General features: G+C 42.7%; 5 protein-coding genes and 1 pseudogene across 10 annotated transcripts; 1 reads left to right on the plus strand and 5 right to left on the minus strand.

Moving 5' to 3' along the window:
- Positions 1 to 264: 264 nt before the first annotated feature.
- LOC138761239 (protein PML-like) lies at positions 265 to 30,311 on the minus strand. 2 transcript variants are annotated; one of them, XM_069933037.1, is made up of 7 exons: positions 29,954 to 30,311; positions 18,027 to 18,145; positions 14,034 to 14,530; positions 6,235 to 6,812; positions 5,384 to 5,448; positions 4,366 to 4,570; positions 265 to 3,358 (listed from the first exon to the last, which is right to left on the minus strand). In XM_069933037.1, the coding sequence occupies exons 2-7, from the start codon at positions 18,060 to 18,062 to the stop codon at positions 3,321 to 3,323; spliced, it is 1,419 nt and encodes a 472-aa protein (XP_069789138.1). In that variant the 5' UTR covers positions 18,063 to 18,145; positions 29,954 to 30,311; the 3' UTR covers positions 265 to 3,320. The 2 variants fall into 2 exon arrangements, with proteins under 2 accessions (XP_069789138.1, XP_069789139.1); XM_069933038.1 differs by lacking the exon at positions 18,027 to 18,145.
- On the plus strand, positions 19,052 to 25,363 carry LOC138762397 (phosphoserine aminotransferase-like; annotated as a pseudogene).
- Positions 30,312 to 34,360: 4,049 nt separating the features above from the next.
- Positions 34,361 to 101,201, minus strand: LOC138762398 (protein PML-like). Its single transcript, XM_069936161.1, has 11 exons — positions 101,184 to 101,201; positions 91,392 to 91,556; positions 83,914 to 84,425; positions 75,067 to 75,650; positions 68,892 to 68,938; positions 65,065 to 65,248; positions 61,563 to 61,618; positions 57,472 to 57,649; positions 45,792 to 45,871; positions 40,007 to 40,139; positions 34,361 to 37,073 (listed from the first exon to the last, which is right to left on the minus strand). The coding sequence occupies exons 1-11, from the start codon at positions 101,199 to 101,201 to the stop codon at positions 36,334 to 36,336; spliced, it is 2,697 nt and encodes an 898-aa protein (XP_069792262.1). The 3' UTR covers positions 34,361 to 36,333.
- An 8,982-nt stretch (positions 101,202 to 110,183) lies between these two features.
- On the minus strand, positions 110,184 to 191,009 carry ddx51 (DEAD (Asp-Glu-Ala-Asp) box polypeptide 51). 3 transcript variants are annotated; one of them, XM_069933041.1, is made up of 16 exons: positions 190,553 to 191,009; positions 178,424 to 178,827; positions 175,519 to 175,721; positions 163,429 to 163,558; positions 160,948 to 161,093; positions 159,570 to 159,641; positions 158,090 to 158,196; positions 153,325 to 153,433; positions 136,986 to 137,125; positions 132,436 to 132,649; positions 121,460 to 121,575; positions 119,545 to 119,661; positions 117,062 to 117,163; positions 112,383 to 112,446; positions 111,893 to 112,027; positions 110,184 to 110,384 (listed from the first exon to the last, which is right to left on the minus strand). In XM_069933041.1, the coding sequence occupies exons 1-16, from the start codon at positions 190,576 to 190,578 to the stop codon at positions 110,355 to 110,357; spliced, it is 2,115 nt and encodes a 704-aa protein (XP_069789142.1). In that variant the 5' UTR covers positions 190,579 to 191,009; the 3' UTR covers positions 110,184 to 110,354. The 3 variants fall into 3 exon arrangements, with proteins under 3 accessions (XP_069789142.1, XP_069789140.1, XP_069789141.1); XM_069933039.1 differs by having other exon boundaries at positions 163,408 to 163,558; XM_069933040.1 differs by lacking the exon at positions 190,553 to 191,009 and adding an exon at positions 180,805 to 180,892 and having other exon boundaries at positions 163,408 to 163,558.
- A 750-nt stretch (positions 191,010 to 191,759) lies between these two features.
- On the minus strand, positions 191,760 to 215,754 carry mif (macrophage migration inhibitory factor). 3 transcript variants are annotated; one of them, XM_069933042.1, is made up of 4 exons: positions 213,509 to 213,616; positions 211,597 to 211,721; positions 192,378 to 192,550; positions 191,760 to 191,973 (listed from the first exon to the last, which is right to left on the minus strand). In XM_069933042.1, exons 1-4 carry the CDS (start codon positions 213,594 to 213,596, stop codon positions 191,907 to 191,909), a joined length of 453 nt encoding a protein of 150 aa, XP_069789143.1. In that variant the 5' UTR covers positions 213,597 to 213,616; the 3' UTR covers positions 191,760 to 191,906. The 3 variants fall into 3 exon arrangements, with proteins under 3 accessions (XP_069789143.1, XP_069789145.1, XP_069789144.1); XM_069933044.1 differs by lacking the exons at positions 211,597 to 211,721; positions 213,509 to 213,616 and adding an exon at positions 215,674 to 215,754; XM_069933043.1 differs by lacking the exons at positions 211,597 to 211,721; positions 213,509 to 213,616 and adding an exon at positions 215,059 to 215,246.
- A 16,732-nt stretch (positions 215,755 to 232,486) lies between these two features.
- slc2a11l (solute carrier family 2 member 11, like) lies at positions 232,487 to 280,082 on the minus strand. The gene is made up of 12 exons (XM_069933045.1): positions 280,068 to 280,082; positions 272,764 to 272,862; positions 270,433 to 270,593; positions 267,699 to 267,823; positions 263,830 to 263,959; positions 262,480 to 262,628; positions 258,357 to 258,544; positions 257,637 to 257,747; positions 255,566 to 255,667; positions 242,969 to 243,044; positions 242,722 to 242,849; positions 232,487 to 239,214 (listed from the first exon to the last, which is right to left on the minus strand). Exons 1-12 carry the CDS (start codon positions 280,080 to 280,082, stop codon positions 238,990 to 238,992), a joined length of 1,509 nt encoding a protein of 502 aa, XP_069789146.1. The 3' UTR covers positions 232,487 to 238,989.
- Positions 280,083 to 288,358: the final 8,276 nt, after the last annotated feature.

The following is a 288,358-nucleotide window of genomic DNA, read 5'->3' on the forward strand; positions in this document are numbered from 1 at the left end:
AAACAAAATCAACATCTTCCTTTAACTTTGAATAACTCTTTATTTGACAATTGGTATAGTAAAGGTATACAGAGAATAAAAGATTATTTTTAGGATATTTTTATTAACTTTTGATCAATTAAAAGATTAATATGATATGCATATAATAATATGATTTTTGCATATTATCAATTATTTTTTGAAAAAGAGACTGAGAGTAGATTTGAGACTCCCTAAATAAAGTCAATTTGAAGATATAACAGATACATTTGCTGTTAAAAAAATTTATTATGAATATATTACAAGAGATGACAAAGAAAAAAGATTTATATAAATCAAAGATTGAAATATTCACATTCAGGAGGAGATTTGGTCAAAATTATGTTATGAAAGTGTTATGAATACAGTAAATGTTAGATATCAAATGGTTGCATATAATTTTCTTCATCAATTTAATTATACTCCATATAATTCTAATTATTCAAATAAATGTTTTCAATGTGTGAAAGAAATAGGGATATTTTTGCATTTTGGTGTGGTCCTATGAAAAAGTTTTGGAATGAACTGAGTTTATTATTAGGAAAAATTATGAAGATAGATACCAAAGGATCCAAGAATATTTTTACTTGGGGATATATATGAAAAGGATACAAAATTGAAATTGGACAAGTATCAAGAAAAATGTTTATGTATTGCAATAGCAACTGCAAAGAAATGTATAGCAATATCATGGAAAGACGATAGAGAAGTGTTAAGTAGATGGTATAATGAGATGTGAAATTGTATACCTTTGGAAAAAATTATATATAATTTAAAGAATAGAGTGAAAAATTTTTATAGTATTTGGAAACCATATATGGATTTTATGAAAAATTTTCCATCCACCTCTTCTACCTTATCCACTCCTCTTAATCAGTAATTTTAATAACAATTAATAATTGTTTATGCTAATATTATTGTATATTAAATGGTAGGTGTTTCTTTTCTTTTTGGTGGGAGGGTCGATGAGGAGAAAAATATAAAAGTTTTTTGTATCATTGGATATGGACATCTGATTAATGTTTTATTCATTTTTTTTTCTGTAATGAGACAAATAATTAAATAAAATTTTCAAAAATAATTCGATTGGAGGAAGGAATCAGAGGGTAGAGGAGGGTCGCATCTCTGATTTAAGGCCAATGACCATTGGTCAGTGAGTAGAGTGGTATATTGGTCAGTGAGGAAAGGAGAGATATACATCTGTAATTGGGTCTAGATCATTTGTGAAGGTGGGCCAAGGAGTGGCCAATGGAATTGGTGAGATTTTTCACTTTAGATGTCAAACTCAGGCAGAATTTACACGGTGTATGGGAGAGGACCCTGGAGAGTTATGGAAGGCAGCAACCTAGGGGAACAGAAACATAGATCCCTGAAAGTGGAAACTCAGATGATCAGGGTGGTGAAGAAGGTATCTGATATGTTCTGTTTACTTAGTACAAAAGTCAGGACATAATTTAACAGCTGTACAAGGTATTGGTGGAACTACACTTATGCATGTATGCAGTTCAGATCGTCCGGCAATAGGACAATGTCACTAAGTTGAAAAAGATACAGAAGAGATCTGCCAAGATGCTACTAGGAATTAAGAGCTTGATTTATAAGGAGAGGCTGTCTTTCTTCTTTGGAGCATGGGGGGAGGTATGTGAAATCATGAGGGGCTTGGATACAGTGATTGCTCATCTTTTTTTCTCAGAGTTGACAATACTAAAACTAGAGGGCTTGGATTCAAGGGGAGAGAATTAAGAGGGACCTGGGAGATACCTTTTTCATTGAGAGGCTGGTCCTATCTGGAATGAGATGCCAGAGAAAGTTGTATAAGTAGGTACAATTTTACGTTCAAAAGACACTTAGACAAAACAGCAGTTGTCCTGAATGCCACCTTGGTTTTCATGGATGAGTTGGACCAAAGAGTCTGCTTTGTGCTGTTAACCTCTATAGCCCTAGAGAACAATTAAGCGACACTGTCATTGGTGGGAGCTGGAGCCGTGTTTAGTTGAAGAGCATTTGTGACCATATGGAATTTTAATATCAATGCAGTAAATTGATAGGAGTTTTGTTACAGTAAAATCCCCAATCAAGCAACTGAAAACTGAAAATAACTGCCTTTTTAAAAAAAAAACGAGGAAATAAATAAATAAAAGATTCGAATAAATAAGACTGGGCCAGATGGACCCCATGGGGGAGCACTTAGTTGGATACGAGCAGGTTTTCCCCCTGAACTAGCAATGCCCCTCAATGCATGCTCATTCTTTTCACTGATGCCACTTGCGTGGAGGTGAGTTGAGTTGTCAGCGCAAGCAAGGTGTTTCAAGGGCTCGACCAGGATGCTTGCATGGAAGTGAGTTGGGTCATACCGAGGGCCTGACCAGGACACTTGTGTGGAGGTGAACCAGGTTGTGCCGAGGACACTAGGATGAAAAGCCGGCTGATGCCATTCGCTGCTGGGGTGACTCTCTCGAAGTGTCTCCCTATCCCTGATTTTTATAATGTTAGGTATATTAGTAAGGCTTTATCTGTAAACTTGGGGGAGGGGTTTAAGAGCGCAACCCTGTTACAGCACCAACAACCAGGATTTGAATTTAAATTTTGTAAGTTACAGGAATTACTTGATTAAAGTGAACTTTAATTAAAGACAACAATATTGATTTTTTTTTTTCACATGACTTTACATTTTGCAGTGTCTTTTGTCTTTTTAACAGTGTATTCTTAGTGCAGGTGAATTAGTCTGCATTGGAAGAGTGAATCTCAGTCGAGCAGAAAATTTGCATTTCCAGCATCCACAATCCCTGTGGGTGCCGGATAATGGGGATTTCACTGTATATCCTTACGTTGTTGTTCAAATCCAACATTTATTTAATTGTTTGAATTTTAATTCCCAGACAAGGTGGGATGGAATTCAGGATATCAAATCAATGGTCCAGGTTTATGAGTGCTATTCGGCAAAATTTGCACAATGCTATTGGACACATCTTGCTCATTTCTCTCATTCTGAAAGCCAGAGGGTGTCGTTCTCTTTGCCTGAAATATTTGGTAACAAATTGCAAGCAGTGTCCTAGAAACAGCAGCCAAATAGCTCTGAACAACCCCTTTAAACTTTCACCAGCTGTCAGGAATCAATCAAATTAGTTCAGCCCTTGCGAACATTCCCCATTGAGAAAAATAGACAGGTTCTCATTTGAACATCATCTTTGACCCTGCTTCCATCACCTTGTCAAACAGTCAACATCAGCTAACGTTAACCAAAGTAGTAATGCTGCTCCTGGGGATTTCTGATCCAGTATGAACAGACCTTCGGCCAAATCTCAGTTGGAATCTTCAGGATCTATTTGTATCAGTTCCACTGCAGAAAAGGAGAGGAAAGATCAGAATCAAACTGTGTTTATAACACATACATAACAATCAATTAGCAACCTGCATGGTTCCTAGAATGAGCTGAATGTCAGAAAACACATTATTGCTAGTTTTCCTGAGAAAGCGCATTGATATGGATGCAATCCCTGCTCTCCATCAAACAGCTCCCATGCGTTAGCTTCAGACCAATCCATCCAAGATCTGAGACCACACTTGCTCAGTGACTGTGGCAGGTTATATCCTCAAATCCCAGAGAGTCTGAGCCCATAAACTTCCCATTCTCAGGTGAGAGTGGAACCAGCTTTGCTCATTGATGAAGATGTGCCGGAGTCAGGAAGTTGTGACCTCAGACCACACTGCAGGCTGACACTTCAGTTCATCACACAATGCAACATCAGACGGATTGGATGAGGGCTTCACCCACACCAGTTTCTCCCACGTCCTGAACCAGCATCTTGCCACAAACCAGCACACCAGCTAAAGCAGTGAGCTGACACAGTGATACCCTGGCTTGATCCTCCGGTCCAATCCTCCTGTGCTACCCAAATGGAATTCTCATAACCACATTGCTTTCCCCTAGGTGTTCCAAGGCATGCTTTGATCAGTCCATTGGGTGCTGTAAGTTGCATCCAGTGTGCATGTGGGGAGTTGTTGAACAGGTGAGAAAGAGATCAGGTTACAAGGAATTAGATGGGAGTATGGGACAGAGGGGGTTGCATAAACTCAATAGCTTCATCCATTGTAAGGAAATAGAAACCCACTCATTTTTTATTTTGCTTGTTCTTTATGAAATCTTACTCATGAAATTGGCTTCTCAAAGCTAATTTACCAGGTTCACAACACTTGGGAGCATTCCACTGTCAGAAGCTAGTGTGGAAATGTATGCCCATTCCTTTTGGAGGAATGAAAAAATTTAGTGTAATGTCTGTAGAAAGTGTGGAATGGATTTACTTACAATGTCAAATGGAGGTGAAAATATATAGAATGCAAGTTTACCCACGGTGCTCTGTTCCTCGCTGTCAGACTCGGTGAGGATCGTGATACTTTCTGTGTAAGGAGAAGTGCTCTGGCTAGCATTGGACACTTCCTTGGCATTGGTGTTTGGCTCCTTGTTCAGGCACTGTTTTTTGGAAGTTTGTGCTTCCTCAGCTATGGAACATTTCCTTTTGTTGAAATCACACTTTGAAGTCTCGATCACATCCTGTGAAGCAAACAATTGTTTGAGGTGTCTGGTGTTACCAGCAGAACACAAACCTAGTTCATCTTAGGAAACACCAAAGGTCCTCGGGGCCAGGACCACAGACTCACCCTCTGCACTACCCCTCTTGTTCTATCTGAAAGATTCTGTCTTAAGTCAAATGCAATTGAAGTTTTAAGAAAGCAATTGATTCACAAGGGTTAAACGAGAAAATCTGCAGATGGTGTGGTCAAATGCAATGAGCTACAGAAACTCAGCAGGTTACGCACAATGTGAAGAAAGTAAAGGGTAACCAATGTTTCTGGCCTGGGCCCTTCAGAAGAGGAGAGGAGAGAGGGAGAGAAAGCTAACAGGTAAGAGGTCTATCTAAACTAACTGCACTGAAAGTTCGACAGAACAATAACTAACTCACAGCTCACTGAACTCTACAACCCTTCGCATCTAGTCTGTGCCAAACTACTGTTCTGCCTGGCCCAATTAACCTGCACCCAGACCATAGCAATCCCATGGCATAGAGTTGGTACAGAGACAGGAGAACTGCATGGGTCTTGGTGAGAAAGAGTAACAGAGATAACAAGGGATTAACAGTGGGGAAAGTGGAGTAATGGCAGGGAACAGTGATAAACAGAGCCAACTGCAAGATTGATTTTTAGCTACTCAAAATCTACACTAGTGTTGGCCAATCACAGTTGTTTCCGACAGAGGTGGAAACCACGACTATCATCTGTCAATCCATTCCTGACTCGTTTTGTCAGAGCATTCTGAACTCCGTGTTAAAACTGTTTCAAGTCCTGGTACAGAATTGCGTATATTCACCTTATTATCACATGCAGCAATACTGGAACTAGTCGACTGTCCATCAGAAGTGGACTCAGATTTCACTGAAAAAAATAATTTTGTTGAATAAATTATTTATGTAACCAGCACTTTTATTTCATTCAATCAAAACAGTACTCAGGGTTGGTCACTTGACCAAAAAGTACAAAGCCAACAGGAAAAAAAGGATAACAGGTCCCAATATCTCCACATCCTGATGTCAAGACACAATTATTCTCCTCACCCATCCATGCAATGTTGTTTTTATTTAACGAGGAGCAGCTCCCAGCACAAACTCTAGGAATTTCGTGGGAGTAGCACCAAGCTTAAAGCCTGGGAATTTACTGGGGGATCGGCACTGAGTGCAAGTTTTGGGAAATCACAAGGAGTCACAGTACATGCCAGCAGACCTCCCAGGTCAACCTGCTGGGAGTGCACGGGCAAGAGCCAGCCCACCAGCCATTGCTGACCAAGCCTCCCTCACATATTTAGACAAACACACGGTAACAGACCATTTCAGCCCGTGATGCCCTATTGACACCCAATTCGTTTCAAATGGTAGGAGGAAACTGGAGCCCCCAGGGAGAACATACAAGCTCCTGAAAGACAGCGAGGGATTCAAACCCCAGTCCCAATTGCTGGCAATGTAAAGGCTCTGCACTAACCGCTATGCCAACCATGCAACTCCGACTAACTCAGGTGTCTCAACAAGTGTCCTCGGCCCACAGTGACTTCAGGGCAACTGTCCGTTTCAACCAGGAAACATGGGTTCCCAACCATTACAATTGAACAGGGAAGTCTACAGATCCTGGGGTCATAGTGCAATACACAAAAGTATAATTATTACTCACATTTGGTGATCTTCAATCTACCCAGCAACTTTTCTGGAAATACACAGCTCTGCTGGAAATCGATAACTGTGTACTCCATGTGCATGTGTGTTGGCTTTTCATCACCAAGCTTGTCAAGACCTGATTTGATCAATGCCTGCAGCTTCAGGATTTCCTGATCCGTGGCATAGCGCAGCAGCTGGGACACTACATCACTGCTCACATTCATCCTCTTTATCACATTTGCTGTCTTGGTCAAACTCTCCTGGATTTTCTGGGTTTTGGAGTGGTGAAGGTCCTCCAGCTCTCTGAGCAGCCTGCTCTCCTCTTCCTTCACCATGTGCAGGGCAGCAGTGACTCGGGCTTTGATCAGATCCTCCACCTTGAATTTCTCCCTGTTCGCCGTGTCCTCGAGTTGTTCCAGCTTATTCTGCAAACCCAGAAAGTTTTCCTGGTTCGTGTGTATTGCAGCCAGTGTATTCTGCAGCTCACTCTTCTGGAAGGCAATATGCTTTTGTATGGTAATGCAGTTGTGCTCCTTGTGTTCCAGAATCGTACACAGTACACAGAGCCACTTCGAGCAAACACTGCAGTATAGACTGTACACAAAGTCCAGTTAGAAATACTGTCAAATAAAGGCATAAAGCTCCCATCTAAGCCTGCCTTTCCAGCCCTCCAAAGGGCTTGGTTCCACAAATAAAACCCCAGTCTTACATTTTACATAAAGGATGGCAAAACCAACCTGAACCTAATTGTCCCCTCAACAGGATGACTTGCTCGGCAATCTCAGAGACCAGGTACAAGTAGATGGGAGCTGGGGTCACAGATCTTATTTCACAGAGAGAGCAGCGGGAATGGTAGCCAGGACAGGAGTATGCTCCTTTTTCAAAGTATGGATGATCAAGGAAGCTACCAGTGATCTTACTGACAGTATTAGGGAACTGGAGTTGGATGAATTTCAATCATTCAGGAGCCTGAAGGGGGTGATAGACAGGAGGTACAGGGAGGCAGTCACACTGAGGAGGCAGGACATACAGGGAAAGGGAACAAGCAGTCAGTGTAGGGTACGCCCACTCTGTGGCCGTTCCCCTCAATAACACATCCACCATAGAAATCTACAGCACAGAACAGGCCTTTCTGTCAACCTAATAACCTACTCCAACAACTGCCTAGAATTTTCTTACTGCAAAATCCTCAATTTTTCTCAGTTCCACATACTTATGCAATAGTCCCTTAAAAAGATCTTATTGTATCTGCCTCCATCACTGGTGCTGACAGTGCATTTCCATGTACTCACCACTTTCTGTGTGATCCCCATTGTATTTACTCCAAGCACAAAGCTAGGCCATAAGACAAAGGAGCAGAAATAGGCTGTACAGCTCATTGAGTCGGCCCTGCCATTTAATCATGAGTTGATCTATTTACTCACTCAGTCCCACTGCCCAGCTTTCTCCTCAAATCTTTGATGCCCTGCCTAATGAAGAATTTATCAATCTCTGCCCTAAATGCACCCAATGTCTTGCCTATGACAACAAATTCCACAAATTTACCACCATGTAGTGAAGAAATTCCTCCACATTTCTGTTCTAAGTGGACGCTCTTCAATCCTGAAGTTGTGCCCTCTTGTCCTAGACTCTCCCACTGGGAAACAACCTTAACAACCTTTCTAAATCTACTCTGTTCATGCCTTTCAACATTTGAAATATTTCAATGAGATCCTCCCCCCTCTCCCCCACATCCCAACACCAATTATCCTAAATTTCAACAAGTACAGGCCACGAGCTGTCAAATGCTCCTCATATAATCCTTTCATTCCAGGAATCATCTTTGTGAACATCCTCTGATCCCTCTCCATTGTCAGCACATCCTTTCTTAAATGAGGAGCCCAAAATTGTTCACAATACTCAAAGTGAGGACTCACCAGTGCCTTATAACACCCCAACATTACATCACTGTTCTTATATTCTATTCTTCAAGCTATCTTGCACAAGGACCCCCACATCCCTTTGCATCTGGTATTTTCAATTTTCTCCCCATTTAAAAAGTCATCTGTCCATTTATTTTTTATTTTTTTCTACCAAATTGCATGACCATACACTTTCTGCCATTGTAATCCATCAAAGTCCTTCTGCAGCCTCCATTTCCTCAACCCTACCTGCTTGTCCATCTCCCTTCGTATCATCTGCAAACTTGGCCACAAAGCCATTCGTTCCATAATACAATACACAACATAAAAAGAAGAGGCCTCAACACTGACCCCTGTGTAACTGGCAGCCATCCAGAATATGATCCCTGTATTCCAACTCTGCTTCATGCCAATCAGCCAATGCTCTGCCCACACTAGTATGTTTCCTTTTATACCATGGGCTTGTTAAGTAGTCTCATGTAAAGCACCTTGTCAAAGGCCTTTTGAAAATCCAAATACAACATCCACTGCATCTTCCTTAGCCAGCCTTCATGTCACTTCTTCAAAGAATTCCAATAGAATGCTCCCTTGTGTTAGTCATTTCAGCTCTAGGAAAAAACTTCTGGTCATCCATACGATCAATACCTCTCATCATCCTGGGCATCTCTAGGAGGTCACCCTTCATTGCTTCAAGTTCATTCAATTTATCTTCTTTATAGCATCTACATCCTTCCTGTAATGAGGTGACCAGATCTGAACACAATATTCCAAGTGGGTCTAATTAAGGTCTTATATCACTGCAGTATTATTTCATGGCTCTTGAACTTGATCCCACAATTAATGAAGGCAAATACACCATACGCCTTCTTGTGCAGCAGCTTTGAGTGTCCTCTCAGTTCATCCACATTGGTCAGAGTCCTCACATTAACTTCATATTCAGCCTTTAAATTTGACCTACCAAAATAAATTACACTTTTCTCAGTTAAATTCCATCTGCCAATTCTCCCAGTTCTGCGTCCTCTCAATGTGCCATGGCAACCCTCCAGACTATGCACACCAATACCAAACTTTGAATCACCTGTAAACTTAACTCACCCATCTTTCCACTTTCCTTGTCCAGGTCATTTGTAAAAATCACAAAGAAAGAGGGCCCCAAAACAGATCTCTGCGCAACACCACTGGTCACTGACCTCCATGCAGAACATGAACAAACTACAACCACCCTCTTTCTTTTGTGGATGAGCCAATTCTGTATCCACAAAGCAAGGTCTTCATGGATTCCATGTCTCTTTACTTTCTGAATGAGTCTTCCATGGGGAGCCTTATTAAATACCTTACTGAAATCTATACGTACATTATCACTCTACCTTCATCAAGGTGCTTTGTTACATCCTCAAAAAATTCAATCAGGTTCATGAGGCATGACCTTCCCTTGACAAAGCCGTACTGATTATCCCCATTGAAATATTTCAATGAGATCCTCTCTAAATAACCCTGTTATTTATGCCTCTCTAAATGCTTGTAAATCCTGTCTCTCAGGATCTTCTCCAGCTGCTTCTCCACCACTGACTTGAGACTCATTGGTCCATAATTTCCTGGGTTTTCTCTCTACTCTCTTTCTTGAGCAAAGAAACAACTTATGTAACCCTCCAATCCTGTGGTACTTCTCCTGTCCCCAGTGCCAATGCACAGATCATCTCCAGTGGCTCAGCAATCTCCTCCTTCATTTCCCACAGTCGCCTTCGATAAATCTTGCCTGGTCCTGGGATGTGGAATTATGACATTGGGGTCATTAGTGAAACTTGGTTGCAGGTGGGCCAAGACTGGCAGCTCAATGTTCCAGGCTTCTATTTTAGGTACGATAGAGGGGTAGGGGATGAAAGGGGGAGGAGTGGCATTGCTTATCATGGAAAATTTCACAGTTGTGCTCACACAGGACAGATCAGAGGGTTCATCAATTGAGGCTATTTAGGTGGAAATGAAGAATGGGAAAGGGGTCACCACATTAATGGAGGTGTATCAAAGAACAGTGAGAAATGGAGGAGAAAATGGACAGAGAGATAACAGGTAACTAGGTGATTTTAACTTATCACATATTGACTGGGATTCCCATACTGTTAAAGGGCTGGATGGGTTAGTGTTTGTCAAATGTATTCAGGAAAGTTTTCTAAATCAATATACATTATAGATATATAGAGGTATAAACTTGATAAATTGCAATACTGAATCTCCTATTAGGGAAAGAAAAGGACAGGGGACAGACTGTAAGTGTTTGTGGGGAACACTTGGGGTCTAGTGATCATAATGCCATTAGTTTCAAGAATCAGGTTTATTGTCATGAACATGTGTCACAAAATGTGATGTTTTGTGGCAGCAGTACTGTGCAAAACAAAGGTGCTAAATTACAATTCCATGAATACAAATAAAAATAACTCATGCAAAAAAGAGAAAAAGTAAGGAAGCGTCCATAGGTTCATTGTCCGTTCACAGGGGAAGAAACGGTTTTTGGAACATTGAGTGAGTGTGTCATCAGACTCCTGCATTCCTTCCTAATGGTAGCAGTGAGAAAAAGGACATGGCCTGGGTGGTGAGGGTCCTTGAGGACAGAGGCATCACCTCTTTAAGATGTTCTTAATAGAGTGAAGCCTCAAGCCCATGATGGCGCTGGCCAGTTTTACAAGATATTGATAGATAAGGATTAAGATCAGGAATAATTGGAGAAAGGCAAATTTTGGGGAAATGAGAAAGGATCTAAAGAGCATGGATAAGGACAGGGTTATGTTCCTATCAGGATTAAAGGCAAAGTTAACAGGCACAGGTAACCTTGATTTTCAAGGCATATTGACGATCTGATAAAGAAAAATGTGTACAGCAGGAATAGGCAACAAGGAACAAACAAGGTTGTTGAGGAGTATAAAAAATGCAAGGAAATAAGCAGAGCTAAAAGTCATGAGGTTGCTTTGGCAGACAAGTTGAAGGAAAATCCTAAGGGCTTTGACAGACATGTTAAGAGCAAAAACATAGCAAGGTACACAATTGGTCCCTTCAAAGACCAGAGTGGAGAGCAATGCTCTAGAAACTGACACAGATTTTTAAAAATTGGGGAAAGCAGTAAGGTCATGGACCCTACACAGATTAAAGAGGAGGAGGTGCTTAAGGCAAATAAGAGCGGATAAATACCCAGGGCCTGTCGAGGAATTCCCTTGGACCTTTGAGGGATGCTAGTGTAGAAATTGCAGGGGTCCGGACAGATATATTTAAAACGTCCTTGGCCACGGGTGAGGTGCCAGACAATATTCTTCTGCTCTGAACCTACAGGCTGGTGAGCTTGATGTCAGTGGTGGGTAAGCTATTGTAAGGTATTCTAAGAGATCAAATAGGCAAATATTTGGAGAGCCAACATGGCTTTGTGTGTGATAGGTAATGTTTAACCATTCTTACAGAGTTTTTCAATTATGTTACTAGAAAAGTTGAGGCCATGGTTGTTTTCTACATAGAATTTAGTAAGGCCTTTGACAAGATCACACATGGGAAGTTGATCAAGAAGATTCAAATATGAGGTGTTGCACTTTGGAAGGACAAACCAACATGGTACATACATGGTAAACACTAGGGCAATGAGGAGCACAATAGAACAGAGGTATCTGGAACACAGATTTGTAATTCCCTAAAAGTGGAGTCACAGGTAGATAGGGTTATAAAGAGGGCCTTTGTTATATTGTCCTTCATAAATCAATGTATTGAGTATAGAAATTAAGATGCTATCATGAAGTTACATAACAATGCGAGGCCAAATTTTGAGTTTTGTGTACAGTTTTAGTCACCTAACAGGAAAGATACCACTACAATTGAAAGAGTGCAGAGAAGATTTACAAGGACTTGAGGAAATGAGTTGCAGGGAAAGGTTAAACAGGTTAAAATTTTATTTCCTGGATTTGATAGAGGTTTACAAAATCATGAAAAGTATAGACAGACCAAATGCAAGTGGACTTTTTCCACTGAAATTGGGTAAGACAAGAACAAGAGGACATGGGTTAAGAGTGAAATAAGAAATGTTTAAAGGGAATATTTGGGGGAACTTCATCACACAGAGAGAACGATCTGTCAACTGAAGTGGTGAATACGGGATCCATTTTGACATTTAAGAAAAATTTGGATAGGTACATGGATGGGAGGGGTATGGAGGGATATGGTTACGGACAGATCATTGAGACAAGGCAGAATAATAATCTACAGACCAAATTGGCCTTTTTCAAAGCAGTAGTGATCTATGGGTCTACAAGGTGGGGTTTTCCAGCTTGAGGAGTATCAGTGTACATCATAACAAATTGATGGATTCAATTATAATAAAATAAATCCAAGCTATATTTCATCTGGCTGTTGGTGGAATTGTAATTCTGGACAGGGAATGATGGGTCCGGCACTCTGGATATTAGTAGCCTAACCGCTGTCCTATTGTACCCATTATTTGCATTTACTTCTCATCTGGGAGTCATGGATTGTCACCGGTTTTATCTGAATGTGCAACCCCAGCTAACAGTATGCACACACTATATACTACACATTGCATTTCATACACTACGTTCCACATGCTGCGCACCATACCGACATTCCACGTGCTGCTTTCCACATGCTGCATACCACATCCTATGTACAACGCGCTGCATAGCACACAGGCTGCATTCCACACACTGCATACCACATGCGCTGCATACCACACCTGTGTTCCATATGCTGCATACCACATACTATATACCACGTCCTATATACCATGTGCTGTGTACCACATGCTGCATACCATGCACTACGTACCACACGCAGCTAACCATGAACTACGTACCACTCAAGCAGTGTACCACATGCTGCGTAGCATACATTCTGCTTTTTACACCCTGCATCCATATGCTACATTCCACAAAGGCTGCGCACATGCTGCGTTCCACACACAGCATACCACCCATTGCGTAGCACACACTGCATTCCTCATGCTGTGTTCCATGTTGTGTACCACACATTGCGTTCCAAACTGTGTACCACACTCGCTGCATTCCTCACACTGTGTTCCACGTGCTGCGTACCACATGCTTCATTCCACAAACTATGCACCATACAGTCCCAGCTGACTGGATACACATATTGCATACTGTGTACCTTGTATATATCCAGTTGACAGGATGTATAGATATATATAGACTGTGTACTTAACACCATGAACCACACACATTACCAGGTGAAAGGATTCACAAACTGTGTACTACACACTGTATATCTCACACAGCCCCTCAATATAGGATATACCCCATGCACTGTGTGTTACGCATAGCACCTCAACATAGGATACATTTATTGTGAACCACACGCAGTCCACCATGGGTATCACAGAATCACATAGAGTGGAAATTGGCCCAAACTTTCCTGCCGACCAAAATTTCCCACCCACACCTGCGTTTAGTCCATATCCCTCTAAACTCATCCTATTCACGTATTACTTCAATATTTTTTAAAACATTGCAGTAGTACCTGCCTCTACCACCTCCTCCAGCAGCCCATTGCACGTACCTATATCGTGCCTCAGCATGGGATATTCAATGTACCACACACTGCACTGGTGGCCCAGAGTTGCAGCGTATAGCAAACCTCCAAGCAGTAACCAGCACCCCTTCCTTTCCACATTAGGTTGACCATTCCCCATGTCTACCACCCACTTTTAAAGCCATCATGTCCTTCTGGAGGTCACTCCAATGGACCTTCACCCCATCTGTGAACCACAACCATTTTCCATTCTCCACCTGAATGCTGGGGCCCTTTCAACTCTCCTTTGATTTTCTAATCTACACACAGATTGATGTGGAGAGAAAAACAAAAGCATAAACAAGAAAGTAAAAAGCAAGCCAGTCCACGGGATAACCATTACTTAATTTTTTGATCATCATGTATGCTGCAGAAGAGGTCTTTCGATCTTCTCACAATCTTCAAGAATTCATCTGAATTCAACTTCCTCAAAGTGCTCAAGGCGTGCTCTTTCTTCTTGTGATCTGGCATGAGCATCTGATGCACGTGGAAGCACTTGTTACACAGCATCTTGTCACACTCCAGACACAGGAACTCTGCAGAAGTGGTTCCCTCACACAAGGCACAGAACAGTTCCATATTTGCAAAGATGTGCTGCCTCTTTCTCAAGCTGTTTTGCAAATTTGACAAAAATATATTGTCCTGCAGGGAAGAGAAACCTTCCATGGTCACCATTTCGCAGATGGGACACGTGATCTCATTTTCTTTGAACTCACGCTCCAAGCAACTTGCACAGAAGGTATGAAGACACTGGAGGAGCTTCGGACTGGTCAATGGACTGTTGCAGAGTCCGCAATGAAAATATTCCATTAGACTTGTTCCCGGCTCAGTGGCCATGACCTGCAACAAAGAAATGGCCATCAGAATAAATTTATTTTCATTGAACAATGAACTACCCACCCTGCCAATCTGAAATGAAAGCTGAAAATGCTGGAGAGACTCAGCAAATCAGGGAGTAACTATAGAGAGAGAAAAATAGCCATCATTTCAATCGTAACAAAGACAAAGGAGAGGAATTCCTGCCTGAGAGGGAGGGGTGCAAAACATCAAAGATGATGCATGGTTAGTGCCACACTGTAAAAGTGCCAGAGACCTGCTGTCTCTAAGGAGTTTGTATATTCTCCCCGTGTCTGCGTGGTTTCCTCCAGGCAATCCAGTTTCCTCCCACCCTTCAAGACGTACAGAGGTTGTTGGTTAATCAGATGTAATTGGGCGGCACAGGCTCATGCTTTATGTCTAAATTTAAAATTTAAGTGGCATCCCTGAAATGATGAATCCAACATGAATCAAAAATGCAAATTTGCTGCAGATCTTGGAAATCTAAAGTAAACAATGTCTGTTCCTTTTAAACATTCTGATATTTCCAAATTTTGACAGAAGAATATTTGACCTGAAGCATCATCTCTGGTTCTCTTTCCACAAAAGCTGCCTGGCCTGAATATCGCCAGCATTTTCTGTTTTGGCTATGTACAAGCTTGCCTGAACAACCTGGTTTGCTGTCATTGGTTGGTGAAGCACAGAACGTCTGGTAATGGTGTGGACAGAAGGGTTGTCTCTAGGCTCCCAGAGTGTCCACAGAGCAATGCATGAAGAATTGTCCACACTGCTGTCCACCTTGCAGCCAGTAGTAACAAGGGATTGTAGCCCTTAATTTGTCACTGGGACAAGGCTGAGATCAAATAAGTGATAACAGGATCCAATACAGAATATTTTAATAAGGAGGGTCAACATGGCTTCAGGAAAGGGAAGACATATTTGACAAACTAAGCGGTTTTTTTGAGTATTTCAAAGAAAAGTTAAAGGGGAACCAGTAGACGTAGTATATTTGGATTAATGTACAAGTTAATCCACATAGTAAGAGCATTTGTGATTAATATATGAAGATGGAATGAGAATTGATGAACTGAAAACAAAGAGTTGGAAAAAATGAGTCATGTTCAGGTAAGCAAGTTGTAACAAGTGAGGTGTCGCAACTAAATATAATCTATATAATTAGTTAGTCAAAGAAACCAGATGCTGTATTATTGGCAAAGACAGGTGGGAAGTTGTGAGAGCACAAAGAATCTGCAAAGAGACAGAGAAGTTTTGTGAGTGGGCAAAACTGTGGCAATTGCGTATAAGATGGAGATTGTGAGGTTATCCATTGCGGTAGGTAATAGGGGAAAAGCAGAGTACTGCTTAAACAGTGAGAGACTGCAGAATGTAGCTGAAGAGAGATATCAGGATGTCCTTTCATAAGACAGAGAAGGCAGCAAATAATTAAGGACCTAACTGGAATCATAACCTAATATGGTTTAAAAGCAGAGAAATCTGCTGTCAAGGGACTCACACCAGAATCGAACTGCTGGAGTCTGGCTTGTGACTAGCTGAAGGGGTTTCAGGTATAGGAACAGGGATGCTGGAAGATGCCAAGGGCAAGAGAGTCTCCCGAGAGGCCTTGGGCACTGAAGACTTCCTGATTGTGTCAGAGGTTTGGATCTGAAGCTTGGGTTGCTGATGGTTTGGACCAATGATCTTCAAACTGCCCCTCTAAACTCACATTCCACTTAAGTATTCCCGATGCCATAAATGCTCTGTGATTAGCAAGGGGTTGCTTAGGGTTGTATGTGAGTGGAGAGAAAAGGTTTGAAAACCACAGTTTTAATCATAACCAATTGACTTGATATGTGCCAATGTTTTCTCAAGCAAAATATTGCAGTAATAATTGGGTCTAGAGCAGTATTTCTCAATCTTCCCTTCCCACTCACATCCCACCTTAAGCAATCCTTTACTAATCACAGAGCACTTATGGCATAGGGATTACTTAAGGTAGAATGTGAGTTTGAGGGGGCAGTTTGAAAACCACTGGTTTGGACTGAAGTCTGTGTGGCTGCAGAGGTTGTGGTGGCACTGGAGGCGAATCTACAGACACTCTGACTCTAAGGGACTCTCTTTTGCTTCTCTTTCTCTGATTATAAGGCGTGTGGGACAATTTCTTTGCCTGCCTTACAGCAGATTAAATGCAACTTTGTGCAATATTACATCTGTTTTAGTACGTGACAATAAAAAAAATCTTGAAATCTTGCAACAAATGTACAGGGCATTGGTGCACCACACAATGAGCATTGTATCTAGTCACCATCTTATTTAATGTATGTTGGACAACTTGCACCAGAGACAGAGCGCAAGACTCATTGGGGTCATAGAAGATAGATGCTAACCTGTGCCAAACTATTATTCTGCCTTGTCATGCTGCAGTATCAATGCTGCACAATCGCTCAGCAAATGGAGGTGTAAGGTGCTCCTTCTATCTGATAGCCTACAGGTCGAGCCTTCACCAAAGGAGAACAGAGGAGGCAACAACTACAATTCGGAGGGTCAGAGATCGTGACGGATGGAGAGACATGATCACTCATGCCGAATAGCAAGGCACCTGAAGAGAGAATCCACTGAACTGCACGAGGATCATATCCTTCCATACCTCTCCCATCCATGTACAAATTTTTCTTAGATGTCAAAATTGAGCATGCATTTACCACTTCAGCTAGCAGCTCATTCCCCACTCCCACAACAATTTGCGTGGAAAAAGGTCCCCCTTATATTCCCTTTATACTTTTTTCCCTTTCACCCTTAACCCATGTCCTCTAGTTTTTAAACTCACCTAACCTCAGTGGAAAAACCTCGCTTGCATTTACTTGATCTATGTCCATATAATTTTGTATACATCTATCAAATCTCCCCTTTCTCTTCTAAGCTCCGAGGAATAAAGTCCTAATTGTTGAACCCTTCCCTGTAACTCAGTTCTTCAAGTCCCAGCAATATTCTTGTACATCTCTGCACTCTTTCAACCTTATTAATATTCTTCCATACCTCTCAATCAGGGTCAGGTGACCAAAATTGCACACAATACCCCAAATCTGGCATCACCAATGTCTTATACAACTTCACCATTACATCCCAACTCCTTTTTTTAATTTTTTGGTTTATGAAGCCCAATGTGCCAAAAACTTAGTTTAGGAATCAATCTGCCGGTGACGCCACTTTCAGGGAATTAAGATTCCGTGTTCCCAGATCCTACTGTTCTACTACACTCCAAAGTGCCCAGTCATTTGGTTTGTCCTTCCAAATTGTAACACCTCACATTTGTCTGCTTTAAATTCCATCTGCCACTTTGCAGCACTTTTTTTTTTATATAGCTGGTCTAGATCTCTCTTCAAACTTTGAAAGTCTACTGTCTACTACACCTCCAATTTTTGTATCATCTGCAAACTTGTTAATACAATTTAGCACATTATCTTCAGATCACTGATATAGATGACAAACAACAGTGGATCCAGTACCAAGCCTTGAGGCATACCACTAGTCGCAGCCCTCCAGTCTGAGAAGCAATCATCCACTACAACTCTCTAGCTTCTTGGGGGAGATGCCATGTGATGCTGTAGGATTAGGACATAGGAACCTGATCCTCCTGGAAAACTAGTAAAAAAATTATTAAATAAGTAATGTTTTAAAGTAATTAAATTTTTTAAAGTATACTTAAACACTGAAATAATACTTTAAAAATGCCTCCAAAGAAAAAAACTGTTGCAGCCTTACCTGGAGCCCGACATGAAGACTAGAAGAGATTGGAGGCCTACATTGAGTTTGAAACAGGGAACTAGCATTCGAGTTGTTCCCTGGGTGAGTGAAGCTGTGAGGGGTCATCTACTACAGTGGCAGAGAGATGGCGATGGGGAAGAACCCAGAAGTGTACTGCACATGCGCGAAAAGTTGGGGCTTCAGTGACAGAATCAGAAGAGGAGTCGGGCTTGCAAAAGTCTGCAGGAACCATAGTTCAAGAGAAGACCATGCAGTTCTTGGATTTAGTCTCAAAATCTGCCAAATTAGTCAATGGCCATTGTTGCATTGGATTACCTTCAAAGGAAAGTCCTATGAAAGTGTTGGTTAATCCCTTGGACACAAAGTCTGATCTTGAAGTTCCAACTAGAAGCATTATGGATCTTGAATTAGGATCTGCTCTTCCTCATCCTAATGATCACAAAATGGTGGATGTTGCTTCCTTAATCCCTGATGCACAACCTATTCTCAATGACCCAATAGCCAGTTTTGTATCTATTGTTGGAAGTTTTAAAATTCAGCCAGAAAGATGTGGATGCTGCAATGCGAGCTGTAAAACGAGAGCTCACTGTCCAGGAAGATACAACTTTGGAATTGAAACAGAATCATGAGAAAAGCCTTGAATAGAGTGCAGAGATGAAAAAGGTTATTGATGAATGTGTTAAAATCGGTTTCCAAATGATGGAGGCCTGTGACAAAAAGAATGAAAAGGCCAAGGCAGAGCTAGGGAAAATAACAAAAGAAAAACAGCAAGCCTGAAAGGAGATGAATTTGATTGAAACATCATTTTCTGAGTTGTTCAAACAATTTGAGAAACAAGAAGTACAGGAATGGATGTGTTGGATTCAGGATCTTCATAAGATGGAAAACTTTAAGAATGACAAATGCTTCAAACCCACAAACTTTGGAACGGTGGCATCTGCTCAACTGCACCATTTTGCTGATGCGAACTGTTGGTTACCTGTTACTGCAGAATAACCATGGTCAGAAAATGAGCAAACATGAGATGCATTGAGGCTGTACCTTATTAATTCCCCTGTGGAAAGAGCAGAATTTATGGTTTAAAGAAGATGTTCTCTAGGTTGTCTTCCTACCTTGGTAAAATGCATACAGATTCCTTATTCAGAATATTTAGAGATTGCAGAATGAAGAGGGTATTCGATTTCTTTTCAATGAGAGTACAGTTGACGACAGTGACAACATCATGAATAAATGGATGCGTTCATTTACACATTTCCTAATGCAATTTTCAAATGCAGAAATGGAAGCATGCAAGCTCAGACTATGGTGACTGTGGTGCCCAGACTAGTCAAATTTGTGGGCATGCTCACGAACTGGTTTGTGCAAATGAAACATAGAAGGTTAAAGGGTGAAAATGGTAATGAGAATTGTGAAAGAGCTTTGGAAACTTTATTTGCTGTTCTATTCGACATGTGCAGGCTGATGCCACCCTTTACACCACACATGTCAAACTCTGGCCCGCGGGCCAAATTTGGCCTGCGATATAATTATATTTGGCCTGCAAGATCATATCAAAAATGTATTAGAGGTGGCCCGCTGGCCGCCGCGCCAATATAGCGCATGCACAGTAACCGCTGTGTCCCAGGGTGAGAGAGAGAGAGAAAAATTCTGGTCCTTGAAAAGTAGTGGTGGGTGGTTTTATAAACACACTGTCGTGTCCCCCCGCCCACCCCCCCACCACAGCGTGGCCTGGACGGTGACAGGGGAAGCAAAAGCTGCTTTCCAGCGCCCGGAACCCCAGTGGCACAGCGTTTCTTGGAGCTGCAGATGGAGTCGGGACGCCGGAGGGAAGATTGGGGCTCCCCGCCAGGCGATGGGGGCGCCGGCCACCGTGCGCCTTCCCACCGGACCAGCGGCGGGTGCCCGGAGTACACGTGGAGAGCGAGGCTGGTCGGGCAGGTAGGGTGGAACCCCCCGCCAATCTCGGAGTGGCGTGGGCTGGATCGGGATTAGCTGCGCTCACCTGCTCCTCCACCGCTGACCGGGATCCCAGCGCGGTCCTGAGCGCGGAGACTACCCTGGAAAGGTCCTGGGACACAGGCACGGAAAGAAAAGGGGGTCCGGGAGAAACTCAGCAGGTCAAGGGGGGTCCGGGAGAAACTCAGCAGGTCAAGGGAGGTCCAGGAGAAACTCAGCAAGTCAAGGGGGTCCAGGAGAAACTCAGCAGGTCAAAGGGGGATCCGGGAGAAACTCAGCAGGTCAAAGGGGGATCCGGGAGAAACTCAGCAGGTCAAAGGGGGATCCGGGAGAAACTCAGCAGGTCAAAGGGGGATCCGGGAGAAACTCAGCAGGTCAAAGGGGGATCCGGGAGAAACTCAGCAGGTCAAAGGGGGATCCGGGAGAAACTCAGCAGGTCAAGGGGGGGTCCAAGAGAAACTCAGCAGGGCAAGGGGGGAGGGGTCCGGGAGAAACTCAGAAGGTCAAGGGAAGGGGGTCTGGGAGAAACTCAGCAGGTCAAAGGGGGTCTGGGAGAAACTCAGCAGGTCAAGGGGGGTCCGGCAGAAACTCAGCAGGTCAAGGGGGGTCCGGAAGAAACTCAGCAGGTCAAGGGGGGTCCGGCAGAAACTCAGGGGGGGCCTGACCTCACCAGGACCATTGCCCACTCCCCCTCCCTGCCACAGGCCGATGGTGACGGGGCCGCCGATCCGCCGAGATGCCGCCCTGCAGCGAGAGCCGATGCCCCCGCACTGTCGTTGTCCAACCCGATCGCCCACAAACCTCGCCCTCCCGCACACAGGCCTGAGTAAGTATTATGAACTTTAATCTCAGGATAAAACGATCTTCCAATCGTTTCATGTCACAGTGATAAATATATTCCTGGTTAAAAATGGTCCTGCACCTGGATACAAGCTCATTAGGCATAAAACTTGAAAAGTGTGTAAATCAAAGGATATCTGTACCAATGGAAAAAGGGCATGGCAAATAACCCTGCTAGAGTTCATGCCCACAATCAGTCACCCATTTGATTGTTTCAGGAATCATGTTATTCTCCCACATTCTCAATAGCCCTCAGATTTTACTATTCGACAGCACACTAGCAACATTTGACAAATCCTCTATAGAGAAATATTATTTATTGAATATTTTATTTCTCATTTGTTAATGCTTCTGGAAAAAGTTTATCCAAAACTATTATTAAACATTTATTTTAATAAGAAAAAGTTTAACATTACATATGTTGAGAGAAGAGAAAACATGCAGATGTTGTTGAAAATTTTCAATAAATATTTAGTTCGGCCCTCAACTTAGTCCAAGTTTTTAATTTTGGCCCTCCGTGAATTTGAGTTTGACACCCCTGCTTTACACCATTTATCAATGAACTCATGAACCAGAACACAAAGCATTTGGTTGATCCATCCTCTGGAGAAAATAAGGATACACAAAACACTCACTACCTCAAGCTTCCAAAAGTAAGGGAATCTTATTGACAAATTGAGGCAGTAGTCACCCAACTGCAGTCAGTTTTTGAGCTTGGAAGAGTGATCCAAGACAAAAAGACCCTTCCTGTTAAGTACCCTCAGAAAGAAGTTGAGGTTATTCACCAGGATTCAGAAGCACAGAACGAGCCGTTCGATTACAGCGGGCTTGGAATTCGTGTTCTGGAAATGAGCCACAGATCAACAGACTTAATCAAAATTGTCAACACTGCAGAAAATGACCTGCAAGAACTATTAAAATTTCCTGAAAACAGCAAAGTGATCTTTCTCCAGAGAGGCGGAACTGGACAGTTGAGTCCCATAAATCCCATAAATCTTATGGGATTACAAGAAGGGAGGAGAGCAGATTATGTGGTTACTGGAGCCTGGTCTGCTAATGCACCCAAAGAAGCTCAGAGAAAAATTGGATGTGCTGGGGTGACTGTGGTAATAATCAAAGAGGATCTTCTGGGATATACACTGAAAGAATCTCCAGCCATTTTTGACTAGAAAGTGCAAGGGAGTTGCAGCTCTATGTACAACACTCCAGCAACCAACAGTATTAACATTATGGGATTGGTCTTGCAATGGATCAAAAATTCTGGGGGTTGCTGAAGCAATGGGCCAGAACAGTGCAGTGAAATCAAAGCTGATTTATGATTAAATTGATGGATCAAATAGATTTTATGTGCATTTGGCTGCTTCAACCTGCAGAAACACAATAAATATTCCAATACACGATAGGAATGCAAATGTAGACTGTGTTCTTGAAACAGAGTTTCTTGACAAAGCTAAGAATAACATGACATCATTAAAGGGCCGCAGATCTGTTGGTGGAATTCAAATATCTTTATATAATGCTGATATAGTGGAAGAAACCCAAAATCTGGCTGACTTTTTTTGGACCTTGCCCCTTGCTGACTACACAGCTACAGACTTTACTGGTCCAGAGTGGTGGTAAAGATCACTCTTTTCAAGGGTATGTGCTGGTAACTTCTAGCCTATGAAGAATGAAGTAAGATCTACATAATATTGGAATTTACTGTATTTGATTGTTATTTATTATTGTGTAATTATTATTTGAGACTTTTGATCCTCTTCATTAGGTGCATATATATTGACCAAATTCCAAAATTCTGAATATATCTGACACTTTATCATTACATTCCTCCCTGCTGGATCTATTATTTCCTCCTCTATTTTGATTGGTACATTTTTATTGATTAATATAGCTACATCTCTGGTTTTTGAGTTATATGATGCTGCTGTTACGTGCCCTACCCAATCTCTCCTTAATTTCTTGTGATCCACTTCAGTTAGATCCATTTCCTGCACGAATGCTATATCTATTTTTTCTTTTTTCAGTAAATTTAATAGCCTCTTCCTTTTGATTTGGTTATGTATTCCATTAATATTTATAGTCATATAGTTCAACATGGCAATCTCATACTCTGTTTACACCTCATTTCCGCTTCCTCACCACCACCTTTCCCCTTTTCCCCATTTTCATCTCTGTTTTCTTTTTTGAATGCACTGTAAGACAACACTTCTAAAACATAAAATACTTCAACCACTCCCACATCTAAAATTCCTTTAACACCAAGTGTCTCGTCTCCCCCCCCCCCCCATCTCTGTGTTGCCCCTTGTCCCTTGCCGGGCAACTACAACTCCCCTCTCCATTCGGACTGCGAACCCGTTCACAAGTGTCAACTAATTTCGCAGTGACTGTTATTCTCTCCCACCCAACCCCCTCCAAGAAAGAAGAAAAAAAGTGAAGAAAAAGCAAAGCCCCAGATACACAAAACACAATAAATAAAAGATAAAAGTGTGGGGAAAATGGCACCCAAGAAAGAAAAACCAAAAATAATGGGAAAAAAAAGGAAAGACGCCGGAAGAGAAAGGTGAAGGCTTTACCTGCACAAAAAAGCAGGGACCCGCCGTGGAAAGAGGAGCCCGCTCCCCGAGGTTAGTGGAGACCCCACAGGGTCGTGATCCACTGACCACGGGACTGCAAAATTGGCTCACTGAGCCAAACAGAGGTGCGCAACTGCGCATGACAAGGAGAACACCGACGGGAGGGGGGACCAGCTGTGGAGTAAAAATCCACAGCACGAACAGCAGAGCTCCCAGCTGGAAGATAAAGAAAGCAACGGGAAAGGGTGGGGTGAGAAAGAAAAATGGAAGCAGGAGACACAACAGATAACCAGCCCAGATGAGGACCAACATCAAGAAACCATGAAAAAAAATGCCCAACAAACTGAGACAAGCAGCTCAACAAGAAAGACAGAAGAGACAAAGATACAAGGAAGAGAAATAGAAATAGTAAACCCAAGAGCAGACACAGAAGAAGAACACCAAGTTCTGCACAGAGGAATAGGAGGTAAAATGAATGGACAGTACATAGATAAAAAAAATTTCAAGAACAAATGAAGCATTAAAAAAATGGTTGACACTAGAATTTAGTGAAGTGAAAAAATGAAAACTGCAGAAGAAAAAGTGAGTAGAATAGAGCTGGTCATAACAGATGTAGGGAAAGGATTAGAAAATGTGGAAGAACGTGTAATGGCGGTAGAAATGGAAGTGAACAACTTAGAAAGAAAATTGGAAGAAAGTGACAAAAAAGTTAAAGAAATATAGTTGTTAGCTCAGAAGATGGATATAATGGAAAACTATAGTAGGCAAAACAATATAAAGATAGTGGGCCTTAAGGAAGATGAAGAAGGCAAAGATGTGAAAGAATTTATAAAAGAATGGATCCCATAAGTCCTGGGAATGACAGGAAGGAATGGAAATAGAAAGGACACACAGAACATTAGCCCCGAACCCATAGTCACAACAAAAACCAAGATCCATTTTAGTAAAATTTCTGAGATACACGACAAGAGAAAATATATTGGAGAAGACAATGAATAAAATTAGAGAAGACAAAAAAACCACTGGAGTACAAAGGTCAAAAAAAATTTTCTACCCAGACACAAATTTTGAACTCCTAAAGAAGAGTAAGGAGTTTAACGCAGCAAAATCGATCCTATGGAAAAAAGGCCATAAATTTATGTTAAGATTTCCAGCGGTGCTTAAAATAGTTATCCCGGGGGAGCAAAACAGACTTTTCTCGGATCCCGAGAAAGCACAAGAATTTGCAGAATGCTTGCAAGACAGAAAGAGAGATGAAGAGATGTAACAAGAACAAAGAACGACAACAAACTACATATAAAGATGTAAAAATAATGTATAAGAACTAAAGGAGGGAAGAAAAGGGAAGTAAGGGAGAAGGGGGGAAAAACAAAAAGAGAGGGGTTAAAAAAAATTTTTTAAAGAAAAAGAGAAGTAGAGGGGGAGGACACATCCTTAAGGAGCACCTGTGTTGATCGACAGTGACAAGAAGACGTTGTTTCCAATCTGCACTGACTGTGGTCTTCCAATGAGGAAGTCAAGGATCTAGTTGCAGATTGGGGTACAAAAGCCCAGGGTTTGGTGCTTGTTGAACAGCATTGAGGGAAAAATGGTGTTGTAAACTGTGCTATAGTTGATGAAGAGCAGACGTATGTATCAGTTGCTGTTTTCAATTCAAGGTGACCTAGAGCTGAGTGAAGAGCCAGTGATATTATGTCTGCTGTGGAATGATTGCAACGACAGGTGAATTGTAGTGGGTCCAGACCTCTGCTTAGGTACGTGTTCTTTCTGGCCGTGATCGATCTCTCAAAGCATTTTATTGCAGTAGATTTGAGTGCTACTGGGCGATAGTCATGAGGTAGCTCACACTGTTCTTGGGCACCGGGATGATTGATGCCCTTTTGAAGCAGGTGGGGACCTTGGACTGCAGCAGTGAGAGATTGAAAATTGGTTGGGCGTCAAGACCTGTTGCCTTGCGAGGATTTTCCCTCTTGAATGATGTTCTGACATCATCCTTAGACACAGTTATCACAGGGTTCTCAGCCTTTGTCTGGATTCTCAAAGGCACTGTTGGGTTCTCCTTCTCAAAGCAGACATAGAGGGTGTTCACCTCATGAGGTAATGAAGCATCACAGCTTCACCCTCACTTTGTTGGCTATATTGGCCTGCACATCCTGCCAAAGCTGGCGTGTCTCTGTCTCTAGCTTCCTCTGAAATTGCCACTTTGTTGTTGAAATAGCCCTGCAGGTCATACCTGGACTTTTTGTAGAGATCTGGATCCCCAGCTTTAACGCCCATGATCTTGCCCTCAGCAATTTGCGAATCCGCTGATTCATCCAAAGTTTCTTGTTGGGGAACACCCGGTATGTGCGCATGGACACACACTTGTCCACACAGGACTTGATGAAGTCGGTGACACGTTACCTATTCATTCAAGTCTAAGGATGAGTTCTTGAGACTGGTCCAGTCCACCGATTCAAAGCAGTTCTATAGACGTTCTTCTGCCTCCCTTGACCATACTTTCGCCCTCTTCACTACTGGTCTCTGCTTGTACGCCAGGAGTAGAAGTACAGCCAGGGGATGAGACTTGCCCAAGTGCAGTTGTGGTATGGCTCAGTAGGCATTCTTCATGGTGATGTAGCAGTGGTTGAGTGTGTTGGCTCCTCTGGTCTCGCATGTGACATGTTGCTGGTAGTTCGTTAAAGTCTTCTTCAGGTTGGCCTGATTGAAGTCCCCTGAATAATCAGGAAGGCATCAGGATGTGGTACATCATGGCTGCTAATTACAGTGCTCAGTCCCTCCAGTGCTATCCTGACGTTAGCCTGGGGTGAAATGTACTCTGCAACCAGCATGATGGCAGTGAACTCTCTCAGCAAGTAGGTGGCACTTGATCGCCAGATGTGCCAGGTCGGGGAAGCAGGACGGAAATACAACCACCTTATTTGTGCACCACAATGACAAAAATGCCTCATCCCCTGGCTTTTCCTGAAGCTGGTGTCAACACGGTGGAAGGTGTAGTCCATGGGCTGTAGTGCCATGTCCAAGATGTCCCTCATTTAACCATGTTTTTGTGAAGCACATCACACAGCATTCCCTGATGTCATCTGGTTCAGAGTTCGTTGAGTTTGTTTTCCAAGGATTGTACATTAGCCAGGAGGATGGAAGCCTCAGGGTCTGGTGTCTTAATTTAACCTGTACCCCCCCCCCTTTGCGTCCACGTGGACGGATCATCTTTAATTGGCCTTTGGTGTCTGGTAACTCCTGTGGTGTTGAAATGGTTTGTTCAATGTCCTTTTAAATCTCCTGTGATGTTTAAATGGATTGGGTGACTGCTCTTTGTGATTCCCGCAAAGTTTGCATGATGTTTAACTTGCCTGAACTTCAGCTGTTTAAAGGTCTCGCATTCCAACAGAGACTGCAATTTCTGCCAAATCCCAGGCCTGCTACCATCCTTATTCACAGATAAGTTTGATTCCATGGTTATGGGGTTGACTTTTAATAGTTCTGAACAAGAATATTTGGCAATTCCCATCAGAGCTGCAAGTTAAGAGTCTCCACTATAAGGCGACATCTTGGAACAAGAAGATACAAAAAGCTTCAAGTATATAAAGAGTAAGAGAGGTGAGAGTCGATATAGGACAACCTGAAAATGTCAATGAAGAAATAATAATGGGAGACAAGCAGTTGACAGTGGACCCATGAGTATTTTGCAGCAGTCTTCACTGTGGAAGACACTAGCAGTGAGTCAGATATCCAAGGATATCAGGGAAGTGAGTGCAGAGGGAAGAGGCTCAAAAAGCTGACAAGTCTGAGAGTGGATAAATCTGGACTGGATGGATTGAACCCTTGGGTTCTGAAAGAAGTAGCGATAGAGACTGTGGAGGCATTGGTAATGATCTTTCAAGAATCAATAGATTCTGGCATGGTACTGCCACTTTTTTGCCCAATGTTAGAAAATGTCTGGTCATGCACTTTGGTAGAAGAAATTGGAGAGAAAATTGAAAATTCCCAGATGAAAAGGGACTTGGGAGCACTCATACAGATTAACCTGAAGGTAAATTTGCAGGTTGAGTCAGTTGTGAAGGAAAAGTCTGAAATTAAATGTGCAAGGAGAGATAACGGTGGAGAGAAGGAATGAAAAAAAAAATTGCAAATGCATGTAGAACCATAGAACAGTTCAGCACAGAAATAAGCCTCAAGGCCCTTCTAGTTTGTGACAACTATTATTTGCTGGAAGAGAATGTTAGGATCCCCAGCAAGGCCAGGCAGCCTCTGTGGTGATGCCTCGCATTCTCACCTCTCCTCACTACAACTCAACACAACCCGAATTTGTTTCTGGGCTCGATAAAAAGTCCGCCTTTTGACATCACATTGGCAGGTCCGACCTCGTAGGGCAGTGGCAGTTCAAAGCCCGTTAACACCAGTGGGCACCAGCTTGCGGCAGATCCCGAGGTAGCTGCTCTGCTTGGAGGGGGTCAAGGACCCACCTTGTCCTTTCTTCCCTCCCTTCCTCCCTCCCTCCAAGTGGAAGATTAACCATTAGGCAGAGTAGCATTAAGCCTAGAGACCTGAGAGCAAAAAATTTATTTAATTGAGTGTACACAAGAGTATTTTGGATGACATTTGCATTTTTTCCCATAACTGGAATATGACAAATATTATTTTGTTTTTTAAATTAGGCTCCAAACAGATAAACATTTTGAAATAATGCTTTTAGGAATTTGTGTTTACTAAGATGAGATTATTATGTCACGAGTAAGACAGGGAGCAAAGCCTGTTGAAACATGAATGCCAGTACTGTGAAATCTATAAAATATGATGGTAAAGAGAAATATTACTTTAGTGAGTTCACATTTTACCACTCCATAACAAAAAGTGAGAAATTCAGAAGTTGGCTGTGCTATTCTCCAAGCACAGGAAAAGCATTCAAGACCATGCTTGATCTCCCCCATCCTCTTTCCACCCCACTCCCCCATCCTCTTTCCACCCTACACTCCCCCATCCTCTTTCCACCCTACACTCCCCATCCTCTTTCCACCCTACACTCCCCATCCTCTTTCCACCCTACACTCCCCATCCTCTTTCCACCCCACTCCCCCATCTCCTTTCCACCCCACTCCCCCATCCTCTTTCCACCCCACTCCCCCCATCCTCTTTCCACCCCACTCCCCCCATCCTCTTTCCACCCCGCTCCCCCCATCCTCTTTCCACCCCACTCCCCCCATCCTCTTTCCACCCCGCTCCCCCCATCCTCTTTCCACCCCGCTCCCCCCATCCTCTTTCCACCCCGCTCCCCCATCCTCTTTCCACCCCGCTCCCCCCATCCTCTTTCCACCCCGCTCCCCCCATCCTCTTTCCACCCCGCTCCCCCCATCCTCTTTCCACCCCGCTCCCCCATCCTCTTTCCACCCCGCTCCCCCATCCTCTTTCCACCCCGCTCCCCCCATCCTCTTTCCACCCCGCTCCCCCCATCCTCTTTCCACCCCGCTCCCCATCCTCTTTCCACCCCGCTCCCCCCATCCTCTTTCCACCCCGCTCCCCCATCCTCTTTCCACCCCGCTCCCCCCATCCTCTTTCCACCCCGCTCCCCCCATCCTCTTTCCACCCCGCTCCCCCATCCTCTTTCCACCCCGCTCCCCCCATCCTCTTTCCACCCCGCTCCCCCCATCCTCTTTCCACCCCGCTCCCCCCATCCTCTTTCCACCCCACTCCCCCCATCCTCTTTCCACCCCGCTCCCCATCCTCTTTCCACCCCGCTCCCCCCATCCTCTTTCCACCCCGCTCCCCCATCCTCTTTCCACCCCGCTCCCCCATCCTCTTTCCACCCCGCTCCCCCATCCTCTTTCCACCCCGCTCCCCCATCCTCTTTCCACCCCGCTCCCCCATCCTCTTTCCACCCCGCTCCCCCATCCTCTTTCCACCCCGCTCCCCCATCCTCTTTCCACCCCGCTCCCCCATCCTCTTTCCACCCCGCTCCCCCCATCCTCTTTCCACCCCGCTCCCCCATCCTCTTTCCACCCCGCTCCCCCATCCTCTTTCCACCCCGCTCCCCCATCCTCTTTCCACCCCGCTCCCCCATCCTCTTTCCACCCCACTCCCCTCCATCCTCTTTCCACCCCACTCCCCCCATCCTCTTTCCACCTCACTCCCCCATCCTCTTTCCACCTCACTCCCTCCATCCTCTTTCCACCTCACTCCCCCCATCCTCTTTCCACCTCACTCCCTCCATCCTCTTTCCATCTCACTCCCCCCCATCCTCTTTCCACCCCACTTTCCCACCCCCCCTCCTTCATCATTCCCTCCTGTCATCCCTTTTCCAGCCGCCGCCGCTACTCACGTTTCCTGGATCCCGCTCCCCTTACTCCTGAAACGAAAGTGAAAGACAACGGTGCAGGCGGGGCAGAGGCGTCTAATTGAAAGAGAGTGATTGGGCTTTTTTTAAGTGTGGGAAGGTACTCTTTTTGTCCCATTTGTTCTCAGCAGAAACTGACTTCACGGTCCAAACGCCCAAAGAAACTCAGCCAAGGGAATCCAAATTGGAAATGCCGAACTGGTCCGTGAACTCCCTGCATTTAACCAATTCTGTTCATGTCAAAGCGCATTAAAGATACAACACACAAACATGCTGGAGTAACTCAGCAGGTCACGCAGCATCTTGAAGTAGCAAAACGTTTTGGGCGTGAGCCCTTCTTCAAGCTATGAGCCAGGCGCTTGAATAAAAAGGAGGGGGAGGGGGCAGGAACACAGAGGGGGGCAGGAATCCAGGGGGCGGGGGCAGGAACCCAGGGGGAGAGGCAGGAACGCAGGGGGAGGGGCAGGAACGCAGGGGGAGGGGCAGGAACCCAGGGGGAGGGGGCAGGAACGCAGGGGGAGGGGCAGGAACCCAGGGGGGGGCAGGAACACAGGGAGAGGGGGCAGGAACGCAGGGGGAGGGGCAGGAACCCAGGGGGAGGGGCAGGAACCCAGGGGGAGGGGCAGGAACCCAGGGGGAGGGGCAGGAACCCAGGGGGGGGCGCAGGAACGCAGGGGGAGGGGCAGGAACCCAGGGGGGAGGGCCAGGTACCCAGGGGGAGGGGCAGGAACAGAGGGGGGCAGGAACCCAGAGGGGGGGCAGGAACCCAGGGAGAGGGGGCAGGAACGCAGGGGGAGGGGCAGGAACCCAGGGGGAGGGGCAGGAACCCAGGGGGGGCAGGAACGCAGGGGGAGGAGCAGGAACCCAGGGGGGAGGGCCAGGAACCCAGGGGGAGGGGCAGGAACAGAGGGGGGCAGGAACCCAGAGGGGGGCAGGAACCCAGAGGGGGGCAGGAACCCAGAGGGGGGCAGGAACCCAGAGGGGGGCAGGAACCCAGAGGGGGGCAGGAACCCAGAGGGGGGCAGGAACCCAGGGAGAGGGGGCAGGAACGCAGGGGGAGGGGCATGAACTCAGGGGGAGGGAAGAAAAGCTGAGAAGTGATGGGGGAGAAATACCCTCTGAAAGGAGAGGGAAGGGGGCGCGAGCTGGAGAAAGTGAGGACAGGGAACAAGGGGGCGGGTTGAACTGAAACTGGGGAAGTCAATGTTCATACTGTCTGGTTGGAGAGTGACCGGACAATTATTAGGGATCAAGGCTCACGAAGAATAGACCCAAACGCACAACTCAGAGACAGGTCAGTTGGTCGATTATCAGAATCTTTACTGGGGATCAGTGCACAGGTGGTCAAAAAACACGAGCAAGTAGATTAACACTCGGGAAGAAGTCTGGACCACCTGTGACAGAGAGGGAAGAGAACACCCAGCTTATATGCACAAGGGGAGGATAACAAGTCACAGGAGGGAAACAGGAATGTGTCCTCTTTCCTCCAGGGCAATGCAACTCTGCATTTCCATATTCCAGCGTGTGGTATTTAGCTGGCAGTCTGTGTTGATGGAAAACTCACCCACCCTCCTTCTCCCTGATTCCCCCCATTCCCATTATTACCCAACCCCATCTTGACCATCTCTGTTATGACCTTCCTCAGCTTTCTTGATCTGTTCCCCCTCAACTATTCCCCACATCTTACCCCCCCCCCCCCCCTTTTTGGTACGGTGCCACCCCACTGGGGGCAGTGGAAAGATCCAAGGTGATGAGAAAAAAAGGGACAGTCCAAACATTTGTTTGTACCTTGGTGACGTGGTCTGGACAGGACATGTTCCACATGCCAGCCAGATCAGACAGCAGACGCCGCGGAGACTGGTGATCATCGTCTGCAAGGGCCAAGGTTTTAGGGTTGTAAGCATTGCAAGTTAACTTCAGTCTTGTAATGTACATTTAAATTATAATAAAAGGTAATGATTGGGGGACCCCACGATATTTCCTTATGTTTTTCTGCTGTGATTTACATTTGTTATTTTGCAAGAAGTGCTTTGTTTTGTTCTCCTTTGTAGCGGCACACAATATATTCATTTATTTATACATATGTAACATCAGGCAGCATTAACTTGTACTTCATAAATGCACATATACATGTTATGCACATAAAGGCAATGTTATGTTGCCAACATGTCGTAGTTTTCGTTAGGTATTTATGTCTAACTGTAACTTCTAATATTAAGCAGTTCTTAAGTATTTGATTTTTTAGTTTCACATTCGTACTTGTATTGATGTGTCACGTACTTTTCCCAGCAATTGCATTATGTTTTTTCTGCTGCATTTTGCTGTGTTTGCCATGATTTTTACAAATAACGTTTAGTTGCAGAATAAAATATAGCCACAGCACAGCAAAGAAGAAAGTGTGGGCAATATAGTGTGGAATATGAATTTGTATCAGTTTTATTTGTGAAATACATACACTTGTTTATAGTGTTAGATTAGTTGTTGTTTTAAATTTGCAGTAGACCTAATATCAAGAAAGAAGTGTGTGTGTTTATGGAGGTGGGAGGGTGCCAGGGATGTTGCCTGGAAGCCAAGGGGCCAAAAAAAGTTTGGGAACCACAGATGTAACATAATCAAAACGTACACAGGTCAGGATATAGTTGCAGAGATCACCCAGAAAGGATGTCTGCTTATCAGGGCTAAAGAGAGGGCCAAGGTAGTGAAAGGTCCCCTCCTACATGTTAACCAACATCCCAGAGGTAGTGCCGGTGGGACACCTTGCTAGTGATTTAGGCAAACTTGCCAAAATGCTGGAGGAACTCAGCTGGTCTTTTCAGCGTCTGTTGGAGTCAAAGATATATTGGCGACGTTTCGGGTCTGAGTCCTTCTTCAAGGAAAAATCAGAAAAGGTAGAAACCGGATCTATCAGAAAGACTCAGAATTCACACAATGGGGGAGGAATCCAGACCAACAAAAGGTGTGATAAGTGGCGAGGTAAAATTTATCATGCATGTGTGAAAGAAGACCAGGAATGGAGAGATGACAGGGGGTGGGGTGGGGGTTTAATAAAAGCTAGAGAAGTCGATATTAATGCCATCCATTTGGAGGGTGCCCAATTGTTCCTCTAATTTATGGGTGGGCTCAGTCTGGCAGTACATGAGACCATGTCAGCAAGGAATTTAGGCTTTGAGTGTGCGCCTTTGTCTGAAGCAAAAGAAGATAATGTTGGAAGCATTCAGCAGCTTAGACTAAGTTGTCCCTCTGTCATTTTAGTCATTATTGGATGGTCAATTGTTATGTATACAGACATAGTAAATAACTATGCTATCCAGGTAAGTTAACCTATCCTGAGTACAATGAGTAGTGCAACATAAAACAAAAGTACCTTGCATAGTGTTAAAGGTCAGGTTAAACAGTGCAAGGGCCACATAATCTTACAAAAGGTGGATTTTTTCATGGTCAAATAACATCAAGAAAGAAGTGATCCTTGAATCTGGTGGAAGGTGTTTTAAATTTGTGTATCTTCTACCTGACAGGAGAGAGGAAAGCGGGTGTGACCAGTGTGGGACTCTTGAATTACATTGGCTGCTTTTCCAAAGCAGTGGGAGTTATAAATAGAGACTTGAGGATGTTGGATGGAGCAGTTCCTGTCCTGTGCAGCGATGGACCCTGGCAGGATGTATCTGTAGAAGTGGTGAAGGGACACAAGTGACTTGCCACATTTCCTCAGCTGTCTGAGGAAGTAGGGGTGCTGGTGTACTTTCTCCTGCTTGTGGAACAGTTGCGAGAGTGAGTCCATACCTTCAGCACTCGATAGAAAGAGTTCCATAGGATTTCAGCACTTCCAAAAGTTGACCATGATACAACCCAGTTAACATCTCCTCAGCAGGAACACACCAGTGCATATTTGTCCAGATTAGGATGGAACGGTTGGCGCAGCAGTTAGCACAATGCCTTTACAGTGTCAGCGATCGGACCAGGGTTTGAATCCTGTGCTTTCTGTAAGGAGTCTGTATGTTCTCCCCATGTCTGCATGGGTTTCCCTGGGGGATCCAGTTTCCTCCCACCATTCAAAATGTACCAGGGTTGTTGGCTAATGGGGTGGAAATTGGGTAGCACGGACTCGTGGGCCGAAATGGCCTGTTACTGTGCTATATATCTAAAAAAAAATTAAATTTAAAATTTAAAAATTACAACTGACCTATTTCTCTCACACATGTTGTAGTTGAGTCAGTAAGCTCATGTCATAATTATTAAATATTATTTGTTTCATTTACAAGCAGTAAATTTGCATCACCATTATTAAAGGTATTTCATCAATGCAGAGATCTGGAGGTAAAAAATATCTGCGGAAAGCATTTTTCTGCTGAAAAGAAGAGGACAGTACAGATTGAGAGCTATATGCAGTCTTCATTGTTTTTTGAATATTTTATTTAAAATTTTTCCATACATGATGGTATTTACCCCTGTTGTAAGGGTTGGTGTGGGTCCCACAGGTTTAGAACTAGACCAAGATCGAGGTACAAAGCACAAGTTTATTTTGGGGATGCAGATGGAGCAACAGGATCAAAATGTTAAATTAACCAAAACACACACAATGCACAAGGGGTGAACATACACTTCAGATAACGAGGGAAAAACTGACAGAACTGGGGAAATGACACAAATACACATACAATCAACAGTCAGAATCAAGGTGATACTACATGCCCCTACCCCTTGATCTGTACGGACACAGGTCTAGCTACCAAACTTCAGGACTCACCCCAACCCAGAGCAAAGGTGATACTCACATGCCATAAGAGGTCGAAAAGAGACAACAAAAGGGAACATGATCCTTTATAACCCTGCAGCAGGTATTGGGGGACCAATGACTCGGGGGCAGGCAGGGCCCTGTTGACTGCTGTGGCCATTGGCTCGAAGCCAAGTGCAGGGGTTCAGCAGGGGTCAGCTGAGGTGATTCACCTGGGCCAAATGGGTGAAGGTCAGGGCTGAGTCCAGGCAGGCTCCATGGATTCCAGCACCTGGTAATTTAGATGGGTCAATCGCGAAGGTCACCTTGATGGCTTGGGGTGAGTCTGACCTTGATTGGCATGAAATGTGTCCTCTGAATAGAAGTGCAGCAGCACCACGATGTGGTGGCCATGGCTTCTCCATTACAACCCCCCCCAAGCCTCCCCAAACCCCCTTCATCAGTTATCAATATGAAAAATACAATATGGTCATATAAAAGAAAGGAAAAGAGACTTTCAGGATTGCACAGAGGGATATCGTCTAACACATATTTAAAGATTTTTAATACAATTCAGAGGAAATTCTTGCAGGTCCAGAGGCACAGGAAGGACAATCTTACACATTTAAACTTAATATTTGGGTATATGGGCACCAAATTTGCAAGAACATTGCATATTTATTTCTCAATTTTTCCAAGGGAATACGACTTTGAATTTCTACATTCCACCTTGCTAGAACCAGATATCTATTGGATTTCCAAGGAACTGGGATATATTCCCTTGTCTCTGCTAATGCAACTTCAACAATTTCAATTGATATAATGACAAACTTAATTTAGGCCTTGTTCCTTCAATACTTTCTAATAGAAATAAATCTGGATTTTGCAGAAATATAACACTTATGACTTGTTCCAAAAAATTCACACCCAAAAAGGTCTTACTTTAGGACAAGACCAAGTTGAATGCAAAAAAGTTCCTACATCTTCGCCACATCTAAAATATTGATCTGATAAATCTGATTTCAATCTATTCAATTTCTGTGGTGGAAGATATAACTGATATAAAAAATTATACTGAACTAATCTATACTTTAGGTTAATAGTATTAATCGTATAATCCTTACATAGATCTGCCCATCCTTGTTCATCAATTACAATGTTCAAATCTAATTCCAACCTCTACATGTATGAACTCAACACTTAGGAGTTGCAGTCTTAGTTGTTGAGTTACACCAGTCAGCTTGAAAGGATCGATAAAATCCCCCCCCTCCCTGTTTTCTGCTGTGCCCTCCCTCCTTTATCCATCTTTTACCTCCCACCTGTGGGGTTGTGCTCCTGCGCACCCCCTCCCCCCACCATTTTGTTGGGGTGACTGCCTACATTTTGCTCAAGCCTTGATGAAAGGCTCAATGGATGGGAGAGGTCTGGAAGATTATGGAATGGGAGCAGGTCAATGGGACTAGCAGAATCATGGTTGGCACAGACGAGAAGGGCTGAAAGGCCGGTTTTCTGTGCTGTAGCGTTCTATGGTTCTAAGCCCAAAAGATTGGTTATGCATCATTACGTTTGCTATATAAACTATGCTGCGTGACCTGCTGAGTTTCTCCAGCATTGTATCTTTCCCTTTTTTTGTTTATAAATCAAATTGCCCCTTTCACTTCTTGAAGAAATTTGAGAGCCTGATATAACTGGGTTCTTTGTGCCCCAGAGAGTGAAAGAAGTTCTTTAGCCCTGCATCGCCCCCTTCCTGGTACGCTGACTGCAACTGCTCGAGTCGAACGCTCTGCATCGCCAACTTATCGGCTAATTGAGAGAAAATTATTTTTTCTTTGAGCAGGGGCAGCAGGGACATTTGGCATTCAAGCTGACAGATTGAAAACTGACTGCTCTTCTTTTGCTCTGGAGTAAACTTTAGGACAGAGTACAGCTCTTGCAAGATCTTTGCATCCTCTAGAGCATTGTGAGCTTTATAATCTTTATTAAGAAACACTTTCACTAATTCGGTTTGCCTGTAACTATTGACCTTTGACCTGGGAACAACTTCTTTGGCAAGCCAGAGAGTATCCAGGAACCCGGATATACAACTGACAAACTGATCTTTCATGGAGAGCTCATCCCAGAGTCGTAAAAGGACAGGGCAATCAAACTTCCAGATGTTGTGACCTACTAACAAAGGAGCGTCCAGGGACTGCAGGAATTGGAGGAAAGCTTCCATGGTGTCCCGGATGTTGCTGGCTGACTGAGGTTCTCCTCGTAGGTACAGGACCCCATTCATGACCTGAAATCCGTTCACAGCGGAGGCACCTTCTGAGATGGGCTTGCTCGGCAGGATGTAGTGGTTAAAGATTTCCTCACCGCTCACTGCTGACAGCTGCACAGCATCACAGTTATTCTCTGGAAGATATGATGTTAACACATTCCTGTAGATGTACAATTTTATAGTGTCTGGCATATGGCTCTCCTTGTTGGATGCGGCTGGAAGCAAAGCCCTCTCCCCATTCATGAGAATAGTGCAGCCCTCCCATCAAACTAACAGTTTAACTGCATCAGAGCCTCCTCTAAGCTCTGAGCTGAACACACCTCTTCCGTAACTAAATGGAGGATGTGTCATAATAATTCCAATAGTTCTCAGTAGTTTTATCACTGGTAACTTGGGCAAGTGGTAGAAGTCAGAGATGTGTAGATCTGACAGGTAGACTGGTGAGAGAAAATGCTGGCAGTGAGATGAGAGGTGTGGGATTCGAGTGAAACAGAGAAACACTGGTCTGCAAGAAAGGCAAAGAGAAACATATAAATTGGAAGGAGATTATAATGGGACTGACACACAAACAGGTTGGGATGGGATTAGAGTAGATATGGAGTGAGAGGCTGGGAGTGATAGATGGAGAGAGAGTGGGAGTGAGGTATGAAGAGAGAGGGAGTTAGATATGGAGAGAGGCTGGGAGTGAGATACGGAGAGAGAGGCTGGGAGTGAGATACGGAGAGAGTGGGCCATTACACATTGTCATATATAATTCATGAAAAAAGTGAAAAACCTTTGAGAATTTCACCTCGTATTCTAATACGGAGATATACATTGTGATTGTGTCAATAGACCAATCTCTTCTAGGTGTAGAGAAAAACAAAAATAAGACAAAAGAAAACTAAAAAAGTACTAATTTAATCTCTCCCACTAAACACGGTTACCAGCAAATAAATTGTTAAGAGTCGAGTATCAGTTATTGGACATCAAACAGAGGACCCCTGCCTATGTAATCAAATTATGATAATAATTTCATGAATGGGCTCCATATCTTGTCATATTCAACCTTGATCTCTTAACATTACATCTAATTTTCTAAAACTCAAACAAGACGTAACATCCTGTAACCAGTGCATATGAGTTGGTGCAATGCTGTTTATCCATCTTATCAAAATTGCTCATCAGGCCATTAGTGAAGTTAAGCTATTTCTTTTTTGAGTTAAATTCAAGGAAATCCTCTTTTCTAGAGAATAACCAAACAAAGCAATAAAATGACACGGTTCTAATTTAATCCTAAGAATCTGTGATAGAATTTTAAGGAATTGTTCCCAATATTCTTGTAGTTCAGGACACTCCCAAAACATGAATCAGAGGCGCCTCAAAATTTTACATTTGTCACACAGTGGATCAACATTAGGAGAAAAACGAGATAATCTAACTTTGGATGAATGTATTCCATGTACAACTTTAAATTGCAATAAATAATGTTGTGCACAGAATGAAGTATTATTAATCAGATCAAGCATGTTATCCCAATTTTCATCTGAAATTGATGTATTCAAATATCGTTCCTATTCATTCTTGATTCCCATCCCTGAACATATTCTTAGGTCCAACAAATTGCTATCTATAATTGCTCTCAAGGGTCTCTCTATTTTGACCATTTTCTTAAGATGGTGAAGTAGTGAGACAAAACGGCAGTGCTGTCGCAGGTGCAGATCCCAGGGAGTGGAGAGCACTGCTCTGAACTTTTCAACCGCTCAGTCCTAATGCAGGCGGCACCTTGCAGGCTTTAAACAGACTGTTAAAGAAGCCAACAGTGTTTGTCAGTAAAATCCTGCAAACACGGAGGTCTGTGCTCGGCAGCAGCCATGCAGGGCTGCAGACTTTGGGGAACAGTGAACCAGCACAAGACACCAGAAATGGAGAGAGCGCTCCTTGTTGAAAACGAGCAGCAGAGGTAATGACCCTACAGTGAAGGTGACCATGGCAGCGGAACAGTGAAGGGCTTAATGGCTGAGGGACCCACACAGGCTGTGGGCAAAGTGGTTGGGGGACCCACACGGGCTGCGGGCTACTTGGGACTGGCTCATGGGAACCAGGTAGCAGAATCAAGATTTGCGAGGATGCTGAGGGAAGAAGGGCTCCCAAAGGGCCTCAGTCTCTGCAGGCTTCCTGATTGTGTTGGAGATTTGGATCTGGAGCTTTGGTTGCTCAAAGATTGAACTGGAGTCTGTGCAACTGCAGAGGCTGCAGGAGCACTGGAGGCAAATCCACGGATGCTCAGTAATTGTGAAAGGACTCTCTTTTACTTCTCTTTCTCTCTTACTGTAAGGGGTGCTGGGCAACCCAAATGGCGACTTTGTCTACCTTATGGCAGGCAGAAGGCAATTTTGTGTAAAATTATCTGTTCTGTACTATTAAATGATAATAAAAGAATCTAGAACTGCATTGCCTCTTCTCTGGTCAATGAATGAGGATGTGGTGAGAAAGGGTTTTGTTTAACGCAGTGACTGGTTACGGTCTGGAAACCCCCCCCCCCCCCCACCCCTGGTTAGTGTAGTTGAAATCAATCTCTTCAGTGAGACCAGAGGGATGAGTGGGGAAATAAGGTGCTGGGTCCTGGGGAAGCAGCTGAGGAAATTGATAGGAAAGGTATAGAGGCATAAGGATCGAATGCAAGTAAATGGAACTACCTTGGTTGGTGTGGACACATTGCAGCAGAGGGCCTGTTTCCCTGCTGTGGAAACCCTATGATACTATAAACTAAGGCGACAAAGTTAGTATAGCACATAGTGCATTACTATTACAGCGCAAGTGACACAGGTTCGAATCTGGCATTGTCTGTAAAGAGTTTGTATGCTCTCCCTGTGTCCACATGGATTTCCTCCCACCCTCCACAAATGTACAGGGTTTGTAGTTTCATTGGTGTATTTGGACAGCAATGGTTTGTGGGCCAGTAGGGCCTGTTACCATGCTGTATCTCTAAATTAAATTAAAATTGATGGGCCTCTTTGACTAATCTCCTCCTATGGTGTAACCTCTCAGATTCAATGGTTCACAGATCTGAACATACATCTGTTACCTAGGCCTGTCGTTTCCAAGTCAAAGAACACCAGAGTCTTCTCTTTGCTCCCCAAATCTCCATTCTGTCCATCGCTCGGTGTCTCTCCGCCAGCCTCTGTCTCCTCTGTTTTTCTGGTTCCATCATCTGTAACCTATAGAAATAGGATTCATTCATCAAGCCCAACTCTCATCACATTTATCAAATCATCTCTTTGTGAATGGTATGGAGGTTAAATGCCCAGAACACATCTCTGAGAGTATGTACGTGGACACCTCTCACAGTTGCTTACCACAGGAGATGCCATCCCACTCTCAGGTGTTTTGCTGACTCTTGGTGCAGAATCTGCAATCACAAAGCTTATGTTCAGAGGTGAACCAGCATTCCCTTTTCTCTTCACCCTCCCATCCCTGAAAATTCCCCTGGGCTAGCCACATCGAAAGGCAGCAGCACCGAATAATGTTTCCACTGAAGCTTGTAAAATGGCAGATGCAGGAAATGTAAAATAAAAACAGAAAAGGCTGGGGGTTCTCAGGAGGTCAGACAGCATTTGTGCAAAGAGAATCAATTTGGGATCCTTCATCTAAAATGTTAACTGTTTATATTCCAAAATAAATGCTCCAGTTCTGGACACCTAAATACTGGAAAGATATCAATAAGATTGAAAGAGTGCAGAGAAGATTTACAAGGATGTTGCCAGGACTTGAGGAACTGAGTTACAGGGAAATGTTAAACAGGTTAAGATTTTATTCCTTGGAATGTCAGAGAATGAAGGGGAGATTTGATAGAGCTATATAAAATTATGAGGGGTATAGATAAGAGTAAATGCCAGCAGGCTTTTTTCCAGAGGTTGGATGAGAACTAGAGGATATGGGTGAAGGATGAAAGGTGAAACATTTAAAGGGGATGTTAGGGGGGATCTACACACAGAGAGTACGGAATGAGGTGCCAGCAGAAGTGATGAACACAGCTCCATTTTGGCCTTAAAGAAAAATTTGGATAGGAACGTGGATGGGAGGAGTCTGGAGGGCTCAAGTTTGGGTGCAGATCAGTGGGATTAGGCAGAATAATTATAGGCTTGATGGGCTGTGGTGCTCTATAAGGATATGAAATGACTCTTCGACAGAACTTTCTGAGATGTTTGGGCCCCACTGAGGTGACTATTACAATTTTTTGTCAGAACTAGTGGCCCTCCTACGTTTTGGCACCCGACGTGGGTCATGGATTGAGGCTGCCCGCTCTTGGTGGAGGTGAGTGAGGTAGATCTGAATGACACATGAAAGTTTGCAGATCCTGTGATTGTAGTTAAAAACACACTGAAACAGAGATCACCCATAAATTGGAGGAAGAACACCTCATCTTTCGACCCTCCAAGCAGATGGCATTAATATCGACTTCTCTGGCTTTCATTAACCCTCTCCCCACCCCTGTTGCCTTTCCCTATCACTATCTCTCCATTCCTGATCTTTTGCACAAACATAATAAATTCTTACTTGGTCCATTATCATATCTAATTAAATCATGAAAATCTGCAGTCACTGTAGTTGAAGTAAAAACACAAAATACTGGAGAAACTCAGCAGGTCAAACAGTGTCCTTTATGTAGCAAAGGTAAAAATACAGAACCGATGTTTCCGGCTAGAGCTCTTCATCAAGGTGTGAGAAAATATCAACAGGTGTCCGAACAAGAATGGGGGGAAGGGGGGGGGGGTGGGAAAGGCAGGAGATGATAAGGGGTAAACAACACTTCAGGGCTGATTTACTGCATCTGATGCACCCCTTGTGGCCTTCTCTACATCAGAGATACTGGTTGCAGATTGAGAGATCACTTCACTCAGCATCTCTACTCTGTCCACCACAACAGTCACTTCCCAGTAGCCAACCATTTCAATTCTCAGTCACACTCACGTCTGTCCTTGGCCCTTATGTACTATCCCACCCTAACAACCTGTAGATTGGAAGAACTACACCTTATTTTCTGTCTGGGCCCTCTCCAGCCACATGGCATCAACTTTAACCTCGGCTTTCTGATCAACTTGCTCTCATTTTCTTTCCCATCCCCTTTCCAGTTCTCTCCTCCCTTCCCCCTCCCCACCCAGCCATCCCTCCTCCCCCAGTCACTGCTGTCCCCTCCCTCCCTTCTCCACCGATCATCGCCTGCCTTTTCCACCCTCCTTTTTGTTCCAAAGCCTGCTGGCATTTTCTCATACCTTGATGAAGGCCTCTAATATTTTTACCTTTGCTACATAAAGGACACTGTTTCACCTGCGGAGTTTCTCCAGCATTTGTCCAATTAACACCTCTTGTTGGTCTGGATTCCTCCCCCGTTCTTTGGGTTCTGAGACTTTCTGACATTTCCTGCTTCTCACCCATTCAGTTTATACTGATCTGGATCCAGGGCTGGGTGTGTTTGACCACTTATAACCCCACCCCCCTGTCCTGTTCCCAGAGCGGGTGACATAATCCCCCCCCCCACCGTCCTGTTCCCAGAGCGGGTGACATAATCCCCCCCCCCGTCCTGTTCCCAGAGCGGGTGACATAATCCCCCCCCCACCGTCCTGTTCCCAGAGCGGGTGACATAATCCCCCCCCCGTCCTGTTCCCAGAGCGGGTGACATAATCCCCCCCCCCACCGTCCTGTTCCCAGAGCGGGTGACATAATCCCCCCCCCCGTCCTGTTCCCAGAGCGGGTGACATAATCCCCCCCCCACCGTCCTGTTCCCAGAGCGGGTGACATAATCCCCCCCCCCGTCCTGTTCCCAGAGCGGGTGACATAATCCCCCCCCCACCGTCCTGTTCCCAGAGCGGGTGACATAATCCCCCCCCCCGTCCTGTTCCCAGAGCGGGTGACATACCCCCCCCCCCCCACACCGTCCTGTTCCCAGAGCGGGTGACTTCCCCCCCCCCCACACCGTCCTGTTCCAGAGCGGGTGACATAACTCCCCACCGTCCTGTTCCCAGAGCGGGTGACATAACCCCCCCCCCACCATCCTGTTCCCAGAGCGGGTGACATAACCCCCCCCCACCGTCCTGTTCCCAGAGGGGGTGACATAACCCCCCCCCACCATCCTGTTCCCAGAGCGGGTGACATAACCCCCCCCCCCCGTCCTGTTCCCAGAGCGGGTGACATACCCCCCCCACCGTCCTGTTCCCAGAGGGGTTGACATAACCCCCCCCCCACCGTCCTGTTCCCAGAGGGGGTGACATAACCCTCCCCCCACCGTCCTGTTCACAGAGTGGGTGACTTCCCCCCCCCCACACCGTCCTGTTCCAGAGCGGGTGACATAACTCCCCACCGTCCTGTTCCAGAGCGGGTGACATAACTCCCCACCGTCCTGTTCCCAGAGCGGGTGACATAATCCCCCCCCCCCCGTCCTGTTCCCAGAGCGGGTGACATAATCCCCCCCCCCACCGTCCTGTTCCCAGAGCGGGTGACATAATCCCCCCCCCCGTCCTGTTCCCAGAGCGGGTGACATAATCCCCCCCCCCACCGTCCTGTTCCCAGAGCGGGTGACATAATCCCCCCCCCCCGTCCTGTTCCCAGAGCGGGTGACATAATCCCCCCCCCACCGTCCTGTTCCCAGAGCGGGTGACATAATCCCCCCCCCCCACCGTCCTGTTCCCAGAGCGGGTGACATAATCCCCCCCCCCCCGTCCTATTCCCAGAGCGGGTGACATAATCCCCCCCCCACCGTCCTGTTCCCAGAGCGGGTGACATAATCCCCCCCCCCCGTCCTGTTCCCAGAGCGGGTGACATAATCCCCCCCCCACCGTCCTGTTCCCAGAGCGGGTGACATAATCCCCCCCCCCGTCCTGTTCCCAGAGCGGGTGACATACCCCCCCCCCCCACACCGTCCTGTTCCCAGAGCGGGTGACTTCCCCCCCCCCCACACCGTCCTGTTCCAGAGCGGGTGACATAACTCCCCACCGTCCTGTTCCCAGAGCGGGTGACATAACCCCCCCCCACCATCCTGTTCCCAGAGCGGGTGACATAACCCCCCCCCACCGTCCTGTTCCCAGAGGGGGTGACATAACCCCCCCCCACCATCCTGTTCCCAGAGCGGGTGACATAACCCCCCCCCCCCGTCCTGTTCCCAGAGCGGGTGACATACCCCCCCACCGTCCTGTTCCCAGAGGGGTTGACATAACCCCCCCCCCCACCGTCCTGTTCCCAGAGGGGGTGACATAACCCTCCCCCCACCGTCCTGTTCACAGAGTGGGTGACTTCCCCCCCCCCACACCGTCCTGTTCCAGAGCGGGTGACATAACTCCCCACCGTCCTGTTCCAGAGCGGGTGACATAACTCCCCACCGTCCTGTTCCCAGAGCGGGTGACATAATCCCCCCCCCCACCGTCCTGTTCCCAGAGCGGGTGACATAATCCCCCCCCCGTCCTGTTCCCAGAGCGGGTGACATAATCCCCCCCCCCACCGTCCTGTTCCCAGAGCGGGTGACATAATCCCCCCCCCCACCGTCCTGTTCCCAGAGCGGGTGACATAATCCCCCCCCCCCCGTCCTGTTCCCAGAGCGGGTGACATAATCCCCCCCCCCACCGTCCTGTTCCCAGAGCGGGTGACATAATCCCCCCCCCCCGTCCTGTTCCCAGAGCGGGTGACATAATCCCCCCCCCACCGTCCTGTTCCCAGAGCGGGTGACATAATCCCCCCCCCCCGTCCTGTTCCCAGAGCGGGTGACATACCCCCCCCCCCACACCGTCCTGTTCCCAGAGCGGGTGACATACCCCCCCCACCGTCCTGTTCCCAGAGGGGTTGACATAACCCCCCCCCCACCGTCCTGTTCCCAGAGGGGGTGACATAACCCTCCCTCCACCGTCCTGTTCCCAGAGCGGGTGACATAACCCCCCCCCCGTCCTGTTCCCAGAGCGGGTGACATACCCCCCCCACCGTCCTGTTCCCAGAGGGGGTGACATAACCCTCCCCACACCGTCCTGTTCCCAGAGCGGGTGACTTCCCCCCCCCCCACACCGTCCTGTTCCCAGAGCGGGTGACTTCCCCCCCCCCACACCGTCCTGTTCCCAGAGCGGGTGACTTCCCCCCCCCCCCCCCGTCCTGTTCCCAGAGCGGGTGACTTCCCCCCCCCGTCCTGTTCCCAGAGCGGGTGACATACCCCCACCACACCGTCCTGTTCCCAGAGCGGGTGACTTCCCCCCCCCCCCCGTCCTGTTCCCAGAGCGGGTGACATACCCCCACCACACCGTCCTGTTCCCAGAGCGGGTGACTTCCCCCCCCCCCCGTCCTGTTCCCAGAGCGGGTGACATACCCCCACCACACCGTCCTGTTCCCAGAGCGGGTGACATAACCCCCCCCAACACCGTCCTGTTCCCAGAGCGGGTGACATACCCACCGCCCATTATCCACGACCACCGCGTCCCCCACTCGGACCGGACTGAAGTTCGGTCCCTGGCGACAGTGGACCAAACAACCTGGAGTTCCCCGCGTCGCGGTTAATTCCGACGCCGACCTCCTACCTCACCTCGCCTCCCTTCGCCCCCAGCCACTTACACGGCCGCGCTCCCCCGATGCTCTACCCAGTGCCGAACCTCTGACAGCCGTTTATCTACCAGGAGAAGCCGTCCGCCCCACCCCACAGGTTGGCTCCGGGCCCTGGGACATGCCGGGGCAGGAGTCCTGGTTAAGTCCTGGAGTGCTGACTAAGCTGAGAGCTCAGCGCTTCAGAGCGGAGAGCTGCAACCGGGTCTGAACAGTATTCTCACCAGCTCCAATGGGACACGCATGTTCCTGGAACCCCCTCCCCATCCCTAAATGCCATGTCCCGGGGGTTTACACACCGTGAGTGAAGGAAGGAGTTTCCGTTGTGTCCCAGTGTTCTTGATCTCGGTCACGTCTCCGTCAGCTCCAGACCTCCCTCCTGAAAACAAAACTCCAGTCTCAGTCCGCGTTCCCCATATCGGCTCCAGCCAGATGCATCTGCTCTGCACGGTCTCCAATACAGCCCCAGGTGACGCCCACAGCGTAGCAGTCAACCGTCCGGTTGTTCTCTGCGCCTCACTTCCTTTCTACTGGCCCAGGGTGGGAAGGGATCAATGTCCCTCGTGGATACACTGCTCCGCCTGACCCATTTCCAAGGTCCATCGGACAGCTCAGCAAGCGCTCAGCCCAATGTCTCAGCATGTGGCAGTGGGACCCCTCTTACCTTCAGCATGGCACCACGCTCACGCTCTGGGTGCAAGGAAAAGTGGTTCTTTCACCACTTCTCTGTTTCCATCCCACTGCTTCCACCCCTCAGATTCCTTCTGATTCCACCCTTCAATTTCCACGCCTCACATTCCACCTGTTTTCACGCCTGATTCCACCCTGTTCCCACCCCACTGTTTCCACCCGTTTCCAAACATCAGATTACTCCCCACTGTTTCCACCCCCCAGTTTCCACAGATCTGATTACCCACGTTTCCACCCTATTATTTCCACCACTCTCTGTGTTTCCACCCCTCAGATTCCTCCCTTCTGTTTCCAACCCTCTGGTTCTCCTGTTTGCATTCCTTTGTTTCCACCCATTACCCTCCATTTCCACCCGTTTCAACCCCTCTGAATACTCCCGTTTCCACTCCTCTTTTCACCCTTGTTTTAACCCCTTTGATTCACCCTTCAGTTTCTATAGGTTTTCCACTTGTTTCCTCCCTTTTTCCACCCCTCTCTTTACACCCATGTGTTGTGTTTTCGCCCTTCTGTTTCCACCCCTCTAATTATTCCCCTCTGTTTCCACCCCTCTGGTTTTAAACCTCTCCCATCCTTGTTTTCTCCCCTCTGTTTCGATGCCTCTATGATGAATGACCTTCAACATAGCGTCACAGGGTTCACTTTGGAAGCATCTGCTAATGGCAGCTCCGCCGAAATGAGAGACATCCACACAGCACGAGGTGAACCAGTAACTGAACTTTATGTTGAATTACTCAGTCTGCTCGAGACCACCCACTTCCTGTGAGGGGCGCGCTGGACTTAGGAAGTTATGTCATCGCATTACAGCATCACTCCCCGTCCAGCAGCATGCAAGACAGATGAGGCACTGTCCCCTGGGCAATGCATGTCGTCAACCATGTGCTTCTCCTTGGAAGGGAACGGGGATCTACACCACCTGGGGTGGTGATTCAGCCCATCTAATCGCATGGTCACTCAGCCCACTATACCACACCCCCACCCTCCCCCGAATCATTGCCACCCTTTAAGCAAGTTACCGTACTGACTTTGGGCAGGTGGCTTCTGTGTCTGACCTGGGGATCTGGGGCAGGCTGGTTTGAGTCCAGATGCGTTTCCTTGAGGCGGTCAATGGTAAACCTGTCCTGCCTCCTGCCAATGTCCAAGGTGAAAATGACACCATCACACTGCAACACCTTGAATGGGTCTATGTAGGGGCATTGTAGGGGTGTCCCTTGCTGTTCTCTACACACAAAAATGAATTCAGTGGACTGCAGGTTTGCCGAGACATTGCAGGATGGATCCCGTGTCAGGAAGGTGGTGGAGGTTTCTGTCCACGCGTTTGTTCCCTCAATCGCTGGAGGATGTCAAGAGCACTTGGTTGTGGGCCAGTACGATTGAAGTGAATGTCCCCTGAGATGGTAAATGGGGAGTCATACACCATTTTGGCTGACGATGCTGGTAGGTCTTCTTTTGGTGCTCTGTGAATTCCTGACAGCATGGGAGTTCATCCATCCAATTAGGGCCTTGTAGTCGAGCTTTCAGTGGGAAGGTTTGATGAGGCCATTTGCCTAAGGATGGTAGGCTTGGTGTGGTGTAACTGGCTGCCACAGAACTTGGCTTGGTTGGCCCAGAGCAAGAACATGAACTGAGCCCCCCAGTCCAAGGTGATGTGGGTCAGGACTCCAAAGCATGCGACCCAAGTGGACAAGAAAGCTCTGGCACAAGTCTCTGTGTCGCATGTATCAACATGTATCTGGTATCGCTTTCAGCCAACAGGTAAAACAGTTGATTACTGTGAATAAATACCATATACCTTGGCTCATGGGTAGTGGGCCGATGATGTCCATGTGCACATGGTCAAAACAACAATGCTGTGCCAGGTTGAAGCCCTGGAGCAGGGTCTTGGTGTGTCTGTGAACTTTGGTGCTTTGGCAGACCAAACAAGTCAGCCCACGGGGTAACATCGCGGCGGAGGCCATGCCCCACGAACTTGTCAGACAGCAGGCAGACCGTGGACCTTATGGAAGGATGTGACAGACCGTGTATTTGGTCAAACATCCGTTGTTGCCAGGCCTTGGGTAGGATGGGTCTGGGGAAACCTGTGGACATGTTACACAGTAAAGTCGGGCTCGCTGGTGAAAGACAGAAATTACTAACCTTTAGGCTGGTGATGGTGATCTGGTAAGCCTGGATGTCCGTATCCTCTGCTTAGTCTTAGGCTAGCTGAGCAACATCGAGCCCTCCTGAGGTAGTGGCGATGGCCGGTCTGGACAGCGTGTTGGGCACTATGTTGGATTTGTCTATAATGTGGCAAATGTCCATTATCTCCATGGAAATGTAGGAGAGGTGTCATTGTCTCGCTAACCATGGGTCCAAAACCTTACTGAGTGCATGGGTGAATGGTTTGTAGTCTGTGTAGGCGATGAAAACCCTTCCTTCTAACATGTACCGGAAATATCGTATTGCCAGGATGTGACTCGCTGTATTTGAGTTCTGGTGTCTGGAGATGTTTGTTGAAGAAAGACGGGGGTGCCACTGTTTATTGACCCACTGCTCCAGCACCACGCTGATGTGTCTGTTGTCAGGACCAGGAGGGAAGAAGAGTCTGGATGGGCCAAAGATGAGGCCTCCGCTAGTGCTGCTTTGGTTGCCTGGAATGCTTCAGTGGTTTCATGTGACCACTGGAGTGCCTTGTCACTGAGTTTGATGAGGTCGAATAGGGGTTGCATGAGGGTAGCCGCTTCTGGACGGAAATGATGATAGAAGTTCACATCCATAGGAATTCTAGTAGACCCTTTATTGTGCTTGGCCTAGGAAAACATTGGATGGCTTCCACCTTGTCCAGCAGTGGTATGCCCCCCCCCCCCCCCACCTTTGGGTGATATGGTGTCCCAGGAAATCAACAGTTTCCAGGCTGAACTGGCACTTAGCCAGATTCACCATGAGTCCCAACCTCCTTCAACCTGTCAAAAAGGTGAGTCAGGTGCTTCCTGTGTATGCTGGTGTCACGGTTGGCAATGAGGATCTCATCCAGGAAGATGAAGATGAAATTGAGATCCCTGCCAACCATGCTCATTAGGGCTGAAACATCTGGGCTGCATTCTTTAGAACAAAAGGCATCCGAAGAAAAGGCTAAAAGGTGTAATAATGGCCATTTTCGGGATGTTGGGATGCACCGGAATCTGATGGTACCCTTTGATGAGGTCCACCAATATCTGTGTGGTGCAGTGTGAGTGTGTGTGGTGCAGTGTGAGTGTGTGAGGTGCAGTGTGTGGTGCACAGTGTGTGAGTGAGGAAAAGTGTGTGTGTGTGTGTGTGTGTGTGTGTGTGTGTGTGTGTGTGTGTGGTGAAGTGTGTGTGTGAGAAGTGCAATGTGTGTGTGAGAGGTGCAAAGTGTGGTGCACTATGTGTGAGGTGGTGTGTGAGTGAGGTGCAGTGTGTGTGTGTGGTGAATGTGTGTGTGTGGTGAAGTGTGTGTGTGTGTGAGATGCAGTGTGTTTGTGTGGTGAAGTGTGTGGTGTCGTGTTTGTTAGTTGCAGTGTAGAATGTTTGAATATGTGCTTGTGTGTTTGTGCAGATGAGCATATATTAGTGGGTGCAAAGAAATCACAGGAATCTGGGTGAATTCAAACACATCTATCACCTCAACATAACCAATGAAGCTTGCTTTGTGAGTACCCTCCACTACAAGCAGTTGCTAGTCCATAATCTACATGACCCACTGTTGGTCAGCACTCCAGGTGAGGCACTTTTTCTTATCCTCCTGCATTATACAGCACCATGGGCAATCCAACTCACATAAACTTTTTATATCTAACACCAAACAGGGGATGCATATTTCTGATAAATGCAGTTGACTTGCTTATGTCAAAAGTGAAAAGAAGCAGACAAAGGTAAATTAATGTATGGCACTGAAAGTTTAGTTCACCAGAAGCCCTAAGAGGGAAATTAAAAAGATTTGGAAAGTCAGGAGAGGAGCTGGGAAAACAGAGGCAGGGGAAATCAAATACATCCAAAAGAAGACCACAAAGGAAAGGGGAAGGCTTGGACTATGATTATTTTGTGTTTGAGGCTAATGGATGTAGTAAAATATTGGATAGGACTTACAGGGAACACTGCCATTGGAGAGCAGCAGCAATTATCAAAGACTCTACCACCCAGCACATGCTCTGTTCTCACTGCTGCCATCAGGAAAGAGGTATAGGTGCCACAAGACTTGCACAGCCAGGTTCAGGTACAGCTGCTACCCCTCCACCATCAAACTCCTCAATGACAAACCCATTTACATGTGCACTTTATTGATTTTCTTTTGTTTTCTCTATATTGCATAGCCAGTTTGTTTACATTTGTTGTCTGTTTACAGTTCTTTTGTTTGCATGTTTACGCTGTACAATTTATTTTTTGCACTACCAATTGGTGGTAATTCTGAAACACCCTTGGGAAAAAGAAATCTTGGGGTTGTATGTGATGTACTCTGACAATATATCTGAAATTTCATGGTGTGGTTGTAAACTAGATTCGACATTGGCTTTCTGGGAGAGCCAGAGTGGCAGTGACAATTGCCTCTCAAACTGGAAACCTATGACTTGTGGTGTGACTCAGGGATCAGTACTGGGTCTATTGTAGTTTGTCATCCATATCAATGATAATGTGGTAAACTGGATTAGGAAATTTGCAGATAACAATAAGATTGGAGGTGCAGTGGGCAGCAAGGAACGCTTTCAAAGCTTACAGAGGGATCTGAACCACATGAAAAATAGGATGAAAAATGGCAGATGGAATTTAATGCAAAGTGTGAGGTGTTGCACTTTGGAAGGACAAACCAAGGTATAATATACATGGTAAATGGTGGGGCACTGAGGAATATGGGAGAACAGAGGGATCTGAGAATACAGATATAAAATTCACTGAAAGTGGTGTCACAGGTAGAGAGCACATTGGCCTTCATAAATCAAATATTGAGTACAGGAGTTGAGATGTTATGGTGAAATTGTATGACATTGGTGAGGCCAAATTTGGAGAATTATGTGCAGTTTTGGTCAACTAACTACAGAAAAGATATCAATAAGATCGAAAAAGTGCAAAGAAGATTTAAGATGTTGCCAACACGAGGACTTAATAAACAGAACTTTATTCCCTAAAAGAATGAGGGGAGATTTGATTGAGGTATGTAAAATTATGATGGATATAGGTAAGAGTAAATGCAGTAGTCTTTTTCCACTGAAGTTAGGTGAGATACAAACCAGAGGTCAAGGGTTAGGGGTGGTGAGGAAATGATTAAAGGGAGCTTCTTCACACAGAGTAGAGGGACTGTGGAACGAGTTGCCAGCCAAAGTAGCTCAGTTCAACAGGTACGTGGATGGAAGAGGAATGAAAGAAAATGGACTGGGAACAGGTCAGTAGGATGAGACAGAACAATAGTGTGGCACAGACTAGAAGGGCCTGTTTCTGTGCTGTAATGTTTTATGGTTCTATAAATAAAGTACAAAGAGGATATTATAGAAAATAGATAAATGACCAGGCCTGGATGAAAATTCCTTCTGGAGCAAGTCCATTAAGACGATTGTGAAGAAGGCACAATAATGCGTATACTTTTTTGGCGTGCCACTGCAGATATCTAGATGAGGTATAGCCTGAAGAAAGCAAGCAACATCACCTTGGACACCACCTCTTCTCAGTTACCTTCAGGCAGGTACAGAAGTCTGAAGCCCAACACTTCTAGCTTCATTTCCAAAGCCTTTCAGGCTCATGAACCTCCCCTTATTATAAAGTACACTGACACCACAAGCTGCTGGAGCAGAATTGGGCCATTCAGCCCAGCAAGTCTGTTCCTCCATTCAAATTATGGCTGATGTAAATTTCCTCTCAACCCCATTCTCCTGCATTCCCTCAGAAACTTTGCATCCTTACCAATCAAGAACCTATCAAACTGTTTTAAATCTACCCAACGTCTTGGCTTCCAAAACTGTCTGTGACAATGAATTCTACAGATTCACAATCAACTAGCTGAAGAAACTTCTCATCTCTTTTCTAAAGGTGCATCCTTTTATTTTGAGGGTGTACTCTTTGATCCTTGACTGTCCCACTGCTGGAAATGTCTTCACATCCAATCTATCTTACCCTTTCTACATTCAGAATGTTTCAATGAGATTCCCCCCCCCCCCACAAACCATCATCTTTCTACACTCCAGCAAGCACAGGCCCAGAGTCATCAAATGCTCCTCACATGTTTATCCTCTCATTCATAGAACACTTCAACAACAGGCCCTTCAGCCCTCGATGTTGTGTTGACCCATATATTCCTTAAAAAAAAGTACTAAACCCATCCTACCCTGTAACCCTCTGCTTTTCTTCCATCCATGTGCCTGTCTGAGTCTCTAAATTGCCCCTAATGTTTCAGCCTCCACCATCATCCCTGGCAAGGCACTCCAGGGACCTACAATTCTGTGCATTAAAAAAAAAACTTACTGCTGATGTTTCCCCTAAATTTCCCTCCCTTTACTTTGTCCTCATGTCCTCTGGTCTTTACTATGCCTGCTCTATCTATGCCTCTCATAATCTTGTAGACCTCCATTAAGTATCCCCTCATCTTCTCTGCTCCAAAGAGAAAAATTCCAGCTCTGCTGCCCTTGCCTCATAAGACTTATTTTTCAATTCAAGCAACATAGAACCATAGAACACTACAGCACAGAAAACAGGCCATTCGGCCCTCTAGTCTGTGCCAACCACCACTCCGCTAGTCCCATTGACCTGCTCCCATTCCAGAACTCTCCCATCCATGTACCTATCTAATCTATTCTTAAAACTCAAGATCGAGCCCGCAATCACCACATCAGCTGGCAGCCCATTCCACACTCCCATTGCTCTCTGAGTGAAGAACTTTCCCTCAATGTTCCCCTTGAGCTTTCCCCTTTCAGCTTAAAACTATGACCTCTTGTATTTATCTCTCCCAGCCTGGGATCATTCTCATAAACCTCCTCTGGACCATCTGGATGGCCAGCACATCCTTCCTTAGATATAAGGCCCAAAACTGCACTTTGGGAGGACTAACCAAGGTAGGACATCTACTGTAAATAGTAGGGTACTGGGATATGCAGTAGAACAGAGAGAACTGGGAATACAGGTACATAATTCCCTAAAAGTGGCATCACATGTCGATATGGTTGTTAAGAGATCTTTTGATATATTGGTCTTAATAAATCAAAGTACTGAATAAAGAAGTTGGGATGTAATGGCGATGTATAAGACATTGGTTCAAATGTTCCTTTTATTGATATGTAATAATACAAAAAATGTAATATATGGTACACAATATTCTTCAACCTTTACCAACCATTAAGGCAAATAAAGAGTTGCCATGAACAATAAAGGAGAAAAGCAAAAAGTCACTTCCGAGCACTGAGTGTCTCGGGATTCACCTCCAGCCGTCTCGCAGCCTGATACAGCCTTACAATTCCAAGTTCCAGATCCAAAGCCTCTGATACGATCAGAAAGCTTTAAACTCCCAAGGCCCTTCAAGAGCCTTTCTTGTCCTCAGCACTCTCTTGAATATGATTACAATTCCTGGTTCCCAACAGCCAGTCTCCAGCAGCCTGCAGACTGATGTGAGTCATTGACTGCAAGTCGCCAACAACCTGCTGTCTGTGTGGGTCCTTCAGCCGCTGAGCTCCTCACTGTCTACTTCCTGTAGGGATCTCTCCCAGGCTTCTCCTTCACAACAGGGGGTGTCCTCCTCATTTCTGATGCCCTGCGCCGGTCCACTGCTCCCCCGGAGTCTGCAATGCCCAGATTCAAGCACCACCATCTTGGGCATTGACATCCATGATTGCAGGATCTAAAACAAAACACCATCGGCTACTCTAACAGGCTACTTGAAGCCTTTACGGAGCTGACAGTTAAACCATGAAAAGCTGCGCTGTCTCTCCACTTTCCACTCTCCCAAATTCACACCAGCGGCAGTGATGCTATTACAACAGCTCTGGAGTACCTGAAAATGGTAATTCAGGCGGACAAGATGGCAAAGAACATGCTTGCCTTCATTGGGCAGGGTACAGAGTACAGAAGTAAGTTGTACAAAGTGTTAGTGAGGCCACATTTAGCATACTGTGCACTGTACATAAATTGGAAGGGATGCTGAGGAAGTTAACCAGGATATTGCTGGGATTGGAGGGCTTGGGTTATAGGAAAAGGCTGGATAGGCTGGGTCTTTATTCTCCAAAGCAAAGGAGGCTAAAAGGAAATCTTATAGAGTAGTGGCTCTCAACCTTTTTCTTTCCACTCACATACCAATTTAAGTAAATTCCTATACCATCAGTACTCTGTGATTAGTAAGGGATTGTTTAAAGTGGTATATGAGTGGGAAGGGAAGTTTTAGAATCACTGCTCTAGACCCAATTGTTACTGAAATATTTTGATTGAAAAAAATTGTCATTGGCCCATTTCCTTTGGAGTTATGAAACCGTGCACATCACGAGTCAATTAGGTACGATTCTACCCACATACCACCTTAAACAATCCCTTACTAATCACAGAGTACCTATGGCATAGCAAATACTTTCAAATTATGGCTGATGTAAATTTCCTCTCAACCCCATTCTCCTGCGTTCCCTCAGAAACTTTGCATCCTTATCAATCAAGAACCTATCAAACTGCTTTAAATCTACCCAATGTCTTGGCTTCCAAAACTGTATGTGACAATGAATTCTACAGATTCACAATCAACTAGATGAAGAAACTTCTCATCTCTTTTCTAAAGGAGCATCCTTTTATTTTGAAGGCGTACTCTCTGATCCTTGACTGTCCCACTCACCAGAGTGAGTGGAAAGAAAAAGGTTGAGGATCACTGTTATAGAGGTTTACAAAATCATGAGGGCATGGATGAAGTGAATGCTCAGTCTTTTTACCAGGGTAGATGATTCTAGAACTAGAGAGCATAGGTTTAAGGTGAAGTGGTGGTGGGGGGGGAGAGATTTAAGAGGGATCTGATGGTTCATATCTAGAACGAGCTGGGCACAAGAGCAACATTCAACAGGCTTTTGGACGGATTTAACAATAGGAAGGGCTTGGAAGGATATGGACAAAATGCAGGCAAAAAAGACTAGACCAGAATGCCAACTTGGTCGGCATGTTCGAGTTGGCCCAAAGGACCAGTTATGTGCTGTTTGACTCAATGAACGTTGGCTCATGGGGATCTGGACCCAGTGGGGGAGGGTAGGATTGAGTTGGAATGTGCATACTTCTGTGTTCCAAATATTCCCTGACCCTCCAGACAATGCTCCTACAGGTTACCCTTGCCTGGCCCCTGTTTTATTCTTTGCTTTTGGGCCTCATCGCATCCATCTGGTCTGGTGTCACTTGCACATCTGACCCTTTAAGAAGGATCTGATTGCCCTGGTGATTTTCCAGGGATTCCGAAGCCCCAGATTCCTGCTGGCTTGGACCAGGTTTCTCAAGCCAGACTTCTGATCACTCCGGTAAGCAAACTCCAAGATGCTCAGGCTGACCCCTTCAAAGGCAAGTCTGTCCGCAACTAAGGAGGAAATAACCTCCTGCTGGATGAGAGGCTCCAGGGAGCAGCGGCACTCCAGCTGGGCCAGTGTAAATTCACACTCTTCTGCCTGCTGTCGCGATGGCTTCAGGATGGAGTAGAGTTTCTGCAGTGCCTGTACATTGGGAATAGCTCTGTCACTGACTAATGCTCTCACTAAATACTTCAGCGTGAAATTCCTGACCTCTGATTTGGAGAGAACTTTCTTGGCCAACCACAGTGTGTCCAGGAAGCCTGACATACACTGGGCTAAGCAATCTTTCATGGATAGTGCCTCGAAGGCTTTGCAAAGGGTTTGGCAATCAAGGGTCCAGATGCCGTGACCAGCTAACAGAGGCAGATCCAATTGCCGCAGGAAGCAGAGGAAGGATTCCAGGGCTTCGTTGAGGCCACAGGTCGGTTGAGCTTCTCCTTGTAAGTACAGTATCCCATCCACAGCATGAAGACCATTCTGGATGGGGACATGGGCCACAGTGGGCTTCCTGGGCAGGATGTACTTGTTGAAGATCTTCTCACCACTCACTGCGCTCAGCTGCACAATATTACCATCTCCTGGCAAAAATCAAAATGATCAGACCAACTTGAGAACTGCTGGAAACCTGAGACACTGAAGAGGAGCTGGAGGGACTCAGCGTTCATGGAGAGAAATTATCAGTTTCAGGACGGGACTATAGCGAGACCATTATTCCTGAGAAAGGGTCCTGAGGGCAAACATTGACTGACCATTTCTACTCATGGACGCTGCCTGACCCACTGAGTCCCTTCAGCTTCTCATTATCTGGATTTAATAATCAGCAGAGCCCAGCTGGCATCATCAGCTTTGGGGGAACACCCAAATGGATGGCTGGATGCTCATTGTGAGATCCACCCCCAGGGTTCAGGGAGTTTCCTCTGATGTAGGCTGCCCCGTAATAGGGAATGGCTGAGGGAAGGGAATACAGTGCTGATGGGATTATGTCCTTCGAGTGAAGAGTAGTGGAATGGATCCATCCAGGGAAGGAGGGAGGAAGAGAGATAAGGGGAGGGAGAGAGAAAGTAAAGAGAGAGGATGTGAGCAGGTAGGGAAGGAGAGCACTCCAGGTGAGAGGAAAAAAGAGAGTTTCCAGATAAAATGGGCAAAGGAGCACTCTTGGGAAGAGTAGACAATGGAGAAGCCTAGAATAAAGAGGGCAGGAATTGACCCTGGGGAGAGAGGGTGATGGACTGTCCCTGGAGAAAGAGGATGAGGGATTGTCCCTGGGGTGAGAAGGCGAGGGATTGTCTCTGGAGAGAGAGAGTGTGAGGGGTTGTTCCTGGGGATAGAGGGGCGAGGAATTGTCATTGGGGAGAGAGGGTGAGGGATTTCCCTAGGGAGAGAGGGCAAGAGATTGTCATTGGGGAGAGAGGGTGAGGGATTGTCGTTGGGGAGAGAGGGCGAGGGATTGTCCCTGGGGAGAGAGGGTGAGGGATTGTCGTTGGGGAGAGAGGGTGAGGGATTGTCATTGGGGAGAGAGGGCGAGGGATTGTCGTTGGGGAGAGAGGGCAAGGGATTGTCGTTGGGGAGAGAGGGCAAGGGATTGTCGTTGGGGAGAGTGGGCAAGGGATTGTCGTTGGGGAGAGAGGGCAAGGGATTTTCCCTGGGGAGACAGGGCATGAATTTCTATTCACTGCAGGAGTCCAGGCCCTGGGCAGTGGAAATGTGGAGGCTGATCCCAGGGGTCACGTCACCATCAACTAAACACATGTGGAGGAAGGAGGGAAAGATGAATATTCTTGACTAAACTCACCCACATCTGTCGTCTGGATTTGGAAGAAGACCACAGGGAACCCTCGCAGTTCCTGACACTGCCACGGTCTCCATGACCCCTCCTGAACCCAGTCCTTATTCATTTGACCAGAACCGTTGTTCTCTCCCTGATCCCATGGAGCTTCGGAACTCTCGGGATGCAGTGGCACAGAGGGTATCTGGGAGGGGTCCACAAATCAAGTAAGAAACACCACACAGTCATCACAGCACAGATCCCAACATCAATGAAACCCCAAAACCCTTTTCATGAATGACTACCTCTAAATCCTATGACATCAGTGAAATCCCCAAAACCCTGAGACAGAAGTGAAAACCCTAAAGCGTGAAACATCCATAGCATCCAAAACCCTGGTCATGAGTGAAACCCCAAAAGCCCAGAGTCATTGGTGCAACTCCCAAAACTGAGTATACATGTCAAACCCCCAAAACCCAGAAACATCAGAGAAATCCCCAAACCCCAGTTCATCAATGAACCCAAAACCCTGGGAGATCAATGAACCCCAAAAGCCCAGGATATTCCTCAGGTTTTGGTCAATAACCTGACTTTCAAATGCTGATTTTCTTCTTCCCTGTGTAAAATACACATTACACACCATGTGCCTGTGTATACTTTCCACGGTGAACATTGATCCCAGGGAATCAAATTCCACTCTTTTCTGGAGCACTAAGCACAAGGCACATTTGGTGCACCATAGAGCACTACGTATTGTCTGTATTGAGCCGCAAATAGCACCAAGTACTGCTGCACATTGGTCTGCGTTTAATATAGGCCTGAGTATAATACCATGGACAGTGGATATATTCCTGTGTATCATCCCTCATATAGAGCATTGCGTGGCGTTGAGTTATACTGCTGCATATAGCACTGTGCACTGCTGTGTATAATGCTGTATACAGAAACATAGAAAAATAGGTGCAGGAGTAGGCCATTTGGCCCTTCAAGCCTACACCACTATTCAACATGATCATGACTGATCAGTACCAGTTCCTGCCTTCTCCCCATACCTCTTGATCCTCTTAACCACAAGGGCCAAATCTAACCTACTCTTAAATATTGACAAGGAACCGGCCTCAACTACTTCCTGTGGCAAAGAATTCCACAGATCCACCACCCTCTGAGAGAAGAAATTTTTCCTCATCTCAGTGCGGTGCCCTGTACAAAATGGCATAATGCACCATGTGTGGTCCTAACTTAGTTCTGGCTCTCAGTCAGATCCCCTGCAATGGATCCTAAAGTTGGTCATAACACCCAGTAAGAACAATGGTATTGAGGCTTGTCCACAGAATCCAAAGTGAAGGGGGGGCTATGCATGGTCCTCTATGGGAGTTGTGCTGATGCTATGCCGATACCTGGAGTGGGAGGCTGAATTTAAGTGACCCCAAGAACAGCTACTCCATGGAGATGTAGGCGATGGCAGGGCTGGAGGGAGGAGCTCAGTGATCTCTGCATGAATGGGCTCTTCCCTTCTCAGGCTTCTTCCATTTTTGTCAGTAGCTGGGCAAACTCACCAATTTTGGCTGCTGAAAACTGACCATCTCACTTCATAGCCATCCAGATTCTTCTCTTACATCCCTCCTCCCCCCTCACTCCGTACTGTGTCCAAACGTGTAATTATTTCAACCCTGGGAAATAGCCTCTGGTCATCGATACAATCAAAACCTCTCATCTTCTACACTTCTATTATATCACCTCTCATAATCTTCTACACTTCTATTACGTCATCTCTCATCCTCCATCACTCCAAAGAAAAAAGACCAAGTTCACTCAACCTATCTTCATAAGGCATTGCTATGGAATAAGTTAATAGAATTATGGAATAAAATATATCTTAAGGAATAAGGTTAGATGGTGGGGGTTTAGGTATTAGTTTACATTCCACAAGAGACATCTCATTTGAAATGCAAGAGCTATGCCTCAGTGTAATCCTCAAGTCTACAGTGACTTTACAGAAACTGTGAAGAGTGCCTGTGACAACTTCACATGTAGATGTTAAAGAATTAAAATGGACTATTATCTTTAAAGGAAGAGCATGTTTTAACAGAAACTGATTAATTTTTTGTTGCTAAACTGGTGTAAGTGATCCAAATTTCTGGTTGAAGTCTGCTGTTCTAAGAGGGGTCATGTGGTTTTGCAAACAGAGAGAAAAAACATGGCATTCTTTAGGGGAAGAGAGAGAGACAGTCAGTTTACTGCAGCAGTTGATGTTGAAGACTGCAAGTTTGCAGACCTGCTGCAAGGCCCCGTTTCAAGATGGGTTTTGAGTTCCAAGTCAGCCTATTATAAATCTCTATAGTCAATTACAGAGACTTTGGCTGGTTATTGTGTTTCTACTGAAATAGGGGAAAAAGAAGAACTCTTCATGGTAACCTGGAAGAAAAGGTTATCTTTTGGAAAAACCCACAAGGGGGAAAAAGTTTCTTCGGCAAGACACTGAGGTGGCTGATTGAAAGAGATCAGTTTGCGTGTGAGTCCAATGAACAATGAATATCTCTCTGAAACCAACAAAGACCTTCCTGAGCAATAAAAACTTCAGTTAAAGCACCAGAGCCAGGTGTATGGAAAACTGCCTGATACCAGTGAACTTGGAGAAGTGAAAAGTGAATGATTTGACAGTGAAAAAAAAACTTTCCTGAACACATGCTGTGACAGAATATAGATGTTTTTGGGAGATAATTGGGACAGGGTTTGTTAGTGTAGGTCACATACCATGTGAAATACTGGAACTCTGAGTGAGAGAGAGAGATCAGTTCTACGGGTTGACAGCCAGCAGCAACAACTGGAACAGGACAAGCTGGCAAGTTTATGGAAAGCCCCATTTGGAAGACAGCCTGGTCAAAGCCCTTGTGGTTCATGCAAGAGGAGAGGACTGGCTGCCTAATGTTTCACTTGGAATAAGGGAAACAAAAAGGAACTCTGTGGTGATCTGAAAGAAAGAGGTTATCATCTGGAGAACCCTGAGGGGACAAGTTTCTTCGGCAAGACACTGAAGTGGCTGATGGAAGTAAATCACTTGTGGGTGTCAGCGTACAACGAATCTCTCTGAAAATCTACAAGAACTTTCCTGAGCGGTAACCATTTACCTTTCAAGCATCAAATCCTAGTGAACTTTATAAATGTTAAATTCTGTGCACAGTATAATAATTGCCTGCAACCAGTGAACTTGGAGGATTGAGAAGTGAGATTGGACTGTGAAGCAAAGAACTTTTCTGAACTTACACACACATTACATACACGTGCGCTTAGAGCTAGAAGGGGGTTAAGTTAGGTTAGTTAAGTCAATCGTGATAAGTTAAAGTGTGATTCCGTTTTCTTGTTTAAAGATAAAAGCAACTTTTGTTTAAGTCACCATTTGTCTTGGTGAATTTCTGTTGCTGCTGGGTTTTGGAGTCCTCTGAGCTCTCCAATCTAGGCAGCATCCTTGTAAATCTCCTCTGCACCCTTTCTATAACATCCACAACCTTCCTGCAGTGAGATGACTGGAACTGAACACAATATTCAAAGCCAGGTCAAACTATAGCTGTAACATTACCTCATGGCTCTTGAACTTGGTCTCATGGTTAATGAAGGCCAACACACCAGACACCTTCTTAACAACATTATCAACCTGTGCAGCAGCTTTGAGTATCCTATGTCTGCAGACCCCAAGAATGCTCAGTTTCTTCACACTGCTCAATCCTCTCATTAACATTGTATTCTGCCTTCAAATTTGTCCTACCAAATAACTAAACCTCTTCACATTTTTCTGTGTTAAAATCCATCTGCTACTTCTCAGCTCACCTCTGAACCATATCAATAGCCCAAAGTAAAAGTGAATCCACTAACTGCTACACTAACCATGTTGCCATTACATGTGGTAAAATTGATTTCATACACAATTTGTGCACGAGAAACCAGTGTTAATGAATCCAATATCTGGGCTTGTGCCTCTTCATATAAAACTCCTGTGTTTATATCATGGAGTGTATGCAAGGTATCTATGTATAGTGCACTACATATGGAGCCTACATATAGGCAGAATTACACTGAACTTTGTTTATATCACACCATGGGGAAGAGCAGGGAGTCCTTACCATGAGAGAGGCACCATCACTTTTGCTGTCATCGGATGACAAATTTGTTTTCTCCTCTGAAAATAGAGAATTGTGTTAATTTAGCTGTAGTTTGTTTGCTTTTGCCTCTCTGAGAATACTTAATTTTAAGTAAACTGGAGTCCTTGAGGTTGAAATTAGTCCCGAGCTCTCAAAGCCTCTGATTAGAGGGATTCAAACAGGGTGAAATAGCCTTCGACAGGAGACTCTCCAGTGGAAAACAGAGGGTGTCAACTCAAATATAAAATGAATAAGAGCAAGTATCAAATCCTGCTCCTTTATTATGTACTTGCACTCTGCTCCTGACCCATGTCTATGAAAGAACACTATGACAGGAGCTTTGTGTTGGACATACTGGGCGTGCTGGATAGAACAATGAGATTGTAGCAGCTGCTAACGGCAGCGCTACTGAAATGAAGCACGTCCACACAACACTACCCACCCCAGCCCAGAATCGCTGCCACTCTTTGAGCAAGTCACAGTACTCTCTTTAGGCAGGCAGCCTCTGAGGAGCTGGGACAGGGCTGACCTGAGTCCAAATGCGCCGCCTTGAAGCAGTCAATGGTAAACATGTCCTGCCACCTGCCAATGTCCAGGTGAAAATGACATTCGTAGGGGCATTGCAGGAGTGTTCCTTGCTGTCCTCTGTGAACGAAAATGAAGTCAGTGGACTGTAGATCCCCAGGGACGTGACAGGGTGGAGAACCGTGTTGGGAAGGTTTTGATTTACCTATCTGTTCCCCCAGGCACTGGAGGACGTCTAAGGCACTGTGTTGTGGGTCGGCAGGGCTGAAATGAATGTCCCTCAGATGGTAAGCAGGAAGTTGTACACTATCTTAGCGGACAACGCTGGCAGGTCTTCTTTTGGTGCTGTATGAATTCTCAACAGCACCCATAGGAGTTTGTCCATCCAACTCGGGCCTTGTAGTTGAGCTTTCAGGGCTGCTTTTAGATGGCAGTGAAAACATTCAACAAGTCCGTTTGCCTGAGGATGGTAGGCTTTGGTGTGGTGTAACTGGCTGCCACAGAACTTGACTAATTTGGATCAGAGTGAAGACTTGAACTGGGACCCTTGGTCCAAGGTGATGTGGGTCGGGACGCCAAAGCATGTGACCCCAGTGGACAAGAAAGCTCTGGCACAAGTTTCTGTGTCACATGTGGGCAGGGGTATTGCTTCCAGCCAATGAGTAAAAGTCAACTATTGTGAATAAATACCACATACCTTGGCTCATGGGGACTTGGCCAACGATGTCCATGTGCACGTGGTTAAACCGGCGTTGCACCAGGGCAAAACTCTGGAGAGGTGCCTCGGTGCACTTTGGCGCACTGGCAGTCCATGCAAGTCTTAGCCCATAGAGTTACATCACAGCAGAGGCTGTGCCACATGAGCTTGTCAGACAGGAGGCAGACTGAGGACCTTATTGAAGGATGTGACAGACCGTGAATTTAGTCGAATACCCGCCGTCGCCAGGTCGTGGGTAGGATGGGTCTGGGGAAGCCCGTGCGTATGTTACATAGTAAAGTTGGGCTCCCCGGTGAAGGACAGAAATCGCTAACCTTCAGGGTGGTGATGGCAGTCTGATAAGCCTGAATGTCAGCATCCGCCACCTGGCCTTGGGCCAGTTGAGCAACATCAAGTCCTCCTGAGATAGCAGCAATGGCCAGTCTGGAGAGCACGTTGACCACAACAATGTATTTGTCTTCAACGTGGCAAATGTCCATAGTATACTCAGAAATGTAGGAGAAGCGTGGTTGTTGCCTCGCTGACCATGGGTCTGAAATCTTGCTGAGTGCATGGATGAGTGTCTTGTGGTCTGTGTAGGCAACTAAAACCCTTCCTTCTAACTGCAACGGAAATGTCATATTGTCAGATACAGGGCCAACAGCTCACGGTCGAATGCATTGTACTTGAGTTCTGGTGTCGGACATGTTTGCTGAAGAACACCGGGGTGCCACTGTTCATCAACCCACTGCTCCAGCATTGCGTTGACCACTCTGTCCGATGCGTCTGATGTAATGGCCGGGGGGAGGAAGAGTCTGGATGGGCCAAAGATATGATCTCCATGAGTGTCGCATTAGTTGCCTGGAATGCTTCAATGGTTTCACATGCCCACTGGAGCGCCTTGTGGCTGAGTTTGATGAGGTCGAATAGGAGCTGCACGAGGGTAGCTGCTCCCGGGAGGAAACGATGATAAAAGTTCACCATCCCTAGGAATTCCTGTAGGCCTTTGATGGTGCTCGGGAGAATCACTGGATAGCTCCTACCTTATCTGGCAGCGGTGTGGCCCCCTCGCGGAGAATCACTGGATAGCTCCTACCTTATCTGGCAGCGGTGTGGCCCCCTCGCGGGTGATATGGTGTCCAAGGAAATTAATTGTTTCCAGACTGAACTGGCACTTAGCTGGGTTCACTGTGAATCTGAACTCCTGAAACCTGTTGAAAAGGTGCGTCCTGTATGTGCTGGCATCGGGGCTGGCGATGAGGATATCATCCAAATAGATGAAGATGAAATCGAGGTCCCCGCCAACCATGTCCATGAGATGCTGAAACGTCTAGGCTGCGTTCTTTAATCCGAAAGGCATCTGGAGGAACTCAAAAAAGCCAAAAGGTGTAATAATGGCCATTTTCGGGATGTCGTTAGGATGCACTGGAATCTGATGGTACCCCTTGATGAGGTCCACCATCGAGAAAATTCAGCAACCCTGGAGCGATGTCCTGGACATGTGAGGGGGGGAGCTGGTATCTATCTGGGACAGTGACATCATTGAGTTGTCTGTAGTTGCCACACAGATGCCAACCACCAGAGTTCTTCTGGACCATGTGTACTGGGGACGATCAGGGGCTGTTTGAACGGCGGACGATACCCAACACCTCCATAGCAGCAAACTCAGTCTTGGCTTGGAGGAGTTTGTCCTGTGGGAGGTGCTGTGCCCATGCGTACACTGGTGGTCCGGTGGTTTCGGCAGCCGGACTGTTCATTTCTCGTTGCTGCACTCAACTTGGCATTGGAATAGGAGCATGGAGGGACATGCCACCAGGCATTGCAGCCCTATCTGCAGTGGTAGAAACAGTAATCGCTCCGTTTGTTTGAACGCTCATTGAGATGCGGTTGGGCCACAGCTACTGCTGGCAGAACTGATGGAGAGGAAACCCCTGTTACTGGGGCTAAGCCGGAGGCGCCGATAGTGAAGATCAGTTGTACATGTATCGAGCTTCTCCTGAGAAGGAAAGGGAGGCCCAAGCTATCTTGTACCAACCGTCTGAAGCAACGATTCAACCTGTCTAACCATATGGTCGCTCGGCCCGCTACAAGATCTTTATTTTACTTCCAACTCCCATTAACCCTGGGTGAGCCTTTGTCATCTCTGCCTTGGATTTTTAATATTTTTTAATAGTTACTCAATTTCTTCCCCGCAATGTGTACAACTGACTGGAAGTGTTGTTACAGTTCCCACAGTGTAACAAGTAAAGGTTGCAGCCTGACCTGAAGAAGATAGCTGGGTCTCATCGCTGGAAACATCGAGTGTGATCTGCTGTGTGCTGTCTGGCAAGGGAAGTGATGGGTGTCTGACGCTCACATAGTAGTTGTGTTCCGTTTTCCAGGTCTGTTGCTGACCACCCATGGTACTTTCTTCAAGTCCTTTGGGTACTCGATTTACCAAAGCTTCCTGGATACAAAAGAACAGTTATTGAACAATAGGAAGAATCACTGGCCTTCAGAAGCCCATTTTAGAAACTACAGTACAGGTCTTTCAGCCCACTATGTTGTGCCAACCTATGTAAACTGGCTGCACAACAATCTAACCCTTTTCTCCCTCACATCTGATAAAGTCTCTCCTTACTCTCTACCACCATTCTTAGCAAAGCATTCCAGGCATCCACAACTCTCTGTGTATCTCGGACATTTCCCCTAAACATTCCTTCACTCACCTTAAACAGATATCCTCTAGTATTTGCTATTGTGCCCTGGGAAAAAAAGTGCTGGATGTAAATCCAACCTAAGCCTCTTTATTAAGTCAACTCTCATCCTTTGTTACTCTAGTAACCTTACTTCATAAAATGTGTTCTCCAATCCAGGTAACATGTTCATAAATCTCTGTACCATCTCGAAAGCATTTACATCCTTTCTGAAATAAGGCGACCAGAACTGAATGAAATATTCCAAATGTGGTCTAACCAGAGTTTTATAGAGCCGCAACATTACCTCATGGCTTCTGAACTCAATCCCCTGACTAATGAAGGCTGATACACCATAAGCCTTCTTAACAACCCTAACTACCCTATCAATTTGCATGGCAATTTGCATGGGATCTATGGATCTGGACCACAAGGTTCCTCTGTTCCACCACACTGTTAAAATTCCTGATATTAACCACTTAAACTGGCTTCAAGTTTGACCTTCCAAAGTGCATCACTTCATACATGTCTGGATTAAATTCCATCTGTCACATCATTGCCCAACTCTGCAACCTGTCTATATCTTGTTGTGACCTTACGACACCCTTCTACATGATCCACAACATCTCCATCATGTTCCCTCCCCAACCTCAGACTGGTGATTGTTTAGAGCCCACCAGGCAACAAAACCCAGCTATGGGTGGTCAGGATGGTCCTCTGCCTGTCTCAAGGACATTCACCTTCACATTTAAAGGATCTATTGATATCTCATTTAAAGGGCCACTCACCATCACATTTGAAAGGCCAGTTGTCACGTCACTTAAAGGAACCATCACCTTCAAACAGCAAGTAGTGCATGTATCAACCTTCCTGTTTCAAAGCCAATTGGAGGTCAGGGCTGGCTATTTGCTGACCATGGACTTTTGGCAATATTGTTCTTCCATAAGGATTATAAGGCTATTGTTGTGGGAACTATGGAAATGTGGCCCCAGAGGAGGTTTGTAAACAAAGGGCAGAGGGCAGGAAGTTCACACAGGACAGTGTCAGGGTAAGGGCTACATTGTCCTGTGTCCCCAGCAACAGCTGCCTCTGTACATCTTCGGGGGACTGCTGCTATAAAGACCCACTTCAATTCCAGATCCATAGATCCCTCAAGGTGACTGCTCAAGTAGATCAGGTGGTTAAGAAAATGTATTGTGTGTTGGCCTTCATTCATCGGGAGCTTGAGTTTAAGTGCCATGGGGTAATGTTGCAACTCTATAAAACTCTGGTTCAACCACTCTTGGAATGTTGCGTTCATTTCTGGTCACCTCATTACAGGAAGGATATAGATGTTTTGAAGAGGGTGCAGAGAAGACTTACCAGAATGTTGTCTGAATTTGAGAACATGTCTTATGAAGCAAGAGCCAGGGGTTGTTTTTCTCTTTGGAACAATGAAGGGGGAGAGGTGACTTCAAAAAGGTATACAAGATTATGAGGGGTTGAGATTGGCTGGACAGTCAGCATCTTTTTCCTGGAGTGACAAAGTACAAAGCTATTATCAGAGTACATACATGACATCACATACAACCTGAGATTCTGTATCCCACAGGCCAGGCAGAATTTCTACTCATCGGCAACTGTAAACTGAACTCAAGAAAAAATATGTATATGTAAACAAAGAATAATGTAAACAAACTGCAATACAGAAAAAAAAATTCAGTAATAAATGTAAAAGTCTTTAAGTGATTCTGTTATTTAGGAGTTTGATGGTTGAGGGGTAGCAACTGTTTCCGAACCTGGAGGAATGAGTCCTGTGGCACCGATACACCTTTACCGATGACAGCACAAAGAATAGAGCATGGCCTGAGTGTTGTGGATCCTTCATGATTGCTGTTGCTCTCCGATGGCAGTGTTCCATGTTGGTTTTCTCAATGGTGGGGAGAGTTTTGTCTGGGCTGTGTCCCTATCTTTTGCAGAGCTTTACGCTCAGAGGTATCGGTGCCCCCATACCAGGCCATGATGCTGCAGTCAGCACACTACACATCTGTAGAAGTTTGCCAAGGTTGCCGATAACATACTAAACCTCCGCAAACTCCTGAGGAAGTACAGGTGCTTTCTTCATGATGACATTGGTATGATGGTCCTAGGAAAGGTCCTCCAAGATAATGACTCAGAGCAATTTAATCTTGCTCACCCTCTCCACTTCTGATCCTCCAATGTTCACTGGGTCATACACCTCTGATTTCCCTCTCCTGAAGTCTACAATCAGCTCCTTGGTTTTGGTGACCTTGAGTGAGAGGTTGCTATTAGTTCACCATTCAGGCAAGTTTTCAATCTCTCTCCTGCATGTTGACTCATTGGCTTTTTAATACACCCACTATGGTGGCATCATCAGCAAGTTTGCGAACGGTGGTGTTATCGTTCCGAGCCACACATAAATGTAAAAAAATGAGTTGAGCAGGGACCTAGGTACTGATGGAGATTGTGGAGGAGATGTTCTTGCCAATCCACACAGATTGTGGTCTGGAGTTGAGGAAATCTGGGATTCAATTACACAGTGGGGTGTTGAGGCCCAGATCTTGGCGGTTGTTGGTTTGTGTTTTGATGGGATGATGGTGTTAAATGCCAAACTGTAGTCAATAAAGTGAATCCTAAAGTATGTACTTTTGTTATCTAGGTGAACCAGAGCTTTGTATAGAGTCAGTGAGATGGCATCTGCTGTACATCTGTTGCTTGGTCAGCAAAATGGAATGGATCTATGTCACTGCTGAGGCAGGAGCTGATATGCTTCAACACCAGCCTCTCAACACCTCATCACTGTGGATATGAGTGCCACTGGTCAGTAATCATTTAGGGAGACAACAGCAAATATCAGAGGATATCTGTTCATGGTGAGTGGAGGAAAGTTTAGGGGAGATGTCAGAGGTAAGTTTTTTTTTCCCATCAGAGAGTGGTGGGTGCCTGGAATGCATTGTCCAGGCGGGTGCTGGAGGCTGGTACAATAGACATTCAAAAGACTCTTAGGTAGATACAAAAATGAAAGAAAAAAAAGAGTTATGGGTGTGAGGCCAGGAAAAATTAGACTGTTGTGGAGTAGGTCACCACAACATTGTGGCTGAAGGGTCTGTACTGTGTGGTCATGTTCTATATTATGAACTGCAACTCCCATCGCATCATCCACTGAAGTATGACATCCATCCACGATGGGCTCCATTATAGCAGTCCATCCTGTTTTCAGGCAGGCATCTTTCAGTGAACTTCAAAGCTATTGACACTGCCATTGAACCAGCAAAGGAGTAAAAGCAGACCCATTGTTCACTGACGACTTATCTTCCACATATTCTCTGAGCTTTAAATTTGCCCTACACGTAAGACTACAAAGTTAGGCACAATGGTTAACAAATTGGATCACAGTTTCCAATTACAACGTACCTGCACAGACTTCTCAATTTCTGGGTCTCCCGCTCCCTCTCTCTGCTCTGAAAGCAACAAAAGACCATCAATCCCGAAGGCTCAGCAGAAAGAAGCATCACATGGTCAAAATTACCAATGAGCTGTCAGAGAGATGCTTCGCTCAGTTAGAACTCTGGGCAATGTGTGGCATGGCAGTATTTAAGAAAGTGCTCGTGCTCCTTGGCATATTATCAATCAATCCCACTCTGTTTAACCTGGGCAGATGCACCAGGGATTGATTACAAAGAATATCCCCTCTACCTTTCCCCATCAAACTCCCTGATGTGGATATATAAAAAGCAGAATCAAGAAACATCTGTTCTGCTCTTGAGTAAGATTGCCATCTCTAACCACTCCATCTTCTTGCCCAAGGTCCAGGCCTCCCAGGTCCCTCAGTATTCACAATGAATGAGCAGCCACAGACTCCAAGGCAAAGCCCCAAAGGTTCACCACCCTGCTGAAGAATTACTCCCTCATCTCAGTGTTAAGTGGCCAACTATCAGGGGGCATCACTGCGTGAGACGGGAACTGCTACACCTAAGACCACAAGGAACCGCAGAGCTGTGAACATGGCTCAGACCATCACACCTACTCATCCTTCCCTCCCCATCCAGACCTCCTGCTGCCTTGGAAAAGTAGCTGACATATTAAAAGCTTCATTTTACCCTGGCCACACTCTCTTTACCCTCCCTTCCATCAGCAAAAAGATTCGTGAGTATAGGATCATGCACCACCAGATTTAAGGACAGCTTCTTTCCTGTTATAGATCTCTTGGATGAACCATGATTTGCAAAACTATGCTGCCTTTAACGTGTACAACTGATCTCTCTCTGTAACTCTGCCCTTCTGTACTGTGTCTTACTTGTTTGATTATGTACGTGATGACTAGTTTGTGTTACAAACACTAATACTGCATCTTGATACAAGTGACAATAAACCTGAATGTGAACCGAACAGGGCCCAGCGAGATTCAGGGTAACTCTTCCTCTGCTCTGTGCTAGTCCTTCACAAGACTGTATTGGACTGCAGGACATTTTACTCCTGTTTGTATTAATATTGTGATAACATCAGCACTCACTGCAACCAACTTCCCCTCAATCCTCACCCCAAGTTTTCTACATTGGGAGGAGTCACGTGATGGAGTAGTGGCCAGTCGGGGAACTCCAGCCCTCTCCGGAAAAGTTTAAAAAAAACACACAAAACACAAAGGCACAAACATAAAAATTAAAATAAAGTGAAAGTAAAGGTGGGAAGAAGATGGCAGCAAAGAAAGAAAAGTCGAAAGCAATGGGAAGAAGAGAAGAAGAAAGGAAAACAAAGGTCAAAAGATTTTTTTCTATCCAGACATAGGTTTTGAACTCCTGGGGAAGAGAAGTGAGTTTAATACAGCAGGGGCGATCCTATGGAAGAAAGGATATAGATTTGTGCTGGGGTACCCAGCGGTGCTTAGAATAGTTGTTCCGGGGCAGCAAAGCAGACTGTTCTCGGATCCGGAGGTAGCACGAAAATTTGCAGAACAACTACAAAACAGACGAGAGATGAAGACATGTAACGAGAGTAAAAATGACCACGAACTATATGTATGTGTGTATATGGGTATATATATATATATATATATATATATGTGTGTGTGTGTATGTATATATGTGTGTACATGAGTGTATCCGTATTTAAAGGAAAATATATAGAGTACAGATAAGAATTAATAAGGGAAAGAAAGGGAAGAGAGGAAGTAAGGAGGGAATTAAGAGAGTGACCTTTGTTATATATGAAAATTAAAATCTTTTCTGGGGGGGCTGGGTGGGGAGGAGTTACGGTCACTGCGAAATCAGTTGACGTTTGCGAGTGAATTCGCAAATCCAAATGGAGAGGGGAGATGTGGTTGCCCGACAAGGGATAAAGGGCAACTCAGGAAGGGGAGGGGATAGTGGGGTTAAAGAAATTTTAGATAGGAGAATAAGGGAAATGTTTGATGTTTTAGAAATGTTGTCTTATAAAGTGTTCAAAACAAGAAAGCAGAAATAGATAAGAAGGAAAGATGATGATGAGGAAACAGAAAGGAAAGATAAACAAAGTATGAAATGGCTACGTTGAACTATATGACTTTAAATATTAACGGAATACATAACCAAATCAAAAGGAAGAAACTGCTAAATTTACTGAAAAAAGAAAAAATTGATATAGCATTCGTGCAAGAAACACATTTAACTGAAATGGAGCACAAGAAATTAAAGAGAGATTGGGTAGGACATGTAACAGCAGCGTCATATAATTCAAAAGCTAGAGGAGTAGCTATATTAATCAGTAAAAATGTACCAATTAAAATAGAAGAGGAAATAATAGATCCAGCAGGGAGATATGTAATGATAAAATGTCAGATATATTCGGAGTTTTGGAATTTACTCAATGTATATTCACCTAACGAAGAAGATCAAAAATTTATGCAAGATATTTTTTTGAAGATAGCAGACACGCAAGGGAACATACTAATAGGAGGGGATTTCAACCTTAATTTGGATTCAAACATGGATAAAACTGTGAAAAAAATTAACAGAAAGAACAAAGTAACCAAATTTATAATTAAATCGATGCAAGAAATGCAACTTTTGGATATATGGAGGAAACAACACCCAAAGGAAAAGGAATATTCATATTATTCGGGTAGACATAAAACATACTCAAGAATAGATCTATTCCTGTTATCAGCTCGTATGCAAGACAGAGTAAGAAAAACAGAATATAAAGCTAGAATATTATCAGACCACTCACCCCTGATATTGACAATAGAGTTAGAGGACATCCCTCCAAGAATGTATAGATGGAGATTAAACTCCATGCTACTGAAAAGGCAGGATTTTAGAGAATTAATTGAAAGACAAATTAAAATGTACTTTGAAATAAATACGGAATCAGTGAAAGATAAGTTTTTACTATGGGACGCAATGAAAGCATTCATCAGAGGGCAAATAATAAGTTATGTAACCAAGATGAAGAAGGACTACAATCAGGAAACAGAGCAGTTGGAAAGGGAAATAGTAAATATAGAAAAAGAATTAGCAATGAAGGAAGACACAACTAAAAGAAGAGAATTGGCAGATAAAAAAATAAAATATGAAACACTACAAACATATAAGGTGGAGAAGAACATAATGAAGACAAAACAGAAATATTATGAACTAGGAGAAAAAACGCACAAAATTCTAGCATGGCAGTTTAAGACAGAACAAACTAAGAGAATAGTATTGGCATCAAGGAAAAAAGACAAACAAATCACATATAATCCAACGGAGATTAATGAAAACTTCAGAGAATTCTACGAACAATTATACCAAACTGAAAACGAAGAGAAAGAAGACAAAATAGACAAATTTTTAACTAAAATTGAACTACCAAAATTACAAATAGAGGAACAAAACAAATTAACAGAACCATTTGAAATGGTAGAAATACAAGAGATAATAAAAAAACCACCAAATAATAAAACACCAGGAGAGGATGGATTCCCAATAGAATTCTATAAAACATTTAAAAACTTATTAATTCCTCCCCTCCTGGAAGTAATCAACCAGATTGATAAAACACAAAGCTTACCAGATTCATGCAAAACAGCAATAATTACAGTAATACCAAAGACAGGGAATGATCCACTCGCACCAGCGTCATATAGACCAATATCTTTACTTAACACAGATTATAAGATAATAGCTAAACTATTAGCAAACAGATTAGCTGACTATGTACCAAAAATAGTAAAACTAGATCAAACAAGATTTATTAAGAAAAGACGAACAACGGACAATATCTGTAAGTTCATTAACTTAATCCATGCAGTTCAAGGAAACAAGACGCCAATAGTGGCGTTGCCTTAGTCCCAGAGAAAGCCTTTGACAGAGTAGAATGGAATTATTTATTCAAAGTACTACAGAGGTTCAACCTACCTGAGAAATACATTAATTGGATTAAAGCATTATATAAGGGACCATTGGCGAAGGTGACAGTAAATGGTTATATATCAAGCCAATTTAAATTAAGCAGATCAACTAGGCAGGGATGTCCACTATCTCCCTCACTGTTCGAATTAGCTATAGAACCACTGGCAGAACTGATAAGAACAGAAAATAAAATAAGAGGGATAAAAATAAAAGAGAAGGAATATAAAATCAGTTTATTTGCAGATGACGTTATAGTATACTTAACAGAACCATAAATATCAATAAAAGAATTACATAAGAAATTGAAGGAATATGGAGAAGTGTCGGGATACAAGATTAACGCAAATAAAAGTGAAGCAATGCCAATGAATAATGCGGATTTCTCAAAATTTAAGAAGGAATCACCATTCAGATGGCAAATGCAAGCAATACGATACCTAGGTATACAAATAAATAAAAACCTTGGCCATCTATATACACTCAGTTATTATCCACTAATGAAAAAATTACAGGACGACTTAGAGCATTGGAAAGACTTACCACTAACACTAATAGGAAGGATAAACTGTATTAAAATGAACATTTTCCCAAGGATACAATACCTATTTCAGGCATTGCCAATACACTTGACGGAGAAATTCTTCAAGGAGTTAAAGAAAATAATAAGGAAATTTTTATGGAAAGGGGGGAAACCGAGGATAGCACTAGATAAATTAACAGAATGGTATAAACAAGGAGGCTTACAGCTGCCAAACTTTAAAAATTATTATAGAGCCGCACAATTAAGATACCTATCAGATTTTTATAAAACAAGGGAAAAACCAGATTGGACTAGATTAGAACTAGATAAAATAAGTGAGAAGATACCTGAACATATATTATATAAATGGGATGAAAAATTGGTACAACGTAGGAATTCTCCAGTATTACATCATCTGCTCAATATTTGGAAGAAGATTCATGTAGGAAGGAATAAAATAAATTACCAATTACCAAAACTAATACTGATGCAAAATCAACGAATCCCTTTTACAATAGATAACCTGTCCTTTAGAGAATGGGAGAAAAAAGGGATCAAAAGAATAGAAAATTGCTTCTCAGGAAATAAATTACTATCCTTTGAACAAATGAAGGATAAATATAATATAACTCAAGATACAGTGTTGGCATTCTACCAACTGAAATCCTACTTGAAGGACAAATTGGGAAGCAGTCTGAGGTTACCAGAGGGAAGTAATTTTGAATATGTGATTACAGACACAATGATAATCAAAAAATTTATAACAAATATGTATATTAAACTGCAAGAAAAGGAGAATGAGGAAACAAATGGTAAAACTAGACAAAAATGGGAACAAGATTTAAACATAAAGATAAAGAAGGAAACATGGGAGAAGTTATGCTCTGGAACCATGAGAAATACAATAAACACGAGGTTACGTATGATACAATATAACTGGATACACAGGCTATACATTACACCTCAAAAGTTAAATAAATGGGACCTAACAGTATCTGACAGATGTTTTCGTTGTAAAAAGGAAATGGGAACAACAATTCATGCAATCTGGACGTGTGAGAAAGTGAAAAAATTTTGGGAAGATCTAAACCAGATATTAAATAAAATCACAGAAAGCAATATACCAAAAAACCCAGAGATCTTCCTCCTAAGTAACATAAAAAACAAAGAATTTAGACTTGATTTGGATGGTGCACAAAAAAGATTTGTTAGGATAGCCCTAGCTGTAGCAAAAAAATGTATTATGTCAGCCTGGAAATTGGAAGATGACTTGAGAATACAACAATGGTATATAGAAATGAATAAATGTATTCCATTAGAAAAAATAACATATAATTTAAGAAATAATATTACAATATTTGAACAAATATGGGAGCCATACATGAAACACAATAGAGAAAACCTACTGGGGACATCTACCACCTAAAATGACAGAAGGAGAAGGAAATGAAAAGAATTGACTCAGTGGAATTTCTTGTTTATTTTTATTGAGTGACAACATTGTTTGACGGGTTTAATGTATCTTAGATTCTGTACTTTAAATGAATGGGAGGGGAGGTAGGGAGGGTGGGATGGGAAGGGGGGGGGAGAAAACGAGACTGTATATATTTGAAAAGAAAAATGTATGTATCTTGATCAATGTGGTTTATAGTGTGAAAAATTTAAAAAAATTTAAAAAAAAGTTTTCTACATTAATACTTACCTTCTTTGTGTGTAAGAATACCAAGCAGAGTCTTTGCTTCCAGAGTGCATTCCTGGAATTCCATCACTGTGACATCACTGCTCATGTCAAAGGGCTTGGCCTGTTCCAGAGCAGTCAGAGCAGATCTGATTGGCTCATACATCTCTACCATCTCTTCATTCGTGCCAAGTTTCAGAATAGCGGATGCCAGCTTGTCCCCGGCACCCATCCTTTTCACGGTCTGAACTATTTGAGTCAGGTTGTTAACCAACCTGCTCTGCTCCACATTGTGCACTGCCTCCACTTCCTTCAACAACCTGTCTCCTTCATCAATGATTTCCTGCATGACAGCAGAAGCCTGTTGTTTGATTGAAGCCTCGATTTCGCTCCTCATCAAATTCATTCTTTCCTTCAGGGACATCAGTTCTGAGCAGCTGTCAGTGAATTGACTGTAATTTTCCCGTACTGTTTCCATCATTTGGTTCAATATTTCCCCCTCTAGCACAGCCTGCTGCTTAACATCATGGTAACTGTGACCTTGCGGAATGTGATGGAGCAACAGACAGTTGCAACAAATGCTGGTTGAACACGTCTTGCAGAAAAAACTGAAAATAAATCGAGGACAGACAAATCAATGTGGTCCCATGGAGATGCAACAACAGCAGCAAACCTTTCCTCTACCACAACCCTCAACCTCATCTCATCCAAATCAAGAGAACACAATCAAGTCCTCATCAAGGGGTCAGCAGTGGAAAAGTTTTAAGAACTACAAATTCTTGGGTGTCAACATCTCTGAAGTTCTATCCTGGGGCCTCCATGTTCAAAGAATCACAAAGGCAGCTCGCCAGCGGCTATTCTTCATTAGGAATTTGAGAAGAGTCACTGAAGACTCTTGCAAATTTCTACAAGTGTACCATGGCAAGCATTCTGTATGGTATGGAGGTGCCAAATCACAGGGCAGGTAAAAGCTATAGAGAGTTGTGAATGGCCAGTGCTATCATGGACATCAGTCTTCACTCCACTGAGGACATCTACAAGAGGCGATGTCTTAAAATGGATGGGAGGGGTGGGTGGGGGGGTGGCTTGGGAGGAGGGGGGGGGGAGAAAAAGTCACTGTATATGTGTGAAAAAGAAAAAGTGTGTATCATGGCTAATGTGATTTATGGTGTGAAAAATAAAAAATTTTTAAAAAAAAGAGGCGATGTCTTAAGAAAGCAACTTCTCTCATTAAGGACCCTCACCACCCAGGCCATGCCCTCTTCACACTGCTTCCATCAGAAAGGAGGTACAGGAGACTTAAGACAAACACCCAGCAGTACAAAGATAGCTCTTCCCCTCTGTATCATATTTCTGAATGGACAATGAACCACAGATACAACATCACTTTCTCTTATTTTTGCACTAATTTTTAAAAAAATGTAACATCCCAATATTTGTACCTGTAATGCTGAAGCAAAACAATGAATTTTGTGACGTGCTCATGACAATAAATTCTAAAAAGTCTCTCACCCCCTTCTTCCCTGGTCATTGAGCCATATAACACAGAAAAGGCCCTTTGGACTAATTTATCTATGCTGACCAAGTTGGTATTCTGGGCTGGTCCTCACTTCCCATCCCACCAGCCTTCACAACCAATCATCATTCCCTCCACCTTCAATGAGATTCCATCTCCACTCACATCTTCCCCTTGCCTCCACATCCAGTGTTATGGAGGGAAGACTTCTTTCACCAATGCCTGGTCCCACTCTTTCCTTTCCCCTTCCTCCCAGCAACTGTGGGCGATGACATGGTTGTCCTTTAATCTCTTCCTGCCATCCAGGGACCCAAACAGTCCTTCTGGGTGAAGCAGTGATTCACTTGCATTTCTCTCATTTAAGCGAGTCTCTTTCTTTCTTTATCCCTCTGCCTCCTTTGCTCCAGTTCCCCACCCCCTTCCCTCTCCGACCAGGGCCCATCTCCGACCCTCTCCCCATCATTTCTCAGCTATTTTCTCTTCTACCCTCCCACCTGTACCCACCAGTTCCTGTGCTCCTCCCCTGTCCCTTTCTCCCTTCTCTCCTCTCCTCACCTTTTAATTCAGTCACCTACCTTATTTTGCTTCTACCTGACAAAGGGCTTAGGCCCAAAACCTTTTACTTCCGATGGATGCTTCATGATCTGCTGAGTTTCTCATGCAACTTTATGTATTGCACTGTAATCCACATGGGCAAAACCAAACGCAGATTGGATGATGGCGCTGCGCCTGAACAGGAGACCCTGTCATTTTAATTCTCCATCCAATCCTGCTCTTATTATCTGCCACTGGCTTCCCGGATTCAACATTGAGTTCTGCAGCCTCAGGCATCTCTCTTTCTCCGTCTGCACTGAAACTCGCCATTTCTTCTGTCAGCTATCTGCTCATGCCATTTGGCCCAGTGTTTCTGTCTCTGCAGCCTGACCTTGTGGCACCAGTGGGCTGTTCCTCCAGAGGGTTGACACAGGTTTGTTATGTTGATGGCCTTCTTCTTTAGTGCATATCAGTGTTAGACAAGACAGAGGGGAAACAGGCTCTTCGGCTCATCAGGTCCGAGCTGACCGTCAGCTACCCTTTTTAACCAACCCCAATGTCATTTTCCCTACATTCCTATCAAATGCCGCTCTCAGAGGCAATTTACGGCAGCCGATTAACCTTCCGGCTAACACGCATTTGGGACACAAGAGGAAACCAGAGCAGTCACCAGGAAAATGTCCGAATGCCATGTAGATGGCACCGGAGGTCAGAATCGAACCAGGATCACTGGAGCGGTGAGGCACAGCACTTTCACCTACACCACTGTGTCACCCAATGTCTATTAGTCTTTCCACATCTCCCTCATTGAGTATGGGATATCCTACAGATCATATACTTCCAAAGTACTGGGAAACAATTAACATCTGGATAATAGACTGTATAAAGTCAAGCCATTATTCTAATAAATTTAATGCAGATTTAATGAAAATAGGATAATCATAATTTCATTTGCAACTTAATATTTTAATAAGACTTGGATGAAGAACCCAAAATACTCCAATAAACAAAACTGCTACACCACAAATATCCATTGACACTCTGTAAGTCTTTACTAATTCTCTCAGTCCATTTACTACAGACCTATTCCCACAACTCTTTATCTATTTAGTTGACCAGTTTTATTCCTATCCCTTAGTTTTTCTGGTGGACAGGAAGCACGTGTTTACAACAGCAGTCTCAGCTTGAGTTTGTGCAATAAGCCTTCAGCCCAAGGATCAATCCTCCCTCCAAATTATGCGGTCACATCCTGAATCCAAGCAAGTTCTGGTGTCCTGACTTGTGAAAGGATGTACAGTGAAATCCCTACCGGAATTCAAGCAACCGGCAAAAAATCAAGGAAAATAAATTTTAAAAATTAAAATGAATAATAAAATAGTGGGTAAAAAATACGCAAGTTTAAAACGGTAAAAGTAAATGTTCCCTGAAGTAATAAACTTTTTGTGAATATGGGAACAAATATTCAGCCAGTGGAGGGCCTTGGTCGTGCTTTGCTTGTAGCAGCTGTTTGAATAAAGTTGTGTTTGAATTAAATGGTGTCACCCAGGATGAAGAGGTGGATGATGCCGCTCACCATTGGGGTGAGTCTCTTAAAACTTCTCTTATTCCTGCTTAGTAAGAGTCGCCCTGGTCAGAGGCTTTAACTGTACACTTGAGGGAACATGGTTAATTATCTATTGTGGCAGTCCACATAAATGCAGTGGCGAACGGCCCCGCTTGTCGTGCGTCGTCAGCTGGGCAGCCGTGGCAAAAATGGCATCACAGGTCCGTCTCTTCCAGTGCAGACCGGAAGATTGGATACGTGCTTATGTCAGCATGACATGAGTTCCGGTATGCGAGGGGTGGGCTCCGGACAGCCTTAAAGGCTGTAGTGTGAACTTCAAAGAAAATCTCTTGTGCTTAACGAGCTCACAGACTGCTGTCTCAGTTCTTTTCACTGCGCTCACGCACAACCCAATACATTGGTGACCCCAACAAATCTCCAAGTTCTGAAGACTCGACACAATGGACCCCACAGTTGTCGGTGCTGTTGCATTAAAGCTGTCCACATTCTGGATGAACAGGCCCTGCACTTGGTTCGGCCAAGCAGAAGCCCAGTTCCAGATCAAACAGATAACCTCAGATTTGACAAAATACTTCCATGTCATCAGCTCGCTCGACCAGGAAGCCGTCTCACGAGTCGATGACTCATCCAGGCGCCACCAGAGGAAGGTAAATACGTGGCTCCAAAGAACCTCCTCATTAGCACTTAAGGGCTATCACAACGCGAAAGGGCTGCCAGGCTCCTTCACCTGGATGGTTTAGGGGACAAGATGCCGTCTGCTCTCATGGACGAGATGCTCACTTTGGCAGAGGGACACAAACCCTGGCTCATGTTCGAGCAGGTGTTTCTCGAGCAAATGCTTGAAAACATTAAGCTGCTACTAAATGGACTTCAGTGACCCACGAAAGGTCACAGCATGGGCAGTCTTCCTTTACCACTCAAAACGTGAGCCCACAGGCACAGTCAACCACATTACAAGGCCACTGACCAAGCCAACACCCAAGGTCAGTCCAACACATGAGCAAAAACATCCCTGCCCATGAACTGAAAAGCCTGACCCAAAATGGTGCTTCTACCATCAACAGTGGGGCACAGGAGCATGCTGTGCTCATTTCAGGGAAACGACAGGGTCAGTCACCATAAGTGGCCATGGAGGCTGGCCAGCCGTACAGCCTACTCCACGTCTGGGACAGGATCTCAGGCTGCAGATTCCTCATGGACACGGGTGCAGAAATCAGCGTCATTCCCCCTACGTCATTTGAGACATGCATGAGACCTCATGGCCCCACCCTACATGCAGCTAACAATACCGCCATTAAAACTTTTGGCAAGAGGCACATCCCTGTACATTTTGGCGAGATCACTTTCAATTCACACTGGCATCCATGGACAAACATCTTCTTGGCACAGATTTCCTGCAGGCACACTGGCTATTGGTAGACCTCCAGGGCAAACGACTCGTCCACTCGGATCTTCCAGACAGTACCCCTCTGCACGTCCAACAAGCCAGCCATTGCCATGCTGAAGCATGGCATACAGCACCACAAAGCAACCACAGGCCCGCCAGTGCATTCTTGAGCACCATGTCTGGCCCCTGACAAGCTCAATCTCGCTAAGGAAGAGTTTAAGCGCATGGAAGAACTCAGTATTGTCTGCCGGTCCGACAGTCTATCGGCCTCTCCCCTCCACTTGGTGTCCAAGTTCAATGGCAGCTGGAGACCCTGTGGAGACTACAGATGCCTCAACAATGCAATGATGCCAGACCATTATCCAATCTCTCACATCCAAGACTTCATAGCAAGCCTCAACGGCACATGCTTCTTCTTAAGGTCGACCCAATCCAGGGATACCACTAGATCCCCGTTCAGCTGGATAATCTCCAAAAAACCTTTATCATCACCCTTTTGGCCTTTTTGAGTTTCTTTGCATGTCATTTGGCCTGAAAAACACAGCCCAGATCTTCCAAAGCCTCATGGACGTGGTCAGCAGAGACTTGCCTTTCCTCTTCATCAACCTGGACAATATCCTGGTAGCGAGCAAGAACATCAAAATATCTTCGCTAGCTTTCTGACTGACTGGCTGATTTTGGCATCACCGTCAACCTGGTGAAGTGCCAGCTCAGCCTCAAGGAAATCAACTTCTTGGGCCACAGAATCACCAAGAGTGGCGCCACTCCTTTATCCAACAAGGTGAAGGCCATCTGATAGTTCGGCAGACCAATGACTGAAAGGACTGCAAAACTTTGTGGGCATGGTGAACATTTACACCAGGTTCATCCCCTCAGCTGCCAGTATCATGCGTCCACTCTTCGCATTAACATCAAATTCCAAGAGTGACCTCGAGTGGACTGATGAGGTGCAGGCTGCTTTCCAGAAAACCAAAGAGGCCCTGGCTGCCCCAACGATGCTTGTCCACCGACACATGGACATGCCCACAGCCCTCGGTGTTGACGCATTCTGGAACAGTTCGTGGACAACACCTGGAGGCACCTCACCTTTTTCAGCTGTCACCTGAACTTATGTACACTGTGGTCAACAGAGAGCTGCTACCCCTCTACCTGGTCGTCCACCATTTCCGCTACTTGTTGGAGGGGCAGCCTTTCACAGTCTACACAGACCATAAGCCGTTGAAGTTTGCATTCTACAAATCCTCCGACTCGTGGTCCATCCAGCATCAGTGGCACTTATCTTACATCTCAGAATTCACTACCTCCACCCACCTTCTCTCGGGCAAAGAGAACGTGGTCGCCAATGCACTCTCCAGGCTGGATGTTCATGCCCTGTCACATGGCATCAGCTACCACGACCTGGCTCAAGCCTAACAGGATGATCTCAAGACCTACAGTTTCATGATGGCAATCATGAGTCTGCAGTTCTGAGACCTCCCACTGGATATCAATGGCGTGACTTTACTTTGTGACATCTCCCCTGGCCAACCCCGACCAATTGTCCCCACCCAATGGCAATGAATGGTTTTTGATATGTTACACGGCCTTTCCCATCCCTCCAATTGAATGACAGTACAGATGATATCCTCCCACTTCATCTGACACAGGCTGCAGAAGCAAGTTAGCGAATGGGCAAAAACCTACACACACTGACAAACGGTGAAGGTTCAGTGGCACACCAAACCCTGCCTCCAAAACTTTGACGCACGAATCGCACGTTCCAGCATGTCCACCTCAAGAAAGTAGGCCCCTTGCCAGTCTCCCGAGGTCGTTCGGGAGATTCACCCGATGGTCAGATGCCACCACCGACTCTTGTGCCAGAGCTTTCCTCTCCACCTACGTCTCGCGCTTTGTAATTCCAGCACACATAACTACCGACCAGGAGGGCCAAATTCACTTCCGCCCATTGGAATGAACTCTTCCAAACTCATGGGCACCCATCTACACCGCACCACTGCCTACCACACCCAGTCCAAAGAACTAGTTGAGCATCTTCATCGCCGCCTTGTCGGCACTGATAGCAAGACTGGAGAGGCCAAGCTGGGTAGATGAACTGTCATGGGTCCTCCTCGATATCCGCACAGTGCTGAAGGATGACCTCAAGACCTCCTCAGCAGAGTTGGTCTATGACCAATTCTTCCCTTCACCACCAGGGCAAGGTTCCGGCACCGCCATCGTACTGGAAAGACTGCGAAACAAAATGGGATCATTCGCACCACCACCACCACCACCACCATCGTGACACTGCCACCTGCGACTATGTGTTTGTTCACAGGGGCGGACACTGGCCACCCCTCCACCATCCCTATTTAGGACCCTACAAGGTGCTTCAGAGAAATGCATCTACTTTCACTCTTGACATCAGGCCAGATAGGAACTTTTCACCCTGGACCACCTCAAACCAGTACATGTAGAGGTTGGCTACCAAAGCAGCAGACCTCACCTACAATGCACAGTGAGACCACCGGCCATGGGTTCTTGGTGGGGTCGGGTGGGGGTGGGGTTGTGTGGCGGCACACATTATTGCAGCGGCGAACTGGCCCCAGTTGTCACGCGCGATCAGCCCTGGCAAAGATGGCATCGCAGGTCCATCTCATCCAGTACAGACTGGAAGTACGTGTATGTGCTTACGTCAGTGCATGCGAGTTCCAGTACACGAGGGCAGGTTCTGGATGGCCTTAAAGGCTGCAGTGCGAACTTCAAAGAAAATCAGTTGTGCTTAACGAGCTCACAGCCTGCTTGTCTCAGTTCTTTCACTGAGCTTGCACACAACCCACACTATAATGTTATTATTTGGCTTTTGGGCAGCTTCATGGAGATTCAGCGATGGTGTGATGGTTAAATATTTTCAAAGAATGTGACTGAAAATAAAGTAAGATACTTTAAGATTTATATGTTCGTGCAAGAAGTTTGTTCAGTGTAAGTACAGTATAGTATGTTTGTCTTTTGTCTTTTAAAAGGTTTATTCTTAATGTCAGTGTATTAATTAGGCATTGTAAGAATAAGTCTCAAGCAACTGGAAAATATACTTATCCAGCATCTATCAATCCCCATCGGTGACCGATACCAGGGCTTTTACTGTACTGGTTTTGGAGGCAGTGTAAAGGAAGTTCACCGATTGATTCTGATAATGAGGGTGAAAGTTTATAAGGAGAGATTAAGTAGTTTGGGACAATATTCATTGCAAAGAAAGATGGGGGGTGATCTTAAAAATATGATATAGATACGATAGAAGCAGGGAGGTCATTTCTACTGGCAGGAGAAACTAGGACAAGGGGACGTAGTCTCAATCGTGGGGGAAGGGATTTAAGACAGAGTTGAGGAGAAACTGCTTCTTCAGGAGAGATGCAAATCTGTGGAATTGTCTTCCCAAGGAACCAGTGAAGGCTGGGTCATTAATGAATTTTTGAAGAATAAGAGGATTAAGGGTTATGAGGAATGGGCAGGTAGGTGAAACTGAGTTCATAGCCAGATTATTGAATGGTGGAGCAGGCTCGACATGCTAGATGGCCTCCCTCTGCTCCAGTTTCTTACATTCTTGAACACCAAGGGAATATAGTTTGGCTCTAGTAAAAACACAGAAATTCTGGAGGAACTCTGCAGGTCTCACAGCATCTATAGGAGGTAAAGGTTTATAACTGACATTTCGGGCCTGAGCCCGACTTCAAATGTTGGTTATATATCTTTAACTCCTATGGACGTTGCGAGACCTGTTGAGTTCAATCAGCATTTTTGTGTTTTACTATAAACACAGCGTTTGCTCACTTTCCTGTTTCACTCAATATAGTTTGGATCACCTGTTGGAACTGTGCATGAGAAGGTAATTCTTACCTGATCTGTTGATCTGTGTGCATTGGACAAACAATCTGCTTCTCATTCCATACCAGAGTGAGAAATTCCTCATAGGAGAGCACCTTCAGATTATCCAGCAACTTCACCAGGTGCCCTAACTTCTCAGTCAACAGCTGGTGGCTGTGGTAGCACCTCAGGCACAAGAACTGATCACACTGGAAGCAGAGGGAGGTGGCGGGCTCATCTATGCCACATGCCTGGCAAAGGTCACAGCAGATGCCCAACCCTGCACCAATCCTCTGCCACAGCTGGTGTTTGCTCAACAGATTGGCCAGGAATGCGTTGTCTTGTATCTTGGTGACGTCCCTGTCTGCGGGGGCACTGCAGATGGGACAAGTGGCCAAGTTTTTCCCTGCCCACACATTCTCCAGGCACTCCAGGCAGATACTGTGAAGACATGGAAGCAGCTTGGGTCTCCTCAGCAGGTTAGAGCACACTCCACATATCAAACCTCCAGTTGACAGAGTGGCTTCTGATCCAGAGTCCATCTCCTTAATACAGAAGAAGAAAAAATTATTTTAATTTTTGAGAAACAGCACAACCTTCTAACTAACAAGCTCTGTCCCCCAAATCCACCTTTGTGACCAATACCAATGAATTCACTAACCCTGTACATCTTTGTAAAAAGGGAGGAACCAGAAGAAAATGCAGGCAAACATACAAACAGACAGCGCTAGATACAAACCCGTTGCACTGATCTTTTGATAATGAGGGCAAACATTATTTTGAAAACCAAGGTATTAGATTAAAGTAAGGCAGATATCTTTGTGAAGAATGAAATCAAGGGGCAGCTTTCTGCTCAGCTTGACTTTCCCTGACACAGCAGATTACCTGCATTATGTTTTACCACTCAATCCACTCAAGGTGTATATGGGAGGATGTAATTTACCTGGGCAAAATAACCCTCAGGATAAGGTGTCAGCCACATTATTGAGAAGATGATGAGAGTTTGTTATTGTATACATAAGTACAATGTACAGGTGCATTGAAATTCTTGCTTGCTACGGCATACAGTTTGCGGGCCTAAGTTTGAAGTTCCTGGAAGTGTAAACTTGAGGAACAACACATCATATTCCTCTTGGACAGCCTTAAACCCAATGGCATGAAATTGATGTTTAGGTAACCCAACCCACACCCCTTCCCTGCTCATTTCATCCCCGCTTTACCTACTCCTTAATTTTCCTTAGTTTTTTCCTTTTTTTTAATCTCCAACCTTTCTTACCCCCTCTCTATGCCTTCTGTCCTATAACTTATCATCTCCAGATCCCACCCCGACATTCTTTCTCTTAGACATGATTATCACCCACTTTTCTCTTGATTAAAGTTCCCGACCCGAAACAGTGACTGACCATTTCTACCCACAGATGCTGTCTTTTTTTGGAATATTTTATTGATGTTTTTAAATCAAAACATGCAATCAACAAATGCAAAGAAAAAATTGAATCGAGTAGAAATAATAATCTGATACATGATGACTATAATCCCGCACCCTCCCATTAAAATTAATAAAGAAAGAAAATCTCAAAGAAATGCAGTAAAAAGAAGGAAAGAAAGAAAGAGAAATAGAGAAATTGTTGGGGATCCATCGTCTACCCCAAAAGTTTGACATCTTCATGATTTACCGTTGGTGAGATGGGACACAATTAAAAATATGTACCTACATTTTGTAGATATGGCTGCCATATTTAAAAAAAACATACCATACTTATTTCTTAAGTTCTGGGTAATTTTCTCAAGGGGGACACAACTAGGCATTTCCACATTCCAAGATGTGAATCAGACTTCCAAATTACTGCTATACATTTTTCTGTCACTGCCAATGCGATCTTGAAGTTTGATGTTGGGACAACCTCATTTTAGGTCTCACACTGGCAATATTCCCCAGTAAGAATAGTTCTAGGTTCTGTGGAAATTGAATTCCTGCAATTTGCTCGTAGAGTTTCCTCAGATCTACTCAAAAGGATCTTACCTTAGAACATACCCAAGTTGAATGTAAAAAAGTTCCTATCTCCTCACCTCACCTAAAGCAGTGATCCAAAATGACTAATATCAATTTATTTTATTTTTGAGATATAACTGGTGCAAGAATTATATTGCACCAATCTGTATCTTACATTTATTATACTTATCATATGATCTCGAGATAAATCAGACCAGCTTTAAATCACCAATACTTACATTTAAGTCTGATTCTCATTTCTGTCTAAACTTACGTACCCCCTGTTTAGGGGTTCCCGTTTGAAGTAAGAGATACGTTGCTGAAGTAAATTTATTTATTTTTGCATTTTGAATCAGAATCTCCACATCACTTCACTTTGATAGAGTCACTGTTGGGCCCAGTTTACCCCTTAAGTATGCTCTTACCTGAAAATAACAGAATATTGTATTGTTAGCAAAACCAGACTTATTTTTAAATTGTTCATATGACGCAAGTTACGCCTGCTCATAACAACCCTCAATGAACACGATCCTTTTTTGGGACCAGGTATCTAAAATCTTATTACCCATTGTTAAGGTACAAGCCTATTCTGAATCAGGAGTGTTTTTGGAGATAGTTCCCCCTGAGTCCCAATCTGGTCATTTATTTTGCTCCAAATATTAATTATATTTTTGAATAAGGGGGCTGCTTTCTCACCAGATATTAATTTTGAATCCCATTTTTCATAAAATCCTCTGCTATTTTCTCTCTCACTTTATACAATTCTATTTTCACCCATGAAGATTTATCTCCTCCCTTGAATAGGAAGGTAAGAAATTTATCTGGGCTGCCCAAAAATTTCCAAAGGAATTTTTTTCTGACATGTTCATTTAGTTCCTGAAAAAAAATCTGAGGCAAAAGCATGGGCAGTGTCTGAAAGAGATAATTGTACTCTTGGAAATGTGTTCATTTTTAAACAATTGACTCTACCAACTAGCATTATTGGCAGAGCAATCCACCTATTCAAATTCTCTGCAACCTTTTTAAGCAAGGGAAGATCATTTAATTTGTAAAAATTCTGTAAATTATTATGTTTTAATCCCTTAATATTTTATCCTATTCAGCGGCAATTTAAATTGAGTATTTATTTGATATTGACTATAATCTCCACCCATAAGCAGCATAATTTTGCTCTTATCCCAATTTATTTTACAACCTGAGACTTACCTCATACTCTTCCAGTTTTGATTACAATTTCTGTAATGAAGTTACTGGTTCTGTCAAATATATCAATACATCATCTGCAAATAAATTAATCTTATATTCTTGCTGGTGAACCCTGAATCTCTTAATGTCTGGATCTTGCTGAACTGCTTCGCCAAGGTAAAGAGAGCCAGAGATAGTGAACATCCTTTGCCATCTGAGTGAAAGGGGCATTGAGTCCTTCCTGTTCTTCTAAATTTAAATTTGGAAGTTCCAATTGTGAGAGGAACTCTTCAATTTTATTAAAATATTCTGGAGATTCTGATTGATATAATTTAAAATAAAATTATCTAAAACCCTCATTAATTTCTTGCAGTTTGTAAGAAGTCCTATTTGTATCTGTTTTGACCGCATTGGTTGTGCTTGAGACCTGTTCTGTTTTCAACTGCCAAGAAAGGACTTTATGGGCTCTTTCCCCTAGCTCATAATATCTTTGTTTAGTTCTTAATATTGCTTTTTCTGTCTTATATGTTTGTAATATATTGTACTTGAGCTTTTTATTAATAAGTACATTTTTCTTCAGAACCCCTTTGCTGAAGCTCCTTTTCTAATTCTTCCATCTCCCTTGTCTATTTTTTCTTAATCTTTGAAGTTCAATTTATTATTTGTCCTTTTAAATATGCTTTTAGAGCATCCCATTTAATAAATTTATAAGTGGTTGAATTACAGTTAGTATTAGAGAACATTTCAATGTGCCTCCTTATAAAGTCACAAAAGTCCGATCTTCTCCACAGAAATAAATCAAAGCGCCATCTGTAACCCACCTTTTGCTTATCCGGCATTGAAATTGTCAATACCAGAGGTGAATGATCTGATAAGAGTCTCACTTTATATTCAGCCTCCATGATCCCACCCTGTAGTTGAATTGATGACAAAAACAAATCTATCCTAGAGTAGAATAGAATAGAATAGAAAGAATAGTTCCTCTCCCTTGGATGAGATCTTCTCCAGGCATCCATTAACTTCAGTTCTCTCATTAATACCAAGGAAGCTTTCTCAACCTTTGACTTAACAACTACCCTTGTTGATTTATCTAGAACTGGATGCAGACAAAAATTAAAATCCCCTCCTACTAAGATGTTTTCATGCGCATCTGCAAATTTGAAAAAAAGTTTCATTAATAAATTTCTTATCATCAGTGGTTGGAGCATACAAATTCATCAGGGTTCAGAATATATCTGGGAGTGTACTATTACGAACCTACCTACATCCTGTATTCTAACTGGAAGATTTTTCCATATCAAAATTGCTACTCTCTTGCTCTTGAGATAAAAGAAAAAGCTATGATCTGACCAACCCAATCTCTCTTTAATTTTTGATGATCTTTTTCAATTCAGTAAGTTTCTTGAAGGAAGGCCAGGTCAGCCCCCATTCTTTTAATGTGTCAATATCCTCTTTCTCTCCACCAGCCTCTTCAAATCATTAAAATTAAAACTTATAAATTTCACTATATTGCTCATCCCTACAGAGGATCATCAAATCAAATCCTTTACCCCTTCCCGGTCTTTTGACCCATGCCCTCCCCCTCATAGATTGATTAATCCTTATCCTCTGGAGCAAAACACATGGTCTCCAAAAATCCCAATGGAAAAAAGAGAAGGGTAGTAAAATAGAAATAAAGGAAATAGAAATAAAGAATTCCCCCTGAATAGCGCTGATAATAGATTTTACAACACCACTCCCCTCCATTTTACTGGTTGTGGCAAAGGCCACACATACACATGATGTGACAGAAGTCAGGTCCCCACCATCCCTAGTCCCCCAGAGTGTTCCCAAAGTAATAATATTTCATTCTTTATATGCAAGAGGAATATGTAAAAAAAGAAAACTTTTCTTAAAAAGTATACACCATTTCAATCTTTAGATTCTGGTAATTGATTCACGAAGTCTGTTGCATGTTGAAGATCCAAAAAAAATCTCTTTTCACCACCCAGCATTATAATCTTCAGAGTTGCAGAGCACAAAGTTATACCCTTTCTGCCAAATGGATCTTTTTACTGGGTTGGATTCCCATCTGCATTTCAGCAATGCTGCACTTATATCTGGATAGAATAATACTTTGCCTCCCTCGGCTTCTAATGGTCCTCCTCTTGCCTTTGCTCCCTTTGCCCCTGCGCTAAGTATTTTTTTCTCTGTCTTGATACCTTAAACATTTAATCAATACAAAACATGGCTTTTGGTCCGATGTAGTATGGGGCATAAGGGTGCCCTTTCAATCTTAATATGTGTTCCAACGTTATCCTCGCCCAAAACCTTAGGCAACCATTCCTGGAAGAAGAGTATAGGCTCCGCTCCTTCAATTCCTTCTTTAAAACCAACAATTTTGATATAATTCCTTCTGATAAAGTTTTCTAATATGTTCATTTTTTCCCCCATATGTTATTTATTTCTGCAGACCATCCATCCATTTCATTCTTCATTTTATCTATTCCATTAATTTCATCCTCTATTTTCTCCTCCGCGCTCGAGCTTATCCTCATCAAAGTCCGTTTGTTCCAGCAGTGAAGACGCACCACTGCTCCCTCCAGCGGGTAAATCTTTTTCACAGGGGCTGGGCCCAGGCTTCCTCCTTCGAGCAGGTCTCTGCTTCCGACTGCCATCTCCGACTCGTTGGACCTCAGAGGTCATTACTGCAGGTTTTTTTTTCTTTGGTGACATTCTGGTAAAGTTTAGATGTATGTTTTCTTCCAAGTTGAATTGTTAAATGTTATTTTTCTTTCTGTTTCTTATCGATTCTCCAGGTGAGGTGGGACTGTATTTCCTGACTCTACCACATTACATGATGTTCCCCCCTCACAAATGCTATCTGACCTGCTGAGTTCTTCCAGCAATTTTATGTTTGCCCAAGATTCCAGCATTTGCAACTTTTTAATTTTTCTACGCTGCAAAATAAAAATGCTGTTTTAATTGTGCACAGATCTTTGGTGGTCCCAGAGTAGTGTTCTGAAGAAGGTGGGGGCTTTAGGGATGGCACAGCAGGTAGAGGAACTGCCTCATAGTGCCAGAGACTCAGGTATAACTCTGAGCTTGGGTCCAGTTGGGGTGGATTTTGCATGTTCTCCCTGTAACTGCGTGGGTTTCCTCCAGGTGCTCTTTTTACTTCCCACAGCCCAAAGAAGGGCTGGTTTAATTGGTGACAGCAAATTGCCCCTGGGATGTGGGTGAGGGTTAGAATCTGGGTGGGGAGAATTAAAAATGGAGTTAATCCAGGGTTAGTATATTAAATGGGTGGATGATGACCAGTTCAGTCATGGGCTGAAGGGCCTGTCTCTGTGCTGCATCTCTTTGAGGGAGTGAATCTTTTGAACTCTCCAAACAAGAGGACTGTGGTAGCCCAGTCCCACTGTACATTGAAGTCAGAGATCAACAGACTTTGGATATCAAGGGATAAGAACACACCCTTGTTTTGCCTTACCTCTTGTTTTGTAGCACTATTCCCTTGTTCCTTGATGTTGAGAAATCAGTTAATCTCAGTTTTGAATGGGGAATGACACCTACCAAAGGGTTGCCACCATATCAGAAATATTCTCTTATCTCGATCCCAAATTTGACCGAGTCTGTCAGGAAGGAGAAGCATTCTCTCTGTATCCCACCTATCTAATCCTGTGACAATTTTGTAAATTTCCATGATACCCTTGTTTTCCACCCACTTTGTGAACGAGTGTTGGGGTTTGGGACCAGTTATAAGGATGTGAGGACAGTAAAATGTGTGCTTGATGAATGGAAAGGATTGAGTGATCTGAAGGGCCTCATCCCCTCCTTCTTTCACTAACACTGCATCGTGAGTATTGCTTGGTTAAATGATTTAGACCAGCAAAGCAGGAATAATAATCGAATGCAACTTTATTTTCACCCAAAGACCATCTTAAGTATTTACTTACCAGGGACCACTCTCCATCAACACCTACCCTTTCACCTCCCAACCTGATCACTCTTCCCACCTCGGCCTCTCCCTCGCGACTGGGTCCCCTTTCTCCTCTCCGCATCCCTTCCCAGCAGTTTGGAACGAAGCAGTTCCACACGAGCGGGGATCGGAGTCGGTCTCCGGGGGGGGGGGGGGGGGGGGGGGTGAAAGACTCCGCTTCGAAAAGTCGGTCGGGGGTGGGGAAGCCCGCTTCAGGGGGTGGGGGTCGGTCTCCGGAGGGTGGTCGGAAGGCGATGGAAGCGAAGGCCGAGGGGCGACCTGATGGTGGTTCGAGTCCGGCAGAGGGGTAGCCTTGTGCCCAGACTGAGGTGTCGGTTCACTAGTCCGGGGCGGGGTTTCCCGGGCACTTACCGGCGACGTGCGGCGGACAGCCTGGCTGCAGCGGCTCCTGGCCCTGAGAGCGGCGGCGGGGACGGACCAGGCTCCGGACCCAGATCTCGGAATGTGAAAGTGAAAGAAAAGGCTGACGGCTTCCGGCAACTTGCCGTCCCTCGGTCCGCTGTCAACCTCCAGTCCCTAACCTCACAGCTGGCAACCTCCTCTCGCCACTCTCTGCACAGCTGGCAACCTCCTCTCGCCACTCTCTGCACAGCTGCCAACCTCCTCTCCTCACTCTCTGCACAGCTGGCAACCTCCTCTCGCCACTCTCTGCACAGCTGCCAACCTCCTCTCGTCACTCTCTCCACAACTGCCAACCTCCTCTCCTCACTCTCTGCACAGCTGGCAACCTCTTCTCATCACTCTCTGCACAGCTGGCAACCTCCTCTCGCCACTCTCTGCACAGCTGGCAACCTCCTCTCGCCACTCTCTGCACAGCTGCCAACCTCCTCTCCTCACTCTCTGCACAGCTGGCAACCTCTTCTAATCACTCTCTGCACAGCTGGCAACCTCCTCTCGCCACTCTCTGCACAGCTGCCAACCTCCTCTCCTCACTCTCTGCACAGCTGCCAACCTCCTCTCCTCACTCTCTGCACAGCTGGCAACCTCTTCTCATCACTCTCTGAACAGCTGGCAACCTCCTCTCGCCACTCTCTGCACAGCTGGCAACCTCCTCTCGTCACTCTCTGCACAGCTGCCAACCTCCTCTCCTCACTCTCTGCACAGCTGGCAACCTCTTCTCATCACTCTCTGCACAGCTGGCAACCTCCTCTCGCCACTCTCTGCACAGCTGGCAACCTCCTCTCGTCACTCTCTGCACAGCTGCCAACCTCCTCTCCTCACTCTCTGCACAGCTGGCAACCTCTTCTCATCACTCTCTGCACAGCTGGCAACCTCCTCTCGCCACTCTCTGCACAGCTGGCAACCTCCTCTCCTCACTCTCTGCACAGCTGGGAACCTCCTCTCGTCACTCTCTGTACAGCTGGCAACCTCCTCTCGCCACTCTCTGCACAGCTGCCAACCTCCTCTCCTCACTCTCTGCACAGCTGGCAACCTCTTCTAATCACTCTCTGCACAGCTGGCAACCTCCTCTCGCCACTCTCTGCACAGCTGGCAACCTCCTCTCATCACTCTCTGCACAGCTGCCAACCTCCTCTCCTCACTCTCTGCACAGCTGGCAACCTCTTCTAATCACTCTCTGCACAGCTGGCAACCTCCTCTCGCCACTCTCTGCACAGCTGGCAACCTCCTCTCGCCACTCTCTGCACAGCTGGCAACCTCCTCTCGCCACTCTCTGCACAGCTGCCAACCTCCTCTCCTCACTCTCTGCACAGCTGGCAACCTCTTCTAATCACTCTCTGCACAGCTGGCAACCTCCTCTCGCCACTCTCTGCACAGCTGGCAACCTCCTCTCGTCACTCTCTGCACAGCTGGCAACCTCCTCTCCTCACTCTCTGCACAGCTGGCAACCTCTTCTCATCACTCTCTGCACAGCTGGCAACCTCCTCTCGCCACTCTCTGCACAGCTGCCAACCTCCTCTCCTCACTCTCTGCACAGCTGCCAACCTCCTCTCCTCACTCTCTGCACAGCTGGCAACCTCTTCTCATCACTCTCTGCACAGCTGGCAAACTCCTCTCGCCACTCTCTGCACAGCTGGCAACCTCCTCTCGTCACTCTCTGCACAGCTGCCAACCTCCTCTCCTCACTCTCTGCACAGCTGGCAACCTCTTCTCATCACTCTCTGCACAGCTGGCAACCTCCTCTCGCCACTCTCTGCACAGCTGGCAACCTCCACTCCTCACTCTCTGCACAGCTGGGAACCTCCTCTCGTCACTCTCTGTACAGCTGGCAACCTCCTCTCGCCACTCTCTGCACAGCTGGCAACCTCTTCTCATCACTCTCTGCACAGCTGGCAACCTCCTCTCGCCACTCTCTGCACAGCTGGGAACCTCCTCTCCTCACTCTCTGCACAGCTGGCAACCTCTTCTCATCACTCTCTGCACAGCTGGCAACCTCCTCTCGTCACTCTCTGCACAGCTGCCAACCTCCTCTCCTCACTCTCTGCACAGTTGGCAACCTCTTCTCATCACTCTCTGCACAGCTGGCAACCTCCTCTCCTCACTCTCTGCACAGCTGGGAACCTCCTCTCGTCACTCTCTGTACAGCTGGCAACCTCCTCTCGCCACTCTCTGCACAGCTGGCAACCTCCTCTCGTCACTCTCTGCACAGCTGCCAACCTCCTCTCCTCACTCTCTGCACAGCTGGCAACCTCTTCTAATCACTCTCTGCACAGCTGGCAACCTCCTCTCGCCACTCTCTGCACAGCTGGCAACCTCCTCTCGTCACTCTCTGCACAGCTGCCAACCTCCTCTCCTCACTCTCTGCCCAGCTGGCAACCTCTTCTCATCACTCTCTGCACAGCTGGCAACCTCCTCTCGCCACTCTCTGCACAGCTGGCAACCTCCTCTCGCCACTCTCTGCACAGCTGGCAACCTCCTCTCCTCACTCTCTGCACAGCTGGGAACCTCCTCTCCTCACTCTCTGCACAGCTGGGAACCTCCTCTCGTCACTCTCTGCACAGCTGCCAACCTCTCCTCACTCTCTGCACAGCTGGCAACCTCTTCTCATCACTCTCTACACAGCTGGCAACCTCCTCTCGCCACTCTCTGCACAGCTGCCAACCTCCTCTCCTCACTCTCTGCACAGCTGCCAACCTCCTCTCCTCACTCTCTGCACAGCTGGCAACCTCTTCTCATCACTCTCTGCACAGCTGGCAACCTCCTCTCCTCACTCTCTGCACAGCTGCCAACCTCTTCTCATCACTCTCTGCACAGCTGCCAACCTCCTCTCGTCACTCTCTGCACAGCTGCCAACCTCCTCTCCTCACTCTCTGCACAGCTGCCAACCTCCTCTCCTCACTCTCTGCACAGCTGCCAACCTCCTCTCCTCACTCTCTGCACAGCTGGCAACCTCCTCTCCTCACTCTCTGCACAGCTGCCAACCTCCTCTCCTCACTCTCTGCACAGCTGGGAACCTCCTCTCGTCACTCTCTGTACAGCTGGCAACCTCCTCTCATCACTCTCTGCACAGCTGCCAACATCCTCTCCTCACTCTCTGCACAGCTGGGAACCTCCTCTCGTCACTCTCTGTACAGCTGGCAACCTCCTCTCGCCACTCTCTGCACAGCTGGCAACCTCCTCTCGTCACTCTCTGCACAGCTGCCAACCTCCTCTCCTCACTCTCTGCACAGCTGGCAACCTCTTCTAATCACTCTCTGCACAGCTGGCAACCTCCTCTCGCCACTCTCTGCACAGCTGGCAACCTCCTCTCGTCACTCTCTGCACAGCTGCCAACCTCCTCTCCTCACTCTCTGCACAGCTGGCAACCTCTTCTCATCACTCTCTGCACAGCTGGCAACCTCCTCTCGCCACTCTCTGCACAGCTGGCAACCTCCTCTCGCCACTCTCTGCACAGCTGCCAACCTCCTCTCCTCACTCTCTGCACAGCTGGCAACCTCTTCTAATCACTCTCTGCACAGCTGGCAACCTCCTCTCGCCACTCTCTGCACAGCTGCCAACCTCCTCTCGTCACTCTCTCCACAACTGCCAACCTCCTCTCCTCACTCTCTGCACAGCTGGCAACCTCTTCTCATCACTCTCTGCACAGCTGGCAACCTCCTCTCGCCACTCTCTGCACAGCTGGCAACCTCCTCTCGCCACTCTCTGCACAGCTGCCAACCTCCTCTCCTCACTCTCTGCAAAGCTGGCAACCTCTTCTAATCACTCTCTGCACAGCTGGCAACCTCCTCTCGCCACTCTCTGCACAGCTGCCAACCTCCTCTCCTCACTCTCTGCACAGCTGCCAACCTCCTCTCCTCACTCTCTGCACAGCTGGCAACCTCTTCTCATCACTCTCTGCACAGCTGGCAACCTCCTCTCGCCACTCTCTGCACAGCTGGCAACCTCCTCTCGTCACTCTCTGCACAGCTGCCAACCTCCTCTCCTCACTCTCTGCACAGCTGGCAACCTCTTCTCATCACTCTCTGCACAGCTGGCAACCTCCTCTCGCCACTCTCTGCACAGCTGGCAACCTCCTCTCGTCACTCTCTGCACAGCTGCCAACCTCCTCTCCTCACTCTCTGCACAGCTGGCAACCTCTTCTCATCACTCTCTGCACAGCTGGCAACCTCCTCTCGCCACTCTCTGCACAGCTGGCAACCTCCTCTCCTCACTCTCTGCACAGCTGGGAACCTCCTCTCGTCACTCTCTGTACAGCTGGCAACCTCCTCTCGCCACTCTCTGCACAGCTGCCAACCTCCTCTCCTCACTCTCTGCACAGCTGGCAACCTCTTCTAATCACTCTCTGCACAGCTGGCAACCTCCTCTCGCCACTCTCTGCACAGCTGGCAACCTCCTCTCGTCACTCTCTGCACAGCTGCCAACCTCCTCTCCTCACTCTCTGCACAGCTGGCAACCTCTTCTAATCACTCTCTGCACAGCTGGCAACCTCCTCTCGCCACTCTCTGCACAGCTGGCAACCTCCTCTCGCCACTCTCTGCACAGCTGGCAACCTCCTCTCGCCACTCTCTGCACAGCTGCCAACCTCCTCTCCTCACTCTCTGCACAGCTGGCAACCTCTTCTAATCACTCTCTGCACAGCTGGCAACCTCCTCTCGCCACTCTCTGCACAGCTGGCAACCTCCTCTCGTCACTCTCTGCACAGCTGCCAACCTCCTCTCCTCACTCTCTGCACAGCTGGCAACCTCTTCTCATCACTCTCTGCACAGCTGGCAACCTCCTCTCGCCACTCTCGGCACAGCTGCCAACCTCCTCTCCTCACTCTCTGCACAGCTGCCAACCTCCTCTCCTCACTCTCTGCACAGCTGGCAACCTCTTCTCATCACTCTCTGCACAGCTGGCAAACTCCTCTCGCCACTCTCTGCACAGCTGGCAACCTCCTCTCGTCACTCTCTGCACAGCTGCCAACCTCCTCTCCTCACTCTCCGCACAGCTGGCAACCTCTTCTCATCACTCTCTGCACAGCTGGCAACCTCCTCTCGCCACTCTCTGCACAGCTGGCAACCTCCTCTCGTCACTCTCTGCACAGCTGCCAACCTCCTCTCCTCACTCTCTGCACAGCTGGCAACCTCTTCTAATCACTCTCTGCACAGCTGGCAACCTCCTCTCGCCACTCTCTGCACAGCTGGCAACCTCCTCTCGTCACTCTCTGCACAGCTGGCAACCTCCTCTCCTCACTCTCTGCACAGCTGGCAACCTCTTCTCATCACTCTCTGCACAGCTGGCAACCTCCTCTCGTCACTCTCTGCACAGCTGCCAACCTCCTCTCCTCACTCTCTGCACAGTTGGCAACCTCTTCTCATCACTCTCTGCACAGCTGGCAACCTCCTCTCCTCACTCTCTGCACAGATGGGAACCTCCTCTCGTCACTCTCTGTACAGCTGGCAACCTCCTCTCGCCACTCTCTGCACAGCTGGCAACCTCCTCTCGTCACTCTCTGCACAGCTGCCAACCTCCTCTCCTCACTCTCTGCACAGCTGGCAACCTCTTCTAATCACTCTCTGCACAGCTGGCAACCTCCTCTCGCCACTCTCTGCACAGCTGGCAACCTCCTCTCGTCACTCTCTGCACAGCTGCCAACCTCCTCTCCTCACTCTCTGCACAGCTGGCAACCTCTTCTCATCACTCTCTGCACAGCTGGCAACCTCCTCTCGCCACTCTCTGCACAGCTGGCAACCTCCTCTCGCCACTCTCTGCACAGCTGGCAACCTCCTCTCCTCACTCTCTGCACAGCTGGGAACCTCCTCTCCTCACTCTCTGCACAGCTGGGAACCTCCTCTCGTCACTCTCTGCACAGCTGCCAACATCTCCTCATTCTCTGCACAGCTGGCAACCTATTCTCATCACTCTCTACACAGCTGGCAACCTCCTCTCGCCACTCTCTGCACAGCTGCCAACCTCCTCTCCTCACTCTCTGCACAGCTGCCAACCTCCTCTCCTCACTCTCTGCACAGCTGGCAACCTCTTCTCATCACTCTCTGCACAGCTGGCAACCTCCTCTCCTCACTCTCTGCACAGCTGCCAACCTCTTCTTATCACTCTCTGCACAGCTGCCAACCTCCTCTCGTCACTCTCTGCACAGCTGCCAACCTCCTCTCCTCACTCTCTGCACAGCTGCCAACCTCCTCTCCTCACTCTCTGCACAGCTGCCAACCTCCTCTCCTCACTCTCTGCACAGCTGGCAACCTCCTCTCCTCACTCTCTGCACAGCTGCCAACCTCCTCTCCTCACTCTCTGCACAGCTGGGAACCTCCTCTCGTCACTCTCTGTACAGCTGGCAACCTCCTCTCATCACTCTCTGCACAGCTGCCAACATCCTCTCCTCACTCTCTGCACAGCTGGGAACCTCCTCTCGTCACTCTCTGTACAGCTGGCAATCTCTTCTCGTCACTCTCTACACAGCTGGGAACCTCCTCTCGTCACTCTCTGCACAGCTGGCAACCTCCTCTCGTCACTCTCTGCACAGCTGCCAACCTCCTCTCGCCACTCTCTGCACAGCTGGCAACCTCCTCTCGTCACTCTCTGCACAGCTGCCAACCTCCTCTCCTCACTCTCTGCACAGCTGGCAACCTCTTCTAATCACTCTCTGCACAGCTGGCAACCTCCTCTCGCCACTCTCTGCACAGCTGGCAACCTCCTCTCGTCACTCTCTGCACAGCTGCCAACCTCCTCTCCTCACTCTCTGCACAGCTGGGAACCTCCTCTCTTCACTCTCTGTACAGCTGGGAACCTCCTCTCGTCACTCTTTGTACAGCTGGCAACCTCCTCTCGTCACTCTCTGCACAGCTGCCAACCTCCTCTCCTCACTCTCTGCACAGCTGGAAACCTCTTCTAATCACTCTCTGCACAGCTGGCAACCTCCTCTCGCCACTCTCTGCACAGCTGGCAACCTCCTCTCGTCACTCTCTGCACAGCTGCCAACCTCCTCTCCTCACTCTCTGCACAGCTGGCAACCTCTTCTAATCACTCTCTGCACAGCTGGCAACCTCCTCTCGCCACTCTCTGCACAGCTGGCAACCTCCTCTCGTCACTCTCTGCACAGCTGCCAACCTCCTCTCCTCACTCTCTGCACAGCTGGCAACCTCTTCTCATCACTCTCTGCACAGCTGGCAACCTCCTCTCGCCACTCTCTGCACAGCTGGCAACCTCCTCTCGTCACTCTCTGCACAGCTGCCAACCTCCTCTCCTCACTCTCTGCACAGCTGCCAACCTCTTCTCATCACTCTCTGCACAGCTGGCAACCTCCTCTCGCCACTCTCTGCACAGCTGGCAACCTCCTCTCCTCACTCTCTGCACAGCTGGGAACCTCCTCTCGTCACTCTCTGTACAGCTGGCAACCTCCTCTCGCCACTCTCTGCACAGCTGGCAACCTCCTCTCGTCACTCTCTGCACAGCTGCCAACCTCCTCTCCTCACTCTCTGCACAGCTGGCAACCTCTTCTAATCACTCTCTGCACAGCTGGCAACCTCCTCTCGCCACTCTCTGCACAGCTGGCAACCTCCTCTCGTCACTCTCTGCACAGCTGCCAACCTCCTCTCCTCACTCTCTGCACAGCTGGCAACCTCTTCTAATCACTCTCTGCACAGCTGGCAACCTCCTCTCGCCACTCTCTGCACAGCTGGCAACCTCCTCTCGTCACTCTCTGCACAGCTGCCAACCTCCTCTCCTCACTCTCTGCACAGCTGGCAACCTCTTCTCATCACTCTCTGCACAGCTGGCAACCTCCTCTCGCCACTCTCTGCACAGCTGGCAACCTCCTCTCGTCACTCTCTGCACAGCTGCCAACCTCCTCTCCTCACTCTCTGCACAGCTGGCAACCTCTTCTCATCACTCTCTGCACAGCTGGCAACCTCCTCTCGCCACTCTCTGCACAGCTGGCAACCTCCTCTCCTCACTCTCTGCACAGCTGGGAACCTCCTCTCGTCACTCTCTGTACAGCTGGCAACCTCCTCTCGCCACTCTCTGCACAGCTGCCAACCTCCTCTCGTCACTCTCTGCACAGCTGCCAACCTCCTCTCCTCACTCTCTGCACAGCTGGCAACCTCTTCTAATCACTCTCTGCACAGCTGGCAACCTCCTCTCCTCACTCTCTGCACAGCTGGGAACCTCCTCTCGTCACTCTCTGCACAGCTGGCAACCTCCTCTCGTCACTCTCTGCACAGCTGCCAACCTCCTCTCGTCACTCTCTGCACAGCTGGGAACCTCCTCTCCTCACTCTCTGCACAGCTGCCAACCTCCTCTCCTCACTCTCTGCACAGCTGGGAACCTCCTCTCGTCACTCTCTGCACAGCTGGGAACCTCCTCTCGTCACTCTCTGCACAGCTGCCAACCTCCTCTCCTCACTCTCTGCACAGCTGGGAATCTCCTCTCGTCACTCTCTGTACAGCTGGCAACCTCCTCTCATCACTCTCTGCACAGCTGCCAACCTCCTCTCCTCACTCTCTGCACAGCTGGGAACCTCTTCTCGTCACTCTCTGCACAGCTGGGAACCTCCTCTCGTCACTCTCGGCACAGCTGGCAACCTCTTCTCGTCACTCTCTGCACAGCTGGGAACCTCCTCTCCTCACTCTCTGCACAGCTGGCAACCTCCTCTCGTCACTCTCTGCACAGCTGGCAACCTCCTCTCGTCACTCTCTGCACAGCTGGGAACCTCCTCTCCTCACTCTCTGCACAGCTGGAAACCTCCTCTCGTCACTCTCTGTACAGCTGGCAACCTCTTCTCATCACTCTCTGCACAGCTGGGAACCTCCTCTCGTCACTCTCTGCACAGCTGGCAACCTCCTCTCGTCACTCTCTGTACAGCTGGCAACCTCTTCTCATCACTCTCTGCACAGCTGGGAACCTCCTCTCGTCACTCTCTGCACAGCTGGCAACCTCCTCTCGTCACTCTCTGCACAGCTGGCAACCTCCTCTCGTCACTCTCTGCACAGCTGGGAACCTCCTCTCCTCACTCTCTGCACAGCTGGGAACCTCCTCTCGTCACTCTCTGTACAGCTGGCAACCTCTTCTCATCACTCTCTGCACAGCTGGCAACCTCCTCTCGTCACTCTCTGCACAGCTGGCAACCTCCTCTCGTCACTCTCTGCACAGCTGCCAACCTCCTCTCCTCACTCTCTGCACAGCTGGGAACCTCCTCTCGTCACTCTCTGTACAGCTGGCAACTTCTTCTCATCACTCTCTGCACAGCTGGGAACCTCCTCTCGTCACTCTCTGCACAGCTGCCAACCTCCTCTCGTCACTCTCTACACAGCTGGCAACCTCCTCTTGTCTCTCTCTGCACAGCTGCCAACCTCCTTTCGTCACTCTCTGCACAGCTGGGAACCTCCTCTCCTCACTCTCTGCACAGCTGGGAACCTCCTCTCATCACTCTCTGCACAGCTGCCAACCTCCTCTCCTCACTCTCTGCACAGCTGGGAACCTCCTCTCGTCACTCTCTGCACAGCTGGGAACCTCCTCTCGTCACTCTCTGCACAGCTGCCAACCTCCTCTCGTCACTCTCTGCACAGCTGGCAACCTCCTCTCGTCACTCTCTGTACAGCTGGCAACCTCTTCTCATCACTCTCTGCACAGCTGCCAACCTCCTCTCCTCACTCTCTGCACAGCTGCCAACCTCCTCTCCTCACTCTCTGCACAGCTGGCAACCTCCTCTCGTCACTCTCTGCACAGCTGGCAACCTCCTCTCGTCACTCTCTGCACAACTGCCATCCTCCTCTCGTCAATCTCTGCACAGCTGGGAACCTCCTCTCTGACCTACCTTAAAGCTGATCAATCATCTGGGCCAAGTTGGGAAGCATCCTAGGTTGCTGAGAGCCATAAAGGAATAAATTTGCAAAGGTCTTGGCCATTATCTTTCAAACTTCCAGAGATGCTGCCTGAGGACTGGTGTGAGCACAAGCTGAGAACTAGACCCAATCAGTTTAACTCTTGTGAATGCGGAGTCCAAGAAATAATGAGACAAAATGAGCAAATCACAGCTGTCTCAACTGAGAGCTTCACGAAGGGAAATGGAGTTGATGGGGTACATATGGACTGCAAATCAGTCTTCGAACAAGTGCCACATTCCAGGGTTATCATCAATATTGAAACAAATGGAATAAAAGGGCTAAGTGAGAGGATGAATTTCTGATCAGAGGGAAGAGACTATGGGTTAGTGCAGAGACCACTGGTTTCCTGAATGTACCTTGATGATTTGTACAGGGCATAGTTTCCATATTTATAGGTTATATGGAGCACTGAACTTTGAAGATTAAAAAAAAATAAAGAAAAATGGAAAGGCTGATTGAATGGAATCAATACAAAAATGAGGGGCACAATTCCAAAAGGAATACAAGATCTGAGAAATCAGGAGATCAGCATGTGCAGTGAATTGGTTAAAAAAATGCATTTGAGATCAGGGAAAGATATACAGTACAAAGCAAGAAAGACTTGACAAAATGTTGTAGATCACTGATTTGGCCGTAACTGAAGCACTGTGTCAGTTCCAGGTTCTACACTTTAGGAAAGATATAATGAGTTTGTTGTCATGAACATTTATGTTACAGCTCTATTATATAGCAATAAATAGAGATAATACAAAACACACAAATAATTATTATTCAGTTACCAAAGAGCTGGAAAAAAAAGTGGTCTTACAATCGTGCAGATGGCCTTATTGGTGCAGTCCCTGATTAATGTAAGAAAGGGAGGTTCAAGAGTCTCATAGCTGTTGGAAAGAAACTTTTCTTAAACAAAGAGATACTGGTCTTCAGGCTTCTGAACCTTCTGCCCAAAGGTAGCAGTGAGAAGAGGTTATGACCAGGGTGATTGGGGGGGAGGGGCCAGGGTCTTCCTGAGGCAGTGCCTCACATAGATGTCTTCAGCGATGGACCTGATTATGTGTGCTACCTTCTGCACCTTTCCATGTTCCTACACAGTAGAAGTTTGATGAGAATTCAACAACATACCAAATCTTCTTTGAGAGTAGAGGTGTTGGCATGCCTTCTTTAGTCTGCAGGAGAAGGCTCACAAAATATGGATTCCCAAGAATATGATGGTTCTAACCCTTTCCACTTCTGTTCCATCAAGGCAGACAAGTGTGTGGAACATTGGCCTCTCCTCCCGAACAATAGGCACCTTTGTCCTGGCGATGTGAAGAGCAATATTGTTGTTCTGGCATCTCCCAACCTCTGTATTCTGATATGAGCAATACACGAGATTTACTGAATCTTCTCCAGAAATTATGGATCTGTGTTATGAGAATTAGTTGAATAGCATGGGCAATTGTCCTTGGAACAGAGGTTTGCAAGAAAATCAAGAATGGTTTAAAAACCATGGAATAGAGAATAAAGGTGAAATACAAAAGAACCAAAAATGGCATGAACCAAAATATTTCCCCTCTATACAGTGAATGTTTGGGATCAGGAATACTCTCTCTATGTTAGTAGCAGAGGAAGATTCAACTGAAAGCTGGAGAAGGATTCAACAGAAAATCATTTAAATTTAGACATACAGCAAGGTAACAGGGCCATTTTGGCTCATAATTCTGTGCCGCCCAATTTACACCCCCAGTACGTTTCAAAAAGTGGAAGGAATCCGAAGCCCCTGGGAAAAACCCATGCAGACATGGGGAGAAAGTACAGACAGTGTGGGATTTGAACCCCTGTCCCGATTTCTGGCGCTGTAAAGTTGTTGTGCTAACCACCATGCCAACTGGGCCGCCAACTCCATCACTGGAATCAACCGGGTGAACCTCCTCTGCTCCGCCTCCAAGACCAGAACTGAAAGTACTCCAGATGCAGCCTCACCAGTACCTTGTTCAGTTACAGCATAACCTCCCTGCTCCTCAATTCAATCCTTCTCGCAATGAAGGCCAACATTTCATTTGCCTTCTTGATACCCTGCTGCAATTGCAAACCAACCACCTTTTGCAATTCATGCATACGCATTCCCAAGTCTTTCTGAATGGCAGCATGCTGCAATCGCTTGCTTTTTAAATAATATTCTGATCTTCTATTTTTCCTTTCAAAGTGGATAACCTCAGATTTGCCAACATTGTACTCCATCTGCCAGACCTTTGCCCACTCACAACCTATCTCCCTGCAAACTTTCCATATCCTGTGCACAATTTGCTTTTCCACTCAATTTAGCATCTTTAGCAAACTTAAATACATTGTTCCCACTTCCAGATGAATATCGTAAACAGCTGTAAGAGCCCAGCACCGACCCATGTGACACACCACTTACCACTGATTGCCAACATGAAAAACACCCCTGTACCCCAACTCTGCTTTCTATTGGTTAACCAATCCTTTATTCAAGCTAATACATCACCCACAACTCTATGCATCCTTAGCTTCTCTACAAGTCTTTTATGAGGTACCATATCAAATGCCTTCTGGAAATCCAAACAACATCCATCTGCTCCCCTCCATCTACCGCACTCGTTATATACTCAAGGAACTCCAGTAAATTTGTCAAACAGGACCTTCCTTTACTGAATCCATGCTACGTCTGCCTGATGAACCCATTTCACTCTAGATGCCCCACTATTTCTTCTTTAATGATAGCTTCAAGCATTTTCCAAACTACAGATGTAAAACTAACTGGCCTAAAGTTCCCTACATCTTTTTTTTGAATAGTGGCGTGACATTCTCCATCTTCCAATCCACCAGGACCTTCGCGTAAAATTTTGGTAAATTATCACCAAAGCCTTGACTATAACTTCTGCCATTTCTTTCAGTATCCTGAGAAACATTCCATCAGGACCAGGGAACTTACCTATCTTTAGACTCTCAAGTTTTCTGAGTACCACCTCTTGAGTGATAGCCATCACATTCATAACATCTGTCTTTGATTTGTTCAATGTATCCTGCACTGTGAAGACTTACACAAAATAGTCATTCAACGCCTCAGCCATTGCTTCATTACTCAATATCAACCCCCCTTCTCATCTTCCAAAGGACCAATCTTCACTTTAGCCATCCTTTTACGCTTTATATAATTACAAAAACTTTTACAACATTGTGTGCTCGACTTTACACTTAGAGAATAATTGGGTCACACAGCAACAAGTGCTTTTCGGAATTGAACTTACTGCTTTCACCCTGGTGGTTGAGTTGTAAACACAATTTACACATTGGCAGACAAATAACCATTCTGGTCCAAACAAACATGTATCAGCCACAAGATTGTGAAAGGGTAGCATATTTGTCACTAAAGTAAAACCCAAGCAAGAAACTTTCTGAGTGTACTGATGAACTCAGCAACATTAAAGGCACTGTTACAGGTGTCCCTAAATGGAAGGGCTCAGCACAAACTTTTGAAGCTTGCAAGGAAATTGCAATCCTGTACTCATGGAATCAAACTCTTCCCAATGAGCACTGGGCAATTAGCTTTCAAATATCAATAAAAGAGGACTCTGTCCAAGTGATCTTTGACTGCACAAGATTGTTCGATGAGCAAATCATCTGTGATCATTTGATTAAATAAAACCTGCCCTTTATTGTACATTCTCTACCCCAACTTCTATAAATTCATAAATTGGTTGATTTAGTGAATTGGTCCATTGTCATTGTGCTTGATCTTTAGATTATCTTGCTTCTTGTGTTGGTGTTACTCAGCTTTCCAAATCTGTTGCAGCTGATGCAGGTTTGATGGCACCATGGTTGTTTCTTTGCTGCCGACATACAAATCGTATTGACAACCAGATCGTGGGCTTTAATGATAAAAACAGGCAATTAAATTCCAATAGGCACTTGTTGTTATGCGTGAGCCATTTTCTTGGCTAAGTACAAAATCTACCTTCAAACTTTGAACAGTGGAGCACAGTACAGGCTCGTCAGCCCATGATGTTGTGCTGATCTACTGTGTATAAACCTATTTTATGATCAATCAAACTTTCCCCTCCCTCACACCCCATACACTCTATATATTTCTAATATCCTAGCCGTATCCAGGAGTCATTTGACTGTCTCTATTACATCAGCCTCCACCTCCAGCAATGCATTCCAGATACCCACCACTCTGTGCAAAAAAAACCTGCCCCTAATGCTTCCCCTAAACTCTTCTCCACTCACCTTAAACAGATGTCTTCTGGTATTGGCCATTGCTGCCCTGGGAAAAAGGTACTATTCCTCTCACCTCTGTTGCTCTAAGAAGAAAAGTCTTACTCTGTTAGCCTTTCTTCACAAGACATTCTTCAATCCAGGAAGTGTCTTGATAAATCTCCTCTGCAACTTCTCTAAAGCTTCCACATCTTTCCTACAATGTGGCAACCAGAACTGAGCACAATATTCATCCTGATATCCCAAGGTCTTGACGTATCTCCAAAGCATGTCAAGAGTGGATGGAATACTCAAAGCAACCTACTTGATGGGCCACCCATCAATCACTCTACATGCACATTGCCTCCAGCAGAGGCACAGAGAATTTCCGGTATGTACTGTTACGAGCCCAGAGGACCCCAAAACCCAGCAGTAATAGATATTTACCAAGACAAATGGTTACTTAAACAAAAGTTGCTTTTAATTATCTTTAAACATGAAAACAGGATCAAACTTCAACTTACTATTAACTTAACCCCCTTCTAATTCTGAGCAGACAGATATGTGTAAGTTCAGAAAAGTTCTTTGATTCACAGTCCAATCTCACTTCTCACTCCTCCAAGTTCACTGGTATAAGGCAATTCTTATATTGTGCACAGAATTTAACATTTATGAATTTCACCAGGCTTTGGTACTTGAAAAGTACATTGTTACCGCTCAGGAAGGGGCGTTTTCAGAGAGAGATTTGTTGCTCGTTGGACACCCACAACTGATTCCTTCAGCCACTTCAGTGTCTTGCCGAAGAAAATTGCCCCATCAGGGTTTTCCAGATGATAACCTCTTTCTTTCAAGTCATCACAGAGTTCCTTATTGTTTCCCTTATTTCAAGTGAAACATTATGCAGCCAGTCCTCTCCTCTTGTCTGGCCAGGCTGAACTAAAAACTCACAACCCATCTTCAAAATGGGGTTTCCCCCGCCCCCACCCCCAGCTTTCCAGCTTGTCCTGTTCCAGTCCCAGCTGTTGCTGCTGAACTGTAGATCTGAATTCTCTCTCTCTCTCTCTCTCTCTCCTTCACACTCAGAGAAAACCACATGACCCTCTTAGAACAGCCAACTGCACTCAGACAGACTGCGGCTCCGGACCTAATCTTCTGAGTTCTTTCATCTGTTGATTTCCAAAACAATACTCCACAGCATGTCCAATTAACATCTACTTGTGAACTCCTAATAGGCATTCCTTCAACATTTCTGCAAAGGCACCCGGAGCCTGGACTGTCTGGCTTGAGCAGAGCTCCGGCATTTTAAATGAGATCTATTTTGGTGTTTGTATGTGTATGTGACCTAAACTAAAAATCCTGCCCCAATTTATCTCCTTTAAAACATATCTTTTCTTTCTTTGGCTTGGCTTCGCGGACGAAGATTTATGGAGGGGGTAAATGTCCACGTCAGCTGCAGGCTCGTTTGTGGCTGACAAGTCTGATGCAGGACAGGCAGACACGGTTGCAGCAGAAAATTTGTTGGTTGGGGTTGGGTGTTGGGTTTTTCCTCCTTTGTCTTTTGTCAGTGAGGTGGGCTCTGCGGTCTTCTTCAAAGGAGGTTGCTGCCCGCCGAACTGTGAGGCGCCAAGATGCACGGTTTGAGGCGATATCAGCCCACTGGCGGTGGTCAATGTGGCAGGCACCAAGAGATTTCTTTAGGCAGTCCTTGTACCTCTTCTTTGGTGCACCTCTGACACGATGGCCAGTGGAGAGCTCGCCATATAACACGATCTTGGGAAGGTGATGGTCCTCCATTCTGGGGACGTAACCTACCCAGCGCAGTTGGCTCTTCAGCAGCGTGGATTCGATGCTGTCGGCCTCTGCCATCTCGAGTACTTCGATGTTAAGGATGAAGTTGCTCCAATGAATGTTGAGGATAGAACGGAGACAACGCTGGTGGAAGCGTTCTAGGAGCCGTAGGTGATGCCGGTAGAGGACCCATGATTCGGAGCCGAACAGGAGTGTGGGTATGACAACGGCTCTGTATATGCTTATCTTTGTGAGGTTTTTCAGTTGGTTGTTTTTCCAGACTCTTTTGTGTAGTCTTCCAAAGGCGCTATTTGCCTTGGCGAGTCTGTTGTCTATCTCGTTGTCGATCCTTGCATCTGATGAAATGGTGCAGCTGAGATAGGTAAACTGGTTGACCGTTTTGAGTTTTGTGTGCCCGATGGAGATGTGGGGGGGGCTGGTAGTTATGGTGGGGAGCTGGCTGATGGAAGACCTCAGTTTTCTTCAGGCTGACTTCCAGGCCAAACATTTTGGCAGTTTCTGCAAAACAGGACGTCAAGCGCTGGAGAGCTGGCTCTGAATGGGCAACTAAAGCGGCATCGTCTGCAAAGAGTAGTTCACGGACAAGTTTCTCTTGTGTCTTGGTGTGAGCTTGCAGGCGCCTCAGATTGAAGAGACTGACATCCGTGCGGTACCGGTTGTAAACAGCATCTTCATTGTTGAGGTCTTTCATGGCTTGGTTCAGCATCATGCTGAAGAAGATTGAAAAGAGGGTTGGTGCGAGAACGCAGCCTTGCTTCACACCATTGTTAATGGAGAAGGGTTCAGAGAGCTCATTGCTGTATCTGACCCGACCTTGTTGGTTTTCATGCAGTTGGATAATCATGTTGAGGAACTTTGGGGGCCATCCGATGCGCTCTAGTATTTGCCAAAGCCCTTTCCTGCTCACGGTGTCGAAGGCTTTGGTGAGGTCAACAAAGGTGATGTAGAGTCCTTTGTTTTGTTCTCTGCACTTTTCTTGGAGCTGTCTGAGGGCAAAGACCATGTCAGTAGTTCCTCTGTTTGCGCGAAACCCGCACTGTTATTCTGGGAGAACATTCTCGGCGACACTAGGTATTATTCTATTTAGGAGAATCCTAGCGAAGATTTTGCCTGCAATGGAGAGCAGCGTGATTCCCCTGTAGTTTGAGCAGTCTGATTTCTCGCCTTTGTTTTTGTACAGGGTGATGATGATGGCATCACGAAGGTCCTGAGGCAGTTTTCCTTGGTCTCAGCAAAGCTTGAAATACTCATGCAGTTTGGCATGCAGAGTTTTGCTGCCAGCCTTCCAGACCTCTGGGGGGGATTCCATCCATACCTGCTGCTTTGCCACTTTTCAGTTGTTCAATTGCCTTATATGTCTCTTCCCGGGTGAGGACCTCATCCAGCTCTGGCCTTAGGGGCTGTTGAAGGAGCTGGAGCAGGGCAGAATCTTGGACTGAGCGGTTGGCACTGAAAAGAGATTGGAAGTGTTCTGACCATCGGTTGAGGATGGAGATCTTGTCGCTGAGGAGAACTTTGCCATCTGAGCTGCGCAGCGGGCTTTGGACTTGGGGTGAGGGGCCGTACACAGCCTTTAGAGCCTCGTAAAAACCCCTGAAGTCGCCAATGTCCGCGCTGAGCTGGGTTCGTTTGGCGAGGCTAGTCCACCACTCATTTTGGATCTCCCGGAGTTTGCGCTGAAGATGGCTGCATGCGCGACGGAAGGCTTGTTTCTTCTCTGGCCAGGACGACTTTGTAAGGTGAGCCTGGTGGGCAGCTCACTTCTTTGCCAGCAGCTCCTGGATTTCCTGGCTGTTTTCGTCGAACCAGTCCTTGTTTTTCCTGGAGGAGAAGCCCAGTACCTCTTCAGTGGATTGCAGTATGGTAGTCTTCAGCTGATCCCAGAGGGTTTCATGGGACGAGTCCGTGAGGCGGCTTGCGTCCTCGAGCTTTGCTTTGAGGTTTGCCTGGAAGTTTCCTCTCACTTCGTCTGACTGCAGGTTTCCGACATTGAACCTCTTTCTGGGGGCTTTACTGTTCCTGGGCTTTGGCTTGAAGTGAAGGTTGAGCTTGCAGCGAACCAGCCAGTGGTCAGTGTGGGCATGACCCTGGTGTGGAGCACATCTCGTTTGTCTCTTTCTCGCACCAGGACGTAGTCCAGGAGGTGCCAGTGTTTGGATCGGGGATGCATCCAGGTAGTCTTCAGGCTGTCCCTCTGCTGAAAAAGGGTGTTTGTAATGACAAGCCGCTGTTCTGCGCAGAGCTCCAACAGGAGGCGCCCATTGTCATTGCACTTGCTGACAGCATGCTTGCCCAGGATTCCTGGCCAGGTTTCTGAGTCTTTGCCGACGTGAGCGTTGAAGTCGCCAAGGATGACAACCTTGTCGGCTGTAGGGGTGCGTTGAATATCTATACATAATATAAAATATAACATAATCTGTCACAGTACCCAGACGACTCCAACAGCAACTGCCAAATGTGCTCCTCCACAAACAAGGGCAGCAGGTGCAGGGGAACAACATCCTGGCTTTAAAATATATCAAGAGTGCTTCATTGTTGCTGCATCTACATCCTCAAACTCTGTTCCCAACTTTATTAAAGGGAACATCCTAATAAGAGAGTATGAAACAGTTTAAGGCTATAGTTCACAAGGGTGATAAAGGGCAGGAACAAATGCAGGTCTTGGGTCAGACAGACAGAATTGAAACCCTTCTCTTTCAAAGCTGAGAAATACTTTGAAACTACAAATCTGGTCTAATTGCACTTGGTGTCATCTGAAAAGCAGAGGTTGAAATTCCATTTGACACAATATATCTTCCTGCTCTCATTGCAGGTTTGTGCCCAGGCTGGAATCACATAAACATATCTACTCCAAATGCAAGTTTGTCAATTCTCTTTATTGCGCCAAAACAGGCTGTCCATTGCAACATTTATCGTATGTAAAAAATGGGCATACATTAGGAAATAAATAACATACATGTTTGTACAAAGCCACTTCAGGATTTCCTGCTAATGTTCATCACACTGGTAAATTCTGAACTTTGGTTCTTCAGGTTAAGAGATTATTCTTCTTTTCATCCTGTGTAGAAAATGTTAGAAACTTAAGTAACAGACACAGGCACAACTGATAAACAATCTCCTGAATCCCCAAAATTTAGATGACCAATACCATTTCAACATTGGAAAAGGAGGATAAAAAGTAAACCGATTATTTTGGGGTGTCCTCAAGATAATGACTTACATAATGCACTTTTCTTTTTACTTCTGCTTTTAAATGTTCATGTTTCTCTTTTTTTTTTACAGTGCATTTATTCTCACCTTTAATTTCTGGTAATATTTCCAATGTTTCCACAAACCATTTGATGTGGAGTAATCAAAAATATTTCTTGTCTCACAGTGGGAAGATGCCTCCACGAGGCCCTTTCAAACTACCACGTAAAATGGGGTTAACCGGGCAATTTGCACTGTTAGTGATCCAATAACATGACAATTTGAAAGGGTCCAACTGCGTCGACCTGGTCAGAACCAACCAAGTCCCTGAACAATCTCAGAGATGGGTGAGAGAGAACGTGGTGTGGGAGAGCGCGAGCGGGGTGGATGAGAGAGAGAGCAGGGTGGGGGGGAGAGAGAGGAGGGTGGGGGAGTGAGAGAGAGCAAGGTGGGTGAGAGAGAATGGGGTGGGTGAGAGAGAGAGAGAGCGGGGAGGGTAAGAGAGAGAATGGAGTGGGTTAGAGAGAGAGAACGGGGTGGGTTAGAGAGAGCGGGGAAGGAGGAGTGAGAGAGCGGGGAAGGAGGCATAGGTGGGGCAAAGTGGGGAGTGGAGGGGGAAGATGGGGAAGAAGGGGAGGAGAGCGGAGAGACAGGGACGAGGTGGAGCTGGATGGTGGGATTGTGGTGGGGGGGGGAAGAGAGTGTGGGAGGGAGAGAGAGAGAGGGAGAAGCCCTTTTTGGTCACGAAGCCATGCCAGCCAAATACACCTACGTGACCAATTAACTTCCAATCCCCATATGTTTTGAAGGAATGGACGAAACCGCATCACCTGGAGGAAACTCACAGAGACAAGGAGAATGTACAATCTCCTTACATACAGCAGTGCATACAAATCCAGTTTACTGGCACTTTAATAGCACTTTGCCACTTGTTACGCTAACCTTCCCCGCCAACCCACCCTCTGGTTTGTGACAGGAACAAGAAAGCAGTTTTACTAACCACTACACTCACATTCCCCCCCCAACCCACCCCCAGGCTTGTGATAGGAAAGCGGTTGTACTAACCACTACACTAACCTTCCCCACCACCCCATCTCCAGGTTTGTGATAGGAATGAGAAAGCAAATTGTAGGTTCAAACTGCCCATGATCTGACTGGCAAGGGGAATAGATTTCACTGGATGGTTAATGGCTATCTTGATCACAACAGACTCCATATCAAATATACATTGATCCAAAAAGTGGGTGAGAAATGGCACTGAGCAAAGTAGATGCGTATCTGAAGGCAATTGCTTATATTGTAGCTGATGCAATTAAAAGTTTGAACAATTAATATTTGCCATATAATGTAATCAGATTCCACGAGTCTGTGAATTACCTTAATAATGCATTGAAGCCCCTTTAAAGCCTCCTCATAGCGTGGGATCAGTGGGCGTAAGTAATCTGATTTCACCAGCTGTTTCCTCAACTCTTTTCTGCCTGCATCACTCAGCATCTGAAGGAATGGTCGTTCCTGCAAATTAAGGGACAAAATGTTCAATGGCCACAAACCAGAACTAACATGGAAACAACACAGCCACAAAGAGAATTGCAGCATTACCATACATTGCATCCAAAAACAACAGCATCATCTGGAACAGTTGCCAATGCTTTTGACAGCCAGATGAGAGGCTTTGGTATATGCTGGCAGCAGAGAGGAGTGTTCCCAGCACCCCCCCCCCCACCCCCAACCTTTGGCAGGGAGGGGCACATCTTCCCTCCTCCACCCAGAGAAGGGACACTGGCACCACCCTCTGTTTCTGGAGGTTTGGTTCAAGTAATTGTTCAGCAGGACCACAGTAGCAAGAAAGGCTCCTACAGGGACTCACCTGCACCTTTAGGAGGAGTGTGAATGCCAGTCCAGTGTCCCCACCTCGAGCAGTCCGACCAACTCTGTGGGGGTGGGCGAGGAGAGAGAGAAAAAAAAAAATCACAATTCCAAACTGGAAGGCTCGAGATAAACTTTCGTAAAAAGAATATTTGGTACATTCAAAGGGAAACAACAGGACTGTCCAAAGCTCAATCTGAGTTAATTTAATTTTTAACGATACAGCACAGTAGAAGGGTCCTTCCAGCCCATGACACCCAATTAATCTACCAACCCTGTACATTTTGAAAGTTGGGAGGAAACCAGAGCATCCAAGGAAAATCAAAGCAGGTCACAGGGAGAACATACAACTCCTGACAGACAGATTCAAACCCAGGTTGCCGCTCCTGAAACAGCAGGGTGCTAACTGTGCTGCCTTAATTTCTCCCAGGTTCCTCGAAATCACTTCAAGTTACAGAACAGTCTGCAGGAAATTCCAGGGATGGTGTGACCCCAGGACCAGTCAGCAAGAGCAAAGAACTCATGGATTATTTTGTCACATGGACTGAGATCACTTGTCTAGAAATGTCCTACCTGTTGTCCAAATTCAATAGGCCAAACTTCCAAAGGTCTCCCATCTCACCATGCAGCTCTCCCCAGAAAACAGGTCAAATCAAAATGAAGTGATGGAAGGTGTCATCTGCTATCAAATGACTGATTTTACTAGGGCTTCAAACACGCACAAAAGGAACTCAGCAAGTTCCTACGGAAAGCAATAAGTAGTTGATGTTTTTGGGTCAAAGGAGGTGAGAGGAACATTGTGAAATTGAAACCTGAGCAAATCAGCTATAATTATTCTGAGTGGCAGGGCAGGGTGCAGCACAAACTGACCTTGTCCTACTCCTGATTTCTTACATTCTTATGACATTGTAATGTTTCATGCTTCGCAGCCTGTCATATTAGAATATTTCCAGGTGGGAAGACCAGCATTTTGTACAAAATGCAGTTTGGGACTGACTGTTAAATGGCAGCTAATAACAATACCCTGTAGTTTGGTAGAGAGTGAGTTGGTCAAGATGCAATGATTTCTTAATTTTTTATACTATTGGGAAAGCATCCAGAAGCATGAGGAATTGATCAGGTGAACACAGAGAGTTTTGGTTGACACAGGCACTATTGAAATGTTCAAGAAAAAAATTGGATGGATACATGGATAGGATAGGGTGAGGGGTTATGGCCAAACATAGGCAGGTGGGATGAGTGTGAGTGGGATATTTTGGTTGGTGTGGGCAAGTTGGTGATGATGTGACCCAATGGCTGGAAATCTAATCAGGGAAATCTCCACTGCCATTAGCTCACACTGCAGCATCCAGTTTCAGTCTGGTTTGGGGAAAGGGAAGAAAATTTATTTGCACAAGAGTTGATCAAAACTAAACTTAAATTTGAGTACGTGTTATTTTGTCTGTTCCTTCCAATATTAATTTACATCGCAAAGAATTGCAAAACACAATTATTTCTCATTGAATATGGAAATCAGTCCACAAGTTTCCCCCTGCTTTGTACTGCCCACCACTACAACACTCAGCCCTTTGCTTTGCTCCAGCCCCAGACCAACTATTTGTGCCATGCTTTTATCTGCCTCCACCTTGTTCTCCAGAGTTCTTGTTTCCTCCTCCTACATCTCTGCACAAAAGATTTCACTCTCCATTGTTGCTGCTGCTCTGGCCTGGTGCCTCAACTTCGAAAGCTAAAGATATTTCCCATATGAAACATAATTTTAAAAATCCAAGCTGTATAGACATCATTTGTATCAAAAGAAAAATCTGCCTCGTGATTTTTGAACTAAAGGAAGAACGGCTCCAGTGGTTATATGAATTATATCAGCAGATGAAAGCATGCAGAGAAGATTTATTAGGATTTTTTTTTCCTGCATTAGCAAAGGATTTTTAGTCAATAATTTAAACCTCGCAAAAGGCAGAGAAACAGTAGTTTTGTTCTTGTTAGTTTTTTTGGCTAACTGTAAATATGAATAAATGCCTCTGTATTAATTAGAGATGTTATTTACTAGAATGTTGCCAGAACTTGAGGAACTGAATGACAGGGAAAGTTTAAAACTTTATTTCCTGGAGCATAGAAGAATGAGTGGAGATTTGATAGAATTATACAAAATTATGAGGGATATAGATAGAGGAAACAGAAGCAGACTTTTCCCACTGAGATTCAGTGAGAAAGAACTGGAGGATATGGATTAAGGGTGAAAGCAGAAATGTTTAAAGTGAACATTAGGGGGAACTTCACGCAGAGAATGGTGAGAATGTAGAACAAGCTGCCAGCTGACATTTAACATTTAAGAAAAACTGAGATAGGTACATAGATGGGAGGAGTATGAAGGGCTATGTTCTGGATGTAGGTCTTGGAATGAGGCAGAATAATAGCTTGGCACAAACATAATTTTTAAAGTGCAGAGTTTGCATTTTCCTATTAGGATTAAAGGCAAAGTAACCTTGATTTTCAAGGGATATTGGCGATCTGGTTAAGAAGAGAGAGGTGTTTAGCAGGTATAGGTAACAAGGAGCAAATGAGGTACTTAAAGAATATAGAAAATGTAAGAAAATACTTAAGAAAATTAAGAAGGCAAAAAGAAGACGCGAGTTTGCTTTGGCAGATAATGTGAAGGTAAACCCAAAAGGGTTCTACAAGTATGTTAAGAGACAGAATTGGTCCCTTAGAAGATCAGAGTGTTCGTCTCAGTGTGAAGCCTCACGAGATGGGGAAATCTTAAACTGTATTTACTCAAGAATATGGCATAGTGTATAAAGAGGGGAAATAAGCAGTAGTGGCATGGAACATTATAGAAATTAAAGAGGAGATGATTGCTGCCTTAGAGCAAATTAAGGCAAATAAATCCCACGGGCCTGACATGATATTCCCTCAGACTGTGAGGGAGACAGGTGTAGAAATTGCAGGGGCCCTGGCAGAAATATTTATAACATACTTAGCCATGGATGAGGTGCCAGAGGATTGGAGGGTAGTTCGTGTTGCTCCATTGTTTAAAAAAGGCTCCCAAAGTAAACCAGGAAATTACAGGCCAGTGAGCCTGAGATCAGTAGCAAGTAAATTATTGGAGGGTGTTCTGAGAGACTGGGTATACAAGTATTTGGAGAGCCAAGGGCTGATTAAGGATAGTCAGCATGGCTTTGTGTGTGGTAGGTCATGCTTAACAAATTTTATAGAACTTTTCGAGGAGATTACCAAGAAAGTAGATGAAGGAAAGGCTGTGGCTGTTGTCTATGCAGACTTTAGTAAGGCCTTTGACAAGGTCCCACACTGAAGGTGTTGACGCTAGGTATCCATGGAGATTGCAACTGGGTTCAAAATTGGTTGAATGGGAGAAGACAGAGAGTGGTACTGGCAAATTGCTTCTCAGACTGGAGGTCTGTGATTAGTGCTGTGCCTCAGGGATTGGTGCTGGGACCATTGTTGTTTGTTGTCTACATTAATTATCTGAATTATAATGAAGAAAATTGGATCAGCAAGTTTGCTGATGACACTAAGATTGGAGGCGTTGTGGACAGCGAGAAGGTTTTCAAAGCTTACAGAAGGATCTGGACCAACTGGAAAAATAGGCAGAAGATGGTAGATGGAATTTCATGCAGAGAAGTGTGAGGTGTTGCATTTTGGAAAGACAAACTAAGGTAGAACATACACAGTAAATGACAGGGCACTGAGGAGTGCAGAGGAACAAAAGGATGCAGAGGAACAAAGGGATTTGGGAATTCAGATACATAATTTCCTGAAAGTAGCGTCATAGGTAGACAGGATTATGAAAGCTTTTGGCATCTTGGCTTTCATAAATCAAAGTATTGAGTCTAGAGTTGAGGTTGTATAAGACATTGTTGAGGTCAAATTTGGAGTATTGTGTGCAGTTCTAGTTGCCTAACTACAGGAAGGATATCAGTAAGATTGAAAGAGTGCAGAGAAGATTTACTCGAATGTTGTTGGTCTTCAGGAATTGAGTTCCAGGGAAAGATTAAACAGGTCAGGACACTACTCCTTGGAGTGTAGAAGAATGAGGAGAAATTTGATAGATATTTACAAAATTATGAGATGTATACACAGAGTAAAAGCAAGTAGGCTTTTTCCACGTAGATGAGGAGAGATAAATACAAGAGACATGCACTTAGGGTGAAAGGGGAAAGGTTTAGGGGAGCATTAGGGGAAACCTTTTCACTCAGAGTCTGGTGGGAGAGTGGAATGAGCTGCCATCTGTCTTGGTAAATGTGGGCTCACTCTTAAGTTTTAAAAATAAACTGGATAGATACATGAATGGGAGAGGACTGGAGGGATATGGAATGGATTCAGGTCAGTGGGACTAGCAGTATGATGTTTTCAGCACAGACTAGAAGGGCTAAATGGACTGTTTTCTGTGCTGTGGTGTTCTATAGAGATTTGCTGAAGGACCTGATTCTATGCTGTTGTGTTCAATGGGTCTATGTTGTTTGACAGGCACACTCACTCTTGTGAAACGGAGATGGTACTTATTGCATCCAAATAGCTTTTTAACTTGACAAATGTTGTCATAAATTGGTTTTATTCCTGCCTATTGAATTATGTCAAAAATTAGATGACGGGAAAGATGAAGGAAGCTGGAAAGCTGCAACAGGGAAGGGCGATGATCTTCCTGCTTGAACAGCTGATTACCTGTGGACGTATGACCGGATAAAGTGTGGAGCATCATAATTAATCACACATGTCACATTTCTAACATCAATCCCTCTGGCAGTGGCATCAGTGCTGATTAATCTGTAGGAAACAAAGCAATAAAAATGATCCGACTGCGATAGAAAATGTGTCACCAACCTACAATCCCAGTAATGAGATGCTTGTGCTTAGCGGCCATCCTGCTACAATCATACAAGCACCACATGCCAAACATAACATGGTACATAGACTTACACGAGCATGCAACTATTATCCAGAGGATGAAACAACATTGAACACTACACCATAATACAGGCCCATCGGCTCTTGATGTTGTGTCGACCTATATATTCCTACCAAAAAAAAGGAACCCTTCCTCCCTAATAACCCTATATTTTCTTTCATCAATGTGCCTAAGAGTCTCTTAAATTACCCTAATGGTTCAGCCTCCACCACCACCCCTAGCAAGGCATTCCAGGCACCCACAATCCTCTGTGCAAAATAAACTTATCCCTGATGCTGCCCTTAAATTTTCCTCCCTTCACTTTGTCCAGATGTCTTCTGGTGTTTGCTACTCCCACTCTGGAAAAAAGGCGCTGGATGCCCACCTTATCTATGCCTCTCAGATCTCTACTTAGTCACCTTTCATCCTTCTTTGCTCCAGAGAGAAAAGTCCTAGGTCCGCTAACCTTGCTTCACAAGACATTTTCTAATTTGGGCAACATATCATCTTCACCCCTTCCATATCTTTCCTAAAATGAGTTGACCACAACTGAACAGAATATTCCAAGTATGGTCTCACCAGAGATTTGTAAAATTGCAACATGACCTCTCAACTTCTGAACTCAATTCCCCAATTTATGAACACCAGCATCCCAGGTATTCAATTATCCTATTAATCTGCACAGCAACCTTAAGAAATGTATGGATTTGGACCCCAAGACCCCTCTGTTCTTTCATTCTGTTAACCAGGTTTGACCTTCCAAAATGCATCACCTCACACTTATCCAGAATGAACTCCATCTGCCACTTTTCTGGCCAACTCTGTCTATATCCTTTTGTAACGTACGACAATCCTCAGCACTATACAATATTCTTCCAACTTTCATACTGACTCATACTTATTTCCACATCTTCATGCAAGTCATTTATAAAAATCATAAAGAGCAGGGGTCCTAAACAGATCCCTGCAGAACTTCAATGATCACTAACCTCCAAGCAGAATACTTTCTTTCCGCTACTACTCTCTGCTTTCTACAGGCAAGCCAATTCTGAATCCACACAGCCAAGGTTCCATGGATCTCATGCCTCATGACTTTGTAAACAAGTCTCTCTCTCTCTTTTTTTTTATTAAATTTTTTATTTTTCACACCATGAATCACATTAGCCATGATACACACTTTTTCTTTTTCACACATTTACAGTGACTTTTTGTAAACAAGTCTCTCTTGAGGGACCTTGTCAAACGCCTTACCAAAATCCATTTTCACCACATCTACCATCCTACCTTCATCCGTTTCTTTTGTAACCCCCTCAAAGAACTCAATTAGACTCATGAGGCACGACATTCCCTAAACAAAGACATGCCAACTGTACTTCTCCAAATGCTCATAAATCCTACCCTTAAGAATCGTCTCCAATAGTCTGCACACCACTGAAGCAAGACTCACTGGTCTATAATTCCCAGGATTCTCCCTATTACCTTTTTTATCCAATAGGTCAGACAGGAAACTGCTCCAATCAAAGGAATTTCCATGTACTTGCTCCTGGAGGATCATCTGACCAGGCACGTCAAAAGACAATTCCCCATGTCAATCAGGGTTAGTCCACCCATAGTTGAGGGCATAACTTACAATTGGCTCTCTCAAACATCTTGCCTCATTTGGCCATACCTTAGCCGGCCCCTCCAGCTGGTTGCAGTACAAAGCCCACCACATGGAGCAGGTCTCTCTCTTTATTCTCTTGAGACATCCCTGAGCTCTACCTCAGGTTGCAGGCTACAGGGATTGCCGGAAGACCAATTGAGAAATGTCTGATCGAAGTTGTGAGCCGTGGGCGATGCTGGGGAACAAGTTGTGTATTGCACGCTGGTACAGGGTGGGTGCTATTAGTGGCATGCACCTGGGAAAGAGTGTGGTGTCTCACCCATTGTAGTATGTAAGTAGATTTGAGACTTTTCGTTAGTAGGTATACCGTGTCTATCAGTTAGTGAGGGGTGGCAGGTACTGTTTGTTTTGTTCTCACGTTTAGCCATGGGAACCACAAATAGTAGCAATCTCTCAGGAGAGCAAGAATTTGTGTGTAGTTGTTTTACCTGTATGTGCAAGTGTGTTCACTGTTGCAAATTCCCGCACGTGTAAATAAAAACCATTATTGTTAATAAACCATGTCCAGGTCTTATTACTTGTTGAACCCTCAGAAATGGTTCTCACCATCACAGTGCCTCACTGCATGTTGCTAAAGCCATGATCATGCAGACTTACATTTGGAGCTTTCCTTGTTCAAATTGTTTCAGTCTTTTTTGTCTTTCACTGGGTGATAGTCTGGAAGAAAACTCTGCAACAGGAACACCACCAAATGCACAAAGTAACAGGAACAATCTGTAACATACAAGAAACAGGCATCAGCCATGACTCTGTACAATAGGGAGACAAGCAAGCTGTCTCAGCCCACGTTAACGCCCACTGTCCTGGCCTGCAATTTCACAATGTCAGCTCATTGACTTGTCCCGCATTAATGCATGGTCTGCTCACTGACCCAGCCCATACTGTCTGCTCACTGATCCAGCCCACAGTGACTCACAGACAAGAGTAAAGATGTTTTGATGAGACTCTATGGGGCACTGGTGAGCCTCATTTGGAGTATTGTGTGCAGTTTTGGGACCCCTATCTTAGAAAGGATGTGATGTTGTTGGATAGAGTGCAGAGGAGATTTACTAGGATGATTCCCGGAATGCAAGGGCTAACTTATGAGGAGCGTTTGGCAGCTCTTGGGTTGTATTCATTGGAGTATATAGGAGAATGAGAAGAGATCTCATAGAAGGGTGAAAAACTACAGCATGCTGTTGTGCAGAGGGACTTGGGAGTGCTTGTGCATGAATCGCAAAAAGTTAGGTTGCAGGTGCAGCAGGTTATTAAGAAGGCAAATGGAATGTTGGCCTTCATCGCTAGAGGAATTGAATTCAGGAGTAGGGAGGTAATGTTGCAACTGTATAAGGTACAGGTGAGACCGCACCTGGAGTACTGTGTCCAGTTCTGGTCTCCATATTTGAGGAAGGATATACTGGCTTTGGAGACGGTCCAGAGGAGGTTTACTAGGTTGATCCCTGGGATGAAGGGGTTGACTTATGATGAAAGATTAAATCGTCTAGGATTGTATTCACTCGAGTTCAGAAGAATGAGAGGAGATCTTATAAAAACATATAGGATTATGAAGGGTATGGGTAGGATAGATGTAGGAAGGTTTTTTGAGCTGGCCGGGGAAACTAAAACGAGAGGACACAGTCTCAAGATTCGGGGGAGTAGATTTAGGACAGAGATGAGGAAAAATATTTTTTCCCAGAGAATAGTGAATGTTTGGAATTCTCTAACCAGGGAAGCGGTTGAGGCTGCCTCATTAAACATATTTAAAATTCGGTTAGATAAATTTTTACATGATAGAGGAATTAGGGGATATGGGGAGAAGGCAGGTAGGTGGAGTTAGTTCATAAATTAGATCAGCCATGATCGTATTGAATGGCGGAGCAGGCTCGATGGGCCATTTTTGGCCTACTCCTGTTCCTACTTCCTATGTTCCTATGAAGCTTTTCATATTTTGAAAGGTTTAGGATGTGAGTAAGATGTTTCCCTTGGTGGGTGAATCAAGGACAAAGGGTCATAGTCTGAAAATTAGAGGCTATCCATATAAAATAGAGATTAGGAAGAACTTCTTTAGCCAGAGGGTTATGGATCTGTAGAACTCGCTGCTGCATAGAGCAGTGGAAGCCAGATTACTGGGAGTATTTAAACAAGAAATAGATAAGTATCTCATTAGTGAGGGCATCAAGGGATATGAGGAAAAGCCCAAAATTGGAACTAGTTTAGAGTAGCTTAGTGTAGTTTTACGGGACAAACTCGATTGGCCTGATGGCCTGCTTCTGTTCCTTTGTTTTGTGATCTTGTGAACTCAATGACCCAGCCCACACTGACACATGGACAGATTACTGATACAGCCTACATTGACTTACGGACAACTCAATGACCCAGCCCACACTAAAACATGCATAGCTCATTGGTCTGGCTCACTGTTTGCTCACTGACCCATCCCACACTAACACACAGACAGCTCACTGGCCATCCCAGTGTAAGTGCAGGAGGTACCTTGCTAAATGTTAAATTTGAAACAAAGCTGGCTGTCAACCTGTGACATGCTTTCCTGGAGTTTGTGAAGCACAAGATTCGACTGAACTTCATTCTCAGGGCAAAGTAGAGGATTATCAGAGGCTTCTTGTTGAGTTCACATGGGACGTAAAACTCCTGCAGAGCATAAGGAAAACATATTGCAACATCATTCATGATTTGACATCTTATAACTCAAATACAAATAGTCTCAAATATCAAGCGACACAGAAAACTGCAGAATGTTGAACCTGAAGCAACAAAAACCACTCTTTTTTTTTAAATTTTTTTATTTTTGACACCATAAATCGCATTAACCATGATACACACTTTTTCCTTTTCACACATATACAGTGCCATTTTCTCCCCCCCCTCCCCTCCTCCCATCCCACCCTCCCTACCTCCCTCCTCCCGTCCATTTAAGGTATAAAATCTAGGATACATTAAACCAGTCAGACAATGTTGTCATTCAATAAAAATACACCAGAAATTCCACTGAGTCCATTCTTTTCATTTCCTTTTCCTTCCGTTAACTTAGGTAGTGATTGTCCCCGGTAGGTTTTTGCTATTGTGTTTAATGTAAGGCTCCCATATTTGTTCAAATATTTCAATATTATTTCTTAAACTATATGTTATTTTTTCTAATGGAATACATTTATTCATTTCTATATACCATTGTTGTATTTTCAAATTATCTTCCGATTTCCACGTTGACATAATACATTTTTTTGCTACGGCTAGAGCTATCTTAACAAATCTTTTTTGTGCATCCTCCAAATCAAGTCCAAATTCTTTGGTTTTTATGTTACTTAGGAGGAAGATCTCTGGATTCTTTGGTATATTGTTTTCTGTATTTTATTTAATATCTGATTTAGATCTTCCCAAAATTTTTCTACTTTCTCACATGTCCAGATTGCATGAATTGTTGTTCCCATTTCTTTTTTACATCGAAAACATCTGTCAGATACTGTTGGGTCCCATTTATTTAACTTTTGAGGTGTAATGTATAGCCTGTGTATCCAGTTATATTGTATCATACGTAGCCTCGTATTTATTGTATTTCTCATCGTTCCAGAACATAATTTCTCCCATATTTCCTTTTTTATCTTTATATTTAAATCTTGTTCCCATTTTTGTTTAGTTTTACCATTTGTTTCCTCATTCTCCTTTTCTTGCAGTTTAATATACATATTTGTTATAAATCTTTTGATTATCATTGTATCTGTAATCACATATTCATAGTTACTTCCCTCTGGCAAACTCAAACTGCTTCCTAATTTATCCTTCAAGTAGGATCTCAACTGGTAGTATGCCAGCGCTGTATCTTGAGTTAATATTGTATTTATCTTTCATTTGTTCAAAGGATAAGAATCTATTTCCTGAAAAACAATTTTCTATTCTTTTGATCCCTTTTTTCTCCCATTCTCTAAAGGAAAGGTTATCTATTGTAAAAGGGAGTAACTTGTTTTGCGTCAATATTAGTTTTGGCAATTGATAATTGGTTTTATTTTTTTCTACATGAATCTTCTTCCAAATATTGAGTAGATGATGTAATACTGGAGAACTTCTGTGTTGTACCAATTTTTCATCCCATTTATATAATATGTGTTCAGGTATCTTTTCCCCTATTTTATCTAATTCTAACCTAGTCCAATCTGGCTTTTCCCTTGTTTGATAAAAATCTGATAGGTATCTTAATTGTGCGGCTCTGTAATAATTTTTAAAGTTTGGCAGTTGTAAGCCTCCTTGTTTATACCATTCTGTTAATTTATCTAGTGCTATCCTCGGTTTCCCCCCTTTCCATAAAAATTTCCTTATTATTTTCTTTAACTCCTTGAAGAATTTCTCTGTCAGTTGTATTGACAATGCCTGAAATAGGTATAATATCCTTGGAAAAATGTTCATTTTAATACAGTTTATCCTTCCTATTAGTGTTAGTGGTAAATCTTTCCAATGCTCTAAATCGTCCTGTAATTTTTTGATTAGTGGATAATAATTGAGTTTATATAGTTGGCCGAGATTTTTGTTTATTTGTACACCTAGGTATCTTATTGCTTGCATTTGCCATCTTAAATGGTGATTCCTTCTTAAATTTTGAGAAATCCGCATTATTCATAGGCATTGCTTCACTTTTATTTATGTTGATCTTGTAACCCGACACTTCTCCATATTCCTTCAATTTCTTATATAATTCTTTTATTGATAGTTCTGGTTCTGTTAAGTATACTATAACATCATCCGCAAATAAACTGATTTTATATTTCTTGTCTTTTATTTTTATCCCTTTTATATTATTTTCTGTTCTTATCAATTCTGCTAGTGGTTCTATAGCTAACGCAAACAATAAAGGTGATAGTGGGCATCCCTGCCGTGTTGACCTGCTTAAGTTAAATTGCTTTGATACATGTCCATTTACTGTCACTTTCGCTAACAGTCCCTTATATAATGCTTTAATCCAATTAATATACTTCTCCGGTAAACTGAATTTTTGCAATACTTTGAACAAATAATTCCATTCTACTCTGTGTCTAAAGCAACTGCTACTGTTGGTGCTTTATTCCCTTCTACTGCATGAATTAAGTTAATAAATTTACAAATATTGTCTGTTGTGCGTCTTTTTTTGATAAATCCAGTTTGGTCTAGTTTTACTATTTTTGGTACATAGTCGGCTAATCTGTTTGCTAATAGTTTAGCTATTATCTTATAATCTGTGTTAAGTAAAGATATTGGTCTATATGACGCTGGTGTGAGTGGATCTTTCCCTTGCTTTAGTATTACTGTAATTATTGCTGTTTTACATGAATCTGGTAAGCTTTGTGTTTTATCAATCTGGTTGATTACTTCCAGGAGCGGCGGAATTAATAAGTCTTTAAATGTTTTATAAAATTCTATTGGGAATCCATCCTCTCCTGGTGTCTTATTATTTGGTAATTTTTTTATTATCTCTTGTATTTCTACTATTCCAAATGGCTCTGTTAATTTATTTTGTTCCTCTATTTGTAGTTTTGGTAGTTCAATTTTAGTTAGAAATTCATCTATTTTCCCTTCTTTCCCTTCGTTTTCAGTTCGGTATAATTGTTCATAGAATTCTCTAAAGTAACAAAAACCACTCTTGATGAAGAGTTCCAGCCCGAACCATTGACAATTCTTTATCCCCCTCTGATGCCTGACCTATTTTGTTCCTCCAGTAAAGCATTTGTTGGTCTTAAATATCTTCTCAATAGCAGTCTCGCTACCTATCTCTATGACAGCTGTAGCATAATAGATCAAAAACTGGTTTCAGCTAAATATTGATGCTTTGCTTCCACGCCAAACAATCCTATTAAATAATACCTTCCATTCCTACTATGTGTCCTGGAGTGGCTCAATGGCACAGCGAATAGAGCTGCTGTTTCACTCTCCAGTGATCCATGTTTACCCTGATCTCGGACGCTGTCTATGCAGAGTTTTCAAGTTCTCGCTGTGACCTCCATGGATTTCCTTTCACATCCCAAAATCAGGTTGGTTGGTAAATTAATGGGCCACTGAGATGACGCATGAGATTTATACGTTGATGGGAAGGTTGGGAGAATTAGTTGGGGAAAGAGACTGCCCTGTAAATCAGCATCAACTCATTGAGTTGAAATGGCCTTCTACATTGTATGGAAATATGGCAAAATGGCAACCCCTCCAGGGGAGTATCACTTCAACGATAGGGAGAGCCCGCCAAACCTAATTCAAAGAGACCTCTGGCGGCACTCCTTCATTTAACTTTGAAAGGCATGCAACACTGATAGTGACAAAGCAAGTGGGAATTAATAAGCCTCTGTTGGGGATGGGTTTAAGAGGAAGAGTAGAGGAAGCAAGAGAGAAATGAAGGCTTCATGGCTAGCCCTCTCAGCCGGAGTCAGAGAGTTCAGATTTTAAGTGCCACTCGAGATGTGAGCATCAATCCAAGTGAGCAATTGATTGCAGTACTGCGGGGATTGGTATTGTTGGAGAGCTACCATTGCGACATTAAACCAAGTGTAAGTCTGCCATTTCAGGTCATTGTAGAAAACTCCTCTTTGAACCAAGAGCAGTGAGTTTGCTCTGGCATGCTGGTCAATTATTACCCCCAAAACAAACATCACCAAAACATCTAGATCACAGAAAAAGGGCCTTCAGCTGGGGTGGAGGGGAGGTGAGGGGTTAGATTTGTAGCAACCACAAACCTTTTACATGAATCCTGCATTCACCCCAACTTTTATTCTTCTCAGTTATATTCTCCCCACATTCCCATTCAACCACACCCCCAAACAAGATTCTACCACTCACCAACAAACTTGGGGAAAGTTACAGAGGCCAGTTAACATTTCACTCACTGATTTGTTAAGTGTCCACAAATTAGCTTCTATATGTCCTACAACAGAGACAAGGGCTGCACAGTTGGCAAGGCAGTTAGCGCAACACCGTTACAGCGCCAGCGATCAGAACCAGGGTTTGAATCCCGCCCTGTCTGTAAGGTGTTAGTACGTTCTCCCCATGTTTGCGTGGGTTTTCCCTAGGGGCTCCAGTTTACTCCCATCGTTCGAAATGTACAGGGGGTTATGGGTTAATTGGGCATCAAGAGCCCGTGGGCCGAAATGCCTATTACCACGCGTATATCTAAAAAAACTTATAGACATTTTAAAATTACGATTTAGATAGAAGGTATTGGCGATGACCCGTGGTTAAACAAATGCAAGCTTTTCTATTAAGAGGTGCTAATTCCTACAAATTGCTTATGGCGAATTAGTTCAAACCGTATCTCAACCCACTAAAAACTATTCCGACGATTGGGACTTTTCCTGCTGAACTGAAGGGTGGAGCACAAATCACTCATGGAAATAAATGTGCCTAACGATGCTGGAATTCAAACACACCCATTACAGGTTCTGACAAAACACCAATGGGACATGTCACAGGCAGAATGTGTGGAGGATAGGGCAGATTCCTTTACCAGGACATCACCCAGTACTCTGCCCAACTCAGAAATGTTGCAGCATCAAGAGCTCAACACAAATCCCTACCCCTTCACGCACAAGTGACACAACAGCAGCATTCATCCACAAGACAGCTTTGGCCTCCCAGTGTCAGCCTATGCGATCATGCAACACTTCATGCTAATTTCTTGTGGGACTAAGGAGAGATCTCAACTCTGCCAGGAAGCTGTACAAGTAAGCAGAGTGTTGAGTGTTGCGCGGCTAAAATGAGATGAAGAGGATAAGCCTGGTGCCACTCCACAAATGCAGAAAGAAACTAAATTGCTTGTGGTGCAGCAAGATTCGTCAGTGGTTTCCATACTTCCACTGATTGTCAGCTCTCGCACCATTTCCATTTTCTAAAACCTCCACCCAACATTCTCTTGAACTCCCATGTCCCAGGTTTCACAATATACAGTACAAGATCACAAGATACAAGAGCAGAAGTAGGCCCATCGGTGCATCAGGTCAGCACTGTTTAACAACAGACCAGGAGCAGTTTACAGGAATCAATTAACTTACAAACCTGCAGCTCTTTGGAATATGGAGGAAATGCCAACTCCTGGAGGAAACCCACACCGTCACAGAAAGATCACGTAGAACTCCGCACAGATAGCCCCAAAGGTTAGGCTTGAATCCTGGAGTCACTGTGCCACCTTTGGTGTGCAAGGCTCTCTGCTCTTCCCCTCACCAAGCCTTTGTGCTATTCAAGCCACCTGACCCTATTATGCTTTGGGAATACCTTCCCTAAACATCTCCCTTTCCACATCATCCTTAAAATTGTTCTGAGAAACGATGCTACCACTGCAGCAGACCAGCGGAGGACTCAGCAGCTGAAAGACCCTCACAGGTTGTGTGCTGCTGGCAACTGGCAGCAGTAGTACTCAAACCTAGCTACAGGCTGCTGGAGGCAGGTTCATAATTTAAAAGGGTGCCAAAGGCAAGAAGGGTGCCCAAACAGGCCTCCAGTGCTGAAAGGTTCCTGATGGTATCTGAGATTCATATCTTGCAGCTCAGGTAGCCCAAGTTTGTCAATAGATTGAACAGGAGGCCATGCAGCTGTGAGAGTACAGGGGGTAACTCCGAAGACATTCGGCGACTCTCTTGCATGTGTTCCTTCTCTTACTGAAGGGAGCACTAGCTAGTGATCCTCTTTGTGTGTACTTTACAGCATGAAAAAGTTTATGAATTTTGTGTATTGTTTAATTTTAAGTATTATTAAATGACAATAAAGGTACCTACCCTAAGATCATTGCAAGATCACCTTTATGGATCAGCATTCTTATTATTTTCATCTACACCTCCCTAGAGACTTGAACTACATTTGTCATGTGAACCAAAGCTAAATTTTGCAACATTAAAGGTGTCTGACAGAGCACTCAACACACAGATCTTTGTGGAGAACAGGTAGAGATTGCAGGGGGCTTGATGTGTTATTCAGAGCACTGAAGGTGAGAAGAATAATGGTTGCTCCTGTGCAAAAGACTGTGATCGAATGTGCACAAAACTATCTAACAAACAAAGTTCAATCATGTGTCTCCATATATGATTCTGTCAAGAGACTCACTGATGAGATGGGTACATTCTGGTCTGCAGCTGTTGATCTTGCCCTGAACTCAGTTAGAGAACCAAAGGAGATTACAGCACACTAAACAGACACTTCAGCCTTTCATGTCTGTGTTGAATTATTATTCTGCCTAGTCCCACTAACCTGCACTCATTTCATATCCCTCCAATCCATGTACCTGTCCAATTTTTTCTTAAATGTGAAAATTGAGCATGTTTTCACCACTTCAACTGGCAGCTTGTTCCTTGTTCTCCCTAAACTTCTCCCCTTTCCCCCTCAACCCGTGTCCTCTGGTTTGTATCCCAACTAAGCTCAATAGAAAAAGTTTACTACATTTAATTTATCTATACCCATCATAATTTTGTATACCTCTATCAAATCTCTCTCCATTCTTCTACACATCTATTTAACCTTTCTCTGGCTAACAATGATCTTGTATCAATCAATTGTAAATTTTAATATTTAGACATAGAGCATAGTAACAGGCCATTTCAGCTCACGAGTCCATGCCACCCAATTAACCTACACCCCCCTGTATGTTTCAAACAGCGGGAGGAAACTGGAGTCAATGAGGAAAACCCACACAGACATGTGGAGAACATACAAACTCCTTACAGACAGCACAGGATTTGAACCCAAGTCCTGATTGCCGGTGCTATAAAGGCATTGCACTAACTGCTACACTAACTGTGCCACCCCATGACTAACACAGAAGTTGAACTGTGATGAGGAGAAGAGGGTAGAACACTACAAAAAGTTACTCATGGAGGTATAAACTGAAGCAATATAATGGCAACAGCATCAGCTTAACTTAAAGAAACACACAGCAATTGAAAGAGAACAGGAGCAGGAGTAGGCCATTCAGTTCCTTAAGCCTGTATTCTATGATCATGGTTGATCTCTGGTGCTCAAAACCTCGCAGCCCTCAATCCCTTGATCTTTCTGCCTCCACTTTAAATACTTCTAATGAACTAGCTTCCAACACCTTGCTGAGGCGGAGAATGCCAGAGATTCATCATTCTCTGTGAGAATTTTCTGGATACTTGACTTTAAAAATTGACCCTTAATCTTGTAACTATGTCTTCTTGTTCAAGTAAAAAAATTTCAACCCTCTCAAGCTCTTTCAAGATGATCTATATAGTTCAATACGATCACTCTTTATTCTTGTAAACCTCAAATAATACAGGTCTATTTTGCTTCTCTTGAGAGGACAATTCTCTCATCACAGGATTAACCTGTGAATCTCCTTTGGACTACCTCCGTTACTATCTTGAGTAAAGGAATCTGCACACATTCCAAATGTGGCCTCTCCAAACTGCCTAGACAATTGTAATAAAACTTCCCTATTTCTAAACTCCAAACCATTTGCAGTGAACACCCATATGCTATTTCCTCTCTTAATTTGCTGCAATTGCCTACTATCTTTTTGTAATTCATGTACAAGAACGCCCGAGTCCCTCTGTTCTTCACACATTTTTAATTTGGATGATAATCTGTTGTTTGATTCCTCTTCCATTAGCTTGTGTCTCGTGCAATGACAAAGTTCACAAGTGAAATCCACCATCACACTGAGAGAATTGTGTTCTTTGGTGTGCCTTGCCTCTTAATTACGCCCTGATCTCTTGTTAAGTTTGTGGGAGAATTGTGCCAATATCAGGTTCTAATTCCATCTGAATTACGCAGTTTCTTCTGGCATCCACCTCCTGACAGACATTCTTTCCAAACTTCAACTTTTCTAGAACTCAAAACAAATGAACTTATCAGCTTTTCTTTTAGTTCTGATGCAATCAGAAAAGCCAACTGCTTCTCTCTCCACAAATTCTGTCTGACCTGCTGAATTATCCAGTATTTTCTGTTTTGATTCATGATTGATCACAGAATTTTCTCTCTCTCTCTCTGGAGCAGACAACAGATTACTATGGGAAAAGTTAAAATTATCGACTTTATGTAAACCATTGCTCAGAGGGATTGCTCTCCCTGAATCAGGAAAACATCGGTGCAAGTCTTACCCCAAGACTGAAATATTCAGTGTTGTATTTGTGGAGCACTGTGCTATGTGGGTGTGGTGCACTGAGAAAAGTCATCAAATAAGGAAGATGCACAATCCCACCACACAATTTCAAAGCGTCAGTAGCAGAGTTCTTATGACTACAACAAGAAGTCAGCCAAGTAGTCTCTCAGGCCTGGCCCACCATTCCATATGATCAGAAATTATTTGACTTTGGCCATAGTTCCACTTTTTTTGACTGTTCCCTGAACTTTCACTGCTCCCTTATCCAAAGCTGGCTGTGGGCAGAGAATTCCAAAGATTCAAAACAGTGAAACAAGAAAAAATTATAATGAAGTAAACTCTATCTTAAATTAATAGCATTTGTCATAAATTCTTTACACAAATTTTGCCAATCTAAAATCCTCTAATTTATTGAAAGAATAAATGAACCAACATCATCAGCCTCTTCCAGGTCAGCATCTCTAGCACTGAGGCTTTGAACACCCGCAGTTGGCTATAGTGGACAGGTTAAATTGTTCGCGAGGTTGACATTTGATTCCCTAAAAGGCAATCTATTCAAAACTCAGTCGTGATAAGAGATTACCAGGTGGACTGAGCAAAAGATTCAAGGATGTGCTTAATGCCTCCTTGAAAATAAGCTGTATCTCCACTAATGCCTTGGAGTGTCTTGTTCATGACTATTCAAAGTGGAGAAGGAGCATTTGGGGTGGGATTGAGAACCTTGAATCCATGTGCTGGTTGAACACTGAAGCTCTATGTCTACAGCAGCAAGAGCATGCTGCCTTACTAACTACACACATGCCCATCAGTTATGACCCCCTGTTCCAACTCCAAGCCCACATCATTCCTGATTCTAAGAACCTAAGAAGAAAGTTAGCAAATTTGTCTTCACTATGCTTGGCATTCATGCAGGTAACTTACATATATCTGAGGGCCCAGCACTTAATATTGGTTTAACGGGCTGAAAATGACCTATTTATTCTGACTCTCTACTTTCTGTTAATTAGCCAATCTCTTGCCATGTCAGTACAGGTGCTTAACCTTATATTCGAGATCGTTGGGTCCAAACACCTGCCATTGTTCAGAATCATCTGGATTTCAGAATCATTTTAAAATGGCAGTCCCCTTAAGCAAATGCAATGTTTCAAAATTGCATAAAATCGCACAAAACAGGGGGCGCATGGTGTTAAATGAATTTAGATAAATAAAGATCATAAAGCATGTATTTTTTATTTTAAAGTAAAACTTCAAAATAAAACTGGCTCAGACATCTCAAACAGTGAAAATACAGTAAACGCCCATTACAGTTCAAACATCATATCAGAATGAACTCTTATTAAAGACTTCGTCCATAGGAGACTCTTCAGCTCTCTTTGCCATGAAATGTAACTGAGTTTTAAAAATGTTGTATAAATATTCTCCATTTACAGAGGAAGATCCCCCAGTCCCCTGTCTCTGCCCCAGTGGAAAGGTGACTCTTGGCCCCAAGCACCGGTGGGAGAGAAGTAGTGGTTCAATGTGGGATCAATGGCCGCCTTCCTTACCCAAAATTCCCACCACAGCTGGAACTGTTCTGCATACCCCTGGCACTGGCAGAGCAGCTCCAGCTGAGTGGGTAACGAAGAGATGGCCATTACTGCAAGCCAGTGCAAGTTTGGCTGCATTGCACCCCTGCTGCTGTAAGTTAGATGGAGGGGTGATGGACAGCGGGGGGGGGGGGGGGGGGGGTGCACGGAGGATACGGGGGAAAGCAGAGGGGGGGGTGAAATGGATAGACAGCCAGGGGCAGGGGAGACAGACCAACAGATGGCCAGAGGCAGGGGCAACGGACAGACAGTGTGGGCTAGGAGCAAGGCAATTGGGCATATTCCTTAGAATTCCGGATGGGAATTAGCTTCTAATTCCCACCTGGAATTTTTTACACAGCCAACATTGCAGGAATTTTCCGAGAAATTCCCATTATGTAGTGGCAGTGTAAAAAGCATATTTGATGAGCAGATGTCATCTACCAAAAAATGTGCTGGTTTTTGAGGTTTTCAATGTTTGGAATCATGGATTAAAGGTTAGGCACCTGTAAATTACCTTCAATGCCACAAACTCTTACCCTATGTATAGTTTATATGGCATCTGGTCAAATGCCTCTTGAAAATCCAGGAAAACTCCCTCTGGCTGTTCCCCTTTATCCACCCAATGCCTCACATTCTCAACAACTCTTACAAGCTTGCCAAACTTGATCCTCCTTTCAAAAACCATGTTGACTCATATTATTTTTGTTCTGGCTGATCTTTAACCTCAGTCCATATCACCCAATCAACTTATCTTATTACATCAATGCACCTTGTAGAAACTACACGGGCATATGGAGGAATCCCCTTGTTGCAAAACACTCTCTATACACAGTGACCACAATAAAACTGATCTGAGGTTGTCATACACACCGTCAATCCCTCCGGCAAGGTGTACTTGTTTTTGACAGAGACAGCAGGTAGCTGCTGCGTTCCTGGGGTCACGGGAAGTTCCCACTCCTGTGCTGTGTAATTGGCACTGAAGAGCTGAGGCTGGTAGAGTGCCATCTTTTGCAACTTCTCAGAATCCTTGGTGAGGGTGGCGGAAAACAGCAGCTTCTGCAGGGGCATCTGCAAGCGGGAATGGCTGTGGAATGAACCTTGGGTTATCAAACTTGAACACGAATAAGACACCATAAAAATAGAGAAGGTAGCATTGCAGAGCAGTGACTATTTGCTGCTCTGCAACACTGAGTAATTCTTTCCATTCACAAACAGAAGCACAACACTGAAATAAAAGGAGAATCTTAAAAGTAATCCTTTTTCACAAGTCACAGTAACTCATTGAGAATTAAAAAAACACAAGTAACTTGTTTGCGTAAGTCCCCTGAATAATCTGCTTAAATTTACATTTTTAAATTTAAATTTAGACATACAGTATGTCAACATGCCCTTCTGGCCCAGGAGCCCTTACCACCCAAATATCCCAATTAACCTACAACCCCTGGATATTTTGAAAGGTGGGAGGAAACTGGAGTGCCTGGAGGAAACCCACGTAGACACAGTGAGAACGTACAAACTCCTTACAGAGCCTGGTCCGCTGGCAATGTAATAGCGTTAGCTCATTGCTACACTAACTGTGCTGCCCCCAAGAAATTATATTGAAAGGCCTTCCCAATTCGGAAATGGCCTTCAAAATATTAGAATTATTATTCTATAATCTGTTTCCAAAGCAAGATGTTCCTAAATAATAACAGCTCATCCAAAGAGCTGAAATCTTTAAATGTCAGCTGTAAGTCCAATGACAATTTAATGGCTTCCGATTTATCCCAGAATCAAGTACAAAACGGAGCTGATGTTCTCAGATAAAAAGTAAATCATCTTCTCCAGAGAAGAGCAAGGTTATCATCTTTGGTCAATTGCTAATATTTACTCTCTCACCATCCTCTCTAAAATAGTTTTCATGGTCAGCTTCCATTTCTGCTTGCTGGAGTTTTGTGGATCAAAAGGAGTTGCTGCATTTCCTGCATTACAACAATGACTGCTGTAAAATACTTTAGTGCATCATGAAGGCGCAACAGAAATGCAAGCACTTTCTTATTTGTATATTCTCAATAATGGGGAATGCCAAACAGCAAGAATTGCAATGTGTGCATTATAAATAGCAGGCCTAAAGACACAAGCAAATTTAATGAAAAACACAGATTAAATCTCCAGAGAGTTTAATTACCTCGTTTAAAGACCTTCCGAGTCCACAAATGTTTAGACTGAATGATTATGCAATCAGTTTCAGGAAATTTGATACATCATAGAACAATTCATCACTGCCACAGGCTACATAAGATGTGTCATTATTTGTATGCTTTATTTCCATAGATACAATATTGCAGAAATGTGCCTTAAAGAGTGGATAGCTGAGTTGAATAGCAAGATTTCAGAATGACAGATAATTTTGTAGATTAAAGCCATTTGGATAAAAAGGAAACTATCAGCTTCTGAGTACCAGTCTTGGTCATGTAATGAACCCAGCCAAATCTACTTGAGATCAAATACCCATCCAGTTTGTACTATGTGATTGCTCACAATTGATTAACAGAACAGAAATAAAACCGTGGCTACATATTTTGCATCTTGAGACTAATTTAAATTTTGTACTGATTACTGAAGGCCAATTTGGGCACTGGTGCCTTAAAAGATTATTTATGCACGAGTAAACATCAAGGAAGCAACACGAAGTTTGGTTCTAAAAATCAAAAATTCAAGTTATAACAGAAAATGGAACTGAATTTCACCAAGAGGTTTGAGTGTGACCATGATTCAAGTCTTTAACACAGAGTTCAGGAGAACTTAAGAGTTCAGGATACTTTATATGTAAGGGAGAACGATAGGAATTCAGAATTTCCTAACTAAGCAAATGAGCTCTAAACCTCTCCCTTGCCTGTATGTAGGCTGTTGACGAAAGAAAGCCACTCAGCAATTGCATTATATCATTGCAACTAAGTCTCCACCTCACCTCCGAGAGAACATGGTGTCTCTTGTAAAGTCACCATCCCAATTCCTCAGCCTCCATTGCATTTGTTCCCAAGATGAGCCCTTCCACTGCAGAAATCCAAAATGTCCTCTTTCAGTAATAACTGTGGATTCCCCCTTCTGTTGTTGATAAAGCCCATGCCCATACCTCCTCCATTTCTTGTGCTTCTGACCTCACCACTCCACAATTTTCCAGGCACAAGAATAAAGTCCTTTTGTTCCTCACTTTCTACCTCACCAACCTCCACATCCAACACGTTACTCTCTGACACTTCTGCCAACTTGACAATCCCAACATCAGTCACATCTTCTCCTCCCCACCCTATCCACTTTTCGCAAAGATTATTTTTCAGACCCCCTAATCTGCTCTTCCTGCCTCACCCACCCTTCCGCCCCCTTAGGCATTTCCGACCGTAAACGTAGCAAGGGCAAAACCTGTCCCTAAATATCCTCCCCTAACTTCCCTCCAAGGTCACAAACAGACTTTCCAGGTGAGGCAGAGTTTTACCTGCACATCGTTCAACCTAACCTTCTACATTTAAAGTTAAACAACAAAATTTGTAGATATTGGGATCGAGTGCAGTACACAAAAATGCTGGAGAAACTCAGCAGGTCATGCAGCAACCATAGGAAGTAAAAGACAATTAATGTTTCAGGCCTGAGCTCATCCGGTGAACCCACAGTCGCCTTTTCTAAATCTGTGAGTCACAATGCAGATTGGGCAACCACTTTGTTAAACATCTGCAGGTCTAGGCTTGAGCTTCCTGTATTTTTTTTCTAATTTTAGGTAACCCCCCAATCTCATATAATTCTATTGTTTCCATCCAGGAAGTAATTTTGCAGTTTGATAAAACTCTGGTTAGACCACACTTGAAGTATTGCATTCAGTTCTCATCATAGAAGGATATAGATGCTTTGGAAAGAGTGCAGAGAAGATTTGTCAGAATATTGCTTGAACTGGAGAACGTCTGATGAAGCAAGAATGACAGAACAGGTCTTTTCTTTTTGAAGTGATGAAGGACGATAGGTGACTTAATAGAAGTATATAAGATTATGAGGGGCTTATACAGGGTGGAAAGCCAGCACTTTTTTCCTGTGGCAACAATAGCAAATACCAGAGAACATTGTTTAAATTGAGTGGAGGACAGTTCAAAGGATATGTTAGAGGTAGCTTTTTTACTGAGAGTGGTGGGATGCATTGCTGAGGGTGGCAATGGAGGCTGGTACAGTAGTGACATTCAAAATACCCTTAGATGCCCTCATGGATGTGAAGAAATAGAGGGTTATGGGTGAGGGAGGGAAAAATTAGATTGTTGTGGAGTTGTTTGCTTACGTCAGCACAACATTGTGGGCTGAAGGGCCTGTATTGTGCTACAATGTACCATCTCTTTACCTCTTGAAGTTCTTAGTTTTCTAATTAGCTGCCCCCCCCACCCACTCGATATACTACTTTAGTCTTGATAAAGGGTCTAATTCTCTGCCCCCCCCCACCCACTCGATATACTACTTTAGTCATGATAAAGGGACCTGGCCTTGACTTACTCAAGATTCGAGCATCTGCAGATATTGGATTTCTTTATTGGTAATAAACTTGGTTATGTTTTAAGTGCAAACCTGACTAAACAATCAAAAGACTAAAAGGCAAAGGAAAACAATAAATCACAAATGGTGGGAAGCTAATAAGATACTTTCTGGTTGCAGGCAAGAAACTCAACTTGCCTCAACACAACTCCTGGTGTGCTAGGTTAGACCAGGTCTGTGGGAGGAAGAACTCTTAATGGGCTAATTGGCCTTTAATCTTCATATTTTTATTACATTTTGGCTGCATCAGTCCAGTGGGAGAGGATGATTTATTGCCAGCCACTTGAAATATTTCTAAAAACATAATATATTTTCAAAATAAAAACTAATTTCCTTTCAAAGCCATTTACTATATGCATCCCAATCCTTCTACCTGCCGGGTGAGAAAGGTGAGGATAAGTCCATAATTGGTTTCTTTGGTGTTGTAACTGTTCAAACATACAGTTTGAATTGACCCAGCCTCATTCACTGCACTAACCTCTGTACCATGACCAGCCTCTGCTTTCACAGGGGCACCATGCTGGATACAGGACAATTATTCATTCGTAAAATTCCTGACCCAGCCCCAGCAATGAGTCTTTTTGTCACAGTTACCTCTGTCACAATGACACACTGCGTTATGCCAATTCCACTGCCCAAGGAACAATCTACCTTCTGCTTCTGCCTCAGGTCTATAACCTGCCAGTAAGGCAGCCTGCCCCAGCAACACTGTATATCTTCTCCCATTCAAGAGGAGTCCTGCCCTAACTGAGGCATAAACTGGAAATCCAACTCCCTCAACAAGGCCAGATGACACACAAAACTCTGACCTATTTTGCTCCATCCTTTGTCCATATGTTATATTAACTGCCCACTCAGCCCCAGAACCTTACCTTGCAGCTGTGCAGACTCTGGGTTCCACCCTCTGGAACACGGGATCTGAATGTTCATCCACTTTGTATACGGCCTTCACCACCTGGTTCAGCCAACTGTGGTGCATACTGTCAATCATTCGATCTGCTTCATCAATGATCTGCAAAGCAGCCACACAAAGGGTAACTCACCATTTTCCTTGCATCTCATCTTGGCTGTGATCTTTGATAGATTCTTGCAAGAGACGGGAATATTTTTACATCATTCCTCAGGGTGAGTTCAAATTTATTGTAACATGTACCAAGATGCAGTGATAGATGCTGTTTTGCAAGCAGACCAGTTAGACATCTCATGCACAGTACAAGTAGCATTCGTTGGTACAAAGGAAAAGCAGCATAATTTTACTGTTTTGTGGTTCATTTATGAGTATGATACAGCAGGAAATAAACTGTCTTTGAATGTGGTTGTGCATGATCTTGCACTCGTGAATCGTCTTCTTGACAAGAGGGGATTAAAGAGCTAGTCTTCATTGCTAGTCATGGAAAATGTCACAGCAGTGCTCAGACAAGACAGACAAGAAAGTTCTTCTCCTGAGGATACATGAGTAGAACAGGTAATGGGAAAGGTATGACCACATTAATGGGATTGCATTATAAACCACCCAATAGTCAGCAAGAATTGGAGGAGCAAATCCGCAGAGATATTGTAGACAACTGCAGGAAACAAAGTTTCCACATATTGACTGGGACTCCCATACTGTAAAATGGCTGGATGGGTTAGAGTTTGTCAAATGTGTTCAGGAACGAGACAGGAATGTCCAGAGGAGAATATTTTGGGTCCAGTGATCATAATGTTATAGTTTCAAGATAAGTATAGATAAGGATAGGTTTGGACCTTAGTTGGGATTCTAAATTGGAGGAAGGCCAATTTTGAGGAAATGAGAAAGGATCTAGTAAGCATGGATTGGGACAGGTTGTTTTCTGGCAAGGGTGTGCTTGGTAAATGCAGGGTCTTCAAATGTGAAATTTTGAGAATAGAGTTTGTTTTCTCATGTCAGAATTAAAAGCAAAGTTAACAGGCAATGGGGAACCTGGTTTTCGATGGATATTGAGGATCTAGTTACGAAGAAGAAAGAGGTGTATCAGAAGAACAGGCAGCAAGGAGAAAATGAGGTACTCGAATATAAAAATACAAGAAAAAACTTAAAGAGAGCTAAAAGAAGACGTGAGGTAGCTTTGGCAGACATGGTGAAGGAAAATCCTAAGGGCTTCTATGAAGAGGCCATGATCAGCCATGATCGTATTGAATGGCGGAGCAGGCTCGATGGGCCATTTTTGGCCTACTCCTGTTCCTACTTCCTATGTTCCGATGTAAGAGCAAAAGAATAGCAAAGGACAAAATTGATCCTCCTGAAGATCAGAGTGGCCAACTATGTATGGAGCCAAAAGAAATCAGGGGAGATCTTAAATGGCCTTTTTTACATTTGTATTCACTCATGAGATTGAAACAATTTCTACAGAAGTAAGACATACAAATAGTGAAGTCAAGGAACCTATGCAGATTAAAGAGGTGCTATAAGGTTGGATAAATTCCCAGGGCCTGACAAGGTACTCCCTCAGACCTTGAGCAAGTCCTGTGTAGAAATTGCAGGAGCTCTGGCACATAAATTTAAACCAGCCAGAGGGTTAGAGGACAACTAATGTTGTTTTGTTGATTAAAAAAGGCCCCAAGACTAATCTGGGAAATTACGATATTCTAATAGATTGGATATACTATGTACTTGGATAGACAAGGACTGATCAGGGATAGTCAACATGGCTTTAAGTGTGATAGGTGATCTTTAATCAATCTTTTTTTTTGAGGTTACCTGGAAAGTTGATGAAGGAAAGACCATGGATATTGTCTGCATTAACTTTAGTAAGGCCTTTGACAAGGCACTGTATGGGAGATTGGTCAAGAAGGTTCAGTTGTTCAGCATTCAGGATGAGGTCGTAAAGTGAATTCAACATTAGTTTTGTGGAGTAAGAACCAAAGCAGCAAAAGCAACTTTGGCTTTAATGTGAGATTTGAATTTGATAGATGCTTGGAAAAGAGTTCATCATAGAGAAAGAGACTTCTCTTTTGATTCGAAAAGACATAACTCTTATTTGAGAATTGACCTATTTTTAATATCTGCACAAATACAAGGGAGGATACTGGATGCTAAATATAAAAGGATATTATCGGACCATGCGCCTTTGTTAATGACTATTATAAAGCCAGATAAGGAAAAAAGAATCAGTACATGGATGGAGATTGAACTCAACATTATTAAAAAGGAAAGATTTTTGTGATTTTATTAGAAGGCAAGTTCAGTTATTTTGTGATACAAATCTGTATTCGGTGAATGTTAAATTTGTAATATGGGATGCCTTGAAAGCTTACCTGAGAGGTCTAATCATGTTTCACTACTAAAATTAAGAAAGACTATATGAAAGTAGATCAGTTGCAGCAAGAAATAAAATTAATGGAAAAAAAAATCTTCAGAAGCAAAACTCAGAAGTGTTTGCAATTGATTAATAAAAAATCTTCAATAATACATTACAAACTTACAGAACTGAAAAAAATGCTTACAAGAACTAAACAGAGATATTATGAATTAGTTGAACGAGCCCACAAAGTACTTGCATGGCAATTGAAATTTGAACAGACCTCAAAAACAATTTGTGCAGTTAAAAAACTCAAATGTGATTAGTTATTAACCTTGTCATAAATGAAACTTTCAAAAACTTTTATTCTAAACTATATAGCTCAGAGTCTTTAAAACATGATAAGAAGATAGAAACTTATCAAGGATAAATTTACTCACACTAAACTTGGAAGAACAAATAGAAATAAGTGCACAATTTACTCATTTATAGGTAAAGGAAGCAATAAGTTCATTACAAAGTAATAAATCTCTGGGGGAAATATGGTTTTCCAGGTGAATTTTATAAAAAATTTAAAGATAAATTGATTCTTATTTTCATGGAAATGTTGGATCAAGCATCGAGAAAGCACACTCATCCAGATTCTTTTCCAACAGCAATAATTATTGTGACACCAAAAAAAGATAAAAAAGCATAAAAGTGGTTAAAAATATTTACAGTTGTTTAAATAACAGTGATTTATTATGGCAACTAATGTGAAAAAATTTAAACCTCAACTTCAGAAAAAATTACCATACAAAAGTGTGGAAGAATTGAGGCCTACCTGCACAGCTGAATCCACGGAATCATCGTTGGGAGTCTCCAAATCTCAGAGAACTCCAGCCTGTTCGAGTTTGACCTCGGTGCCAATCCTGCCTCCGCAAGATGGCACCAACACTTTGGTGAGTTCGGCCGTTGCCAAACCGTGTTCACATGAAACCGTGTGTGTGGGAGGCACAGCCGACAAGGGGACCCGCGAACCCATGACATCGCTGGGCGGCCCGGGGGCGCGCAGTGAGGCGTCGGAGGACGCTCCTTCGCATCTGGCGGCTTTGCCTGGCTTGCGTGGAACATCCTGGGTCCAAGAATTTCTGGACAAAGTATGGGCTGTGGGTGAGCCCGAATGCCGACGTCCCGAAGAAGTAGGGGTGCCAGCGTCGGGTGTCCAGACCCGCAGCCGCTCAGTTAAAGGATCTACGATGACTGAGGAAGAAGAGGAACTTACCTTATTGGAATTTGTCCAGGAGGAGGAGCCTGTAGTTAAAGTAGGCAGACCTCAAAAAGTGGAGGTGGAATTTAGAATGGATTCAGTGTTCACTGTTTTGGAAGGGATTACTTGTCAAATGCACAATATGTCAAAACAAGTATCAACTCAAGTGAATCAAGGATTTATGGAGATGAATTTAAAAATGAAAACCCTGTGTGATGAAATGTCAACCATGAAACAGGAAATGACTGTAGTTAAGAGTGATATTAATAGATGTATTAAATCAGTTGATCTGTGCAAGATCATTTTAAGAAAATTGAAACAGCCTTTTCTGAGTGTCAAAATCAGGTGGATCGTAATAGAGAAAAAATTGAAAAAGTGGAAGGTTCTTTTGTAGATTGGGGGATTCAAAAAAGAGATTTATTGAAGAAGATTGATTTGTTGGAAAATCAAAGACGAAGGAATAATGTGAAAATAGTTGGTCTTCCAGAGGACATTGAAGGTTCCGATCCTATAAAAAATTTTAAGCATTGGATCCCAGAGAGGAGCTGGGTAAAGAGCTTTATCCTGAAGGCTTGGAATTGGATAGGGCTCATAGAGCTCTGAGAAGAAAACCACTTCCAGGACAAACACCGAGAACAGTCTTGGTTCGTTGTTTAAAATACCAAGCCAGAGAAATGATTCTATGTATGGCGGTACAGAAAGCACAGCAGAGTCAGTCTCCATTAATGGTTCAAAATAACATGGTTTTTTTTATGCCGATTTGAGCCAAGAGGTTATTAGAAGACGACGAGAATTTAATACAGCCAAAGATGTTTTGTGACGAAAAGGCTACAAGCTTGCTTTTTGTTATCCTGCAATTTTGAAGGTTTTTTATGGAAATTTTCGATCTCAATTCTTTGAGAATGCGAAGAGATGGATGTTCTCCTCCGTTGTCTCCTAAGAGGAGGGTAAATGGACATGGGTATGGAAAGAATGAAGAGTTGACACAAAGTCTTCTTGATGTTGAAGATCTGGAGCAGTTGTTGGGCTTGGAATTATTGGGCTGAATATATGGACTATATTTAATTGTGCTTAATTAAATTATTAATATATATCTGGCTGGGGGCATCTGCCGCTAGTGGGTTTACCACACCCAGATTTTTAGGGTATTACTACTTTTGGGTGTTTTTTTTGTGTTATTTAAAAAAAAATTTTTTTGAGAGTTTTTTTTTAAATTGTAGAGGGGAGCATTATTTTATAGTGTGTAAAAATATTAGTAGTTAAAAAGATGTCTAAACTGAATTTTGTAACTTTTAATATTCAGGGATTAAGTAATCCAATTAAGAGAAAGAGAATATTAGCTTATATTAAGAAATGAAAATTGATATTGCTTTTTTACAAGAAACACATTTGACTGAAAAAGGACATTTGAAATTGAAAAGAAAATGGGCTGGTCATGTTTTTTTTTCTTCTTTTAATTCTAAGACAAGAGGAGTAGTGATTTTGATTCATAAAAATTTACCATTTGAATTGGAATCTTCAGAGGGGTATGCTGGCAGAGTATTAAGAGTGAACTGGGGGGACGTGGCAAGATGGCGTAGGGAGCAGACGTGCATTCCCGGTCTCCCCCAGGCAGTTTTAAGAATATTTATTTTCTGTTAAAAGTTTTTGTTTTGTTTATCAATTGTTTTTAGTTTAAAATGGCAACAAAGATTAAGGAAAATAGAGTTCAAATACAGAACAAAACTACACTCTCCGACTTTGGAAGAAACTCAGGCTACTTGCCGAGATAGAACCACGGAGTCAAGGCTGGAATTTTCTTAAGAACGGAGCTCATTAATTGGACTGTCGGATAAGCTGGCCTTGGACACCCCTCTGAAAGATGTTTAAAATGGCAACAAAGATTAAGGAAAATAGAGTTCAAATACAGAACAAAACTACACTCTCCGACTTTGGAAGAAACTCGGCCTACTTGTCCAGACAGAACTACGGAGTCAAGGCTGGAATTTTCTTAAGAACGGAGCTCATTAATTGGACTGTCGGATAAGCTGGTCTTGGACACCCCTCTGAAAGATGGTGATGAATATTGATTTGAAATGTTTTATGAAGATAAATTGCAGTAATTGGCATTGGTTGCCCGTGAGTTTTAAAAATCCAGATAACATTAAAGTTTATTAGTGATTTTTTTTGGATGGAATATCGGAAGGATGAATTTATTATCTATAAATACAGAACAAAATTACATTCTTTGACTTTGGAAGAAATTTGACCTATTTGCCCAGACAGAGCCGGAGTTGGTGCTGGAATTTTCTCAAGAACAGAACCTGACTGAACACATTTGACTGATTTCGGACTCCTTTTTGAAAGATGGCGACGAATGTTGATTTGAAATATTTGAAATATTTTCTGAAGATAAACACATATATGGAACTCTTTGACCTGCAATAAGGTTTATCAGTGATTTTTTTTGGATGGAATATTGGAAGAGTGAATTTATTATCTGTGAGTATGCATACATTGCAAACAGATTTTAATAGTTTTGAAAAGGTTTTTTTTAAACTAAACAACAAGATCAGTTTAATATTGAGAAAATTGGAAAAAACGGAAACTTTATTATTAAATTTGGAAATTCAGTAGAAAGAAACTATGAACAAGATTGATGATTTATAAAATTAAAGTCGAAGGAGCAATGTTCAAGAAGAGTTAACAATTTTGAATAAGTTTTTCTTGAAAATAAACAATAATTTCAACTTAACATTGAGAAGATTGACAAAGTGGAAAATTTGGTATTAAATTGGGAAACACAGAAGAAAGAACTTATGAATAACATTGATGCTTTAGAAGATCAAGACCGAAGGAATTATGTTCAAGAAAATTTTAAAAGATTTGAAAAAAACTTTTTTTGAAAGTAAGCTACAAATTCAACTTGAGACTGAGAAGAATGGAAGATTCGGTGTTGAACTGGGATGTTCAGAGGTGTTTTAATTCAGTGGATGAAATTCAGGAAGACTTGAAAAAAAAATTTTTTTTAAAACTTTTATTGATTGTAAACAATGTTTAACTCAGTGTTGGGAGGGTGGAAAGGGTGCAAAATTTAATATCGTTTGGATTTTCAAAAAAAAAGAGTTTATGAATAAGATTGGTTAAATTGATGGACCGGGGTTTTATGGATATAAGAAATGATGATTTTTTGGTTTATACGTGTATTTTGTCTGCCTGGGGGGGGGGAGGGAGTGGTACTTCTGCTCCCGAAAGTCATATGCCACTTGTGGTTTATACCACACCCATTTGGGTTTTTGGGAATTAACCACCACAAGGTGGTTTCCTAAGGGGTTAGGGGAGGTGGGGGGGGGGGGGGTGAAAATTTGAAAATTATTTAGTATCTATTATGTAATATTATACTAAGTCAATTTGAAATGAATGTATGGAGATACTATAAATAAATTTCGAAAAAAAAAGAGTGAACTGCAAAATTTTTGCTGAATCTTGGACTTTGCTGAATCTTTATGCCCCTAATATAGACAATGAGCGGTTTATTTCACAAGCTTTTTTACTGTTAACTCGAGCTAATGAAAATGTCTTAGTTGGTGGTGATTTTAATTGTGTTCTGGACCCTTTATTGGACAGAAATCCAAAAAGTATAAGGAAATCAAAGATGGCAACACAAATTAATGTGTTAATGAAAGATTTAAATTTGGTGGATATTTGGAGAAAAGTTGATCCTACAGAGAAAGATTTATCTTTTTACTCTTCACAACATGATTCGTTTTCTAGAATTGATTTATTTTTGGTATCAACACATTTACAAGGTAGAGTATTACGAGCTGAATATAAAAGTAGAGTTATATCAGATCATTCATTATTACTTTTTTCTTGTGAAAGTTCGGAGGTAGTACGTCTATCGTTTAGATTGAGATTTAATGCAAAATTTTTGAAAAAACCAGAGCTTATTACTTTTGTTAAAGAGCATATCTCTTTATTTTGACTGAGAATGTTAATTCTTTGGATAGTCATGTTGTAATATGGAACACTTTAAAAGCTTATTTGAGGGGGAAGATTATTAGTTATTCTACGAAAGTTAAGAAACATATATGGCAGAAAGTTTAGTCAGAAAATAAGATTGCTGAGTTAGAGAAAGATTTTCAGAAAGGTGTAACAGAAGATAAAAAAAGCTGCATTAGCGAGGTTGATATTACATTATAATACTTTACAAACTTATCAGTTTGAGCGCTTAATTAATCGATCTAAACAACGTTATTATGAGTTGGGGGAAAGAGCTAATAAGGTACTTGCTTGGCAACTGAAAGCTGAACAGACATCTCGGACTATTAATGCTGTTAAGAAGAATTCAAAAGAAAAGCCAGATTGGACTAGATTAGAATTAGATAAAATAGGGGAAAAGATACCTGAACACATATTATATAAATGGGATGAAAATTTGGTACAACATAGAAGTTCTCCAGTATTACATCATCTACTCAATATTTGGAAGAAGGTTCATGTAGAAAGAAATAAAACAAATTATCAATTACCAAAACTAATATTGACGCAAAATAAGTTACTCCCTTTTACAATAGATAACCTTTCCTTTAGAGAATGGGAGAAAAAAGGGATCAAAAGAATAGAAAATTGTTTTTCAGGAAATAGATTATTATCCTTTGAACAAATGAAAGATAAATACAATATAACTCAAGATACAGTGCTGGCATATTACCAATTGAGATCCTACTTGAAGGATAAATTAGGAAGCAGTATGAGTTTACCAGAGGGAAGTAACTTTGAATATGTGATTACAGATACAATGATAATCAAAAGATTTATAACAAATATGTATATTAAACTGCAAGAAAAGGAGAATGAAGAAACAAATGGTAAAACTAAACAAAAATGGGAACAAGATTTAAATATAAAGATAAAAAAGGAAACATGGGAGAAGTTATATTCTGGAACGATGAGAAATACAATAAATACGAGGTTACGTATGATACAATATAACTGGATACACAGGCTATACATTACACCTCAAAAGTTAAATAAATGGGACCCAACAGTATCTGATAGATGTTTTCGATGTAAAAAAGAAATGGGAACAACAATTCATGCAATCTGGACATGTGAGAAAGTAGAAAAATTTTGGGAAGATCTAAACCAAATATTAAATAAAATTACAGAAAACAATATACCAAAGAATCCAGAGATCTTCCTCCTAAGTAACATAAAAACCAAAGAATTTGGACTTGATTTGGAGGATGCACAAAAAAGATTTGTTAAGATAGCTCTAGCCGTACCAAAAAAATGTATTATGTCAACCTGGAAATCGGAAGATAATTTGAAAATACAACAATGGTATATAGAAATGAATAAATGTATTCCATTAGAAAAAATAACATATAGTTTAAGAAATAATATTGAAATATTTGAACAAATATGGGAGCCTTACATGAAACACAATAGCGAAAACCTACCAGGGACATTCACTACCTAAATTAACGAAAGGAGAAGGAAATGAAAAGAATTGACTCAGTGGAATTTCTTGTTTATTTTTATTGAATGACAACATTGTTTGACTGGTTTAATGTATCCTAGATTTTGTACTTTAAATGGACGGGAGGGGGGAGGTAGGGAGGGTGGGATGGGAGGAGGGAGGGGGGGTAGAAAATGGCATTGTATATATTTGAAAAGGAAAAAGTATGTAACATGGTTAATGTTGTTTATGGTGTGAAAAATAAAAATTTTTTTTAAAAAAGAATTCAAAAGTTACATAAACCTCAGGAAATTAATGACCAGTTTTATTCATTTTATCTAAAATGATATACTTCTGAGGGGAAACAGGATAATGGTTCTATTGACTCTTACTTATCTAAATTAAAGTTATCAGTATTAGATGGAAATGATGTTCAGGAATTGGAATCTCCATTTACGGATTTTGAAATTAAGGAAACTATTCAAGAAATGCCTAATGGAAAGTCCCCAGGGGATTATGGATTTTATGACGATTTCTCTAATGTATTTGAGAAGTGTTGAATCAAGTTAGTGAAGGTCAGAAGTTACCAGAATCATGTTCAAGTCCTTTAATAACTGTTATTCCAAAAAAAGTGATGCATTAAAAGTGTCTTCATATAGACCTATTTCTTTATTAAATGTAGATTATAAAATTATAGCAAAAGTATTAGCTAATAGACTTGCTAAATATTTACCCAAATTGGTACATATTGATCAAACAGATTTTATTAAGAATAGAAATGCATCAGACAATATATTTCAATTAATTACTTTGGTCAATGCATATTGAAAGCAACCTAACCATTAGATGCAGAAAAAGCTTTTGATAGGGTTGAATGGGATTTTTTATTTAAAGTGTTAGAGAAATTTAAATTTGGCCTTTTTTTATTGGTTGGGTTAAAGCTTTATATACAAACCCAATTGCCAGGGTGGTGACAAATGGACAGATTTCTTTACCATTTAAATTGACTCGTTCAACTCAACAGAGCTGCCCATTGTCACCAGCCTTATTTGCGTTGGTTATTGAACCGTTAGCTCAGGCTATTAGACAAAATGAAGAAATTAGAGGGATGTGGGTTAAGAATGAAGAATATAAAATTAACTTATTTGCGGACGATGTGTTGGTATACTTGACTGAACCGGAATGATCGTTGAAACAATTACAAGAGTGTTTGCTGAAATTTGGAGAATTATCGGGATATAAAGTTAATTGGAATAAAAGTGAATTTTTACCAGTTGGAGTGGGAGATTATTCTGAATTTAAAACTATTACAAAATTAAGGAGGACAAGTAAAATTGTGTTTATGGATACTAATTATCAATCATTATATCAATTAAATTATGTACCTATAATAAGACAGATTAAAGCAGATTTGATTAAATGGAAAGATCTTCCATTAACTTTGATTGGTTGGGTTAATTGTATTAAAATGAATATTTTTCCTCGAATTCAATATTTTTTTCAGTCAATACCTTGTTTACTTTCTAAGGGTTTTGTTCAAGATTTGAATAAAGCAGTGCAAGAGGTTTTATGGAAAGGTAAATTAGCTCGAGTGGCATTGCACAGACTTACATGGAAGTATGCATTAAGTGGATTACAGTTACCACATTTTCAAAATTATTATGAAGCAGCCCAGTTGAAGTTTGTTAGTAGATTGGAGATGGTGTCTATTTCTATGGTTGATATACATGAATTTATATTTCTTTGGAATTTGATTTTATTACAGCAATGATATGCCGATATTGAAACATTTGTTAAAGATTTGGATTTAAAAAAAACAGGGTGTTAGGGTCAAAAGATAAATTATCAATTTTAACTCCATTGTATAATAATCAGCTTATTCCTTTTTCAATGTTTAATAATCATTTAAAGATTTGGGATTCTAAAGGTATAAAGACAATACAAGATAGTTTTGAAGAGGGGTAATTTCTTTCTTTTAATCAAATGAGAGAAAGATTTGATATACCTGAAAATTCTTTGTTTGCGCATTATCAACTTAGAGCTTTGATAAAAGATAATTATGGTAGAGAGATGATTTTACCTACTTTGTCGAGATTTGAATCTTTGATTTCCTCTATACCGAAAAAGGGTTATACTTCAGTTATGTATAATTTGTTACAAGGTAGTATGGATAAATCAGATTGGGAGAAATCTAAATTTAAATGGGAGAGTGATTTAGTATTTATTTTTTTCTGAAGATGATTGGGCGACTATGTGTCAGGACAATGTAATTAAATTGACTAATGTAGGATATGGAATGGTTAATTATAATTTTTTACATCAATTATATTTGACCCCAGAAAAGCTAAAAAAAAATGGGTTTAGTAATTCGGATTCTTGTTTTAGATGTGGCTCATGTATTGGAACTTTTCTACATGCCGTTTGAACTTGTGTTAAAGTTCAATCATTTTGCAAGGAATTAAAGTAGTTTTGGAAAAATTATGTAATTTTATATTACCATTAGATCCAACTATTTTTTTGTTGGGAAATTTGTATTCGTTAAGGGGAATGGGATTGGACAAAATTCAAATTGCTTTTGTACGTTTGGTGTTATCAGTAGCACGTAAATGTGTTGCTAGTACTTGGAAAGATGATACTGAGATTAATATATCACGTTGGCTCAATGAATTGAAAGTATGTATTGTCATGGAAAAAATTACTTATAATTTACATGATAATTATTCTTCTTTTGTTATTAAGTGGTCTCTGTATTTGAAATATATGTATTTAGATATATTTTGAAATGTTATTAACATTTATAATATTTTCTTTTTATATATAAATATAATCTTTTTTTTGCTCCCCTTAAGGGAGTTGGCTGAAGGGGTGGGAGAGTGGGGGTGGGTGTTAATACCTTTGTAAAATTTTTTTTGATTATTTTTATACTGTATGTTACGTTTTTTTCTATCTTTAAATAAAATTTGAAAAAAAATACGGTAAGATTTCAGGCTATAAAGTAAATTGGGATGAAAGTGATGCCCCTTAGACAAGGCGATTATACTCGTTGCTGAATAAATACTCAATTTAAATAGCAAAAGAAGCGATTAACAATAATTTAAATAATTTACAAGTTGAATTATTTATCATTGCTTAAAAAAGTTGAAGATTTTTAAAAATGGACTACTTTGCCAATAACATTAGTAGGCAGGGTAAATTGTATCAAGATGAATATATTTCCGCAGATACAATAGCTTTTTTCAAAATATATTGTTACCACGAAAGTTCTTTCAAGAATTAAATAAACATATATGAAAATTTATTTGGAAAGGTAAAATGTCAAGTGTATTGATAGGAATATTAACATGGAAATACAAAGAATTATTAACAGATGGCTCAATTGAGACTTCTTATTTCTTTATTTGAGGGATCAGGAAAACCGACATAGCTCAAAATAGAGATGGGTAAAATAGGAGAGAAATCAGTGGAGGAATTAATTTACAAATGGGATTCAAAGTTAATAACTGGTGTGAAGGAGGTACCTGTGCTTTAGCATTTGATTACTATTTGGAACAAGATAAATAATGAAATTGGTACAAAAGGAAGTATATCACCTAAAACACCTTTGATTCAAAATAACCTTAGACCTTGTACTAAAGATAATCAATTTTTAAATATTTGGTTCCACAAAGGTATTAAAAATGTAGAAGATTGTTATGAACAAGGTCAACTGGTGTCATTTCAACAGTTTAGAAATAAATATGGAATTTTTCGAAGTATACTTTTTTTTGCCATCTTCAACTAAGAGGATATTTGCAGGAAAATATTGATTCAACAATGTACTTACCACCTTGTAGTGAGTTGGAGGTTCTTATCAGGAGAGGTTATACTAAGAAATTTATTTCTGCAATGTTTATTTTACTACAAGCAAGCACTATTAAAAAGGGAATTCATAATTTTAACAGTAATGGGAGGTTGATTTAAATATTACAATTGATAAGAAAAGATGGGTAGATCTCAGTCACAGTTGTATGACAAATATTTTAAATGTTAGATACAGTTTAGTTCAATATAATTAATTACATCAATTATAGTTAACACTGCAAAAATTGCACAAAATGAAGTCAGATTTATCAGATAAATGTTTTAGATGTGGTGAAGAAATAGGTACATTTTTGCCCTCTACTTGGTCATGTTCTAAAGTTAGAACCTTTTGGGCAGATTTAGGAAAGTTTTTAGAACAGATTATTAGTGTTGTTTTTCCACAAAAATCCAGATTTATTTTTGTTGGGGAATATAGATGGAACAAGACCTAAATTAAAACTATCATTTTATCAAGTGAAATTTATCAAAATAGCTTTAGGGCTGGCAAGGAAGTGTATTGCAGTGGCTTGAAAATCAGATGGACATTTAGGTATGGAGAGATTGCATTTGGAAATTCAAAGTTGTATACCTTTGGAGAAAAGAACATATAATTTGAGAAATAAATATTCAACTTTTGTACAAATTTGGAGCCCATATATGAAAAGTTTAGGGATAACTAGGTAAAAGTGTACTTCCAGCCTCTTAAGACTAATCATAATCTTCTTCCCTAAAGTCATTTTATATAAATACTGTAAGATCCCAGTGTGTGAGCTAATCCTTTCTGCAATCCAGACCAATATTATTTTCTCTTTATCCTTCTTTTGTCTTTATATAATTATTTTACAGAACTACATATTTATTATCATTACAACTTTTATAGTAGAGGGGTAAGAGGGAGGGTAGGGTAGGTAAGGGAGAGGAGTTTAATACCATGTAATCATTGCAATTTTAAATTTAACTAACTCATGACTCTGTATAATATATAATTACATGGATGGAAACTTTTAAATAAAATATAAAGAAACATTGGTTTTGTGGGAGAAGCCAGAGAGTGGTACTGGAGGCTTCTGGCTAGTGATGTGCCTTGTGCATCGGTGCTGGGACAATCATTGTTTGTAACTATGTCAATAATCTCATCTGTGGTAAATTGGATCAGCAAGTTTGCAGATGACAAAGATTGGAGGTATGGGTGAGGAAGGCTTTCAAAGTTTGCCGCTGGACCTGGACCAGCTGGAAAAATGGTATGAAAAATGCCAGATGGAATTTAACATGGACAAATGTGAGGTGTTGCACTTTGGGAGTACTAACCAAGGTGGGACACACATGGTAAATGCTGGGGCACCAGGGAGTGCAGCAGAACAGAGGGATCTGGGTATATAGTTATATAATTCCCAGAAAGTGGAGTCACAGATAGATGGGATTGTTAAGAGAGCTTTTGGCATGTTGGCCTTCATAACTCAAAGTATTGAGTACAGGAATTGGGGTGGTACAGGAAGTTGTACAAGACATTAGTGAGGCCAAATTTGGAGTACTATGAGTCAACTAACTAATGGAAAGATATAAATGAGATTGAAAGAGTGCATAAAAGATTTATAGGGACGTTGCCAGGACTTGAGGAATTGAGTTGCAAGGAAAGATTAAACAGGTTAGGACTTTATTCCCTGGGGCGTAGAAGAATGAGGGGAGAAATGATAGAGCTATACAAAATTATGATGGGTAAAGATAAAGTAAATGCAAGCAGGCTTTTTCCACTGAGGTTGGGTGAGTCAAGAACAAGAAGGCTTGGTTATGGAAAGAATATCTTTTTCTATACAAGATAAGATGTCTTTTTCTGAGTTAAAGTCGACCCCATTTATTGATTATATACAATTTAAATAAGTTTGAATTAATCATTTTTTTTCTTTAAAAAAACTTTTTTAAATTATATATTTTTTCTATATATATGTTTTCTTTTTTTTAGTTTTTTTATTATTAGTTGGTTTTTTTTTTCGTAAGTTCTTTTTGTTTTTGTTTTTTCATATATATTCTTATATAATAAAATTTTTTTGGATTAATAATTAATACTTAATTAATTTTTTAAAATATATATATCAATCTTTTTTTTAAAGATTTTTTAAAAATTATACTAATAGTATTAATTCTTCACTCTTTATCGTGGGGGTGGGGAGGGGGGGGGGGTTTAGGGGTTAAAAATAGGTTTTTTTTAGTCTTAGTTTTTAGTTGTTAGGGGGAGATGCCGAGATTGGTATTGTATTAACTATGTTACTTTGTACTTGTATTACTTTATTTTGTATTTTTTCTGTACGTGAATTACTTACTTTCTTTATATGTTAAAATTAATAAATAAAGTTTCGGGAAAAAAAAAGAACAAGAAGGCATGGGTTAAGGATGTAAGTTGAAATGTTTAAAGAGAACATTGGGAGTTTCAGTGTTGTAGTGTTCTAGGGCTCTGAGAGTGTGTTGGCTGGGATGGGGTAAGTCTTTTAATATACTGGCTGATTTTCCAAGGCAGAAGCTATCTCCGTTATTATCCAGGCACACGTGGACATCAGGTACCAAATAAAAAATTGCATGTGATGCCTCTGACAATCAAACAGTCCAAAACTAAATGTTTTTTAAATCTTATGAACAACAATCTTAAACACACTGGTGCCTCTAATTTCTAAGAAGATGAAAGCAGTCTGGCACTTTCCTCCATTTTCTTCTACAAGGGCACTAATTATAGGATACTTATTAGAGGTATCATACCATGGTGTGGGAGTGACTGCTCAAGATCGGAAGAAGTTGCAGAAAGTAATAAATGCAGCTCGGAATATCACACAAACTTCCCTCCCTTCCAGACTCTACGTATACCTCCCACTGCCGAGGAAAGGCAGACAACATAATGAAGGACCCAACCCACTCCGGACATACTCTCCTATCCCTCTTCCCATCAAGGAGAAAGTCTAAGAGTGTGAAATTGCACACCAATGGGGTTAAAGACCATTTCTTCAATACTGCCATCAGGCACCTAAATGAATCTCATTACAATGCTCTGATGCTGGACTTGCTTTGTAGTATATGTTCTTCTACAATATATAGGTCTCTGAATGTATCATTAACCTGTTAATGGAAGAATCATGGAAGAATGATGATCATGGAAGAATCTTCACCTTCTTAGTGTACCAGGTATAATGTGACAATTTTAAACAATGGAAATAGCTGAGGAAATTAAGGAAAGGTGGTTTTATGAACTAATCAGCAGTTTTGGTTGTGCTTCCATCGGACTTGTCAGCCACAATCGAGCCTGCAGCTGACGTGGACTTTTACCCCCTCCATAAATCTTCGTCCGCGAAGCCAAGCCAAAGAAAGAAGAAGAATAAGAGGAGGAAAAGAGCTGAAATTATCAAGAAATGTCTGCCAGCAGAGTGGGGTCTTACCAGGTATCGGAGATGCTGCAGACTGAATCCTTCTGTTTTGGTAATATGATCAACGAGACGTCCTGGAGTTGAAATGACAATATCCGCCAAGCTGCGGTAACCCAGAATCCTGCAGCGACGAAAGTGGGAAAAACAGCAGTAAGCTCATAACTGAAAACATTGCAACTTCAATCATATACTGATGCATGTTCAGCCGAAAGAAGGAGTGATAAATGTCATTAAAATCCAATCATCTTCAAAACAAAATCAGAGTAAACTGTTGAGCAATGAAAATTAGGTTTATATCCGTTTACAGAGGTGTATTGTTATCCACCTAGCTCCTCTTGCTCTACATTGGAGAAAGTACCTCCAAATTCAGAGCTTCCAGAGGTAATAAAGATCTATGCTTAATTCACCTTCCTTAACTAAATGTTGCATTAAGAATTTTATCCTTTTTTTAATTGCAACGTAACTAGCTTTCCATAACATCTTGCAACTCTTATACTGCCTCTGTTCTGCTCAGATTTTGTCCAAAATTCAGTTTTGAAAAGGCTGAAATTTCTTCCAATGGGGCGGTCCCTTTGCCCCTTGTCACAAACTCAGTAGCCAAGGTTACTTTGAAGGGCTCAGGCCTGAAACATTGGTTAACCACCTATGGACGCTGCGAGACCTGCTGAGTTCCTCCAGCATTTGCATTTTTACTACAATCAGAGCATCTGCAGATTTTCGTGTTTCACTCTCAGTAGCCAGGTTCACTAATTCATTCTCTTCCCCATCAATGTTGCAGGGTGAAATTGATTCAAAGCCTTAATCTTCTTCTTCTGTTCCCTTATCCTTTGTACCTCTGCATTCATAACATTGCCCACCTTCACCTCTAACTCAGCAAAGCTCTTTGCACTCTACCCGAGTCATCTCTGATCTCCTTTTCTGGTGCTCTCTGTCACTCTCTCCTTCATTACTCACTGTATATCTCAGCACTTCAAACCTCTGCTGCCTGCCCTACCCCAAATCAATCCAAGCAGAACCTGCTGACCTACACCAGTCAACCCCAAAATTTCAATGTTGACTCTGTATCTTTTAACAATTTACCCCCATCTTTCCCATATCCTTCCATCTAATTAGAATAGTGCACGCCTAATGCTTTGATCATGTCGTACCCATCAATCTTCATGCCATGCACCAACCATTCTGTGGATTATCTTCCTTAAACCTGCCGCCTCTCCCTCTTTCACAACATGTTTAGTGATTGCTGCTAATATTTCTGCTGATGGGTTTAACTTGTAAATTATTGGAATCACGGAGTCGCACAGCATGGAAACATGCCCTTCAGTCCAACATGCCCACGATGACCACCCACACGAGTCCCACCTGTCTGCATTTGGTATCATATCTGTCCAATTTTTTATTAAATATTGCAACACCTGCCTCAACCACCTCCTTTGGCAGCCCATTCCATACACCCATCACCTTCTGCATAAAAAAAAGTTACTACTGGGGTTCCTGTTAAATCTCCCCCCTCACCTTAAACCAACGTCCTCTGGTTACTGATCCCCCTACACAGGGCAAAATACTCTCTGTATTCACCCGACCTATTTCTCATGATTTTGTAACCCTCTATGAGATTATTCCTCATCCTCCTGCACTCCAAGGAATAAAGGCCTAGCCTGCTCAACCTATCCCTTTTGATCATCGCCACCACTACCCCCCCCCCCCGCCCCCACCATTCCCTGAGTCCTGCCAATATCCTTGTAAATCTTCTCTGCATTTAATACTTCAATGAAACATTAAAGTTTTTTCCTATGGTAGAAGTGCTATATAAATGCAAGTTACATTTTCACTTTACATTTCCCACCCCATTCGACTGAGGAAGATGGAAGTCTCCAAACTGGAGCAAATGTGTATGGTAATCTACCAAAATATATAGTGACAATTAAATGTGTATCATTAATTCAAACATGGATAATTGCTGCATCATTCTATTTTTAGATATGGAATCTCAAACATAATCAGTTTCTTTTTCAAAAAAAATGTCTGTTGTGTTAAGATGTGTGTTTTGTGAATTGTGCCTGGAGTTCCAATTTGATATGAAAGATTAAAGTATTCCAAACTTTCAATGTCATGAACCAATTTGAACTCCCAATCTTAAACTAGGTAATGTGGGAAAAGACCTCAGGGAAATGGGGTGAAGTAAAACATAATTCTGAAATCAATGAAGAGCAGAGCCATTCTGAAAACTTGTGCTTTAGGCATCTTGGGTTCTTTTAAAATAAATCAAAATATACAAACAAGAATATAAAACAAGAGTATAAAAATATACAAAAGAGAAAGAAATGGGGAAGATGTGAGAAAAGCAAAATAGCAAAACAACAGGTTAGGGTGTATGGCCCAAATAAGAACAAAGAGCCCAAACAGCATAAAGAACAAAATGAATAAATTACAAGCTTAGAGAGTGCAACACAATATTGATACACATCTGCAAGAGGGTCAGGACCAGTAACTAGTCAGTAATGAATCCTTTATATTGGAAAACTACACATTTTACTCACAATTTGTGCAAGGTGACCTAAAAATGCAACATTTCTTGACCAGATATCAAAAATATAATATTTTTTTCATTAATCAATCAGATATGGGGATTACTGACAAGGCCAGCAGTTATTGCCCATTTCTAACTGATTTTAGAAAGTGATGCTTCTTTCTTAAATGACTGCAGCATTTATGTTACTGGTAACCCACAGTGTTTATTGTTTCAATATACAGCCCAGTAATAGGTCCTTTTGGCCCACAAGCTTGTGCTGCCCAATTTACACCTGATTGACCAACAACCCCCAGTACGATTTGAACAACGTGAGGTAACTGGAGCCACAGGGGAAAACTGATGCACACGGGGAGAACGTACAAGCTCCTTGCAGACAACATGGGATTCGAACCCCAATCCCAACAGCTAGCACTGTAACAGTGTTGTGCTAACCGCTACATCAACCATGCCATTATATGAGATGAAGCTCCAGGATTAAGACCACACAACAGAGATGCACTCACAGAATTGTTGGTGATTCTCAAGATTTTTCTGCTCCATGAGCACTAGTGATGTCAAGGACATTGTACCTTATGCTGGTTCATTCACCAACACAACCAAAACTGATTATGGTCACTGATGGTTAAAGAACTTTGTTGTGGTTGGAGTTTGCTGCCGAGTTGAATGACAATGACATAATTACACAGAGATTTGTTGCACATGAAATGTTTTGGAATCTCAGAAACAAGGGATAAATGACGTAAAAATAATTCACTTTGGTTCTTTTCTGTGGTTTATGCTTACTGCCATAATTATCTTTTTCCTGTTCTGGTTAAGTCCCCAACCCTATTACAATTCCCAAGTAAATTACACTCTAGACAGGCATGTATTCTGTGGCCCCACATTAATGTAAATGATCACGTTAGAAGGTGGAGTTGGGGCAGTTAATATATCTCTCTCTGATTCCGTCTCATGTTCTGTATAAACTCAGTGATCACACAGGTTTGAATGGTGGGAAGGTTGAACTAACTAATGAGAATTAACTGAAAGGATGGAAGGTCAATGAAGAACATGAGGACCAGACGTCATGTAGGTTATTCTATCCAATTGTAAAACACCGTCTGACTCACACAGATCATTCAAACCACAAGGCCTTGCAATTGGGTTGATTGACCTGGACATGGATGATCAAAACATGGACTGTTTAAGGTGAACAAGGAGGGTGAGAGACCAAGGGTTGGTAATAGAAAACTTACAGCACAATACAGGCCCTTCGGCCCTCAAAATTGTGCTGAACATGTCTCTACCGTAGAAATTACTAGGCTTTCCCATAGCCCTCTATTTTTTTAACCTTCCTGTATCATTCCAAAAATCCCTTAAAGGTCCCTATTGTATCGGGCTCCACTACCATTGCCGGCAGTCCATTCCACCCATCATTCTGCGTTAAAAACTTACCCCTGACATCTCCTCTGCACCTACTCCCGAGCACCTTAAACCCATGTCTACTTGTGGCAATCATTTCAGCCCTGGGAAAAAGCCTCTGACTATCTACACAATCAATGCCTCTCATCATCTTAAACACCTCCATCGCTCCAAGGAGAAAAGGCTGAGTTCACTCAACCTGTTTTCATAAGGCATGCACCCTACGCCAGGCAACATCCTTGTAAATCTCCTCTGCACCCTTTCTATGGCTTCCACATCCTTCCAGTAGTGAGGTGATCAGAACTGTGCACAGTACTCCAAGTGGGGTCTGATCAGGGCCCTATATACCTGCAACATTACCTTTTGGCTCCTAAATTTAATTCTACGATTAATGAAGACCAATACACTGTATGCCTTCTTAACCAGAGAATCAACCTGCTCAGCTGCTTTGAGTGTCCTATGAACTCGAACCTCAAGGTCCCTCTAATCCTCCACTCAGCCAATAGTCTTACCATTAATACTATATTCTGCCATCATATTTCACCTACCAAAATAAACTACTTCACACTTATCTGGGTTTAATGCCATCTGTCACTTCTCAGCCATAAAGTTAACAGATTCAAGAAGGAACTTAGATTGAATGTGAGCTGTTAAAGATAGATCATTCAAAATTAATAGATATAGCATAAAAATCTTTCCTCAACCTGTAAATTCCTCTAACACAAGTTTATTTCTCTGCTAATATATTTGAAATTTAGAAACATGTGATTTTTAGAAACATGTCAGTGAGTTTTTTTTAAATTCCAAAAAAGTAGAAAAATAAACACAAAAGTGAGAAATACTTACATGTGCTCAACAAGAGAAGATTGCTCTACTGCAAATGGCTTTTGTCCAGCAGCAATCACTACTCTTAAATCCATGCCTTCAACATACGTACTGAAAACTTTACCCACCTAAAAAATTATTTCAAAGTATTAATCAGTTTATATTGCAAGATTTCTTGGCCTCTTATCTGGAGTCTGAGACAACATGATATAGCTCATGTACAATATGTTGATGAGCCAGTACTTGAGATACCTGGTGTTGTTCTGGTCATCCAGTGATAGGAAGACTATCAAGTTGGAAGAGGTGCAAAGGATAGTCACCTGGAGTTTGCCAAGACTGTAGGGCTTGAGCTCTCAGTTCAAGTTGGAAAGGCTGTCTTGATTCCTTGGAGCAAAGGAGGCTGAGTGGTGATCTTACAGAGATTGACTACAGATTAAGTTGGCATTCTGGCCTAAGAGAAAACTCTAGAGGACTGTTAACTTGGCCTGCAACATCACAGGCACCAGACTTCACTCCATCGAGGACCTGAGGCGATGTCTTTAGAAGGCAGTCTCAAAAACCCCCACCACCCAGGTCATGCCCTCTTCACTCTGCTACCATCAGGGAAAGGGTCCAGGAGCCTAAAGAAGAGCACTCAGCAGCACAAGGACACCTTCCTTCCCGCTGCCATCAGATTCCTGAATAAGATGTTGCCTTACTTTTCGTGCAATATTATTGTTATTATTATTTTATTTTATTATTTATAGTAACATCGTAAGATGGTTGTAATATGTATGTTTGCACTAAGATGCTGCCGCAAAACACTGAATTTCATGACTTGTTCATGAAAATAAATCCTGATTCTAAGGGGGTGTGGATTTAGTGAATGCTCAAGGTAGAGACTGAAGAAGGATCTGAGGGGTAACTTTTTCATCCAGAGGGTAGTCCACCATATCTGGAACAAGTTACAAGAGGAAGCTATAGAAATGAGAACAATAACAATGTTCAAAGGACATTTGAACAAATGTATGGATAGGAAGGGTTTAGAAGAACATAAATCCAGGCAAGTGGGAAGAGCCCAGAATGCCAACTTAGTCAGCGTGCGCGAGTTGGGATTAAGGGACTGTTCTGCACTGTGTGACTCTATGACTTGTTACTTTTCTTTTGATGTTACATTGTGGGAAACATTAACACCTCCATCTGGCCCTGTTGAAGCAAACATTCAACTACTGGAGCTGCTTCCACCAGTTGTACAAGCCAGTTCTTATCATGGGTATGTTGCCAAAGTAGACTTCATAAATCTGGAAAAGGCAGTTTGTTTCAAACAAGTCTGGGCCTCAGCTAGTATCTTTCATGCTGGAAACTTCTGAGTAGGCACCTCCTGAAAGTCAACTTTTGGAATTCTATCCCATGCATTAGTCACAGTAAATTATAGACTGGCATCCCAAACATACAATTTATTCCACCCCCCCCCCACCCCCCACATCCACAGTCATGACCAAGGATGAGACAGCAATTTTACCTGCTGAGCCAGTTCTTTTGTGGGCAGTAGGGCCAGGGCTCGAACTCTGCATACAATGCGCTCCATCAGTGCCTTAGATAGAAGTACAGAACAAACACCCAAATGATTAAATGCATTGTATGGTACCTTCTAACAATCTCAGAGCATCTTAAAGCTCCACTGAAAGCATCCAATCAGGGTGTATCACTGTACTTGAATTGCTCTGGTTAAGACCGCAAGAAACAGCAGAAGGTCATAAACGTTACTCAGTTCATTATGTTCAATTTCCTTCGTTCCATCAACTCCATCTATAACTCCAATTGCTTGAAAAAGCAGCCAACATATGAAAAGACTCATCTCACTATCCACACCTCCAAATCAGGAAGAAGATTCATGAGTGTGAGATCACACACCATCAAATCCAAGGACAGCTTCTTTCTTGCCATTATCAGACTCCTGAATGACCCCCAAATATCGTAAAATTTAAATTTAGATATACAGGCCCATGAGCCCATGCCGCCAAATTACACCTAATTAACCTACAATGCCTGTACATTTTGAAGAGAGGTGGAAACCAGAGCACCCGGAGGAAACCCACACAGACACTGGGACTCAAATCCCAGTCGCTGGTGTTGTAACAGCATTGCACTTACTGCTATGCTAACTGTGCCACCCACTTTTGTTTTGCCTTTGCTCCATACCATATGATCTCTCGAACTCTGTACTTCAGTTCCGTGTTTTACTTGTACTTTACATGAAATGTCTACTGATCTGCTCTCAAAACAACCTGTATCAATGTAGAGATACCATATATGCTATTATACAGGATGACCCTAAAATGGTTGGTTTTGAGCGATACCCTTTGAAAAGACGACCACCCCTCCAAAATTAGGCACTTGCTGCTGACCAATGGCTGCTGTTAAAAGCAAATCACAATATTTTAATAACAAATTATCATTTAAAGGTTTAAATTTTATTTAGCTATTTTAAAATAAACCACTGTCAGCTCCTGTAAAAGGCCATTTAAAGCCTGTACAGAGCTGACAGTAGTGGACCCCGTGGAGGAGCACTGAAACCAAGCAAATAATTTGCATTTTAGTACTCTTGACTGAGCCATATTCTTTGGCTAGGATAGTAGAATAACTCAAATGCTCTTTTTTTAAATATCTTCAAAGATCATGCAAAGCGTTGGTTACAGCTGACAGCTCTGAGAGTGGTTCACTGGCCTGTGGCCTCAGCAGAGATTGTTGTGTTCAGGTTGGCCCAGTCAACCTTCTGACTCAAAAGCATGCTTTAACTGATATTGACACATAGACTTAAAAAAATATTGACAAGTCATTTTTGTAATGTCCAACCGAAGGAACAGAAAATTAAAAAACACACCAGTGCTTCAGCTCACCTGAATAACAGGGATAACAAAAGCCAGCGTCTTGCCACTACCAGTTGGTGCAGACACACAGATGTCATTCGGCCTGTAGCCTCCTCTGCCCAGTAGAATCCCATGTTTTGAACTCTCCAACAAGGCAGGGATCACCTCAGCTTGAACTGATAATGGCAAAACAGGATTGAAAAAAAGAAGTTAACTAGAATACTCAGTCCTGTGGGAGCAATAATGTTATCAGGTGTAAGTCAGCAATATTTACCCAGTGAACAAAGTTGTCCCTGCTTCACCCTCTAAAGAGCAGCAAAAGAAATTTTCAGTTGATTTTTATCAGAGCCATTGCTCCTTATCTTCTTGATAATTCTACCTAACAAAAACCTATCAAGCTTTGTTTTACAATTTTCAACTGCCTCCTCTGTTTTTTTTTGTCGGGGCAAGGTTAGGCTGACGGAAGAGTTCCACTGCCTGTTTTCTGCCATCTCTAATTTTACAAGAAGATAAGTTTTCACTTTTGAGTCAGAGATAATAAAAAAAAAGTTAAGAATAAAAACACTGAGCAGTTCAGGCAACATCTGTAAAAAGAGGAAGAGTTAACCTTTCAAGCAATGGCTCTTTATTATAGCATGAGATTGAGAAAATGTGTGCTTTAAGTGTTGAAACAGGAAGGAGTGAGGAAAGAAAAATGTCAAAGATAGGGTGGAGACCAAAGTGGTCCACGTAGCACAAAACTAGAAAAAGAGCTTGAGATACAAGAGAATGCCGATGCTGGAAGTTGAGCAAAAACAAATTGCTAGAGGAACTCAGCAATTCAGGCAACACCCATGAAGGGAAATTGTTAGTTCGTGCTTCAGAGAACAGCTCAGATAAGGGATAAAAGGAATGGAGAGAGAAAAGGCCAAGGAAGAGTTTGAAAGAAAAGAAGGTAATCCAAGGAATGGGAGCAGATAAATATTATTGACATGAACTCACTTTGGAAAGAGAACAACGATGAGAAGTGCAAAATGAGAAGTCTTAAGAATTGGTCTGACTGCAAGGAATTATTTCTGCTCAGTCTCTCAAACTTCAGTGATAGGTGAAATTATTGCAGAACAAAATGAAGGCTCAGTTTTTCTTGATGGTAATATCCCTGAAACTGTCACCCCTGAGGATACAATCCAGAGGATGAACGAAAGACATCACGGGGAAGTCAATAGTGAGATGATAGATGGAAGTTTTCGTAACTGCTAACCCAAATCTAGTTGGTGCCTGCTTCTACAGTAAAAGACATCAGAGAGAGGATGTAGGACATTGAGAGAAGAAGTCACCTGAACACTTGTTAGATTCAATAACAAGAAGTGACGTGATTTTCTACAGTTTAAGTTTCAGAAACAAGTTAAAGAATGGGATATCAAATCTTGTAATAGCTGGATTACTCCCAGAGCCTGGAACTAATGTGTAGAAATGAGAGGATGGGACAAATTAATCCAAGAATAGGGGCATGGAGTAAAAGGGAGGATTTCATATTGTTCCAGCATTGGGGCCAATTCCCAGGTTTAGTGAGACCTATTCAGGATAAGTGGGTTCTCTACTAAAGAATGCAACTTTGCCAAGTTGTGATGCATTCTATATTCAACATATAGTTCCTTGAGCAACGTATTGAGCTATAGTCACCCAAGGAATTGGAGAACATTTAGCAGAGGATGAGGCAGCCACAAGCCACAGGCCACATGAGCTCTTTTTAAAAAAATTTTTATTTTATATAAAACATATCGCAATATTTCAAATTTAATCCAAATACATGTGGTATTTTATATTTTTAAAAAAAATTAAATACAAAAGAAATAAAAACCTCCTCTAAATTCCCCCCCCCCCCACAAACTAAAGAAAGAGGGACAAGAAAACCAGAACACCTTCCGATACTTTGAAACATATATTGTAGAGACCTATAGGAGAAAGGGTATGTTTGAGATTCATTTAAATTTTAATACCAACAGTTTGTAAATATGAGCTCCATATTTCACAAAATGTGTGACATTTATCTCTTAAATTATAAGTAATTCTTTCAAGTGGAATACAACTCCAAGCTTCTGCATGCCATCTATCCATTCCCACACACAAGCTCTTTTGAAGACATTAATTACTCCTACTACCCAATTTTTACATACATCCTCACAAATTAATTTTTTCAATTCAATTTCTGCTTGAAACTAAAAGGACAAAATTGACAATACAGAGTGTAAATGTGTAACCACTAAAACTATGCTTTCATCCAGAGCACCCAAAAACAACAAAACACATGAAACTTCTGCATTTTTCATTCAGCTTAAATCCAACCCCTTTCAGTTTCAGCCAGTAGACATTCTCTCTTCACCCTTATGAATTATGCCACTCCTTCAAATTTGCTCTGAGGATGACACGATCTTCTCTAATATATCTATTTAACTGAAAGCTGTTAGCTCAAGGAACAGATATTGCTTTCAAACAGTAATACCAACATACCTGGAAAAAAGGAATATATACCATTGGCTTGAAGCTTCTGAATTAGTTTAGGGTGGATTCCTGGAACATCTTCAATTGCTCTAAGATTCTCTTTGATGACTTTGTTAATCGGTGTCGGTTTGGAAAGCCACTGAGGTAATACCCGTTGTACCTGGGGAAAGAGATTATAAAGTTTGGGGTGATGGCATAGGACACAGGAATTGTACCATTATGCTTGTTGTTATTTATCTTTAGCCGCTTTAGTTGCCCATTCAGAGCCAGCTCTCCAGCGCATGACGTCCTGTTTTGCGGAAACTGCCAAAATGTTTGGCCTGGAAGTCAGCCTGAAGAAAACTGAGGTCCTCCATCAGCCAGCTCCCCACCATGACTACCAGCCCCCCAACATCTCCATCGGGCTCACAGAACTCAAAACAGTCAATCAGTTTACCTACCTCAGCTGCACCATTTCATCTGATGCAAGGATCGACAAAGAGATAGACAAAAGACTCGCCAAGGCAAATAGCGCCTTTGGAAGACTACACAAGAGTCTGGAAAAACAATCACCTGAAGAAACACACAAAGATCAGCGTGTACAGAGCCGTTGTCATACCCACACTCCTGTTTGGATCTGAATCATGGGTCCTCTACTGGCATCACCTACGGCTCCTAGAACGCTTCCATCAGCGCTGTCTCCGCTCCATCCTCAACATTCACTGGAATGACTTCATCACCAACATCGAAGTACTTGAGCTGGCAGAATCTGCAAGCATCGAATCCACGCTGCTGAAGACCCAACTGCGCTGGGTGGGTCACGTCTCCAGAATGGAGGACCATCGCCTTCCCAAGATCGTGTTATATGGCGAGACAGAGGTGCACCAAAGAGGTACAAGGATTGCTTAAAGAAATCTCTTGGTGCCTGCCACATTGACCACCGCCAGTGGGCTGATCTCGCCTCCAACCGTGCATCTTGGCTTCTCACAGTTCGGCGGGCTGCAACCTCCTTTGAAGAAGACCGCAGAGCCCACCTCACTGACAAAAGACAAAGGAGGAAAAACCCAACACCCAATCCCAACCAACCAATTTTCCCTTGCAACCGCTGCAACCATGCCTGCCTGTCCCGCATCCGACTTGTCAGTCACCAATGAGCCTGCAGCAGACGTGGACATACCCCTCCATAAATCTTCGTCCACGAAGCCAAGCCAAAGAAAGAAGAAATTTATCTTCATCCAGCATTACCATTTGTATCCAATTAAAGAGGGTGCAAATATTTGTGACACCAGGCAGATTGAGGGAAGTTGCAATGTTGTGCTATGAAGTGAAATGACAATCTTCAACCTTAACTGTTGTTCCCTTCAAATACTCCCATGACATACACAGCAAAAGTTACATTCACTCTATTGTTTCTTTAAACACGTACATTTACATGCAAAAACTAAATTCATAGCAAATTCTCTCAACTGTTAAGGTTGGTTAATTAATTGATTCCCTCTGCAGTGACTAATCACCATTCCCAGCATACATACAGTATGGTTTAAGTAGTAAAGCTCAACGTACTTTTCCTTTTATAATTCACAGCAAATATTAGATGGGGGTGGGGGGGGGGGGGGGGAAGCCCTCCAATTTGAAGTTGGATAATTGACAATATACAAAATCAGGGATCATAAGGTGTGGATTCTAAGAGGCTGCACGTTTTATCACTGTTTGTAGTACATATTTGCTCCACTATCCTACACTATATTGACTTTGCAAAGGCAAGGGTAACAGTCACATTTATGTTTCATAAAGTATATAAATTAATTACAAGAAACATGACATGGAAGGTGATGTGTCACAATTGAATATACGGAAGCTTCATAGGATCCATGATGACCACAGTAAGTATTGGCAATTCAAGATAGTTAGAAAAGAAAAACTGGAATCAAAGATTGAGGCAATGCAATAAATCAGGAAGCAGGAAAGTTATTCTGATATTTTGTTCCAGAAGGTAGAAAAAGGCGACAAAAGGATGTGACTATGATTAAATCTGTAGATAATTCTAAAAGATACAGCTCCATTTGGCACTCAATTCCATTGTAGGATAGACCTCAATCAATAAAAAAAGTTATAAAAAGGAGATATTAGAGAGCCTGGTGTCATGGGATCAGGTCAACAACCTTTTTCTCAGTGTCAGAAAAATGAAGGAGATAGTCAATATACTACCTCAGAAGCCAAAGGAAATTTGGCATATCCCCAATGTCTCTTACCAATTTTTTTTTACAGATGTGCCATAGAAAGTCACCCAGCTTATAATAGGAACTGCACAAAAAACTGCATGGAGTTGTAAAAAGAACACCACACAAACCAACCTCCACTCACTTCAGCAACTCCTTTTATGCACCCCCTCCCCCCAGTCTGCTCATGAAATCTGCAATATCTGAAAGGACCCCCCCCCCCCACCCACCCCAAGAGTATCCTCTTCTCCCACCTCTTGTCAGTCAGAAGATATGGGAGCTTGAAAAAACACAAAACTCTATATTCAAGGATAGTTTTATTTCCTTCTGTTTTTGAATGAACCTCTCATTAGTAAAAGATGATACCCCTGCAAAGTTTAACTGTATTTTTCCCTATATCCTGCACCTTATCCTTCTAACACTTTTCAGTAAAATTCCCAGTATCTGGAATTAAAGCAACTGGCAAAAAAAAACCGAAGAAATAAATAAATACATTGAACATAAATAAGAATAAATAAAAAATTAAGTTGTTTAAAATTGTAAAATTAAATGTTCTCCAAAGCAGCTCACAACCCCTTGATGAAGATGGGAGCAAACATTCAGCCAGTGTAGCGGGCTAGTCATGCCCTGCCACAGCAGCTATTTGATAAAGTTTCAATAAAGTTCTGTTTGAAGAAAATGGTGGCATCCAGGATGAAGAGCTGGACGATGTCGTTCGCTGCTGGGATGACTCTCCCAAAGTGTCTCCCTATCCCTACCTAGTAAAAGTCTTTATCTTTACTAGTATTAAGTATATTAGTAAGGCTTTATCTGTAACCTTGGGGGAGGGCAGGTTAATTATGATAACAGCATAGTTAGTGTAGTGGTTAGTGTAATGCTATTATAGCGCCCCTCACCCCAAGTCCAAAGCCCGCTGCGCAGCTCAGACGGCAAAGTCCTCCTCAGCGACAAGATCTCCATCCTCAACCGATGGTCAGAACACTTCCAATCTCTTTTCAGTACCAACCGCTCAGTCCAAGATTCCGCCCTGCTCCAGCTCCCTCAACAGCCCCTAAGGCTAGAGCTGGATGAGGTTCCCACCCTGGATGAGACATATAAGGCAATCGAACAACTGAAAAGTGGCAAAGCAGCAGGTATGGATGGAATCCCCCCAGAAGTCTGGAAGGCTGGCGGCAAAACTCTGCATGCCAAACTGCATGAGTTTTTCAAGCTTTGTTGGGACCAAGGTAAACTGCCTCAGGATCTTCGTGATGCCACCATCATCACCCTGTACAAAAACAAAGGCGAGAAATCAGACTGCTCAAACTACAGGGGAATCACGTTGCTCTCCATTGCAGGCAAAATCTTCGCTAGGATTCTACTAAATAGAATAATACCTAGTGTCGCTGAGAATATTCTCCCAGAATCACAGTGCGGCTTTCGCGCTAACAGAGGAACCACTGACATGGTCTTTGCCCTCAGACAGCTCCAAGAAAAGTGTAGAGAACAAAACAAAGGACTCTACATCACCTTTGTTGACCTCACCAAAGCCTTCGACACCGTGAGCAGGAAAGGGCTTTGGCAAATACTAGAGCGCATCGGATGTCCCCCAAAGTTCCTCAACATGATTATCCAACTGCACGAAAACCAACAAGGTCGGGTCAGATACAGCAATGAGCTCTCTGAACCCTTCTCCATTAACAATGGCGTGAAGCAAGGCTGTGTTCTCGCACCAACCCTCTTTTCAATCTTCTTCAGCATGATGCTGAACCAAGCCATGAAAGACCCCAACAATGAAGACGCTGTTTACATCCGGTACCGCACGGATGGCAGTCTCTTCAATCTGAGGCGCCTGCAAGCTCACACCAAGACACAAGAGAAACTTGTCCGTGAACTACTCTTTGCAGATGATGCCGCTTTAGTTGCCCATTCAGAGCCAGCTCTTCAGCGCTTGACGTCCTGCTTTGCGGAAACTGCCAAAATGTTTGGCCTGGAAGTCAGCCTGAAGAAAACTGAGGTCCTCCATCAGCCAGCTCCCCACCATGACTACCAGCCCCCCCACATCTCCATCGGGCACACAAAACTCAAAACGGTCAACCAGTTTACCTTTCTCGGCTGCACCATTTCATCAGATGCAAGGATCGACAATGAGATAGACAACAGACTCGCCAAGGCAAATAGCGCCTTTGGAAGACTACACAAAAGAGTCTGGAAAAACAACCAACTGAAAAATCTCACAAAGATAAGCGTATACAGAGCCGTTGTCATACCCACACTCCTGTTCGGCTCCGAATCATGGGTCCTCTACCGGCACCACCTACGGCTCCTAGAACGCTTCCACCAGCGTTGTCTCCGCTCCATCCTCAACATCCATTGGAGCGCTCACACCCCTAACGTCGAGGTACTCGAGATGGCAGAGGTCGACAGCATCGAGTCCACGCTGCTGAAGATCCAGCTGCGCTGGATGGGTCACGTCTCCAGAATGGAGGACCATCGCCTTCCCAAGATCGTATTATATGGCGAGCTCTCCACTGGCCACCGTGACAGAGGTGCACCAAAGAAAAGGTACAAGGACTGCCTAAAGAAATCTCTTGGTGCCTGCCACATTGACCACCGCCAGTGGGCTGATAACGCCTCAAACCGTGCATCTTGGCGCCTCACAGTTTGGCGGGCAGCAGCCTCCTTTGAAGAAGACCGCAGAGCCCACCTCACTGACAAAAGGCAAAGGAGGAAAAACCCAACACCCAACCCCAACCAACCAATTTTCCCTTGCAACCGCTGCAATCGTGTCTGCCTGTCCCGCATCGGACTGGTCAGCCACAAACGAGCCTGCAGCTGACGTGGACTTTTTACCCCCTCCATAAATCTTCGTCCGCGAAGCCAAGCCAAAGAAGAAAGAAAAAAGAAAAGAATTATAGCGCCATAGACTGGGATTCAAATTTAAATTTTGTAAGTTATGTGGGAATTGCCTAATTAAAATGAACTTTACATAATTTTTTAAAAATTACTTTACATTTTGCACTGTCTTTTGTCTTTTAACCTGCTTATTCTTAATGCAGGTGTATTAGTCAGGCAACCAGAAAATTTGCAAATACAGCATCTGCAATCCACATAAGTGCCAGATACCGGGATTTTACTGTATTGTTACGAGCCCAAAGGACCTAAAACCCAGCAGCAATAGACATTCACCAAGACAAGTGGCTTTCAAAACAAAAGTTATTTTTAATCAACTTCAAACATGAAAATAGAATCAAACTTTAACTAAACTCTATTCTTATATGATACTCTATACTAACCCAAATTACCCCTTCTAATTCTAAGCGCACGTGTATGTAATGTGTGTGTAAATTCAAGAAAACTTCTTTGGTTCACAGTTCAATCTCAATTCTCCTTCTTCCAAGTTCTCTGGTTGCAGGCAATCACCATACTGTGCACAGAATTTAACATGTATAAAGTTCACCAGGCTTGGTGCTTGAAAAGTAAATGTTTACTGGTCAGGAAGGTTCTTGTAGGGTTTGCAGAGATATTTGTTGCTCCAGGATTTCCACAACTGAGGTACCACCACTAGTCACCTCAATGTCTCACTGATGAAACTTGTCCCATCAGGGTCTTCTAGATGGTAACCTCTTTCTTCAAGCTACCACAGAGTTCCATTCCTTCCTCTATTTCAAGAGAAACATCAGACAGATAGCACATACAGCCATCTACTGCTCTGGAACTTGCTTTCATCAGTTTCAAACAGTTTTCCCTGAATTGCACTTTTCAGTTACTTGTCAGTGTCCCACACACTGACTGACTGAGCTGTTCACTCAATTCTCTCTCTTTTCCAACTGAAACTCCAAAGAGACCATGTGACTCATGTCTTGCAAAACTCCCACCTTCTCCAGCAAACAACAGGAGTTCTTTCTTCTGCTCCATCTATTCTTATCTTAGGTCAACAATCTAGAATTGACCTTTAGACAGCATGACCTGATAGACAGCACGACTCCAGGAAGACAATGGTCAAGCATTACAACCTCAGTTCAATTAACACCTACTTGTGAAAGGTGCTTACATTCTCCAGAGATCTTGCAATGTGAATTCTTCAGTTTTTCAAATAAGATCTGTTTTAAAATGTATGTACGTAACCTACTCTAAATCTTATAAATTATCCCCAAATATTAATATTGTTAGTTTGCTCCACTTTTTTATTTACTATAACACTAGACCCTGCACTTTTGTTTTATATTGCAATACTTATGTATGGGTTCCCTCCTCTTTTACCTAATTTTTATCTTTGTACATTTATGTTTGCATGAAATGGAAGAAATTACAGTGCATTTCAAGGATTTGAAAGAAGTGAAAATGTATATGGTCAATACAACTTCTAAAGATGAGCAGTCATCTTCCAAAATTTCACATGTTCCCAACATGGAAAGAAGTTCATGCAACTTCCACTATTTAAGAGGAAGGGAGAAGGAAAATGGGAAATAATCTGAAATCAATGGTCAGAAAGACTCTCTCATTAAGAGAGTAAATTGTGTGTTTAAAAAAAAGTTGGAATAAACAGGACATTTTCAGTGTGGGTGACTAACAAATACTGTAAGTAGTGTTATGTGCACATATCCTCTATCAGCGATTTGCATGAAAGATCCAAGTATCATATAGCCAAGTGAGCTGATGATACCTAGCTGGTTGGCATTGTGGGTTGTGAAAAAAATGCTGAAAGGTTTCAAGGCTGAGCAAGTGGATGAGAAGAGAGCAATGGAATACAATTTGGAAAACAAAATATGTCATCATCATCTTGGTAGGACAAAAAGGAAGAATTCTTTTTAAATGATAAGAAATTGATTATCTCTACTCTCCAATTGTAGGATGTGGGAAGTCAGAGACTGCACAGCTGTTCCTGATGACTACACCTGCAAAAGGTGCATTCAATTGCATATAATGAGTGACTGTGTTAGGGAGCTTGAGCTGCAATTGGATGAACTGAGGATCATAAGGGAAGCAGAGGCAGTGATAGAGAGGAGTTACAGGGAGACAGTCACCCCTAGAAAGCAGGAGTCAGGGAATTGGGTGACTGTGAGGAAAGGAGGGAGAGCGCCAGTGCAGAGTACCCCTGTGGAAGTGCCCCTCAGCAACATGTATTCGGCTTTGGATACTGTTGGGGGGGAACAGCCTATCAGGGACAAGTCGTGGGGGTCAGGTATCTGGCACAGGGGCTGCCCCTGAGGTTCAGACGGGAAAGAAGGATAAGAATAGGATTCTTGTAGTTGGGGACTCATTAGTCAGAGGGACAGATAGGAGGTTTGTGGGAAGAGATAGGGGATCCAGGTTGGTATGTTGCCTCCCTGGTGCCAGGGTCAGGGATATCTCTGATCGAGTACATAGCATTCTGCAAGGGGAAGGAGAACAGCCAGAAGTCGTGGTCCATGTGGGGACCAATGACTTAGTTAGAAGTGGGGATGAGGTCCTGAAACAGGATTATGTAGAATTAGGTAGGAGGTTAAAAAACAGGACCTCCAAGGTAGTAATCTCTGGATTGCTGCCCGTGCCACGAGCTAGTGAGGGTAGAAATAGGAGGATGTGGAGGATGAATGCGTGGCTAAAGAGATGGTGCAGGGGGCAAGGGATAAGATTTCTGGATCATTGGGATCTCTTCTGGGGAAGGTCGAACCTGTACAAGAGGGACGGACTCCACGAACTGGAGGGGGATCAATGTGCTGGCAAGTAGATTTGCTAGAGCCGTGGGGGTAGGTTTAAACTAGTTTGGCAGGGGGGTGGGGAACAGAGGGTTAGAGCAGTGTCCAGGGAGTATGGCCACCTAACTAGGAATAAAAAAGATAAGAAAGGTAGGATGGAGATTAGGGAAGAAGGTAAAAAAGAGAATATATGTGAGGGTCATTCTCTGAGATGCATATATTTTAATGCAAGAAGCATAGTGAACAAGGTAGATGAGCTGAGAGCATGGATAGATACTTGGGGTCACGATATTGTGGCAATCAGTGAGACCTGGCTACAGGAGGGGCAGGACTGGCAACTTAATGTTCCGGGATACATTTGTTTTAGATGTGATATATCAGGGGGTAAAAAAGGAGGAGGAGTTGCTCTGCTTGTTAGGGAGGACATTACTGCCGTGAGGTGGCAGGATGGTATGGAGGGATCGACCAGTGAGGCTGTTTTGGTGGAATTGAGGGTTGGAGGAGGCAAGAGGGTGCTAATAGGGGTGTATTACAGACCACCAAATGGGCCAAGGGAATTAGAGGAACAAATTTGTAGGGAGATAACGTATATGTGTAAAAATCATAGGGTAGTGATCATGGGAGATTTTAACTTCCCACACATTGATTGGGATACCCATACGGTTAGAGGGCTGGATGGGCTGGAGTTCGTTAAATGTGTTCAGGATTGTTTTCTAAATCAGTTAGAAGAACCGACTCGGGATGGTGTAATACTGGATCTCCTGTTAGGGAACGAGCTAGATCAGGTAGCGGACATTAATGTTGGAGAACCAATTGGGTCTAGTGATCATAATTCTGTTAGTTTTGGGGTAGTTTTAAGGAAGAGCAAGGAGAGGCCTAAAGTTGAGGTTCTGAATTGGAAAAGAGCAAATTTCGTAGGAATAAGAAGGGATTTGGGGAGTATTGAGTGGGACAGGATATTTTCAGGTAAGGATGTTAATGAAAAATGGAGGATATTCAAAAAAGAAATTTTGAGGGTTCGGAGTAGTTATGTCCCAGTCTGGATCAAAGGAAAGGCTGGAAGTCATAGGGAGGCTTGGTTTTCGAGGAATATTGGAAATTTGGTTAGGAGAAAAAGGGAGGTGTACAAGAGGTATAAAGAGCAGGGAGCTGAGAAGTTGAAGGAGGACTACAAGGAGTGTAGAAGGAATCTTAAGAAAGAAATTAGAAAGGCCAAAAAAAGGCATGAAGAGGCTTTGGCTGACAGAGTAGAAATAAATCCAAAGGGTTTCTATAAGTACATTAAAAGTAAAAGATTAGTGAGAGATAAAATTGGACCCCTTGTAGATAGCGAGGGTAGGCTGAGTGAGAAGTCTGAGGAAATGGGGGAAATTTTGAATGATTTCTTTGCCTCGGTATTCACTAGGGAAAAAAATGTTGAACCAGTTGAAGTAAAGAAAAATAGTGGGGAGGTCATGAAGCATATAAGGATAACCAAGGAGGTAGTGATGGCTGTGTTAAAAAAAGATAAAGGTGGATAAATCTCCCGGACCGGACAAAATATTCCCTCGGACACTCAGGGAGGCTAGTGGACAGTAAGTGGGGCCATTAACAGAGATATTTAGGATGTCACTGGCCACAGGGGTGGTACCAAAGGATTGGAGGGTGGCGCATGTATTTCCTCTCTTTAAGAAAGGGTCCAAATGCAAACCTGGGAATTATAGGCCTGTAAGTCTGACGTCTGTGGTGGGCAAGTTGATGGAAAGTGTTCTGAGGGATGATATTTACAAATTTTTGGAGGTACAAGGATTGATAGGGAGTAATCAGCATGGTTTTGTCAGGGGTAAATGATGCTTGACAAACCTGATTGAGTTCTTCGAGGGGGGTTACAAAAAAGGTTGATGAAGGGAAAGCTGTGGACTATTTGGACTTTAGTAAAGCTTTTGACAAAGTTCCCCACAGGAGGTTAGGAAAAAAGGTGGAAGCATTAGGTATAAATAAGGAGGTAGTGAAATGGATTCAGCAGTGGTTGGATGGAAGGTGTCAGAGAGTAGTGGTAGAAAATTGTTTGTCCAATTGGAGGCCGGTGACTAGTGGAGTTCCTCAGGGTTCGGTCCTGAGTCCACTATTATTTGTTATATATATTAATGATCTGGATGTAGGGGTAGAAAATTGGATAAGCAAGTTTGCGGATGACACAAAGATTGGTGGTGTTGTGGACAGTGAGGTAGATTACTGTAGATTAAAAGGTGATTTAGGAAGGCCGGAGGTGTGGGCTGAGAAATGGCTGATGGAATTTAATACAGAGAAATGTGAGGTGCTGCATTTTGGAAAGGCAAATTTAAATAGGTCATATACATTGAATGGTAGACAATTGAGGAGTGCAGAGCAACAAAGGGATTTAGGAGTTATGGTAAATAGTACCCTCAAGGCTGATACTCAGGTAGATGGTGTGGTGAAGAAGGCATTTGGAATGTTGGCCTTCATAAATCGGAGTATTGAATTCAAGAGTAGGGAGGTTATGATGAAATTGTACAAGGCATTGGTGAGGCCAAATTTGGAGTACTGTGTACAGTTTTGGTCACCAAATTATAGGAAAGATATAAACAAAATAGAGAGAGTGCAAGAAGGTTCACGAGAATGTTGACAGGATTTCAGGGTCTGAGTTACAGGGAAAGGTTGTGCAGACTGGGGCTTTTTTCTCTGGAGCGTAGAAGATTGAGAGGGGACTTGAAAGAGGTGTTTAAGATTTTAAAAGGGACAGACAGAGTAAATGTGGATAGGCTTTTTCAATTAAGAAAGGGGGAGATTCAAACTAGAGGACATGGTTTAAGATTGAAGGGGGAAAATTATAAGGGGAACATGAGGGGAAATTTCTTTACGCAGAGGGTGGTGGGGATGTGGAATGAGCTTCCGGCAGACATGGTCGAGGCGGGATCATTGGTTACATTTAAGGAAAGACTGGATCGTTACATGGATAGGAGGGGACTAGAGGGGTATGGAACGGGTGCTGGTCAGTGGGACTAGGAGGGTGGGGATTTGCTACGGCAGGGACTAGTAGGGCCGAACTGGCCTGTTCTGTGCTGTAAGTGGTTATATGGTTATAAAATATTCAGGTACAACATAAAATTAGAAAGGCAACCCATATGTCAGCCTTAACTGCAAAATCATTTTGAGTGCAGGTTTAGAGTCCTTTTACTGCATTATACAGGGCCCTGTGATACTGCATCTGGAATGTTGTTTACAGGTCTGTTCTCCATCCAGAGAAAGGAAATAACTGCAAAAAAGTAGTGGAACAAATGTTAATAACTTGATCCCTGGCAAGTTTTACTGCATGAGCAGAGATTATTCTATACTCTCAAATTTAGAAGAATGAGTGGGGATTTGATTGACATATTACAGGGCTTAAACATTGAGCTGCAGTGCTGATACTTTCATGTCCATGGTGCCTGGAACCATGGATTAGACACAGAAACAAATGTCAGGCATTCTGGATTGAGAGGAGAAGAAATGTCTTCACTACAGGCAAGTGTGCCTTTGGTGTGTAGAACAAATCACTGAATATATTCAAGAAGATATCAATAGATTTTTGAACACTGTCCTATTAAACATTCCAGGGCAAGAGTATTGTGTTACTGTATTTACTCGTGTCATAGTCAAGTTTTGGGGACAATTTTTTTTTTGGGGGGGAGGGTGATCGATGACTACACGGATACTATTTTTTAATCATGGTAAATAATTACGTCATTCAAGGGGTCAGGAGCTCAGATGGCTTGTATGGGGTGAAAAGTCCCCATTCAGGGCATTGGGAGCTCGATGGGTAGGTGGACGAGGCCTAGGAGAGAGTTTGTGGCCAGGGTGTCGGGAGCTCGGATGGGCAGGCAGCCAGGGTGAGTATCTGTGGTCGGGGTGTTGGGAGCTCGGTGATCTGGGCCAAAAATGGGGGGAAGTGGGGTTGACTTTTACATGGGTCATACAGAAAACATGCAAAATTTAGGCCAAAGAAAAAGGGGAATGATCACCTATTACATGAGTATAGAATGAAGCTCCCTTTAGATTGTCCTACCAAACATTCCAAAAGCAGATAGAACAAGTTAAATAGAGAATAAAGCCCCCTATATTCTGACCATTCTAATAACACATATAAGCATAGTGTAGATAAAATAAATGACTGATCAAGCCTTTCTGGAAATGGGTAGAAAAAAATGACTATTTTAATCCAAACCATAGCGTGGATACTTTTCAAGTTGATTATTTTCAAATTATCATTTTAGAATTTTAACCTTTTGAATCTTTTTCCTCTCAAAACCTCCGAGGATGGTGAATGTGGATGTGGAAGCAGGTAATGCTTGATTCTCATTTTGATCATTTTCTTCTTTCGCTTCCTGCTGCTGTGGATTCCCCAAATCCGCATTCCTCTTCTCTTGTGACTCAGTTAGTTCTTCTGACACTTCCAGAGTTCTTGCCTCATTATCAGGAAATTCATCTGCAGTGGCAAATCATTAACAAACAGTAAATCAGATATGTCAGGGCAATACATCAAAATGGTCATTCATGATGGAATAAGTCACAGAGCTCCTGCGAACTGTATTAATAAAGTACAATTTAAAGCAATCCAGGCAGTGACCTACCATTTGATTATAGTTGGCAACACTTTGAAGTAAAGGTGGTGGATTTAGAAGTGTTGAAATGCCTAACAAGGCAACTAAAAGTAGAGACAGCATGCAGCACCCCCAGAGGCCTACCCAGCAGACTAAAGCCTCAGCCTCACCAGATCCTGTCTCCCCGGGCCACTCAATGTCAGACAGAAGAACAGGTAAATGACTTTGAGCGGCTAAAGCTAGCAGTGCTGACTAACTTCATAACGACATTGCAGAGTCCATTAAAATGGAGATAAGAATATAGTTTGAAAACTAACTAGCTGCCCTTAAGTCAGGGCTACAGGCTGTAAAAACGTAATCAGACTGTAAAAAAAGTATCCACAGACACCAAATTGAGAGAAATTAGTGATAATATTAGGGAGATAGATAATTCAATGAGATCTGCTCAATACAAAATAAAATTATAACTCTCACCACCGATATGATAAAGCTGGCAAACAGATGTGAAGATTTGGAAGCGAGGGCCTGGAGCAATAACATCAGGATAGTATGGATTCCGAAGAAACCGACAGCACAAGTGAAAATGCAGAATCAGTTTTATTTAGAGGCATTCGGACTGGATAAAGAGCCACTGGTAGACCTAGCACACTGCACCAGGGGAGCGCTCATGAACCATAGTTGCTAGACTAAACAATTAGAGTGATTGTGTGGACGTCCTACACTGTGCCAGAGAATGCAGTGACATAAAACTGAAAGGAATGACTATCTGTTTTCCCTGATCTCACTGAAAAAGTGAAGTGCCAGTTGATGAAGTAGACAAAGACGATGTGGTCAAACAATAATCATGGCTTTTATTAGCAGAAACTCATGGTACAATAATGAACTTCAACTTTTGTCTGCCATAAAGCAAATAGTCACCATGAGCATTGCTCAGTGCTCCTAGCAATAAGAAAAAGAGAAGCAAAAGTGAGTCTCTTCAGAATCACTGGGTGTCCATGGATTCGCCTCCAACACTCAAGCAGCCTCTGCAGCCACATGAATTCCAGTTCAAACCATCGGCAACCCAAACTCCAGATCCAAACCTCCAACACAATCACAAAGTCTTCAGCACCTGAAGCCTTTCAGGAGCCTTTCCTGCGCTCAGAAGCCTCTTAAATCTGATATCTGGTTCACATGAGCCAGTCACCAGCAGCCGCAGCCTGTGTTGGTCCTTTGACTGCAAATCACCAGCTCCTCACATCCTGTGTTGGTCTTTTGACTGCAAGTTACCGTGGTCGCAAATAGCCTGCAACCTGTGTGGGTCTTTCAGCAACTGAGTCCCTCGCTGGTCCGCTGCTGCAGTCACCTTCCCTGTAGGGTAATCTCCCTGACTTCTCCTTCTCAACGAAGTGTGTTCTCTCATTTCTGGTGCAAATCTGCTACTCCCCTAGAGTCTGTAAACCTCATGGTACGCTGCCCAGCACAGGTGCTGCAAACTTGCACACAGACCTCCATGATTTAAAAAATAAATTCATGGGATGAATCACAAGAAAATATCTTCTGGTTGTGGTATGAATGTTGGCTTGGACTGCAGAAGAACTTACAACTATTCACCAAACTTTTCATCTATCATGGACAGTAATAAAACTTTGATTGAGGCTGCCATCTTTCATTAAAAAATTGCAAAGGAAAGTAGAAAGTTTTCATTTTGCCTAATGTGTCAATAAATTTTGACAGTTAAATACTTAAATTAATTTACTTTTTGATTTATAAACATTTTTAATTTCATTTCCTTCAACTCTTTCTAAATTTATGAATGCCCTTGATCATCAGGGATGGTCAGGAAACAGTGAAAAAGCATTCTTATTCAGACAGTCATTTGAACAATCAGTTAAGCTTTTCCTGCCTGAGGAACAGTGGAGGCCAAGTTTATGAAAGTCAAATACTCCTTGGGAATGTGCATGAGATGTCAGCCTGATTCTCCTTGATCCATGAAAAGACAGGCAAACATATAGTCAATAGATGGTTGACTTCTTCACAAACTGACATCATCCCAGTGAATAATTATTGCCCAATACTGCTACTCCCATGATCAGGCAGTAATTATTAAGTTTCTTATTGATTATCCATTCACTTTACATTACACTAAAACTCTTACCAGGATATGGACTAACTTTAGGATTAGCTACTTAAAGAACAAGCTGATTAAGTAATCAACTTGGTGGGGACTTTTATTTGTGGGGACGGGATGAGGGTTAACAGAAGGGAAAGATGGGAATTGGGAAAACTAAATACAGAAAAAAATGATCACAAAGTAAATTTTAAATTTAGGCATACAGCATAGTAACAGGCCATTTTGGCTACAAGCCCGTGCCATCCAATTAATCAACAACCCCTTTACGCTTTGAAGGATAGAAGGAAACCAGAACATCTGGAGAAAACCTACACAGACATGGGGAGAATGTACAAACAGCACTGGTTTCGAACCCAAGTCACAGGCACTGTAACAGCATTCCCCTCTTTTAATATCTATTTGGACAAGCATTCAATTCACTGGATGATGCAGAATGCATGCTCACAACATTGGTCAGCAGCCCAAAAGACTAACCTGTGTCATTTGTGCCTTTATGCTTGTGTTTGGTTTTTCTCCTGGTTCCAATACTACTTAACTGTACGATCTCCTTGCATAACTTCTCATTAACAAGTTCTGTATTAGCATCTTCCTTGGATTCTGGTTTACTTCCACTTTCCATGGGCTCTCTAGACAATCGCTTGGTCTTCTTTCTGCTTTCTTCTGAAATTGCTGTCTGCTCCTTGACTTTCCGTTTCCTGCCTTGCGCTCCCTCACTTCCATCGCTTTCCTGGTTCTCTTCCTGGTGTTCATCTGTGGTGTCCACCTGGACTTTCAGTTGCTGCTGCCTGGCTTTGGCTTCCCGACAAAGCTTCTGGAGCAAAATTTGGGATCGGGATTTGTCATTTTTACTGTTGGTAGGCTCATCATCACCCAGATATCTGAAGTTCAAAAGAAAGACAGTTAAAAATTTTGTTAACTCCAGAAACTAATGGAGGTGAAAATTTTTGCTTCTACTTCCAACTGTGAATGATTCCCACATTTGTACCCTTGCATTTGTCCACCTCATGTGGATTCCTTGACACATCAACAGTCTGCTGCAGAGATTGACATTCAAAAGAAATTAAACAATCACCCATGAACACATTTTGTAACACCTTGAAACATTTGGCATTAACATCTGATCAGCCATGCTCCCTGACAGTAACTCATTGCTTTTCCCATTATAGTTTTTTTTCCCATCACTATGAAGATGCAGTGAGATATTTGACCTGTTAATTTCAAATTTAAATGCAATTTTGGTATGGCTAGGCAGTAAATCTACACTGTACAAACATTATTTCTACTTTATATATGGGCACTTCTTGCCTTAGTCCACAAGCAGTTATTCACATTGCTGTCAGTACTCTTCTCAGAAATTAAAACAGAATACAGGTCTACCCCGCTTTATAAATACTCATTTTACGCAAATTCTCTTTTACGAAGAAACCTGAGTTCGCTTTTATGAAAGGATATTCCCTTTTACAAAAAAGCCAGGGGGGCACTCAGCACGCAGCCAGCAGGGGTGTCACAGGGCTGTCAAAACTCGTTTGTTGTCTACATCAATCTCTTTCTCTCTTTGGCTTGGCTTCGCGGACAAAGATTTATGGAGAGGTAATGTCCACGTCAGCTGCAGGCTCGTTTGTGGCTGACAAGTCCGATGCGGGACAGACAGACATGATTGCAGCGGTTGCAAGGGAAAATTGGTTGGTTGGGGTTGGGTGTTAGGTTTTTCCTTCTTTGTCTTTTGTCAGTAATCTGGATGAAAATGTACATGGTGTGATTAGCGAGTTTGCAGATGTCAAAGTGTATGGTATTGTAGAAAACGATTACGGTTCCAAAACTTGAGCAGGATCTTGATTGGTTGGGCAGCTGGGCAAAGGAATGGTGAATGGAATTTACAGAGAAATGAGAGGTGTTGCATTTTGGGAAGTCTAACATGGGTAGGACTGACACACTGAATGGTTGAAATCTGTGGAGTGTTGTAGATCAGAGGGATACAAAAGGACAGGTATACAATACCTTGAAATTGAAGTTACAGACATACAGTCAAAAAGGATTTTGGCACATTGACCTTCATTAGTCAGACTATGGAGTATGGAAGTTGGGAGGACATGTTACAGTTGGTGAGGACCCATTTGCAGTATTGTTTCAAGTTTTGGTCACCGTGCTACAGGAAAGATGTTGTCAAACTGAAAAATGTACAGAGAAGATTTACAAGGATTTGGCCAAGACTCAGGGGCCTGAGGTATAGGGAGCGGTGGAGCAGCCTACACCTTTATTCTTTGGAACACAGGAGGATAAGGAGTGATCTCATTCAGGTATACAAAATTATGAGAAGAATACATTGGGTGAACACAGAGAAAGGGAATCCGTAACTAAAGCACATAGTTTAAAAATTAGGGGAAAGAGATTTAATGGGAATCAGAGGGGTAACTTTTTACACAGAGGGTAGTGAGTCTATGGAAAGGGCTGTCAGGGGAGATGGTTAAGGCAGGTACTATTGCAATGTTTAATAAAAATTTGGAAAGATACTGTACATAGTTGCGAAGGAGATAGGCCTCGTGCAGGCAGGTCGGTGGGACATTTTGGTCAGTGCGGGCGATAGGCCGAAGGCTTGTTTTCCGCGAGGTCAGAAAGGGAGAATTAAAGTGACAGACACGAAGCTTCATGTCAACCCTGTAATGTACACAGCGTGAGAGGAAACAGGCCCTCCAGACAGTGCATGGCTGGAGAGCTCAGCCAACACAATCGTGGTCGTAACATCCATCCCGAACTCCACACATGCCTCTTCCCCAACTTTTCCCCCTCGCTGTTCCTCCCGCCACCCTATTTTCCAAACAGCATCATCGTCGTCGTCCTCCCATTCCCACTCCCACCTGTTGATATAGAACAGCGCCATGGACACGCCGCTCTTCGACTCGCATCACCCAACAACCGGGTAGCGCATGCTCATGACGTCACGGCGACCGTCCGCAACATAGCAGCTGCTGCGCCCCCTCATGGCGCGGAGGAGCGCCAGAAGAGTTGGAGGCAGAGGCAGTTGGGAGAGAGTGCCAGTGTCAGCCTGTGGCAATGGAGGGGAAATAAATACAAACCCTCTCAAAGAACCAGCCCGGAGCAAATGAACTTACAACAACTCCGTTTACATACATTGCTGGATCAGAAACGGTTCCCAATTACGCGAAGGACAGTTCAGCAGCATCATTCAGCTTAATATCTAAGATTACATGGAACCACCTCACTGACAAAAGGGAAAGGAGGAAAAACCCAACACCCAACCCCAACCCACCAATTTTCCCCTGCAACCGCTGCAACCGTGTCTGCCTGTCCCGCATCGGACTTGTCAGCCACAAACGAGCCTGCAGCAGACGTGGACTTTTTACCCCCTCCATAAATCTTCGTCCGCGAAGCCAAGCCAAAAAGAAACATGGAACCTACACATTGCAGCAAAGACTATTCAGCCCACATTGTGGTGTCGACGATGGAAAAGTTTTCCACAACAATGCATTTCACGAATATGACCCTCTATTTTTCTTACATCCACGTGCCTGAGAGCTTTTGAATGCCCCTATTGTTACCAGCCTCCACCACCACCCCCGGCAATGCATTCCAGGCACTCTCTGTGCAAAAAAAAACTGACCACTGACTCAAGGGACTGAGGTATGAGGATGGGAAATAAACTATGGCATTGCCAGTGAAGTCCACATTCCATCATCAAATTAAACAAAAAGATCTTCAGATGCTGGGGTTCAGTGCAATACTCAAAAGTGCTGGAGAAAATTTCCCGGAAGGGCTCTGACCCGAATCATTGACTGCCTTTTACTTCATATGGATGCTGAGTTTCTCCAGAACTTTTGTAGATTGCCTCTCAAGGGTGACTTCAACTCACAAATATAGGGGTGACCACTCTCTTTAATCCGCATTATCCGTGTTACTCATCAGTAGAGAGATGGTATCTGAACTGGGGTCATTACTTGCATCGCTGACAGTTAAGATGCTCTGAGGCAGATTCCCAAAAGATGCCGTCAGACGCAGCTAACCCAGTGGCATCCACATCAACCTCCAATTTCTGTTGACCCCTCCCCCCTCCTCTGATCTCTTTCCCTGTCCCTCTGTCTCCTTTCCTCAAGCTCCCCATTCCCACTTTTTGATAAACCTTTCCTTCTCCTATCAGAGATATCCTCCTTAGCCTTTTTCCCCTCTCCCCCTATCAGCTTCTTTCTTTTACCCTCCCACCTGTATTTTGTGATCTTTTTCTCCCCCCCCCCCCCCCGCTTTTCATTCAGGCACCTGCCTGATTTATGAATTCCTGATGGAGGGATCAGGCCCAAAATGTCGACTGCCTTTTACTTCCCTTGAATGCCTCATAATCTGCAAGGTTTCTCCAGCACATTCGTGTACTGCAGTCAAACATTAGCAGTTACACTGAACCTGATCATTAACATTTGCTTTTATGAAAAAGTAGATACCAAAGAAAATTCATGACTATCTCACTCTCTTTGAAGAATTTGGGAGTCAGCTGCATGTTAGTCACCTGATATTGAGTGAGAGCTCCAGGCTTCATAAAATTCTTTTAAAGACGTGTCAAGTGGCTTCTCGAGTTGTGTGAAAGGATGGAGATGTCAACAGAGCATAATGGAATGTAGTGTGGATTATTTGTGAAGCCAAACACAATCTGCTGGAGCAACTCAGTGGGTCAAACGACATCAGTGGGAGAAAAAGAATGGCTGATATTTTATAACTTGAGTTTCAGCTTGAAACAGTAACCATTCTTTGTCTTCCACTGATGCTGCTTGAGTTCTCCCAGCAGATTTTGTTTTGTTTCAGATTCCACCATCTTCAGTTTCCTGCACGGCTCAAGGATTATTCATGAGCTTCTGACCATGAAGGTGGAGGTGTCCAGTTAAAGAGTCCATCATCTGTTCTGTATTGAGTACTCATCCAGCAGGTGGACAATTTTTGATAAGCACCAGAATGATTACTAAGGAGATAAAGGACAAGTCAGAAGTATGGCTGTTCATTTGATATACTCCAGTTTGATGAAGAACAGACTACTGTGGCATGTGCTCATAATAATCTGATTGTGCAGAAGAGATTTGATGAAGTTATGGGGAAGCCAAATCTGGCCAAGCAGCCTCCACAAGTTTTTGCAATTTTGAGGAGTTGCTTGTTGTCAGGTAAATGAAAATGACTGATCGAGTTCCCAGTTCCATGCATCGATCTGTCAGACATTTTGGTCACCTTCTGAGGATATGCGAATGAGCTCTGAGATTCCAGCAGCCTTCTTTGCTATGGTCAGAATATTTTACCTACTTATTATGATGCAAACAGACAAAGGCCATTCATCCCATCGTGACCATGTAGAGCAATCCCATCTGACCCATTTCCCCTTGGTTATTCCCCCTGTTACCAGTGCATCTTGTTTCCTCTCACATACCCACCAACCTCTTCTCTTTTATTCTGGGAGTCAGAGCCCCTGAGAATGCTCTATGTCACATTTCCCAGTATTGAGCTGGGTCTCACACTGCATGAATGGTCACACAGAATTAGACAAGTAATTAATAATATCTGGCCCAATACTGAAAAGTAAATCTAATCTGGCTTATTCCTGTGTTGCTTCCAAGGCACAGTTTGTGTCAAGTTGTCCTATCAAAGACACTCACATCTTGAAGATATTAATCAAAACATTGTCCATCTTCATCTACTTCTTCAATGACCTTCCTTCTATTACATCAGAAGTGAGGATGTTTGCTGATACACAATGCTTAAACCAATTTGCAATTCCTCAGCAAAATAAAGTAGTCCCCATGCCTGCACACAGCAAGTCCTGGAATGTCATCACATCTTAGTTCGGCTGCTTCCATTGTAGATAGTCACTGCTTTGCATTTTGTGGCATGTATGTTCCTTGCGGGTTTCCAACCCATGTCTGAATGTTGTCTCGGTCTTGCCAGAGAGTCAGGACATAGCACAGCACAGGTCCATCAGCACACGATGTTGTGCTGACCTATGTTAACCAACTCCACAACAATCGAATTTTATCCTACCTCATTCCCCTAACCCTCTATTTTTCTTACCTCCTTGTCCTGATCTTGGAGGCTATTGAATGCCTCTATTGTTCAAGTCTCCACCTCCCATAAACTTTCATCCACTCACTTCAAACAGGTGTCACCTGGCATTTGCTACTGCACTCCAGAAAAAAGGTACTGACTGCACTCTTGAAAATGCAGCTCATTAATCAGCCTGCTCACTCTGGCACATGTCAAAGCTGACAGGTGGGATGTCAAGGCTCCCTTGCTGCTGATTATTTTTGTTGCTAATAAAGAAAATCTGCAGATGCGGGGGTCCTAGTGCAATATATTAATGTGCTGAAGAAACATAGCAGGTCACATTGCATCCAGAAGTAAAAGCTGACCAACATTTTGGGCATACCTAACAAAGGACCCAAGCCCGAAATGTTGGTTACCCGCTACTTCTGGATGCTGTGTGACCTGCCTTTGGATAAATTTGCAATCCTTTAAACAGATTTGAACAACTGGACACAGTAACGTGTATGATTCTTCCATTTATTATTGACAATTGTAGACAGCCGAACAGTTCATCCTCAACATGTAGCCATATAACCATTTACAGAGCGGAAACAGGCCATGTCGGCCTTTCGAGTCCTCACCGGTTCACTAGAACGACTCCACTAGCTCAAACCTCCCGCTCTCCGCCAATAACCCTCCAACCCCCTCACCTCCATGTACACGTCCAACCTTTTCTTAAATGACAGAAGTGACCCTGCCACAACTATCTCATTCGGAAGATCATTCCATTCCTCAGCACAAGGAATTAATGAGGACCTTTGTAGATGGCTTCTCTGTTTGCACCACTGGATCTCTCAGGCATAAACATTTTTGCTTTTCACTGAAACAAATAAATGTATGGCAGCAATTTTACAGTATCTGAACCTGATAACAGCCGTGACCCAGGCTGAGGTTTTATTCATGCCCCGTCCACCACCTGGACCAATTGCCCAGGAGATCCAGAGCCCACTTCAAAACTTACTGTTACTTTCTCTCAAAGCCCTTTCCAAACCAAAAGCCTTCCTTGTGAATACTGTCAAGGCTCCACTGGTTCAGTGGTTAGAGCACTGGTTTTTCCCTTACTGGGCCTCATTTCATGCATGTTACATTCTAAATTTAGTATTACATGATAATAATGGAACCTTTACCTTTATCCATGTTCATCACATGATGCTGCTGTGGAAGAGTAGCAGCAATCATCAACCTGGACATGCTCTGTTCTCGCTGAACCATCAGTAAAGAGGTATAGGTGCAGCAAAACTCGTACCACCAGGTTCAGGAACAGCCACTACCCGTCCAACATCAGACTCCTCAACAACAAAATCAATCAGGGACTCATTTAAGGACTTTTACTTTGCATTTAATTACTCAATATTTATTTTTTCTGTATTGCACAGTCAGTTTATTTACATTTCTTTCTTTGTTTACTTTCTCTCTTTTGTATCTGTATCTTTTCTGGAGTAGGGTTTTTTTTTTTGCAGTCCTGACATATAGATATTCTGCCCGGCCTGCAGAAAAAAAGAATTTCAAGGTTGTATGTGATGGCATGTTTGTACTCTGACAATAAATCTGAAATCTGATTGAACATTAACTGCAGAAAGATTATATAATTGAGCAGTGACTGAGGAGAGCTGCTGCTGAATCCGAGGTAAGAAGAGAAGGTAAGACTAGTCAAGGGTGTTATTCTACAAGGCAATGGAGACAGCTAGGGCTGTGGGTTGTTCCAGCTGTGGGATGTGGAAGATCTGGGACAGTATACCTGTCCCAGACAACCACACCTGCAGGAAGTGCATTCAGCTCAGGCTCCTAACAGACCGAGTTCGGCAACTGGAGCTGGAGCCAGATGAACTATGGGTTATTCAGGAGGCTGAGGCAGTCATAGGGAGGAGCTACAGAGAGGTAGTCTTCCTGCAATTTCTTTATTAATGGCTGATAATTTAATTTGTACAGGTGGCTTAATTTATTATCGAATCTAATACCTAGGTATCAGATTGCTTGTGTTTGCCATTTAAATGGTGATTCTTTTTTAAATTCTGTGTAATCCACATTACTCATTGGCATCGCTTCACATTTATTTGCATCGATCTTGTACCCCGATATTTCTCCATATTCCTTCAATTTCTTATGTAGTTCTATTATTGATATTTCACGTTCTGTTAAGTATTCTATGATGTCATCTGCAAATAAACTGATTTTATACTCTTTCTCCTTTATTTTTTATTCTTTTTATTTTATTTTCTGTTCTTATCAGTTCTGCCAATGGTTCTATTGCTAAAGCCAACAGTGAGGGAGATAGTGGACATCCCTGCTGAGTTGACCTACTTAATTCAAATTGGTTCGATACATATCCATTTACTGTAACCTTTGCCAATGGTCCATTATATAATGCTTTAATCCAATTAATATATTTTTCTGGTAGATTGAACCTCTGTAATACTTTGAATAAATAATTCCATTCTACCCTGTCAATGGCTTTTTCTGCGTCTAAAGCAACAGCCACTGTTGGCATCTTATTTCCTTTTTTTTTAGAACAAAGAACATTTATTATACAACAATGCAAAGTTGGGTGCTTCCCCTTACCCTGGGAATACACCGGCATCTTATTTCCTTGAACTGCACGAATTAAATTAATACATTTACAGACATTATCCGCTGTTCGTCTCTTCTTAATAAATCCAGTTTGATCTTGTTTTACCATTTTTGGTACACAGTCGGCCAATCTGTTTGCTAATAATTTCACTATTATCTTATAATTTGAATTGCATCTTGGCGCCTCACAGTTCGGCGGGCAGCAACCTCCTTTGAAGAAGACCGCAGAGCCCACCTCACTGACAAAAGACAAAGGAGGAAAAACCTAACACCCAACCCCAACCAAACAATTTTCCCTTGCAACCGCTGCAACTGTGTCTGCCTGTCCCGCATCGGACTTGTCAGCCACAAACGAGCCTGCAGTTGACGTGGACATTACCCCTCCATTAACCTTCATCCGCGAAACCATGCCAAAGAAAGAACATATTCTTGGTGGGATGTCCTCCACTTCTATTGCTAATAACAGGTGTGAGTGATCAGATAGCAATCTAGCTTTATATTCAGTTTTCCTAACTCTCCCTTGAATATGGGCTGACAACAAAAACATATCAATCCTTGAGTATTTTTTATGCCTACTCGAATAATATGAATATTCCTTCTCCTTTGGGTGCTGCCTCCTCCATATATCCACAAGTTTCATTTCCTGCATTGATTTAACCATAAATTTGGCCACTTTATTCTTTTTGCTAGTCTTTTCTCCAGTTTTATCCAACATTGGATCCAAATTAAGGTTAAAATCTCCTCCTATCAATACATTTCCCTGCGTATTCACAATCTTCAAAAAAAATATCTTGCATAAACTTTTGATCCTCTTCATTAGGTGCATATATATTGATCAAATACCAGAATTCTGAATATATCTGACACTTTATCATTACATACCTTCCTGTTGGATCTATTATTTCCTCTTCTCTTTTAATTGGCACATTTTTATTTATTAATATAGCTACACCTCTGGCTTTTGAATTACATGACAATTGTTCCCGTCGGTGTTCTCTTTTTCCTTAATGAGTGATCTGCGCATGTGCGACTCCTTGCGCATGCACAGTTGCATGCTTTTGTTTGGCTCAGAGAGCCATTTTTGCAGTCCAGCGGTTGGAAGGTCGCGACTCTGCAGGGTCGTCACCAACCTTGGGGATCAGGGTTTTTTCTCCCTGTTTCTTCTTGCGGGTAAGGCCTTCTCCTTTCTTTTCCAGTGTATTTTCTTCCTGTTGTTTTTATTTTTTCCTTCTTGGGTGTCATTTTCTTTCTTTTCTCCACAACTTTATCTTTTATTTATGATATTTTGTGTTTCTTGAACTTTATATTTTCTTCACTTTATTTCTTTTCTGGAGAGGGCTGGTATTCTCCTACTGGCCACTACTCCATTATGTGACTCCTCTAATGACCATTTTTCTCAAGCAAAATATTTCAGTAACAATTGGGTCAAGAGCAGTGATTCTCAACCTTCCCTTCCCACTCACATAGTTACAGAGCACTTATGGCATAGGAAATATTTAAAGTGGTATGTGAGTGGAAAGAAAAATGTTGAGAACCACTGCTCTTGTTAACTCAGCCTGTGACATCACAGGCACCAGACTTCATTCCATCGAGGCCATCTACATGAGGCAGTGCCTTAAAAAAGCAGCCTCAATCCTTAAAGACCCCACCACAGAGGCCATGCCCTCTTCACTCTGCTACCATCAAGAAAAGATACAGGAGCCAAAAGACAAGCTTGCAGCAGCACAAGGACAGCTTCTTCCCCGCTGCCATCAGATTCCTGAATAATCAATGAACCAGACACTGCCTTACTTTTCACGCACTGTTATTGTTATTACTTTATTTTTTATAGTATTGTTGGAAGATGGTTATATGTATATTTGCATTATGACGCTGCTTCAAAACACCAAATTTCATGATTTGTTCATGACAATATATCTTGATTCTGATTGTACAATTGCAGTTAACACAGTCATAGTCCAATAGTCCCAGGATAGGTCAATTTCTATCTCTGGTGCATCTCCACACTGAAATAAAAGTTAGAAAAAAAGTGGAGGCCAGAAACTAAATATCAAATTCAAATGGAGCTGCATTGCAACTAGTTTCTGAAAAGACAATAAATGTCAAGGCACTTTATCTGAATGCCTACAGCATTCTAAACAAAGTTAATGACTTGTGGCACATATCAGTACAACTTTGTATGACAGTGGCCATTTCAATAAAGGGGTTGAAGGTTGGAAATGACTGGGAATTAATTAAGAGGCTATCAAGTCATTTGGAAGGATAGGCAAGAAAGTAAAGGAATGGGGGTTGCAGTGTTAATTAAGGATGAGATCAGGTGAGAGCAAGAGATGATTTAGGAACAGAGAAGCAAATATAGAATCGATGTGGCTAGAGATTATGAACTGTAAGGGGAAAAGGACACCAGTTGGAGTAGTCCACAGCTCACCAAAAATTAACATTACAGTGGCGCAGGCAATAACAAAATAGCTGAAGCATTTAAGAACGGAACAATAGTCATTATGGAGGATTTTAACCTTCACATTGATTAGTGAAATCAGGACAGTTGAGGAGCTTGGAGGAGTTCGTGGAATTCATTTGTGTTAATTTTCCTGAACAGCATATTACAGAACCCAGAAAACAGCATGCTATCATCTCCAGAATCAACCCAGCGAATCTCCACTGCTCCACCTCCAAAGCATGTGTACCTTTTCTCAAGTAAGGAGACTAGAACTGGTTGGAGTTGGGGGTAATAGCATGGATAGAGGATTGGTTAATAAAAAGCAGAGTTGAAATAAATGGGTGTTTCTCTAGTTGGCCATCAGCAGTGAGTGTGTCACATGGGTCTGCTCTGGGCCTGAAAATGAAACAATATACAATGATTTGGAAGAGGGGATCAAGTATAACATATCTATGTTTGCTAACAACACTAAATTGAGTGGAAAAGAAAATTATGAATAGCCATTCTCCACAGAGGGCCCTGTGAAAGAGTAAGTTCAACAGATATGCTTAACAAAAGGTAATGAATGGGGTGCCTTATAACATCGATGAGAATGTGACTGCCTTCTAACATGACCTTTCCTTTGCTGTAGTGAGATAATAACTAACACCAAGGACATTCCATTTTTTTTGCCAGAAGACACCACAATGGAACATATTATTGTAAAAACATAAATTGCCAGCTGTGTGAAACTTATAGGGTCTCACACAGAGCCTTGCTTGAAGGTGTATAAAAATGGGATCAATATTCTGTATGCTTTGAGTGGGGATCAGTGTAGAAAACAAGAACCCTTCACTCCTGCTACCATTTACAAGGCCGAATAAAGGAAACTGTTCTATGATTAGTTGGTTCTGCTATTTTACTACACCGTGGGCTGACTTTCACGCCCCTGGATGGGTTCACAGCATATTTAAGGGGGGCTGTGGAGGAGAGAAATACAGAAGAAACCAAATAACGCTGACTATTTCACAGGGAAGGGGGCCATAGCCAAACAAAGGTTGAGAATGGCTGGTGTAGTAGTTGCAGAGTCTGCAGAGGGATATAGATAGGTTAAGTGAATGGGAAAGTGTCTGGCAGATGGAGTACTATGTTGGTAAATGTGGGGTCACTTTGGAAGACAAAATATGAATTTGGACTATTATTTAAATGGTGAAAATTATACTATACCGTTGTACAGAATTGCCTAGGTCTGTACATGAAATGCAAAATGTTAGTTTTCAGGTGAAGTAAAGGCAAATAGGATGTTGGCCTTCATCACTAGAGGAATTAACTGAAGAGCAGGGAGATTCTACTGCAACAAGATACTGGTGAGTCCATACCTGGAGTACTGCATGCAATTCTGGCCAGCTACATCAGTGTGGTTCAGTTGCTGCTGAGGTCAATCCACAGGACCACGAGAGTGACAGAGAGGATTATTGGAATCTCACTCCACCCCCAACATAATCTACCAGGACTGTTGTCAGAAGAGGGTGCGCAAAATTGTTGAGTACCTGCACAGAGGATCTTTCAGTTGCATCCATCAGGAAAGACACAGGAGTATCAGAGCCAGCACCACTAGGCTGAGGAAAGGCTTCTTTACACAGGCAGTGAGAATGCTGAACGATCAAAGGAGCTGCTTCACGAACCACTGAAAACACTCAATCATGAAACAATATTTATTTATATGTACAGCATATGAATTCTTGTCTTGCATATGTATTGTTTGTCTGTATGCGAGTTATCTTTGGCTGTGTGTCATGTTTTTGAAGAAGATCGAAGAATGCTGTTTCATCAGATTGCACTTGTGCACTCAGATGACAATAAACGTGACTTGACTTAGATCTCCTTACTTGAGAAAGGATATACTGGCTTTGGAGGTGATGCAGAGGTTCAACAGGTTTATTCCGGATAAGAGGGTTGGCTCTTCAAGTTGCCTTGAACTCTACTCACTGGAGAGCTTTGGGGGTTGGGGGGGGGGGGGGGGGGGGGGGAAGAGAGAGAATATCTTATAAAAATAGACAAGACTGAAGCAGGGAGGCTGTTTCCACTGATCATTGAGACTAGTCTAGGAGACTGCTTCGAAATTCAGGGAAGGACATTTAAGACAGTTAAAGAGGAACTGTTTCCCCAGAAAGCAGTGAATCTGTGCAATTCTCTGCCCAAGGAAGCAACAGCAGGATCATTAAATGATTTAAGACAGTTTTTTGGAGTAGTAGGGGATAGGGGATTTAATGGTTATGCGAAACCAGCAGGCAAGTGGAATTGATCCCACTATCAGAGCACAATCTTCTTGAATGGTGGAGGGAGCTTGACGGGCAAGATGGCTGACTCCTGCTCCTTGACCTTATGAAGCACTATACGTGAGACTGAGGTAACAGGTTGCTGTCAGCTGCCCTGCCATCTGTTCTCCGAAGGAGGGTGACTATTTCCCCAGACCAGACCGATCGCTGTCTCGCATCTTCCTGAATCTTTGCAGATCTTGGGAAGGAGCTGGTTAGAGAGATCTGGATAATGAGCACAATAATGCATAAAGTAATCTCCCCACACAGTGAATTAGTGTCACAACAGGCAGGCAGCATATCTTGCAATAATAGTTTCATACACACTGTAAACATTTACCATACATGTAACAAACATGTATTGAATAAAAACAAAAATAAACGTATAGCAATGAACACTTACAAAATACCAAACGTCTGAGATAAAAGGACACAATGATGATTGCTGAATTTAATTTATTGTTGAACAAAGCAATGACTTGAAACAAGGAACCTCCTCCCTGGCCCATGATCCTGTGGTAATTTCACACACCAATCAAAACTCTATTACTTGCAACTTTCATGATGGAATGGTCTGGATCACAATCTAAGCAAACGTGCTCCCATTCCAACCAACATTAGCACGATCCAGGTCCTGGAAAATGATGTACATTCTGTGAACAAGGAAACAGGAATCAGAAGGCAGCCCAGACGGGAATCCCACTGCAATCGAAGCAGGCTGATACCCGAAGTTCAATTTGGCAGGTGCTAATCCTCTCCAAACTAAATTATCACCTCCATCCTGCTCCTTATATCCCCTATGTGTCTCTTCCCTTGAAGGCAGATCTTATCTTTACACATTTAGTTGCAAGAGCTTTTCAGCAATTTCCTGAAATGATAAAATTTGACTAAATGCAGAATACCCAAATGATTCATTCTCAGAGAAAGCTAGACATTAGTTTGAGTTAGAAGGTGTGGTCAATCTCTGAGATTACAAGGCATAACCATTCAGTGGAGAAGGAATCACTGTCACATTCAATCCCACCCATCTTGTAACAACCAAACCAGAGAGCCTCACCTACTGGGAGAAATGTGCAAGTGTTTGTTCACCAGGTCAAACAGCATCTTGGAGTAGTCTTTATTCTCTTTGTTGCTGATTTTACCAATGCTGGAGAGAGAGGCAAGAGCGCAGGGCTCAGTGGATCCACCAAAGTGCATCATCTGGTCGGGCACAATGTGCACTGCAATATACTGAAAGACACAAAGAGCTTCTGATCACTTCCACCTTCACAACAGAGGATGAGCCCAGAGAACCACAGTGTTCTATAAGAAGAGGAATTAACACTGCCCAGAGGACATGTACCCATCCTCCTGTTCTTTTTTTGATGGCGTCCCCACCCAACTTTCAATCCTGGTTATCACCCCAATCTGACAGCTGAGTTTGGCTCATGCCCATGTTCCTGTGGGACGGTACGTCTAGCCCATATGCAGCCCACGCAGCAGGGAGGTCCTGATCTGGGATGGAGGAGGAAGGAAAAAATCATTAGGAAGGACAATGCAGACCATTCACCCCCTCAAACCTGTTCTCTCAATGTACATGTGTGATTATCTTGACTTTCCAATACTGGCTCCACCCTTGCACTTTTAACAATCTACCTTTCTGTTTGGAAGTTAATGACTTACTCCCCACAATCTCAGAAACTAAATCACTTTTTCTTGGAATAAGTTCCAGATTCCCAATAACTTGATGGCAGTCCTGAATGCCTACCCCTTGTCTGTACATTTCATGCCCATTCTACATACACTAAACAGATCAAAAGTTCTCCAGATTATTTCACAGCAAGGGAACGCAAGGTTCATTGATCCTTATAATTTAAAACTTTTTCTGGACAAAGAGGGAGCCTGAGAGGGAGAAGCTAAAATCGAATACATCGGTGTTACAATTGACTGAAGGTAACTATGGAGGGATGAGAAAGCAGCTGCCCAAAGTTGATTGGAAGGAGATGCTAGCAGGGAAGACAGCAGAACAGCAATGGAAGGAGTTTCTTGGGATACCTTAAAACACACAGGGTCATTTCATCCCAAGAAGCAGCAGCATTTTAAAGGGAGGCTGAGGTGACAAGGGAAGACAAAGACGGCATAAAAGCAAGATGGGACATGCGATGCTGCCAAAATTAGTGGGAAGCAGGAGGACAGGGCAGCTTTTAAAAACCAACAGAAGGCAACACTAAGAGCACTTTGGGGAGAAAATATGAAATTGATAACACAAGAGGACACCAAAAGATTTTTCCCATCTATAAAGAGTAAAAGAGGCAATAGTGGACAACAGACCACTGGAAAATGATGTTAGGGAAGTACAGTAAAATCCCCATTATGTGGCATTCAATCAACCAGAATCTCAACCAACCAGCAAAAAAAAGGGAAATAAATAAATAAGACTATTTAAAAATAAATAAGTTTTAAATTGTAATTTTCTCCAAAGCAACTGTTGGAACCAAGGGGTTAAGTAATCATGGAAAATATGCCTATGTACTATTCGTTATGTATTCATTAATCCATTACAATATAACAATTTACTATTTACTTCAATTATACTGTTTAAGGGAAATATTAATGCAATTAAGTAACAGCCACAGTATGTAGAAAAGTTGGCTGATTATAGTATGTGTAGAATTTGCTGCCTTCAAATACAGAGAAAAAATACTTTCTTCCCCAAGGCTACACTAAAACAACAGAATGTTCTGGCCTTGGAGATTAAGACGGGAGGGCCACACCATAGATAATTACAGAGCAGGAAATTGCTTGGGATAAATCTTGGGCAAGGAGCCTATCAAAGAAAGCCAACTCTTGTTCAGTGTAACAAGGTTGATCTATATAAACTGTAGAGACTGGACAGTAGGTGTCAGTCTTGGGGAATAGCTCATTGAGCAGGTGACCTATGAACTAATGACTGGACCAGAGCTCTGTTAAGCTTTATTCTTGTGCTATGTAATAAACTTATTGTGAAACCGAATACCTTCTCCTATCACTTCATTCAACGAGCACGCTGGACTCAGACGACATATAGACCAAATTGAGGGGAGGGTAAAGCCAGAGTCCGACACAACATACAACCTGTAAGGGTTAAAATGACTAGCAAGCATATTTTCCATGAAGGCGGCAAATATTGTTGGCATTCTGAGTGTCTCCTAGTAACAACCAGCTTCAAGATTGTGGCTTGCTTTCTGCATGTTTAAAATAAAGAATCATTTTTGAATTTTCCATTGTTCTGTGAAGATGGAGAGAATGGAGATGGTCCAAATAATTTTATTGACTGTTATAATCATTGTTTTAAATCATTGAGTGGGAAGGGAAGGTTGAGAACCACTGCTCCAGACCCAATTGTTACTGAAGTAATTTGCTTGAGAAAAATGATCAGCGGCCCATTTCCTTTGGAGTTATGAAACCATGCACAAAACGAATCAATTAGATATGATTAAAACTGTGGTTTACAAACTTTTTTTCTTTCTACTCAGATTCCACCTTAAGCAATCCCTTACTAATCACAGAGCACTTAAGGCATAGGGATTACTTAAGGTGGAATGTGAATTTAGGGAGGCAGTTTGAAAACCACTGGTCTAAAGCACCACGCTTTGAGGATAACAGAAAAATAAAATATTGTATACCAAAGTTGAGCCTTGGTAGTAAAAATGCTGAAATGCTGGAGGAACTCAGCTGGTTTATTCAGTATCAAGGGTCTTTTTGACAAAAATATATTACCCATATTTCAGGCCTGAGCCCTTCAAGGAAAAATATCAGAAAGGGCAGAAACAGGATATAACAGAAAGTCTCAGAATTCAAACAATGGGGAAGAATCCAAAGCAATAAAAGGTGTTAATTGAATGCAATAAGGGTCTAGGTGGAATTTATTATGTCTATGCGAAATGAGAGAGGCAATGGAAAGATGATGGGGGAAGCAAGAGGTGGGGGGGAGGGGCAGGGGGAAGAAATTTTAACAAAAGCTAGAGAAATTAATATTAATGCTATCCAGTTGGAGGGTACCCAGTTGGAAGATGAGGTGTTGTTCCTCCAATTTACCGGTGTTCTCAGACTGGCAGTACATGAGACCATGGACAGACATGTTGGCAAGGGAATGGGATGGAGAATTAAAATGGGTGGCCACTGAGAGATCCACATTATTGCGCCGAACAGCGCAGAGGTGCTCAACAAAGGGATCTCCCAGCCTGCGTCTAGTCTCTCTGATGTCAAGGAGACCACAGCGGGAGCACCAGATGCATTAGATGACTCCTACAGATTTACAAGTGAAATGTTGCTTCAGTTGGAAGAATTGTTATGTCCCTGAATGGTGTTGAGGGAAGTGGTGTGGGCATAAGTGGAGCATCTCCTGTGGTAACAGGGGTAGGTCCCAAAGGGAGGATTGGTGGGGAGGGAGGAGTGGACAAGGGAGTCATGGAGGGAGCTATCCCTGCAGAAGGCAGAGAGGTGAACATGTGTCTCGTGGTTGGATGGGATCAGGTGGTAGGTGATGGAAATTCGGAGGATGTGTTGGGTGCAGAGGCAGTGGGGTAGTAGGTGAGGACAAGAGGAATCTTGTCTTTGTTGTGTGTGTGTGGGGGGGGGGGGAAGAACAGGGCAGATGTGCAGGTAAAGGAGGATTTGCGGATGAGTGCCGAGTTGATAGCGGTAGAGCAGTGGTTCTCAACCTTTTTCTTTCCACTCACACACCATTTTAAGTATTCCCTATGCCATCGGTGCTCTGTAATTAGTAAGGGTTTGCTTAAGTGGGATTTGAATGGGAAGGGAATGTCGAGAATCACTGATCTAAACCCAATTGTCACTGAAATATTTTGCATGAGAAAAATTGTCATTGGCCCATTTCCTTTAGAATTATGAAACAGTGCAGATAACAAATCAATTATGGATGATTAAAATAGTGGTTTTCAAACATTTTCTTTCTACCCACATATCACCTTAAGCATTCCCTTACTAATCACAGAGCATCGATGGCATAGGAATTACTTAAAGTGGTATGTGATGGGAAAGAAAAATGTTGAGAACCACTGTGATAGAGGGAAAGCCACATTGTTTGAAGGAGGACATCTTTGATGATCTGGCATGGAAATCCTCAACCTGGGTGCAGAGCAATGTAGATGAAGGAATTGAGAGAATGGAATCCTTACAGGGGACATGGTGGGAAGAGGTGCAGTCGAGGTAGCTGTTGGATTTGGTGGATTTATTGAAGATGTCTGTTGTCTCCTGAGATGGAGACAGAGAGTTCGAGGAAAGGAAGTGTGTTGCTAGAGATGGACCAAGTGAATTTGAAGTCGGGGTGGAAGTTGGCAGCAAAGTGGATGAAGTAATCGAGCTCATCATTACATGATGCAGCACCAAATTGTCATCGACGTAGTGGAGGAAGAGTTGAGGGGCCTCTTACCACAATTAGTGCTTGGTCCTGAAAAAGACAGCTTAAGTCACAGGGCTACGCCAGTGTCACAGTTACGAGATGTGCAAGATCTTAACTAATCAGGTTAAGGCAAGGTACCAGATCTCAAACCCCAATGATGGCCCAATTGGATGTAAGCCAAATGCCACCTTATGTAGGGTCATACCAGGCGCTCCCAGCAAGTATTAGAAATCTGTAATTTTCGCCCAGGCAGAGGATGAAATGGCTGCATCGTTAATGCAGTTACAGACTCTCTCTTCTCTGTCCAAGAGAGGTACCAGTTTTTGTTAGTGACCCACTTGAATTCCAAGCATTTATGAAAAGCTTTAAATGCAGAATTGATATTAAGTGCCAAAACTCAGAGGATTCTTTATATTATTTGCAGCAGTTCTCAAGTAGACTACCACAAGATCTTACAAAGAGTTTCCAACATATGGCTCCAAGGATTCAAACAGGCTAAGTCGTAATTGAAGAAGCATTTGGCAAGAAGTACAGAATTTCTACAGCTTATGTACAGAAGACTCTTTCATGGTCCAATATAAGACCTGATGACACAAATAATTTACAAGCTTACGTCCTCTTTCTAAGAGGATGCTGCAATGTCATGATGGAGCTTGATGGACCTAATAATATGGTAATCATTGTAAATAAATTACCTTTCCAGATGAGAGAACAATGGAGAAGGAAAGTTGTTGAAAACCAGAAAAAATGTAATGAAATGGCTACTTTTAAAGATTTAGTGTTGTTCATTGAAGGGCAAGCAGACGTTGTTACACATCCAGTGTATGGAATAATCAAAGGTACTCAAACAGTAAGTAAAGTTGAGAATTCCAAATCATATCCTCAACCAAATTTTTTGTTTGAAAAATTTATTTAAAATTTTACAAAATACAACGTAAAATACAGTGTATAAAAGAAAACCCCTCTAAATTATCCCCTTATTCCCCCCACCTTCCAACCCCCTATCCCACCCCTTATTATCCCTCCCCCCCCAAGCTTAACATACAAAAAAAGTATTAAAAAGTGGATTGACTTACAGTAGATCATGAGAATTCAAATAAGAATACTAATAAAAAAAACTATTTACTTAACGTTCAACTTCATACATTTCAAATAAGGAGTCCACATTTTTAAAAACTATTATTTCTCAAATTATATGTAATTTTTTCTAAACGTAGACATGATTGAATTTCATTATGCCACCTCTGAATACTTAATTCTACATAATTTTTCCAAGTTACTGCTATACACTTCCTGGTTACTGCCAAACTCAATTGAATAAATGCAATCCCAATTCCACACAGAGTGTACAAAAGTACCTATCTGGTCTCCACATCTAAAGCACAAATCTGAATCGCTAAGACCATACCTCTTCAGCTTTTCCAGAGTAAAATATAACTGAAGTAAAAAATTATAATGAACTAAACTATAACGCACATTAGCTAATTTTGTAACACGAGGCAAACATAAATCAGACCATACTTCCTCAGGAATAAACATAGCTAACTCTCGTTCCCACTTATCTCTTATTCGCAGCACGTTAACCGTCTTCATTTTTGATTGTATCGACAAATACATCTCTGAAACAAACCCTTTCTTTCCCTTATCCATAACTAATCTTTTGAACTTTGATTGTGTTGGTAATATTATTTCTCGACCAAATTTATTCATTAAAAAAATCCCATATTTGATAATCAGCAAGCATCGCGTTTGATGATATCCCAAACTTCTCCCTAAGTCTATCAAATGAAAGAAATAAACCTGCCTCGAAACAATCCTCAATCAATATCAAGCCTTTTAAATCCCATTCTTTCAAATAAAGATTGTGCATAGAAAAACGATTTTGGTATCTTTTTTCTTTTGGCTTGGCTTCGCGGACGAAGATTTATGGAGGGGGTAAAAAGTCCACGTCAGCTGCAGGCTCGTTTGTGGCTGACAAGTCCGATGCGGGACAGGCAGACACGATTGCAGCGGTTGCAAGGGAAAATTGGTTGGTTGGGGTTGGGTGTTGGGTTTTTCCTCCTTTGCCTTTTGTCAGTGAGGTGGGCTCTGCGGTCTTCTTCAAAGGAGGTTGCTGCCCGCCAAACTGTGAGGCGCCAAGATGCACGGTTTGAGGCGTTATCAGCCCACTGGCGGTGGTCAATGTGGCAGGCACCAAGAGATTTCTTTAGGCAGTCCTTGTACCTTTTCTTTGGTGCACCTCTGTCACGGTGGCCAGTGGAGAGCTCGCCATATAACACGATCTTGGGAAGGCGATGGTCCTCCATTCTGGAGACGTGACCCATCCAGCGCAGCTGGATCTTCAGCAGCGTGGACTCGATGCTGTCGACCTCTGCCATCTCGAGTACTTCGACGTTAGGGGTGTAAGCGCTCCAATGGATGTTGAGGATGGAGCGGAGACAACGCTGGTGGAAGCGTTCTAGGAGCCGTAGGTGGTGCCGGTAGAGGACCCATGATTCGGAGCCGAACAGGAGTGTGGGTATGACAACGGCTCTGTATACGCTTATCTTTGTGAGGTTTTTCAGTTGGTTGTTTTTCCAGACTCTTTTGTGTAGTCTTCCAAAGGCGCTATTTGCCTTGGCGAGTCTGTTGTCTATCTCATTGTCGATCCTTGCATCTGATGAAATGGTGCAGCCGAGATAGGTAAACTGGTTGACCGTTTTGAGTTTCGTGTGCCCGATGGAGATGTGGGGGGGGCTGGTAGTCATGGTGGGGAGCTGGCTGATGGAGGACCTCAGTTTTCTTCAGGCTGACTTCCAGGCCAAACATTTTGGCAGTTTCCGCAAAGCAGGACGTCAAGCGCTGAAGAGCTGGCTCTGAATGGGCAACTAAAGCGGCATCATCTGCAAAGAGTAGTTCACGGACAAGTTTCTCTTGTGTCTTGGTGTGAGCTTGCAGGCGCCTCAGATTGAAGAGACTGCCATCCGTGCGGTACCGGATGTAAACAGCGTCTTCATTGTTGGCCTCACCAAAGCCTTCGACACCGTGAGCAGGAAAGGGCTTTGGCAAATACTAGAGCGCATCGGATGTCCCCCAAAGTTCCTCAACATGATTATCCAACTGCACGAAAACCAACAAGGTCGGGTCAGATTTTGGTATAATGGGGTTTTAATTGAACATACTTCTTTCGAACTTATCGGTTGATTCCATTTACTCCATACTTTAAATAAATGAATTAAAACGGGTAGCCTATATGTTTGTAAAAGCAATAAATTCCATTTATATATAAAATTATGTATTGATCTTTCTTGTATCTGATCCATCTCCACATAAGCCCACATTGGTGGTTGATCAATTTCAAACAGTCTACTAATAAACTTCAGCTGCACTGCCTGATAAATAATTTTGAAAATGTGGCAATTGAATACCTCCCAAATCATACGACCACATTAACTTTTGCATTGGTACTCTAGATAATTTACTTTTCCATAAAATAGAACATACCACTTTCCCGACCAAAATTTTTAATAAGTACATTTTCTACCTCTCTAACAGAGGCTGATAAAGAAATTAAGGAAAAAGAAAATTTGCCTGTTGTGAAGAAATGTTTGTTTTGTAATAACAAGCATGATTTAGAAAAGTGTGCACTGATGAAAAAGACACATAGTGAAAAAATAGTTTTGAAGGAAAATGGAATATGTTTTGACTGTCTGTGTAAAGGACATATCAGCAAAAACTGCAAAAAGTGACTCAGCTGCGACATGTGTTGTCAAAAGCTTCCAAAAATGATACACATCTTCCAGGAAAATAAAAATACTGAAAAAGAACAAGCAACTTTTTTAAAAAAGCATATGAAAACAGTGCTGAAGCCTCTGTATTGATAAATAGTCTTACTGGGGATGGTGAAAATAACGGCAAACTTTTGATAGTACCTGTGCAGGCCAAGAAAGGAAGTACAGTGGAAAGAACGTACATTTCTTGAACCACTGCAACATTTTGCACTGTGGGGCTAATGAATAAGCTTAATCTTCAAGGAAGTAGTACAAATATTCTATTGAGAACTATAGGTCAAGTTAAACACATTGAAACCAACATTGTAATGGGCCAAGAAATCACTGGACTGGATAGCAATGATTTTTGTAAACTCCCAGGCATACACACTCAGAAGACTATGCCTCTGCTTAAAGGAAACAGCCCACATCAAAATGACATTGAACCGTGGATACATTTGTAAAATGTTCATTCATGAAATCAACTCTGACATTGAGATGCTGATTGGTTCAGATGTACCAAAGGCTCTGGAACCACGAGATGTAATAGAGTGGATGATGGACCTTCTGCGGTCAAAACTATGCTTGGTTGGATGATTAACGGACCATTAGGAGAAAAAAAGGATCAAAATCAGTTGGCTACCAGTGTCAACAAGATATTGATTGTTCAGCTTGATAAACTGTGGGAGCAGCAGTTCAAGAACGACTTTCCTGATTGCATCAGGGACGACCATGAATCTTCAAAGGAAGACCAGCGGTTCTTAGAATTGGTGTCGAAATCTGCCAAGCTAGTTAATGATCATTATTGCATTGGATTACCTTTAAAGGGAAATAAGTATGGAGTAGCTAATGGGACATTCTTTTGCTTTCTCCAGTTAAGATCATTCTTAAGAGAAATATGGGGACCAAACTTGGCCCAACCTGAAATTAGTGAGATGGAATAAATGTATTAGCTAAGGAACACACTTAAATTTATAGAGATTGAGGAGAAGGAGAGAGAGAGAGAGAGAGAGAGAGAGAGAGAGAGAGAGAGAGAGAGAGAGAGAGAGAGAGAGAGAGAGAGATATGGGAGTCAGATTTAGGGTTTCTAAATAATGGAAAGATACTTGTCTGACTGGTATCTTGATGGCATGATGTCACTGGCTCATTGGGAACAGGGACAGAACAATGACAAGACAAAGAAATAAGGCCTACCATCTCAATGGATTCAGGAGTTGAGGTGAGAGGACATCCCCGGATGAGCTGTGCTCCTACGGGGGCTGTCCGATACTCCATAGCATCATCCTAGCTGCTTCATCGGGGTGATGGAATCAACCAGAAGAGCTCCAAGATGTCACTGAGGCCAGCAGCGTTTCTGAGGGCTCCAATAGATAGCATTGTTACTCCGAGAACAGGAAGTGATTTCTTTATCTGATTCACAGACCAGTGATGAAGAGGAAGAAGATGAAGAAGAGGAAGTAACAAAGCAGATAAAAATTTCCAAAGATAAAGGTAGGAAACTTAAAATGCTACTGGAAGAAGATTGAACAAGTGCTTAGTTATTAAAAGAACGGAGAGAGATAAGAGCGGGCATGAAAAATTTAGATAAATTGATGAAGAAGTACTTTGCTACTGTACATAAATTGCAAAATAAATTGAACAAGGTAGATGAAAGATTTAAAACTGAAGAGGCTGGTATGGAGGAGGTATAGGACAGAATTGTGAAAATGGAAAATGCATGGACCATTGAAAAGAAACAATTTTGGGGAAAAGTTGATTTACTAGAGAACTTTAGTAGAAGAAATATTAAAATTGTTGGTCTTAAAGAAGGTGATGATCTGATAAGATTTTTTCAACAATGGATTCCAGAGGTCCTAGGACCAGATAAATTTTAAAATATTATTGAAATTGAAAGGGCACATAGAGCTTTGAGACCCCGGCCTCCACCAGATTAGACGCCAAGGTCTCTACTGATAAAATATCTTCGTTATTAGGACAGAGAGAAAATATTGGCTCTCACAGCACGAGGTTCCAAAGAGAACCAAGATATTTTTCTATCCTGATACAAGTCTGGAATTGTTGAAGGAAAGAATTTAATACTGTGAAGCACACTTTATGACAAAAAGGATGTATTGTTTTGCGCCAACCTGCCACTCTGAAAATTTTCTTGCAAGGAGAACGGAACAAGTTCTTTATAGAACAGGTCTGTGCAGAAGAATTTGTTGAAACACTGTCAGCTAATCAGCAAAAGGGAATTTTGAAAATGCTTTGATTAATAAAAGTGATTTAAATTTTTTTAATTTTCTGCATCTGTGAGATTGTTACATGGTAAACATCCAAGGGTGGAGTTAGAGTTATGGACTTACTACCATCAACTTGTGTGTATTTGTGGCAGTCACCACCACCCGTAAAATGGGTGGGTTAACGTTGTGTATTATTTAATCAACACTACTGCAGGGGGGGGGGGGGTTTATTTTCTTTTATGAATATAATAATTGTTATAAAATATAAAGTGACTATGTACAATTCTTTTTTTTCTTACCTTGATTTCTGAAGAGAACATGGTAAACAATAAATACCTGAACTGTTGAGGAGGTGTGAGAGAGAGGTGAAGGGGAAATGTTGCTGGAATTGGACTACATTAAATGAGTAATATATTAAGCTTTTTAAGTTTTAATATCAACAGGCTAAATGAACCTGTGAAGAGGAAAAGAATACTGACATACATTAAAAAATGAAAGTAGATATAGCTTTTTTTTTAAAAAAACATAAGAGACTCATTTAATTGTAATCAACTTGTAATCAGAAATTAAAAAGACACTAGGTGGGATACGTCACAGCTTCTTCATTTAATTCAAAAGCATGAGGAGTGAGAATCTTGATAAAGAAGACTCTTCCAGTTATGATACAAAGCATAATGACTGACCATGGACTCTTCTGAATATATATCCACCAAATATGGATGACAAAAATTTTATACAAGAAACATTTCTTAATCTGGCAAGAGCACATCAAAATATTTTAATAGCTAGAGATTTCAATTTTTGTTTCGATCCAGTTTTCGATAGATCAATTAGAGCAAAGGCAGCAAAAGTCATCTTGACATTAACAAAGGACCTGAATTTAATGGACATATGGAGAAGAATTCACCCGAGAGAGATAGATTATTCTTTTTATTCAAATAGACATGATTTATTCAAGAATAGATTTATTTTTAATATTGGCACATCTCCAAGGTAGAAATAATCAAGTTGATTACAAAGCAAGAATTTTATGGGATCATTCACCTTTATCAATTACAGTTACAATGTTAGATAAATAAGAATCAATTTATAGATGGAGATTTTTGTGATTTTGTCAGAAGGCAAATTCAAATTTTTCTCGAGACTAATACTAATTCAGTTAATAATAAATTTATTTTATAGGATGCAATGAAAGCATATTTAAGAGGACAAATTTTAAGTTGTACTTCTTACATTAAGAAGGACTATATGAAAGAAGTAGACCAATTGGAAAAAGAGATAACATGTTAAGAAAAAGATCTGAAAGACTGACCTCCAAAAAAAAAACCGTAGAAGACTTATAAATAAGCAACTTCAGTATAATACATTACAAACATATAGAACAGAGAAAGCAATAATGTATACAATAAATTTATTGTATGTAAATGGGAATAGCAAGTAGTATTTGGAGAAAGGGAAGCACCTTTGTTGAAATATTTAATTAATATCTAGAATAAAGTAAACAACGAAGATAGAACGAGGGGGATGTCCTGCCTAAAATGCCTTTCCCGGAGATTTTCAATGGATAATCAATTTTTAAACATTTGGTCTCGGAAAGGAATTAGATATATAGAAGACTGTTATGAAGGAAGAAGCCTAATGTCATTTGAATAATTAAAAAATAAATATGGAATACAAATTAATACTTTTTGTTACTATCAATTAAAAGCTTATTTAAGAGATAAATTGGGTCCAACAATGTTATTACCGAAATGTGGTGATGTGGAAATGCTGATTTGCAATAGACATAAAAAAATGAATTTCAGCTATGTACACTTTATTGCAGGAGACTCTCAAACAGGGGACACATAGGTCCAAACAGCAATGGTAGACGGATTTAATATTAATATTGACAAACAAAATTGGTCAGTTATGTCGAGATAGTATAACAAACACTATAAATGTTAGGTTCAATATAATTTTTAACATCAATTATATCTCACGCCACATAAGTTAAGTAGATTGAAATCAGACCCATCAGACCAGTGTTTTAGATGTGGTCAGGAGATAGGTACTTTTTTTTTTAAAACATTCTACTTGGTCCTGTCCTAAAGTTTGACACTTTTAAATAAATTTGGCAATTTCTTTTAGAACAAATAACAGGAATTAAATTCCCACAAAACCCAATGTTATATTTATTAGGTAACATTGAAGGGATAAGACTAAAATTGAAATTATCTATATATCAAAAAGAATTTGTAAAGGTTGTCTTGGCAGTAGCAAGAAAATGTATACTAGTAACATGGAAATCAGACACCCGTTTTGGATGGGAGCAATGGTATGCAGAAATGCATAGCGGTGTTCCTCTTGAGAAAATCTGTGAAATAAATATGATATATATTTGAAAATTTGGCACCCATATTTACAAATTCCCAGAATTAATTTATAGATGTTTTTCCCTCAACTTCAAAATCTAATTAACCTCCCTCCTTGAAGTATTAAAAGATACAAATGGTCAGAGCTGTTTGGTGAGGGGTATCCTCTGGTAACCAATTTTCTATTCTTGTTTTTCCTACTTTTTCTTATTTCTCTTTTCTATGCTTTTTCTTCTTTTTTTCTTTTTATTAGGGTTTGTTAAGGGGTTGGGGTTTATACTTCATATATAATAGCCTCGATATTAATATTTGATTATTGTATTTGGCTATGATTAAGTATATAGAATTTTTTTTTTAATTTCAAACAAGACCACACCAAGTGTGTGTCTGATATGCTATCCAAAGAATATGCAGAAAAGGTACCAGATGATATCTTGGAACATAGTGATGACAAAAAATGGTACTTGCTACACCATGGAGTTTTGCATTCACAGAAGAAAAGCTTCATGTGGTATTGTTAAATAACCTTTTGGGGAGTTTCACTAAATTCTCAACTTTTACAGGGTCCTGATTTTGACCAGTGCATTGATAGGAGTCTTGACTAGAATCGATAAAGAGTCTGTTGTCATTACTGCAGACATTGAAGCAATATTCTGAATAATGACCGTGACTTATTATGATTCCTTTGGTCACCTGATGGTGACTACAATCAGAATATAGTGGAATGCAGAGTGACAGGGATGCAGAGTGACAGGGATGCAGAGTGACAGGGATGCAGAGTGACAGGGATGCAGAGTGACAGGGATGCAGAGTGACAGGGATGCAGAGTGACAGGGATGCAGAGTGACAGGGATGCAGAGTGACAGGGATGCAGAGTGACAGGGATGCAGAGTGACAGGGATGCAGAGTGACAGGGATGCAGAGTGACAGGGATGCAGAGTGACAGGGATGCAGAGTGACAGGGATGCAGAGTGACAGGGATGCAGAGTGACAGGGATGCAGAGTGACAGGGATGCAGAGTGACAGGGATGCAGAGTGACAGGGATGCAGAGTGACAGGGATGCAGAGTGACAGGGATGCAGAGTGACAGGGATGCAGAGTGACAGGGATGCAGAGTGACAGGGATGCAGAGTGACAGGGATGCAGAGTGACAGGGATGCAGAGTGACAGGGATGCAGAGTGACAGGGATGCAGAGTGACAGGGATGCAGAGTGACAGGGATGCAGAGTGACAGGGATGCAGAGTGACAGGGATGCAGAGTGACAGGGATGCAGAGTGACAGGGATGCAGAGTGACAGGGATGCAGAGTGACAGGGATGCAGAGTGACAGGGATGCAGAGTGACAGGGATGCAGAGTGACAGGGATGCAGAGTGACAGGGATGCAGAGTGACAGGGATGCAGAGTGACAGGGATGCAGAGTGACAGGGATGCAGAGTGACAGGGATGCAGAGTGACAGGGATGCAGAGTGACAGGGATGCAGAGTGACAGGGATGCAGAGTGACAGGGATGCAGAGTGACAGGGATGCAGAGTGACAGGGATGCAGAGTGACAGGGATGCAGAGTGACAGGGATGCAGAGTGACAGGGATGCAGAGTGACAGGGATGCAGAGTGACAGGGATGCAGAGTGACAGGGCATTTATTTGGAGTGACTTCATAATCAAGTTGTGCAAATTTTGCCCTGAGGAAGTGTGCTGAGGACAATATGGAACAATTTAGCTCTCAAGCCATAAGCATCATCAGGAATAACTTTCATGTGGATAACTGTCTCACTTCTGCAGCTACAGTTAAAGAAGCAATAGCTCTTTATCATGAGTTAAGAGCAATCTGCCACAAAGGAGGTTTTTTTACTTACTAAATGGACAAGTAACAATTGCCAGGTATTAGCTGCCATACCTGAGAGAGAGCAAAAGAAATGAAGAATTTGGACTTAGACCATGACAACCTTCCTGTTGAGAGGGTGTTAGGTGTACAATGGTGTGTTCAGAGTGATGTTTTTAAGTTCAAAATAATTTTGAAGGACAGACCTCTCACAAGAAGTGGGATTCTATCAGCAGTTAGTTCGATATATGGTCCTCCAGGAACCAGTTGTCCTGATTGCCAAAAAGATCCTGCAAGATTTGTGTAGAAAGAAGATTGATTGGGTTGAGATGATGAAATAGCAGAATCCATTGTACAAAATTAGACATGTTGGATGCAGAATCTTCGGAAGCAGGAAGACTTCAAGATTGACAGATGCTTCAAACCCATGGATTTTGGAACTGTAACATCTGCTCAATTGTATTATTTTGCAGATGCATATGAAGACGATTATGGAACTGTTATCTATTACTGCATGAATACAAAGATCAGGTACACTGTGGATTTACAATGAGAAAAGCCAGAGTGTCTCCATTGAAACCAGTCACTATTCCACAAATGGAGTTGACGGCTGCTACCATGGCGAGCAGAATGGACACAATGTTTGAAAAAAAAAGTTGCAGATGAAACTAACAGACTCCATATTTTGGACTGATAGCACCTCTGTGGTCAAACACATCAACAATAAAACCTAATTCGAACAAATTTGGGAACCGTACATGGAACATAACAGAGAGGGCTTCCCTCAGACCTCCACCCGCTAAAATGATAAGAAGATAAAATGACTTCATCCAGTGTGTAAAAGTAGATGGCACAATTTTACTGTTTATTTTCATTGTGTGATGACATTGTTTAATGGTTTTATTGTATTGTACATGTTGAATGTTTAATGGGTTTGGAGGGGGGTGGGAAGGAGGGAGGGAAGGAAAAAGGGGAGAAAATAACACTGTATATTCAAGAGGGAATTGTGTGTGTGTATTTTGGTTAATATGGTTCATAGTGTGAAAAATAAAAATTTTTTAAAAACCAATAAAACCACAAGGTTCTGAACTTTTGTGGCTAACAGAATTGCTGAAATTGATAAAGTCTCACATCCAATACAGAGGAGATATGTTAATGCAGTTAACAATCCTGCCGATCTGGCTTCCAGAGGTTTGAAAGTCAAGTATATTCTGAAAAATGAAATGTGGATGTCAGGGCCTTGATTTCTTCTATAGCCTCAAAAGGAGTGGCCTCAAAATCCTGATTAAATTAAATGAAATTTTACAAGAAGATCGTGAAATCCGAAGAGAAAACTCTTTAATCCATTATTTCTCATCTTGGAATAATTTGAAAAAGACCAGGTGGAAAAAGGGAATGAATGTCATGGAACTTTCACCACCTCAAAATTCCTGGTTGATGGGGAAAATTATTGATAACAACCAGGACAAAAGAGGATCTGTATGTCAAGTTCGGATTAAGACTAAAATTGGCTTTCTGAACAAGCCAATTACCAAAATCTGTCTTTTACAAGAAGCAAAAAGCTTTGATAATTGACTTTCACTTTCTTTTGATTATTTAACTGATATATTACTATGTTTGATTTTTTTTATTTTATTGCAGGCTTCTTTTTTTTAGTGAGTTACTTTGGGGATTGGATCAGGGTGCAAACACTCACAGATTTCATGACATTTTGAACAAACACAGAGGCACCCAAGGAGCTGTCAAAAGAGTTAATGCTCTCAAATAAAGAACCAGAACAATGGATTGTTTGCTCAAGGAGAAGACATCTGTTCAGAGAAAAGGCCATATGTTTATGATTCATGCTTTTGGGAAATTGAAACTGAAAACCAGTAGTGATCAAGCAAGTTATGTGATTGAGACACTTGAAGAAACAGGATTGTTTAAAAATTAACCAGAGGTCTGCAAGACACAGAAGTGAAAGACTTTGTGTGAAATGGACACTTCTGCTGTTTTCTCCTTATAGGGGAAAAAAGTGATTTGCTGTGACCATTGGAATGGTCAATTTGATTTATCCATGTTTGGGTAAAGGAAACCGGATCATTCCTGTATTTGGATCATGAATAGTCTAATGGTCATTTAGTTTGACCCTTGCCTGGATCTTTGGAACCATTGTGGAAGACACTTGTTTCATTTCCCCTATGACAGTCATTTGTATGAAAGAACATATTGCAAGTTGATACGGATTTGTGAGTTTTGAGAAGTCTAATGACTCGGCATCTCACATACTTTATAATAACGTCTGAACATCAGTTTAAAGGTTCTGAGTTTCAATACAGGATTTCCAAGACTGAACTTTGAATTGACTTTTCAGAAATGTGCCTAAGCCTAAATGGTTTGGGTAATCCACCCACACATTTGCACACAGTTAGGGTTAAGTTTAGATTCAAGTAACATGTTATATTATTAGTAATTATTAATAAAAATATTATTTTAAATTTTAAAAGCCATTGTCTTGGTGAATTTCTATTGCTTCTGGTCTATGACACAACATTTTGAAATGGTAACTATTATTTTTTAGATATAATAATTAGGGGCTGGAATTGTAAGGGTTAAAATGACTTGCAGCATATTCTGCAAGAAGCCAGCAGATATTGCTGACATTCTTTTGAGTATCTCCCAGCAATAGCCACCAGCTTCAAGGTTGTGGCTAGCTTTTTGTGTCAAAACAATCAGTTTTTAATTTTTCTTTGTTCTGTGAAGAGGGAAAGAATGGAGATGATCTGAATACTTTTATTGACCATTATAATAATTGTTTTTAGCAATGTTTAATTGTTTTTATCATAGTTTTTAGTAGCGTATAAGAAAGTAGTAGTAATGTAGTAACTGATAAGGTTTAATAAACAATGAAAAATTCAACTGCAACTTTAGTACAAACTTTTCTTTGAACGAGTCATAAACAACACTCTAGCCATTCCAAATTATTATAAAGGAAGGTAGTCGCAATACCACCCCTTGGAGAAGATAGGAGCAAATATACAGCCAGTGGAGTGCCCCAGTCATGCCTCTGAATAGTTTCAATAAAGTTGAATAAAATGGCAGCACAAAGGATGAAGTGCCAGCCTGTACTACTCAGACAACTCTCCCAAACTGTCTCCCTATCCCTGCCTGGTATGACTATCCAAATTAGTATTAGGTATATGAGAAAAGCTTTATTCACAAACTTGGGAGAGGGGTGGGTTATATATAATGGCGGCACATTTAGCTTAGCAGTTAATACAACATTACTGAGCCAGCCATCGGGTTCAAATTTAAATGATGGTGCGCTGAGGACCTGACCAGGACACTGGTGCGGAGGAGAGTCAGGTTGCACCAAGGGCCTGACCAGGATACCAGAATGAAGAGCCAGTTAATGCCGCTCGGATGACTCTCCTAAAGTGCCTTCCTATCCCTGTCTATTGGTATTAAGCATAGAGGTATCACTGCTTAACATCCATGATACGTTCTGTGAAATTGGGCATAATGCAATGTGGATGTGGACATAATCACTCTGTTTTTAAAAGCCTTAAAGCCTGACATTATGGATGAAGGTCCTTTCAGGCATTTGATTCCAGAATAAGGAGGCAAATAACCTCCCTCTATGATTTGTTTTCAACAAATTCTTCTGCTGCCTTCACATCAGCACTCGCAGACTCAACACTCACTTTCACATTACGCAGCAAAAAAAAAATGTTGTTTGAAGTGCCTGAACCACCCAGAGCTAGCATGGAACTCAATATCGTAGTTTGGTCCTGCTTTTTCTTTTAGAATTTGGAACAAGCTTCAAGCCTTAGCAGGGATCATCGATGTGCTGAGAGGGACTCACTTTTGTGTTTGGTCCTCAATCCACTTCATTAGCAATTTCTCCATATCTGATATAGGTCCCTCTTGCATTTTCATTTGCCTTGTAGCTTTCAGTGGAGCTGATCCTTTAACAGCTTAGAGAATGTTATCTTTGTTGTTGAGGTTCGTCATGATGGTTGAGTGCGACATGCCTAAATCACGAGCAATTTCATTCACTGTTTTTTCACATTTGTGTTATTCAAACACTTCCAAATCGATACTTCTCCTTTGCCTCTTGCAGCACTGGTTTTGCGGTGCTTGGGAGCCACCATAGACAGAAAGTACAATACCTACATACACAAGCCTTTGTATACAAAAGACATGAGATACACATGTTGCGTATGGGAAGTTGTGTACATCTGGTTATGTCTGCTACATTTCTGAACTCTATTATAACCTTATGGGATTGTGGACGACGAACGCATATGTTGTCAGGTGTTGCTCAAACAGATATTAAGCAGCGCATATCTGTATTAGTAAGGCTTTATCTATAAACTTTTGCGGGGGGGGGTGGGGGGAGTGAAGAGAAAGAGATTGGGTTAATTATGACAGCAGCGTAGTTAGTGCAACACTCTTACACACCAGCAACTGGGGTTCGAATTTAAATTTTGTAAGTTATGGGAATAACTTGATTAAAGTGAACTTTACATAATTAAAAGACTACAATATTGATTTTTTTTTCAAATTATTTTACACTGTCTTTTGTCTTATAAATGGTGCATTCTTAATGCAGGTATATTAGTTAGGGATTGGAAGAGTGAATCTCAGTCAATCAGAAAATTTGTATTTCCAGCATCCATAATTTCCATAGTTGGGAATAAAGAAATGGCAAATTAACTGAATAGGCATTATGCATTAGTCTTCACTAGGAAAGACAGTCACATACCAGAAATTCATGAGTCAGGGGGCAAAACTGAGTGCAGTCACCATTTCTAAGAGAAGGTACTTGAGAAGCTGAAGGGGCTGTAGGTGGATAAGTCACCTGGACTGGATGGACAACACCCCAGGGCTCTGAAAAAGGTGAATGAGTGATTATGAATGCATTAGTAGTGATCTTTCAGGAATCACTAAGAATGATACCAGAGGACTGCAAAATTGCAAATGTCATTACACTATTTAAAGTGAGAGAGAACCAACAGACAGGCCAGTTAGCCTAACTTCAGTGGTTAGAAAGATTCTAGAGTGCATTCTTAAGGATGAGGTTTTGGAGTACATGAAGAGACATGATAAAAACAAGCCAAACTCAGCAATGGTTTCCTTCAGGAGAGACCTTGAATAACAAATCTGTTGAGTTGGGGAATTAAGCAATATGGGGGAAAAAGCAGGTAGGTGAGATGAGCCTATCATCAGATCAGCCATGACCTTATTGAATGATGGAGTAGGCTCAATGGGCCAAATGGCCTGCTCCTGCTCTTATGTTCAAGGCAAATGGATGCTTGTCTTCATAGATAAAGGCATAGAATATACAAGTTGGGACATTATGTTCCAAGTTCACAAAACAATGGTTAACCACACTTGGGGTGCTACATTCACATTGGGAGCACTGAATGCAGGACTTTTCCATGTTCCCTGCTACTTGATTATCCTTGGGTAGAAAGTAGAATCTGGAGCAGGAGCTCTGCTGGGACATCACAACATCTCCTCTTCTTGAACTCTAAAGGACCACAGATAATCATCCCAATTCAGTACAAGCTCTCACTTGGTTCTCTCCTGGGATGCCCTGTTTATCCTTAAAAGTCAAGCAGTCTTGGTCTGCGCTTTGCAAAGCTCTACAAAGAAGCCTCTCATTTTCTTAAAAGTACAAAATTCCCCAGGGGCTTGACGGTGATGATACAGTGCTAATGGTCCTGTTGTTTGGGGGTTGGAGGGGAGATGGGAAATAAGGAGCCAAAACACAAATAAATGTTGGAGGAACTCAACCGGTCTTGCAGTGTCCATAGGGCACTAAGATATATTTGACATTTTGGGCCAGAACCTTTCCTCAGGGTATAAGCTAAAAGCAGCCATGCATCTCAATAAAGACAGAGAGAAAGGTGGAAGAATGGGAGGGAGAGGAATCCAGACCAACAAACAAAAGGAGTTAATTGGAGATGATAAGAGGAGAGGTGAGAATTGATTTTGGCTCTGTGAAAGGAGAGAGGGAAAAGGGGTGAGAGAGGCAGTCAGAACTAGAGGAGACAGGGGTCCAAAGATGGAGGGGGGGTGGTGCACTTTTAATGGAAACTGGAGAAATCGGTTAATGCCATCCAGTTGGAGGATGCCTAAATGGAAGATGAGGTGTTGTTCCTCCAATTTGCAGGTGGTCTTAGTCTGGCAGAGCACAAGACCATTGGCAGACATGTCAGCAAGGGAATGGGACAGAGAATTGAATTGGGTGGCCACTGGGAGATGCAGGCTTTTGTGGAGGACAGAGGTGAGGTGCTCAATGAAGCAATCTTCCAGTTTGCACCCAGATTTTCTGATGTAGTGTATCTTTACCTCCTATGGACGCTCAGAGACCAGCCAAGTTCCTCCAGCATTTATTGTAAGTTTTTAACTACAATCACGGCACTTGCAGACTTCTGTGTTTCATTAAAATAAGGAATCAGGCTGAGATGGGGGAAGCAATTTCTTCACAGAGGACAGTAAATCCTTGTAATAGCTCACCCAAGAGAAAGCTTTCTTTCAATGAAAACAAGACAGATGTTGCAGAATTAAAGGAATAAAGGATTATCATAGGGAAATGGTACTGAGGTTAAAGATTCTAGTCCTCATCTTTTTGACTGATGAAATTGGTACGAGGGACCAAATGTACTTACTCTGGTTATCTTTCTTAGTCTGATGTGAAGTGTGAAAGTTAAGTGCACAATGCACAGTTGTGTTGTCCGTACTGGTTGGAGACAGCATTGGCACAGTGTCAGCAACAGTGGGGGCTGCAGCCCTGCGTTGGCACTGCATCAGCACCAATGGGGCAGCTGCACAGATGAAGTGACAGCACTGATTGGCTGACACACCACAGACATAGCTGTTGATGGAACAGTGAGAGACAGAGAGAAGGCGGGCAGTCGCTCATAGGCTGCTGCCAAGGATTAACAGCCACCTCCATGAATTAGGTCAGGCACTGACTGCAGCGCAACTGAAATGGAGAAAGTTTCAACAGCAAACAAAATAGGACATGTCATTGCTCAGATTGCTTCTTTCACAGGGTATCTGGGGGCTATTCCTCAAAAGAGGAGGGAATGAGGAGTCCAGCTATTCCACCCCCTCCCCGAGTTAAACCATGAGGGATCATGGTTAATCAGTGCCAAGCCAAACACTCAGAGGCTGCCCAAGGGTCTTCTGGGGATATCAGCTTGGAGCAGGCAAAAACCCTGGTGCAATGACCAAAACCTTGCATTTCTCCTGATCTGCCCTTTTCTTACTTGAGAAAATTAACACTGGCTTTGGCACCTGCCAGCTTTTTCCTACCTAACAAAGGGCAAAGGCCTGAAACATTAGCTATCATTTCTTCCTCTGGATGCTGCTTGACCTGTTGTTTCTCCAGTACACAGTAGCTGATTTTTTAAAAGTTGCTTTTGTGATATTTTTAAGAAAGAAAATATCTATTCAGATGAAGGAAGGAAGAAGGACCTATGCTTAATATATGCCCCCCAAGCCACAACTTTTAGGAGAGGGGACCACACAAGATAAGGATTACCTGATGTAGGACTTTCAGCCATCCCTGACCAAACCTTCCCTTATATCGTTTCCCCCTCTCACCAGAATCAACAGCAACTCTTCAAATCTTACTCCCTCCCACCCCTCTCCCTTGCATCCTTCCCACTCCTCCTGTTGAACCCTCCCAACATTCATCCTGTACCCCTCACCCACACGACCTGCACCCTCCCTCCCCTCCAACCTGCGCTCCCCCCCAACCTGCGCTCCCCCCCCAACCTGCGCTCCCCCCCCAACCTGCGCTCCCCCCCCAACCTGCGCTCCCCCCCCAACCTGCGCTCCCCCCCCAACCTGCGCTCCCCCCCCAACCTGCGCTCCCCCCCCCAACCTGCGCTCCCCCCCCAACCTGCGCTCCCCCCCAACCTGCGCTCCCCCCCAACCTGCGCTCCCCCGCAACCTGCACTCCCCCGCCTCCTCTCCTTGCACCCTCCCCTCTCCTCTCCCTGCATCTTCCCCTCCCCCTCCCTGCACTCTCTAGTCCACGCCCTCAGCTTACATCCTCCCCTTCACCATATCCAACACCCTCCCCCTTCTCTCCATCTCACGACGGTCCTCTGTCCGTCTCTCTCCCCACCGCCCGGCTCCCGCACTGTCCCGGCGCTGAGGGGAGAGCGGCTCCGGTGCCGGGCTCTGCAACCGCCAATACCCGGCCTACCTGCTTAGGTTTGCCCAACGTTTTAGACAATAGATCCGTGAGCTCCTCTCCCAGCACGTCCGGGATAGTGGAGCGGCTCAGATTCGTGCTGAGAACAAAAGTCGGCATCTTAACTCCGCTCGAAGCACTGCGTCAGCACGTGGCTTAACACTCCTCCCACCACCAGAGGGCGGGATACTGGATGCTCAGCACTCCTCCCACCACCAGAGGGCGGGGTACCGGATGCTCAGCACTCCTCCCACCACCAGAGGGCGGGGTACCGGATGCTCAGCACTCCTCCCACCAACAGAGGGCGGGGTACCGGATGCTCAGTATTCCTCCCACCATCAGAGAGCGCGGTATGTGGTGGGCAAGCACTCCTTCCACCAGCTGTCTTTACGAACATGCTGGAGGATGTCAGCAGGTCATGCAACATCCATAGGAAGTAAAATGCAGTCCACATTTCGGGACTGAACCCTTGGGTACCACACACTGAACCTGCGACGCCTTGAAGCCATCTCTATGGCCAGGTACTTCCAAAGCAGGCTGAACATGGGCCACTGTTACAGCCACCTCACAACCAGGAAACATGATCCCCCTCTGAACCTGGAGGGAAGATGGGGTGCTGGTGCCTACCTGCCTACCATGAACCTCCTCCAAGAGGCTGTGACTTAGCAGGCAAACACGCTGCTTATATTGCATGGAAACTAGTGACACTGGACACTAGTCCTGCAGGTGGGGGGGTTATAACCCCTCATTTGGGGGTTTGATGGCTGCGAGCGTGTAGGGGTCACAATAACTCATTTGGGGGTAATCCCCGTGAATGCCCCCCTCCCCTTGGTGCTGACCCTGCCTGGTGGCTCCCAGAAAATTTTCTCCATGACCAGGGCCCATGAGCTATCAACCACTTCACACCATATCAAACACTTTCTCATAGTTGAACCCACCATGCTGGACTGACTGATCATCAAAATATTTGACCTGCCCACCCCACCCCCCTTGCAGACACACCTGTCATGATAATGAATATGCATGATATGTATTATCCTGACCGGAAGTCAGATGTTATGCACTGGAGGTAGGAGGGCGCGAAATGGTGGAATAATGGAGGCAGGAAAATAAAGACACAGAGATGTTCAACTGGTAAAGCATGTGATGATGGTGTTATTAATTTCATATTTTGGGCCACAAATGTGACATTGGCGACGAGAATAAACATTTTGGAGTTTAAATGTGATAAACATTTTGGATTTTGAATCGGTGGCTTTGAGCTGGAAGGTTTTCTTCATTGCAGTCACAGGAGCTGAATTTCTAGCACTTCGAGGTGTTCCTCATTTTGACCCGACAGGTGATGCAAGCACTGTGAGTGTGAAGTGGAAGGCATGGCTGGAAGAATTTGAAGCCTACGCCGACAGTCGTGGCCTATTTCTCGATAGCAGTGCGGAGGAACAGAAAGCGCAGCGGAGGGCGTTACTTCTCTTCACCGCAGGACCCGCTGTTCGGGAAACTTTTAAGGCGCTTTTGAATACTGGAAGGAAGGAGGAATACCAGAAAGCCGTAGATGCATTGAATGCACACTATGTGGTGACACCGAATGCTACATTTCACCGCCATTTGTTTAGCAAAACAAAACAAGAAGATGGAGAAACGGTCGCCCAATACGTGACGAGATTGCGACAACTGGCTGTGGGATGCAATTAAGTGACAGCTGATTTGGACAACCAGTTATTGGATCAAGTTGTGCAGCACTGCAGATCAGACAAACTCAGAAGACGACTGCTGGAAAAAGGGGGTGAGTTGAAACTTACCAATGCTTTAGCAATTGCTGCTGCATTAGAGGCTGTTGAGGGGCAATTTCATACCATGAAACTGAAAGACAACTCAAGCCAGCCCAGTAAAGACAAAGTTGGTCAACAAGTAAATAGGCTCTCGCATAGCCATAGCCAGCCAAGAAATATGCCGACCCGTGATTTGGAGTGTTACATATGTGGAAACAGAGGTCATTTTGGAAAAGACCCATGCTGCCCAGCAAAAGGCAAAGTTTGTAGAAAGTGTGGAGGTCAGGACCACTTTGCAAAGAAGTGTAAAAGTAAGTCAAATGCAAACCAGAATGGGAAGAGTACAGCTTCTAAGGGCAAAGCTTGGGGGAAAGGAAAGTATCCTGGAAAGAAAGGCACTATTTGCCATATAGAAAGTGACCCAGAAAGTGACGATGATGATGACAACCAGGATGGGCAGGAATACGATCAGTTTACATTGAATGATGTACATCATGAGAAGGTCTCAGTGATAATTGGTGGTGTGACAGTTCCGGTCATTGTAGACTCAGGCAGTGACAGTAATGTAATTGAACGACATTTATGGGAGAAATTGAAAAGAAAAAAGATCATTTGTACATCAAAGAAGTGTTCAAAGAAACTGTATCCATACACAGCAACCAAGCCATTGCAGACCATTGGATGTTTCACTGCGACTGTTGAAGCTGGTGACAAGTACACTGAAGCAGAGTTTGTTGTCATAGACGAGAGGGGAGAACCATTGCTAAGTAGACGCACGGTACAAGACCTGGCAATACTTCATATTGGAGCTCGTGTCAATTCAGTTCAGTCATACGAGGATATGAAGCAAGAATTCCCCGCAGTTTTCCAGGGAGTAGGAAAGCTGAAAGGTCGACAACTAAAGCTAGCAGTGGTCAAAACGGTCAAACCCAAGGCGCAACCAGTGCGCAGAACTCCATTTGGACTTCGTGGGAAAGTCGAGGCCAAAATCAAAGAGTTGATCGAGCAAGACATTATTGAACCTGTAGAACATTCAACACAATGGGTCAGCCCCGTAGTGATCGTGCCCAAACCAAATGGTGACATAAGACTGTGTGTTGATATGAGGATGGCCAATGAAGCTATAATTCGAGAATGACACCCCATACGAACAGTGGAGGAAGTACTTCAGGAGTTAACTACCAGTCAGGTGTTCTCAAAAATTGATTTAAAATTGGGCTATCATCAATTAGAGCTGGACCCAGAATCCAGGGACGTGACAACATTTGTGACTCACTGTGGATTGTACCGGTACAAGAGACTATCGTTCGGCATCAGTGCAGCTCCTGAGATCTACCAGTATGAAATCCATCGAGTGATTCAAGGCATTCCTGGAGTTGCCAACATTTCTGATGACATCATAGTCCATGCGGCTACAAAGGAAGAGCATGACAGACGGTTGAGGTGTGTGCTATCCAGACTACAGGGGGCAGGCCTTACTGTGAATGGAGACAAGTGCCAGTTTGGTGTCTCGGAGATGGACTTCATGGGACACAGGCTTACACGGGAAGGACTGAACCCAGCTGATGCCAAGGTGAAAGCTGTTGCAGATGCACGTGAACCCCAGAATGCAACGGAGGTGAGGAGTTTTTTGGGATTGGTTAATTATTGCGCAAAGTTCATCCCTAATTTTGCTACACTGGCAGAACCACTGAGGAAACTAACCAGGAAAGGTGTACCATTCCATTTTGGCTCTGAGCAGAAGGAAGCATTCACAGCTCTGAAACAAAGTCTGACGAATGCCGATACTCTTGGGTATTATGATCCGGCTGCACCAACCAAAGTCATAGCGGATGCTAGTCCTGTTGGTTTAGGAGCCGTGTTGGTCCAGATGCATGATGTGGGACCAAGAATCATTGCCTATGCCAGCAGATCTTTGACAGATGTGGAAAGGAGATATTCTCAGACAGAGAAAGAAGCACTAGGACTTGTATGGGCCTGCGAGAGATTCCATGCATATTTGTATGGCATTGAATTTGAACTCATCACGGACCATAAACCATTGGAGGTGATCTATGCCGCCAGGTCCAAACCGTGTGCCAGGATAGAATGATGGGTGCTCAGACTCCAACCGTACAAGTACAGAGTAGTTCACATTGCCGGGAAAGCAGACATTGCTGATCCGCTGTCCAGATTGTTGAAAGATGGATGCCCACAATCCAAGTCAGAATTGGGGACAGAAGCAGAGAGCTTTGTACGCTTTGTAGCTATTCAGTCGACACTGGAAGCTGTGACAATGAGGGAAGTCGAGAGAGAGTTCGAACATGACCCAGAACTCATAGAAGTTAGAGAATGTATCCAAAGTGGACAATGGGACAAGTGCATTCACAAGGCATATATTCCCATTAGAGACGAACTTTTTTTGCATCGGGCAGTGTGTATTGAGCGGGTGTAGATTGGTGATACCACAGAGGTTGAGACCGAAGATTGTATCATTAGCTCATGAAGGACACCTAGGTATTGTTGGTACCAAGCAAAACCTCAGGAGTAAAGTATGGTGGCCAGGTTGTGATAAAGACGCAGAGAAATTCGTCAAAACCTGCCATGGGTGTCAACTCACAAGTAGGAGTAATTCTCCAGAGCTGATCCGGAGTACGCAACTCCCGACAGGACCGTGGATCGATGTAGCTGTTGATTTTCTCGGACCTTTACCAACTGGTAAGACAATCATGGTAGTGGTAGATTACTACAGCAGATACTATGAGTACTCTGTGATGAGGTCAACGACCACTGAAAAAACAATACAATACAAGCATTGGCAGAGATCTTCGCAAGATATGGATTGCCTGTTACGCTATACTCTGACAATGGTCCACAGTTCATTTCAGAGACATTTGCTGAATACATGAGGACCACAGGTATCCACCATCATAAAGTAACTCCTAAATGGCCGCAAGCCAATGGGGAAGTAGAGAGACAAAATCAGTCCGTCGAAAAACGATTACATGCAGAAGGGCAGAACTGGAGAGAAGCATTGCTATCCTATGTAGCTGTCTATCGGGCAATGCCTCATGCAACCACAGGAAAAAGTCCTGCAGAAGTACTTTTTTGGGAGGAAAATCCGCACAAAAATGCCCGAAATAAAGGAAATCAGGGACGACCAGGAGATGAGGGACCACGATGCTGAAAAGAAGGGAGCAGCAAAGCTGTATGCAGACTCGAAGCGTGGGGCCAGGTACTCAGACATCATGCCTGGAGATAATGTTCTGGTGAAGCAAGAGAGTGGTGGTAAGCTAGACACACCTTATTACCATCAACCCTACACTGTTGTATCCAGAAGCGGCAGTGTGGTGACAGTCAAGTCTCCAGCTGGAGTCCTGTACAAAAGAAACATGTCTGGTGTCAAAAAGTACCAATCCAGAGCGACACCGAGTGAAGTGGTTGGAAGTCCAATACGAGATGCTCAACCTGAGGGACCAGATGATGTTCCAGAGGTAGTTACCAGCATTCCTGATGAAGTGGCCAGAGTACCAGAAACACCAGAGGCCACAGAGAGCAGTGTTTCCGGTGCTGAGGGTGAACAACCAAGTTGCGACAGTAGCATTGCAGGAAGGCCGAGACGGGACAGGAAACCACCTAAACGATATGAAAATTTTGTGCCATATTTCTAATCATGCCCGCATTATCAAGAAAGTGAAAGTTTGTGATAGTTGGAATGAGTTTCAATGAAGCGCAATAATGTTACTCACCAAGGAAGAGAAATGATGATGGGAACATTTGGACAGTGATTTGATCAATACATCATAAAGTACATGTATGAGTGCTGTATGAATTGCATTTTGTTTAGTCAACTATTTGGTATTAAATGAAAAAAAAAACAAAAGTATTGGAATTTAAACATGTGAGGTGTATAAATTTAAGTGTTTACATTTTGCATATGAGGTGAGCATTGTATTAGTATAATTACAGAAGAACAGTTGAGCTATTATATTACATTTGGTTATAACATGTTTATGTTACATTTTGTGAAGAGGGAATTTGAAGTTGGTTTTGTTTTGAATTTGAAGTTGTTTTTTTGGTTCAGAAGGCAGAAAAATGCTATTGATAGTGTTAAAGTGTTTACATTTAAACATAAAGATATAAAGTTTATTTCTGGTGAAAGGAGGGATGTCATGATAATGAATATGCAAGATATGCATTAACCTGACCGGAAGTCAGATGGTATGCACTGGAGGTAGGAGGGCACGAAATGGTGGAATAATGGAAGCAGGAAAATAAAGACACGGAGATGTTCAACTGGTAAGGCATGTGGTGATGGTGTTATTAATTTCACATTTTGGGCCACAAATGTGACAACACCCTCTTACCTTTTTCAAGGAAGCTGCTTGCATTTCTGACTGCTCCAGTGGAGTTTATCCCCTCCCCCAGTCCCCGCCCACTTACAAACTTAGCTTCCCAGAGATATACATGTGTCCTCTGCCTTCATCTTTAACTTCTCTACCCTCTCCCTTACTTTCTCAAAGCCCCTTCACATCACACCACCACGTTAACTCCTTCCTCCTGATGCCACATTTAATCCTGGCTCAAACTGAAAACATGCCTCTTCCATCCCTTCTGACCTTCCCAAATCCGATGCTGAACAGTCTATCTTCAGGAAAGCTCTCATCTTTCTACCTCCCTACTACACCTCAATGAATTCGATGCCTGACATGATTCACTTCTTCCATTGGCTCTTCCTCCGTATCTATTTCTTTGACAAGGAGCCCAACCCACGCTAATGATCATCCTCCTTTGGCACCAGCCTCCAGCAAATTTCCTGTTCATGACCTTTTCTCTCCAATTCTTTGATGGGATATTAACTGCCTGGATTATTCCAGCCCATTGACCCATTCTCACTGCTATTTCCTCAAAGGTGCTGTTGTCCTCTCATTCTGCATTAATCCTAACTTTACAATCAAAGGGAGGCCTGGTTGTGGTCTGGTATACTGACCTGGGCTACTTTGTGGAAGCCAGATATTTGCTTGATTCCTCCTCGTATCTATCCCTGGACCAAGACCCTACTATTAATCATCATCAAAATATCATCTCCCATACCATCTCAGACCTCATCACATCAGGGGATCTCCCCACCACCACCTCCAACCTGACATTTCCTCAACCCCACCTGTTCACTCTAATCTCCTACCCAAAATTCACAAATGGGACTTCCCTGGCAGATCCATGGTTTCCACTTGCTCTTGCCCCACCAAACCCATCTCCTTGTACCGCGACGTCACCCTGCTTCCCCTTGACCAGTCCCTTTCCACCTCCATCTGGGATGCCACACATGGTCTCCAACTCTTTGAAGAATTCTTTTGCCTCCACTGCCTCATCTTCATCATGGATATGCAGTCCATTTGCAAATCCATCTCCCAGCAGGAAAGCCTCAGGGCCAACCCCTTCTTTCTTGAACATAGAACCATTCAGTCCCCTCTACTTGGCAAAACTCATCCTCATTTTTAACAACTTCTTTAACAACTTCTCCTTCTCCAAAATCAGGGTGCAGCCAGGGGTATGCGAATGGGCCTCATCTAGGCCTGTCTTGTTGTTGAGTATGTGGATCAGTCCCTGCTCCACTTGTACTTGTGCAGAACTTGGCAATTCCGTTCACTTTGTTGCCAACTTCCACCTGGCCCTTAAATTTACCAAAAGTGTTTCTGACACCTCTCTCCCCTTCCTTGACCTCGTTGTCTCAGTCTCAGAAAACATACACTGAATATCAAGTACAAACCCACTGACTCCCACAATTACCTGGGCTATCCCTCTTTCTACACTGTCCTTGTAAGGACCCCAACTCTTTTTCCCAATTTCTCTGCCTCTGACACATCTGTTCCCAGGATGACACCTTCCACCCCAGGATATCCACAATGTCCTCTTTCTTTAATAAACATGGATTTCCCCTCCTGTCATTGATAAAGCCCACACCCAGACTTCCTCCATTTCAAGTACAAACCCCATCTACCCCCCACCCCCACTCACCCCCCCCCCCCACACCCACTGGCAGAACAAGAACAGAGCCCTATCCAGTGCTCACTTTCTACCCTACCAGACTCTGCATCCAACACAATATCCTCCAAGATCTCCACAAACTTCAGCATGATCCCACCAGCCACATCTTCTCTTTCCCCAACCCATCTGCTTTTTGCAGGGATGTCTCTCTGGTCCACTCATCCTTCCTCACCCACCCTTTCACCTCCTTAGATACTTCCTCTATAACCATGAAAAATGAAACACCTGTCCCTCCATCTCCACCACTCACCATCTCAAATAGACCTTATAAGTGAGGCACAGCTTTATATGTACATTGTCCAACCTGATTTAGTGTATTGGTGTGGCCTTTTCTGCCTTTTAGTGGCCTTTTAGTAGCCTTTTAGTGTATTGGTGTGGCCTGTATCAGTCAGGCCAAATGCAGTTTGAGTTCAAGACTCAACCATTTCTACTCCACATCCATTCCTCCACAGATCTGCCTGTCTTCAGCCTCATCTATTGTCAGGGTGAGGCTAAACATAAACTTGCAGAACAACATGTTCTTCTGGACAGCCTTAAAACCTCATGCCATAAACATCAACTTTTCTAATTTTTGTAAACCCTGCTTCCACTGTTACCATCTATGCCTCTCTCACCATCCATCCAATCCACGATCACCTCCTGGCACCTTCCCGGGTTCTTTCCCCCATTCATATACATAATATCACTCCTATTAACTCTGGTCTGGATAAATGTTTATGACCTGAAACGATCACTGATCATTTCTACGCATGGATACTGCCTGACCTGTTAAATTCCTCCAGCTTCTCGTCGAGCATCTGCAGCAGGGGTGTCAAACTCAAATTCGCAGAGGGCCAAAATTAAAAACTTGGACTAAGTCGTGGGCCAAACTAAATACTTATTGAAAATTTTCAACAACATCTGCATGTTTTCTCTTCTTTCAACATATGTAATGTTAAAATTTTTTCTTATAAAATAAATGTTTAATAATAGTTTTGGTTAAACTCTTTCCAGAAGAAGTATTAACAAATGAGAAATAAAATATTCAATAAATAATATTTCTCTATAGCCTTTAAGCTCCTTTTAAATGTATTTTTTTTCACAAGCCAACAAGTCAAAAATATAACAACTTGCTTCAATGAAAACCAATCTTTCAACTATGAACAGTCCAAAGTTAACCAAAGAAAATATTAATCCAAGCTTAGCTTACTACACTGTGATTTACTCTGATGCACCTGGGTCGAAACCAGATACTTGGCATCTCTTCTTAGATGCAAGTTCATCAAACTGTGGGGTCAGAGTTTGCCTCCCACCTGTCTTGAAAGGTCCTGTTTTCTGTCTTTCGTTTGGCCATTTTTCATAAGGGGTTTATTACATGTGAGTTAGGCGACAGGTCGCAGATGCAAAAGTAAAGAGGAGGTGGGAGCGATTAGCGGGCTGATGCCAATGCATTTGCAAGGCATTCTGGGATTTGTAGTATTAGCTGTGCATGCGCTATACTGGCGTGGCGTCCAGCGGGCCAGCTCTAATACATATTTGATATGATCTTGTGGGCCAAATATAATTATATCACGGGCCAAATTTGGCCCGCGGGCCTGAGTTTGACATGTGTGATCTGCAGTATTTGTGTTTCTTTCTTGTCTCCTGCTTCTGGTGTGGGGTGTACATATTGTCATTGCAATTAATGAACTAAGCAATCTCTCACCATCTGCCAACATTAGTGCCAATGGTGAGACTGAATGTCATGATATTTCTTTCCTTTGGCAGATCCAAACAGAGGCAGCAATCCTTCTCCCTGTGTGCAGAGAGAATTAGGAATTCAGTGCAATGCAGAAACATGCTGGAGAAACTCAGCAGGTTTTTTTTCTTTGACAGCTTGGGATCACCCTGCTTCAACCAGACCTAGAAATGTAGAAGGGGTGCTGGAGAAACTGTTGGAGAGTTGGCTGGGGAGGAGTCACGTGATGGAGTAGTGTCCGGACGGTGAACTCCAGCCCTCTCCAGAAAAGTCGGGAAAAACAAGAGAAAATACAAAGGCTCAGAAATAAAAGTTAAAGAAAAGTGAGTATAAAGGTGGAAAGAAGATGGCGACAAAAAAAGAAAAATCAAAGTCAACGGTAAGAAGAGAGGAAGAGAAGACAACGGAGGAAGAAGGAGAAGGCCTTACCTGTCCGAAGAGGCCCGCTGTGGAGAGAGAAGCCCGCTTCCTCAGGTCGGTAGAAATAGGACTACAAAAATGGCTCGCAGAGCCGAGTAAAAGTGCGCAACCGCGCATGAAAAAAAACACACCGACGGAAGAGGGGACCAGCTGGGGAGTCGATCTCCACAGCCGGCAACGACAGCTGCAGAACACCTGCAGCAAGAAGAGACCACAGAAGACAATGAAAACAAGAAAGAAGAGAAGAAAAGGGCAACAAAGAAACAACAGATGGCCAACCCAGAGGAAGAAGAAGAGGAAGAGTACAGTGAAATAGAAGAAGGGAAAGGCAAGGTAAAGGATATACTTTCTCTTGTTAGAGGATACATGGAGTCATTTAAAGAATGGCAAACACAGGAATTTAATGATTGAAGAAGAAGAATAAACAACACAGAAGAGAAAGTGAATAAAATAGATATGACCTTAACAGAAATGGGAAAGAAAATGGACAAGATGGAAGAGCGGGCAGTAGCAGCAGAAATGGAGGTAGAAGACTTAAAAAAGAAATTGGAGGAATCTAATAAAAAAACTAAAGAGACACAAGAAATACTAGCTCAAAAAATAGATATAATGGAAAATTATAACAGAAGAAATAACATAAAGATAGTGGGCCTTAAGGAAGATGAAGAAGGCAAGAATATGAGGGAGTTTATAAAAGATTGGATCCCTAAGACCCTAGGATGTCCAGAACTACAGCAAGAAATGGAAATAGAAAGGGCACATAGAGCATTGGCCTCTAAACCACAACCACAACAAAAACCAAGATCTATTTTAGTAAAATTCCTAAGATATACTACAAGAGAAAAGATACTGGAGAAGACAATGGAAAAAGTAAGAGAGGGCAACAAACCACTGGAGTATAAAGGGCAAAAAATCTTCATTTATCCAGATATAAGTTTTGAACTCCTAAAGAAGAGAAAAGAGTTCAATACAGCAAAGGCGATTTTATGGAAGAAAGGGTATAAATTTGTACTAAAGCATCCAGTGGTATTGAAAATATTTATTCCAGGACGACCAAACAGACTATTCTCGGATCCAGAAGAAGCACGAAAATTTGCAGAACAATTTCAAAAATAGACTGAGGGATGAAGATGGGTCATGAGAGTAAAAATGATCACGATTGATATGTATGTGGGTAAAGACAAAAATAGACTGAGGGATGAAGACGGGCAATGAGAGTAAAAATGATCACGATTGATATGTATGCGGGTAAAGAGATATAATAGTGAATAGAGACAATGTGCATACGTGAATGTATCTGTACTTAGAGGAAAATATAGATAGTATAGACAAGAATTAATAAGGGAAGGTAATGGAATAGAGAGAATAAGGAGGGAATTAAAAGAGTGACCTTTGTGACATATGAAAAGTGAAATCTTTTCTGGGGGGGGCGGGGTGGGGGGAAATAGCGGTCACTGCAAAATCAGTTGACGCTTGCGAGTGGATTCGCAAACCCAAATGGAGAGGGGAGATGTGGTTGTCCGACAAGGGATAAAGGACAACTCAGGAGGGGAAGGGGAGATTGGGGATAAAGAAGATAGAAATAGGAGAATAAGGAAAATGTTGGATGTTGTAGGAATGTTGTCTTATAAAGAGTTGAAAATAAGAAAACAGAAATGGAAAAGGAGGAAAGGTAATGATGGAAAAACGGAAAGAGAAGATAAACAAAATATAAAATGGCTACGCTGAACTATATGACTTTAAATATTAATGGAATACATAACCAAATTAAAAGGAAGAAGCTACTAAATTTACTGAGAAAGGAAAAAATTGATATAGCATTTGTCCAAGAAACACACTTAACTGAATTGGAGCACAAGAAATTAAAGAGAGATTGGGTAGGACATGTAACAGCAGCATCGTATAATTCAAAAGCAAGAGGAGTGGCTATATTAATTAGTAAAAATGTGCCATTTAAAATAGAAGAGGAAATAATAGATCCAGCAGGGAGATATGTTATGATAAAATATCAGATATATTCGGAGTTTTGGAATCTACTTAATGTATATTCACCTAACGAAGAAGATCAAAAGTTTATGCAAGATATCTTTTTGAAAGTAGCTAATACGCAAGGGAACATACTAATAGGAGGGGAATTCAACCTGAATTTGGATCCAAATATGGATAAAACGGGGAAAAAAATTAACAGGAAGAACAAAGTAACCAAATTTATAATTAAATCAATGCAAGAAATGAAACTTTTGGATATATGGAGGAAACAAAACCCAAAAGAAAAGGAATACTCATACTACTCGGCTAGACATAAAACATACTCAAGAATAGACCTATTTTTGTTATCAGCTAGTATGCAGGATAGAGTAAGAAAAACAGAATATAAAGCGAGAATGCTATCGGACCATTCACCCTTAATATTGACAGTAAAGCTAGAGGACATCCCTCCAAGAATGTATAGATGGAAATTAAACCCCATGCTACTTAAAAGACAGGATTTTAGAGAATTTATTGAAAAACAATTAAAAATGTATTTTGAAGTAAATACGGAATCAGTGGAAGATAAGTTTATACTATGGGTTGCAATGAAAGCAGTCATTAGAGGGCAAATAATAAGTTATGTAACCAAGATGAAGAAGGACTATAATCAGGAAACAGAGCAGTTGGAAAGGGAAATAGTAAACATAGAAAAAAAATTAGCAATGAAGGAAGATACAACTAAAAGAAGAGAATTGGCGGATAAAAAAATAAAGTATGAAACATTACAAACATATAAGGTAGAGAAGAATATAATGAAGACAAAACAGAAATATTAAAAATAAAATATGAAACATTACAAACATATAAGGTAGAGAAGAATATAATGAAGACAAAACAGAAATATTATGAACTAGGTGAAAAAACGCACAAAATCCTAGCATGGCAGCTTAAGAAAGAGCAAGCTAAGAAAATGGTATTGGCATCAAGGAAAAAAGACAAACAAATTACATATAATCCAAAAGAAATTAAGGAAAACTTTAGAGAATTCTATGAACAATTATACCGAACTGAAAACGAAGGGAAAGAAGGGAAAATAGATGAATTTTTGACTAAAATTGAACTACCAAAACTACAAATAGAGGAACAAAATAAATTAACAGAACCATTTGGAACAGCAGAAATACAAGAGATAATAAAAAAATTACCAAATAATAAGACACCAGGAGAGGATGGATTTCCAATAGAATTCTACAAAACATTTAAAGACTTATTAATACCGCCCCTCCTGGATGTAATCAACCAGATTGATGAGACACAAAACTTACCAGATTCATGTAAAACAGCAATAATTACAGTAATACTAAAACAAGGGAAAGATCCACTCTCACCAGCGTCATATAGACCAATATCTTTGGTAAACACAGATTATAAGATAATAGCTAAACTATTAGCAAACAGATCAGCAGAACAGGTACCGAAAATGGTAAATTTAGACCAAACTGGATTTATCAAAAAAAGACGCACAACAGACAATATTTGTAAATTTATTAACTTAATTCATGCAGTAGAAGGAAATAAAGCACCTACAGTAGCAGTTGCTTTAGACGCAGAGAAGGCCTTCGACAGTGTAGAATGGAATTATTTGTTCAAAGTATTACAAAAATTCAGTTTACCGGAGAAGTATATTAATTGGATTAAAGCATTATATAAGGGACCGTTAGCGAAAGTGACAGTAAATGGACATGTATCAAAGCAATTTAACTTAAGCAGGTCAACGCGGCAGGGATGCCCACTATCACCTTTATTGTTTGCGCTAGCTATAGAACCACTAGCAGAATTGATAAGAATAGATAATAATATAAAAGGAATAAAAATAAAAGACAGGGAATATAAAATCAGTCTATTTGCAGATGATGTTATAGTGTACTTAACAGAACCAGAACTATCAATAAAAGAATTATATAAGAAATTGAAGGAATATGGAGAAGTGTCGGGTTACAAGATAAACGTAAATAAAAGTGAAGCAATGCCTATGAATAATGCGGATTTCTCAAAATTTAAGAAGGAATCTCCATTCAGATGGCAAATGCAGGCAATAAGATACCTAGGTGTAGAAATAAACAAAAATCTAGGCCAATTATATAAACTCAATTACAATCCACTAATGAAAAAATTACAGGACGATTTAGAGCATTGGAAAGATCTACCACTAACATTGATAGGAAGGATAAACTGTATTAAAATGAACATTTTTCCAAGGATATTATACTTATTTCAGGCATTGCCAATACAACTGACAGAAAAATTCTTCAAAGAGTTAAAGAAAATAATAAGGAAATTTTTATGGAGAGGGGGGAAACCGAGGATAGCACTAGATAAATTAACAGAATGGTATAAACAAGGAGGCTTACAATTGCCAAACTTCAAAAATTATTATAGAGCCGCACAATTAAGATACCTATCAGATTTTTATCAAACAAGGGAAAAACCAGACTGGACGAGATTAGAATTAGATAAAATAGGGGAAAAGATACCTGAACACATATTATATAAATGGGACGAAAAATTGGTACAACATAGAACTTCTCCAGTATTACATCATCTCCTCAATATTTGGAAGAAGATTCATGTAGAAAGAAATAAAACAAATTATCAATTACCAAAACTAATATTGATGCAAAATAAGTTACTCCCTTTTACAATAGATAACCTCTCCTTTAGAGAATGGGACAAAAAAGGGATTAAAAGAATAGAAAATTGTTTTTCAGGAAGTAGATTCTTATCCTTTGAACAAATGAGAGATAAGTACAATATAACTGGAGATACAGCGCTGGCATATTACCAACTGAGATCCTACTTGAAAGATAAATTAGGAACCAATTTGAGTTTACCAGAGGGAAGTAACCTTGAATATGTGATTACAGATACAATGTTAATCAAAAGATTTATAACAAATATGTATATTAAACTGCAAGAAAAGGAGAATGAGGAAACAAATGGTAAAACTAAACAAAAGTGGGAACAAGATTTAAATATAAAGATAAAAAAGGAAACATGGGAGAAATTATGTTCTGGAACGATGAGAAATACAATAAATACGAGGCTACGTATGATACAATATAATTGGTTACACAGGCCATACATTACACCTCAAAAGTTAAATAAATGGGACCCAACAGTATCTGATAGATGTTTTCGATGTAAAAAAGAAATGGGATCAACAATTCATGCAATCTGGACATGTGAGAAAGTAGAAAATTTTTGGGAAGATCTAAATCAGATATTAAATAAAATAACAGAAAACAATATACCAAAGAATCCAGAGATCTTCCTCCTAAGTAACATAAAAACCAAAGAATTTGGAATTGATTTGGAGGATGCACAAAAAAGATTTGTTAAGATAGCTCTAGCCGTAGCAAAAAAATGTATTATGTCAACCTGGAAATTGGAAGATAATTTGAAAATACAACAATGGTATATAGAAATGAATAAATGTATTCCATTAGAAAAAATAACATATAGTTTAAGAAATAATATTGAAATATTCGAACAAGTATGGGAGCCTTACATTAAATACAATAGCGAAAACCTACCGGGGACAAACATTACCTAAGTTGATGGAAGGAGAAGGAAAGAAAAGAATGGACTCAGTAGAATTTCTGGTGTATTTTTGTTGAATGACAACATTGTCTGACTGGTTTAATGCAACCTAGATTGTATACCTAAAATGAATGAGAGGGGGGTTGGGGGGGTGGCTTGGGAGGAGGGAGGTGGGGGGGAGAAAAAGTCACTGTAATATGTGTGAAAAAGAAAAAGTGTATATCATGGCTAATGTGATTTATGGTGTGAAAAATAAAAAATTTAAAAAAAAAGAGAAACTCAGCAGGTCACCCAGCATCCATAGGAAGTGAAGGTAACCAAAACTCTCAGTAAACCACAGAAGTCTGTAGATGTTCCCAGAATGAGGTCTTCCATGCCAAGTCATTGGAGATGTTCTCCTTCTTCAAAAAATGTGGTTTCCCCTCTTCCGCCATCAACTTAGCCCTTACCCACTGTGACGTGAGGAACAGGTTTGGCAGGGTCCAAGAAGTAATGAGTCTGATCACGTTGAATGCAACAAATGGTATTTATTTGCCTGTGAGGAAATGTTGCCACACGGATTGTGCTCGCGCGCACACACACACAAACACTCCCTCAGACAAAACACGCACAATACACTTGCATCGGACACAACTAAACAATCAATCCTCGCTATAACAGTCACAGTTGCCATGGTTAATCACACAAATTGCAGCTAATTGTGGTTCCCACGGTGAAACATGCAGATGAAACAAACAGTACCTGCCACCCCTTGGTAACTGGCAGGCACATTACTACAATTGTTTGCAAATCTGTTACAAGGTTACAATAAAGGATAAATTTCAATAGTCTGACAGGAATGGCACGGTTGGCATCGCCATTAGCACAACGCTTTTACAGCACCAACATCCAGGACCAGCGTTCGAATCCTGTGCTGTCGGTGAGGAGTTTGTACGTTCTCCCAGTGTCTGCGTGGATTTCCCCCGGGGGCTCCGGTTTCCTCCCATCTTTCTAAACGTATGGCGGATGTAAGTTAATTGGGTGTAAATTGGGTGGCACAGACTTGTGGACCGAAATGGCCTGTTACCGTTCTGTATGTCTCAATTTAAATTTAAATTGTAGCCCCCCCCACCCTGTATTGGTACACACTCCAGCGTTGCCCACAATCCACAAATTGGAGTGGAGCTAGGGTTTGTTCTCAGGGGGAAAAAGAGAACCAGATGCTCCATGTGGTGGGCTTTATGCAAACAGCCAGCTCAGGTACTCCCAAAATAGGGAAGATGATTAAGGGACCCAGTGGCTAAACATGTAGACATTCAAAGGAGCCAATGGCAAAGTGTGTGACATGGTTAAATGACTTTTGACCTGCCTGGTCAGATGGATTATCCTTTGTTTGGAGCAGTTTCCTGTCCAATCTGTTCATTAATCCATCAAATAACACCCACATATCCTTCCTTTCCTGCACACCTGCCCTGATGCCCTTCACCTCCATGTGCAACAAGGACAGGATTACCTTTGTCCTCACCTACCACCCCACTAGCCTGCGCCATCAACATAGCATCCTCCACCACTTTCCACGTGATCCCACCACCAGACACTACCAATCTTCGCCCCTTTCTGCCTTCCACAGGGTTCACTCCCTCTGTGACATCCTTGTCCATTCCTCCCTTCTCACCAATCGCACCCTTGGCACCTACCCCCCCCCCCCCCCCCCCCATGAACACAGGAGTTGCTCCACTCTCTCACCAGCTTTCGGGCTGCCAAACAGTCCTTCCAAATGAAGCAGTTCTTCACTTGTGGATCTTCATGGATGATTTACTGCATCTGGTGCTCCTGTGGTGGTCTCCGCTCCATCAGAGAAATTGGATGCAGACTGGGAGATCACTTCATTGAGCACCTCAGCATGTAATGCACCATCAATGATTCCAAAAGACTGAAGTTGAGTAAAACTGATAGGCTTTTATTTGCAATAGAATGAAGGCACATCCATGCTGGTTGACTGCCCTGAACTGAGGAGGGGGCTGAGGAGCAGTTACCTTTATCCAGGAGTCTGTGGGAGGGGCCACAGGTACAGTCAGCCAATGGGTGTGCCCAGACAGATGAATACATACATAGTGGATTACAGCATGGATCTCGTAGTGGCCACCCAATCCAGTTCCCCGCTCATTCCCTTGCCAACATCTATGTCCATAGTCTCTCTCCGCAAATTAGAGGAACAACACATCATATTTCATATGGCCACCCTCCAAACTTGGGTGGGCATTCCAAAGGAGGACATGGCCATAGGTTACCATATATTAACATTTTTTAATATATATATCACAGTGTGTTAGCATTTGTTGTTTTTGCAATGCCGTTTAAATCTTATAAATTGTTAAAAAACACATAAATGGGGTAAACCTTTTGGTTTATTTTGCAATTATTGGAAGAAAGTTGGCCATGTGGTAGCTAATTGTTTTTTTTCTTGAGGGGAAAGAGTACCAGATGCTTGTATTAAAAAAGGTGAAATACAGGGAAGTAAAAAGGAATTTGTTGGTAAAATTAGGAAAGTAATTGAAATCTTTTGTGTCAGGAGATAAGATTGTCTCTGCAGTAAAGGATCCAAGTTATTTTGAGAATGAAAGGGAAACTGTTGCCAGCGAGAGTGTTGAACAATCTGATTTTAAGTTTAAAAACTTGGCCAGTGAAAAAAATACTGGATAAATTGATTTAAAAGCTTGCGAGAGACAGCAGCACAGACAGAAACAAGGAGGCTGTCTGTCAGGAGCAAAAGCAAGAAACAGATTGTGAGATAAAAGAGATAAACTGTGATGAATTATCAGCTAATTTAAATATTTCTTTGTCAGGTCAGAATTTTGATTTTAAAATTGAAAATAAAGAACTTGTTGAAGTAGAGATTAAAGTTAGTTCAGCAGTGAAATTAACCGATAAGCCAATCATTGATGAAATAGAGACATGTTTAGAGATATATCCAGTATTTGGAGGAATGAAGGTGTACCAGTGAAAACAGTGTTGTACCAAATAATTTTAAAGGATTAAAAGTCTGTGACAGTGCAAGGCAACTGGAAAAGGATTTGTCACTATTCAGAGCAAAATTAACAGAAAAACAAAGTGAAGGTAGTGATCTTGCTGAAGTTAGAGAGAAAGCACTCTCTAAAATAGAGGGCTATGGGCATGAGGTAGGGAAGGTTCAGATTGTTGAGTTGGTTTGTTGAGATCGGTACAACATTGTGGGTCAAAGGGCCTGTACTGTGTTGTAATGTTCTACATTCGATGATATATGAAGCATGTTGGCAAAAAGAATTAAGAAAGTACCAGTTTAATGAGAATTTATTAATGAGAAAATATAGGTTACATGAGATTATGGCTAATGAAGAATGGGCAGTGATTCATCAAGTTATAGTTCCTAGAGCCTATAGAGATGAAATTTTGAACATGGTTCATGAAACACCTTTAGGTGGGCACCTTGGGGTAAAGGAAACTACCTATAAAATTATGAAACAATTTAAATTGGCCATATTTAAAAAAAGATGTAAAGACATTTTGTAAAACATGTCACACTTGTCAAGTTGTGGGGAAACCTCATCAAGGCCCCACAGTGGCATCTTTAAAACATATTCCTGTTTTTGGAGAACTTTTTTTAAAGTAATTGTGGACTGTGTTGGTCCAATGCCCAAAACAAAAACTAGAAATGAATATCTGTTGACCATTATGTCACGTTTATAGAAGTCATACCAATCAGGAACATTAAACCAAAAACTGTGTCTGGGGCACTAGTAAAAATTTTCAATTTATTTGGTTTGTCTAAAGAAATAAAACTGGATCAGGGAAAGAATTTTATGTCAGATATTCTTCAACAATTAGTTTATAAAGTGGGAGCTAAACAAATTGCATTGTCTGCATATCACCCAGAATCTCAGGGAGCTTTGGAGAGGTTACATTCAATTTTAAAAACTATGTTGAGAACTTATTATCAAGAAAGTGAAAAGAATTGGGATGAAAGTGTTCATTTACTTTTGTTTGAAGTAAGGGAATTGCTACTTGAACAGAAGGTTAGAGGACCTTTAATGCTGTTAAAAGAACAGTGGGTCAATGAGGATGAGCAGTTGAATTTGTTGGATTATGTTTCAAAATTTAAAGATCATTGGAAAAAATTGTGTAAGATAGCTAAGGAGAATTTAAAAGTGGCTCAAGACAAAATGAAGGTTTGGTATGACTGAAAAGCAAGACAGAGAAGTTTTAAACCAGGAGATAAAGTGTTAATTCTTTTCTCAACAATGTCTAATCATTATAGAACAAGGAAGGACCATAGTCTGAGTGACAATAAACCCCTACTCAAAAGCCACGAAGTCTCCATGGGCAGCTATCAGTTTGATTAATACAACAGGTGTCCATTTGCATTTTGATATCAAAATTGCAGTCGTATGTGCCCATATTTGACTAAAATCTTCCTTTGGTGAGAGGAGACTTAATAGAGGTCAACAAGATTATGAGAGGCATAGATGGGGCAACAGCCAGCACCTTTTTTCCAGGATGAAAGTAGCAAACACCAGAGGAAATCTGCGTAAGGTGAGGGGAGGAATGTTTTGGGGAGACATCAGGGGCAAGTTTTTTTTATACGAAGAGTAGTAGGTGCCTGGAATGAATTACCAGGGGTGGTGGTGGAGGCTGATACAATAGGGGCATTTTAAAAAAACAACTCTCAAACAGCCACATGGATGCAAGAAAAATAGAGGGTTATGGGCATGAGGTAGGGAAGGTTCAGATTGTCGAGTTGGTTTGTTGAGGTCAGCACAACATTGTGGGCCAAAGGGCCTGTACTGTGCTGTAATGTTCTATATTCGATGATATATGAAGCACGTCGGCAAAAAGAAAATACAAATTTGTTCCTTCTAACTCAGGGGACAGGAAGTCAGTATCTGCAGGAGGATGGTCTGTGTAAAAATATCATACAGAAGATCTGAGCAATAATTGCAAGTTAGGTATTAAATTGCAAATGGTAATTAACAAAAAGAAATCACATAACAAACACTAATTAAAAATGTCAGTTCATTTTCAGATATATTTTTACAATAGATAAAAATCATAATTTGAAGTAATATTGTAAAACATTAACAGTAAACAATAAATATAGGACATAGAATATGTCAGGTGCACATGGATGCAGCACAGCATGCTGGGAGTGTGGGAACCCCTCCATTCAGAACCCATTTCTAATATCTTGGATGTGGAGAAGACTTGAACAGAGAGTCACTGGGTTCTCAACGGACAACTGTGTCCTCAATCTTTTATTAAGTCAAATAAATAGACTTGAAAATTTCAGACATAGTTGAGAAAAGGCTCCAAGATAAACAAGTGGCTTCACTTCCTGTTAGGGTTACCTTGTTGAGTTTGGAGTCCTTTCCCAGCGCTCACAGACTAAATGAATGTAAATCACATTAAACTCTTTCGGAAAGCCTTCCCTTGTGAAGTCCCAATGTAAACTCAGTGTGTTCAGTTCATCATGGAGGAAAGGTGGAGATCCCCTTCCATTGTAAACGAGCTCTGTTAAAGGTTGAGGTTTGCAACCTGCACCTGCTCCTGCTTCAACAACCACTGCTGGTAAAGAGAGAGATCAAATGGTTTCAAGATCAAAAAGAGCAGACATGTGCTGACTAATTCTCAGGCAAGAAACACAAATAGCTTTGCTGTTCTGAACTGATGACAGAATGAACAAAGAAAAGGTCATGTCCCTTTGTATTTACTGCACATATAATCTGTGCAGTAAATAATTATTAATAAAAATATTTTGAGAAAAGTATCTCCTCACTATAATGGTTGAGGGGAAGGCAAGGATGTTGCCTCAGTATAATCAATAGTTTTTTTAAGAGGGAGGGTAGGGAAGGCCGCGTTGACCCAGTGCATTCCTCCGAGTTTATGTGCAGCTGGCTAGCATTGCCTTATTTCATTTGTGGTGGGTATGCATTCGCAAGTATTGCTGGCCCTTTCCCAAATGCAGGGAACAGTGAATATTGACCTTCTTATTATCAGTAGCTTATTTAAAATCCAAGTCTCCAGTGGTGCTATACATGGTGGTGCTGCATTATCCTAATGGATGAGTGTAAAGAAACCGTTGCAGTCTCGAGATCAAAGATAATTTATGACCTAAAAAGTAATCCAATTGTAACATTTAGACGGGGACATGAATAGGGAAGATTTAGTGGGATGTGAGCCTAACACAGGCAAATAGGTTGAGCCAAGGTAGACAACTACCTATTATAGCACCAGTGACCCGGGTTCAAATCCACCACTGTCTGTTAGGAGTTGGTACATTCTCCCCATGTATGTGTGGGTTTCCTCTGGGTGCTCTGGTTTTCACTCATATACCAACAATGTATGTGGTGAGTATGTAAATTGTTCACATAGATGTAATTGGGCAGCATGGGCGTATGGGCCAAAAGGGCTGGTTGCTGTGCTATATCTCTTTTAAAAAACTCAGTTGGCATTGATGAGTTGAGCTAAACCTGTTTCCTTGTGGTTGGAATCTGTGACTCTATGAGTCTAATCCCAAAATTCTGAGAAACCTCCTCGGAATTTTCCATATTGATGCTCTGTTTTGGTCATTGTGCTGCAGGGAAAATGTCATCAAGCTGGAGAGAGTGCAGAGAAGATTTCTGAGGACGTTGCCAGGATTCGGGGGCCTGAGTGATAGGGAGAGGTTGAGCAGGCTGGGACTTCATTCCTTGGAGTGCAGAAGGATGAGGGGTGATTTTACAAAGGTGTACAAAATAATGACAGGAATAGATCAGGTGAACGCAAAGAGTCTTTTTCCCCAGAGTAGGGGAATCAGTAACTAGAAGAGATGGGTTTCAGTTGAGTGGGAGAGATTTAACAGAAACATGAGGGTTAACTTTTTCTGTTTATTTATTTACTTGTCTATTTGTAAATTTATTTATTTATTACACAGAGGGTGATGGGTGTATAGAATGGACTGCCCGAGAAGGTGGTTGAGGCATGTAATGTTGCAGTGTTTCAGAAAAGAACTGGACAAAAAACATGGGTCTGGAGGGACAAGGCCCAAATGCAGTCAGATGGGATGAGCGATTGGTGTGGGCAAGTTTGGCCTAATGGCTGTATAACTCTGACCTAGCTTTCACTCGTGTCTGTAATTTTTTACTTTCCATTAGTTGAGGCCAAAATAAATAAAACAGGAGAGTTGTGCATTGGGTGCACCAAGTCAAATTCAGAATGGGGATTGGTGGGAGGGAAGTGGCAGCTGGTCAGTGAAACTCAGAAATCCTGGTTTCCAGTCAATATACATATGCAGAGTGTGGTTTGCTTAGAATTTAGTTGTACACTGGAACTGGGGAAATGAAGTCCACCCATTCTCAACAGCACATTGAAGCAAAAGCTTTGTTTTATTTTCACCTCAATTAATATTAATATTTTCTACATTCTTATGCACGAAAGTACGAAAGAAACCAAAATTTGACTGCTTCATCAGGTCACTGCTTGAGCAGAGTCCTCAGGGGCTGGTAAAAAGTTGAGAATGGCTGTTGTAGACAATAATAGAGGGCATAGAAGAGATGAAGAATGGAGTCAGAGAATGGCAAAACTGGAGGATATAGTGGGAAATCTGTAAAATAGCATAACAGCTTTACCCTCACTTGTACTGAAACCATTTCTTGTGTTTCACAGCACAAGGCCTCTAACTCCAAAAAGCAAAGATTACAGGCACCTCAGTGAACATCTTGTAATATTCAATTTTTAAGAGATACCACCTAAACCTTTGCATCAGCAAAGCCCCATTCCCTGAGCAGATGAGGAATATTTTCATATCACCCTCTGGGTTTGGCTTCATTGGAAGCTCCCATTCCTGAGTTACAATGAGTTACATTCTCAAGCACAAAACTCCAGGGTGACTCTCCAGGGTGGCTCAGAGGACAATTGAGGCACATTTGCACTTTTGTCTGCTGGAAAATAATATTATTCCATGGAACCTTCATTTACAACAAAACAGATTGATCATATCATATAACTGTTTAACGAGGTCTAGGTGACTGCTGTGTTTCCTTCATTGGTCACTTGCTAGGATATAAAATGCTTCTGCTCACCCTGGGACTGCAGAAGGCCACCTTGATGGGCACCTTTTAAGTTTCAAGTTGGGAATCCACATCATCATTGCTTGGAGAACACAAAGTGAATCAAACCCATGAATACCCAAAGAACAAAAGTAGTCAAACTGCTTAACTTAGTGCCTTGTTCTTTTAGGCTGAGACTGCTTAAAAGCAAAACAACTCCGACATTCAGAACCTCGGTGCCTGCCCCTTGTTTGGATCCAGTTGCAGACAGGGTTTTCACAATGGCAAACGCCCACCAACTGATTGGAAATGCGGGCTGCAAAAGGAGCTGAGGTCAGCGCTGCATCTCGCCAACCCCCTTCCAGTGGCTGAATCTGTCACAGCTTTTGACGCTAACCTCTTACAGTTTGGTCGCAATGACAAAGATCTCCGGAGCATTCTGTGAGAGTCTCCTGCGGATTGCCACAGAACTACCTCCCATCCTTTTCCGATTTATTTTCCGAAACTCCTCAGTGATTTCCAAAACTGTTTTTCCTTTAGTTTCCGGCAAAATAATGAAGACAAACATGGCAATGATCAAACAGTCTCCCAGGAATATGAGGAAGCAGAATGGGCCCAATCCTTCCTAGAAATGCAAGGGAAGAGATGCTGAAGTAGTGCTGACATACAAGCTCACCCCATTATTAGTCATTGTGGTTACTAAGCTCATTATCTACGTCAAAAATCAGCTGATAATAACAAGGATTTTGCCTAAAGCAAATGCTGAACAAAGATGGAAAGAATGAATGGGAAAATGTCTACAGATTAAACGAAAAATATTGGGCAGAATACAAATACATATGAAGTCTTTGGTGAATTTGAAAAAAGAAACGTGGAGGGAGGTTTTCCCTGACTGGGTTATTTAGAACCAGGGATCATGATTGCAAAAGGGTCAGTCATGCATGAGTGCTTTGGTATTATCTCCAAAGAGGACAGTGAAGGCTCAATTACTGGGTATGTTCAAAACAGTGATTTATAGATTTTTGAAAAGTCAATGACTTGGATGAAGAAGTGGAGGGTGGATCAAAAGGTCTGTAGGTAATACTAAAGGCTGGAGGTGTTGTAGAAGGTTGTCATAGATACCAATAGGATATAGACGGGGTGCAGAGTTGGGCAGAGAAGTGGCAGCTGGAGTTCAACCTGGATAAGTGTGTTGTGATGCACTTTAAAAGGTTGAACTTGAAGGTGGAGTATGTTGTTAATGGCAGGATTCTGAACAGTGTGGAGGAACAGAGAGATTTTAGAATGACTATAAATGGGACCGAAAGATTGGTTGTATCTTGAAATGGACAAAAGTTAGAATTTTGCCCACAAGTGTGGAGTAATGAAATCTTAAACCAAACTTTTCAATTAAATGTTGTATTTGACAAACTATAACAGGGATACAGGGCATGTAAGAGCCAAAATGTGCATACTTCCTTTGTCGGCATCCCAGGGTCCATAGGTTGGGCGCAGCTATCTTGATTCCTGTGCGCATATTGGAGTGCGGGAGAGTTAAGCTCCCTGACAATATTGAATTCATGCCCTTAACTCTCACGCATGGACTCCAGGATGCTGACTAACAAAGTAAATATGCACATATTGGCTCTTACATGCCCTGTATCCTTGTTATAGTTTGTCAAACACAACATAAACCGTGTAAATTTTATATATTTTAAAATTTAAAAAAAAAAATTTGGTCATATGTGGGGATTGTCGCAAATCATAAATTGGGGAGTACCTGTATTGTGTTCAGTTCTGGTCACCTCATTACAGGAATGCAAATGCTTTGGAGAGAGTGTAGAGGAGATTTTCTAGGATGTTGCCTGCATTAGAGAACATATTTTCTGAAGCAAGGATGACAGAGCTAGGGCTTTCTCTGGAGTGATGAAGGATCAGAGGTGAATTAATAGAGGTACACAAGATTAAGAAGGGATTAGATAGGGTGGTTAGCTAGCATATTTTTTCTTGCAATACTTAGGGAAAAATAATTGGCTTTAAAAGTTAAGGAAAAAATAGTAGAGAGTTTATAAATGCATTCTTACACAAAAGGAGCAAAGGATTAGTATCCTGGTAGACATTATAAAGACCAAGTTAAATTATTCAACTAACTTAACAATAATTAGGAAGTTAACAGAATCTTTAAAAATATTTTTTTAAAAATTAGAAACTTGGAAGCATGAAGCACATTTCAAAAGGAAGGACATGCTTGATCAATCTTAAAGAATTTGTTAAGGAAGAACCAGGAACAGCTGAGAGTAACGTTGGAGACTTCATTCCCTTTTCATTCAATCCAAGTAGCTGATGTTAAGTATGTTGTGCAGTGGCGTCTATTTGCTGCATCTTATCTGCAAAATTCATTCCTTGACTTACAGAGAATAGTTGTTGAAAGGAGGAGGTATTTTGTTGTTCTCTCAAACAGTCTTCCCCTGAGACAGTCCCTCAGGGTCAGGAATGACATCCTTCCACTTTAGTTTTGAAATGACTGATGAGACAAATGTCCAACCTGCAGCCGTTGCCATTGATGGGGCAGTAAACATTTGATGAGGTGGGCAGTGGCTAGTTTATCAAGTGGTACACTCATTCCACCCTTTATGCTGGTGCCCCCAATGAACACAGTACTCCATTAAACTCTAATGCTTTGGAGAATGAATTGCTTTAACCATATGCAGGCTTGGAATAGTCTGCCCCAGGGGTTTGGTGTAGGATGTGTGGAATTGGTGACCTGCTGATTGTAGTCAAGAGCCTTATTATGAGGGATATTGGCTTGGGATAGGATATCAACGTTGATTCACCTTATTTGGATTTGCAAAGACAGCACTGGTGGGTCTCTCCACTTACCAAATGTTGGTGTTCCATTATGAAACAGGTGAATGAAGTGAACACATGGATAGGGGTTGGTCACTAACTCATCCAACTGGTAATTCAGGAACAATTCTTTACCAAGGAACTGCTAATAGATTTTGCCACAACAAAGTGTCATTAGTGTGATGAGTAAATAAGGAAAAACAAAATAAATACTCAGGAAAGATATATTGACAGGGTAAGATGAAGGAGGTGCTCCAGTGCCTCATTAATCTAGCATGGGCTTGTTTGGCAGAATGACACATTGCTCTACTTTAAATACAATGGCAACTCCATCTTAAAATTTACCGACAACACCAGAGTCACGGGCCAGGTATCAAATAACGCCAAGACAGAATACAGGAAAGAGATCGAGAGTCTAGTGGCATGATGCAAGATAACAATCTCCCTCTCTGTCAATAAGATGAAGGAGATAATCGTTGACTTCAGGAGAGGGGGCAGAGTCCACACCCTTGTCCATGTTAATGGTGTTAAAGTCAATAGAGTAGATAGTTTCGTGCTCTTAGGAATAAACATCTTCATTAACCTGACCTGGGACAAGCACATTGATGCAATGGTCAAGAAAACACACCGACCCCTCTATATGCTTAAAAGACTAAGAAAGTACAGCCTGTCCCACCTGTCCCTTAACATGCACCATCTAACGTAGACATGCTGGATGCATCACAGTGTGGGGCAGGAGCTGCTCTGATCAAGGTCAGAATAAACTACAGAAGTAGTGTAGGCAGCTCAGAGCTCAATGCAAACTTCCTTCCCCTCCATGGACTCCCTCTACATTTCTCACTGTCTTAAAGAGACAGCCAACATACTGAAAGACCCATCACACTCCAGACACACTCTTCTTCCTCGTCCCAACAAGGAGAAAGCTAAAGAGTGTGAAACTGGGTACCAAGAGGTTTAAAGGCAGTTTCTTTCCTCAGCCATCAAGTTCCTGAATGATCCTCTTAACAGTGCTCTCATGCTATCTTTGATTGGTGCCAATTGATCTTCTTTTTCATTGTAATCTGACACTCTGTAAATGATGTTGTTTATATGGCTGTATGAATGTTGGAGATAACCTATTAGTCTGTTTGGTAGAAGAATCCCTCTTCCTGTACTGGTATTTTACACAAATAAACAAACTTAGAGGTGGAAGGAGAGTTACACTCCAGCCTTATCTGATGATAAGATGGTCTCATTAATCCTAGATACCATGTGAATTACACTGAGGGGTCTTCCTTTCCCAGGAATACTTGGTATCCTTACTTACCACAATGTATGGGAAGATCATTCCCATGAGGACGAGTCCCAGCCACTGGAAGAAGCCATTGATCATGAAGGCCACAGGTCGGAAAGGCTGAGTGAAGATTTCGAAGGGAATGATCGCGGTCACACCCGCTGAAAGAACAATCACAGAGTCAGTACGGCCCATCCCATTGAGTCAGTGGTGGCAGGGCTTGGTGGCCATTCCACCTGCCACACCCACCCAGGCAGCCTTGCCCCTTGCCTGAACTCACCTGGACCAATGCCATAACTGAAGATATAGGCGAAGATGAGAAATATGCTGCCATATGGTAACCAGGTGAATTGATGCTGGAAAACAACAGAAAACTACCCATTAGCATCAGCAAACAAGAGGATGTCAGCTTTTGATAATGTGCCTGTTCCTTTATCAGAGCAATTCCAGAGTCATTCTACCCCTGATTCCATCCCCCTCTCTATTAACCTGAAAATTATTCTGACTCAACACCCTACTCAATATTTTTTAAAGTCCTTACTGATTCTACTTCCTAGGGCAATTAGAGAAAGGAGAACCCATGAGGGGTTGTTCATCACAATTGGAGACTTCTAGAGGGCATAGGCCTGAAACATCGGTTATATATCTTTACTTTCTATGGAGACTGTGATACCTGCTGAGTTCTTCCAGGATCTCTTTGTTTTTACTGTAGACTTTACCCAATCCAATTCAAGAATGTGGTACCAAAATACCATCAACAACACAGCTCCAGGTCCACCAGAGGCCCAAACACCCTTGACTGCTGCTACATGTCCATCAAAAACACCTATCACTCTGTTCCCTGCCCACAAATTGGATTCTTGGACCATCAAACTGTTATTTTGCTCCCCAGTTATAAACAGAAGCAGAAACATGAGGATTCATAAGTCACACAATACTGGTCTGTGGATGCAGATGAAATCTCACTACTTTGAGTTGGTTGACTGGTCCACATTGAAGAACTCAGAAGCAAACCTCAACATATATGTCACCACCTTCAGCAACAAATATGCAGAGGACTCCATGCCAAGGAAGGCAAGCCGAGAATACCCCAACAGGAATCCATGGATGAACTGAGTGATACTGTTCATACTGCTGACGTACGACTGTATTGCCAGATTCAATTCAAACAGAATTGCCATTTTTTTGTGGATGATACAACAATAGTTGGCCTCATCGGCTTACAGAGAGGTTGGGCGGCTCATAAAATGGAGCGAGAATAACAATCCGAGTCTCAACGAAGACAAGACAAAGGAGATTATTATGGACTTCAGAAGGATGAAGTCAACTACTCTCCACTCTTCATCAATGTCTCCATTGTGGAGAGAGTGGAGAACACAAAGTTTCTTGATGGTCACAGCAGTGCCCACACTTCCAAAAGAGCTTGCATAAAATAAAACACATTTGCAAAAATATGTATATACATACACATGTATATGTGTGTGTGTCATATTGGAGAAGGCAATGAAAAAAATGAGAGAAGACAAAAAGCCACTGGAATACAAAGGTCAAAAATTTTTTTTCTACCCAGACATAAGTTTTGAGCTCCTGAAGAAGAGGAAGGAGTTTAACGCAGCAAAATCGATCCTATGGAAGAAAGGCTATAAATTTATGTTAAGATATCCAGTGGTGCTTAAAATAGTTATCCTGGGGCAGCAAAGCAGACTGTTCTCGGATCCGGAGAAAGCACGAGAATTTGCAGAACGCCTGCAAAACAGACAGAGAGATGAAAAGATGTAACAAGAACAAGAATGATGACAAACTTTATATAAAGAAGAAAAATAATGTATAAGTAAGAACTAAGAAGGGGAAGAAAGGAAGCAAGGGGGGAATTAAGAGGGTTAGCTTTGTTATATGTGAAGATAAAAATCTTTTCTGGGAGGGCTGGGTGGGAGAGAATAACAGTCACTGTGAAATCAGTTGACGCTTGCGAACGGGTTCGCAATCCAAATGGAGAGGGGAGTTGTGTTTGCCCAGCAAAGGACAAGGGGAAACTCAGAGAGGGGGGGACATTTGGGGTTAAGGGAATTTTAGATGTGGGAATAGTGGAAATATTTTATGTTTTAGAAGTGTTGTCTTACAGTAGGTTCAAAAAAAGAAAATGGTGGTAGTGAGGAAGCGGAAATGAGAGGTAAACAAAGTATGAAATGGCCATGTTGAACTATATAACTATAAATATTAATGGAATACATAACCAAATCAAAAGGAAGAGGCTGTTAAATTTACTGAAGAAAGAAAAAATTGATATAGCATTCGTGCAGGAAACACATCTAACTGAAGTGCAACACAAGAAATTAGGGAGAGACTAGGTAGGGCACGTAACGGCAGCATCATATAATTCAAAACCCAGAGGAGTAGCTATATTAATCAATAAAAATGTACCAATCAAAATAGAGGAGGAAATAACAGATCCAGCAGGGAGGTGTGTAATGATAAAGTGTCAGATATATTCAGAATTTTGGAATTTGCTCAATGTATATGCACCCATTGAAGAGGATCAAAAATTTATGCAAGATATCTTTTTGAAGATTGTAAATACGCAGGGGAATATACTGATAGGAGGGGACTTTAACCTTAATTTGGACTCAAAGATGGACAAAACTGAACAAAAGACAAGCAGAAAGAACAAAGTAAACAAATTTATGGTTAAGTCGATGCAGGAAATGCAACTTTTGGATATATGGAGGAGACAACACCCAAATGAGAAGGAATACTCATATTATTCAGGTAGTCATAAAACATACTCAAGGATTGACCTGTACCTGTTGTCAGCCCACATCCAAGGGAGAGTTAGAAAAACGGAATATAAAGCTAGATTGTTATCAGATCACTCACCCCTGTTATTAGCAATAGAGCTGGAGGACATCCCATCGAGAACGTATAGATGGAGATTAAACTCCATGCTACTTAAAAGACAGGATTTTAGAGAATTCATTGAGCCACAAATTAAAATGTACTTTGAAATAAATACGGAATAAGTGAAAGATAAATTTATACTATGGGATGCAATTAAAGCATTTATCAGAGGGCAGATAATAAGTTATGTAACTAAGATGAAGAAGGACTACAATTGGGAAATAGAACAACTGGAAAAGGAAATAGCAAGTACAGTAAAAGAACTAGCAATAATGAAAGATACAACAAAAAGAAGAGAATTGGCAGACAAAAAAAAATAAAATATGAAACACTACAAACATACAAGGTGGAGAAGAACATAGTGAAGACAAAACAGAAGTATTATGAGCTAGGAGAAAAAACGCCCAAAATATTAGCTTGGCAACTTAAGACAGAACAAACGAAAAGAACGGTATTGGCATCAAGGTAAAAGGACAAACAAATTACATATAACCCAACGGAGATCAATGAAAACTTCAAGGAATTCTACGAGCAATTATATCGAACTGAGAATGAAGGGAAATAAGACAAAATAGATGAGTTTCTAGCTAAAATTGAACTACTGAAATTGCAAGAAGAGGAGCAAAATAAATTAATAAAATCATTTGAAACAGAGGAAATACAGGATATATTTTAAAAAATCTACCGAACAATAAAATGCCAGGAGAGGACGGACTCCCAATAGAATTCTATAAAACATTTAAAGAGTTTTTAATTCCTCCTCTCCTGGAAGTAAAGAAACACAAAACATGCCAGATTCATGCAAAACAGCAATAATTACAGTAATACCAAAGACGGGGAAAGATCCACTAACACCAGCATCATATAGACCAATATCTCTACTCAACACAGATTATAAGATAATAGCTAAACTATTAGCAAACAGATTGGCCAACTGTATACCAAAACTAGATCAAACTGGATTTATTAAGAAAAGACGAACAACGGACAATATCTGTAAGTTCATTAACTTAATCCATGCAGAACAAGGAAACAGTGGCGGTTGCCTTAGACGCAGAGAAAGCCTTTGACAGAGTAGAATGGAATTATTTATTCAAAGTACTACAGAGGTTCAACCTACCAGAGAAATATATTAATTGGATTAAAGCAGTATATAAGGGACCATTTGCAAAGGTGACAGTAAATGGATATATATCAAATCAATTTAAATTAAGCAGGTCAACTAGGCAGGGATGTCCACTATCTCCCTCACTGTTCACGTTGGCAGAACTGATAAGGACAGAAAATAAAATAAGAGGGATAAAAATAAAAGAGAAGGAATATAAAATCAGTCTATTTGCAGATGATGTCATAGTATACTTAACAGAACCATAATTATCAATAAAAGAATTACATAAGAAATTGAAGGAATATGGAGAAATATAGGGGTACAAGATCAACGCAAATAAAAGTGAAGCGATGCCAATGAATAATGCGGATTGCACAGAGTTTAAGAAAGAATCACCATTTAAATGGCAAACACAAGCAATCCGATACCTAGGTATTCAACTAGATAATAATCTAGGCCATCTATACAAATTAAATTATCAGCCATTAATGAAGAAATTACAAGATGACTTAGAACATTGGAAAGATTTATCACTAACACTGAAAGGAAGGGTAAATTGCATTAAAATTAATGTCTTCCCAAGGAAGATATTCCAATGGTTGCCAATTCACCTAACAGAGAAATTCTTCAAGGAGCTAAAGAAAATAATAAGGAAATTCTTATGAAAAGGGGAGAAATCGAGGATAGCATTAGATAAATTAACAGAATGGTACAAACAAGGGGGATTACAGCTACCAAACTTTAAGAATTATTATAGAGCAGCTCAATTAAGATACCTATCAAATTTTTATCAAACAAGGGAAAAACCAGATTGGACCAGATTAGAGCTAGATAAAATAGGGGAGAAGGTACCTGAACATATACTATATAAGTGGGATGAAAAGCTGGTGCAACATGGGAATTCACCAGTACTACACCATCTGCTCAACATTTGGAAGAAGATTCACGTAGAAAGGAAAAAAACAAATGATCAACTACCAAAATTAATATTGACGCAAAATCAACTAATCCCCTTCACAATAGATAACCTTTCCTTTAGAGAATGGGATCAAAAGAATAGAAAATTGTTTTTCGGGAAATAAATTATTATCTTTTGAACAAATGAAGTGCAAATATGATATAATTCATGGTACAATGTTTGCATACCACCAATTGAAAACTTACTTGAAGGACAAATTGGGAAGCAGGCTGAGGTTACCAGAAGGAAGCAATTTTGAATATGTGATTACAGACACAATGATAATTAAAAGATTTATAACAAACATGTACATCAAATTGCAAGAGAAAGAGAATGAGGAAACAAGCTGTAAACCCAAATAAAAATGGGAACAAGATCTAAACATAAAGATAAAGAATGAAACATGGGAAAAGCTATGCTCCGGAACTATGAGAAATACAATAAACACGAGGTTACGCATGATACAATATAATTGGTTACACAGGCTATACACCACGCCACAAAAGTTAAATAAATGGGACCCAACAGTATCAGATAGATGTTTTCGCTGTAAGAAGGAAACGGGAACAACAGTACATGCAATTTGTGCATGTGAGAAAGTGAAAAAATTTTGGGAAGATCTAAATCAGGAATTAAATAAAATCACAAAAAGCAACATACCAAAAAATCCAGAGATCTTTCTTCTAAGTAATATAAGAAGTATAGAACTTGGACTTGATTTGGATGGAGCACAAAAAAGATTTATTATGATAGCCTTAGATGTAACAAAAAAATGTATTATGTCAACCTGGAAATCAGAAGATAGCCTGAGAATACAGCAATGGTACATAGAAATGAATAAATGTATTCCATTGGAAAAAAATAACATATAATTTAAGAAATAACATCACAGTATTCAAACAAATTTGGGAACCATACATGGAATACAACAGAGAAGTCCTACCGCGGACATCCACCACCTAAAATGTCAGAAGGAGAAGAAGACGAAATGAACTGACCCAGTATGTAAAGGTAGATGACACAATTTTCTTGTTTATTTTCATTGTGTGAGGACATTGTTTAATGGGTTTAATGTATCATATATGTTGAACGTTGAGTGGGTGGGGAGGGGGGGTGAAGGAGGGAGGGAAGGGATGGGGGGAAAGGGGAGAAAATGACACTGTGTATATTCAAGAGGGAAATGTTTGTGTGTATTTTGGTTAGTATGGTTCATAGTGTGAAAAATAAAAATTTTTTAAAAAGTCCTAGACACAGTGGTCCCCTCTTTCAATGACATTAATTGGTTGTGTCAGTATTAATAAGATGAATATCCTTCCTAAATTCTTATACATTTTTCAAGCAGTACCTGTTTTTGTTCCCAAATCCTTTTTTGATTCATTGGATTCTATCATATCTTCTTTTATGTGGAAAAACAAATGCCCCCATCTTTGGAAAGTCTTCATTGAAAATATTTTAGAAAACAGGAGCTTGGCATTACCTAACCAGATTTTATTATTGGGCAGCTAATATTAGATACATTACTTATCGGATTTATTATAAGGAAAATTTAGGTGCATTAATTTAGAAATTAAATCTACTAAAAAATAATCACTTCTTTTGATATTTGGAGCACCTTTAATTTTTTTCCAAATTAACTGATAATTTTGATGTCAGACATACACGGTTTCAATTGAGGAAACATTTTTGGTACCATAGATTTTTATTAATTAGTCCTATTTTTGGTCATTCCTTTTTTATCTTCAGTTCAAAGTAGCAGTTATCATCAGTGGTTAACTTTAGGTATTCAATCTTTTTCAGATATTTTTACTAACCAAATTTACAATGCCTAGAAATCATTTTTTTCCCCTATTGACAAGTTAGAAGTTTTTTGAATTCTTTAATTTTGAAGCTCCTTGAAGACCTCAAACATAATATGATAGGGCTGATTTATAATTTTCAACCTAATTATTAAGGGTGGTATCTGGCCTTTATGATATTTAGTTAAAGGACCTTGATATTGGGGCATGATGAATGTCAAAATTTATGTGTAACATGAAACACTGCAGAGAAGGAAAAAGCAAAAACAACGGGAAAAAAGAAGAAAAGATGCCGGAAGAGAAAGGAGAAGGCCTTACCTGTATGAAACTGTGGAGAGAGGAACCAACTTCCCGAGGTTAGTGGCGATCCCACAGAGTCGCAACTTCCCGACCGTGGGACTGCAAAAATGGCTCTCTGAGCCAAACAGAAGTATGCAATGTGCACACGAAGGAAAAGGAAAACACCGATGGGAGGGGGGGCCCAGCTGTGGAGTGAACTTACACAGCACGACCAGCTGAGAGATGCCTGACCGCAGGGGTCTCAGCTGGAAAAAGAGGAAAGCGACAGGAAAGGGAGTGATAAGAAAGAAAAACAGCAACAGGAAGCCCAAAAGGTAGTTAGCCCAGAAGAAGAGGACCAACAACAAGAAGCTATGCAAAAAACACCCAACAAATTGAGGCAAGCAGCTCAACAAGAAAATCAGAAGAGACAAGGAAGAGAAGTAGAAGGCACAAACACAGGTGCAGACACAGAAGAGAAGAAGAAGAAGCTCTGCACAGAGGAATAGAAGGTAAAATAGATGGACAGTATATAGATTTAAAAAATTTCAAGAACAAATGAAAGCATTAAATGAATGGTTGACATTAGAATTTAGTGAAATGAAAAGAAAAATTAAAAGTACAGAAGAAAAAGTGAATAGAATAGAGCTGGTCATGACAGAAATAGGGAAAAGATTAGAAAATGTGGAAGAACGAGAAACGGCTGTAGAAATGGAAGTGAACGACTTAAGAAGAAAATTGGAAGATAGACAAAAAAGTTAAAGAGTCACAAGAGTTGTTAGCTCAGAAGATGGATATAATGGAAAACTATCGTAGGCGAAACAAGGTAAAGATAGTGGGCCTAAAGGAAGATGAAGAAGGCATAAATATGAAAGAATTTATAAAAGAATGGATCCCAAAGGTCCTGGGAATGCCAGAAATACAGGAAGGAATGGAAATAGAAAGGGCACTAGCTCCGAAACCACAGACACAGCAAAAACTAAGATCTATTTTAGTAAAGTTTCTGAGATACACGACAAGAGAAAATATACTGGAGAGGGCAAGGAATAAAATTAGAGAAGACGAAAAACCATTGGAATACAAGGGTCAAAAAATATTTTTTTACCCAGACATAAATTTTGAACTCCTCAAGAAGAGGAAGGAGTTTAACACAGCAAAATCTATCCTATGGAAAAAAGGCTATAAATTGATGTGAAGATATCCAGCTTAAAATATTTATCTTGGGTGAGCAAAACAGATTGTTCTTGGATCTGGAAAAAGCATGAGAATTTGCAGAACACCTGCAGGACAGAAGGAGAGATGAAGAGATGTAACAAGAATGAAGAACGATGACAAACTACATATAAAGATGTAAAAATAATACATAAGTAAGAACTAAAGAAGGGAAAGAAAAGGAAAGTAAGGGAGAGGGGAAAAAAGAAGAGGGTGAGCTTTGTTAAATGTGAAGATAAAAGTCTTTTCTAGAGGGGGTTGGGTGGGAGAGAATAACAGTCACTGCGAAATCACTTGATGCTTGCGAGCGGGTTCGCAATCCGAATGGAGAGGGAAGTTGTGGTTGCCTGACAAGGGACAAGAGGCAACTTAGAGGTGGGGGGACACTTGGGGTTAAGGGAATTTTAGATGTGGGAGTTGTTGAAGTATTTTATAAGTGTTGTCATACATTGAGTTCAAAAAGGGAAAACTGAGAGATAAAAATGGGGGAAAGGGGAAAGGTGGTGGTGAGGAAGCGGAAATGAGGTGTAAACAGAGTATGAGATGGCCATGTTGAACTATGTGATTATAATTATTAACAGAACACATGACCAAATCAAAAGAAGAGGCTATTAAATTTACTGAAAAAAGAAAAAATAGATATAGCATTTGTGCAGGAAACAGATCTAACTGAAGAGCAACATAATAAATTAAGGAGAGACTGGGTAGGGCACGCAATGACAGCATCATAAAATTCAAAACCCAGAGGAGTAGCTATATTAATCAATAAAAATGTACCAATCAAAATAGAGGAGGAAATAATAGATCCAGCAGGGAGGTATGTAATGATAAAGTGTCAGATATATTCAGAATTCTGGAATTTGATCAATATATATGCACTTAATGAAGAGGATCAAAAGTTTATGCAAGATATTTTTTTGAAGATTGTAGATATGCAGGGGAATATATTGATGGAGGGGATTTTAACCTTAATTTGGACCCAAAGTTGGATAAAACTGGACAAAAGACTAGCAAAAAGTTTAAAGTGCCCAAATTTATGGTTAAATCAATGCAGGAAATGCAACTTTTGGATATATGGAGGAGGCAACACCCAAAGGAGAAGGAATACTCATATTATTCAAGTAGACTTAAAACATACTCAAGGATTGACCTGTTCCTGTTGTCAGCCCATATTCAAGGGAGAGTAAGGAAAATGGAATATAAAGCTAGATTGCTATCTGATCATTCACCCCTGTTATTAGCAATAGAACTGGAGGACATCCCACCAAGAACATATAGATGGAGATTAAACTCCATGCTACTTAAAAGACAGGAATTTAGAGAATTTATTAAACGCCAAATTAAAATGTACTTTGAAATAAATACGGAATCAGTGAAAGACAAATTTATATTATGGGATGCAATGAAAGACTTTATTAGAGGGCAGATAATAAGTTATATAACTAAGATGAAAAAGGACTGCAATCGGGAAATAGAAAAGTTGGAAAGGGAAATAGTAAGTACAGAAAAAGAACTAGCAACAAGGGAAGATACAACAAAAAGAAGAGAATTGGCAGACAAAAAAATAAAATATGAAACATTACAAACGTATAAGGTGGAGAAGAACATTATGAAAATAAAGCAAATGTATTACGAGCTAGGAGAAAAAACACACAAAATATTAGCCTGGCAACTTAAAACAGAACAAGCAAAAAGAACGGTATTGGCATCAAGGAAAAAGGACAAACAAATTACATATAACTCAACAGAGATTAATGAAATCTTTAAGGAATTCTATGAACATTTATATCGAACTGAGAATGAGGGGAAAGAAGACAAAATAGAAGAGTTTTTAGCTAAAATTGAACTGCTGAAATTGCAAGAAGATGAGCAAAACAAATTGATAAAACCATTTGAAATAGAGGATATATAAAAAAAGCTGCCAAACAATAAATTGCCTGGAGAGGATGGACTCCCAATAGAATTTTATAAAACATTTAAAGAGTTATTAATTCCTCCTCTCCTGGAAGTAATGAACCAGATAGAAGAAACACAAAACTTGCCAGATTCATGTAAAACAGCAATAATTGCAGTAATACCAAAGACGGGGAAAGATCCACTAACACCAGCATCATATAGACCAATCTCTCTACTTAATTCAGATTATAAGATAATAGCAAAGCTATTAGCAAACAGATTGGCCAAATGTGTACCAAAAATAGTAAATCAAGATCAAACTGGATTTATTAAGAAAAGACGAACAGTGGACAATGTCTGTAAGTTCATTAATTTAATCCATGCAGTACATGGAAATAAGATACCAACAGTGGCTGTTGCTTTAGATGCAGAAAAAGCCTTTGACAGGGTAGAATGGAATTATTTATTCAAAGTATAACTGAGGTTCAACCTACCAGAAAAATATATTAATTGGATTAAAGCATTATATAAGGGACCATTGGCGAAGGTTACGGTAAATGGATGTGTATCGAATCAATTTAAATTAAATAGGTCAACTCGGCAGGGATGTCCACTATCTCTCTCACTGTTCGCTTTAGCAATAGAACCATTGACAGAATTGATAAGAACAGAAAATAAAATAAAAGGAATAAAAATAAAGGAGAAGGAGTATAAAATCAGTTTATTTGCAGATGACATCATAGTATACTTAACAGAACCAGAAATATCAATAAAAGAACTACATAAGAAATTGAAGGAATATGGAGAAATATAGGGGTACAAGATCAACGCAAATAAAAGTGAAGCGATGCCAATGAATAATGCGGATTGCAGAGTTTAAAAAAGAATCACCATTTAAATGGCAAAAACAAGCAATCCAATACCTAGGTATTAGATTAGATAATAATTTAGGCCACCAAAACAAATTAAATTATCAGCCATTAATGAAAAAAATTACAGGATGACTTAGAACATTGGAAATAATTGCCACTAACATTGATAGGGAGGGTAAATTGCATTAAAATTAATGTCTTCCCAAGGATACAATACCTATTTCAATCATTACCAATTCCCTTAACAGAGAAATTCTTCAATGAACTAAAGAGAATAATAAGGAAATTCTTATGGAAAGGGGGGGAAAATGAGGATAGCGCTAGATAAATTAACAGAGTGGTACAAACAAGGTGGTTTGCAATTACCAAACTTTAAAACTTATTATAGAGCAACACAATTAAGGTATCTATCAGATTTTTATCAAACAAGGGAAAAACCAGAGCTAGATAAAATAGGGGAGAAGGTACCAGAACATATACTTTATAAGTGGGATGAAAAACTGGTGCTATATAGAAGTTTACCAGTACTGCATCATTTACTCAATGTATGGAAGAAGATTCACGTAGAAAGGAAAAAAACAAATTACCAACTACCAAAATTATTATTGACGCAAAATCAACTAATCCCTTTCACAATAGATAACCTGTCCTTTAGAGAATGTAAGAAAAAAGGAATTAAAAGAATAGAAAATTGTTTTTTGGGAAATAATTTATTAACATTTGAACAAATGAAGTACAAATATGGAATAACTCATGGTACAATGTTTGCATACCATCAACTGAAAGCCTACTTAAAGGATAGATTACCAGAAGGAAGAAACTTTGAATATGTGATTACAGAAACAATGATAATAAAAAAATTTATAACGAACACGTACATCAAGCTGCAAGAGAAGGAAAATGATGAAATAAGCTATAAACCCAAACAAAAGTGGGAAAAAGATTTAAACATAAAGATAAAAAATGAAATATGGGAAAAGTTATGCTCTGGAACTATGAAAAATATAATAAATATGAGGTCATGCACGATGCAATATAATTTGTTACACAGGATATATATCACGCCCGAAAAGTTAAATAAATGGGATCCAACATTATCAGATAGATCTTTTTGCTGTAAGAAGGAAATGGGAACAACAATACATGCAATTTGGGCATGTGAGAAAGTGAAAAAGTTTTGGGAAGATCTAAACCAGGTATTAAATAAAATCACAAAAAGCAACATACCAAAAAAATCCAGAGATCTTTCTTCTAAGTAATATAAGAAGTAAAGAATTAGGCCTCAAACTGGATGAAACGCAAAAAAGATTTATTATGATAGCCTTAGCGGTAGCAAAAAAATGTATAATGTCAACTTGGAAATCAAAAGAGAGGCTGAGAATACAGCAATGGTACACAGAAATGAATAAATTTATTCCATTGGAAAAAATAACATATAATTTAAAAAATAAAGTCACATTATTTGAACAAATTTGGGAACTGTACATGGAACACAACAGAGAGGGCTTGTCTTGGACCTCCACCCCCTAAAATGATAAAATGATAAGAAGACAAAATGACCTGATCCAGTGTGTAAAAGTAGATGACACAATTTTCTTGTTTATTTTCATTGTGTGATGACATTGTTTAATGGTTTTATTGTATTGTATATGTTGAACGTTTAATGGGTTTGGAGGGGGGTGGGAAGGAGGGAGGGAAGGTAGAGGGAAAAAAAAGGGGAGAAAATGCTACTGTGTATATTTAAGAGGGAAATGTTTGTATGTATTTTGATTGATATGGTTCATAGTGTGAAAAATAAATTTTCTAACCATTCTACATTCTCTACTGCATGCATTTGAATCCTGAGCAGGGTAACACTCACCTGCAGAGGAAGGGTGACACACAGCAGAGCTGCCCACAATGTCATTAGGCCATATCCTTTCCACAACAAGGCCTTTCTCCCGTCTCGTTCAATAAACAGTCCCTGTGCAAAACAACAAGAGGACTTCAGCAGCTATGAATTGAATAGAACTGATTATTATCACATGCATCAAGATACAGTGAAAATCTTTGTGTGTTATCCAGGCAAGCCAACTCCTACATAGCAGTGAAACACGAAAGGTGGCAGACGCTGTGATTGGAGTAAAAACAGAAGTGTTGGAGGAATTCAGCAGGTCTCACAACATCCATAGGAAGTAAAGATATATAACTAACATTTTGGGCCTGAGCCCTTCTTACATCAGCAAGTGCAAGCATGAAAAGGAATCATGGTAAAGAGAAAAGTACAGGTAAACATTGCAAAATATCACCTTTTACCAATGAGGTTCATTCACAATCCTGATAACAGCAAGAAGGAAACTATCCTTCAGTCTGGTGATGTGTGCTTTCAAATCCATGTGTCCAGCTTGATGGGAGGGAGAGAAGAGTGTGACTGTGCTGGGATGGGTCTTTTAAAACATTTGCTGCTTTCCTGGGGCAGTGGGAGGTGCAGGCAGAGCCGGCGAAGGGAGGTCAGTTCATGATATGGCCAGTTCACAACTGTCCACAGTTTCTTTGTACTTATAGTACTTGGACTTCAAGTTGGTATCTAATAAGACTGATCTGCAAGATAAGGATGCATGGAGTTGGGGCTAACGAATAGGTTAACTAATAGAGAGCAGAAAGTTAGGACAAATGGGTGTTTCTCCAGTTGGCAATCAGTGGTGAGCAGAGTGCCGCAGGACTCGGTGCTGGGCCCACAACTGTTCACGATACACATTAATGATCTTGAGGAGGGGAGTATCAAAGTTTGCTGGTGACACTTAATTGAGTGAAAAAGCAAATAGTGCAGAGGGAGCAAAGAGTCTGCAGAAAGATCTAGAGATAATAAGTGAGTGGGCACTGGTCTGTCAGATAGAGTACAATATTCATAAATGTGAGGTCATCCACTTAGAAAGAAAAAAAATGGAATACGTTATTTTTTAAAATGATAAATATTGCACAGGTGGCGGGTGGGCTGTTGGTGACTTGTGGTCAAAGGACTCAAACCAGGCTGTGGACTGCTGGAGACCAGCTCAAGACTGGCTGAAAGTGTATTGGGATGAAAAGGGTGCTGAAGGCTTCTTGATCAGAGGTTTGGATCTGCAGCTCAGCTTGCCAATGGTTGAGACTTGTGGCAAACCAAAAGCAATTTTGTGTAATATTTCATCTGTTTTATTCCATGAAAATAAAGAAATATTGAATCTGTTGTGCAGAGAGACTTGGGAGTGCATGAGTTACTAAAGAGGTAATCAAGAAGGTAAATGGATTGTTGGCCTTGCATGAATGTAAGAGCAGGGAGGTTCTGCTGCATCTATTAAGTGTACTGGTGAAGTTGCTTCTGGAGTAGTTTGTGCAGTTCTAAGTCAAGAAAGGGAATACTTGCTGAGAAGGATCACCAGGTTAATTTCAGAGATGAGGTTTGCCTCTGAGGAGAGATTGAGTTGCCTGGATGGAGTCACTGGAATTCAGAAGAATGAGAGGTGATCTTACAGAAATGTATAAAATTATGAAGGGGATAGATAAGATAGAGGCAGGAAGGTTGTTTCCACTGGTAGTTGACACAAGAACTAGAGGATACAACCTCAAGATTGGAGAGTAGACTTAGGACAGTGATAAGGAGGAACTGCTTTTCCAAGAGAGTAAGAATGCATGGAAATCTCTGGACAAGAAAGTAGTGGAGGCTGCCTTATTAAATATATTTAAATCACATTTATGCAGAATGGAGGAATTAAAGGCTATGGAGAAAAGGCAGGGAGGTGCAGCTGAGTTCACAGACAGATCAGCCCTGACTTTACTGAATGGAGCAGGCTTAGCAGGCCTGCTTCTATTCCTATGCTCCTATATTTGGGGGAAGGAAGGCATTGGAGCAGAGAGTATAAAGGCCATAGCCCACAACTTTTGGTCCAATCTATATCCCACTAACCAGCACTTACACTGACCACTGATGTCAACAATAGGGTGGCACCTGCCCCCACCACGATGTATGGTATTGTCCAGTCAGGAATTCCGGCTTCCTGGAACACCTCAGAAGAATAGAAATAGATCTAAAGGGCAGAAAATCAAGAAAACCTTGGTGCTGAGATCTTCACTTCATGGAGACAACACAATTGAGACGACACACACTCAGTCATGGAGAACACACAGTCACGGAGACAACATATTCAGTCAGAGCAAACTCATGGAGACAACGCACACAGTCGCAGAGGCAAGAAAGTATTGTGAAGACAACACATTCAGTCACAGAGGCAACACACTGTCATGAAGACATTACACAGTGGGGGAAGTGATGCATAGTCAGAGGGACAACAGACACTCAGCAACGGAGGTAACACACACAATTATGGGACAACACAACTTAGTCACAGAACACAGAGTAAACATTTCTAATTTCACTATCTGCCTGTATCCTTGTCTATTGGTTCCCTCTGTCACATTTTATGCCTCTCTGTTGGACTGTGATTCTGCCTGTGTGTGGCTGTGTGTGTGTGTTTTTAGTTCTGCCTGTCTAGTGTTTCTGTCTGCATTCTGCCTGTGCTGCCATTGTGTGCTTCTCTCCCTGTGTTTATGTGTGTTTGTGTCCCATTTCTGCCTCTGTCCCTGTCTATTTGCCATTCAGTGACACAAGTCAGTTATGAAATTCCCCTCCTACTCACTGCATTGATGCCACACAACTGCATGGCAACAGTCAGCATGATGTTGGTGATGAGTTGCCACCGCACTGAGCGATCTTGGAATAGTTCCCGGGCAGTCTTCGCTCGCTCGCCTTTTGTTGCTGCTTGTTCTGCCTCCATGTCCTGAACCTCCTCACAGAAATCTCCCTGTCCCCAGAGTCTCCGGAGTGCTGTGGGGCACGAAGCAAACAGAGAGTTTTATGAGCAGCAGAGAAGCCGAGGTAGAAATCCAGGGACACCTCCCATTATATATTGAGGCAGATAGAGCTGAGAGCATCCGAGAGAGGGCAGGCCCTGTGTGAACTCAGCCGTGGATCAGTAACTTCCCACATCTCTGTCCCTAATCCTGCCTTCGACTTTAGATCAAATGGGTTTATTATCATTCTGTTTTAAGTTTTTCTTTTTAAAATACTTTTATTGATTTTGTAGAGAGAAATATTATGTTATAAATTGTCTACATATTAGTTACATAACTTTTATATAATGCAATACAGAATATGAATCATGAGTGATTTATACATTGTCTTGTACACAATGCTCAAATAAAATGGAAATTCCCTTATGAAAACTTCACCTCATATTCTAACATTATGACATATTCGTTGTTTGTTATCTAATTGAACTAATCTCTTCTACTTGTAAAGGAAAATAGAAAAAAAGAAGATCCCCTCACTTCTAATCCTACCCCCCCCCCCAACCGTGGTCACCAGCGAATAATATGTAAAGAATCGAGTCTCGGCTCCCAGACAATGGACAGGAAACCCCCAGCCACACACACCTATATGGGCCCATATCTTGTCAAATTCAATCTTGATCTCTTTAATGTTATATCTAATTTTCTCCAAACTCAAGCAAGACAGAACATCCTGTACCCATTGCATATGAGTTGGTGCTAAGCTATGTTTCCATTTCATCAAAATGCTTGCCTGGCTATCTCAATGAAGTAAAAGCTATTATTCTCTGTTTTAAGTTTAAACCTAATTTTAACTTCTCCATCACTGTCTCAACTATGTCTGTCCTGAACTCTAAAATTCCATCTCAAACCTCTCATCCTCTCTAACCTTCCCTGAAAGGCCATCTTTCGTGTTTACCCTGATATCTCCTCATTGGTCTTGGTGTCAAATTTTCTCAAGCAGAAGTCTTGTGAAGACTTTTCACTTTGGAACTGGGAGAACACTGATTGGACAGCATCATGCAACCATTTCTTTAAAAGGAGAGTAAATAGCTTGGTTCATTGTGCTCGGATCCTGTGTTAAGTTTCATTATCTGCTTCTGTGCACGTGCTGTGGTCACTAGATGCATTCATTGGGTGAAATCTTCAACCCAATTTGTCCATGCTGACTAAGTTGGCATTCTGAGTGAGTCCTATTTCCCTGCATTTGGTACATATCCTTCTAAACCTTTCCTTTCCACATACCTGCCCAAATGTCTTTTGTACATGTAATTGTTTTATTGGAGACATGCAGGAGACGGCAGACACTGGAATCTGAAGAAACAGATTTCAGCATTGTCAAGACGGAGAGGGTGCAGAGAAGATTTATAAGGATGATGGCAGGGCTCGGGGGGTCTGAGATATAGAGAGAGGTTGAGCAGGCTAGGGTTTTATTCCTTGGATCGCAGAAGGATCAGGGGTGATCTCAAAGAGATATACAGTACAAGATCTTGAGAGGAATAGATTGGGAAAATGCTGTGTTTTTGACCAGAGTAGGGGAAATTGATAACCTGACAAATGAGGGGGAGATTTAACAGGAAACTTTTTTTTTGTAAATCACTGAGTAGGTGTGTGGAACAGGCTACCGGAGGAGGTGGATGAGATTCAAGGTTCTTTTATTGTCATGTAATAAAATAGAAAATGTAATATTACATAAAATTTCCTTTAGTCTGACGAAAGGCAAAGAGTCACCATTAGTATTGCCTTCTGCCTTTACAGCAGGAGAAAGAGAAGCAAAAGAGAGTCCCTTCTGAGTTACTGAATGTTTGTGGATTTGCCTCCAGTACTTCCGCAGTCTCTACATCTGCACCCAACCCTTTTCTAACTATTGGTAACCAGAGCTCCAGATCCAAACCTCCAATAGGATTTGGTAGCCTTCAGCACCCGAAGCCCTTCGGAGACCTTTTTTTTCCTCAGCACCCTCTTGAATCCAGGTTCTGATACCTGATTCCCATGAGCCAGTCTCCATCAGCTTGCAGCCTGTGTGAGTCCTTTAACCACAAGTCACCAGTAGCCTACATGGGCCCTTCAGCCTCTGAGCCCCTCACTGATCCGCTGTTGTGGTCACCATCCTGTAGGATCATTTCCTAAGCTTCTCCTTTTCAACAGAGAATATTTACCTGGTTTCTGGTACCCTGCGCCACTCCACTGCTCCTCCTGAGTCTGCAACTCCTCGTGGCAGCACAGGTGCTACCATCTTGGGCACAGATCCCACGGATGCAGGATTTTAAATAAAAACACCACCAACTCCTTTAATAGGCCATTTAAAGCCTGTGCAGAGCCATCAGCGTTAGGACCGAATGGTAGGACCCTGCAGAGCAGTGCTGCGTCTCAGCTCCCTGCTCTCCCAGGTCCATACCTGAAGTAATGGTTCAGTTACAGCAGCTCTTGCAGCACTGCCACCTTTTTGTTCTATTGCAATGTTTAATTAAAAAGAACAGACAACTATTGAAAGGATGGGTAAAGAGGGATATTGACCAAATGCAGCCAGGTGGGACTAATGTTTTTGCTGTATTGAACTTCTTCCTCTTCTTCAGGAGTTCAAAACTTATGTCTGGATAGAAAAAAATTTTTTCACCTTTGTATTCCAGTGGCTTTTTGTCTTCTCTTATTTTCTTCATTGCTTTCTCCAATATATTTTCTCTTGCTGTATATCTTAAGAATTTTACTAAAATGGATCTTGGTTTTTGCTGCGGTTGTGGTTTCGGGGCTAGTGTTCTATGTGCCCTCTCTATTTCCATTTCTTTCCTGTAATTCTGGTCTTCCTAGGACCCTGGGGATCCAATCTTTTATAAATTCTCTCATATTCTTGCCTTCTTCATCTTCCTTAAGGCCCACTATCTTTATATTATTTCTTCTATTATAGTTTTCCATTATATCTATCTTCTGAGCTAACAGCTCATGTGCCTCTTTAACTTTTTTTATTAGATTCTTCTAATTTCTCTTTTAAGTCCTCTACTTCCATTTCTACGATTATTTCTCGTTCTTCCACATTATCCACTCTTTTTCCTATCTCTGATATGACCATTTCTATTTTATTCATTTTTTCTTCTGCACTCTTAATTCTTTTTATTTCATTAAATTCTTGTAATTGCCATTCTTTTACTGATTCCATATATTCTTTAAAAAAAAATATATCCATTGTCCTGCCTTTCCCTTCTTCTTCCATTTCTCTATGTTCTTCTTCTTCTTCTTCTTCCTCTGGGTTGGCCATCTGTTGTTTCCTTGTTTTCTTTTTGCTCTCTTCTTTCTTGTTCTCGTTGTTTTCTGTGTTCTCTTCCTGTTGCTGTGTTGCAGCTGTCACTCTCAGCTGTGGAGATCGACTCCTCAGCTGTTCCCCCCTCCCGTCAGTGTGTTTTTTTTCATGCGCGGTTGCGCACTTTTACTCGGCTCCGCGAGCCATTTTTGTAGTCCCGAGCTCGGGACTTCCACCGACCTTAGGGAGCGGGCTTCTCTCTCCGTGGCGGGCCTCCTCGGACAGGTAAGGCCTTCACCTTCTTCTTCCGACGTTCTTTCTTCTTCTCTTCTTCCCGTTGCTTTCGACTTTTCTCTCTTCGCTGCCATCTTCTTCTCACCTTTACTTTTACTTTGTTTTAATTTTTATTCTTGTACCTTTGTGTTTTGTGTGTTTTTTTTTCAACTTTTCCGCAGAGGGCTGGAATTCCCTGACCGGCCACTACTCCATCATGTGACTTCCCCCAGGTGGGACTAATGTTGGTGGGACATTTTGCTTGGTGTGGATAAGTGGGGCCAAAAGGCCTGTTTCCACACTGTGTGACTATGACTCTAGAGGCAATTATAGTCAATCATCATTTACTTTCAGCACCCAACCGGCCATTGGAACAGTTGATTATTTTGGCCCCAATCCTGAGCAGCATCACTGCTCCCACTCACCATCCACACACAAGTCCTTATCACCTCTGTCGATCAGCAAATATCTGGGGCTCTCTGGGAACCAAGGCAGCAGAATGAGCTGAATGAGGGCGGGGAGTCCACTGAAGGCCAACAACAAAGGCCAAGCTGATTCTGTCCCCAAAATCTCCCTGAGATAAAGACAAGGGTTAGAACAAACCATCAATGGGAACATAGTGTCCTGGGCCCAGAGTCTTCCAATCAGAACTATTGCAACATGATTTATTCAAGTATAGCAACTTACTGAAAATACTTTGCACAATGCAGGTAAATATACTTCAGTCACATACATATGAATGCAGAGGTAAAACACAAAATTCTGTGGACACCGTGATTGAAGTAAAAACACACAATGCTGGAGAGACTCAACAGGTCAAACAGTGTCCTTTATGTAGCAAAGTGATGTATCTCTGCCTTTGCTACATAAAGGACACTGTTTGAGCTGCTGAGTCTCTATTGTGCATTTTTACTTATGGACGCATCTTTATTTAATAAATAATTAACATCTGTGATTTAGAAAGTAACAGTCTCTTGACATGCATTAAAACATACACTGCTTTCAATTTAACTAATTTGGATACAAGTTGTTTCTTGTGCATAATCTGGGTGTTATATCTCCCCAGTTTATTTTCCTCTAAATTTAATTTCTGACCAGATGTGTGGCCATTGCATATCTATTCTCAGCTTGCAATAAACAGTGTTGGAAGGGTTTGTGTTAAGAGAGCAGAACAGGCCTTGGGGGTGGGAGATGTGCGCATGATATTTGTGAGTCCCTGTAGTCCCCTTGTCCCTACTTTTCAGAGTTTCTTCCATAAACCTCTCCACCAATCTGTTCTCTTTACATTTGTTCCCTCAAATCTACTGTTACCTTTTGACCAATACAGTTGCTTGTTCTGAGATCTCCTTCTTTAGAGTGATGTCAAAGATTTTCCTATGATTCTACCACAAGGTTTGGGAGGCTGGTCCATGTTATATGGAGAACATGCAAGCACCCAGCATCCACCTTTGGGTGGTCATGGTTGTCATGGAGGCACAGTAGAGCTATCCATCATCCTTCCTTTGTCAGGAGGAAAAAGATAAATCACAGCACCAGTGACCCAGCTTTGAATCCGGCACTGTGTGTAAGAGTTTCTACATTCTTCTTGTGACCCGTATGGGTTTTCCTTAGGTTCTCTGGTTTCCTCCCACCATCCAAAGCATACGGGTTTGTAGGTTAATTGGATGTCATTGGGCAGCATAGGGTTTCAATCACCAGAATCAACTCCTATCATGTTGAAATTTTTTTTAAAAGTAATGCACTGGTTGTGAGGGGAAAAAAGCTGAGGGTTTTACCTGAGTCCAATCACTTGTCCTATGAATTTACCAAAGGCAACGAACATTGCACGGGTCAGGGACACCAGGCCTCGCAGTTCCTTCGGTGCACTTTCCCCAAGGTACATACTGTGAACATTGAGGCCAATACCTTCAAACAGCAGGGGCAAAAAAAACAGGAATTGATAAAAGCAATGACCCTCACCACAGGGTCTTTTTATAAAGCATTTGAGAGCAATCATGTGAGTATTAGCCACCATTTTCTTTACTCATTCCAATTTTGAAATACCATGATCACTGGATCACCCATCAACAACACACTCAACTCTATGGTTATAGCTATATACACGCACTAACATCACACTGTCAGGAATACACCTTGTAATAGCCCCAATAATCTACACAACATTACAGGCAATAATAAACCCAGAGCTTCACAGGCACCAACTTCACACCTAATATTATTTCCATTGGTAACCAATACACAGCATTTCCATCAATAACCGGACAACTGTTTAGCCGTCAATAATACACCCATATTATAATTCTCCCGAACACACCCAACCACAACACAAGCAATGCAGAGCCATTACACACATTATATCCACATTAATCTAGAAACATTGAAGGCATCAATAATTCTCAGAGAAATATAGCCATCAGGGATGTGGAGGAATTTCTTTAGCCTCTGGAATTTGCTTCCTCTGGCAGTTGTGGAAGCCAGGTCATTGGGTGTATTTAAGGCACAGATTGATAACTATTTGAATAGTCGGGTATCAAAGGTTACAGGGAGAAGGCCAGGCAGTGGGGCTGAGTGGGAGAATGGATCAGCTCAGGATGGAATGGTGGAGCAGACTCAAAGGCCAACATGTCTACTTTTGCTCCTATATCTTACAGACATTAAATCAATTCTTAACCTATCCAGCCCTATATCTGCTAAATTTTACCATTGTCTGTCACACACTGGGCATCACCACCATCAGTAACACGCCCAATATCACATTGACTGGGGAATCCAACACCATGAATAAATATTGCAGCATTACAGCTATCTTAACACCTTTGGCAACACAACAAACTAACTGCCAACATTACAGACTTCGGAAACACAACCTTTCATTATTGCCACAACATTACAGTTGACAAAATTCACACACATTCACTTTCAGTTACATTTACAGACTAATTCCAAGAATGACCCACCCATCAATGTTATCATAAGTGCACACCCAACATTCCAGCAATTAGGAATACTGTAATAATAATCTCCACCAGTGGAGAAACAGCAGCGTGCAGTGGCAGTTAATTTAGGGTTCAGCACCATGGACAGGTATGTGTGATGCAGAGATGCCAGCAACGGAAGTTACCTATGGAAGCAAACAGGGTATGTGGAGCAATCCATGCTGCAAGCCTGCACAGGGAAGGCTCCTTGACTTTTCCTCTGTCACATTGATGACTACATTGGTGCTACCTCCTGCACCCATGATGAGCTAATCATCTTTATTCACTTTGATGTTCCTACCACTTGATCCATATCTAGTACTCTCTCCCCTTTCTCGAATTCTCATTCTCCATCTCAGGAGACAAGCTATCTATAAACATTATTTATAAACCCAATAACTCCCATTATGACCTCGACTACAACTCTTCCCACCTTGTCCCTGTAAGGATTTTATTCCATTCTGTCAATTCCTCTGGTTCAACTGCATCTGCCCCAGGATGAGGCTTTCCATTCCAGGACATCTGAGATGTCCTCCTTTTCAGAAAATGTGGCTTCCCTCGACTGCCATTAAGTCAGCCCTCACCTGCATCTTCTTTATTTCCCCCACATCTGCCCTGGCTCCCTCTGCCGGAGATGGAACAAGGATAGGACTCCCTTTATCCTTACCTACCACACCACCAGCCTCCACATCCAACATATTATCATCTGCATCTTCCACTATAAACAATGGAACCCCACCATCAGACATATCTTCCCCTCCCCTCTCCGCTTTCTGCAGGAATCACTCCATCTGTGACTCTCTCATCTACTCATCCCTTCCCACTAATCACCCCTTGGTACATCCTCTGGGTCCTCACCACACTATGGGGCTCCAAACAAACCCTCCCAGTTAAGTAATGCTTTATCTATGAATCTGTTAGGGGTCATTCACTGAATCCGGTGTGGCTTCCTCTACATCAGATGCAGACTGGGAGATCACTTTGTTGAACAGCAAGAATCTCCCAGTAGCCAACTATTTCAGTTCCACATCCCATTACCACTCTGACACTTCTGTCCATGGTCTCATACACTGCGAAACTGAGGCCAACTCCAAATTGGAGGAGCAACACCTTATATTCAATCTCGGCAGTCTCCAACCAGATAGCATCAATATCTTCTCCAATTTCCATTCATTCCCCTCCCCCATCTTTTTCCCTCACCTCCACCTCCCCCACCCATTCCCTTCTTTTATTTTCAGATTTTTTATAGGCACATGGAATTAATAATACATACATGGCCATAGTTTATATAACAATAACTATATAACAGTTACAGCACAGAAACAGGCCATCTCGGCCCTTCTAGTCCACTTTCCCCCCTCCTCCATCCCATTCCCTCCCACAGTAAACCCTCCCCCCCCATAGATAGAAGGAAAAAAGAGAAAGTCAAGAAAAGAGAATCACAAAGCAAACTATACTGGATATATCTTATAATTACATTATATTCTAAAAATATTATCTCCTACAACTACTATACTATATAACTGAAAAAAATATTACAATATTACCTAAAATATTTGATCAAAGTTTGATTCTATAAACATATAACAAAATTATATATAAAATAAGCTAAAGTAATCATAGTTTACATTTAAAAATAATGAAATAAAGTGAGGTGAAGCTGGGGAGTGACAAATGGCAATTTATAATTTAACAATTAGTTTAATAAGTAATTATACAATTATAACACCAATCTTTTGCATATACAGAAGCCAAATTTTCAGGAACACTTCATATTAATTCCTTAAACTATATGTAATCTTTTCCAGTGGTATACTACTTTGCATTTCTCCATGCCATCTATCTAATACCAAATCAGATTCTAATTTCCATGAAACAGCTATACACTTTCTACCCACAGCGAATGCAATTTTTAAGAAGTCTCTTTGAAACATCCAATTTTGATTCTGGATTTATCCGTGAGATATCCCCTAAAAGGAATAACATAGGATTCCTCGGGAGTCTAATACCTATCACCTGTTGAAGAAAATCTATTAAACTAGTCCAAAAAATATTCAGCCTGAGACATGTCCATGTAGAATGTAAAAATGTACCTATATCCTGTCTAACCCATTCCCTTCTCCTATCAGAGAGCTATCCTTCTGAGCCTGTTCCCCTACCACTTTTCAGCTTCTTTCTGTTCTACTCTCCCATTTGTATCCACTTACCTGTTAGCCTTTGTAATTTATCCCTCTCCCTCCCCCCATCTTTTTATTCAGGTGACTGCCTGATTTTTCAGCACTCTTGAAGAAGGGCTTAGGCCTGCTGAGTTTTTCTAGTATTTTTATGTATGCAGGAATTATGGAACCACCAAGGTCCCAGGGTTCCCTAAAGCTCAGTTTCAAGACTGGTCAAACACTGCAATCTGAGGTCTGAGGCCAAACCTATTCCATAATTTAGTAAGAATGAGCCTCCGAGCTGCATGACATTGCTGAATTCAGCACCCACTATGTCCTCTGTGGTATGGATGACCAGCGTTCAGATCCTGAGTCTTCGAGGAGTCAGGGTGCCAATACACCACATCAGGCTAATTGAACCCATGTACATCAACTTGAGGGAACTTATGGGTCAATTTAAAGCTCAGTTTAAAGACTCTCAACTAAGGCAGAAGGAATTAACTCTGCTGGTACCTGCATTGATGCCATACAGGAAGCGCCCCACCAGAATCATCTCAAACGACTGTACCCTCTTGCTGAACATCATAATTATTGCAGCTGTGATAGCCACAATATTGTTGAAGAGCAACGCATTCTTCCTGGAACAGAAACATGGGCTTCATTAAATGGAGAGAAGTCAGATAGCACTTTGGCATTTCCTGTGTGGATGATTATCAGTCTGTGTGGTTGTCAGTTCCTTAATAAGTGACTGCCACACTCACGGTTGGCGTAGCAGTTAGCGCAATGCCTTTACAGCACCAGCGATCGAGACCGGACCGGGGTTTGAGTCCCCACTGTCTGTAAAGATTTGTACATTTTCTCGGTGTCTGTATGGGTTTTCTCCAGGGGCTCTGGTTTCCTCCCACCATGCAAAAAACATACCAGGGTGGAGGTTAATGGGGTGTAAATTGGGGAGCACAGACTCATGGGCTAAAATGCCTGTTATCTGTCAAATTTAAATAAATTTAATTTTTTTTAAATTTCAAGGGAAAAGCACAAAGTGAAAGTTCAGCCCTGTCACGATCACATGGGGGATGGAAGGGAGGAGTTACACAATTCATCCATCAGAGTACCTGGGCTTTCATAAATCAAAGTATTGGGTTTAGGATAGGGGCTCCAAAGTAGTCAATATTGACACCAGGAGTCGATGGGACCATCCAAGAGGTCAATAATGGCAGTGGGGGAGGGGTCAATTGAAAATAGCACCAAACTCTCACGAGAGCGGACCTTGGTGGCCACCATATTGTATTTGACTGGCCTTTGAATTAGTTTGGAGCAGTGGTTCTCAACCTTTTTCTTTCCACTCACATACCATTTTAAGTAATCCCTTTGCTATCAGTGCTCTGTGATTGCTCTGGGAATGCTTAAGGTGGTATGTAAGTAGGAAGGGAAGGTTGAGAATCTCCGCTCTAGACCCAATTGTTACCAAAATATTTTTGGTAAAAAGCAAAAATATTTTGCTTGAGAAAAATTGTTATTGGCCCATTTACTTTGGAGTTATGAAACCGTGCACATAACAAGTCAATTAGGTATAATTAAAATAGTGGTTCTCAACCTTCCCTTGCCACTACAGGAGGACGGAAAGAGTTATGTGTTTTATGTTTTATACTTGTGTAATTGTTTAACCTTATGGACCACATTTTGGGGCAAAAAAAACTTATATGGGTCAAACTTTTGACCTCATGAGTACCTGAGTTGTTCGAGGTGTTGGGACCTTGAATGGCTGGGACTGGGTGGTAAGTTCATGATCAGGGCTGTCAGTAGCTCAGAGGGTGGGCACTGGAGTTCAGACAGATGGGCGCTGGGGCAAGGATCCGTAGTCAGGAGTTCAGATAGGCAAGCATCGGGGCAAGAATCCACAGTCTGGAGTTTGGATGGGCGGGAGTCGGGTGAGAATCCACAATCTGGAGTTCGGATGGGTGGGTGTCGGGGCAAAAATCCACGGTCTGGAGTTCGGATGGGCGGGTGTCGGGGCGAGAATCCATGGTCTGGAGTTCGGATGGGGGGGTGAGCACCAGGGCGAGGATCTGTGGATGGGAGTTTGGATGGGTGGGCAGCTGAGACCATTAATAGCGGGGGGCGGGGGTTAATATTTACACACGATCGACTATTACTCAAGTATATATGGTACCTATGTTAGTGCTCCCCCCACCCCCAGTCCAGCGCTGGGATTCCATCCTAGGAGTCGATGACTGATCAAGTATTTCATGAAGGGTCAATGGTCTAAAATGTTTGTGGACCTCTGATTTAGGAATTGGAATGTTTTGGTGAAGTTGTACAAGACACTTTTTATCAGGAAATTTTGGAGATTTGGGTACTCGTTTGGTCACCTGACTGCAGGAAAGATAACATTAAGTTGAAATTGTGCAGAAAATATTTACTAGGATATTGTCATGCCTTGAGGAACTGATTTACAGAGAAAGATTAAACATGTTATTCTCTGGAGCACAGAAGAATGAGGGGAGATTTTATAGAGATATACAAATTTTTGGGGTGTGGGCTGGGTGTGGGGTATAGGTTGAGTAAATGCAACCAGGCTTTTTCCACTGAGGATTGGTGATACATGAACTAGAGAACATGGGTTATGGATGAAAGCTGATATTTAAAGGGAACATTCGGGGGAAATTCTTCACACAGTGGATGGTGAGGGTGTGGAAGGAGCTGCGAGCTGAAGTGGTGAATGCTGGGTCGATTTTGAAATTTAAGGAAAAAAATTGACGGTTACTTGGATGAAAGGGCTATGGTCTGGGTGCAGGTCAGTGGGACCAGGCAGAATAGCAGCTTGGTACAGACTAGATAGGCTGAAGGACCTATTTCTGAAGGACCACTGTCACAGTGAATAATCAACACATGATTACAGCCGTTTGCAGTAAAACACAAAGGTATGACCGGAGGAAGGGCTCAGGACCGAAACCACTAATATATTGTTAGCTCCTATGGATGCTGTGGAACCAGATGAGTTCCTGTGTGTTTACTACAGCTGTCAGTATCCCATTGGGCATGGAGCGACTCCAAACAAGCTCCCCCTCACCCTCACCTCACCCACGTTCCCACTCCACCCCATTCCCAGTGCTGAGCCGATCCCCGGAGACCATCCTTCATCTTCTGAGGGTGATCCTTGGGCTGTGATGTATCTCAGGGTCTGAGACCCAAATACCAGAAAACAGAAGCGATATTTGCTCGTGATCTGACTTCCACTGGCCCTTACCTCCCATACTTCACCGAGAGATGGCCAGCGTTCAGGGCTCCAAGCAATCCTCCAACTGGGTAAATCGAGACGATTACATACCAGAGCAGTTTGACTGAAGTTCCATCCATCGACTTGCCAAAGCGTTGAACCCATGTCTCATCAATGAAGCTCTTAATGAACTGTGATACAATTGAGTATAAATGAAATTCCCCCATATTTGCAATATGAAACATGCGGGGTTCATTGATTAATTGGTCACATGAGTATAGAGTAGACAATAGGTGCAGGGGTAGGCCATTCGGCCCTTCGAATAATTTGGAGTTGTGGGCCAAGGGGGTGTTTCTGTGCCACATCTCTGAATTAAAATTGTAATTCTGATTCTAAAATAGCAAAGAATCCCTAAAGCACCTTTATCAATCCCATTTGGAATTTTGTGGCTGCAGCATTTCTGGGGCCGAGGTTTCCCAGCAAAGGCCAGCAGTTATTTCCCATCCCAGCTCCCCAACTGTCTGGTCATGAACAGTGGTCGATGTCCAGGTCAAGGCGGTGTGAGATTGGGACAGGTAAAGAAGCCCCCATACTTTTCGGTGATAGAAGGTGAGGGATGGGGAGTTGTTGTGGAGAATGTGTACAAGGCACCAGTAGAGGGCCCAGATTTAAATCTGCTGGGATTGATAGCATCACTGGAAAATAGAGGAGATGCAGGAAACCTGCTGGGGAGGAAATTACCATCACCTCAAAGATACTTCCAATGGGCAGAGTCTTTGAGCTCATTCTCTCTAGTCAGCTGCAGAAAAGCCATCCCACTGCACTAACCGAAGGATGTGGGAGAGAGAGGGGATCTCTCCAGAGTGATCTGGCTAATATTTATGTCTTCACTAACATCTCCTGCCATGAATCTACTACAACAGCAAAAGGTGCTTTATAGGTCACGAAATGTTTGCAGGTGTCCCAATGCCAAGGAGAGTGTTAAATGCATATAACAAATAATAGACAAAAAATTCCCTCTCGTTTCTTTCGACTTTACATTGGCCAGATTATTTTAAAGTGCCTGTTGGCATTTTCTTGAGCTGGTCACATTTATGGACAACTTGTGGTACCCATCACCATATGAAACAATTTTAAAAATGGGTCAATCCTTCTGCTCCCTGTTCCTGATCCACTTCCTCTCTCTCCCTGTGTAGGTCCCTTGGTCAAATGTTAACAGCAGGTTTTGTTGGCCACTTTTTCTCTCTGTGTACTCCTCGACCCTGCCTTGAGAACTCAGTCAATTGCTCAGAAACTGATGCCCAGTGTTGCATTCAGCCAGAAAGGCAAAAGCGTTGCTGCTATCTGGAGTGCACTGCCAGAAAGAATGGGTCAAATCGCATCTTCTAAAGGCCAATTGGATGTTTATTTGGACAGGGAATAAAATGCAAAGCCACATCAAAACGTTGAAAATCTAGGGGTGCGGACTGCATCAAGTGACGCCATCAGAGGGAGTGACACCAAGATGACTGTCTATAAAATCTATTGTGCAATGTTTCAGCAGAAATGTATTATTTTTTAATAAAAAATCCCTTTAGTTAATTATAACAACAAAAACATTTTTCAGAAGCCAAGCCTACATCTATACCTACAAGGCTAAAACTCGATGCTAATTTACTTTTTGAACCTTCCAATGCACTCTGGTCAGAGCTGTCATTATTACCTAGTTACAATGACGTTTTGAATCAGGTCGTTTCGTCTGCCCACATTAGAAGCACGCGCTGGGGTTTTTTTTGGAGGAGAAAAATAAAAAAAGACTTGTGGTCCAGTTACTAATAAATGTGTAACCAATAATGTCGTAATTCAATGTAGAAAGATTTTACAAAACAATTTTGTTGTTAGCATTCATATAATATTCATATGATATAGTAATTTAAAGGCATAATTTTAATTTTGCTAGTCGTTTAACTCACTACTATTGCCATTACGATCAGTGATATATGAGAATTACAATTTACAAGTAACATTGGTACAAAAAACATTACTAAAGATTCTGTATGGTCTGGTATGGGAGGAGGTCCTTGGAAGTGGGGACACCATGAGTTACCGCACTGGTGACACCAACCCAAGCGATGCCACTGGTTGAAGTGTCACCAATGTGGAAGAGTACGGACAATTCTTTGGAGAACTAAACATATTCTTGACAGGATGGACCGAATGAATGCCTCCTATTTCAATTAAGCCTTCAGACTGAGAGTTTTCATTCGATCAGCCTGGGTTGCTTTTCGCACCTGGAGACTCAATATTTCATCCACTGCCTCATCCAGAGCACGTCCAAGTGGTCCTTGGGATGCAGCTTTGCTGCTGCTGGGGACTGCTTACCGCTGAAGGTGCGTTGATGGAAGACATGTTGAGTCCATATTGGAAGCCGCCTCCAATGCCCGTCACAAGGATCAGCGCGAGAAGCATTCGTCCCTGAAGCTACAATGTGAACAAGAGGGCATGAGACCCATGATCTGAGTGACACTCAGTCTGTCTGAGGCATCGTGAACGGATGAAATAGCGGTAGGAGGATCTCAGTCTGGACAACTGAGTAATCATAATAACATTAGAGACAGGATCAGGATTAGGCCTTCCAGCCCATCAAGCCTGCTCCAACAACCATTCAATAAGATCATGGCTGATCTGATGATAGACTCATCTTCAGCTTCCTGCCTTTTTCCCATATCCCTTAACTCCCCTTTTATGTAAAAATCTATCCAACATTGTCTTGAATATATTTACTGAGGTAGCTTCCACTGCTTTAATGGGCAGTGAGTTCCGTAGATTTATCACTCTTCTGGAAAAGCATTTCCTCCTCATCTCTGTCCTAATTCTACTACCCTGGATCTTTAGGCTATGTCCCCAAGTTCTGGTCTCCCCCACAAATGGAAACAACTTACCTTCCTCTATCTTATTATCAATGCCTTTCAGAATTTTATACGTTTCTATCAGATCCCCTCTCATTCACTGGTCGGCCACCTGTGAGGACAGGTGGTATACATTTACCTCCGACTGAGAAAGGGTGAAATATCTTCCACATGGTGAATTCTCAAGGATCAGGAGATTTAAGAGATTAAGGACAAAAAAAGCCGAGGATAGGGGCAAACAAAAGCTAAAGAGGAAAGTCTGCAGACCCTGGCAATCTCCCAGACTGATTAGTCTCTCCAATGTAGAGGAGGCCACATCTGTTTGGGCAGCAAGGTTAGCATAGCAGTTGTGTGATGCCGTGACAGCACCAGCGATTGGGACTGGAGTTCGAATCCTGAACTGTCTGTAAGGAGTTTGTATGTTCTCCCTGAGTGGGTGTGGGTTTCCTCCAGAGACTCTGGTTTCCTCCCACCATCCAAAAAGTACTGGGGCTGAAGGTTAATTGTGTAAATTGGGCGGCATGGATTCTTGGGCCAAAATGGCCTGTTACTGTGCTGTAGGTCTAAATTTAAAATTTAAATTTAAACCCCTGACCTCTTTTAAAACCCTCTTTTCCATCTCCTTTCTTCCAGCTCCCCATCCCCTTCCTTTCCCTCTCCATTCTAAGAGCTGCGCTCTCCCCCAATGACTATCCATTCTGAGAGCTGCCCTCTCCCCCGATCACTATCCATTCTGAGAGCTGCCCTCTCCCCCGATCACTATCCATTCTGAGAGCTGCCCTCTCCCCCGATCACTATCCATTCTGAGAGCTGCCCTCTCCCCCGATCACTATCCATTCTGAGAGCTGCCCTCTCCCCCGATCACTATCCATTCTGAGAGCTGCCCTCTCCCCCGATGACTATCCATTCTGAGAGCTGCCCTCTCCCCCGATCACTATCCATTCTGAGAGCTGCCCTCTCCCCCGATCACTATCCATTCTGAGAGCTGCCCTCTCCCCCGATCACTATCCATTCTGAGAGCTGCCCTCTCCCCCGATCACTATCCATTCTGAGAGCTGCCCTCTCCCCCGATCACTATCCATTCTGAGAGCTGCCCTCTCCCCCGATCACTATCCATTCTGAGAGCTGCCCTCTCCCCCGATCACTATCCATTCTGAGAGCTGCCCTCTCCCCCGATCACTATCCATTCTGAGAGCTGCCCTCTCCCCCGATCACTATCCATTCTGAGAGCTGCCCTCTCCCCCGATCACTATCCATTCTGAGAGCTGCCCTCTCCCCCGATCACTATCCATTCTGAGAGCTGCCCTCTCCCCCGATCACTATCCATTCTGAGAGCTGCCCTCTCCCCCGATCACTATCCATTCTGAGAGCTGCCCTCTCCTCCGATGACTATCCATTCTGAGAGCTGCCCTCTCCCCCGATCACTATCCATTCTGAGAGCCGCCCTCTCCCCCGATGACTATCCATTCTGAGAGCTGCCCTCTCCCCCGATCACTATCCATTCTGAGAGCTGCCCTCTCCCCCGATCACTATCCATTCTGAGAGCTGCCCTCTCCCCCGATCACTATCCATTCTGAGAGCTGCCCTCTCCCCCTTGCACTAGTCTAACCTCACACCATGAACTTGCTGTTAATCTGCAATTCTCCCCGCCCCTTCCTCTCTTCCCCAGACCTTTTATTCAGATGCTTGCCTGTATTTTGCTCATACCTTAAGGAAGATGGATGAGGCCTGAAACATTGATTAGTTACCTTTATCTTCCGATAAATACTGTATGACCTACTGAGTTTCTCCAGCACTGACATATGAAAGGTCTTGATAAACAGTCCTGACCCAAAATTTTGACGACAATTTCTGATCCTCTAAGTCTCTCCAACTTTTCTTTGTTCGTTCAAAGTTTCCAGCATCTATCTGCATTTTTTTTTTGGTCTTTATTTACCTTTCACACTTTACACTGGGAAGGCGATGCACGTTCTCCAGAATGTTGCCAGGCGTAAAAGTTTTTGAATGAAGCCAGGTCAATAGTTTAATCCTTTTACCTTAGAATCATTGATCAGTCTAATTATTTCTACTAATAACAATTAGGCTGGGTTTTATTCATTCAAATGTAGATTATATGATGATCTAAAAATTAAATAACAGGGACTGGAGTAACATTGATTATACAGATCTTGGGGCACAAGTCTAAAGCTCTCTAAAAGATTAAACAGGTGGATAGGGTAGTGAAAATGGGTATTTGATATGCCTGCCTTCAAAAGCTGAGGCTTTCAGTTTCAGAGTTGGAATGTCATGTTACTGCTTGCAAAATATTGGTTAGAAATGTACAGAGGCTTTAGAAGGCATAGAGAAGAGATTTCTATGGACCTAATCAATTCTACTTGGTCCCTTACACATCCAATTAATACCTTTTGTTGATCTGGATTCTTCCCCTATTGTGTGAATTCTGAAGCTTTCTGAGAAATCCTGTTCTGCCTTTCCTGATGTTTCCTTGAAGTAGGGCTCAGGCCTGAAACGTCGACAATATATCTTTGTCTCCTATAGATGCTGAAAAGACCAGGTGTGTTCCTCCAGCAATTCAGTGTTTTTACAGAGAATACATTTATCAGGATTATGTCTGGATTGGAGGGTATTATGGGGAGCGGTTGGGCAAACGGTTCATTTTCTCTAGAGCATCAGAGGCTGCGGGGAGACATGGTGGAAGTTAAAAAAAATTATGAGAGGCATTGATAGGGTAAACAGTCAGAATAATTTATTGCAGGATAAAAATGCCAAATATTAGAGTGCATGCATTTACAGTGGGGATGGTTAAAGAAAATGTTTTGTTTTTTACTGAGAGAGAGAGAGAGAGATGGGTGCTTTGCATTGGCTGGCAGGAGCAGTGGTGGAAACAGAAATGATAGCAGATTTTAAGAGGCTTCTATATGGACACGTGAATATGCAGGAGATGGAGGGATATCTATCACATGCATGCAGAAGAGGTTTAGTTTAATTTGGCATCATGTTGGGCACAGATATCCTGGGCAGAAGGGCCTGTTCTATTTTCTATGATTATATTTGGAGGATTATGTACAATCTGGCTGTTCCACTTCAGGAATGATATGGTAGCAATAGAAAGCGTGCAGAAGGGATTCACCGGGCTGTTGCCTGGAATGGAGGTAGTTTATTCTCACTGGAACATAGGGGTTTAAAAGATCATGAGGGACAAAATCTTTCCCAGGAGCAGTGGAGCATTGAGCTAGATTTAAGATTTTAAATGGATTTAAGGGTGTGATAGTACAGATCTATCACCAATGTATATAGTGTATATAGTTACAGTATCTTACAGCGATTGGCTGAGAGCTAAGCCACGCCTACTGTCTAGGCCTTAAAGGGTTGTGTCCTTAGCTAGGTCGGATCATTCCGGACTGGTCGGCCACCTGTGAAGAGCTCCTGTCTTTTGCTAATAAAAGCATTGGTTTGGATCAACAAGTCTTTGATTCTTTCGACGACCTCTACAAAAGGCTAATTTTAAAGGAGATCTGAGGTATGTTTTTCACATAGAGGGTGATGATTTTATGGAATCATCTGGTGATTCCATAAAATCATCACCCTCTATGTGATCTGGTGATAGATACGCTTACATTTAATGGATGTTTATCAGTTTTTTGAATAAGAAAGCTTAGAGGGCAAAAGTGATCAATGTAAATAGACATCATACTCAGAATAGACGAGGTGGGCTGTATGATTCTATGTAATGATTCTGTACTGTTTCAGCTGTTTTAAATTCTGAAAGCAGGCACCCTGATATAAAAGGCCAGCTAGTCAAAACTAAGACAAAGGGACATATCTTCTCACATCATTAAGATTTTCCAGAATGTTTTACCTCAGGAAGCTGGTATTGGGACAGTATTCGGGAGGGTTCTGAGGGCAAGAAAGGCTCATGACAATGTTTATTTAACATTAAGATCTATAGGTTTTTGCTACTGAATGAATGGAGAGAAGTAGGGATCTGACTGAGACTGAGGATCTCCATGTTCAGATCAAATACTAATTATTGTCATGTAATAAAACAGAAATGTAATATTACCCAAAATCACCTTTAGTCTGCCACAAGGCAGACAAAGATTCACCATAAGCATTAGCATTGCCTGGCACCCCTTCCAGTCAGAGAAAGAGAAGCAAAAAGAGAGTTCCCCAGTGTCACCGAATGTCCATGGATTCAGCTCCAGGGCTCTTGCAACTTCTGCAGCTGCAAGACTCCAGTTCAGTTCAAACCATCAGCAACATCAAGCCTGAAATGTCAGTAAATATATCTTTACCTCCTATGAATACTGCAAGACTGGCTGAGTGACTCCAGCATTTCTGTATTTTTACATTGGCATCCAAACATCAGACACGATGAAGAAGCCTTCAACACTCAGAGCCCTTTAGGAGTTTTCATTGCCCTCAGCATGCTCTCGAATCCCGGTTCAGATATTTGGTTCTCAGGAGCCAGTCTCCAGCAGTCCACAACCCAGCCTGGTTTGACTGCGTCACTAATACTTCACCACCTGAGTATGTCCTTTAGCCACAGAACCCCTCACTGTTCCGCTGCCATGGTCACCATCCTTAGGGTAATCTCCTTTGCTTCTTTCTAACGGAGGGTGTCTCTCTTCATGACTTGTACCCTGCCATGATCTGAGAATGGCTTGAGATTCACACACATTAATGTGTCAGAAGCCAGCCCTTCAGCCCGTCATGTCCATGCCGACCAGTGCAGCACTCATCTGCACTCCTATGCACTACATGTGTAGGGGAAGTCAAGTTGCAACTGTTGGAAGAGCTCTCTGTACTCTACGTTTCGGGCCGGTTGAGAGGGCTTGTTTCCAACCTGATACTATTTGGTAAGGATTTTCTGGTGATTGTTGTGGAGGGTGCTGTCTCTGCTTTCACCACCTCCACCCACCCTGAATGTTAGAGACCACCCATCACTCGAAGGATGGGGGAGGGGGAAATTTAAAGTCTACTGTGGCTGGGGATTGTTGACAGTATTGGCTAATCCATTCTGCTCACTCTACATGCATGACTGTGTGGCTCGGCACAATTCAAATTCTATCAATAAATTTGCCATGACTCCATGGTTGTTGGCAGCAGAATCACAGATGGCAATGAGGAAACATACAGGAGGGAGATAGGTCAGCTCATTGAATAATGTCACACTAACAATCTTGCGCTCAACGTTAGCAAAACCAAGGAGATGATTGTGGACTTCAGGAGAACACGAACCCAGTCCTCATCAAGGGCTCAGTATTAGAGAGAATCAAGAACTGCAAATTCCTCAGCGTCAACATCTCTAAGGGTCTGTCCTGGAGCCTCCATGTTTATGCAATCATGAAGAAGGCTGGTCAAAACTTCTACTAGTGTACTGTGGAGAGCCAGTGGTTGCATCACTGTCTATCTAGTATGGAGGCGCCAACACAAATGACAAGAAAAAAACTCCAGAGGGTTGTTAGGTCAGCCTGCGACATCATGGGCGACAGACTTCACACTCTATCGTGGTGCCTTAAGAAAGCAGCCTCCCTTCGCTCTGCTACCACAGGGGAAAAGGTACAGGAGCCTGAAGACCAGCACTCAATGGCACAAGGAGAGCTTCCTCCCCTCTGCCAGCAGATTCCTGAATAACCAGTGAAGCAGAGACACTGCCTCACTTTTGACTTTTTGTATTTATTTTGCCCAGTGGTTTATCGAAACCTTTGCACTGCGAGGCTGCCGCAAAACAACGAATTTTGTGACAATAAATTGTGATCCTAACTGATTCTAATAAGATCCATAATTTAGCAGAAACCCGCAAACATTCGTTTTATTCTGACATACTAATGGACAAGATTAATTTTGTGGAAACAATATTTTTTAAAGACGCAGATGTCGGAAACCCAAAATAAAACCAGGGCATTCAGGCCAGGCGGTCAGTCAGCATCTGTGGAGAGAGAATTTCATTCCGCGGCTCTTTGTGCGTCGGTTGGGTTGAGAATCAGTTGGCGTCGGGGCTGGATGTTCACATTCCCATCGACACGGCTCGCCCGCGCCTGAACCTGCGGCTGGATGACGGTCGGGGAGATGCGGCCCGAGCTCTTTCACTCCAGTCCAGTGGGACCAGAGCGGCGGACATCCACCGACTTTTCTCAACCATTGTCGGTGACCCCTTTTTTTCCCCGCAAAGCGTCGCCCTGTCCTGTGCTGGGGGGGGGGATCTTGGCCCGCAACAGTTTCCCCACCGGGTTGTTTCTCCGGAGTTCAGTTGCTCAAAGGAGTTTCAACACCAGCCACTGTGACCGACGTGCGATGGTTTCTACTCTGTGATCGCTGGGACGTGGAATCTCCCCACCACGTGCCATTTGCAATGATTCTACCGGTGCGGGGGTTATGGCCACATCAACCAGTCCCAGGGCAGGCGCTGCAGGGTTAGAAGTCGCTAAAACTACCCCCTTCCCCCTTCAATTGATCCCAATTCCAGAGAGAGACTGTCCTCGCATGTCCTCGGGTCAGGGTAACGTCTCTTGCCCGCTGCCCATCCAAGGGGCATCCCGAAGTCCGCTCTACCCTCTGAACCAAAACCAGCTCCATCCACACTCCCCCATCAAATATGCTGCGGGTCAGGACAGGATGAGCGAGGTCCTTGAAACGCCACTTTATTGGCGCCGATCGTGAATGAACCGCGTTCCGCGCCAAGTGTAACATCGCCGGGAAACCCCGCCTTCGGACCCGAGCGCGCCCGAGTCAGGCCGGCCTGCGGGCGGAGGGGGAAACAGGAACAGGACATACCAGTTTTTTCAGCATGGTGCTCTTTGCGATCTCCTTTATTCCGCTGGTTTGTCTGAAGTCGGCGGGGAACCGGGCTTTTAAAGGCGAAACCTGACATAAAACATCCAACCACTGCTGTTTTTTTTTAACCCGAGCCTAATTTATTAACTATCCTCTGCCAGAAATACAAGACAGTAAAACAAATTTCACAGACCATTAATCATCTCAGCCACAATTCCGTTTCCATCAAAATCTCTGCGTCATGAAAATAAGAGGTAAAAATTAAACTTTAAACCCGAGAGAGTTGTCAGCTTGGAACCGTTCTCCACGGTAAAGTCTTCCTCGGAACGGACTCGGGGGCATCGCCGCCTTCGACTGAACCACGGAGCGGAACTGGGTTCATTATCCACTGGAGCGGGTTCTCCCGCGGCTCACCTCCGCTGAACATCACTATCGACGACACTTTTCTTATTCTCATATATCCTCATTTCAAAGTAACCCCTTCCAAAGCGTGAGCTGCGATATCCCAAATTTCGATCGATTTAATCCAATAAATCAAACTCTGTGGCTGTTCCTTTATGTAGTTTTAATTCGTTGATAAAACAGATTAACATTTTGCATAGCTTCCCCACAAGACTCTCACAATAACCCAAACAATAGTTCTTCTAAAGAGACAGGCACAAAATTAACAAGAATCAAAAACACAAAGGTTTAACCTGTACGATCACAAATACTTCACGTTCAACGTGCAGTCTCCCCTTGCTCACGGAAATAAGGAGGAATCGAGACAATGTGAAACCAAATGGTAGCTCATGAGAGATTCCATCCTTGAAGAAGTGACCAACCTACGCACGTAAAGATGTTAGCACTGGGATCTTGGGGTTAGAACAAACTGGTTTTTTTTAAATTTCAATTTTTAAAAAATACTTACTCCCAATATCTCCCCTAAACTTTCTTCCATTCACTTTGTACAGATGTGTGATCTTTGATAAAGACAAGAAATTAGCCCCCCCCCCCCCCCGAGGTTCTACCTCTAACAACATCAATAGGATGTGGAAGGAAATCATAGCACTCAGAGGAAACCCATGCATTCACAGTGAGGATATGGCAAACTCCATGCAGACAGCAGCTGAGGTCAGGATCGAAGGGTGGCTTGAGGCAGCACACATGTACAGATATACTGAAGTTCTTACTTGGTGCAGGTACACAAGATACACCAACCACAATTGTATAAATTCAAATACCAAGACAGAAAAACAGAAAATAAATATGAAAGGGGAGATAAATAAATATTCACAATTTATAGGAATGAATTGATGAAGTTAACAAAGGTAAGGACGTTGGTGTAATGCATATAGACTTACAGAAGGTTTTAGATAAGGTGCCACTTAACAGGCTAATATTCAAGATCCCAAGATAAAGGAACAGAAGTAGGCCATTCAGCTCATCGAGTCTGTGCTGCCACAAATATCTAATTCCAATTTCCAGCCTTCCCCAGTACCCCTTGATATCCTGACTAATTAGATGCCTATTAATCTCCTCCTTAAACTCCCCCAATGATTGGGCCTCCACAGCATAGAACAAAAAACAGTACAGCACAGTACAGACCCTTTGGCTATCAATGTGGTTCCAACCCATATAATCCTAAAAAAAAATACTAAACCCTCTCTACCCCGTAACCCTCCACTTTTCCTTTATCCATGTGCCTGTCTAAAAGTCTCTTAAATGCCCTTAATATTCAAGCTTCCACCACCATCCCTGGCAAGGCATTCCAGGCACACACTGTGTAAAAACACATACCCCCTGACGTCTCCCCTAAATTTTCCTCCAATCACTTTGTACAGATATTGTGTGATCTTTGGTAAAGGCGAGAGATTAGCATCCATCCTAAATAACACTTTTCACTTGTATTAACGCAAGCCTGCTCCCAGGGAAGGATTCCTTTCCCTGCCCCAAGACATTGCTCTGAATTGACCATTTAATGTAAGGTTCTCCAAAGTGATTGATATTGACTCCCAGGGATTGATGAGACTATCCATGGGCTTCATAAATGCCAAAGGGTCAAAAGGGGGTTGATAACACCGGGGGGGGGGGGGGGGAGGGTTCAATAATGCAGGGGGTGGGATTTGATTTAAAATAGCACCTCCACACCACCCGCAACCCACCCTCATCCAGCATGGGGTGGGGGGAGGGGGAGGGAAGGGGAGAAGGAGGCTTTCCTGCCGTGAACCTTCGCGTGCCGCTGTCATGCTTCTCTCTCATTGCGCATACACCAGCCAGCTGCGCACGACCTGGAGACCCGGTGCTCTGCCTTTAATGGGTAAGCACACTTTCTTCCCCTTAATTTGTCCTCCAAATCAAGGACAAATTAAAGTCTAGCTCAAGGTGGTACCGGACGGAGGACAGAGGAGTAAAAAGCTGGGCTGTCCAGCCTAAAACTGGAAGTTTGCTACCCTCCACAATCTTGCACCACCCCACTGGTCAGCTCCAGCACCACCCCTCACCCAGCCAATCCCCCTCCTGTCCAGCATGCCACCCCCCTCCCCCCAGTGCCAGGATTTCATGCCTGGGGGTTGATGAGGGACCACGTAGTCCCTGAAGGAGTACAATAGTCTAAACATTAGGGGGCACCTGAGTTAAAGTCATATCTTTCTGGAGGATCATTTTCTGGGCAGTGATTCCACCTCTGAGCTGGGCTTCATTTTTGGCCTCTTTGCTCCCTTATAGATCGAGTTCTGGCAAAGTCCGTCCTTGGCTAGACATCGCCTGACCAGAATAAGGCTCAGGATCACTTCCTCTGAGTGTGTGGCTCATTGAAGGTTGAAACCTCTCCTGAGAGTTTCACCCTGTTGCTCTCCTGTCCTTATTCCCTCCTCTGTTCTGTTCACTAGGCCAAGTGCAGGGATCGGCACTCGTTGCAGTACAAACCACTTCCCCTAATGGGTTGAGACCAGGACCTCTTGAGAGGAATTTCATCAGGGGATACAAAGTTTCTTTTGGGCCCCCCTTTCCTTCTCCGATATGGTTTCATACCATGAGCGAGCAGTAGCCTGCATGGCCAAAAATGATATGGAAGATGAGTGAGGGGTGGAATGGACTGCTCTGTTGATTTTCTACTCCTATGTGATAAATATACATAAAATAGAAGGATCAGAGAGAAGAAAGCACATTTGTTTTGATCATCTTTGTTTTTGCTACAATACAGATAAGGAGAAAGAATTCACATTGAAACATCCTTTTATATTGCAATGCAGATCAGCTCATCAGAAGACAATTATTAGTAAAAAGAAAAAAAAAGGTAAATAGGCTTCATGTTTTTTTAACAAAAATAGAGCTCTCTTGGCCTCTGTGAAAACAATTTGAATCACAGCATGAAAATTAATTATTCTGGCAATGTTTGATTCAATACTTAGCCTGGCCAAATCCACAAGACATTCCTGAGACATTGTAGACTTTAAATAATTCTTAATCAGCTTGAGTTTGCTAAATGACCTCTCTGCAGGAGCTACTGTTGCTGGAATTGTTAATAGTGTTTTTAAGCTAACACAAACATTTGGAAACAGGTCACCCAGTCTGTCCTCTGTGAACAAGTTCAACCGATCTCATGGCTTTAACTGAGCATTTACAACATTTGCTTTATGTGCTGAGGGTAAATGTTGCATTTCTTTTCAAAAATCGTCACCGTTAAGGGCAGCAGGATATTGCTCTGATAAAGATAAAGCTTTTCTCTTCACATCACTTTCAGACAGTGAGATAGTTCCACAAGAAATCAAATTTTTCTGCCAACTGCTTAACAGCATTGAAGCGGACAGTTAATCCTGCTCTAACGTCGTCTTTCTTCTTTTGGCTTGGCTTCGCGGACGAAGATTTATTGGAGGGGTAAATGTCCACGTCAGCTGCAGGCTTGTTTGTGGCTGGCAAGTCCGATGCGGGACAGGCAGACACGGTTGCAGCGATTGCTTTTGAGGGGGAAGACGTGGAGGGGGAGGACGTGGACATGTCCTCGGGCCTGCGCAAAGGAGCTTTTAGGTGGAGTGCAGTGTGCGAGGTACTGGCCCCACCCTTTACACCCATAGTTCGTGTGCCGTGGCCAAGCAAGCTGGGACGTGGCAGCGAGGTCCTTGGGTCGTAGGTTTTATATCGGAGTGGCCTTCTCCTATGCAGGTTCCTTACCCGGGCTGGAGGGGCCTGCCTCCCCTCCTAGGTCGGACCATACTGCCCGGACCGGGGCCGGGGCCGCCGCTGCTTTCCCTGTGCCCGGACCGGGGCCGCCGCCTCCTTCTTTCTGCCTGGACCGGGGCCTCCGCCTGCTTTGCTCTGCCGAGGTCGGGGCCACCGCCTCCCTCTCGCTTCTGCCCGGACCGGGGCCTCCGCCTGCCTCACTCGATCGAGGCCGGGGCCGCCGCCTCCCCTTCACTCTTGCCTGGATTGGGGCCGCCGCCGCCTACCCTCTGCCCGGACTGGGGCCGCCGCTGCTTTCCCTGTGCCCGGACCAGGGCCGCCGCCTCCTTCTTTCTGCCTGGACCAGGGCCTCCACCTGCTTCGCTCTGCCAAGGCTGGGGCCTCCGCCTCCCCCTCGCTTCTGCCCGGACCAGGGCCTCCGCCGGCCTCACTCGACTGAGTCCGGGGCCGCTGCCTCCCCCTCGCTTCTGCCCGGACCGGGGCCTCCACCTGCCTCACTCGACCGAGGCCGGGGCCGCCGCCTCCCCTTCGCTCTTGCCCAGACCGGGGCCGCTGCCGCCTATCCTCCGCCTGGACCGGGGCCGCCGCTGCTTTCCCTGTGCCCAGACCGGTGCTGCCGCCTCCTTCTTTCTGCCCGGACGTGGCCTCCGCCTACTTCGCTCTGTCGAGGCCGGGGCCACCGCCTCCCCCTCGCTTCTCCCTGGACCGGAGCCTCCGTCTGCCTCACTCGACCGAGGCCGGGGACTCCGCCTCCCCCTCACCTCTGCCCGGACCAGGTCTACCAAAACGTAAAACACACACTTGCTGGAGTCGGCCTCTTCTGGCGTTTCATCTGTGTGATTGATTGCCTCCAAGTTAGCATCAGGTGTGCTCTCATCATGCGGCTTTGCCCTCTTCTGCCTAAGGGATCTAAGGGAGAGTTTTATTTCATATCTTTAAGTTTGATGCAACAAATTTGGCTTCATTCCACATGGATTTCCAGTTGTTTAGAAGTTTTGTCAGATCTGTGAGGAGAGTTTCTATGTTTGCAACTTCAACATCCAGTGTGGCATCTCTAGCTTGGATGACCTTGTTGCAAATATCTATTGCCAGCTAATATTTTGTACCACGCAGTTGACATTAACACACAGGCAAAAGATGTCACATAATAAGACTCCATGGACTTCATTTCTTGTTTTGGCTGTCAAATTTAGTTCAAGGAGGTCTTCCAGTACTAATTTAATTGCAGGCAAATGAGTTACAAAAGGCTTTATGCATTCACCATGACTTCAGACATACCTTGAAGGGAACAACCAATATGGTTTTGCACCAATTTCCACCACTTAGGACTGGAAATGAACAAATGGTATACAGTTTGAATTGTTCTGAGGAAGCTTATTGCTTCAGGAATGTTCAGCAGCATCATTTCCATATAAGTTGAGTGTGTGACAACTGCAAGGTGAAAAAATTGCTGTTGAGCATTGTTCTTGTATTTTCAGTCATGCAACATTGTATTTTCCAGCCGTATTTGCACCATTATCGTAGGCTTGAGCTCTACAGTCACTGAGAGTAATAGCATGTTCTTTTAATGTATCAGTTATCAACTGAGCAAATTCTTCCCCTGTTTTGTTGCTACAATCTGCAAACTTGAGAAATCTTTCTTGAATCTCATATTGCGTTTCCTTTCAAGGTCCGAATCTCAAAAGAAATGTTGTATGTTTAATATGGGAAGAATCTGGTGTGGAATCTAAAGTACTTTGCAGATTGCCTCTCAAGCAAAATGTGTTGTTTCACAAGATTCGAGCATTCTGCAATAAACTCATTTTGTGAGTCAGGGAACTGGTAATTAAATTCTTTATTGTTGTGTAAGAAAACACAACAAAATTAAAAAACACAATTGCGGTACTCACAATACAACATTCAAGTGCATATAAAAACAAGAAATAAAAGCAACATTGAAACAATACAAATACACTAATTGGCGGAGTTTAATTCTCAAATGAACTTGAAGCTGCTCAGTCCTTTTCTGTGACTCCTCTACATTTAGCACATGTTCCTGAAGGATGGGGTCTCACCTATAGAGCAGTTCATTGAGTTCTAAATGTTTCCATTGCTTGAATCACCAAATCGGTGGGATGAACCAGTAAATGCCAGACCATGTTCTCCCAAGAAGAGTACAGCATCAATGATGCGCTTTAAAAGATTGGACCATTTCACAGCTTCAGTTTGGATTGACGCTTCTAAGATGGTGTCAACTCCTGTCCCAGTCAGCAAGTGTCTTTCTAGTTCTCACCAAACTAGGTAACATTCCTGTGACCATTGCTTTTTTTTATGTTTTGGGATCCTGTCGGAAAGTTTTTCGCCACTTCCCATTAGAATCCCAGCCTACAGCAGACACCAGTGCAGGCTTAGACACAGTCTTGACTGTCTTGTGCCAAAATAATCGACATGGAAAGCAATATAATGCTTGTTTCTGTTGACTCCAGACAAGCCAGTCTCTTACATGTAGTTCACCATTGATACTTTGAAATTTCAGATGCTTTCTGGGAAAAAATGATTGCAGGTGTTATTTGGGAATGTTTTATGCAGAGGGATGTGACAATTCCGAACATAATTTTCTATTCCCTTTTGAGAATGAAACTCTGTTGTGATACATCAAATGTCAAGGTCAACATTATGATTACACCTGTCATCTTCCAAATTCACTTTCCCTTGCACCTGTATGTCTGATCCTTTCTGTTTTCCATTTTCATTTTGTGCATCTGCCCCTTTATCAAAATCCTGTGAATGATTATCCTGAACAACTGCTCCTTGTTTGGGCATGAGGTTTCCAACAGTTCCTTGTCACTCCAATTCTGTAGGTGAGTTCAAAGAACATACTTTTGAAGCTGCACTTAATCCAAATTGAAAGAGGATTTATTGACCCTTTTTTCATTTTCATTTCCTTCTTTATGGTCTTTTCTGGGCTCCTGATTTGTGAGAAGCCATTTTGGAGAGAGGATTTATAATTTTTATTTTTATATCTGAAAAAAGGAAAAAAAATACAAAAAGTATATACTTGTGGCAGTGCACTGTCTCATGGCGAACCAGCCCCACGTGTTACACCATGTGGCGGGGCAGCCAAGGAAAGATGGCAGCGTCAGGGGTTCTTCCTGACTCAAACCTCCCTCTCAGCGCACGCCTCGGGCAGCGATTATGATATCACAGCGCTGCCCTTAAAGGGCAGCATGCCAAATTCAAATAAACAGTCATTAATGACCCTCAGTGGGGTGGCTGTGCTTTCTTCAGCTGCGCAGAGCGCCACAGTGGTGACCCCGATGAGCCCAGATGCCTTTCTGGACACAAAGACATGGATTCAGCTGAGGTTAATGCTGTGGCAATCAAGCTTCTCCCCCTTCTGGACCCATTGCCCATGGACGTGGTTTGGGCAGGTGGAAGTGCAATTCCACCTTAGAAACATCTCAGTGGATGCCACGATGTTCTACCACGTCGTGAGTGCGCTGGATCAAGACACAGCAGCCAGGGTGGACAACCTCATCCTTCATCCTCCAGCTGAGGGTAAATATACATCCCTCAAGAACTTGCTGCTGGGGACATTTGGCCTCACACCCCAGCAATGGGCTTCCAGGCTCTTGCACCTGGACGGGCTTGGGGACCGCAGCCCGTCAGCGTTAATGGACAAAATGCTGGCCCTGGCAGAGATCATAAGCTTTGTTTCCTCTTCCTCCAGATTTTCCTCGAACAAAAGCCAGAGGATAACCAGCTGCTTCTAGCAGACGAGGATCTCGCAGACCCATATATAGTCGCAGCCCAAGCAGATGCCCTCTGGTGCACGAAGAGGGAGCACGAGGCAGCCCTCGACTAGTTTTCAAGACCAGGAACCAGTTGACCGCAAGCTGCCCCCAAGCACAAGCCAGAAGGGAGCCATTCGACCTGGTGCTTTTATCACCAGCGCTGGGGAACGCAAGCCCATAAGTGCCTCCAACCCTGCAGCTTCCAGGTAAACGACCAGGCCAGCCGTCGTTGATGGTTGCAATGGCTGGCCATGTGAACAGCCTCCTTTATGTAACCGATAAATCCACCAGCCGGTGTTTCCTGGTGAAGACGGGGCCAAGCTGAGCGTCCTACCCCCTACAGGGCTGGAGACTCAC

Source organism: Narcine bancroftii, chromosome 4 (genome assembly GCF_036971445.1).
Source record: "Narcine bancroftii isolate sNarBan1 chromosome 4, sNarBan1.hap1, whole genome shotgun sequence".
Taxonomy (NCBI): domain Eukaryota; kingdom Metazoa; phylum Chordata; class Chondrichthyes; order Torpediniformes; family Narcinidae; genus Narcine; species Narcine bancroftii.

Coding starts and splice junctions, on each gene's coding strand:
- LOC138761239 (XM_069933037.1), bottom strand. CDS start 18,062: ATGATTGCTTCTCAGACTGGAGGGCTGCGACTAGTG. Junction 6,813..14,033: donor CATGATGATCAAAAAATTAA/GTAATGGTTATC, acceptor CTTTGTGTACAG/TCTATACTGCAGTGTTTGCT. Junction 4,571..5,383: donor TTGCTGCATGTGATAATAAG/GTGAATATACGC, acceptor TTTGCTTCACAG/GATGTGATCGAGACTTCAAA.
- mif (XM_069933042.1), bottom strand. CDS start 213,596: ATGCTGTCTCCAACCAGTACGGACAACACAACTGTGCATTGTGCACTT. Junction 211,722..213,508: donor GACTAAGAAAGATAACCAGA/GTAAGTACATTT, acceptor CACCTTTTTCAG/AGCCCTGGGGTGTTGTCCAT. Junction 192,551..211,596: donor CCCTGACTCATGAATTTCTG/GTATGTGACTGT, acceptor TGTGTCTTTCAG/TATATTGCAGTGCACATTGT.
- slc2a11l (XM_069933045.1), bottom strand. Junction 270,594..272,763: donor CCATCAACGCACCTTCAGCG/GTAAGCAGTCCC, acceptor ATTGTATCACAG/TTCATTAAGAGCTTCATTGA. Junction 239,215..242,721: donor TGATCTTCCCATACATTGTG/GTAAGTAAGGAT, acceptor TTGCATTTCTAG/GAAGGATTGGGCCCATTCTG.
- ddx51 (XM_069933039.1), bottom strand. CDS start 190,578: ATGCAACTGAAAGATCCTCTGTGCAG. Junction 163,559..175,518: donor AGAGGAAAAAGATTCAAAAG/GTTAAAATTCTA, acceptor CTCTTTCCCCAG/GTACAACGGGTATTACCTCA. Junction 110,385..111,892: donor GGCTTCAATGCATTATTAAG/GTAATTCACAGA, acceptor TTTTCTACACAG/GATGAAAAGAAGAATAATCT.
- LOC138762398 (XM_069936161.1), bottom strand. Junction 65,249..68,891: donor AAATTGAGAAGTCTGTGCAG/GTACGTTGTAAT, acceptor TTTTGTATCCAG/GAAGCTTTGGTAAATCGAGT. Junction 61,619..65,064: donor GACCCAGCTATCTTCTTCAG/GTCAGGCTGCAA, acceptor CTCTATTTTCAG/AGGAGAAAACAAATTTGTCA.